Source organism: Camelus dromedarius, chromosome 10, assembly GCF_036321535.1.
Source record: "Camelus dromedarius isolate mCamDro1 chromosome 10, mCamDro1.pat, whole genome shotgun sequence".
Lineage (NCBI taxonomy): Eukaryota > Metazoa > Chordata > Mammalia > Artiodactyla > Camelidae > Camelus > Camelus dromedarius.
This window is the reverse complement of record NC_087445.1, coordinates 71,646,157-71,856,493: the sequence shown is the minus strand read 5'-3', so window position 1 is coordinate 71,856,493 and position 210,337 is coordinate 71,646,157. Positions and strand designations below refer to the sequence as shown.

General features: G+C 51.3%; 10 protein-coding genes, 1 long non-coding RNA gene and 1 other non-coding gene across 31 annotated transcripts; 6 read left to right on the top strand and 6 right to left on the bottom strand.

Annotated features, from left to right (window-relative positions):
* The first annotated feature begins 3,348 nt into the window (after nt 1-3,348).
* On the top strand, nt 3,349-12,111 carry AK1 (adenylate kinase 1). Of its 4 annotated transcripts, XM_064490544.1 has the most exons (8): nt 3,397-3,446; nt 3,734-3,826; nt 6,449-6,487; nt 8,037-8,072; nt 8,251-8,414; nt 9,120-9,236; nt 11,448-11,639; nt 11,871-12,111. In XM_064490544.1, the coding sequence occupies exons 3-8, from the start codon at nt 6,481-6,483 to the stop codon at nt 11,937-11,939; spliced, it is 585 nt and encodes a 194-aa protein (XP_064346614.1). In that variant the 5' UTR covers nt 3,397-3,446; nt 3,734-3,826; nt 6,449-6,480; the 3' UTR covers nt 11,940-12,111. The 4 variants fall into 4 exon arrangements, with proteins under 4 accessions (XP_010982603.1, XP_064346614.1, XP_064346615.1 ...); XM_010984301.3 differs by lacking the exon at nt 3,734-3,826 and having other exon boundaries at nt 3,349-3,446; XM_010984300.3 differs by lacking the exons at nt 3,397-3,446; nt 3,734-3,826; nt 6,449-6,487 and adding an exon at nt 7,623-7,695.
* Nucleotides 12,112-21,148: 9,037 nt separating this feature from the next.
* ENG (endoglin) lies at nt 21,149-49,944 on the top strand. The gene is made up of 15 exons (XM_010984304.3): nt 21,149-21,577; nt 29,383-29,525; nt 37,891-38,031; nt 40,684-40,849; nt 41,557-41,722; nt 42,020-42,146; nt 42,630-42,804; nt 43,032-43,174; nt 45,129-45,266; nt 45,487-45,525; nt 46,036-46,152; nt 46,495-46,746; nt 47,801-47,855; nt 48,904-49,005; nt 49,132-49,944. The coding sequence occupies exons 1-15, from the start codon at nt 21,511-21,513 to the stop codon at nt 49,254-49,256; spliced, it is 1,956 nt and encodes a 651-aa protein (XP_010982606.2). The 5' UTR covers nt 21,149-21,510; the 3' UTR covers nt 49,257-49,944.
* Nucleotides 49,945-50,356: 412 nt separating this feature from the next.
* Nucleotides 50,357-65,478, bottom strand: FPGS (folylpolyglutamate synthase). 7 transcript variants are annotated; one of them, XM_031450532.2, is made up of 15 exons: nt 65,402-65,478; nt 57,637-57,765; nt 57,494-57,547; nt 57,344-57,408; nt 55,814-55,928; nt 55,585-55,665; nt 55,428-55,489; nt 55,251-55,353; nt 54,845-54,922; nt 54,484-54,631; nt 54,300-54,392; nt 53,337-53,487; nt 52,929-53,007; nt 52,025-52,091; nt 50,357-51,199 (listed from the first exon to the last, which is right to left on the bottom strand). In XM_031450532.2, the coding sequence occupies exons 1-15, from the start codon at nt 65,420-65,422 to the stop codon at nt 50,796-50,798; spliced, it is 1,650 nt and encodes a 549-aa protein (XP_031306392.1). In that variant the 5' UTR covers nt 65,423-65,478; the 3' UTR covers nt 50,357-50,795. The 7 variants fall into 7 exon arrangements, with proteins under 7 accessions (XP_031306392.1, XP_031306391.1, XP_031306389.1 ...); XM_031450531.2 differs by lacking the exon at nt 65,402-65,478 and adding an exon at nt 65,068-65,205; XM_031450529.2 differs by lacking the exon at nt 65,402-65,478 and adding an exon at nt 58,947-59,123.
* A 4,233-nt stretch (nt 65,479-69,711) lies between these two features.
* Nucleotides 69,712-74,072, bottom strand: CDK9 (cyclin dependent kinase 9). The gene is made up of 7 exons (XM_010984306.3): nt 73,604-74,072; nt 73,062-73,143; nt 72,186-72,276; nt 71,684-71,850; nt 71,399-71,570; nt 71,094-71,242; nt 69,712-70,653 (listed from the first exon to the last, which is right to left on the bottom strand). Exons 1-7 carry the CDS (start codon nt 74,044-74,046, stop codon nt 70,288-70,290), a joined length of 1,470 nt encoding a protein of 489 aa, XP_010982608.2. The 5' UTR covers nt 74,047-74,072; the 3' UTR covers nt 69,712-70,287.
* A 6,135-nt stretch (nt 74,073-80,207) lies between these two features.
* SH2D3C (SH2 domain containing 3C) lies at nt 80,208-109,666 on the top strand. Of its 5 annotated transcripts, none has more exons than XM_010984308.3 (12): nt 80,209-80,371; nt 82,416-82,893; nt 93,093-93,132; nt 99,992-100,120; nt 101,025-101,479; nt 102,730-102,854; nt 104,384-104,919; nt 105,853-105,968; nt 106,492-106,663; nt 107,458-107,569; nt 107,941-108,147; nt 109,059-109,666. In XM_010984308.3, exons 1-12 carry the CDS (start codon nt 80,335-80,337, stop codon nt 109,232-109,234), a joined length of 2,583 nt encoding a protein of 860 aa, XP_010982610.1. In that variant the 5' UTR covers nt 80,209-80,334; the 3' UTR covers nt 109,235-109,666. The 5 variants fall into 5 exon arrangements, with proteins under 5 accessions (XP_031306367.1, XP_010982610.1, XP_031306365.1 ...); XM_031450505.2 differs by having other exon boundaries at nt 80,229-80,366; XM_031450507.2 differs by lacking the exon at nt 82,416-82,893 and having other exon boundaries at nt 80,208-80,371.
* Nucleotides 109,667-110,352: 686 nt separating this feature from the next.
* On the top strand, nt 110,353-115,171 carry TOR2A (torsin family 2 member A). Of its 2 annotated transcripts, XM_031450512.2 has the most exons (5): nt 111,248-111,451; nt 112,048-112,313; nt 113,076-113,251; nt 113,951-114,078; nt 114,387-115,171. In XM_031450512.2, the coding sequence occupies exons 1-5, from the start codon at nt 111,301-111,303 to the stop codon at nt 114,629-114,631; spliced, it is 966 nt and encodes a 321-aa protein (XP_031306372.1). In that variant the 5' UTR covers nt 111,248-111,300; the 3' UTR covers nt 114,632-115,171. The 2 variants fall into 2 exon arrangements, with proteins under 2 accessions (XP_031306374.1, XP_031306372.1); XM_031450514.2 differs by lacking the exon at nt 113,951-114,078 and having other exon boundaries at nt 110,353-111,451.
* On the bottom strand, nt 115,099-127,829 carry TTC16 (tetratricopeptide repeat domain 16). The gene is given in 15 exon segments (XM_031450521.2): nt 115,099-115,418; nt 115,420-116,030; nt 117,062-117,149; nt 118,518-118,689; nt 118,850-118,992; nt 119,492-119,657; nt 120,954-121,095; nt 121,458-121,702; nt 122,372-122,586; nt 124,368-124,497; nt 124,598-124,698; nt 125,813-125,953; nt 126,128-126,218; nt 126,545-126,717; nt 127,678-127,829. Coding segments are annotated over 10 exon segments (2,010 nt in total). The 5' UTR covers nt 124,497; nt 124,598-124,698; nt 125,813-125,953; nt 126,128-126,218; nt 126,545-126,717; nt 127,678-127,829; the 3' UTR covers nt 115,099-115,319.
* Nucleotides 127,830-128,010: 181 nt separating this feature from the next.
* PTRH1 (peptidyl-tRNA hydrolase 1 homolog) lies at nt 128,011-129,865 on the top strand. Of its 4 annotated transcripts, none has more exons than XM_010984312.3 (5): nt 128,011-128,136; nt 128,508-128,727; nt 128,991-129,090; nt 129,239-129,284; nt 129,385-129,865. In XM_010984312.3, exons 1-5 carry the CDS (start codon nt 128,041-128,043, stop codon nt 129,565-129,567), a joined length of 645 nt encoding a protein of 214 aa, XP_010982614.1. In that variant the 5' UTR covers nt 128,011-128,040; the 3' UTR covers nt 129,568-129,865. The 4 variants fall into 4 exon arrangements, with proteins under 4 accessions (XP_010982614.1, XP_031306379.1, XP_064346610.1 ...); XM_031450519.2 differs by having other exon boundaries at nt 129,478-129,703; XM_064490540.1 differs by lacking the exon at nt 128,991-129,090.
* Nucleotides 129,764-136,232, bottom strand: CFAP157 (cilia and flagella associated protein 157). Its single transcript, XM_064490541.1, has 9 exons — nt 135,650-136,232; nt 133,467-133,738; nt 132,632-132,785; nt 131,905-132,172; nt 131,396-131,526; nt 131,019-131,169; nt 130,487-130,650; nt 130,136-130,322; nt 129,764-129,835 (listed from the first exon to the last, which is right to left on the bottom strand). Exons 1-9 carry the CDS (start codon nt 135,814-135,816, stop codon nt 129,764-129,766), a joined length of 1,566 nt encoding a protein of 521 aa, XP_064346611.1. The 5' UTR covers nt 135,817-136,232.
* Nucleotides 136,233-141,380: 5,148 nt separating this feature from the next.
* STXBP1 (syntaxin binding protein 1) lies at nt 141,381-203,645 on the bottom strand. Of its 3 annotated transcripts, XM_031450503.2 has the most exons (20): nt 203,462-203,645; nt 173,745-173,794; nt 173,209-173,290; nt 169,953-170,029; nt 169,042-169,120; nt 167,761-167,864; nt 165,954-166,102; nt 164,432-164,516; nt 163,526-163,656; nt 162,461-162,568; nt 161,364-161,424; nt 159,965-160,030; nt 159,238-159,318; nt 157,179-157,317; nt 156,377-156,486; nt 155,270-155,371; nt 153,571-153,656; nt 150,335-150,489; nt 148,672-148,797; nt 141,381-143,311 (listed from the first exon to the last, which is right to left on the bottom strand). In XM_031450503.2, the coding sequence occupies exons 1-19, from the start codon at nt 203,496-203,498 to the stop codon at nt 148,688-148,690; spliced, it is 1,812 nt and encodes a 603-aa protein (XP_031306363.1). In that variant the 5' UTR covers nt 203,499-203,645; the 3' UTR covers nt 141,381-143,311; nt 148,672-148,687. The 3 variants fall into 3 exon arrangements, with proteins under 3 accessions (XP_031306363.1, XP_031306364.1, XP_064346608.1); XM_031450504.2 differs by lacking the exon at nt 148,672-148,797 and having other exon boundaries at nt 203,462-203,643; XM_064490538.1 differs by lacking the exons at nt 148,672-148,797; nt 150,335-150,489 and having other exon boundaries at nt 203,462-203,643.
* On the bottom strand, nt 151,392-151,464 carry TRNAG-ACC (transfer RNA glycine (anticodon ACC)). The gene has a single exon. It is a non-coding gene; the product is annotated as a tRNA-Gly (tRNA).
* Nucleotides 185,604-190,757, top strand: LOC135322311 (uncharacterized). The gene is made up of 3 exons (XR_010382809.1): nt 185,604-185,751; nt 188,264-188,415; nt 190,520-190,757. It is a non-coding gene; the product is annotated as an uncharacterized LOC135322311 (long non-coding RNA).
* Nucleotides 203,646-210,337: the final 6,692 nt, after the last annotated feature.

The window sequence follows — 210,337 nt, the reverse complement described above, 5'->3', positions numbered from 1 at the left end:
CCCCTTGCAGAGTCATTACATGGGGAGCCTAAGGTCCCGCATGGGAAAGGGATATGGGAATACGGCATACTTCCGGCCCCATGCAAAGGCTTCTGGGAGTTTAGATCCAGGCAGAGGTTTCCAGGGGGAGTTTCTCCCAGTATACCATGGGTCTCCTGTCTCCCCACCGGTGGGCACAAAGGGGAGGTCGGTAGAAGGGTGTTAAGAGGGGTGGGTTGCTGGGGGTGGACCCTGGGAAAGCTCGGTTTAGCATCAGCAGGTGGGACTTTGTTAGAGGATGATGAGGTTAGGAGGTCTGGGGTCTAGTCCTCAACCCCACATGCTCTCACTCCCTCAGATGGGACCCAACCAATACAAGTCCACTCACTGCCAAAGTTAACTTTCTGAAGCCACCTTATCACCACCTGCTTTGCTGAAACCTTCACTGGCTTCCCACTGTGGCCAGGAAGGGGTTCAGGGTTCTCTTGTATCCCTACTATCCAGTTACCCCTGTGAAGCCCCTTGCAGGTAAAGGCATTTCCCATCAGCTGCAAACCCCACGTGTGCCTCATTCAGCTGCAAACCCCACGTGTGCCTCCGGAAGCAGCCACTCCAGCTGTTTCCAGCGGAGGCTCAGCAGTCTGGTCAGGCCTGCCTGGGGCAGCCCCACACCCAAGCCTGGACACATGGATCCAGCTGTAATCCTCAGAGAGAGGCCGCTCCAGATTGATCCCCTGATGCTGGTTCATTTTCAAACCTTGGAATTCTTTCTTTAACCAGAATATTTTTTAAATGTTTTTTAAAAAATTGGTTTCATTTTATATGTTTATGTTTTGGGGTATTTTTTTAATGTTATAAAGTAACTTATACTATACCAATGCCATAAGGTAGCAAATGAGGGCATCACCCAGTCCTAGTCTCTATTAACAGTCTAGGGTACCATCTTCCTTTTTTCCCTCTGTGCACTTTTTTCTTTCCCTCTCTCCCTTCCTTCCTTCCCTTCTTCCCTCCTCTCCTGCCTTCCTCCTTCCCTCCCTTCCTCTCTCCCTTTTTTTCTTTCTTTAGATCATAGCTGGGGAAAAAAATCCAGAAACTTTAATATCCCAGTATTGGTGGAAAATCCATAGGTCATATGCAAATGAAATCGTTAAAGCAGGTACTCAAATTTTTTTTCAGTTAAGATTTTTAAATCTATTTTTTATTGTGGTAAAAAAACACACATCAAGATTTACTGCTTACCCTTTTGTAAGTGTACAGTTTAGTAGTATTAAGTATATTTACATTTTTGTGAAACAGATCTCCAAATGTCTTTTTCATCTTGCATATCTGAAATTCTACACCTATTCAACAGCGACTCCGAATTTCCCCTTCCCTTCAGCCCTGGTAACTATCATTCTACTTTATGTTTCTATGAATTTGACTACTTCAGATACTTTGTGTAAGTAGAATCATGTAATATTTGTCTTTTTATGACTGGTTTATTTTACTTAGCATAATGTCCTCAAGATATATCTATGTTAAAATTGTTTTATATGTAAAGTAATAGATGCTTGTTGTATTAAAAAAAAAAAAAAGGCATGGAAGACCCTTTAAGGCAGAAATGAAAGTCCCACCTCCACCCAGGAGATCCTGTGTGCACACCTGCTCCTCTCAGTTCTGCTTCATTGCATCAGTTTTAAAATAGCATTGATTTGATTATAAGACAAAACAATTTCAGAGAGGTTACAATGCAAAAAAAAAAAAGTTCTAGGAATAGATTTTGCACACACACACACCCCTACATGTTTAGAATTATTTTCACGAAGATGGGATAAAACCAGCATAGTTTGGCCCTTTGCCTGGTTCTCTTGCGCCACCAGCCACACAGACCTCCAGCTTCCTTTCTCCACTGAGACTGTACAGCAGTCACTACCTTCCCACCCTGCCTGTCTGTTCCACTGTCCCTCCCATCAATCAGTCCCCACTGGGACTAGAGAACCATCCTGTACAGGTGTTGTGACCACTAGTGGGATTCCTAAAAGTAGACACATTTGAAATTTTGATGGGCATCATCAATTTGCTTTCCCCAAAGGTTGTGCCAATGCACACACAACCACCTTTTGAGAGGACCTTTCAAACAATTTCTAAGGCAGACCTCCTGACCCACTACTCACCCATCCCACAAATGGGAAAACTAAAATCCTAGTAATAAGAACTTTGTCTGATGTCACAGGTGGCAGAGCTGGAACTAGACCCAGGCCTGCTGGTGTCCAGGCTGCTGTTATTGCTAAGAAACCACCCATCTAAGGTGGTCTTACTCTCTTGCTTAAATACCTTCCATGGCTCCCTAGTGCCTATAAGACAAATTCCAAATTCAACTCCCCCCACCATCTGGGGCTGCTGCCTTCAAGGTTGTGATGTGGTCTAGTGGTCAAGTGCACGAGTTCTGAAGCCGCATGGTCCTAGGCTCTCATCTCTGCCCTGCTATATTATTGAGCACCTACTGCTATGTCCCCATCTCCTGCAAAATGCTGGGTAGATACATGACTTTACTTGGGAACCTCAGGCAAGCTCTTTTACAGATGGGACCCTTATTTTCCTTCTCTGTGTTTAAGGATTCACAGATATGGTCTGAGTCCAGTGCTCTGCCCAGCGTCTGGTGCCCAGTGAGTCTCATTAATGGGAGTTTTTTTTTATTTTAAATCAGGATTGTCAGTCCCCTATCTGGGTGCCCACAACATTCTGAACATCCACATCCTAGCACTTGCCTTGTTGGAAACTGCCTGGAGCTCCATAGGGGCAGGTCTGTCTTTTTTTAAAAAAAATAATCTATGTAACCACCAGCTGGGAGATGGCTACATGGGTGGTCTTTGGGGTTCTGGGGAAATTCCATCCCAGAAGAGTTCTTGGAGCCTCTTCCAACGGAGGAGGAGTAATTCCAGGTAGGTCTTAGCCCAGGGGCCTCTGGGCAGGATCCAAGGAAGGGCTGGAGGATCTGGCCAGCAAAGCTCCCAGAATCCGTGCTTCAGTCCCCTCCATCCCTGGTTGTGGCCTCTGTCTGCCACCAATTTGCTATGGGATTTTGTGCAAAGATTCTCTCCTCTCTGGGCCTCAGTTTCCCCAGCTATCATTCGGGAAGCCTGGTCCCGTCCCCCTGAAGAGATGTGGGCACGGTGGAGGTAATGTAGGAATGAGAAACCCTCCAGAAACTCAAGTACCATCCGTGCTTGTGTGGGCACAGCCACCTGGAGGTGCAGGGCAGGGGCACCGGTCTTGCTTCCCATCAGGGCTCCACTCCGGTCCAGTCCCCCCTCCCTTCCCGGTTGGCTCTCCCTCCCTCCGTCCCTCCCTCCCTGCCATCACGGAGCGCTGGCTCCCAGCATGCCGCGCGCTGCTGACAGCCTTATAAATAGTCGCCTTTGCAGGCGGCCAGTGAGGACGGGCAGGGCAAGCACTGGCCCCGGCGACCACCCGCACCCCTCCCCCAGGTCAGTGTGTGCCCGGGTGTGTGCCTCTGCACGTGTCGGGGGGAGCGCCCCTGCGGGGACTGGGGGAGCCGCACACACCTGAGGGGTGCGTGTTTGTGTGTGTCAGGGTATCCTCGGGGTTTGCACGGCTGTGTGTTTGTATCCCTGGATGTGATCCATGTGCATCTATATTCCCCAGGCTCTGCTCTGGGTATTTGTGCCACACTGTGTGTGCCCTTGTGGATGGGTGTGTGTCTGTGATGCCCTCCCTCCCAGCCTCTGTGACAGTCTCCCCTTTGTCCCGCCAGTACTCCTGGGGCTCCAAGTCCCTGCCCTTGGCACATCCCAGCTGGGTCCCGGGGAAGGGAAGCTGTGACCTGACTCTCGGCCCCAGGACCTGGGTAAGGGCAGCCTAGGTGATGGGAGGAGCTATCCTGTCATGTCATTTTGAGTGCTGGAGGGACAGAAAGCCCCCCGGATGTTTGGCCCCCTGCCCCAGCCTCCTGAAAGGACAGGAGCTCTGTGGGAGCCCTGGAGCCAGCCCATGGGGCCTTTCCTAAGGGCTGCTCAGCTGCCTACCTAGGACTCTTCAGTAGCAGCAGGACAGGGCCTGGGGGTAAAGGCCCAGAGAGGGGACACCAGCTGCCCAAGGTCACACAGCTGAGTGACAGAGTTGGGATTTGAACGCTAGCTGGTTGCCAACCACTGGGAAGTCTGCTCTTGGTCAGGAGCTGGGAACCCTGGGTTTTGTCCTGGTCTTGTGTTGTGATTGAGGTTAAGTCGCTGTCCCTTTGGGCCTCCACTTCCCAGGCCCCTGGGCAGACCACTCAGTCATACTGGGAGTCCTGATCTGGGGGCCTTATAAGGCCCGGGTGCAGAGCCCGTAACCCAACTCTGTCCTGGTCCCCTGGCCTCTGTGAGGACTCCTCACGACCCAAGTTATTTTGGACCAAGGAGTGGCAGGTGCCAGGAGGACAGAGGGGCTTATGTTACCAGGAGGGGGCGGGGCAGGGTGGGGTTGAGGCCACTTCTGCAGGCTGTCTCTGGCCTGGGGGACCCTCTCCCTCCCCTGCCACCTGCAGAGGGGTGTTGGCAGTTCCTACCGTTCCTTAAGCACACTCAGCAGGAAAGAGGCTGTAACTCATGACCCACAAATGGTGGGATGGTCAGCAAAGCTGACCGAAGAACCAAGTGGGTGCCAGGCCCAGGGCAGCAGAAAACGCAGCCTCAAGCGTGACCCCAGCCAGGCCCTGGAGCCAGTCTCTCCTCCTCTCCGAGACTTCCTTCCCTCCCAAGATGACTGTGAGGATGGAGTGAGGCCCCCAGCCCTCTGCTCTGCCAGGGCCAGGGCCAGCCTGGTGGGAACAGGCCTGCAGTACAACAGAGAGGCCCCATCCAGTGTGGCATGTGTGATGCTGTGGGACAGTCAGAGGAGGCACCTGCCAGTGTGGGAGTGGAGGGCAGGGTCCAGGAGGGCTTCCTGAAAGAGGTAACACCTGAACTGGGTCCTAAACAATAGCATCCTGGGGAAGGGCATCCAGATATTAGGTGCAACATCAGCTGGGACCTGGAGGGGGAACACAGCCCCAGTGGGCGAGGGAACTCTAAGCAGTTCAGGTGGCGGCTGATAAGGCTGCAGAGGGTGGTGGAGGCCGGGTTGCTGGGTCCGGTCAGCTATGTTATGTTAGGGTTTACTTGGGGAGCTGAGGGGGCCACACATGGACGGATTTTAAGCCTGGGAGTGATGTGGTCTGATGCTTGTCAGAAAAGTCCTGCAGAGTGCCTGGTTGGGTATGGAGACAGGGAGGCCCATGCGAGGCTAGGGCAGTGGCCAGTTCCCCTGCTTGGAACAAGAAAGTGGTGGTGAGGACACAGACTAGGGAGAAGTTCAGGAGCAGGAGGGTTGGGATGTGAGTGTGTTGGGTGGAGGTGGGTGGGGAAAGGGTGTTCGTGCTGACCAGGGCCTCTGAGGGTGATGGGGTGTGATGCTGGGGGCTGTTCCGGGTCTGGGGGTCTGCAGGGCCTCTGGGCCTGTCCGGGGCCATAGACACATGGGGCTGGGGAGAGAGACCTGGGCTGGCTGGTCAGGGATGGTGGCCTGGGAACCTGAAGCCAACAGTGAGAGTGGAGTAGGGGCCCAGGGTAGGGGGTCTCAGGCAGAAGGAATGCTAGCCAGGGGTTGAAGGTCAAAGGTGAAAGCAAAAGTGACTCTGATGGTTGCTGGCGGCCTTGGGGAGGGCTGGTGGGTGCGGAGTAAAGAAGTAGGGGCCAAAGATGTGTCTCAGCAACTCAGAAGAGACTAATGGGAAGGGGAGGTGGAGGGAGGCCCTGGGCGGGGGTGGGGGTGGGGTGTATGGAAGCGGGGCAGGTCCCAGGAGGGGTTGGGGTTGATTTACACGCTGAGGGGAAGGCGGGGGCAGTGGAGCAAGGTCCTCAGGTGGGGAGGGGCAAGGGCATGTGCAGGTGGGAGTTGGGCCTGCGCAGGGGTGAGGACCTGGGTCCCCCCTTGGTTGAGAACTGGACCGACTGTGGCCCCGTGAGTGGCCCCGCAGCTTTCTCCCTCTCAGGCCTCTGTCCCTTTGAGCATCCTCCTCGGAACCCCATCCCAGGTGTGGCTCCCCTCCCACCTTCCCGCCTCCCGGCAGCTTTCCTCCCTGCCCTGGGGAGCGTTGTCAAGGTGTCGGGCAGACGCAGGACCCAGGGCTTATTTGCCTTGCAAGGGAAGCAGCTCTGAAGCTGTTTCCACCCCTCAGGGCTGCCTTCCTCTTCAAGCTCCAGCTACGAAGGGAAGAGGTGGATGGGAGGGGGCTTCTGCTCCTCTGTGACAGGTGAGGCAGTGGAAGCACACAGAGGAAAGGTGGCTCTGCCAAGATCTCCCAGCCTCCTGGGCCTTCCCTGTCCCCAGCGGCCCCCTCTGCCCTCAGAGGGCGCGTCAGGGCCTGGCCACACCGCGTGGCTTGGCGGGAGCAGAGGCAGAGTGGGGAGAACCCCTCACCCGCCCCACCTGTGCCCTTGTCTTGCAGAACGCTGACTCGGCTCCCCAGACCTCGGCAGGATGGAAGGTATGGAAGCTCCTCTCCTTTCCTGCTCACAGCCTGGGCCTCAGTGTCCCCATCTGTTAAGGGGGTGTGCTTTCAGGAGACACTCGGGAGGGTTTGGAGGTAGCTCTGGGGCTGCCAGAAGGGGCCTGTTTGGGAGCCTCCAGCATCCTCCTCAGACCTCTTGCCGGATATGCCAGCTCCAAGATTAATTTTAGAAGGGATGAGGCCTCCCTGAGGCTCCTGAGGGCCCCACAGCACACTTCCTACACTGGTATTTATAGAGCTGAATCTCTGGCTCTTTCTGGAGTGGGGGCGGCTCTGGTGAGGAAAGGCCTGCCCTGTGGAGAGGCCCCAAGAGTGCAAATGCCAAGGCTAACAAGGACACATTCCTGCCCCTCTCTGGGACCTGTGGGGGTGGGTCTTGAGGATGTCTTGGGCCCCCCTGACTCCTATGGGCAGAGGCCTGGAGGGAGACGTGCGCAGAGCCCAGCTGGCCCGCCTCCTGGCAGCACCACCCATCCCATCCCTGGCGCTGGGCCTCGGCCTGGGTAGCTCTTAAAGGAGCCCAGCCGGCCTGGCTGCTGCTGTCTGAGGCCGGCAGTCATCCTTCCCACCCCCGGGGCTTGAACATCAGCTGCCACTGGGCTGTGGCCTCCCCCACACCCAGGGTTGTGCCTGTTGCAAGGCAGAAGACGATGGGAGCCCACAGAAGTCATTCTGACAGCTTTTCTAGGTCTCCAGCCCCACAGCTGGGAGGGTCCCCGGGAGCCACTAGCTCACCTCCCCACTGGGAGTAGGGACTTCTTGCCTAAGGGCATCCAGTTAGGTCCTCCTTCCCTGAGAAGTGGGAAGAGGCCCCGGGCCCCAGTTCCAGTTCTGGCATCCCTGGAGCAGGCCCCTGCCTCTCTAGGCCTCAGTTTCCCTCTGTCTGGTGGGGCTGTGGTCTTGCTGAATTGCAAGGGCTGGCAAGGCAGAGGTTGAAATGTAAGCTTACCTCCCTCTCCGGGCAAGGATTCCGCATACCCACCACAGCCCTCTTCCCCGGCAACTGTCTCCAGGGCAACACATATTGTGGTTGCCAGCTCCACACTGGTACCGCCCAGGGAAGGCAGGCGATGGGCAGGCCTAGGGCCTGGGAAGGGAAGGGTAGGGGACACAGCAGAACAAGATCATGGGGGCCTGCTGCTCAGCGAGAGACTCCCGTAGCTTGGAAGACTCTCACGCCAGAGGTGACCCACGGGCCAGCTGCCCCTAGGGAAGGGCCGTGAGGGTTGGCATCCGACCCCTGAGAGTCACCCTCACAGACTTTGCCGAGCCGGTAGCCTCCAGGCCTTTGTCCCTGTGGGTTCTCAGTCTGGAACATCCTCTTCTCCCTGACCTGTCCTGGTCTCTGGGTTTTCCTCGCACCACTGTCCCTCACTCTGGGCTGTGACTCATCTGCCTCTCTGACAGGAGCATGAGCCACGTCTGTCTCTCTGCCTGAAGCCCAGCACAGGCCTGGGACTCCAGAGGTGCTTCTGGCTCTTTGTCCAGTGACTCACTGAGCTCTGCTCCTTTTTCTCTCCCACAGAGAAGCTGAAGAAAACCAAGATCATTTTTGTGGTGGGTGAGTCCAAGGCGGACGGGTGTGGCAGTAAGCAGGGAGGGGCTTCAAGGCCCCAGTGGGAGCCTGGGCCCGGGGCTGCACCCTGAGCTCTGCCCCTGCTTCGCTGGGGGGCCCGGGCAGACCCTGTCCCTGCTGGGGCCCCATTTTTCGGGGCTTCTGAATGGGTGGGCGCTTGCAGGCGGGCCCGGCTCGGGGAAGGGCACCCAGTGTGAGAAGATTGTCCAGAAGTACGGCTACACCCACCTCTCCACCGGGGACCTCCTGCGGGCCGAGGTCAGCTCGGGCTCGGCCAGAGGCAAGATGCTGTCGGAAATCATGGAGAAGGGACAGCTGGTGCCACTGGTGAGTGGGCCCCGGCGGGGTGTGGGTCACGGGATGATGGTGGCCCTGAATGGACCACAGCCAGCAAAGCCCATGACACACTGGCAAGGCTGGCTATGACCTTCCCTGGCTCTGAACCCTCCTGTGGGTCCCCATTGCCCTCGGCAGAAAATTCCTCTGGAAGCTCCCAAGAGTCTCCAGAATCTACCCTGCCGACCCCTCCACCTTCCACCACCCTGGCATTTCTGTCCCCTCAAACTGATCACATTCCTTCCTGCCTAGAATGTTCTTTCCTCTCAGCTTTCAGATCTTGCTGACTCCTCAGATTTGGGCTAAGACCCCCAACTTTACACTCCAATAGCCCCCCACTTCCTTGCCCATGCTTGTAAACTGAAAAATCAACTGTGTGATTATCTGTCCCCTTAGCGGACTGTGAGTTTGCTGAGGGCAGGGAAGGTCTTCTTTATTCACAGCTATGTCCTCAGGGCCCCAGACAGGAGCTGGCTGAGAGGAGGGGCTCCGTCAATATTACTGAGTGAATGAATGAATGATTCAATCAATAGATCGAGTCTTCACAGTTCAGAGAAGGTTTCCTGGAGAGGGAGGGGGTTGGGGAAACCTGTGTTAGGGCAGAGAGCACTTCTGGCTGTGGGGCAGCGCGCAGAGCCCTAGGAGGGGTGGAGAAGAGGGGCTCATAGCCCTCCCCTTCTCCTGCTGTGCCCCCAGGAGACAGTACTGGACATGCTCCGAGATGCCATGGTGGCCAAGGTAGATACTTCCAAAGGCTTCCTGATCGACGGCTACCCCCGGGAGGTGCAGCAGGGAGAAGAGTTTGAGCGGAGGGTAAGGCACAGCTCGGTGGGTGGGTGGCCTTTGGGAGCTGTGATGTGGGGGCAGCCAGGCAGCGGCTGCTGTGATGGGCAGAGAGAGTTTTTGGCAGAGAGAGGGAGAGACAGACTAATGCAGGGGAGTGGGTAAGGAGGGATACCAAGGAAGTCTTTCTAGAAATCTAGAGGAAAATGTGTAGAAGAGGAGGCACCAGGCTGGGGAGCTCATAAAACTGGCCTCAGGTTTCAGCTCAGCTGTTTGAGGCCTTGGCCAGTCATCGTGCCTCTCTGAACCCTCAGTGTCCCCAACTGCAAAATGGGGAGATACAGTCCACAGCTGCCTTGAGGGGCAGCACGGGGGTTAGAGAGAAGGCACCTTTTAAAAGTGGGGTTTGGTACCCCATAAACACATGGTCAGAGGGGCAGGGAACAGTATGGACAGAGCTGGAAGGGTCAGGCTGGTGTGGAAAGGACAGAATCTGTGGGGCAGGGCAACTGGGGGTGATGTGGGAGAGGGAGGCTCAGGCCAGGCTGGAGGCCTTGAATGCCAAGGAGGAGAGTCTGGTCTTCCAGGCACCACAGGGAGTCTGGCTGGGAAGAGTGGGCCTTGACGATGATGGCTCAGAGCCGCCTGGAATGGGTGTCCCCCAGAAAGACCTGCAGGGTGGGAGCACATCGTCCAAGCACACACATGTCCAGGCACGTGTGCCCACGGCATACAAGCACATGTACATGTGCATGTAGGTACAGAGGTACACATGCACATGCATAAGGCCAGAGGCCTATGCACAGATGTACACACGCATCTGGCAATGTACACACACACGTTCATGCAACGTGTGTACACAGATATGGTGCATCTGTATACAGGGACCTGCACAGATGCACATACAGACGCAAACCCAGACACACACACCTCTGATGTGACAGACCATGTAGGGGAAACAGATGAAGTGCCTAGGTGGAGACAGAGGTCAGCAAGGGTCAAGGGTACTCTGGCAGTGGGAATGCCTGTGTGGAGGACTGGACAACCCAGTGGGCTGGGGCAGGACAGAGCTCCATCCCCACTGCTAGACTCTGTAAGGTGGGGCCATCTTTGGGCTTCTGTAGCTTTGAGCCTCAATTAGAGGGAGAACACTGTATTTCAAGACCTCAAGAAAGTGTCTTTTCTGATCTAGGCCTCAGTTTTCCTGTCTGTGAAATGGGGATTCCTTCAGGCTGGAAGGCCATGGCCCCTGTGGTCAGATGCTAGGCAGCCCTGACGTACCAGCTGTGTGATATCACCTCAGGCCCTTAGGATCACTCCTAGAAAATGTGGTTAATGAAAGTCCCCATCCCTCCTGGGGCTATTGTAGGCGCTACTGTGGGTGCTGGACTTGGCACAGGGCCCAGCCCTGCCATGGCCTCCAGAGGCCTGGCCACCTGGTTTTTTTGGATCTGAACACCAGGGGGCGCCTTGGCCTCACTGAAGGAGGAATGGTTGGCCTTATTCCTTCCAGCCCTTCCAAGTCTTCCCTGTGGACGAAATGCTGATTCCAATGACAGTGACATTGTTCAGAACCCCCAGAGCTCAGCAGCCCCTGGTCCTTTCATTCAGCCCTTACTACCCAGCTCTGCAGGTGTGAGACGTCTATCTGCCCTCAGGGGCTCTAGGCCTGGCTGGGAGAGGGATGTTAAGTAAATAACCAGAGGCCCTCCTGAGACAAGCTGGAGGCAGAAATAAAGGGGACTGGAAATGCATATCCCAGAGGGCACGGATGGTGGTGGGGGTGGCATCCGCAAAGACTGCCCTAGAGGAGTGAGATTTTAGCTCACATTTGAAGGTGAGCAGTTGGTATTGAGGGAAAGGATTCCTGGCAGAGTTTCCCAGTGTGAGCAAAGGTCTGGCACAGGAGGAAGTAGATGAGAGCCCAGACCACAAACAGTCCATGGATCTGAAGCAAGGAGAGCAAAGAAGCCAGGAGCATGAGATGAGGTGGACAGGGAGGGCAGGGCAGGTCAGTTAAGGAGTTTGGACTTTCTCCTGAGGGCACTGGGGAGCCATGGAAGAGGTTTGAGCAGGGGAGGGACAGCGCAGATTGGTTTTAGGAAGGTCCTTCAGGCTGTCCTGGGAAAGGCCTTGGAGGTCTGAGTGCATCTCAGGTGGGGCCTCAGAAGTGGGAAGATGGGGAGAAGATGGCCCCAGGGGGCAGGAATGGGTCCCCCGTGACTAGTGCCCCACCCGCAGATCGGACAGCCCACGCTGCTGCTGTATGTGGACGCAGGCCCCGAGACCATGACCAAGCGGCTCCTGAAGCGCGGAGAGACCAGTGGACGTGTGGACGACAATGAAGAGACCATCAAGAAGCGTCTGGAGACCTACTACAAGGCCACAGAACCCGTCATCGCCTTCTATGAGAAGCGCGGCATTGTTCGCAAGGTGCGGCCTGGGGGAGCCCTGGGAAACCTGGGTCTTTACCTTGCTTGGCCTCAGATTGCTGTGGCCTCGGGCCAGCCCTCCTGTCCAGGCCTTGGTTTCCCCACTGGTTCGAGGAGGGGCTGCTGTCCACTATGGCTGGGCTCTAGGAGCAAGGCCTGGCCTCTGTGGAGGTCAGCCTCGGTGGACCCGGCCCTCCCCGGCATCCTGCCCTCACGGCCCATCTCCCCACAGGTCAATGCTGAAGGCACCGTGGACGATGTCTTCTCCCAGGTCTGCACCCACCTGGACGCCCTCAAGTAGCAATACTGGAGCCCCTTCCCCAGCTCAGAGCCCTGCCCCACCCTCCTCCTGACTCAAAGCCTTCCCGGCCTGAGCGCAGTGCCTCCACCCTGCCCGGCTGGAGCACAGACAGAGGAAGCTACTTTATCCTGTTTTCATGGACAGCCGAGCACTAAAGGAATTTCCAAGGACATTCAGTTTTAATCCTTTCTCATTGCTTCCATCAGGGCTGATTCACATGGTATGGCTGCCCCAGCCTTGAGTCCCCAGACCCTCACCCTCCCGTTCCTCCTCGGGCCCCGCAGCCCACCTCAGCCAGCACCCCTCCCCTCACTCCAGTGGAAGACCCAGGGCCCTTTCTCACACACGGCGCGCTGGGCCCGGGCTGGCCAGGCCTAGGGAGGCAGGGTGACTGAGGCAGGGTCCTTGCTCTCGGGGACTTGTGGTCAGGTGGAGCAGGGCCTTGGCCTGGGTTGCTCTGCATCCTTGCTGTGTGGTCTTGGCCCTGACTCCACCTCTCTCTGAGCTTATTTTCTGTCCATAGTGCCCGCTGGGGACTGGGCTAGAGCAGGCAGTGTGGGCATGGGCTTTTGGGGGGCTTCCTGGGCAGTGGAGGCAGCACACACCAGCCAGCAGAGTGGGCAGCGAATCGGCCTCCTTGATCCAAGAAGCGCTAAGGGTCTGGACAAGGCATCAGGGTTGAGGGGGAATCATGGTCAGGGCTGCTTCCCTGAAGAGCTGAGACCTGTAGGAAGTCCCACCACATGGCCCTGGATAGGACACAATCTGCCCTTCCTGAGCCCATTTCCAAATCTAAATTACGCTCAGTGCCCCCTCCCCGAAAGTTAGGCCGAGAACACACTAAGTGAAGGATGTGGGCTGTTAGTCACCACGGCCGGTGGGACCAGAGAGCAGCCTCGGGGATGTGAGGGCTGGGGTGCTTTAGGAAGGCCCCAGGATCCCCCAGGGAGAACTATCTTCCTTTTTCTGTTCTCTTTCACTCTTTGACCTCATCACGGAGAAAGTCTCCACTGGTGCTCATACATCCCTCACACGTGTCCCAGCCCCAGCTGGCTCCCTTTAAAACCACGAGAGCCTTCTGCGGGCCACCCCAGCTGGAGTGAATTCCTTTGTGGGGCTGACTGTGCTCACTGTGTGTCCCCTTCTGTTTATGGCAAGTGTGGCTGGTGTTCCATTCACAAGAGTTATTTAAACTTTCCTTTAAAATAAACATATTTAAGTTATAAAAGGTGAGTCTATTGGAAGAAAGCCATGAAATCAATAAATGATAGTACAGGGGAGGTAAGTTCCGGAAGACAGGCGTCACGCAGGTCTGGGCGGGGTGCGGGGTGAAGGCCTCTGCACACACAAACACACACACCTGCACACACACCTTTGCTGAGACTGTCAGGATCAGTGTGAGGATGAGTGGGAAAACACGCCCGAGTTGACGAAGAGTTAGAGAAATCCACCTGACAAAATCATCATCATCATCTTCACTTTTTCAAAATTACAGCTTCATTAATTCAGGTGTGTTTTCAGTTTATTAAAACCTAAGCTGACACCAATTGTTTACCACAGAATCACTTTATTCATTAAAAAAGACCCTTGAAAACTTAAAACCCCAAATTATCAAGGCTCTGATAACCATCGCCACCCAATCCTTGCCACCACAAACTTTCCTTTGAGGGCTTCCTTCGTGCATATTTGTTCAGCTTTCCGCAGCAACTGCTCTGCTGGCAAGACGGGCTCACAAGCCCCCTGCCTGCTGTGCTGCGGCTCCCAGAATGAGGGCAAACATACTCACAAAACTCCATCTGACCTACTCAACCCAGACCAGCTCTGAGCAGCCCTTTGCACAGAGCTCAGTGGGGTGCCGGGTGGCAGGAGATTCCTTGAGCTGGAGCTCTGTACTGGGGCCTTGAAGATACCTAGGAGTTTGCTTCACCACAAGACAGAGCATGGAAGGGCAGAGGGAACAGAGGTGTAGAGCTGCAGAAGTAGAGAGGACCAGTTGAATGTGGAAGGGTTGAGGCTGAGGGGTGGAAGTGCAGGCTAGAAGGGGAGCAGTAGCAAGAGATAAGCCTGGTAGGTGGTGGGAGCCAGGCTCTCAGAGCCTTGAATGCTGATCCAAATATCTAGTCTTTCCCATAAAGGTAATGGGAGGCTAAGAGTTTTGTATTTAATTAAAAATTTCAAACAAACTGAAAATTGGAGGAAATAATGTAATGAACACCCATGTACCCATCATCAACATTTAGTAATTGTTTATTTTTTCCTTTATTTTCTTTTTGGTAACTGGTAACATTTTCCCATACTTTCCTCAGGTTTTGTTTTACTTTTGCCAAACTATTTTAAAGTAAGTTACCGATATGAAAAAATTTCACCCCTGAAGTATGACTTCAGTTTGACTCTAATAAACGAGATTTCCCTGTATAACCACAAGTCAGAGGTCCAAGAACACTAAGTTAACAGTATCATTGTGATAGATAATGATCAGTCCACATACAATTTTTCCAAATTGTTCCAAAAATGTGTCTTTGGTCAAACCAGGATGCGATCCAGGAGCACACACTGCATTTGGATGTGATGTCCATTAAAGCTCTTTTAACCTGGAATTTCCTTCCCACTCTTGCTTTGGTATTGGCCTGTGAAGGGACCAGTTGTCCTGCAGAAAATTCCTCCTTATGAATTTGTTGCTTCCTTTTGGTGGTGTTTAACTAGCTCCTCCTTCCCCTGAATTTCTTGTAAACTGCAAATTAGTTGTAGAAGCTTCATAGATTCAGGTGAAGCCTTTGGGACAGGAATATCAAGTAGGCAAGGCTCAGGAAGGGTTTTAAAACCCCAGGCAAGGGTCAGACATGCAGCCCTTCTAGCATTAACTTGCACCTGAATCTCCCTGGGGTCTTGTTAAAAAGCAGATTCTGATTCAGCAGGTCTGGTTTGGGCTGGAGGCACCAGCTGCTGGTCGGTGGCCGCCCCTACATTGGGGCGCTCAGAGAGGACCTGCTCTGTGGGGGCGGGAGCCCCAGGAGGGCGTGGGAGGAGGGGGCATCTCTGGCATCAGCATGTGCACATCCTCTAGTGGTGGCCTGAGGTGGGCGTGGCATTGGATCCGAGACAGTAGATCCTGTCACACTCTTCACGTCTCTCAGGACACTCCAGGCCCTGGCTTGTCCCAAGGTGCCAGAATATTCTAACCATCCAAAGGACTGGTACAATGCCGCTGTAACCTCGAGGTCTCAGAGAGGGAGTCCTCCCAGGTAGGGCCTCAGGGGTGGTGTCCTCAGATGCCCCCCCTTGGACTGCACCCCTAAGTCTTGGCCTCGGGGGCTCTGAGGGCCTGGCCGGAGGCGCTGAAGTGGGAGAGGAAGGAAGCAGGGAGTAGAGGAGGCCAAGGCTGTCGCCTCCCAGCCGCGAGAGGGGCCTCAAGTAAACAGGAAGGCCTGGCGGCTCCACAGTTGGGGAGGTTTGTGGGGGGGGCAGAGCCCCCCTGGACATGCGCAGCCTGTGAGCACAAGGCTTCCTTTCTAGCAAGCAGACCCAGAGAGGTTGTGCGGCTTGCCCTAGGTCACACAGCGAGGCAGGGGCACAGGGCTGGACCCTTGCCTGCTTCTCCTGCCTCTGTCCCCTTCCTGGAGTTCTGGTGCAGGGTCTCCTGCTTCTGTTGCCCACCATGGTTCATGGGGTCCCAGGGAGTCTGTCCTCCTCTTGGGCCTCAGTTTCCTTTTCTATGAACTCAGAGCCCCTACAACTCAGAGGTTCTAGAATCCTGGCCCAGCAGAATCCTTCTGCCTTTTAGGTGGTCTTCACGGGTTCTCCAGACCTTGGGCATCAGGTTTTATCAGGAAGGCCAACACTGCTCAGGAGGCAGCAGGTATCAGGACCATTGCTCCGGGAAAGAGAGGGAGACTCTAAGGGACTTTACTCTTCTAGAATGGAGTCTGGTGGGACCACTGGCCTTTGGGGAGCCTTTTCTCCTCTTCAGAGACCCTGTCCCTGGGCTCAGAATGCCTCCAACACACATCCTGGAGACTCAGAATCACGAGCATGAGACCCCAGGCTGTGTAGCCTGGTGGACAAGCCCATTCATTTATCGCATGAGCGCTTACTGAACACCTGTTACGGGCCAGGCGCTACTCTAAGCAATGTAGATTCCCCAGCAAACAAAGCAAGGCCTTTGTCCTCATGGAACTTCTGTTCTAGAGAGGGAGACAGACACAATAAGTAATATATAATATGTCAGATGGTGATATGTGCCTGGGGGGCCAATTGCTGATGTGGGGAGAGGGTTATTTTCAATGTGATGGGAGAACCTCACTGAACTTGTGACATTTGATCTGTGACTTAAAGGATGAGGAGCAACTTCTGTGGTTATCTAGGGGGACAGTGTTAAAAGGAGAGGGACTAGCAAGTGCAAAGGCCCTGAGGTGGGCATGTCCTTGGTACCTTCGGAGAATAGCAAAGAGGCCAGCTGGAGTGGAGTAAGCAAGTTGGGGGAAGAGCAGAGGTTGGAGAGGGGACAAAGGAGCCCTGCTGGCCATTTGAGGGGCCCTGACTTTTACACCAAGATGGTTGCCCGTGGAGGGTGCTGAGCAGAGGAAAGATGAAACTTGACTTGGGTTTAATAGACTCCCCATATGGTGTGCAGAATGGGCTGGGAGCAAGGGAGGAAGCAAGGAATCTCAGTGAGGAGGTGACTGCAATATTCTAAGAGATGCTAGTGGGGACCAGGGTGATGGCTGTGGGGTGGTGGGAACCCCACAAACAGTGGGAATCTGGGGGAGGAGCCAATAAGGATTTGCTATAGGTTGGAGAGGAGTATAACAGGAAGAGTCAAGGTCAAACCTTAAGTCTTGAGCAATGAGAGGAGGGAGCTGGTCTGAGATGGGGAGACTGAGGCTGGGACAGTTGGCAGAGGATGAATAGAGCCCAGTTTCTGACATGTGAAATCTGAGCTGCTTCTTAGGAGCCTGGAGCCTGGGGGCCAGTTCTGGCTGGAGACACAAAGTTGGGAGCCACCAGCATGTGGATGGTACTTAAAGCTGTTTAAGTACCCAGAACAGTACTTAAACTCTGATGTGCATATGGATGCCCTGTGGGTATTGATTAAAGGTAGATTCTGATTCAGCAGGTCTGACGCAGGGCCTGAGAGGAGCTCCCAGGAGATACTATGACTACTTTGAGTAGCAAGCATCTAGTCTATGGCCTAGACCCAGTGGTGGGCAATGAAATCAAGAGAGTGGCTTGTGATCAGTATTTGAAAGAAAATGGGACAGGATGGATGCACTTCATAAGGGTATATACAGGTTCACAAAATGTTTGTTTCAATTATTTGAGCCTGAGTCCCAGGGTTTGTGCTGGGACACGATGTCATGGTCAAAAAGGTTTAAGAAAACCTGACCTGGGAATGAAGGTAAACAGAGAAGGGAAGAGGCCCGGGGACCAAGCATGGGAGGATGGGGAGGAACCAGTGAGGAGGCAGATAAGGCAACCGGGGAGGTGGGAAGAAAACCAGGACAGAATGTTCGGGAAGCCAAGGGAGGAACTACAGGCCCAGATTTGAAGTCTCCTCTGCTTCTCCTCAGCCTTGTTGTCCTGCTCACCGGCGCCTCAGTTTCCTCCATTGCAAAATGGGGACATAACGGTCCCAGCCGATTAAGGTGGCTGTGAGGTGGCTCTTGGCACGGGGCCCAGCAAGTGTGTGAATGGTGGAGTGATTCTGATTCTTCTCCTGGGCGTTGACCTCCTCCAGGCCAGCAGGCTGCCATCCCATTGCAGAGAGGAAGAAACTAAGACCCAGAATACGGAAAGGTCTGGATTGAAGCCGCAAAGGGCAGAGCCTGGATTCCTTGACTCCCAGTCCAGTGCTCCCTTTCCCCCACACCCACTTTCTCCCTTGCCCCTATGGGTCTGGCCCTGCTTTCTCAACAGCCCCTGGCTCCAGGCCGCTGCTGGAGACGCACCGCCGCCTGAGGGGGGGTCCCTGGGGGCCGCCTAAAATTCCTCTGGTGGCCAGCAGCCAGGGTAGACGTGCTCCATCCCTTCCTGCAGCCCCGGCCTTCCCAGCCAGCCGGGAAGAGGAAGGAGCAGAATTTGAGCATCTGCCCACTGTGGGGTCCAAGCACATGCGCCTGGCCACTGGCCATGTGTCTCTTTGGCGTGTGGATAGGCAGCACCTGAAAACGTCTGTATCAGTCAGAGCCCCAGCAGGAAACAGATGGCACGCTCCAATGGGATAATTTGAGGAGAGTTTAATGAAGAGTCTGTTGACACAGGTGTGGGGAGGGTGGAGGGAAGCCCCAAGGGATGGTGCCGAAGCCCCTGGACTGGCAGCGGCATGGGTCATGACCAACCCCAGCCTGAAGGGCTGTGTGGAGAGGGCCGGGTCACAGCTGTGGCCTTCAGTGGAGAAAGGCCACCGATTTGCAGTGACCGTGCAGGGAAGGAGTAGGAGGAACGAATCCTCTACCTCCTCCTTCCTCTCTCTGAACACGCAGGAGGTGAGGACGGGTCCACTGGAATGGAGTGTGCATCTGGGGGGCAAACAGGAGACAGCTAACCCAAGGTCTGTCCCCGGGACAGGAACCCAGTCCAGGGACTGGCCTCTTACACTGGGGAACGGGAGCAAGTCTCTGTGCCTCAGTTTGCCTACGCTTCCATGGCCCCTGCTCCCACCTTACCTTCCAGGGTACTTCACGCTTTTAGCAAATATATCTCGAGTCAAAGCATCCTGGGCTCTGTGCTGGGGACACAGCGGTGCAGAGGCATCAGAGTCCCGGCCCTTGAGGGGCTTTGAGTAGACTCACTCAGGCTGGGGGTGAGGGTGGGGAGGCTCAGGGTGCTGTGGGAGCTTCGGGGTGACCTCTCCACCCCTCGGAGGTCCCAATCTTCCTTCCTCCACCAGGTCTCTGGGTCAGGGCTCCAGGCCCTCCTGTGCTGCCTGTAGGTTTTCTCTCCCTGGAACGTGTCCTACAAGTTCTTCCTTGTGCCCACGTGCAACCTCCCCTGCTCTCTAGAGAACCCAGTGAGTCTGGTTTACGATGCGGGAGGGGGTGGATTGTGCAGCATTAGGGATGTGGAAGCTGGGAGGTTTGAGAAGAGCTTCCTGTGGGGTCCCTGGTACGGCCTCAGAGGCCCCGACACGCATTCTGGATAACAGTTCCTCTCACCCGGTGACACCTGTCCTCTCCCAATTCCGCTCAGGTGGGGGCAGCAGGGAAGGAGCGGAGCTGGAAGCTGGGCAGCCTGTGGGTCTCCAGCTGGGGGTCATTCAAACCTCAGGGAGCCTTGGGTTCCTCCTCTGTCAATGGGGTGACAGCCTGGAGAGGTGGCTGTGAGGATTCGGAGCTGATAAGGTGAACGCCTAGGGCGGGGCAGAGGGAGAGTTCAGCCCTGGGACTGGATTAACTAACTGTCCCTGGGGCACAGACTCTGGGGGGGAGCTGGGGAAACCTCTCAGCCACCCAACCTTCCCCCACGGAAGCCACCCTTTGCCTGGTGGTGCCCACCTTCCCATCTCTGAGGCTGCAGGGAAAGGCAGAAGAGCTTCCTCTCTCGGGGTGGCCCCCTCCGCCCTGTCACGGCCTTCCTGGCCTGCTGGGCTGGGATGGTTCTCCCCTGACCCCACACCCATGCCCGGCCAGGAACTGGCTACAACCTTCCCCCTAATCCCCACCCAAGGAGCCGCACCCGCCCTTCCCGCCCGCCTGCCCGGGTGTCAGCTCCTGCAAGACAAACACCCTCCTGCTCTGCCCTCTGCTCACTCCAGAGGCACCCAGGGCCCAGCCTTCTCTCTTTCCCTGGGCCTCGATTTCTCCATCTGTGACTCAGGTCCAGTATAAAGAGGAAATCCATGCTGTGGGTCCCGCCAGCACACATCAAGATATGTCATCTCAAAGCCCGCTCTGCCAGCACCTTCTGCTCCAGAACCCTCCGTGACTCCCCATGGCCTTCAGGATAAAGTCCTGGCATCCAAGGCCCCCCTCCCAGAGCAGGACCAGAGTCTGCCTCTCCAGGCTTCCTGTCCTCACTACACCCCAGCTTGTCCCATGGTGGTCCAGTCACTTCTTGCCTCTGTGCCTTTGCTTAGTCTGGTCCCCTGCCCAGCCTGCCCTCCTCACCCCTTTTCCTGCCCCACACCCCCAACTCGCCCAGTCTTTCGCAGGCCAGGCCCAAATGCTACCTCCTCTAGGCAGCTCACCCTTTGTCCTCTGAGCTTCTTTGGGCCTGACTCTAGGTGCTATCCATGACCAGCACCATGGCGGGCACAGAGTTGGCACTTACTGTTTGCAAAATGACAAAGGCAGAGTTCTGAGATTGTCTCCCAGGCTCAGGGAACACTGACGGGGGAGCCCTTCCTGAGAGGCAGGCCCAGGGCTCAGCGCTATACTGCCCTGACCCATGGACATCTCACCCATGGACAGCAGCCTGGTGAGGAAGGCATCGTTGTGGCCACTTTCAAACAGGGTGACCGAGGGTGGAGGGCACTTGCTCAAGGTCTCACAGCTCACAGCAAGCAGAGCAGGGATTTGAATCCTGAGCCATCTGACTTCAGAAATGCCATTAAAGTGAGTTCTCCTTTCCTTTGGGGCTGTCTTTTGTCCCTGAAGTTTTTTCCAACCATAGAGAGGGCAGACACAAAGTGTGTGGCCCTGGGCATGTCCCCTGTTCTCTCTGGGCACTGAGACCTCAACCCCAGCTGCCATGCTGTGCCAATTTTGGAGTGTTTCTCCCCTCTCATGGGTCTCAGTTTCCTTGCTTACAAAACAAGGGAATGCCCCTCCAGTGTCACACTTATATAAGACAGCTTAACTGCCTGATGGGACACGTTCAAATTCCAACTCCACCATCTTCTTGGGCCAATTCTCTCACCTCATCAGGCCTCTGTTTCCTCATCTGCAAAATGGGAACAGTGAGTTCACAGAGCTATGAGTTTCACATGAAGCACCTTGGCCAGGACTGGCCCCTGAAATTTCCCCTTGGTGGGCTGTTAGGGTAATTCTTTTCCTCTGCCCCCCAGGGTCTGCTACATGTACCCCACCAGCCAGCCCTGGAGAGGGTGGGATGGGAAGGTAGGGTAAGAGGGGAGACAAGCCTGGAGCCTGGGCCCTCCCACCCCTCTACCTCCCCTCCGCCCCAGGCCCCCCACCCAGCCACAAAGCCCGTGGCACTTCCTCTCCCCGCCTGGCAGGCCGCCTGGCCCAGCCCCTTCTCTAAGGAAGCGCATTTCCTGCCTCCCCGGGCCAGACTGGATGAGCCGGGAGCTCCCCACCGCTGACGGTCAGACCCCAGCCTCCATCTGCCTCCACGGGCCGGGACCGCCGCCGCTGCCACTGCCGTCCACAGAAGCCCAGCTGTCCCTCCCTGCTCATCCCTTGGCCAGTGACCCCCGGCCTGGCCCTGTGCCCCGGTGCCCACTTCTCCTGACCCCTCGGCCACCACCTCAGAAGGCTGGAGCAGGGACGCCATCGCTCCAGCTGCCTGCTCCCCTTGGGTCCCCGCGAGAGCCCAAGCCGGCCCCCGCGCCCGCCTGCCGCCCTCCCCCTGGACACCGGATAAGGCCCAGCGCGCAGACCCCTGGGTGGACAGCATGGACCGTGGCACGCTCCCCCAGGCCGTTGCCCTGCTGCTGGCCATCTGCAGCCTCAGCCCCACAAGTAAGTGTCCAGGGATCCAGGGTGGGGAGACTCAGCCTCCTGGGCACAGATCAGGCCCCAAGTGTTTCCAGCCTCCTCTCTGTGTCCTGAGCTCATGCTCTGTGGAGCTGTCCTGGGAGGTTTGGACAGCCCAAGGCAGATGCCATAGGGTGACTAACCATCCTGGTTTGGTATGATGAACTTTCAGCCCTGAAAGTCTCAGGCAAACAGGGGTGAGTTATTTACCTAAACCCTGGCCTCTGGCTTCTGCCCTCCCAGCGATGTCTACTTTCTCCCCAGGAAGTCCAGGTCCCAGAGTGCTGTGCAGCCCCAGAGAGTTTCCTGCCCTCTCTGGGCCTTAACATTTCCCATCTGAGGAATGTGTGAGATGGGAGGGCACACTGACTCACTGGGTTCAAATCTCATGTCATTATTTCCTTGAGTGTGATCTTGTGGGATTGCCTTCGGGTCTCTGAGCCAAGTGGGGTTGGTAACAGAACTCCCTCTGGAGCTGCTGGGAAGGTCGGTGGTGAGGCAATGCTTGTAGAGAGCCCTCAGACAGGCTGGTTGTTTCTGTGTCCTTGTTTTGTGGTTAGCTTTAAATTCCTCCCCCCTTACTTTCCCTGGGGACTGTGAGCGACTCTCAGAACACTTTGAACACAGTGCTCTCTCTGCCTCTACCCAAATCTCTACTTCACAAGAAGCGTGCAAGATTGGGGCATAGCCCCAGATTAGGGGTTCTGGGGGGGTCCACAGCCTGGGGGCTTTTCCAGGCAATCATGGCCTCTGCCGCCTTCTGAAATGACCAGATGAGGGGCGGTGAGGAGCCGAGAACTCCCAGCCCTCATCCTACTCTCTGTGGACCTCGCTGTGCCCTGCCCCTCTCCCACCTAAAGCCACAGGACAGCCCTGTGGACACCCCTTCACCTCTGGTGCATCCAGGACCTCCCTAAAGGACCTGGGGTGAGGGTCAGAATGGAAACAGAGCAGCGGAGGCTACCCCCTCCCCACCCTACCCTACCCCGTAGCATTTTTAAGTCCTAATCGCTGATCTTGAAAGCTCTTACCACTGCCTCACAGATAGACAGGAAACTGAGTCTCAGACATTAAGTGACCCAGCAGGGATTTGCCCCAGGCCCAAGGCTCCCTTGAACACTTGCTCCTGACCATGGGTGATATAACCCTTCTTGTACAGCTCCCAATAACCCTGCAAGATGGCTGCTTTTGTGGCCCCATTTTACAGGAGAGGAGGTGGAGGTTGGGTCTGTCTAAGTTCACACAGCTCAGACAGCCCTGCCTGAGCTCCAGGACAGGCCTCTAGAACACCCTGCGTTTCTCCCACCATCCTCACATTCCTAGCTTGATAACACTCTCTTCCTCTAGGTCATCAGAGAAAAGATCCATGCCGATCTTTAGGGTCTGATTTTATAGGATCGAAGGCAGTGATGTGCTGGCAAATAATTAACAGCAGGGTGTTGGGGGGTAATATTTGTCGGTATCTGTGGTGTTAATGTTCCCACAGAGTTGATTTCAAGCTACTAACTCACCGGACTTGGGGTTGGGGCAGCTGCACAGTAATGTACCTTTATCTACTATTTCCGTCACGCAGATATGACAGACATAGGTAACCTCAAGCACACAGGAATAGTAAGAGACAGTAAAATAATTAGGAAGTGAAGAGTTTTGATATTTATTACCTTTTAAATATATACAATGTATTTAATTATAAGCTTATAAAATTTAATTTTTAATAATGGCTGTGTTTAATAGCCATTTGGAAAGACTTCTGATAATGTGTTTAGTCTGCTCCTGCGAGCAGGTCCTGACACCCCAGTGATCATAGGGCTCAAGGGCATTCCAAACCATCCAGCCCAACTCATTTACAGTCTGGGAAACTGAGGCCCATGGAGGGCTGATGGGGACCAGGGCCAGGGTGTGGAACCCAGGTCTCCACGCCAGGGGAGCGAGTGGGAGTAGGCATGACCCAGGCATCCTCTTTCAAGCTGAAGGGAGTCAAAATGGGACCAAAACAAGTCCCCAAAAGGGGTCCAGCCTTCTGGGGACACAGCTTGGCAGAATCTCTCAAAACCATAACTTGTGTAACATCCTCACTTTCGGAAGTCAACCCCATGGAGTTACTTGTCCAACTCTGTAAAGATGTATGGTCTGTAGGTACCTGTAAAAAAAAAAAGTCAAACAACTGGGAACCACTTAATGTCAGCCAGCCCTGGCCCCATGAAATGGATTACTACGCAGTGGAATATCACACTGCTGTGGACATGTGTCTGGGATACACTATCAGGTGCCCAAACAGCAACGACTCCATTTCTGTAAGAATGAAATAGTAATAATGCACCGCATGCACAAAGAAAATCTCAATGTCACTTTCTTTAGCACCGGGTTCCTCTAGACGATTTTCATGTTCTAAGACACTTTTTTTTTGTCATATTGGAATTTTTAAGAACAAAAATGTAGAAATATTTTTTCTAGTTCATCTTTTTTTTTTAATTGAAGTATAGTCGGTTTACAATGTTGTGTCAATTTCTGGTGTACAGCGTAATGTTAGTCATACATATACATACATATATTCATTTTCATAATCTTTTTCATTATAGGTTACTACAAGATATTGAATATAGTTCCCTGTACTGTACCAAAGAAATCTGTTGTTTATTTGAAGTTTTTAAAAAGCAGTTTAAACAAGGAGGGGCAGGGAATAGCTCAGTGGTAGAGCACATGCCTAGCATGCATGAGGTCAGGTCAATCCCCAGTGCCTCCATTAAAGTAAGTAAGTAAATAAACATAGTTACCTCCCCCCTAAAACAAAAAATAAAAAAATTAAAATTAAAAAAGGCAATTTAACCATACATTAGCTTTAGCCCACTCCTCAAGTAAAATAGATGAAAGGAGAAAAAATGGCCCCACAGCTCCTTTATTAATATGGGAGTTGTCAACATGCTAGTGGATTGCTTACTACTTTTTGTCTAGCTTTTTAAGGTAATTTTAATGCAGGTGAATCAAATTTGGAAATCTTGGGTACCCGTCTTATGTCCCAGAAGTTTTCTGTTGTCATGTGGACTCTGTAACCATCCCATTGTGATTCTAGACTATTCTCTCCCATAAATGTGTCATTTCATCGATTGCCTAATGAATCCTTTATTGTTGAATATTTAGGTGGTTTCCCTTTTGGGGCCAGTTATAAATACTACTGCCATGCACGTTTTTGGTACATGTACCTTTTCCTGTATTTTGGAATATTTCACTTGGATAGAGTCCCAGAAGTGGAGGTTCGTGGCCCATGTTGGGTGGCTGGGATCAGAGCGTTTCCTAAGTGTGGATGAGCTATCCCTGGAGGGTGGGGTAGAGCTATGTCTTGGAGCCCCTGTGCTGCTAGCCACCCATGTGAGGGTCCAGGACTCCCTGGAGAGGGGGCAGGACATAGACCACAAATATCCATCTCTTAGAGGCTGCATCTGGGGCAGCTTCCCATTTGCCAGGAAGAAAAGGAGGTTAAAGCAGGAGCTGTGTGAGCCAGGAGACAGTGAGTCCCTGGGGACAGTGAGGACATGCCCATTAAGTCTCTCACTTCAGCCAGAATGATGGTGATTCTAAGATCCAGAGGGAGAGAATGAATTGATCTCTCTCTCATGGTCACAGATGGGTCAGTGCTGGGCCCTCTGAGGACAGGCCTGGGCTATTTGCTTGAGGGCCTGAGGGGGGAATCTAGACAAGAGGGAGGAATCTAGGCAAGAGGGAGGTAGCCACCTCCTCTGTGTCCATGGTGCATCAGGCAGCCCTTTGCCTCTATACCCAGTTTACAGGTGAGAAACTGAGGCTCAGGACAAGTGTCAGGTCCAGGCTGTCTGCTCCTAAACCCAGCTTATTTTCCCTGCACCTTTGGTGGCTTGAGTGTGAGAGGCCTGGAGTGGTGACTGCCCTGGATCCAGGCCCTCCTCCTATTTCCAGTCCTGGGTTTGGCACATCAATCAGGCTGACAAGGATCCTCATCCAGGGCTGAGCTGACTCACCTGTGACAAGGATGACGCTGAAGAGACAAATGGGATGGCTGACACTGATTCAGCACTTACTGAATGCCAGACACTGCTCTAGACTTACGTGAACTATCAGACTTAACCTTCACAAAAGCCCAATGAAGCCAGCACTCCTGTCATCCCCATTTTACAGCTGAAGAGACTAGGGCACTGGCAGGTGAAGGGATTTGTCTGAGTAACACAGCCCAGAGATGAGCTGCTGGGGCTCGTGCCCTGGGCCTAACCACTACACCATACTGCCTCAGGGGAGATGATGAGGCTCTCACCTTGCACATTTGGTTCCTTTCCTGCACCAACACTCGCCCTCTCACCTAGAGCACAACTGGATAGGTTCTGATGAGAATATGTTCAAAACAGGGTTTTGAAGGATGAATAGAAGTTGACCGAGTGGTCAAATAAAGGCAGTCTGGGAGAGGGCATGACAAAGGCAAGGAACAAGATGTGTCTGAAGGAAAAGCTCACATCTCCTCACTGCTGGGCATAGATAACTATGACAGCGGTTGCCAGTTCATGAGCGGTCCTCGCGTACCAAGAGCCTGCCCAGCGCTGGGCATGTGTCAATTACCAATATCCTCACCAACTCATTGAGGAAGATATTTTGATGATCACCATCCCCACTTTAGAGATAACACCGAGGCATGGAAAGTAAGCTGGGAAGTGGCGGGATCAGGATCTGAACCTTCGGCATCTATCAGATCCCCGCACTTTTTAACTCTACCTCTAGGTTGTAAAGTGAGGTCTTAACCTGTAGGCATCAGGCAGCCCTGGACGGACCGAAGAAAGGTGTGCTGAGGCCCTGCGGATGGCCAGGCCCAGGGGCAGTGGTTGGGTGGGAAGCAGGGAATTGTGTGAGGATATGATTGGACCCTGAAAGGAGCAAAGGGTGGCAGGGTGGCTGGGTGACTGAAGAAAAGACAGAAAAGACCCTTGTCAGAAAGGATCTGCCCTGGTTTTATGAGATAATCCATGTGTCCAGAACAGAGCAGCGGGGGCCACCCCCTCCCCACCCTACCCTACTCCGTAGCATTTTTAAGTCCTACTTACTGGGTACCAGACTCTTTACACAGCTACCTCACCTAGCAACACACAGCCTGCGAAGTGGGTGCTGTGTACTAGAGCTGGACTGTCTGGGTTCCAATACGAGCCCTGCCGCTTAACAGCTGGGGACCCTCAGGAGAATTCTTGCACCTCCCTATTCATCAGTTTCCCCGTGTGTCAAATGGTTATTCTAACAGCACTTGTAGGGCTGCTGTGAGCATCAAATGAATGAACTCATGTAAAGCCTCAAAACAGTCCTGCGTGCCTGGAGCATGATGGGAGCTGTTTTGCAAATGGGGAAACCGAGGCTCAGAGAAGTTAGGCTTTTGCTCAAGGTGACCAGCTTTTCATGAGGCAGAGCTGGGATTCGACTCAGACTGTCTGGCTCCAGAGCTGGCTTTGCTTGACCATTATCCTTGGCCTCCCGAGGTTCTGGGGGTGGCCATTTGGAAAGTCCTCGAGGTGGCTCTGTGCTCAGGGGTGGAGGAGGAGAGGAAGACGACAGAGGTGGAGAGGTGGCTCCCCAGTCGGTCAGTCTCTCACTCACCCTGTCGCCCAGGCCCCAACTCACCGGGTCACCCAGGCCCCCCGGCGGCGCCTCCTCTAACCCAGGTCCCAGGAGGCCCCTGCGTTTCCCTTGGTGCCAGGGGATTGTTTTCAGCTCTGTCTGGGCCCGCCTCCGGCTCCGGGAGACAGGCCCCGGGCGTCACACTCCCTCCTGTCTCCCCATTCTCGTCTGCGGGGTGGGGGCGGCCAGGATTCGAAAAGGCCCCAAAATAAATGGACCTCTTATCTGATCTCCCAGCCTGGCCCGTTATCTGATCATTACATAATGGCCAGGCCTGTGGCCTCTCCCACTGACGGCATGGAGGAGGTGGCCCCAGGCGGCCCCGGCAGTCGGGGAGGAACTGGGGTTCCTGGAAGTCTGGGGAGGGGGCAGGGAAAGTCCGAAGGGAAGGAGTAAGGCGCTGGGCTAATCTACAGGCCAGACCCCGGGTCAGGTGGTGCGGGGAGAGGTACGTTAGAGCCTATCCCGTCAGCATGTGCACTGTGACTCTGGTACACCTGCCTCTCCGGGCCTCGGTGTCCCCATCCATGTAGAAGGACTAGGTAACAGCCAAGAAGTCTGTGTTCACTGATAGGAAAGGGAGAGGGTGGGGAGCATCGAGGGGCTTGGTGGGTCCCAAGGGGGTGGGGCAGCAGGAGACGGTGCCAGCCCTTGAGCTTACTTGAGCCTAAGACACCAGTGACCTCCCTCCCAGAGGCCCCTCACCTGAGGGAGGCCGCCCTGTCCCACCACTCCACCAGCCCTCTTAGACTCTCGATTCTTCTTCAGTGGCTGAAGTCAATCAAATAATTGTGATACAAAGAATCGCCTGCCATATGCCCTGTCTCATGGGGTCCTCCCAGCAATCTCTATGGGTTGTGTGGGTTCTGTTCTTACTGTCCTTTTACCAGCGAGGAACCTGAAGCCCAAAGTGAAATAGTTCGCCAAATTCACGTACGCTAGTAAATGTTGTGCCTGAGATTCAAAACCAGGTCTGCCTGGCTCCAGGGACCTTGCTTGTAACCAAAATGCCATACCACCCAGACACTCCGGAGTCCCTGGCACACAGGACAGGGCCAGGGCAAGGATTTATAAGCCAAATGTCCTTGTCCCGAGCTTATCCTTCCTGAGATGTTGCTGGTAGACTACGTGGCTGTGGCTGTGGCTGGGGCGGCCATCTTACGTCCTTCTCTGACCTCTGGGGGTCCTGAGCCAACAAGGCAGTGGGAAGGTGGGGACGGAGGCTGGGTTGGGCCAAAGACAGCCCAACAGCCCTGGAGTCGGAAGAAGCCTCCCCCACCTCCCCTGAGCTGGCGTCGGCTGGACGTGCGGCCAGTCCCTCCGCGCCCATCTTTGATCTCCAAGAAAACAGGAAGTGAGCGCGACAAGATGGAGACACAAACTTCCAAACAGTCTCCCCTTCTCTGTCCTCCTTCCCTCCTCCAGAGCCCCCCCCCCCCCGCCCCTGCTCTGGCACATTCCTTAGGACGAGGTGTAGGGGCCTCATTTCCTCTTCCTCCACTGCTGGGTCGGGGTGAAATTCCATTCCCTTCCCTCAGGACCTGTTTCCAGGCAGCAGACTCTGCGGCCTCCTCCGGCAGCCGCCCTCTGAACTTGGGCTCACTCTGTCCCTCGGGGCCAGGAGACTCTCAACCCGCCTTGGCCCGTTCCTCCCAGCCTCCTTAAGGCACAAGAGGGGAAGTTTTGTCTCCCGATGGAGTGAACCAGCCTGGAGGCTTGGGTGCGTGCACAAGCAGGCCCTGCCTGGCAGTTGGGGTTGCCAGATGCAGCAAATGAAAATATAAGATGCCCAGTTAAATGTTAATTTCAGATAAACAAGGAAAAAAATTTTTAGTATAAGTATGTCCCATGAAATGTTTGGGACATACTTATACTTTTAAAAAGTTACTCATTTTTTATTTATTCAGATTTAGCTGGGTGTCCTGCGTTTTATCTGTCAGCCCTACACGTACTAGCACTGTGACCTCAGGCAAGAGACTTTTCCTTTCTGAGGCGCAGTTTCTTCATCTGTGGAATGGGTATAATGATACCCATATTGTAGGGTAGTTGCGAAGAGTCAATAAAGCCCTTAGCCAGTGCCAAGCACCCAGCAGGTATTTGGAAAGTGGGAGCAACTGTCACCACCTTATTCTTAACTGGCCCCCTCTCTGGCTATGTTTCCCCAACAGATCTTGCAGAAACAGTCCATTGCGACCTACAGCCTGTGGACTCTGAGGTGACATATATCACAAGCCAGGTTACTAATGGCTGTGTGGCTCAGGTCACCAATGCTGCCCTGGAAGTCCACATCCTCTTCTTGGAGTTCTCAAAGGTGAGCACCCCATGGCAGAGTTGGGCAGGGACCCAGAGGATGGCCCAGGGCTGATGGGATGAGAGGAGCCTTCATTGTGGCTGTCCCTGGAGCAGTGGGCTGAGTCCTCACTGGGGCCCCTGCCAGGAGGGTGACATGGGCATCTCACAGGGCCTATCAAGGGTGGCATTTCTGGGGCAATCTTCTGGATGCCCCTATAAGACCTAGGTGGGAAGGACTGGGTTTGGCCGGCCACTGGAGTGCACCTCCTGCGATGGGGAGCTCCCTGCTTCTCAGCAGCCATGGCGCTACTCCAGACAGCTTTGATTTTGAGAAAGTGCTTCCCTCAGTTCAGCCCAAATCATCCTCCCTGGAATGTCACTCATCAAATATCTGTGACCCAGCCAGGCACCTCCCCAGAGACTGGAAGACAGTGCTGTCGCCTCAGAGACTATTCTCCCCCCGAGAAGGTCCACCATAAGTTTGTCTAAGTCACTCTTGATAATAAGAACACATTTATTGAGCACTTAGTATGTGCTGGGTACTGCGCAAGGCCTACTAAATGCCAGGAACTGAGTTAAGCACCTAACATGTATTAAGCCTCCCGAGGGCCCATCTGTCAGAGTCTGTTTCGCCACTTTTGGCAGGAGGGACTGGCGGCAGGCCTAGAGAGGTGAAGCGACGTGCCCAAGGGCAGACTAGATCCCTGAGACTCCAAGCTAGGCTGTCACCTGGCTCCCCAGTGGATCTCAGTGTTCAGGTGGCGTCTGGCCTGCCTGGGCTGGTGGCCACACCTGGCTGATGTGGCCTCAGATCCTGGTAGCCATTTAATGGTGTCAGCTCTGGATGAACTTGTGGTCCTTGAAACTGTTAGGTTGCCCTGCCTTTCTGCAGTGATAAGACGGTTCCCAGACCACCAATATCGGGGGGCCTGCTTCCCCCCACCCTGCCTGCCACAAGGACTGTGGGCCTTGATAATCCCCAAGCCACAGATAGCACCAAACACACGGTATGCAGTTTTCAGAACCATTGTAATTTTTTTTCAAGTTTGGTAATGATATGGAAAGTGAGATTGCACCCTGCAAGTTCATTTTGTTTATTCAGATGTTCGGGTCTCTGTGCCTCCTCTGGGTGACTGGGGTCCCCCCAGCCCCAATCACTCAATGGCAGGCTGGAGTCAGAGAAGGTTCCTGGCCAAGCACCCAGGTCTATGGGAGACAGATGGGTAGACAAACCGCCAGGACCCAAGTGATTGGTGCTTTCTTGGGGAGTGCAGGGCAAGGGTAGAGCAGCTGCTGTGTGATTAGGCAGGGGCTTCCAGAGGACATGATAACTCCAAGGACCACCTGGAGCTCATGGAGAGAAGGCCTTGGGGAAGAGCAGAGGAAAGCATGAATGCACAGGCAGAGAAGTGGGCCTTGGTTGGGGTCAGCGTGAGGTTTGCTGTGGCAGGAGCTTCTAGATCACCTCGGGGCAGGGCTGGGGACATGGACAGGGCCCTGTCACCATAGTAAGGGGTTTGGTCTTTATCATGTGGGCAGTGACAGTCAGTGAAGGGTTTTCAGGGGCACAGCAAGGTGCCACTGTAACCTAGCACTCATGATAGCAGAATCTCCCTGTTACCTTCTGCCTCTTCCAGAGAACTCAGTCCACAGTGTCCAGATTTTAACTTGAGGAGCCAGGCTGCTAGCTCCAGCCTGCCCTACATGTTTGTTTGGGGGGATGATGGAGAGATCTGGGGTTCAGGAGATGGGGGCTTCAGTCCTGGGTCGTATCATGCCTGGCATGCAGAAGGGGCTGCTTCTCCCCCCTCTCCAATAGACACACGTTTCTTGGGCTCAGGGACTTACAGAAGAATCACAGAGTATCAGAATCTGGCCCAGGGCGTGGAGTATACCAATACCAGCTTGTTGAATGCATGTATGAATGAATGAAGGCACTGCTAAGTGACTTTGAGGCCAAGGTTAAGAACATGGGCTCTGGAGCCAGACGTTCTTCAAACTAAACCTCCCTCTCCCCCCACCCCTTACAGCGGCATGACCTTGGGCCACCTCTCCAAGCCTTGGTTTTCCCATGGGAAACATGGAGATGATAATGGTGCCCACCTCACCGGGGGCTTGGGGATCCAGCTGGGTAGTGCAGGCAAAATATTGGGCACGGGCCTGCCCAGAGCCACTAGTCAACAAACAACAGCTGTGTCTGTTGTTGTTATTAGAACGTCTTCTCTGTGGGCTCCATGTCCCACCTGTCAATACCTTCATTTGGCCGGGCACGCTACAGTGTACAAAACATCTTCATGTCAGTCGACTAATTTGATCCCCAAAGGTTACGGCTACCAGGCGGCTGAAACGGGCTGTGAATGCATTTGCACGGGGGCCAACTGAGGTCTGGCCTCATGGAGCTGGGTGCTCCTGGCCTCCTTATCCCAAGGGTTGAGCCCGTGATCCCTCCCAGACCTTCCTGCTGTGACATGGAAAGACCTGTGGTTTCCCTGGGAGGCACCTCCCTCCCCAGGCAGCCCCCAAGAAGGGGGTGCACGGCCCAACAGTCCCCCTCCACCAGTCCTCACCAGGTGCCTGCTCTGCACTCAGCCTGTGTTGGGCATTGTGTTGGTGCCGAAAGAAAGCCAACTTGGCTCAGCTCAGGTGCTGAGTGATGGACTTGGCAATGGTGGGGAGGGGGGACAGGAGCCTGTGGATGAGCATGGAATGTGGAGGGAAGGGGGCATTAGGAAATGACTCCCAGTGTCTAGCCAGACATAAAGCAGCGTCAAGGGTATTCCAGACAGAGGGCGCTGTGTGAGCAAAGGCCTAGAGGCAAGAAACACAAGCTGGCAGCAGCAGTTTGGGTGGCGGCTGTCTCAGCATGCAGCCCAATTCCTCCCAACCTACGGCTGCCTTCTTCAAACCTGGCACAGAGAAACGGCTTTTCCGTCCATCCCTGCGTGGCCTCTGAATCCTCAGATTTCCTGTGGGTGGGCGGCAGATGAGTTGTGGCTGCCAAGAGCCTCGGGGAAGAGAATTTCGGGGTGTGGGGGGGTGGGGGAGGTTTGCAGACAGACGAGGGGCCCACTGGGCAGGGGCTGTATCTTGCTGGGTCCCCAAAGGGCAGGCCGGAGCCTGGATTCCGGGAGGGGGCCTGGGGTCACATCCTGACCCGCGGAGACAGGAAACCGGCCTGGTGTCTCAGCGATTCCCGTCAGGCTGACTACACTGATCTGCTGTCTTCCTAACAAACCCCAGGCAGCCAGGCCAGAGCTGGGGCAGCCGCTGATTCACCCCGCTTCTGGGCAACCTCAGGGAGCTGACGACGCCTCACCCACCCCCAAGCAGACGCAACTCACTGGGCTCTGGCGCTGCCTCCTTCCTGACTGGAGGGGCAGGCAAGGTTTCTTAGGCAGAAGGAGAGCAGTAGGGGTGGAGGGGCGCCAAGGGCTCCTCCAGACCACCCTGGGAGGCTGTGAAAGGCTGTGGAAGGCAGTGCCACTGTCAGACCTGGGCAAGGGGACCCCTGTCTGGGCCCCACAATTTGTAGCCCCTCTCTGGCCTTCTTCCAGTTGCATCATCCCCCCCCCCCCGCCCCTTGCTGGGTGGGGAATCTGCAGGGCAAAGCGACATACCCATCTGGAACCTGCACCCCTCCCCTAGTCCCTCCCTGGGTATCCACGAGTCCAGAATTCCTTGCCCAAATGCGGTGTGCCTTCTCCCAGGGTTGAAGGGGGCTCTTTCCTGTCCTTTCTTCTATAAGAGGCACTGCATGGCTGGTGTCAGCGTCTAGACCTGAAGGGTGGGCGAGGTGACTAAAGGTGGCCCCTGATGGTGCAGAGAGAAAGCAGACCTGGCACCTGCCCTTGATCCACTCCCTGAGAGGCAGAGGTGGGTGTCAGCAGCCCTGTACCTAGTGATGGACTCAGCAATGGGGGTAGGCCAGGCCAGGGGGCTGTAGGGGGTGAACATGGCAGAGCTTGGGCATCCAGGCTGGGTTGTCCACATGAAGAGAAGTGGGGTGGGATGGGGTCAGGGGCTGCCATTTGTGTTCTTGTCCCAGGCCATGCAGATATTAGGAGCAGGCTTGGTGGAGGAGCATGGATTAGGCGTCAGACAGACTGGACAGGGATTGTGTTTGCTTTCTCACTGCTGTATCCTCAGTGTCCAGTTCAGTCAGTCCAGGAATAAATACAGGATGGATGGATGGATGGATGAACAATGAAAGGAAGAAGAAATATACGTGCGTATGAGCACTTGCTGATTGGCCATCCCCAAGGGGTTAGTGGTGTCACTGGTTGTTTGGGGATGTTAGTCCCCCTTTGAGAACATAGAAGCCCCAGGCTGGACCTAGTCCTGGCCTCTCAAACAGACAAATGAACTAGGTGGGTGGGAAGGGCATGAGCTGACCAACGACCCTCGGCTAGGGAAAGTAGCATGTCTTTCCTAAGGGTTCTGGAAGCCCACTCTGTGGCCACCTGACTGGAGACCATGACTCCCAGATGGCAAACACTGGAATCCCCAGGAGGCAGGACGGACTCAGAGGCCACACATACGGGAACATCACTGGGCCCAACTCCTTCTTGCACAGATGGGGAGACTGAGGTCAAGACAGGGGCTGCCACAGGGAGGCATGGCTAACTGTTGCCCACCTCTGACGCCAACCTCCTCAGCCCCTAACCCATGGCACTCCTCTGGATGAGTGGACAGGGAGGGAATCTGAGGTAGTAAAGCCAATCTACTGCTATATATTTAGCTTGGCCCTGGACAACCCCCTTTGCAGGCAGAATCTCACTGAATCCTCATAAGTCTGTGAAGTGGGCCTATTGTTCAGCCCATTTTTCAGATCAGGAAGTCAAGGCCCAGAGAGGAAAGTGACTGTCTAGGGTCACAGTCATTTGACTGAGCCCATGTTTGAATTCAGGTCAGTCTGGCTTTGACCCCCATTGCCTGCTACCCTGACTGTATGTGCCATCTGAGTCTGCTGGGTGGACAGAGGGGCGGCTGGCTCCAATCTGGCCGGCTCCAGTCTGGCCCTAGGAGGGTGGGGGCTGCAGGCAGCCCCGAGGCTCCACTCCTAGAAGAATTGCTGGAAGCAACTTTCTATAAGTGGCTACTAGCGCTCAGGGCCTCCTCACCGAAATCCCCTTCCCGCCACCAACTGCTGGGCCAACAATGGCATCTGTAGGACACAGGCACAAAAATAGAAACACGGTCTCCCGCCCACTGGCTCAGGGCGGGGGCTGGGGCAGGCCCGGGCTGGCCCAGGTTGCAGAGCTGGGGGTAAAGGGGCGGCTGGCCTGCAGTCCTCGGCTGGGCTCCCAGAACTCCCAGGATGCCATTGGGAAGACTGGAAGCCTGGGGTTGGGGGGGCAAGGTAGGCCCCTGTCTTTGCCTTTGAGCTCCGGGCTGGGAGGGAAGAGGGAAGTCTGTGCATGTGAGTGACAGCGTCGATGAGTCAGGGCCATGGGATGGAAATTTTTGCTGTGGAAACCCTGACTGGGCTGTGCTGGTAACCAGCTGGCTTTCAGCTTGGCCTGGGAGCCCAGGGACCCCAGAGAGCCCAGCTTTCCGGCCGCCCTGAGTTTCCACACTGCTCATTTGCTGTGCAGCCCTGGCCCCTGCCTGCCCCTCTTTGGGCCTCACTCCCCACCCCCTTCCCAGCCCCCAACCCTACAGGAAAGGACTTGGTGACAACTGAGGGGTGGGATTGGTATGTGTGCCCTGGGAGCACAGCTGAGCGTCATGACAAACGTCACCGAGTTCCAGTCATCTAATCCCCTTGCCCTCAGCACGACCCGACCCTGACCACTACTTCTCTTTTTTAACTTCCTTTTTCCAGAGCCCACCTGGTATTGGTTCTCAACCCTGTCCTATCCCCATTTCACAGATGGGGAAACTGAGGCACAGAGAAAAAGGGACACGGCAGAGCAGCAGCAGAAATGGGGTTCACTGGGCTCTTTCCTCCCAGCTCAGGGGCTGTCACCTGTGGGCATCCACCGAAGGGCAGAGTGGATCTGTCTCCTTCTCTCCTGCAGCCCATGGCGTCTCACTTCTGTGGGGAGGACAGACAGACGGGGCTAGACAGTGATGAACTGTGGAGCAGTCTAGGGAGCGGCGGAGTTGAGAGGGAGGACAGAGTCCAGGCGAGCTGCCCAGGGATTGAGGCACCCACTCTGGCACCAGGCTGATGTGCACTGGGCGCCTGACTTCACCACTCACCAGCAGTCCCCTTGGCAGGTGCCCTCCCTGGGCCCCAACCGCTGCTTCTGTGAATTGAGAGATCACCTGACTCTGCTTCCACGAGAGTACGTTCAACACGCACAGCACAGGGCGGACACAGAGTAGGCTGAACCATGTGAAATTACTGATATTCGATTGTTGTTTTTTTTTAACAGCTTTCTTGTGGAAAGCATTTGTGCATTTAAAGTGCACAGAGCAGAGGTTCTTCTTTCAGTAGGAGCCTTACCTTGTGGATTGCTATGTTCTTTTTTTGAGTGGGTTTTATCATACACAGAGTTGTGCAATCATCTTTGATTGTTCAAGCTAATAATATATAGACAATCAAGGTAAGGAAGCTGGGGTGGGTCCATTCCTGAAGGTTCAGACAGGTCAGTTGTTCCTGGGCCTCTCCTGACATCACTTAGGTGGGTCTCCCTTCACTCCAATTAATTTCAAGTAACGATCACAATCCTGAAACAAAATGTCAGTTGTGACATTTAGACTGGCATTTTATATTTTACCAAAATATAATATCAAATCCAGTATTTCTTTTTTCTTTTTTTCAGTGTTTAATTCTTAAAGTGTTTTGAATGCATATTTTAAAAAATGGATGAAACAAGATATTTTGAAAACCAAAAGTTATAAACCCATTAGAAAATGTGAATCAAAAATGTGAACTTATACAAACAAATTTGAGACGTATCTTATCATTCTACTATAAATTAGCACAGAAATAATTATTCAAAAATAGGCAATTTAAACAGCTCACTAAAATGAAAAAATTTATTTCTGAAACATTGAAAATGAAATAATATTATCTGTACTTTTTTTGCTTCAAAGAGCAAACTTAGAAAGAGTGATTACGGTATCATTATTGAGTAATGGAAATATTTCTGGGCAGATTTTTCCAGCAGCTGAAACGCTCTCTCTGGCTCTGTGACATCAGTTGAGGAAATGACCAGGAGATAATTAGAGGTTAAATCTAAAAACTTTCCACTGATGGCTTCATCTTGAAATATCACTCTCCTTTTTGATAAGCTTGAGGAGATTTGGGGAGAGGGGTCAGTTCTTTGTCTCTTTGTAGAGACTGCTAGCTTTTCAGAGAAGCTGGAGTTTGTGTTTCAGTAAAGTGTTTTCATTTGTCTTTGTCCTCGTGAATCCGTGGTGGGGCTTCTGAGGCACATACCTGTCAGTTTCAGCAGTCACCTGTTCCCACTCCACTGGTTCAGAAAGTCTGAACAGAGCAGAGGTTCTTCTTTCAATAGGAGCCTTGCCTTGTGGATTGCTATGTTCTTTTTCCTCCTGGGAATTAGGCGGTATTGGAACATGTGATGGGGCATTATAGTGGCTGAGAGTAGAAGCCTGCCCAGGTTCACATCTTAAGTCCATACTAACTTGCTGTGTGATCATGGACAAATGACTTCAACTCTCTGTGCCCTGTTTCCTCATCTGTAAGTGAGAATAACAGTGGTACCTATCTCTTAGAGTTGTTGTGAGGATTAAATGAGTCAATGTGCAGAGTACTTAGAACAGTCCAAGCACTTAGTAAGCACCATCAAAGTGTTAAGTATTAGTATTGTTGTTGTTGCTGTTTTGTTGTTGTTGTTATGAAAATATTTTAAACGCATACACCATGATCTATTAAAAACTTTAATGCAGTCAGTACCTCTCAAGACATAAATGATTTCAACTTCACATTCTTATAAAATATCAAAATAATGGTATTATATCAACCAAATATGAGTATTTAGTACTTTAAAGTAGTAAGGTAAGCAGGAATAGTGCACACTGGGCAGACTGATATCTTGGCAATATTGCACAGGGACAGAGAAAGGGCACAGGGCACTCTAAGTCACACAGGCGTTTGCAGGCCTGGTACCCAGCAGGTGCTCAATAGAAATAATGAATCTTGACTGACTTTTGGATGAAGTTCTGGCTCACTGCATTTAAAAATCTCCTTGAACTTTCGGGGCCTCATCTCTTTCATTCGTTCAGCAAATATTTTCTGAGTGCCTCCTGAGGGCCAGGCATTGTGCTGGGCTCTGGGAGACAGGGCTGGACAAGCTGGGCGGGGAGAATGGAAGCTGACAGTAAATGAATCGTCACTACTGACCGAGGTGGCCCCCAGATGTGCAGTCTGACTGGTCTGTGTATGTGTCTCTCCCCTGCTCCCATCCCAGGAGGTGTCAACACTGGACCTGACTCTCCAGACGTCCAGGCAAAATGGCACCCGGCCCCGAGAGGTGCTCCTGATTCTCAGCGTCAGTAAGAACGTCTTCCTGAAGTTTCAGGCTCCAGGAGTCCCAGTCCGCCTGGCCTACGTGAGTGTGCTACCTCCAACCCCAGCGTCAGGCACTGGCTGTGGGAGGCCCCTGCCCTCCCCTCCACCTCTGTGGGCCAGGGTCGCCTGCTCCTCTTTTTCCTTCTGACATTATTCACCAGGGCTCTGCCTGGTGAATCCCATGGGGCCCTGACAGAAAGAACCCAAAGGGCAAAAGGGCCTGTGGTAAAGAGCTCAAACCCAGAGGTGGGAATCAGATTGATGTGCAACCCTGATCAACTCCAATCCTCTCTCATAGCCTCAGTTTTCCCATCTGTCCAGTGGGAGAATTGGACTCAATGATATCCCATAAAATAACCTTGTCACTGTCTTTGAAAAAGTTATAAGACATAAATTTGAAAATATTTAAGCACGGAGGGAAAAGGCCAGGAAGACAGCTAACAATGTGTTAACAGTAGTTAGGGATGGACAGTGAGATTAGAAGCAACATCTCTTTTGTTCTTTACATTTTGTTGAATTTGCAGGATTTGCTATAATTAACATGGCCTAAATTGGAGAAAAAGTATTTTTAAAAAACTCGAGTTTTAAGTGTCAGACACATCCACCAAAAGAGGAGGTTATCTGTGGTTGGAACCCACAGCGAGGGTGCTCAGGGCTGGAGGAGGTGGGGTGGAAGGGTGTTCAGCCTCCTCCACACGGAAGGCCCTGGGAAGTGGCCCCCAGATGTGAGCAGCTGTTGTTTACAGCCAGAGAAGGCAGAGGGGAGAGAGCCAGAACATGGGGGAGAGCAAAGATAACAAGTTGGAGAGACACAGAAAGAAAACTGGAAACGGAAAGGGGGGGCGGCTATTGTGGGAGGAACAGACGCTCAGAGAGACCATAGAGTTAGGGGAGCGGGAGAGGAGCTGGGGACCCGAAGACAGGCGGAGATCCAGGGCTGCCTGGGAGCCGGGCCCAGACACACAGGGAAGGGGGGTGGCGGGGGAGGACTGGCGGCAGGAACAGCGCAAAGGCCCCCGGAGCTGGCCAGCATGAAAGCCCCCGGGAGGGGAGGAGCAGGCGGAAGTCAAGCAGGAGGGCAGAGGTGGACTGACCCCGTGCGGCACATCCCTCTGCTTCCAGAGGGGGAAATCGAGGCCCCCTGGAGGGTGAGGCCGGCAGTGGCTCCTCCTCCCTCTCGACTCTCCCTCACCCCGTTTCCCTTCCCCATTCGCGGACCCTCCGCGGTCCCGGCCCAGGATCTAGGCCTAGAGGGGCTCTGAGTGAAGCGAGGAACATGAAAAGCGGCTGCCCGCGGGCGGAAGGTCGCAGCAGCCAGCCGCCAGCTCCGGCCTCGGCCACGCCTTCCTCCCGGGGCTAAGAATACACGGGATGGGATCCGCGCGCGCGGCCTCGGCCCGCTGCTTCCGGAGCCGCCAGAGCCGGGACGCCGCTGGAGGGGACAAAGAGGACGAGAAGGGCCAGGGCGCCAGGGCCACAGCCGCATTGCGGACGCCTTGCCCTTTAATCCCTATTACGTCCCCATTTTACAGAGCTGACCCTGAGGGTCAGATGACTAAAGGTCCCCCCTACCCCAACTCTCCATCTCTAAACCACCACCCCAGCCCTTCCATGGGGGTGGGGGCTGGGTTCCCCACCCGGAAGCTCATCACTTTACCTCCTTGTTAAAGTCCTTCTCCATTCTAGGTGGACCATTCTATGGTGTCTTGCCTATTGCCACTGTCAGGCAGTCCCCCTTAGTCTCTAGCCTGAAGTCCTTAGCTGCTGCTGCTTCAGCACAATGCCTCAGGTTTTGGAGATGGACCAAAAAAGAACTCTGAGTGCATGGCCCCAACAGCTTCCTCTGAATCCTTTGGCTTCAACAAAGCACCTGCAGCAGGAAGTCATTTCTGTTTACTTCCCCAGCCCACCAGGGTCTCTCCTGAGGCACGGGCATTGGAGGCAGTGAGGTGCTGGAGCCACTCAGATTCTCATCCCTGTCCACCCAGGGGATCTGTCTTGCTCCTTTGTTTCTAATTAAATAATATCATCTATCTTCTATTGTTCCAAATGGTTTAATGCATGGCTAGATTCTGGATGGTAAAATCTCCCAGGGCAGGGATCATCCCTGTTTGTCTTTCATTCATTCATTCTTACATTTCTTCTCTCCTCCCTTCTCCCTTCCCATGTGTAGGGAGCACCTGACTTGTGCCAGGTGTCAGGGTGAAGCTGCCATGTCAGAATCTCCAGTGCTGGGCCCAGGGCACGGCACAAAGTTAGACAAACATTTCTCAGTGCCTACTATGTGTGAAGCACCATGCAGGGATGGGCAAGGCAGGTGGTGTCCTTCAAAGACCCTTAGAGTGTGGGAGAAACAGACAGTAGCCACATGATGTCATAAGTGTGGGTTGAATGAGGATGACTATGGAGGGGTGGGAGGGTGATGTTTAGACAGGTGGATGAACATGGATGTGTGTCCATCCAGCCTCTCAGCTGTGGAAAGGAGATGGGGCAGATCTGGCTCTGGGGAGGGTAGGGGGCTAGTTAGGGGGCTCTGGGCTCACTTCAGATCCTGCAGCCTCAGCATTCTCAGCCCTGGCCTCCTCTGCTCAGCCAATCAGCTGCCTCCCCAAATTACCTCCCAACCTCCTGCTTGGGACAGAGGGGACTCAGGCCCAGGAACAGTCCCCTGAGCCTCCATGTGTCTCCCCAGAACCCCAACCTGGTCTTCTTTCAAGAGCCTCCAGGAGTCAACACCACACAGCTGCCACCCTTCACTACCAAGAGCCAGCTCCTCAAATGGGCAGATACAGAGGGCCTCATTGCCTCTGCTGCTGAGCTGAACGAACCCAAAAGCATCCTCCTCCGTCTGGACCAAGGTCAGCTTCCCCAGTAGCCTTTCTGGGCTCAGGACTCAGCTCTGGAGGCATTTGAATTCCTCTGGCCCATTCCTCAGATGTGGACACTAAGGCACCAAGAGGGAATGTGATTTGTCCCAGGTCACACATAGCAAGTCAGTGCTCTGTTGGGACTTCTTCACCAAATTACCCCTTCACCAAATATTGACTTGAACTTTGTGAACTTGCTGCTGTTTGTCAGTTTTTTGACCTGCGTGAACAACACTTTCATCTTATTTATTGTGCGCCTACTATGTGCCAAGCCCTATGCTAGGCATTTGGGGACCCTGTGGGGCCAGACCCAGGCCCTGTCCTCCTGGAGCTGACACTGTGGTGGGGCGATGACAATAAACATGTATGAATAAATTCTATAATTGCAGATATGGTAAATGCTATAAGAAAGATGAAAGAAGGGGTAATGTGCTGGTGGTTGCAGGGCCGCATCCCTAGCATATGCCATGGGTTCATACCTTAAATTAACCCTGTGTTGACAGATGAGGAAACAGAGGCCAGGGACTTGCCCTGGGGTCACTCTGTAGCTAGTGGTGGAGGGGAGATTTGAACCCAGGCCCTCCCATGCCCCCCACTCTTTGCTGCTCCATCCTGGCCACCCCACCGTTACTGTGGGTGAGGGTAGACCTCTGTATTAGATGCCAGAGGAGGAGACTGAGACGCGCTTGTCTTCGCAGCCCTGAGGGAACCGTCCTCCTGCAGTCTGGAAGCCCACAAGGACATGGGCCACACGCTGGAATGGAGCCCACACACCCAGGCCTCCGTGCGGGGCTGCCGCTTGGAAGGTGTGGCTGGCCACAAGGAAGCGTACATCCTGAGGGTCCTGCCTGGTCCGGAGTCCTGGTAAGAGTGCCCGCCCCCGCACCGGCCCGTCCCCTATAAAGCCCTGCCCTGTCCAAGCCTCAGCCCCGCCCCTGGCCAGGTCAGAGTATGGTCACCCCCACCTATCTCTGAGCCCCGCTCCGATTGGCCCAAGCCCCGCCCATTTTCTTGACCGTCCCACAGACCCACAGCGGAGCACGTTGAGTGCAGCCGCTGCCCACTCGACCCCAGCCCAGCCTTTCTAGGTCCCGGCCCCGCAAGTCCCCATCAAGCCCTGCCCTCCTACCGGCGCTGATGCAGAGGTCTGTCTCCCCGCAGGCCCCGGACAGTGACCGTGAAGGTGGAGCTGAGCTGCGCTTCAGGGGATCCCGAAGCTGTGCTCATCCTGCAGGGTCCACCCTACGTGTCCTGGCTCATCGACGCCAATCATACCATGCAGATCTGGGTGAGTCTTGCTCTGAGACCCAGACAGCCTCATTCAGGTCTCACTAAGGCTCCCCAAAGGAAAAACCCAAACTGCACCAGCACCCTGCCCTGAGCCTTTACATATGGTGATCCTTATGCCCCTACCCTCTTCCTCCGTGCACTACCTATTTCCTTGAGACCTTCACCTAGATGGCATCTCCTCCGGGAAGCCTTCCATGGTCCCTTAGGGAGGCTCCTAACCCAGCCCAGAGGGTCAGGGAAGATCCCTGGAGAGGGGAACCCCAAGCTGAGTTCAGAAACAAACAAGAGCCAGTAGATGGGGGTGGAGGGGGGCTGGCCCAGGCAGGGGAAACAGCAGGAACAAAGGAGAGAACAGGACTGAGACCTGGCAGAACCCTGGCTGGCCTGCAGGACCCCGGCTGGCCTGCAGGACCCCTGGCCAGGCTGTGCACCCTCTGACTATGTCTATGGCTCCCTACTCTGCCTCTCTCCCCATCTCTAGACCACTGGTAAATACTCCTTCAAGATCTTTCCAGAGGGGAACATAAGTGGCTACGACCTCCCAGATACAACCCAAGGCCTGCTGGAGGAGGCCCAGAGGCTCAACGCCAGTGTAGTAGCATCTTTTGTGGAGCTCCCTCTGGCCAGTTTCGTCTCTCTGCGGGCCCGCAGCTGCGGTGAGCACCCAGCTCCCTTTCCTTGACCTCCTCCCTTCCCTTGCCCTCTCCCTGGAGGGGTTGCCATCCAGAGCTGCTTGTGAACTCGGCAAGTTGCATCAGCTGGTGGGAGCCCCTTCTCCTCATATGCAACTTAGGGACCCTGAGGGCACCTAGTTGTAGAAGTGCTTAGCGCCTAGAGCAGAGGAAGCCCTCAGTGACTGTCGGCTGCCTCTGCTACCCTGCAGGCAGTGAGCTTCGGCCCTCACCCACACCAGTCCAGACCATCCCTCCCAGGGAGGGTTGCAACCAGGAGCTGCTCCTGTCCCTGATACAGCCCAAGTGCTCTGATGACGTCATGACTCTGGTACTCAAGAAAGATCTCATCTCGGTAAGGGAACCCGCGCCTCTGGCCCAGCTGACAGGAGCAGCTGGTCCCTCCTCTAGCCTAAGAATCTTGGGGTCCTAATCTAGGCAGGGGCACAAATCACATCCCTCTGCAAGCCTTGGTTTTCCCACTTGTAAAATGGGGTTGCTAATGGTCTCTACCATGGGGTGAGAATTACATGAGGTCTGACAACCCAGCCAGATGCGGTGCAGTAAGTGCTCCAATAAATAGGTACTTGATAATCACCATGATTAATTCTAAATGCAGGCTGAGCTGAGTTGTTGCTCAGAATATCTACGCAATTATGATCTCTGCCTGATTGAAGAAGAAAGATATTTATTATTAAAATAACACAGGCTTTTTTCAAATGTGGAAAAATTAGAAAAGAAGAAAATCTCAATGTCCCCACTCAAAGACAATGGCTACCAATAATTTGGTGTATTTCTGGAATGTTTTCTCTGTGTATTTCTTATACAGTGTACTCGTATCGGATGCAATTGTCCGTTTCCCGCTCTATTCACTTAATGTATTCTTAGAACTTTGACATAGGTACTTAATAATATCACTTTAATAAGTACATTCTATCCTATCATACTGACATGGCATAATTAACTCTTCTGCCCTCGCTAGACATTTGGGTTGTTCCTAATTCTGTAATATTATAAATATGCAGAAAGTGTCTTTGTTCATGAAATTTTTCTTTAAGTAAGATTATTTTCTTAGGATAGATTTCCACATTAGTGAGATTGCTGGGTCAAAATGAGTGAACATTCTGGAAGTTTTGATACATGTTGCCAACCCACTTTCCAAAAGATGACTCCAATTTTCACTGATGGTTAATGAGAACACTTTGACTCTCTCTCTCTCTCCAAATTATTATATTTTGTCTAAAAAAACTTTTTGCTGATGTGGGAGGTGGAACATGGTGTTCCATTCTCGTTTGAATTTCCACTTCTTTGGTTAGTAGTAAGTATGGGCATGGCTCTGTGTGACTGATAATAATAACTAGTGTCTGTAACATTGTGGCTGGGTATTTTTCTTGATAATTTTTATAAGCTTTTTATGTGAAGGAAAACATTTTTGGCCCTTTGTCCACCATTCTTATTGAAATAATCTCTCCCAATTTGTCCTGGTTCTTTAAACTTCGGCTACAGGGTGTTTTCATTTTTTGGAGCTCTTAGAACATTGGGCCATCCTAGGTGGCCATCTTCCCCTTTGCGATTTCTTCTAGTCTTTCTGAGGCAGGAAATCTCTCTGCCAGAGCCTTGACAAGTCATACGTGTTCTCAGGGATTTTCAGAATGACACTGAACTCTGCATCCACATGGAAGGGTTTTGGGGTGTGGGGTACTGGAGCCTTTGTGAAGCTCCACCTGTCTGCGGCCCATCTCTCCCCCACCCCCTGCCCCTGCCTGGCTCAGCAAATTTCAGGGAGATGGGGGAGGTGGTGCAGGGACCAGCAATGGCTGGCATGGCTGCTGTCCGGGCCCAAGGGGTCTGGATGCATACATTGTAACCCATCGATCTTTGGAACATTACACTCCAGTTAAAAACAATGTTCTAGAGCTACAAATATATACACAGAAAGATGTCTATGATTTATTGTTCAGTGAGAAAATGAAGCTACAGCATGAAGGACAGCGTGATGCCACTTGTTAAAAACGAGGGAAAAAAACAAACAAAACCACACAATTTCTCTGAGTACCTATGTCTGTAGAGAAGAAAACACTCACGATGTCACAGATTTTATTGCTAAGTACAAAAGTGAGTCAAGTTCAGGAACAGTAGTAAGTCTTGAATGGTGCAGGATGTTGAGAACTAACAAAAACGGGGAATGGCGCAAAGGCGTGGCTATGCGTTGAGACCCCGGGATATGGTAGGTCCTTGGTGCTGGGGGTGAGGGACAGGCCCCAGGGAGCCCTGTGCCTCCTGACGGTGCCCCCCCAACCCTGGCCCAGACTCTGAGGTGCACTATCATGAACCTGACCTTCTGGGACTCCAGCTGCAAGGCTGAGGACAGAGATGACCAGCTTGTCTTGCGCAGCACCTACTCCAAATGTGGCATGAAAGTAACAGAAAATGTGGTCAGTAACGAGGTAAGTGCTGGGCTGGGAAATGTTTCAGGGTGCCCCCTCCAGATGCCTCCTTGGTCTTCCAGGCTGAGGGGCACTTGGGAGAGTGGGTGTGGTGCTCAGTAGGAAAACAAGCTTAACCATGGGTTGGCTCAGTCTCCCTATCCAAAATTGGGAGCGTTGGGTGAGATACCCTCTGGGATCCTTTCTGGCTCTCATTAGCTCCTTGGCTCTGTTCCTGCAGGTGGTCGTCAACTTCCTGTCAAGCTCATCACCGCAGCGGGTGAGATGGATGGTCACCCATCTGGTCCAGGGTCCTGGGGCCCTTACTGGCCTGGGAGGGAGCAGGCCTCAGGGAACTCAGGCCCTGATCCTGGCAAACCCATGTGTCTCCAGTGTGCCTCCGTCTCCCTTTCTGTGCAATGGGAGCAGTACCGTTTAGGGTTACGTTCTCAGCCTCTCCAGTCAGAGGGTTCAAGCACATACCAGCTGTGTGGCTTTGGGCAAGTCATATAAGCTTCCTGGGCTCCAAGATCCTGTCTGTTAATAGCAGCAATAAGAAAGTTTCCCCCCTATGGTGTGCTTATGAGCAGAAACTGAGATGAGGCCTGGAAAGCACTTCACACAGGCCTGGTGCAGAGCAAGTGCTTGATAAATATCAGTTTTCTGGGTTCTTTTTAAGGTGAGAATGAGGGTCAGGCAACAACTCTGGACAATGACTCCTGTTCCCACCCCTTACTTTCCTGGCTGTGTGCTCCTCAGACTGACCAATCCTCCCTCCCATCTCCTACAGAAAAAGGTGCAATGCATCAACATGGACAGCCTCTCCCTCCAGCTGGGCCTCTACCTCAGCCCGCACTTCCTCCAGACCTCCAACTCTATCGAGCTGGGGCAGCAGGGCTTTGTGCAGGTATGGACTTGACCTCTCAGGCCTGCGAGCTCCTGGGATTTATCAGACCCTTTCTTTCTACCACTGGCAGAGAGATGATGAGCATTTAACTTCCCAGAGGAAGGAGGGAACCAGCATGGTGCATGGTGGGTGGGGAGAGAGAGCAAAGGCAGAGCTCAGACACTGGTGGGAATATCACCTCTTCCTCCTCAATTGCCCCAAGCAGACAGGATGACTGTCCTTGCACTGTCAAGGTTCTGGGGCAGGAACTTGAGAATGAATCTAGCTTATTTCATGAGAACAGGGAGGGTGGAGGGTTAAGAGTAACTGACCATATCTCATCCCCCTTAACTACCCATACAGGTGAGCGTGTCCCCATCAATCCCTGAGCTCACGATCCAGCTGGACAGCTGCCAACTGAATTTGGGGCCTGACATGGAAATCGTGGAACTCATCCAGAGCCAGGCAGCCAAGAGCAGCTGTGTGAGCCTGATGTCCCCAAGCCCTGGTGGTGACATGCGCTTCAGCTTCCTCCTCCGTGGCCACATGGTGCCCATGCCCACAACTGGCATCCTTAGCTGCACTGTAGCCCTACGTCCCAGGACTTGGTCCCTGGTGAGTGGGAACTGGGCCAGGCCCAGTTTCAAGGGTGGCTTCGGGTCTGGAGTTTCCAGGAAGGGATGAGATAGCCCAGGAGGATGTGGGACCCGTGGGCCAGGGACATAGCTGCAGGCAGGTATGTGGCTTCTGGGTACCAGGGGCACTCTTCCTGCTACCCTACAGTCTTCTCATGGCTGTGCTATATCTTGGACATTGGTAGGATATGCAGCTGCAGCAATTATCTCTCCATCCACCATCACACCCAGGCATCTATCCATCTTTCCAATATCCCAGCCAGTCATCCATTTATCGATTGATACTTCTCACCATCCCATCCAGTCATCCAGTCCTTCCACCAGCCCTGTCACCCAGCCAGCCAGGCAGCGAGCCTTCTACCATTCCACCCAGTCATCCATCAATCCATCCACCCAGGAATCCACCCACCCGTCTATCCATGTAGTATGATCACCAATGTATCTCAATAAACAGGAGCCTTCAAGGAAGAGGGTTAGTACAAAGGACACAAAATTCTGATTTTTCTGCATTTACTGGTCACAATGCCTCACCATCTGGTGGATACCTGTTCTCAGACCCTCAGCCCTGGACACACTCACAGTCATCCCCAGGCCCTTGCACACAGAAGGGTCCCCAGGATTCAAAGCCTCTCTAGTTGTATGAAGCTGGAGAAGCCTCTGGGGCTGCTCCTGAGTGGGCCTCTCCCCCAGCCCCAGTGAGCCTGGGCCTCTGGGCCAACCTGGCTCCTCTCACCCAGGCATTCACAAAGGTGATGGATGCAGTGCCCCCACAATCCTCATGGGAGTTGGGGGCCTCCCAGGAACTCACAGGAAACATTTCAGTAGCAGCCAAGGATTGTCCGGCCAACATCTTCCCATAGCATAGATCTCCCAGCACTTGCCCAAAGGCTCTCAGCCAGAAGGTGGTGGAGATGGGATTCAAAGTCAAGGCCCCAGGGTGGGCTGTGACAGTAGAGGGTCACAGAGCCACAGAGTAAGCCTGGAAGCTGCCTCTCGAAGGCTGTGCCACACACCACAGTCTCTTTTTCCCCCAGGAAGTCCACAGGACTGTCTCCATGCGCCTGAACATCGTCAGCCCTGGCCTGCATGGTGAGTTCTCTCTAAGTCCCTCTAGGGTTTCAGTGGCTGAGGTCAGAGTAGGGCACGATGGATAGTTCAGTGGGATGGGACTGAGACACATAGCAGGGGGGACCCCAGAGAGCAGGATCCACAGCTGCATCTTCTAGATGGAGAGCCTCTGCTCATCACCATCCCGTGGGACTGGATTCCAGGCCTTCAGCTTTTCTTGATCCCCATGGTTGCTGGCCAATCATGCTGGGGGGAATGGGGCCTCCTGGAATCAGGACTGGATGGGACTGGACGTCGGGCAGTGCTGACCTCACCTTCCTTAAGGCCCCTAGTGTGAAAGGTGCCCCTCAGCCCTCAACCCAACTCTCTCTAGCCTTTATTAGCTCCCCCCAGACCCAGGCCCCCCTGGGCAGAAGAGTCCCTGACACTGAAGGCAGAGGTGAGAGAGGCACCTGCCTCTTTGCCATCCCACTTGGGCCAGGATGGAGCCTCTACTGCTAGCCTACAACCAAGAGGGCAGGGCTGATGGCCCCACTGTATGGATGGGAACTCAAGAGGCCCAAGGGGAGGCTGCCTGGACCATAGTCACACAGGAATCAAGAGTGTGGAAAGAATGAAGCTTGAGAAAACCCAAGAGCAGAGCTGAAGAGCCCTCAGAGGTGCTCTGGCTCATCCCTATCATGGTATAAGGCACAGAGAGGAGCAGGGATTGACCTAAGGCCACACAGCAGAGTGAGGCAGGCTCTGGACTCAGGCCCCACTCACTCTTTGCTCAGATGATACCATCCCATCCTCCCTAAAAATGCATCTCCGCCAGCCTTGGGATGCAGAGGCATGGCCCAAAAGGCCTGGCTGGGCCCTCTGGGTGGATGGCCTTAACAGCCATGGCTCAGTGTGAGGCATGGGTGTGATGAACCCATTAGCTAGATGAGGAAACTGAGGTTCAGAGAAGTCAGGGTCAGGGGCTGAGCTGAGACTGGCACCAAACCTGGGCTCCTGGGCAGCACAACGGGGTGGGGTTGGGGAGGCATCAGTGCTGACCACAGTCGTCCTCCCCTTGGTTACACAGACAAAGGCCTTGTCCTGCCCGCCGTGCTGGGCATCACCTTTGGCGCCTTCCTCATCGGGGCCCTGCTCACTGCTGCGCTCTGGTACATCTACTTGCACACGCGTGAGTATCCCAGGCCCCCACAATGAGTACTCAGGACCCCTCCACCACCACCTGGGGGAGCCCGGCAAAGCCTCTGGTGGGGTGGGGAGCCCTGGCCGGGGCCCTGACCTCCGCCCCTGCCCCCAGGTCACCCCAGCAAGCGGGAGCCCGTGGTGGCGGTGGCTGCCCCGGCCTCCTCGGAGAGCAGTAGCACCAACCACAGCATCGGGAGCACCCAGAGCACCCCCTGCTCCACCAGCAGCATGGCGTAGAGCCCAGCCCGGAGCCCTGAGGGCCACCCAGCCAGCCCTCGCCCAGCAGGAGAGACTGAGCAGCCAACAGCTGGGAACCACTGGCCATGAACTTACCCAGGGACCCCAACCCCTCCACTCAACCAAGGATGGACCATGCCCTCTGCATCCACCCCTCCTGCCTCCCTCTCAGAGGTCTGCTGCCAGCGAGGGCACCAGCTTGGAACATCTTGGGGTCCCCCCACCCCATCCCACAGAAACTTCAAACCCAGTGGGCCTGGGGTACGGCTGCCCAGGACCACGGAGAGACAGACCATTGCCCTATATGTCCACCTTGTTGTAGAAACCCAAGTCCCTGTAATTTTAACCTGGATCCAGCCCTCAGTGAACTGGGCTGGGCAGGAGTTGAGAACTCCAAAACCAGACTCAGCCCAGCCCACCCAAGCCAACAGCGCCTCCTCCATGGGAACAGAAGAGAGCCAGCCCAGAGCCACCTGGACCTGCTCCCAGCAGCCTCCACATCTGGACTAGCACAACTCTGACGGAGAAAACAGAAGCCCAGGGGCGCCCAGCCTGGGAGTGGGAGAACCTAGCTCCTCCCTGCAACTGCCACACAGATACCCCCCCTCCCCCAACCCCAGGCAGCCAGGCTGCCTGTCCTGGGCCCACCCCTGTATACTCACCATCAATAAATCAGACGATGAAACCAGTGCTGAACTGGGAGAAGGGGAGAGGGCACCTAAACTAGGGTGGGGGTGGTGACAGTTCTGGGTTCAAATGGACCTGCCACTTATTGGCTGTGTGACTGTGGGCAGGTCCCATGGCTTCTTTAAGCCAGCCACAGTTCCTTCATCTGGAAAATGGGTATGAGAATTCTTGATCATAAGGTCTCTGCGAGAAGGTCTGCAAAGCAGTGCCTGGCGTGTGGGCAACGGACATCAGTCTGGTCTTCTCATTTCAGACAGGCTACCAGAGACTCAGAGAGGGTGGGCCACTTGTCCCAGGCCACACAGCCCAGGCTCCTACATAATCCAGGTTCCTGTACCAGCTATAGTCCCCATTCCCCTATTGTCTGCTGAAGGAGCCGGAGGTCAAGAGTCGCTCAAACATTAAGCCAGTGCTTTTTTAAAAAAAGTTAAAGGCTTTAATTCAGTCCAGCCACTCTCTGCCCCTAGGGCACCCCAGGCAGGGATCCTTTCCTTTCCCAGAAGGCCATCGGGAGGAGGAAATCGATCTTCCAGCAGCCAGGACCCCAGGCCTGGAAGGCAGCTCACACAGTGAGCTGGGACTGAGGCAGGAAGCAGGCAGGGTGGAATGGGAGATGGGCTGGATGTCAGCGGAATAACTAGGAAGGAGAGGCTAAGGGCACCCTAGGCTTGGAGACAGAGGATGTCTGATCTCAGCTTCCTGCCCCTAGACCTCTATTTTGCTGCCCAGAGCCCAAGTCCCTGGACCAGTCTAGATGGACTCGGTAAGGCAGAAAAGGCACGTATTTTAGGGGTTCATGAAGAGACACAGGGCAGGTGTGGAAGGACCCCACCTCCAACCCCACTGCCTTGGCTACTGGGACAGGGAGGGCTCCAGCAGCTTCAGGACACCGCCTACCAGGTGCAGGCTGCCTGTGACCAGCACGTGGATGGCAGCAGCCTCTTGGAGGATGATGGCCCCGCTGCTGGCCACAGGGTGAGCGAGGAGGCCCCTTGGGGGACTGGGTAGCTGAAAGACAGGGTCCCGGCCTTGACTGATCCACTGCAAGGCGTGGGAGATGCAGCTGAAGACGAGGGAGCTGGTGCTGTGGGGTGGGTGGGGCACCACCAGCAGGGATGCGGGCCCACCAGGCTCCGGGGTAGGGGTGCTCCAGAGGTCTGGGCTGGCCTGCTCCTCACGCAGGCGGCTCCAGTGCTGCTGATGTGTGAGGCAGCGGAGCAGCACCTGGTCCAGTGTCACTGTGAAGTTCTGCTGGTCTGTGGGGTCCAGGGATGGGCACATCAGCAAGATGGATGGGGGGCAGGCAGGGGAGGCATGCTGTGGGCACTTGCTTAATGCCAGCCTCTTTATGCAACATTGGTCCTCACAGTGGGTGCCTTGAGGAAATTGAGGCTCAGAAAGTTCAGTGGCTTGCCCACTGTCACGAAATGGGTGAGAAACAGGGCCAGGAAGTTTAGCTTCAAAGCTGGGGCTTCTGCCCACCGAGCACATCTTACCACCCTAGCCTCAATGCCTTCATCTATAAAATGGACAGGGTCCATCACCAGGTAGGCATAAATATTTCTACAAATGCAGATTCCTGGACTATCCCTAGATAGTCTGGGACCTGCAGATCTGCATTTTTTAGATTATTTCAAAAAAAAACTTATAACATGACCCACACAAAAAATACATTTTACAATGGCAACCCTGTACTCACATATGTATACACATACATCTGGAACAGAATTGTCATAAAATAGTACCACCCTTACTTTGTGCAAGACACTCTGATACTCTCTTTTCTATTCCATTTTATTTAAAATTAGAAATGCTGGTTGAGATCCACTAAACTGATCTCAAGAACCATCACTGGGTTGTAATCTGCATTTTGGAAAATGGTTCCCCCAATAATCTTTTTTAGTACTATAGTCACATGCAAAATTCAAAATGTACAAAGGAGTATTTATTTATACAGTAAAACAAATCTAGCTCCTATCAAGATCTCCAGTTCAAGAGTCCCCACTGTCACCAACAGAGCAGTCCACCTCAGGACCCTCTGCCCCCCGTCCACCCCAGGGATCATGCCTGTCACCTCTCACCTGCGTTGTCCATGGATGACATCTCTGTCAGGTTAGGGCAGAAAACGGCATAGTCAAACTGGCAGGGCTAGAAGGCCAAGGGGAGAAGCTCGGTGTCAGAGCTCTGAGAGAATGCCCTGCATCCTGACTTCCAAACAGCAGCCCTGAGTCCACATACATGTCCCCATCTCTGGAGATGCCCCCTATAAACCCAGCCATGGCACTTCAGTGCCCTGCCCACCAATCATCTACTTCGATATACCCTGCCTGGCCTGTGGCCTGGGCGACACAGCCCAGGATAGATGAAGAAAAAGAGGCTGGGGGTCGGGGTAGAAGGGCTTTTGCTTAAGGTGACCCAGCTACTGACTACAAATGAGAGGTCTTGGATATGAAGAACAGCCTCAGCATCCTGGTCTGTGAAATGGGGAAATGGTCCATAAGAACTACTTTAGCCCTGACATCCTAGGACAGCCTCAGTTTCCCTGGGCAGAGAAGGGCCCCTGTATGCTTATAGCCCAGTTACTCCTTAAACCAAACTTAAGAAGCAGGTATCCTAGTAGCATCCTTGTTTTATAGAAGGGCAAACTGAGGCTCAGAAAAATGCCATCTCTTGTCCAGGGTCATAGGCTAATGGCTGAAGGGCCCTGATAAGCGAGTCCAGAGCCTGCACCTTATACCACTACGTGGTCCTCTCTGTAACCCTGGGCTTGAGTGTGACCATGGAGGAAAATGAGGCCAACGACCTGTGACTTGACTTCCCTGTGCCCAATGCTTTTACATTTAATCCTCAGTACAATTCAGGGGAGGGGAGAAATCAGTCCTGTTCTACAGTTGAGGAAACAGAGGCTGAGGGATGAAGGCCCCGGAGTCAAAGCTGCAACTAGGGCTGGGCTGCCTGCCGCCCATCCTCCAGCCAGCCCCTCACCTGCAGCAGCTTCAGCAGGGCGGCGGAATCGCGGTCCCCAGTGGAGTTGAAGAGCAAGACACGAACCTCAGACCCGCTACTAGAGGGGTGAGGAGTGAGGTAGGGGAGGGTCAGGGCGGCGCCTCCGACTCCTCCGCAGGCCCCGCCCCATCCTTCCTCCAGAAACTTCCTCTCCTCCACCAACTGTCCCTGTCCTGACCCCGTCCCTGCGTCCCGCCTCATCCTCCCCTAAGGTCCTTCCTACTAGCCTAGTCGCGTCGCCCGGCCCCGGAGCCATCCTTCTCCCAAGGTCCCGTCCCTCTCTGCCGGCCGAGTCCCGCCTCCGCCTCCGGGTTCCGCCCCACCCTAGTCCGAGGTCCCGCCCCTCCCCTAGACCCCGCGCCGGACCCGCCTCTGCCCGCAGCTCACCTGCCCGGCCTCTCTCGCCGGTGCAGCGCCTGGCGGAACCAGCGCACGCAGGCCTGCATGCTGCCGGTGGTGTGCGCGCCGTCCAGGTACCAAGTCAGGGGCCCGCGCCGCAGCAGCTGCGTCCGGCCCAGCCATTCCGTGTCCCGAAGCCCTGGGGGAGAGGGGCAAGGCAGCCCTTCAGCGGCAGCCGCGAGGCAGGCCTCTTAAATCCTCTCCCGCCCCAAATTCTCCACATTGCACACACCACCCGCCCGCAGAGCCCCCGCTGCTGGAAGGCTGACCACTCTGAGCGAGTGGATCAGCCCAGGAGCCTCTTACTGGGCACCAGTCATTGGGATCAATTCTCTGGCCGTTTCATCTGGTGGAATATTCCAGGCAGCCCTGAGAGGGGACTACTATCATATATTAGTTCCATGTGACAGGTGGAGTACCCTAAACTCAGAGATTACATCACAAAGCAAGTGAGTCTGGGGACTGGGATGGAATCTACCAGGCTCCAGACTGTGTCAGGGCTCTGACCCCAGGCCTGGCACACAGTGAGCACACTGGAACCAGTTGCTGAAGGGTTTTAACAGACACGAGGATATACTACGTCTGAAAGCTTTGGGAGGAAGCAAGAAGCCTGGCAACAGCACCGTTCTCAAGAACCTCACAGTCTTATGATGACAATGAAAAGGATGATAGTTTTGGCTGCTACCACTGGCTGGGCATTTTATCCCATACATGCCAGGCTCTGGGCTCAGTCCCTTAGTCATGTCACCTCACAGTGGGTCCTGTCATTATCTCATTTGGCAGGTGGGGAAACAGCCTCAGAGAGAGTTCATGAACTCGAAGTCAAGGGAAGCTTACTGACTTCAAAGTCTTTGCTCTTAAGGCACGGTCTTGAATTGCCCCCCACCTCTCAAACAGGAAACCAAAAGAAACATCTGAAGGGGTCTGGCTGGGCAGGAAGGTCCAACTCACCATGCCGCATGTGGGACGTGGGCTGGAACACGGGTGCCAGGGGCAGCTGCCCCAGGAGGCTTGGCCTAGACACCTTCAGTTCCCCAATACCTGCTGGGAGGGTAGGGGGAAGAGAGAGCTGAGTGAGGGCCGACAGAGGCAAGCTCTATGTGTCCGCTGCCCACCCTCTCACCTACCCACTTACCCTGGTGGTCCTTTCGCTGCAGCCAGCAGCGGGCCAGCTGCAAGGCCAAGGTGGCATTGGACTGCTGGTGCTCTCCCTCCAGGCCCAGGATCAGTGGTGGCCCCCCTTCCTCCAGGGCTTCCAGTGGGGGGCACAGGTAGAGGGGACACTGCAGAGGAGACAGTGGTCAGGGGAGCTACTGCCACCTCTTTGGCCAGCAGACCCTCCCTGATGCCATCAGCCTTTCCATCTTTCCTCATGGACCAGAACCCACCAAGCCTTTTTCCTAGAAATGAGATGTGCTCCAGCTGGATGAGCACAGATGAGCAAACTGAGGCCTGAAAAGATAAAGTGCCTCCCCAGCTGTTCTAATCACACTTACGGAGATCTGTTGAGCGCGGTCCCTCAGCACTGCCAGGGGGCCATCAGGCTGGAGCACGGTGAAAGCGGGGACACCACACTGTGAAGGACAGGGAGAGTGAGCCAGGGGCTGCCCAGGGTCCTCCACCTTCCATCTCTAGCCCCCACATCCCTGGGTTTGGGTGGCCTACTCAGCCTCCCTGCATGGAACCTTGGGAACCCCTCAATGGGGAGACTAAGACCAGAGAGGGGGCTCAACTTGCTCTAGTCTCATGCAGAGCCACGACAAGACACCAGACCCCGCGAATGCCCAAGATCTGGTTCTGAATCAGGATATAAATGACCCTGCCTCTCCCCCACTTTCCTGAGCCTCGAGGGCCAGGCTCAAGCCATTCATGTACCTCCCCTCCCCAGAGCTGCCTGGTTACCTTAAAGATGCCCCCTTTCTGCCATGCAATCTTCTCCATCGTTTCCCCCAAAAGGCCAGTGTGGTCGATACCAAGAGAGGAGACCCCACACACCACGGGCTTCCTGTGGAAGACAAAAGGGCCATGATGCCCCTGTCCCAGGCCACCTGGGCTCCTGGCCACCATCTGTCTCCTCACCTGATGATGTTGGTGCAGTCGTAAGCCCCACCAATGCCCACTTCCATCACTGCCAGGTCCACCTGCAGAGGATCAGAGGGCATGGCAGGGGGCACAGGGGCTGAGATTCCCCTCCCCAAGGCCTCCTACACAGAGTTCTGGGAGTGGGCACACACACCTTCTCTTGGAGGAAGACATGGAAGGCCATGAGCGTGAGGAAGCGGAAGTAGCCAGGCATGGAGACACAGCTGCTGTCGCCCTGTGGACAGGATCACATCAGAACCCAGGGCCCCTATGGCCTCTACTCTGGGGGAGATTGTATCCTGGGATGTGCAGCGCCCTCTGGGTCTATCCACCCACTCCAGGCCCCCTACCCTGCCCTCCCAGCAGCCCTCTGGCATGGGCACCTTGGTCTCCTCCAGCCGGTTGTAGAGGCGCCAAAAGTGCTTGGTGAAGAGCTCGGGGCTTATGGGCTGCCCATTAATGCGGATCCGCTCACGCACCTGCACCAGGTGGGGAGAGCTGCCAAGAGATCTAGGGTCATCAGGACTCCCTTCCCAAGATCCCCAGGCCTTCACCCTCCCTGCAGTTTCAGAAAACAAATCTGACCACATCGCTGCCCTACTGAAAACCCATCTGCAGCTTCCCCTTGCTGTCCAGAGAGTTCTATTTCCTCATCTCAGCCTCCTAGGCCTCAGCAGGCTGATGCCAGTAGCCTCTGTGCTTCACCTCCCCCACATCCCTTGGTAGGTCCCTGTGTCCCAGCCCCTCTGGGCTATTTTTAGTTCCTCCAGCCCCCTACCTCTTTCTATGTCTAGGCCTTTGCACCTGCCCACTTTACAGGTCTCAGCTAAGACAGTTCCACCTCCAGAAAGGAGAAGAAAGGACCCCTCCCTACCAGGCTGGCCAGGCATGCTCTCTAGACCCCAAAAGCCCCCATGCTTTCCCCATCTCACACCGATCAGTCATTCTGCAAACATCAGCCCCCATAATGTCTGTCTTGCAGCCCTTGAGGGCAAGGCCCTATCTGCTGTGGTCAAGCTGCAACCCTGGACTGGCCCAAATGGGCCCAAGTTGAAGGCTGAAAATCATTTTAGAAGAGGAATTGTTGGCTTATATTTGAATCTTCAAAGACCCTCTTGTATTATGAGAGGGGGTCCATTTCTCTATTTTGAACAAAGAACTGTTTAGGAAAACATGTGGGCCTGAAATGACCCCAGTCAGCTGGATTCAGAGGCTTACTGAAGTCATTTGATGGAACTGGTAAAATAAAAGGAGGCAAAAGTCTTGAATGCCCCAAGCCCCAAAACTAAATCCTGAGCAATTACCATCATGTTAATCCCACTGCTTTACCAGTGACAGGCTCGAGAGGCGTGCACAGCTCAGGGGAAAGGGACCCATGTCTACTCCCCACCCCCAATCCTCTGGAGTGAGTTTAGATGCCTGAGTGCAACTAAGAGGGGCACTGCCTCGAGGGCAAAGCAGCAGCTAAGCCTGGCAGAGCGGAAGGGCTCCCTTCTGCTGCCCACTCTGGAGGCCTTAACACGAGCGTCATAAACTACCCTTATCATTTAAGCTCTTACTAGCCAGGTTTTCTTTGCAAAGATGCCATAAGTGAGAAATATTTCTATGTGATTTAAAAATTGTATAAGGAATTTAAGTTCATAAAAGGATCTCTGACTATTCCAGCAGTGTATTTTGTTTATACATTCAAGTTGCTGTCCTCTCTGCCCAATTTTTTTCCCTTATGAAAATTAAGGACTGCCATAAACTTGGGCAATATAGTATGAGCTAACTGAGTGTTTGTTGAATGAATAAACACTGGGCAGAGAGGTATGCTCCTGAGCTCCTGGGGGTGACCCTGACCCTGAGGTGCTGGCTGGTTCCACAGCCCTTCAGAGAGCTCGGAGACACCACATCCCTCTATATCTCAGTACCTAAAGAATCCCGTCTTCAGGCCGTAGTTTCGGAGAATACGTTCAGTGAAGGCACAGGTGGAACCCTAGAGAGAAAAGGTCTTGTCTGGGCAGGCCCCACCCCACCACCCCAGCCAAGCGGACACCCTACCCCTGGGCCCTGTGGCTCACCTTCCCCTTAGTCCCAGTGATGTGGATGATGTTCAGTTGGTCCAAGTCCTCCACCTGGGACAGATGGACAAGGTCCCTGCCTCAGCCACAGGACTCACAGACAGACAGGAGTCGGGGATGGTCACAGGCCCTCCCCACCTTACCTGCAGCCCACTCCGTGCCAAGTACAGCTCCATGGCTTCCAGTTGTGTCTGGGGATCACCCCGCTGTCGCTTCACCTGCTCCAGGTAGTTGGCATTGGTCTGCAGGGTGTTGAGTGTGCGCACGGCATCCTGGCAACCAGTCCCCAGGTAGCAGGTTAAGGCTCATCAGGGGTCCACAGGGACAGGGGCACCCAGTGTATCAGTGGCCAGGCCAGGATACCAGGCCTGCCATGCCAGTCCTGTTGCCCAAGCCTAGAGGTTAGGCACCACTGAGAAAGAAGTGCCATCTTTCCAGCTCTGGCAAAAATGGGAGCCTGGGGCAATTTAGCCCCACCCAGGGAGTGCCAGGCAAACAGGTAGAATGACTAACAGGATTCAGGCTCCCAGGCCTGCACCCCTTGGGCCTTTGTCCTGATTCCCTTCAATGGTGTCCACCATTATATTGGGCTCCTCCAGGGGCAGGGCCAGAACCACAGAAGGCTGGGGTCTTAGAACTGAAAGAATTCCTGGAGGCTTCCATGCCGAATCCTGAGGATTGGGGTTCTACCTTCTGACCCAGAGAAGAGCTGCTTGAAGCAACCAGATGGGGAAGAGGAGTCCAGAGGGAGGAAGGGTGTGCCTGTAGTCGCCCGGCCAAGAAAGCAAATAGATATATAGCTTCAGGATAGTCTGCACTGGGGAGTGAAAGTGGGTGTGCTGTTTATTTCCCCTCAGGCCTTAAACTGCTGGCTGGAGGCCCCACTCTTGTCAAACTGGTGCCACCTGCCTGGCCAGCATCAGGTTCTGATCTCGGTCAACTGGCCCCTGCCACAGAGTCAGGCAGAAAAGTCTTCTGTTTTCCAGATTCTTGCCCCACCCACCACTGCTCTTGGGTCCTGCCTGCCCCCCAATTCCAAGAACTTGGATCTGCAATTCTTAAATCCTGGAGACTCCAACCCCAGATCTATATTCCTGGGTCTCTCAAGTCTGAACTCCTGAATCCCTTTCCCCTCTCCGCTCCAACTGCTGGTTCTGCGTCCAGAACCTCAGTTCAACCACTGGACCCCTTGGTCCTATCACCGGGCGTCCCTTCCAACTCTCTAAAGAGGGACACTTCAGTCTCAGAATTCCCAGATCCCGCAGACCAGGCCCAATTTCCTGGTGCCTGTCTGTCCCCACCTCCAGTCTCCAGGATGTTCGCGCCGTGGAGTTCCTCAGTCCTAGGCTCTTGGCCGCACCCCCTCCCTCCCCAGCTGGCGGAGGCCGGATGCTAAATGACTCAGGCCCGGCTCACGTGTCATCGCACAACCTGCCGCCGGCGAGCTGGATACCTGATACTCCATGCCGGGCTCCTGTGGCGCGGGCCACGCGCTCAACCCTCGCCTCGCTGCGACCCCAGTGGTTGCACCACGCGGAGAAACCGCTGCCAGGAAGAGAGCGGTGCGCAAGTGGCAGCGTGCCCGCGACATAGTAACGGCACAGGCGGCCGAAGCCTAGGCCCGGACCGACGAAGCCACGCCCCCTAGGTCGCCCCGCCCTTGCCGCGCCCCCTGTCCCCACCAATCAGAGCCGCCCATGGAGACCGCCGACACCAATAACAATCTGCGGGACGCCATCTTTGTGAGGGGCAGGTCCCGGGGCGGGCCGGAGGGCTCTGCCCATGTTTGTGAGGGGCACGCTCCGAGGGTGTCCTCTGCCTTAGAGAAACACGCACTCCTATAGTCATCACCCTCCCAAGGACCCGGCCTCACCCCCCAAAATAGCCAGTCCCAGTCAGCAACCCTGCACCAGGCCAGAAGCAGCTCCGAGCCAGGATAGAATGACAGCTGGCAGACACCTTCAGGAGGTCACTGAATCCCGGCCTGGAAATGTCCCAACTCAACACAGACCGCAGGCTATAGGTATGCGGCCTCTGCCGTCACCAATCTGATAGCCCGATTGCGGGGCAATAGAACAAAAACCAGGTACCTGCGCTACCGGGGCCCCTAACCTTTCCTGGGCAGCCTGAGAAAGCTTCCTGGAAGAGGCTACATTCTAGCCTCATGAGGCCTGGGTATGGAAGGCAGTCAGCGAGGAGGTGGCGGGGTGAGGTCTTCAGGCAAAGGTAGGGAATGATGTGTGAAAACCAAAATACTGGAGAGAGAGATCTATGCAACTGAGGGAACTACAGTTACGCCTGATTGGGCCTAGTCACCTGGGAGTCACAGGATGCTAGACGCAGTAGGACCTTGTAGCCTCATAAGAAATTGAATTACATTTAGATGACACTAAAATGGTTCTAAGGAGGGATGACAAGATCAGATTTGCACTTTGAAAGATTTGCTGTTTGGAAAATGGATTGGAGAGCCACCCAGGGAGGGGACAGTAATCTGTCCTTCCTGTGGGTGGAGGACTCCTATTTGTCCTGGAGTTTTCAGAAGTTTTTCTGTGACCTTCTTCTCCTCAACTGCTAGTATGGAGATTTCCCTTTTTACAGCTGAGGTCCAGAAAAGCTGAGGTGTGTTTGGGTAGGGGTGGAAGGGTTGATGCAAACACCCCTCTAAAGAAATTCTCACAGATAAAAGGTGATCCCTTGAGGGGAGGATATAGCTCAATGGTTGAGAGTGTGCTTAGCATGCACAGCATACACAAGGTCCTGGGTTCAATCCCTAGTGCTTCCATTAAAAATAAATTAATTAATCCAATTACCTAGCCCCCCCCCCCAATTTTTTTAAGTTAAGAAAAAAAAGGAGATCCTTAACAACTGATGGGATTTTAGTATGCCCCTCCCTCTTTCCTGCAGGCATTGAGGATAAATATTTATCAGAGATTGTTTGATTTTGAAATAAACAAATGTGTTGGGAAGATGCCATCATTGGCTAGACTTCTGCTCTTCACATCACTGGGGGGTGCCCCCACCCCTGTCCCATGGGAGATAGAGAGGTCCTTTTCTTTTAGTTTCCTTCTTTTTTTTTTGAATCACTGAAACTTTCTCTATACCTATACATGTAAATAATTTAATAACTGCATTAAAATGATCGTAAAGAGGCTTTAAATGTTTTTATTTTGCTTAACCCTCTCCCTTTCCCCACCCCCACCCTCCTTTGATAATTCTTATTGACAGCCAAGTATGTGCCCCACACTTTTCTATGATTGTGAAATCACAGACACACCTAGACATCCAAAGGGCCTTGTTGATGCAGATTTTTTCTGTATCTTAACTTTCTTACTCAACAATAAGCTTATAGGGATCCCTCTAAGACATTTACTTAGTAAACCGTTAAATAGTGCCTTTCTGGGCCAGGAGCTATTCTAAATGCTTTCTACATAGTTGATCATTTAATCATCAAAATCCTATAAAACAGGTACTGGTATTATCATCCTTGCTTCAGAGGTAAGGAAACTGAGGCACAAAGTAAGAAAGGCATATGCCCAAGTCACAAAATCAACATTTGAACTCCGATTTCTTATTGGAAAATCCCAATTGCCTCCATTCCTGAATCTTAAATGATTTCTTTCCCTTTGCCCTGAGCAAAGCAGCCCCATCAGTTCCCCCACTCTGGTCTGATACAGGCCTTCCCTGCAATGGGGTGGACTTACATCCCAGTTGTGCGGGAAATTATAAGTGGTGACTGGGGCTTTGGCAAAGTCATCCAGGGGCTTTGGGCAGGTCACCTGTCCCCAGGACCTCTGCTTCCTCCATGACCAAGGACAATATTCATAGCCCGTGATGCCAGGAAATGTAACGGGGTAGGGAGTAGAATAGATTTATCTTTTCTTCCTTATTTAAACGTTTTCTTTTTATTTTGTTTTTAACTTCTCATATTTTGGGGATGGATAATACATCATATCATTCAAATAGTCAGAGGTATAAAAAGCCACACAGTGAAAAGTCTGTCTTCCCCACCAAGTCTTAGCATCCTAATTCCCCTCCCCCAAAGCCAAGTTATGTTTCTTGTGATCTTTCCAGAGACATTTTATGCATTTACACGTGAATATAAATCTATATTGATTTCTCTTTTATACTCAAAGATAGCAGCAGACTATATGCATCAGTCTGCATTGTACCTTCTCCACAGACTTTTATATCCTGGACCCTATTCTGGACTGTGTTGGCATCTAAGAGCTGACCCATTAACTAATTTGTTTTTTCAAAGCTGCATAGTACTCCTTGGTATGGAAGTACTGTGGTGTATTTGGCCAGTCTCCTACTGATGGACGTTTAGGTTTTCAATATTTTGCCATCACGAGCAATGCTGCAATGGGTAACATTATTTCTTCCATGTGTGAGCATGGATAAATGGATAAATTCCAAGAAGTGCAACGCTAGGTCGAAGGTGATTTGCATTTGATACTTTCATACAGATTGCCACGTTGTCCTCCTGAGGGCCAAGAGCAGTTTCCACCCTCATGCCCCTGCAGGGCAGGGGTCAGCTATTTCCTCACCAACACACACCATTAACCAACTGTGACCTTGCCAGTCACATAGGGGAAAAATGGATTCTCAAGATAGTTATCATTTGCATTTATTTGATTGTGAAGGAGGCTGAGCATTTTTTATGTTTAAAAGTCACTTGTATTTCCTTTGTAGTCCACCCATCTCCTTTGCAGCACTGCTTTTTATTTGAAAAGCCACAGATGGTTGTAGAAAGAAACAGAGAAACGCATAAAGGAGAAAATCAAAGGCACCTTCATCACACATCTGGAGAACTACTGTTGGCTTTTTGGTGCCACCACAAAGGTGTTCTCATTCTCCAGAAGTAACAAGAGAAACAAAGCCATTGTCTGGAGACCAAAGAAAAGACAAGAGCACAGGGTCCACCTGCTGGAGGCAGGTCTGCAGGCATGTGTGGAGGTTGAGTGAGGGGCTGGGATCCTGCTTTAACCCCCACACTCCCAAAGGGAATCGATGTCACCCATCCATCCACTCACTCATTCATTTGGTGAGAAAATGATTCTGTGCCAGACCTGGGCTGGATGCTGGGGACACTGGGGTCTGGGGACAGATGACAAGGCTCTGCTCATGGAGCGCCCCATCCAGAGGGCAAGAGGATAGCAAAGAATGAATATTTGCAACCTCTGATTAGAGCCTGTAGGGGTGGGAGGCTGAGGCCCAGAGAGGGACAGAGACAGCTTGGGGTCACACAGTGAGTCAGCAAAGGTACCATGCTGGGCTTTCTGAACTCAGATCTGTTGAGTTACTGCCCCCGCTCCTGCCGCAGCATGCCAGCTGGCAAGGACTTCAGGAATCGGCCTTGGCCTCTTCCACCTCCAAGCTTAGGCTCACATTTGCCTCTGCCTGAGATACCCTTCCCCTCTGCTCTTCCTCTTTGCTTTTTTTAGGTGGGTTGCTTTTAGCTAACATGTGTTAAGCCCCTATCCTTGCACTTGGCATTGCAATCTCTTTTCATCTCACGAGAAGTGTATGAATTAGAGATTATCCCCATTTTACAGGTGGTGAAATGGAGGTTTGCAGAGGGTAAGCATCTCACCCAGGGTGGCACAGCCCATATGTGGCAAAGTCAAGATACAAACCCAAATTTACTGACTCTAAAACCTGCCCCCACACACCACCACCTGTTTGGTCAATCTCTGCTGTCAATGTGCTGTGTGACCTTGGGCAATTTGCTTTCCCTCTCTGATCTTCTCTAACTCAGTCTCCTCCTTAGTAGGGCAGGGGCTGAAATGAGCTCTGTCCCAGCTTATAATTTCTAGGGGGGTCCCCAAGGAGGACAAGCGTCTCCAATGGCCACCACACTCCAGAGAACCAGGACTGGAGAAGCCCAGCTGCCCCTTCCCTGTCCCCACCCAGGGTTCTGTGGAGACCAGGGAAGGTGCAAGCTCCTTGGCAAGTTTATGCAGAAGCCTAGCATTCAGAAGGGAGGGTCTGTTTCTGATGGCCACACCAGGGTTCTAACCCTCTGATATACATAAGGACTCCCCCACCTCTGAATATCTACTTGTATCCAGTGACCCACAAGAAAACACTTTTCTGTCATTGGGGGAAAAGAAACTTGCCTTAGACAGAATTTCATCTCCTCAGTGGGGCAGCCTCTCCTTATCCTTGTCCTGACTCTGGCTACAAAGGTGTTAATGAACTTAGTTTATTAGGAGGGCAGTGGACCTTAAAAATGGGCCTCCGTTTGACCCTGCAATTCTATGACTTCTAAAAATGATCCCGAGGAAACAAACAACTGGACCTGTGCTCAGAGCCCCACGTGCTCTGTTTATCACCCTCCATCTCGGGTGGCAGGTGACATGGCTGGTGACATGGCTAATGACCAGATGACGCCCGCCTTCCCAAAACTCTTTGTTCTCTGGGCTTCCCTGACACCTCCCTCCCTGGTGTTCCTCCTTCCTTACTGGGTGCACCTTGCTGGCTCTGCCTTTTCCCCTCCAGCATCCCCATGTCGGGAGCCAGGGCCTCCTGCCTCTCTGTCCAAGGTGGTCTCCTGCTGTACTGGCTGTGTGACGCTATCTGACTGTTAAATGTTCCTCTTTGCCAAGTTTCCAACAGCAGCATCTGGTGGCCTCGAGCATTAAAGGTATTCATTTAATCCTCACAACAGCTTTAGGACTACTTGGGTGAGGCTAAGCGACTTGTCTGGTGTCTGTGTGAACCCAGGCCTCCTCTCAGCCCGGGCTTCCCATCCCCAGCTCTAGCCGGTCTCCACCCCGAGCTGGGTTTCAAGGCTAGGAAGTGACTCTGCAGCTCCCAACTGGCGGGCATCGGCTGGCCTCCACCTGTCTCCTCGCCCCCGAGCCCTGTTTCCTCATCTGTAAAGTGGGCGTCACAGTCCTGCCCGCCTCAGAGGCCTGGAGGAGGTGGATGAGGGGGTTCTGGGCCCAGAGCACAGAGCCAGGGCGCCACTCCCGAGCGAGGTCAGAGATCCTTAACAGGCCAAGTCCTTAAATGCTCCTAACTGCAACTTCCAGGTCTATAAAATGCAGATAATCATGGTCTCTGGTCTAAAGGCCAGACAACAGTGGGCACAGGGCCCAGCAGGTAGGAAGCACTTTGATCAGTGCTGCCATTATGTTTATAATTAGTATTAAAATGGAGCTAACAGCCCTTCCTCACAGATCAGTCCTGAAAGTTAAAGCAGACAAAACCAGTCTGTAAATGGGGCCTGGCACACAGGCGGACCCTCCAGGTGGCCTCTGCCATCTCCCACGCCTGCTGCCAGGTCTCCTCTGGAGACCCCTCCTAAAGAGTTTCCCCCACCCACGATGACAGGGGGCTTCTGGGTGGAAGGGGGAGCTGTGAGGCCCGAGGCGGGGCCCTTGACCACCCCAGGCTTTCAGAACAAGGCTTGTGATGACAAGGTTTTCCCCTGGGCACCCACAAGTGTAGGGTGATTATCAAGGCTGATGGCCTTGGACCCCGAGGGAGAGTTACCCCCACTGTACAAAAGAAAGAAACCGAGGCTTAGAGAGGTGGGTCACTTGCCCAAGGTCGCTGTGTTTTCTTACCTGGAAGGAGGCGGTTTTACCCGAGACAGGACACCCAGATGGGCCCGGCTGCTCCATGGGTGCTTCCCACCAGGGCTTTGCAGCTACTGGCCAGGAGGTTGCCAGGGACCTGGCACATTTCATCCTGGGCTTCCCGCTCCCCAACCGGATGGGGCACAAACTGACTCACAGGTGTGGGCACCTCTGCCAAGACCGTCCTGGGCTGAGGCTGTGGACCCGGCCGGGCCAGAGAGCGGGAGGGGAGTAGGGGAAATTCTCAAGACCTCACCTTCTCCCCACCCTGATGTCCTGGGTGGGTGGGAGACCACCCAGTGTGCAGGGAGGAAGGTCTTACCTGATAGGTTTCTCTTCTCATCCTGGGATCAGCCCAGGGAACTCAGCCTCCTTGGCGGGTTTCTGAATGCAGGACTCATCAGAATCTCCCTGTGAGTTAAATAACAACCAGGCGGGGGTTAAAGGTGCACAGGCAGAATGGAGTGTGTGGGGAAGGGACACCTGGGAGACTTCCAGATCTTGAGGCTGGACTTCCTGCCCAGCGGGGCCGGCTTTATCCAGCCTCTCTTATCACAGCCCACCTCTCCTCACTGTTAAGGCCGTTTGCCCCAGCCTCTCCGGGCTGGGATCCCTTGGGAGGGGGGATAAGACACAGGGGTGCCCTTGACCTAAGTGCCCAAGCCTGCTGCTGGGAGGGCTGTGTTTCACAAATCATTTGATCAAAAAGAGGCCAGGACACAGACCCAGTCCTCTGACTGCAGGGTGATGTTGGGGGCCCATCCAAAAAGGCCTTTTCCATTTCCACAGCCTCTCCAGTCATCACCTCGACCACCAGCTAACTCACTCTAGCATTTGGGGCACTCCCAGGTGCCAGGCACTGCTCTAGGTGCCTTGGGGTAATGCCCCAACAAGGCCCTGCCCTCTGGGAGCGTTTATTCCCAGCTGCACACCTCCCTCCACAGACGAGGGTGACACCCACATCACATCAGTGTTCAAGGCTGAAAGGGATCAGACCCACACCTGCCTGGTTAGTACCAGCCCCTTCTCTGGGGTATTCTATGGGGAGGTAGGGGGTGGGGGAGCTCGGGGCCAGAAGCTCCAGGGTTCAGGGCCTGCTTTGGTTGTTTGAAAATATCACTTAATTGCATGAGTAAAAATATTAATTCAGGAAACATGGGAAAACACAAAAAAGCATAAAGGACAGGACCACCCAAAATAACCATGGTTAGTGTTTTAGAGTAATTGCTTCCATTTTTCTTACAAAAAGGCTGAAGCAGGAGATATTTTGTAACCTGCTCTTTCCACCTATTGTACCCGGAACATCTTTCTGTCACAGTGTGTACACTGCTACAGCCTTTTACAGTGCTGCCCAGATCCCAGCCAGCAAGGTGACCATTGCCTATCAGCTGGTTAGAGGTGCCCCAGGCAGACTTCTGAGTCAGGGATTGGACGAGCACTGAAACTGGAGAAACACTGCTAATGGAGGTTTATGCTTTTCTAGCTTTTCCACACGCAAGGCTGCCCTGAACATCATGGATGCATTGCGCAGAGGTAGCAGAGAACAGGGTAGGGGTGTGGCCGCTGTGCATTGGGCCACATGCCCCTTCTGTATACGGACAAGAATCAATACGTGCCCTCTTTACTGGGTCATTCCGTGATGTGCTGGCTCCTGTCTTAGAATATACAAGACTAGCTCCCTCCCTAATCCTCCTTTCCAGTAGATGGTTGCTACTCCTTGTCTTTGGCTCCCTTCCTCCCGTTCTCCAGTGATCCTACTGGTCCCGGTGGGGTTTCATCTGAAGCATTCCACCCAATGGCTCTTGCCAAAGTCACCACTGACCTCAACGTGGCTAAACCTGACGATTAGTCCTCACTCCAGTTTTTGGGATCTATCAGCAGCATTTGCCTAAGTGATCACTCCTACTTCTCAAAGACACTCTCTAGCCCTTAGCTTCTGGAAACTACTCTTCCTATGGTCTCTTCTTGCTTCATCTGTTGTTGTCCTCAACTCCTTGTCGACATATAAACACTGGAGTGCCCCAGGGGGCCATGACTTCCTTCTCCCCTCTTTCCACATGACCCCATCCTGCCTTGGGACTTTAAAAAACACCATGCTGGCAACTCCCAAGGTGTGTCTACAGCCCAGACTTTGGACTCAGATACACACCTGCCAACTCAACCTGGGTGTCCATCTGTCTATCTCTAGCTTACCATCTGAAAAATCCATGCCCCACCCTGACCCGCCACAGCTTTTTGTGTCTCAGGGATGGCAGCCCCCTCCTCCCTCCAGCCAAAGCCTGGAACTTGCAATTCTTCGTTCATTCACACTCACATTCAAGCTGAAAGCAGATCGTGTCAGATTTGCCCGCACAATAACCCATAAATCCAAGCACTCCTCCCTACCAGCTTCATGACCAGCTTGGTCCAAGCCACCATCATCTTCTGCCCAGATTACTACAACAGCCCTAACTAGTCTCCCGGCTTCCATCCTTGGTTTCTCTCGACAGAGTCACTGTATTTTATTTTTAATTATTTTGAGCTAAAGACACTTAAAAATTTTAATTTTGTTCTGTTTTGGGGGGTAAGTAATTAGGTTTATTTATTTCAACGGAGGTACTGGGGATTGAACCTGGGACGTCACGCATGCTAAGCACATACTTGTAACACTCAACTATACCCTACCTCACTACTATGTTTTTCTAAAATCATCAGATTGCGTCTACCTCTGTACAAAGCTCTCTGAAGCCTTCCCAGGTGGCATTTGTGCCCACCCCTGGATCCCACAACCACCCCATTCCTCTTGGGATTTCTGTTTCCATGTCACTCTGACCTCCTCAATCACCCCCAATTTTTTCCCCTCATTCCACTTTTTTTGTTTTCCACATAACCTATTCCATCAGACTAAAGGTCACAGCTTTGTGCCTGTTTTGAGTCTGGAACAGTCTGTTCTTGGAAGACACAGCCAATAAATAAATACATGTTGAACAAAGGAATGAAAATACCAGTTGTTATGATGATTCAATGAAATAAGACTATTACTATATAATTGCTTCACAAAAATTTCTTGTAAGTGGAATTGCTGGGTCAAAGAATACGAGCCTCTTATAGAAACTTTTTTTACCCTTCAGAGAAAAAACAGCACCTTGAACAAGTAGGCCAGCCCTGTGGGTTTTCCTCATCAGTTACGTCATTTAAAACATGTAGCTATAGCTCAGTGGTAGAGGTAGAAGCTAGGTCCTTGGCTCAATCCCCAGTACTTCCACTTAAAAATTAATGTATTAACAAACAAACCTAATTACCTCCTTTCCCCAAACAAAAACAAAATATATTGACTCGGTAACCATCTGGACATCTCACTATTGTTTTAAGCTGGGTTTCTTCGATTACTAGTTGTACTGAGTTGAATTACGAGTCCTCCCAAAATTCATGTCCACCTGGAACCTCAGAATATGACCTTATTTGAAAAGGTCTTTGCAGATGTAATCGGCTAAGACGAGGTCATACTGGATCCAGGTACATCCTAAATCCAACAGCCAGTGTCCTCATAAACAGCACAGAGGCAAGAACACCAGGTGAAGACAGAGGCAGAAATTGGAGTGATGCATCTACCTGTCAAGGGACGCCAAGGACTGCCAACAGCCACCAAAGGTGGGAGAGGGATCTGGACGTTTACTCCTTAGAGCCCCCAGAAGGAACCAACCCTGCCAACACCTACAATTTCGGACTTTTAGCCTCCAGAAGTGACAGAATAAATCTGTTATTTTAAGTCACTGTGTTTGGCAGCCCCAAGACATGAACATACTAGTCAAGAATTTTTTTCTTACTTTCACCGGCCTCTTGTGAAGCTATGATGTGGGTTAATATCTACAAGTTAAGGACAGTTCTGGTACAAGGTTTTGCCAACCTTCCTTCCCAGGTCCTCTTTAAGAGGACTCCAGCCATGACAGAAAGTGGAATTTGCCTCAAACGTGCCTGTCCTCAACCTCAGATTCACAGGAAATGTATCCACCAGAATGTGCTGCTCCAGGGGTCCCAGCTCTGAGCCCTCAGGACCCAACCCTCACACTAATTGCTCTGTCTCCCTGCCCATTCACACCACACCCTAATCTAAGCCACTGCCACTTCCCCAAGCCCCAGCAGGTCCTTCAGCTTCTCTGGTCATTTCCTCTCGTGCTTGCCCCAGCCACCCTCAAGTCAGCAGCCTGAGGACTTTTGCAAGTTACAGATCTGACTACTGTCATTCCACTGATTAAGAGCCTCGGCAGCTTCCCAAGCCTGCAAGTCAAGTCCCAACGTGTCTGTCACAGTTGACTGTACCTACCTGGGTCATTGCTGCAGACAGGGCTCACAGCAGGCCCTCTCCAGTTCCCTCATCAGGGGTCTGAACCCCTATTCCCAATGGTCTCCCTGCTTTCTCTGACCCTGAGTGGAGAGGAACAGGGGAACATCATGGTACCTGCCCTTTAGGGAGCCTCACAGCTAATGTCCTGGAAGGTACTCAAGAGAAAAAGAAAAATGATAAAGCCCTCTGCCACTGTCAGGGCACATGAACTGGGACAACGAGCCAAGACTTGACAAATCAAATCTCGACGGTCAGCTACAGGGTTAAGCTGGGGGTCTGAAAACAGAACAGAGCGCACAGCCACTCACTGAAAAAAAAAAGTCAACTTTAATTGTTAACTGATCAACCTGCATCCAGGAATATCTCTGAACAATCAAACAACAACAACAAAAAAAACCCACGATAAAATTGTCCTATTGAATAAACCAAGAGTTTCTGCCAGCCCCACACCTTTGGAGGGTTAGGCCAAGAATAGCCCACTGTTGAGGCTAGTTCTGTCCTCTACACAAGTTTCTCATCCCACAAGGAGGGTTGGGGATGGATGAGAGTCCTGTCCCCTCCACCCAGCATGCTGGGATCTCTTAGAAAGCCACTGGTGGGGGGCACCTGTCCTCCCACCCATTCCTGTCCTAAGGTAAATGGAGACCCTCTGGGCATCATCCCTAAAGCCAGGGAACAAGGTGAGGCAGCCCAAGTGCCCTCCTGGACTTTCAGCCAAAGCTTTATTCCAGTCTGCTCCATTGGTTCCTGATGCCCAGGGTGAGGATTAAATAAAATATGCACAGAGAGAAAACTCAAATGTCCCATCATCTCCACAACACAAGTCACAGAGCAGAAGGAGAAATAAAATGACGGCTCTAATGAGAAGCAACAGCGGCCGGTCCTCAGAATACACGCTCAAACTCCGTCTGGTTGGTAGTGGCGGGGTTGCGGCTCTGGTTGGTGGACTGCTGGGTGATCTGGCTGCCCTTCCGGCGTGGCGGGGCCAAGTACTCGAACATTGATGTCAAGTGTGTGGACAGCATGCCCTTAAGGTCCGAGGGCATGGGGTCGGACCAGAAGAAGTCGTGGTTGAGGGCGTCATCACTGTCGATGCGCTGGGCGGGGTCCAGCACCAGCAACTTGTCGATGAGGTCCAGCGCGTAGGGGTCCCGCACATAGGCCTTCAGCCGGTCCTTCACCTTCCGCTTCTGGCCCTTGACCAGGTCCAGCTTCTCATACAACTCATACTTGTCCACGTTTGGCCACACCTGGAGTGAGAGGCACGGAGAGAGGACAGAGTTAGTTCAGGGAACATGGTCTGTCCATTGGTCAAGTGCCTGAAGGGACTAAAACTTCTCTGTTCAGAGGCTTCCAGACCATCCCTGGAGGTCAAACATAACCTCTCCAAGGTGAAGGCAGTGGTAACCACATATCTGGCACACACCAAGCACCAGGCCCTTTTACACAAATCACCTGGAGTACGTGCCCCAGGCCAGACACAGCCACAGGGGCTCAGCTGCCTTGCCCAAAGCCACAGAACTAACTGGTGATGGAACTGAGGCTTGAACATAGTCCATGTGGCTCTAAAAAGCAGACCCTCCACCAGCCACCTCTCCTGAGCAGTGTTTTCCTTCTATTCCACCCCAGCCCCTCTCCGGCCAGGGAGACTTTTGTGGGACCCAGGGGCCCAGGTGGCCTGGCTATGCACCTCAGGGGTGATGGAGCCACAAAGCTGGCTGATGAGGGCGAGCTGGTGCTGCTCCGTGTTGCCCTGCATGATAGGGCTGCGGGTCCACATCTCTGCCATGATGCACCCAGCACCCCACAGGTCAATGGGGGGGCCATAGTCCCGTTCTCCTGGGAAGAAGAGCACACCAGGAGGGCCCCTTGAGCCCGAGAGCCTCCTGAGACAATGCCCCAGGGCCTGTGGCTCAAGAAGTCCTGGTAGTGGGGGGTCTGAGCCCAGGTAAGTGCCCAGCCCCTGCCCCTCTCTGCCCACTCAGGAATCCTCACCAAGCAACAGCTCAGGGGGCCGGTACCAGAGTGTCACCACACGATTGGTATAGCGGTTGGGCTGGCCATTCTTGGCCAGGCTGAAGGCCCGGGCCAGCCCAAAGTCCGCCAGCTTCAGAACCCCATCACGAGTGATGAGCACGTTAGCTGCCTTCATGTCCCTGTGCAGGATCTGCAGGAAGCACAAGGATGATGCTCAGACAGGCTGCCAAGGAACACACCCACCCCACAGTGAGAGCAAAGGCCAGCCTGAGCCCTGGCCACCCCTCCTACTCTGGCCCCCACCTTGTTCCTGTGGATGTAGTAGAGGCCGTTGAGCAACATCTGCATGACCCTCTTGATCTCAGACAGCGTGAACTTGACTAAGACGTTGCTCAGCAGCCCAGCGAGGTCATGCTCGCAGAAGTCAAACACCAGGTATATACTGCCTTTGCAGCGGTTATAGGGAGAAGCTGAGACAGGAAGAATGAGGTGGGCAAGAAAAAAAAGCCAAAAATGCAACTCATTTTCCCACAACCAGCTCCTACCCTCTCCAACCCACGGACTCTCAGATATCCATCTGTGTATTCCTTCATGGGTGAAATATTTTCTGAGTGCCTTCTCTGGACTAGGCAGGCCCTGGGGAAGCACCTACTATGATGAATGGACTAGAGAAAGCAGTTATTGTCAGTATATCTTGGTTAAGAGGCAATTTGTGTGTGTCCAGTCCCAACTTTGCAGACAAAACATTGGGCAACAAGCCTCATTTTTTCCATCTGAAAATGGGGACAAGATCCAAAGGACTTACCTTTGGTTCGACAGATCTCAATCAAGTTGACCACATTCTCATGTTTTAGAAGCTGGAGGATCTTGATTTCCCGCAAGGCTGTAATGGGGAACTGAGTGGGAGAAAGACAGGAGGAGGTCAAAAGTGGGTGAGTGCACTGTAGACTATAGAACAGCCATGGGCTCCACACTAAGGGTCAAAGGTTGGGAGACAAGAGTAAGACCATGGGCTCTGAAATCAGCTGTCTCAGACGCCTTACTTGTAAAATGGGTGCTAAAAGTATACAACTCTCAAGGAAGTGGTTTCAGACAATGAACTGAAATAATCATACTTAACACAAATGCTTCATTACTAGTCATTAAATGCTCCAGTTTCTTCAACCTTATAAGTTTTAGCTCTACGCCTCTGTTTAATCTGTTAGGTGGTTAACAATTACAAAAATTATTAAGAAATTTCCTTGCTAAGAAACAGGTCTCTGGGAAGCTGGACTAGAGCTAAGAGAGCGTGATAAAAGGGATTGCTCTTTCTCAGCTGAGTACTAGCTACCCTTTTAAAGCCACTGCATTTTATTTTAGTTTTTTTTTAACATTAAACAAAATTAAACCCTAAGGAAGAAGTGTTTCAAGACTTCCTAACTCCAGGAACCAAAGTGCACAGCGCAAGCATGAGCTCCCCCTCCTGGCACCAACCATATTCGTCTAAGAATGAAAAATCAAGTGCTTTAAAACATCTGAATTAAAAGACTAATTCTGTTAGTCAAATTCCCTAGAATATGGAAATTTCCAAACTACTACACATAAGTTGAATCTCAACGTGACAGTCCCTGAAGAAGCAGGGTGGGAACCCAACCTCAAGCCCAAGGGAGCGGGCAGGCTTGCCCACCCAACCCGTACTCACCCCCTCTTTCTCGTTCTCCATCAGTACCTTCTTCAGAGCCACCTTTTGGCCAGTCTTGCGATGCTTTGCCTTAAACACCTCCCTGCAGGCCGAGAAGGGGACCCAAGAGGACTCTTTAGGACATTTCCGCAGGGCCCGCCCTTCCCCCACCAGAGGAGGGCAGGAAAGGGAATCCCGGGTGGGGCTGGGCCGGGTACCCAGGGTACTCGGCTCCCCACCACGCGGTGTCTTCGGACCCTCTCCGAGTCTCTACTTCCTTCCCTCAGCCCCTTGTCCTCACCCAGGCGTCTCTCGGAGAGATCCCGCTCCACTCAGAGGCTCCTCTGTGCAACCCCTCCCAGCCCCCTATCAAGGGCTTCAGGCTCCTCCCCGCCAGCCGGCTCCGTCAGGCCCGGGCGGGCTGCGGTGCGGCCTAGCGAGACCAGGGGACACGTCTGCGTCTAGGTGGCTTCCCAACCAACTGGGCCCGGGCTTGAGCGTCCCGACGTCGGCCCGGAGGGGTGCAGGCTCAGGGTTCCCGGTCCCTGGGGGCCCAACCTTACCCGAAGGTGCCTTGGCCGATTTTAGCAAGCTTCTCATATTTGGTCACTTCATCACAAAAGGGGCACTCCACCGAGTCGTACTGCTTTGCCATGGCCGCCTCCAGTGCACCGCCGCCGCCTTCAGCCGCCGCCGCCGCCGCCGCCGCTCCCGCCCCGGGTCCCGCCGCCGTGCTCCAGGCCCCTCCGCGGCCGCGCCACTTCCGCCTCCACGGCCACTTCCGGCCTCGAGGCGCCGACCCCGCCTCTTCCGTCCGCCGTCCGCCGCCAGGCCCCCTGGGACTTGTAGTTCCCGGGAGGCCAGGAGGAGCCGGAGCTGCAGAGGCGCCTCCGCCACCGCCGCTGCCTCCGCCTCCGCCGCCGCCACTGCTGGCAGCGGCACCGATCGGGGCCGCGGGGAGCCGGGGCGCCGAGGCTGAGGTTCGGGGCGGTGCGTCCCGCTGCATTGGCTCGGGCCGCCGCTGCTGCCGAAGCCGCTGCCGCTCTGGCGCCCGATCCGGGGCCAGCCGCAGTGCCCTGCTCCTCCTCCTCCGACGGCGCCGCCTCCGCCGGGCTGCGCGGGGCGGCAGGCGGGGGGGCGGCCCCCTAGCCGCGGCCTGGGGGCTCCCTGGCCGGGCCCCGGCCCGGGGCGGCCGGGCGAGGGGGCCAGACGGGAAGAGCCGACGAGGAGACGGCCCGAGAGCCCGGGAGGGGGCGCGTTATAAAGGGGGAGGTGCCCCGGCCTCGCCCTCCCCTCCCCCAAGCCCGCCCCCTCCCTCCTCCCTCCCACCCTTCGCGGCCGCACCTGCCGCCGCCACCGCCGTCGCCGCCGCCGCCCGCCCGCCCGCTGTCCGCCGGCCGCCCTCGGCGCGTCACCGCCCGCGGCCCCTCCTTCGCCTTCGGAGGTGGGGCCCCGCTCTCCACCTGGCTGCGAGGCAACTCGCCTCGTGCCTCAGTTTACCCACACGTGCCAGCTGCCGCAGGAAGGGCCGTATTCCCCCGCTCGGGGTGCTCCCACCCCAGGCAAAGGCAGGAGGAGCCAAGGGAGCAGCCTCCGGACCAGGGAGGAGAGAACGGCCCCCTCCGCCACCTTCCCGGGCCCCCGCCACCCGCCGTTGATATAGCAACCGACGGCCGCTAGGGGGCGCGGCGACATTGGAGGCGGCTTGCGAGCAACGCCCTGGCCTTCCAGCCCTGAACCTCCTGTTCTCTGGGAGGTGGGGATGAGGCTCACAGGAACCCTGTCCTCACGGAGCTGTGCCCAAGCTGGTCGCTCCCCGGGTCAGTAATAACAGAAGTACCCAGCATTTACTTGGCAATCTTGTATGCTCAGGAAATGCTGGACATTCCCGCTGAATCCTGAATCAACAGCCCCATGGTCCGGATCACTAACCCATTTTACAGAAGAGCACACTGAGACTCAGAGTGGTGAAGTCATTTGCCCGGGGTCACACAGTGACAAAACTGGGGCTCGAACCTTGTCTATCTGAATCTGAAGAGGATTCTCTAGATTCAGGATATTTACGGTCGGGCCAGGAGTAGCAGTAGTGCTGTTTGAGGCCTGCTGTCCTTATGACGGGCACCAAGCCCACCATTCACCCATCTCCTTCTCTGACCCTATGTCTCTTTCCGCTACCCCGGCCCTTCGGTAGTATCTGTCTGATCTCTTCCTGGCTTCAGGAGCTTCCTGGTTCTTTCTGCAGCCCTATTTAATAACCAGCCCCCAACAAAGCTGTCTGTTCTTCCTCCTCTGCACCCCTGCAATCTGCTCTTTCTCTCCAGGATCCTCTGCCGATGGATCCTGAGTCCTCTCCTCCCCAGTCTGCCCTCTCCATCTGTCCCCCTTGCAGCTCTAGCCAGATCATTCTGTAATGGAGTCTGCATGGATTTCCCTCCACTGTCTTCGGGAAAAACCAAATTGTGACATTTGAGGCTCTTTCCAGCTCCCCTCCCACGCTGTGTCTACATGACTCTCCCCACTGTTTCCTAACTCCCTGCGCCTCCCCACCATCAGGGCTGTGCTCCCTGATTGCACCCCAGTACCTTCTCTACCTGCAGGAAGCCCTCCATGGTTGCCCTTCAGCTTACATGGGTTGGCCTTGAAGCTTCCTTGTTGGAGGGGTCAGAAATGGGTCTGGTGATCCTGGTGTCCCAAGAGACCCTGTTCTGCCAGGGAGGGTCTTGAAGGTCAAGCAAGGAGCAGACAGCCCTCTCCTGAAGGCAGTGTGGAGCCAGTGAGGATTTTAGGCATGTTAGGGAGTGATCTGGGGTCAGCTTCTTGAGTACACTATTAGAAGCAGGGTGGCCATTGGCTAAATTGGGGGTGGGGAGGGCAAAGAGGGAGAAAATAATAATTGTGCTAATTACAGTTTACTGAGGGAAAATAAATGGCCCAGGCTGTACACTTAGCACTTTATAGGAATTATCTCCATTCTCACTCAGCAATGTTGTACTATTATTACCTCTATTGTACACACACAGACACTGAAACTCAGAAGTGACATCACCTGGCCAGGGTCAAGCAGCTGGCCAGTTGACACACTGGTATTTGAACCAGGGCAGTCTGGTGCCAACCCCAAGCAATTATACATGTCAGGACCCCACCCATCTTGGCTGGGGGTGGAGTTAGGGTGTCGTCATGGCACAGCACCACCAGCCTGGATACCCAGGATGCCCATGGGAAGTGTGGGAGGGGGTAGTAGCACGGGAGGGGTCTGCCGTGGGTTTGGGTAGCTTCTACAGTCAGACTCTCAGGCTGGGGCCCCTGCTTGCTCGCACAAGCTCTCCCAAAGTCACATCCTGTGGGCAGAGGCCTCAGCAGAAGTTCCGGTGGTGTCATCACCTCCACCTCTATCCGTGGCCTGAACATTGCCAGTCACTTCCCCTCTGGGCTTCGGACCCTCAGCCATCCCTAGGGGAGGAGGGCAAGCAGGAACAGTCAGAAGCCCTTCAGAAGGCTGCCCAAGCCTGGGACCCCAGATCACGCAAGTGGAAGTGAGAAGAAGTTGGGTCCAAGCCAGAAAGAGTTTCTCTCTGACTTTGACTTCTGATTTGCTGGAAGAGGGAACCATTTCCCGCTTCCATGGATCAGCTAAGCTGGCCAGACCAGGCATGTGCCTAGTACTCAGGAAATGTTCACTGGTTGAAAGAGCCTCTGGTCCTGCTGCCACTTAACAGGGAAACTGAGGCACGGAATAGGAAAGGGAACTACTGGCCAGCTGTTTGACCCTAGCCTGGACCTTCTGTTTTCCTCCTCCAAGCCAGAACAGGGTGCCGGGCATATGGAGGAGAGGAGAAAGGCTCATGGACTGGGTTGGTCTTGGCTGCTGGTCTGTCTGGGAGATAAGGAAGGGGTCCCTGGATGGGGGATACAGGACAGAGAATGACCGTGTGATGCCCACAGCCCTGCAGTCCCATGGACATTCTGCACATACTAGCTGGGTACTGACTGTGCCTGACTCCATGTTGTTAGATGTCAGCTTCCTGGAACTTTACAGCACCCTCTTAGGAGGTTGCTATTATGGGGCCCAGATTACAAAAGAGGAAACTGGGGCTCAGAGTGGTGAACTGATCTGCCCAAGGCTACGCAGCCAGGGAGCTATGAAGCTATGTGCCTGGATATAAGACAACTGAGTCAAGCTGGGGAAGGATATCTACTGAGTCCTGCAGTATAGCAGGGCCAACGTGGATGCAGGAGTTCCTCTCTTGTTAGTTCTGCTCTCAGGGAGCATGAGATCTGTTTGGACCATGCAAATAAATATACAAGGGATTGTAAGATGGATGACGCTCTCAGTATAAACATGTTATTTCATTGCTACAGGATCACGTGAGGGATGTTGTATTTATCCCATTTTATTGATGGGAAGAATGAAGCTCAGAGAGGTGATGTGACTTACCTGAGTTCATGCAGATGGGGTCTAAACTCAGGTTTGCCTGGTCTAGTGCCTTTGACCATGGTGTCAAAAGCCTCCAATCCCTAATGGCATCTGGCCAGATTGCAGACTGTGTCCTAGACTAGGGGGGGCAAGAAGGGAGGGGACAGAAATCAGAGCAGGGTTCTTGGGGGCATGATGGCTCGATCTAGACTTCAAGGACTCAGTGGAGGAAAAGATGGAACCAGTTGAAGGAAGAGTGGCATCTGGGTGTGGGTCCAGCCCAAGCAAAGGCCTAGAGGCGGGAAAGTGCTTGTGTGTTCAGGGCTACGGAGCGGGGCTGGGCTGGCCTCCAACGCTGGCTGAGAAGGGCCCAGGGGACAGCCACCAGCCAGCAGGTCCCCAGCCGCACTCCCAACGGCCACTCAAGTCAGCACAAAGAGGGCTCTGAGCTCAGGGAAGCTGCCACACTGAGCTGCCACACTGAGCTCCATTCATCCTCCCAGGAACGCGGCAACTGCCCTGGCGCCTGGGCCAACGGCAGGGCCAGCCTAGCGCTGACAAGGCCCTTCCACCACGGCAACACAGCCTCTCCACTCCCGGGTGGGTTTCACACTGTGGGCCTGCCCCGGGGTTTTCGTGGCCTGTGCCTGCCTGCCTGCCCCTAGCCTGAACCACCCATGTCCCTCAGCAGCAACCCCCAGGATGTGCTGGGGCCACGGTGCACTGGCCTGGGCCAACATTTGCTCCTTTCATCCTTCTGACAACCCCAGGAAGTGAGGGCTACTGCGACCCTATTTCACAGATGAGGAAACTGAGATTCAGAGAGATAAAGTCTCTTATGGAAGGATCACACAGCAAATCAGGAGTGGGGAAGTCAGCACTGGCTGATGCCACAGCCTCAGCAGTTAGCCCAAATCTCTGCGACTGCCCCCTGGGAGAGAAACTGGGGGCCCACCCTCCAGTTGGCACCAGGAAGACCCCCAGCTACCGCCAGGCCACAGGCCCCTCTCCCTCTTCTGACAGCACCCCAGAAATGGGAGGGAGCACCGTCCTGGGAATTAGAACACCTGGGGATCTGTCTGTCCAGCGTGCTCCTCTTTAGCCTCAGATTCCTCATATGTGAAATGGGACAGTACCAGGATGGCCTCACAGGTCTGTTGTAAGGATTCAATAAACCATCTGCGGAGGCTTCCAGCTTCATGCCTGGCTCATGGTCAGTGCTCCGTAGAAAGAGCTGGAGTTGTACGCTCTTTTCCTCCCAAGTCCATGGTCCAGAAACCCCATCCTTTTATTTGAACTTTGAACACTTGTCACCCAGGCCTGTTTGCTGCCTGGGTCTCATGAGCTGTGTCCCTTTCCCTTCCAGGGCCTCATGTTCCCCCCTCATTCCATGGAGAAGTTTCAGCAGACCCTTCCCCCACCCAGGGCAATCATTTAGCTACCAGAGGGTGGTAGGAGATATGAGCATGGAAGTTAGGACCTCAGGCTCCACAAATGGACAAGAAGGTCCCAATTCTAAGTAACTCGGCTTTTGGGGGCTTCAAGTTCCACATCTGAGGACAAGAGAAACAACATTTGCCTCTTAGGGCAGAAGAACTTAGCCCTATGGCTGGCACATACTGAGTGATCAGAAAACGTTAGTCGTTGGCAGTCATTATTTTATGGAGGATGCAGTTGGACCCCATCTGACCTTGGACTTCCCCATCACAGCCTCAGTTGCCAGCTCCAGGGCTAGGATAATAATTTCCAATCTTGCTGGAGTCTCTGCAGGTTGACTCTCTACCTTGAACTTGTGCCTATTCTAGAAATTAGATGACTGAGGCTTCAGAGGAGGAAGTAAATTGTCCGCAGCACTCAGAGCTTGGATTTGAAGCTCCTGGTCTTTAAACTCCACTCCCTCGCCCCGCCTCCCAGCAGCTGTTGAAAGCCTCTGCAGGTGTCAGGAGCAACTTGTGTAAGGGGGGTTTCGTTTCCTCATCTCTGTTCTGCTCACGTGAGTGTACACACACACACACACACAGGCAGTAGGTAAAGGGAGCTGGAAGGGCAAGTTGTAACCCAGTCTGTGCCACGAACCCGCTGTATGACCCGGGGCAATCTTTCTGCCTGTCTGTGCCTCGGTTGCCCCATCTCCGCACAATGGGTGTGGTGGACCAAATTATCATCGTGTCCCTGGTAGATTAAAAAAGAGTGACCTTGCCTTGGTGGGCACCAATTCTGTGCCAAGCTTTGGACCAAGCACTGGACTGTGCGAGGTGGGCACTGTCAATACCCCCGACTCACAGAGAGGAAACAGAGGTTCAGGGAGGTGAGTCCTCTAGTCCAGGAGCATACGGTAACAAAGTGGCCAGCCAGGACTTGAATTTGGGTCTGGGTGATTTCCAAGCCAATGGGCCAAACCACGTCACTCTCCTGTCCAGCACTGCCAGTGTATCCCCCAGCACTGAGGCTTAGACTAAACTTCCCTGCGTGCAGGCCTGACTCCCTGCATCCTCTTAGTCCACTGCCCAGACCCCCTGACAGCTGTTGGCAGGTCCCCAGAGGCCCCCCAACCCAGTGGGCTCCATTCCCAGAGCCTGTGGTTTGTTCCCCAGACCTTCCAGGTCCCATGGGCTTGTGGTCTGCCCCCTGCCTTCCCACTGCTGAGGCCAAGGAGGAGGCCCAAGGGGCCAGGACTGGGGGAGGCCCCTGCCTCCGCCCCCAGTGGAGAGGATGGGGAGGGTGGGGCTGTGGGAGTTTCAGTTTGAAAATACACAGAGGAAGCGAGTGAGAAGGCACGAGAAAGGGGAAGGGGAGGTGAGGGAGGCATCTCAGCGTTGATGTCCAGAGCTTCCAGTGGCCACTTGCCTTCTAGCCGGGGGCTCTACATGATTTGTCAAGATGACGGAAGGGACCAAGAAGGCCAGCAAAAAGTTCAGTGAGTGTGGGCTACCGTTCGTACTGTCCTTCATCCCTCTGCCTATCTGTCCATCTCAGCCTCTCTCTGCCTCTGCTTCTTTGTCACTCTGTTTCTCTTTCTACCCATCTCTGTCTTTATCCGGAGGTCTCTGTGTCTGTGTTTCCATGTTGCCGTCTCTCCATCACTCTGGCCCAGTGTCTCTCTCTCTCCCCAGATGGTCTGGCTCTCCATCTCTGTTCTTCCCTTGTCTGCCTCTGGCCATCTCAATTTCTCTGCCTCTCCCCACCCCAACTCTTGGTCTCTCCATTTCTCTGTGTGTCCGTCTCTGGCTGCCTTTGACCTCACGGCTGGGCCAGGAAAGACCTCCACACTCTACCCCTTCCCTCTGGGCCTGGTTCACATGAGGTCTCAGGTTGGGAGTTGCTGGGGCGGGGGCGGGGGGAGGGGTGTGTGTGCATGGGATGCTGTCCCAGGTCCCTACCAGCAGTGATGCTAGGACCCAGAGCAACTCAATTAGGGGCCACACCCACCCATTGCTCTGTTTCCCCTGTTTGGTCCCAGCTGACTTCAGCTTCTGATTCCTTTGATCTGTCAGCACAGGAGTGGGGGTGTTCTGGGCAAGGATTATGACTGCATTCCACAGATGGAAAGACTGAAGCCCAGGGACGTGCCTGAGCTCATACAGGGCTACAGAGCAGGGCTCATTCTTGTGTCCTTGGACTCTGCGCCTCAGTTTCCCTCCCTGCCCCACTACTATTTCCTCCTGTCACCCGGTGCCCAGGAGACAGAACAAGTGGTGCTGAGAAAGGAGGCAGGTCGTGGTCCTCTCCGGGGCCTTTGGCACCATTTCTGCCCCATGGCACAGAGCAGAGCCTCAGCATTTTCTGACAGCGTTTGTCAAGAGGCAGAGGCTAAGGCCAAGCTTGGGCGGGCAGGGCTGGGAGGAAAGCCCCAGAGTACTGACCCCAGCAGTCCAGAGCCCTGGGCCCTTGTTCTGGCTCAGCCTTGCTTTGTGACCCTAGGCAAGACCCTTTCCCTCTCTGGGCCTCAGTCTCCTCTCTGGTCAAATGGGAGCGTCCTATCTAAGTTCCAAGGTGGTTTTGAGGACCTGAGAAGGCAGAGGATGCTGAGGAAGTGGAAAATGCCAGGGTTTTTCCTTTTTGCTTATCTGGGAGGCTATAGTGAAGTCAGTGAGATGTGGCTGTGAGGAGGGGCAGTCCCACAGCTGGGGACAGGGAGGAGAAGATTCACACACACCCCTGCGGAAATGAGATGGTATCACCCAGAGCACTGCTGCCTGAGTCCCTGACTGACGACTGACAGACCAACCATGGGCTCAGCTGACAGGAAGGAGAAAACCGCAGAGAGTGGGACCCTCAGGCTCCCGACAACCCCTTTCTCATTTTATCCTCACCTCAGGTTCACAGAGCCTCGTTTAAACACCCCCTCCCACCCCCAACATACATCACACAGGCACACACATATGTGCTTCACCTCCTGGCTGTGTGACCTTCGGCAGGTCATTTCACAGTTCTGAACCTCAATTCCCTCATCTGGAAAATGGGGGATTAAACTTGTGTCCTGGAGTTGTGCTGAGACTTCAGTGAGGTACTGCATGCAGCATGCTTGACAAATGCAGAGGCATTTACTGTGACCATCATCTTGGTTACTTCTTACAGAGGTTATTCTTGTGCCAGTCACCATGTTAAGCATGTTATTTACATACTGAGTTCATGCTTTTCTTCAATTCTTCCATTCCCCATAGGAGATGGGTACTATAATCTCTGTTTTACTGATGTGGAGAATGGGGCTCAGAGAGGTCAAGTGATTTGCACAAGGTCACACAGCTAGGATGTGGAATTCAAGCCCAGGGCTATGTGATTCCAGGGCTGCCATATTATACCATAACCCTTAGAGAGCATGTCAGCGAAGCTCCCAACCCTCTTTGGGCCCTCAGTGAGCACAAATGTTTCATTATTATTACTGCTAGCAGTGTCATTGTTTCATTATTATTACTGCTAGCAGTGTCATTAACTCTTTTCCCTCCCCTTCCCCCTGCCAGAGTTCTTCAAGTTCAAGGGCTTTGGGAGTCTCTCCAACCTTCCTAGGTCCTTCACTCTGAGGCGATCCCCGGCCCCCATCAGTATCCAGCCTCATCTGAAGCCTGACACCTTTGACGCCACACAGGATGACATGGTGACAGTCCCCAAGAGCCCCCCAGCCTATGCCCGCTCCAGTGACATGTACAGCCACATGGGCACCATGCCTCGCCCCAGCATCAAGAAAACTCGGGACAAACAGGCCACCCAGGAGGCCAAGGAGGTTGGCCCTGAGGCCCACCTGGTGCCCCAAAGTCTGCCTGACCCCCCAGGCTTGGAAGCAGCCAAGAAGGTGGTGGTGGGGACTGATGCCCCAGTGGAGGACATCCCAGCAGTAAGACCCAACTCTTCAGAAGTGGAGGTGGGCCCCGAGAGAAAACCTGAGGACCCCAGGGCAGACATAGAAGGGCAGAAAGCCTTCAGTAATGAGCCCTCAGAAAGGTAGGTGCCCACCAGGGGAGGGGGAGGGCAGGGCCTGCGGGGATGGTGTCTCCAACCTCCTGCTAGCTGAGCCTGAAGAGGACGCATAACACACACATGGGTAGAAACAGAACAAAACACACAAACACAACTACACATTAACCAAATACTTACTATAGACCAGGCACTGTGCTTAGACCTTCACTTGTACTTAATTCTCAAAAAAAAAAAAAAACTGAGAAGATAATATTATTTCCACATGACAGATGAGGAAACAGGTTCAGAGACGGAATGTCATCAGCCCCAGGCAGGTCGCACATTTGGCCAATGATAAAGTTGGGGCCTGAGCTAACTTACTCCACAGCCCTCGGCAGCCTCGAGCGTGGGCCCTCAGCTGCTGGTTGGGTCCAAGCCCAGTCACTGGATCCGTGCCCTGGGCCTCCTCACCTGAATCACCGTCTTTAATTCTGCTGGACAACACTACTCCACTTAGTCTAGAAAATTATCTGTCACCTAACTTAGTTATAGGGGGAGTTGAGTTGATGCAAAAATATAAATAGTGATGATATGACCATAGCTCTCATTTAGTAAGTACCCATTTTACTGGGTGTCAAAACAAATATGATTCACTGAGAACTCTGTAAAAGATTATACTATTATCCCCATCTGGAAGATGGGGAAACAGACTCAGCCAAGGTTGCAGAGCTGGGACTTGAGCAGGAATATGCCTGCCTCCAGTGGCTGCACATTCATCCACCACATTGTACCTACAATCTTCTAAGCCCTGCAGCCATGCACTTCATGCCCTTGGGAGACCCTTCAGTCCCTGGCTTTTCAACCCTCAGAGCCTTTGTCTAAACCACATCTGTCAGATATACCTATTGAAATAAAGAGGAGGAAAATAAATCTGAGTAAAAGTAACTCTAGAGTTGGTTCTGGAACCTCTCTTGCGTGGCTTCGCCCTGAAACACCAAATACAGTTTCTGTGTGCTGGGGTAATTGGTCTAGACCCCGCTTCGGAGGGGAGCAGGACCCTGTAAAGCTGCAGAGTGCATCCAGACCAGATTCCTGCCTCTTACGGACTGCATGACCTTGGGCAAGTCTGTTCCCTTCTCCCAGCTTCAGTTTTCTCATCTGATAAATGGGCATAACGATAGCACCTACCTTGTAGGGTTGTGGTGAGAACTCAACAATAACATATTTGTAAAATCTCAGCACAGTGCCTGGCACACCACAAACACTAAGTAAATGGGAATGTTTACATTTATGATTGATTAAACTATTGCTTTTCCACTATCTCTGGCTGCTCCAGACTGCCTTCTTTAGCCATTCCCCTCTTAATTTCGGCTTCATTCAGGCGTGGAGCAAGGACTGTACGTAGGGGAGAGGGCCTCATAGGTTCTGGAGCTTCCTGAGGTAATCGAAAGTTTGAGAAGTGCACTGGGAGTTTACGGAAGTAGGGAGCAGCGGGGTGGTGGGCGCGTCTAGGGGCGTGGCCTTTCCAGACAGCTCTGGAACGGGTGGGGAAGTTGGTATTGGTGAGGGGCGGGACGAGGGGGAAGGGTGTGCTCCGGGGTGTGGCCTTCACGTCCCAGACACTGATAGACGGGGAGAGGGCGGAGCGAGACAGGAGGCGGAGGGCGTGTCCGAAGCGGGGCTTGTCCTTCCCAGAGGGAGGAGTACGCGGTGGAGCGCTGCCGGGGGAGGGCGGAGGGCGTGCCTGGGGCGTGGCCTACAGGCCAGGCTCCTCCTCCGGAATCTGCTCGGAGCTCTGTTGCTCCGTTGCCTGAGAAAACCGGGAGCAGTCGAGCTGAGGAGGTCCCCAGGCTGCAGGCGGCGACGACAGGGAACCATGACTGCAGTGGGCCGAAGATGCCCCACACTGGGACCCAGAGGGTGAGTGTCCGAGCTGGGACCGAGGAGGGCCGGGAAGAGAGTGGCCTGAGAGGGAAATCCATGCCCCTGGGGCAGCTGACAAACCTAAATGAGAGTTTAGCATCAGGGACTTTTAAACTTTCTTGTGGTGTAACTCTGTCTCTGCCTTGTCCTGGCACAGGTTGGGCATCTTCCCATCACAGCAGTCCCAGAAGAGAGACACTTCTCATCTCCATTTTACAGATGAAGAAAGAGAGGTTACTTGTCTAGTTTGACACAGCTAGTGAAAGTCAGAACCAGGGTTTAAAGTAAACCTTCTTGGCCAGGCCTTCAACGACTAGGCGACCCTTCTCCTCCAGCAGGTCTTGAAAAACCTTGAGAAGGCCAAATCTGGGACCTAGCCTTCTTCTCAAGTGGGCAGAGATGGTCCTGGCAGTGCCTCTGGCATTAGGCCTGGCCTAGAACTGATGGGGGAAATAGAGAACCTCTCCCTCCCCACTCCTAATCATCTGGAGTGTCCAGGAGCCCAGAGGGGGGTGGGGTTAGAAGATCAGACTGAACCCCTTTCTGGTGGCCTAGGACCCAGTGTCCCACCTGACCTCTGGGCCAAGTAGGAGGCCAGGAATTGTTGAACATTTCTTCCAGGAGCCCGTGAAGCCCAGCTCTGTACTGAAGTCAGGGGAGCTGCTTTGCCTATGTGACCTCAGGCTTGCCCTCCCCTAATCTGGGCCTCAATCTCCCTGGCAGCCAAGATGGGCCTGGGATGGTCTCTGAAGATCCATCCATCTTGAGGAAGAGGGCATCTGAGAATTGCCACTAAGGTTGGGGACCTCATTCCCGAGTGTCCCAAGGGGGTCATCCCAGTGGCTGTTCAGGGAGCAGTCTAAGCGGGGGAGATGTGAACCTCCCCTACCCTCTGGGAAGCAGGGTGCACCTGGAGCAGAAGGAAGGAAGGGGAAGAGGTGAGGCTGCAGGAGTTTCCTGGTGCCCTGTTCCTTGCTGAGATCATGGGGAATGAGGAGGAAGGAGGGAGGAGGGGCCAATAGTACAGGGAATAAAGGCCTTTCGCTCCCAAAAAGGAGAGCACCAGCCTAGCCTCCTCCCACCCCCAGCACCCTCAGCCTTCTGCAGGGAAATAGTGGGTCCAGAGAGCCCTGATACTCTACCCTTCAGTGCCTGTTACAGAGGAGGAAGCAGAGGCTCAGAGAGGGAAGAGAGGTCCCCCAACACCCCCCCCCACACACACAGAGGAATTGTCAGGCCAGAGTCCCATCAGAGGACAACTGGCCAGGCCCCACGTGGAACACCCCATAGGTGCCATGTACCATACAAGCCCTATGAGGGGAGAGCCTCTATTTGCTGCATTTCACCAGTGAGGAGACTGAGGTTCAGAGAGGGGAAGGGACTTTCCTGAGGTCACAGAGAGATTAAGTGTCAGAGCCTAGATTTGGTTCCAACCTGATCAACTCCCAAGCCCAAGCTCTTAACCACTAGGCCACATTTCACCTCCAGCAAGTAAAAATCTCAGTGCTGTTTCTACCATTATTTCAAATGACTTCCCATACTTCCCTGGAAAGGCAGTAGTAGGAGCCCATTTTACTGATGAAGACATTGAGGTTTTGTAAGGTTAATACCCTGCTCAAGATGACACAGTTGAGTTGGAATTTCACTCATTTAAGTATTTACTGAGATGCAACTATGCTCTAGTCACTCTTCTAGGTTCTGGGGAGACAAACCCTTGCTCTCCTAGAGCCCCCATTCCAGTGTGGGGAGATAGATGATAAACAAGAAAAATGAATTATATGAACAGCCAGAAAAAAGCTCTACAGAGAAAGATTTAAATCAAATTAGGGAACTGGTCTTGGGGGGTAGTGGCTAGTGGAGATAATCTAGGAAGGTTAGGTAGGAAAAAAGTCTCAGTGAGAAACTGATGTTTGAGCAAAGGAGATGAGGGAACAGACCTTTTCTTTTTAATTGAAATATAGTTGAGGTACGATATCATGTTAGCTTTGGGTGTACTGGAAACAAACCCTCTTGATATCTGAGGAAGGGTGTGTGCCAGGATAGGGAGCAGCAGGTACAAAGGCCCTGAGGTAGGAGCGTTCTTGGCATGTTTGAGGAGCAGCAGAGACTTGAGTGTCTGGAATAGAGCAAGATGGGGGCTGGGGAGAGGAGTGGTGGAAATGAGGCCAGAGAGGAAATGGATTCAGATAAGTAAGGCTTGGAAGGCCCAGCAAGGACCTGGCTTTGATTCTGAGCGAGACGGCAGCCGTTTCTGGCCTTGAGCAGAGGAGGGCCCCAGTCTGTCTTATGTTTTACGAGAACTTCTCCTTTGAGGAGGATTTGACTGCAGTTCTACTGATTCTAAAGTGTCTCACTCGAGCATCCTTCCCTCCCTCCCAGGGACCCAGGCCCCTCCACTGCCACTCCCAGGGCTGTTCAGAAGGAAACTGGGTCTTGGAGAAGGTGGCACCCCATAGGAGAACTGGGAGCACCCCGTGTTGCCCGTGCGCCAGCCCTGGTGCCAGGCACTGAGAACAGGCCAAGACACTCGCCCCCGCCCCATTTCCTTTTGGAATGTTGATTCTGGTCCAAGAATTCCCAACACTCCCTAGAGTCTCACGACCCTCTCGGCCCTGCAAAGTGACGTCAGCTGCTGGGCATCTGGTACTGATTACCCACTGGGGGAGGGGGCTGTGGTGGGCCCAGCCTGTTCAGCCTCCTCAGGCTCTGGGCGGCTGGTCCTTGTCTTCCGAAGGGGCCCAGCTGCTCCTGGCTCTCATTTCCTGTGGAGACTTTCTCACAGCCCTCGAGACCCCCAGACGCCTCAGGCTGTGGGAACTGCGCTGGCTCGGGAAAGATGGACGGTTCCCCCCAACCCCAGCTGGAGCCACATCCCCTCATACCCTCAGGGGACCCCATTCACAGAATACTGGATGTATATGGGGTGAAAGCCGGGGAGGATAGGGGTCGGATACATCCGCAGCTCAGAGGCCTGCTGACTGTCTTTACAATATTGAACGTCTCCTTTCCCCTCTCTGACCCTCAGTTTCCCCATCTGTAAATGGGGGACAATACCAGCACCTGCTTCCCAAGGTCACTGTGAGGACTAGACGAGGTAGAGCATTTATCCTGCACTTGACCCCAGGAAGTACCAGTACGCAGGAGCTGGGTATGCTATCTCCACACCCATTTAAAGAGGAGGAAACTGAGGCCCAATGAGGGGGACTTGCCCAGGGTCACACAGCCTCCTCCATCCCAGCTGAGGGCCCTCTCCAGAGCCCCAGAGGATCTCCCCACTGTCCATTCCTGCTCCATTTCCTCTTCCTGATGTTGATTCTGGGCTCCTGGTCTGGCTGAGATATTATTTTTCTTTGCCCTCCCCTCCCCAGCATCTCCCCATCTCCATGCAGGAGCAGTCCCCATTTTCTGGGGGAGCCCGCCTCATGCAAGGAACAAACCAGAGCCAACTCAGGTCTCCTCTGAGCAGCTGTGTGTCCTGGGTCAAGTCACAATATGCAATTTTCTCACCTATAAAGAGGGGCTTCCATATAGGCATTCAGTCAGCACACACACCTTCCCATTTTGCTCATTTCCAGCAGGTGCTGGGTCTCAGCTAGCAGCTCTCGGGACTCAGACTCTTAGCTCTGCCCTGGGAAGGATGGCCCCTGATCTGCCCTCTTCTCACGAGGCTGGCACCCATTCTGAGCTCTGCTGGGGAGCTCACCCCTGTCAAGAAGACTGAGGGCACAGAATGGTGGAGAGGAGCAGGATGTCTCCAGGACAGTGGTGGCCCATCTTACAGGAGACAGGGCAGGGCAGAGGCAAAAGCCAAGGGCCTTCCTGGCAGGGAATCCCAAAGGCCCCATTGTGGGGTGTCCCTGGAGTGACTCCAGAGAGATGGGGCTTTCCACCCCAGCTCTCTCTGCTCAGGGCCTTTAAGGACTAAGGAGCACAGGGCAGGGTTGCTTCTCTGTCCAAGGTTAGTGAAGGTCGAAGTGAAGGAGGGAGAAAATCTTCAGCCACCCCTCCTCTGGAGGGCAGGATGCGAGATCTCCAGGTGTGGGGACTGGGGCAGTGAGGGGAGCTACGGGGGCTAAGGAAACTTCCTTCTCATAGGACCCTTGTGGCCCCTCTGGGAAGAGAGTTAAAATATGCCCATTTCACAGATGAGAAAGTTGAAGCTCAGAGAAGGGAGGGCAGGGGGAAAGCTGAGAAGCAGAAGGCAGAGGCTGGGGAAATCTCCACTCAAGGCCATATGACCAGACCCAGAGGCCCCAGGGGAGTAACTGGGGGACAAAGGGCAGGCAGGCAGCGGGGCTCTGCAGGGCAAGACTGCCTGTGGCGAGGGAGGGCCAGGGTAAAACAGGACAGCAGCCTCTCCTCCAGGGTCCTCGCCCTCTCTTCTGGGCCAGGATGGAGGCCCAGAAGGTAAAACTCAGACTGAAACCTGCATTGGGGAAATAAAAGATAAAGGGGTCTAATTACTGCTCATTAATTCAGTTAATTAAGCTAATGTATGCAATAAGTGGTATCAGTTATAAGGACATATCAGCTAATACAGGCAATTAAAGGGGTTGGTTATTTAAATAATTAATGCAACTGATTAATGGAACTGATTTCGCTCAATTGTCACTATTATTTATTAATTGATTTCACCACTAATAGTAGAGGGGAAGTGCCTTTTAAATCCATAAAATAAGAAATTAATTAATTAATTAATGGAGCTGAGTTTTTTAAATGGAAGCTTTGACTCCTGGATTTGATCATTACAAAGGGAGGGAGAATTTTTGAGAAATTTCCAAGCAAAGTGAGATCTGCAGGCTCTGTAAGAATTACTCTGGCTCTCAGAGGAAGAGGAGGTACTAGACAGAGGGAACATCATGTGCAAGGGTCCTGAGACTGGAGGTAGTAGAACTATTTGGAGGAAGTGTGAGGCCAGAGTGCAAAGAAGACCTAAGGGAGAGAGGAGGGGTGGCCAGCAGTGGCCCAGGCACAGAGGGCTGACCCAGAGAACTAGCCCTCAGAGTTGCAGGGGCTGCCATGACATTCATTCATTCAAAACAGTCTTTATGGGGTGCCTGGCTCTGTCTTAGGCAAATCCCAACCTCTGCCCTTGTGGAGCTGTTGTTCTGGAGAGGAGATAGTCAGTGCATGGCAAGTCAGACGAAGTACTATGGAGAACTAAGGAGGGCAGGGAGGTGGGCAGCATCGAGAAGGCCGCACTTTCAGATGGGTGGCCAGGGAGGGCCTCACTGAGAAGGGATCATTTTAGTAAAGACCTGAAGGAGGGAGGGGCGGGGGCTCAGTGGCTATCTGGAGGGAAAATATTCCAGCAGGAGGAATAGGAAATGCAAAGGCCAGCAAGGTGGGGACAAAAGCCAGCAAGAAGCCCAGCTTGGCTGGAGCTACATGAGGGGAGTGTGGTTGGATGTGGAGTGAGAGAGGTGGTGAGGTGTCAGTGTGTGCAATCTGTTATCAGGACTTCTGCTCTTAATCTGAGTGAAACTAGGGGTCGCTCCAGTGGGTTGGAGCAGAGGAAAGTTGTGATCTGACTTTCATTTTAACAGGACTGCTTAGCTGCTGGGGTGAGAACAACTCATAAAAGTGCAGGTGACAGCAGGGAGGCAGGAATGAGGTGGTGGCTAGTCCACAAGACTATGGTGGTGGTGGCCTGGGCAAGAGGTGACAGTGGGTTGTGAGCAGACACGGCTATGTTATGTCTTAGAAATCGTGGAGTGTTGTAGAGGGTCAGGGAGAGGCGATGGGGGCTGACTATGGCTCCAGACCTTCAGCTTCCTGGGCTGGGGCCTCTGTCTGAGCACCCGCCTTGGCTCTGGCCATCTCAGCCCCCCTGATCCCTGGTGCAGGCATCTCCTCCCCAAGGCCCTCTCCCACCCAGAACCTGAGGGGAAGTGGACAGGAAGCAGGAGGAAGTGCTGGGGCAATCCCAGTGTCCTGGCCAATCTGTTCCCAGGGAGGATTTCCGGGCTTGAATAGCCGGAAACGCTGGGATGGGACACCTCACCCAGGAAGAGCAGCAGAGGTGAGCGGAGAGGAAGGGTCCCTACTCCACCTCACTCCCGCTGCTGCTGTTCAGAAAGAACCCAGATGCTTTGGGAGCCTGCTGTGGCTGGGCTGCAGCTTGAGAGACTGTGGTTAGAGGTCAGGAAGGACTTTGCAGGAGGGCAGGCTAGCAGCGGGGACTCTAGAATGTCAGAACAGGGAGGACTGTCAGACAGCTTCTCAGCAAGGAACCCCTGGCCTCAGGAAGGGGGGACCCCTGTGCAGAATTCTGCTCTGGAAACACACATCTCACCCACAGTTTTTGTTTCATTTTGTTTTTAGCTCAGCTTTTTTTTTTGTTATTTTAAAGTAATTTTTTAAAGATTTATCACATTTAAATTTAAATATTGGGCATCTGTATCTGAGGAAGCAGTTCCCTGATGTGAGACCTGCCTCCCTATTTTGCAGATGGGAATACTGAGGCTCGTACCAACCGGAGAACCAGGGCCCAGCCTCAGATAATTAATGTCGATAGTGATTAATACTGGTTGAGTGTTTACTATTCATACATTTCTTAAACAATAAATAGTTCTTGAGCTCCTACAATGTGCCAGGGGCTCAACAGTGAACAAGACAAAGTCAGTGCCCTCGTGGAGGAGTTAAGTGATTAACAATCAACAAATAAATGTAAAGTGATCATTTCAGGCAGAGATTGAGGAAAATAAAGCAGAGTTGAGGACAGGGAGTGAAGGATAAGGGACTGTTCTACATAGGGTAGTCAAGGAAGGCTTCTCTGAGTTGGGGACACTAAGCAGAGCCCTAAATAAAGCAGGGGGAGAGGCAAGCTGTGGGACAATCTGGAGGAAGAGCATTCCAGGCAAAGGAACAGCAAGTGCAAAGGCCATGTGGCAAGAATGAGCTTGGCAAGGAGGCCAATATGGACAGAATGAGGGAGGGAGGCATGTTTTGGCGGTGGGAGTTGACAAGGTGGGCAGTCAGGTACCACCAGGCCAGACAGAGCCTTGTAGGCTGGGGAAAGCATAAGCCAGTTTACACTTTTTTTTTTCTGGCACAAAAATGGCACCCTCTTTACTCTCACAGGGAAGAAAAATCCTGGCTTGGATGATAATTTGCATGGCCAGCCATTTTTAGGCCATGGAGCAGGGTTTGGATATAGTTCTTTGAGAGGTGGGAGCAAATGTGTGCCACCCTCCTGGCAGTGGAGAGTAGGCTGACAGAGAGTGTGGAGAGCAGGCATGGTGAGAAGGCTGCTGTGTGCTCCATGGAGGACACAGAGAGTGTCCCATATGGGGCAGGGTTGACACTCGGAGAGAAGTGGTCAGGATCTATTTTGAAAGTAGAGCCGCAGGATTTCCTGATGGATTGGGTGTGGAGTATGAGTGAGAGAGGAGGCAGAGAGGACCGCAGGGTTTTTGGCCAAACAAAGCAACAAGAAGGACGAAGCTGACATCAACTGAGATGGGAAGCGGATGTGGGGAGCAAGGGCATGGTGCGGGGTAGAGGGAATCAGCAATCCTGCTTTGAACGTGGCAAGTCAGATGACTTCAGACACCCAAGAGGAGATGCTAAGGAGGCAGCTGGGTTTACGAGTCTGGTGTGGAAGGGGCAGGTCCAAGCTGCATCAGAGAAGGAATGGCATTTAAGGCCAAGGATTGGGGGATGTGGCTCATGGAGGCTCTCACTAGAAAGGAGGATATTTGTTTGGCACCTGGGAAAAACAACCACCCTCACCTCTGGCCTTTCCAGGCCCCATCTTAGCCACCCCTGAAGGCAGAGGGGAGCAAGTCGGCAGCCAACTGTTACCAGCAATGGCTCCATGGTGTGCGGCCGAGTGGGTCACTGTGCACTAGGGAGTGAGTATAGGGCAGGAGGAGAGGAAACTGAGGCCCAGCCTGGGGTCCCCAGTGTTTGGAGTCAGGGAGGGGTGGGGAGGGTACACCAGGACAGCACAATGTCCTGAAGCTGGCAAAGACAGTGATTCAGAAAGCAGGCCCCGTGCTAAGGCTCTAAAATTCATCAGCTCCCAGAGTCCCTGAGATGACTCAGTGAGGCAGAGACTGTCAATAGTCTGATTTACAATAGGAAACCCGGGTTCAGAGAGGTGAAGGGACTTGCCCAGGGCCACACAGCTGGAGAGTGGAGGAGCAGCCCAGTCAGCAGATTCCAGCGAGTGCTGTCAGCTGCGGTGCCCCCTCCTGCCTCTAGGCTGAGCCCTCTGGGGCCCAGGGGCCAGATGCTGGCACCAGGTAGGTGGCCAGAGGCTGGCAGCTCGGGAGCCAGGCAGGGCTGGGGACCTCACCTCTCTTCTTTTCTTCCAGGGCCACTGGAGAGCCAGAGGCTGGTGGGGACTACGTGAAGGTAAGGGGGACTGGGCAGGGGACACTGGAGGGGCCAGAGCCTATTCTGGGAAGGTCACAGGCCTTTTCTGGCCTTGTTAGGTGTCAGACCTCACTGTCTGTTCCCAGAGGAGAGGGTCTAGGGGTCAGGGCAGTGTGTGGGGTCTGCTTTCACTCCTGGAATCTTCTTCCCACACCTGCCATCATTCTCTCCTGGCCCTAAACTCAGGACATCCCAATGTTTGTTACTACTAGACTTCATCCAGCTGCCAGCTGGACAGGGCCCCAAGGGTGTCTCCATGTGAAGACCGGCTCCAATCCCACTTGGTCTCTGAGCATGTGCTGGTGCTGGGAGGTGGGGAGCAGGACAGGATGACTCAGTTCTTCATCACAGATAATGGGCACAGCTCACATTTCTCATAAGCTTAATTTGTCCTGGGCACTGGGAATATTGAAAGTGCAGTTTTGAAAAATGATGATAACCACAATAATACGGTAGAACATTTTGATTGCCTACTGTGTGTAGAGCCCTGTGCTAGCTGCTGGCACTGGAAGGGAGACGGTTCTGAGCTCTTTACATAAATGAGGTCTTGGACTTCTCTCCTCATCACTGGGCAGTGACAGCCTTCTTGTGCCCACTTACAGATGGGAAATTCAAGGCCCAGAGAAGTGCAGTGACTTGCCCACAGCCACACAGCTACCACAGGGCAGAACTGGGATTGCAGTCCAAATCTATTTGATGCCAAGACCATGGACAAAGGCCTTGGCCTTCCACATCCAGGAGCACCCACCCTGAGCTAGGTCCCCTGCTGAGTATGGAGCACACAGCAGAGGGCAAGGAGCACCAGGCCCTGTTCCAAGGGCTCCAGGCCCATGTGGGGACCATGGCAGAGCCACACAATGGTTTGGGCTTGTGTTTTACAATCCAGCAGACCCAGATTTTAGTCCCAGATCTGCCACTTATTTGCCACATGACTTTGGGTGTGTGTGTCACCTCTCTGAGCCTCAGTGTTCACCTGTGTGAAATGGGGTAAGAATGATGCTTCCAACTCAGGGTTGCTATGGGCTCAGTGAGTCTGTGCTCATGACAGAGAGATCTAGGCCTGGAACAGAGAAAGCTAGTCTGGTACCTGACCCCAGGGACATTCCGTCAACCAAGATTCTGCCTGTAAAGCTCTGTGTAAGTGCCTAGTAATGAGGCATGGCAGGAAGTGTTCAGATTGCTGTCTCTGTCCATCACCAGAAGGCTCAGATAAGAAGCCATTGGAGCTCCAGAGGTAGAGGATGATTTTCAGTTCAGGAGCTGGGAAGGGGGAGATCAAGGAGGGCTTTCTGGAGGAGGAGGCATTAAAGCCAAGCCATTGCAGTTGACTGGGAACATACACCAATGTCCTCTCTCCAAACTGAAAGCTGGAAAGGAGACAAAGATAAGTGAAGATGGGTGATAGAGTGGTCCAGGCAGAGGTGAGAGTGTGGGCAAGGTCAGAAAGCAAGCTGAGTGAGCTCAGCCCAGGGCTGAGGCAAGTTAAGCAGGAGTTGCTCCCGGAATTTGAGCCTTGGCTCCTCATCCAGGCCCAGACACTGCAGGGAGACAGAGGCCTCATGGAGATCCAGCACCAAAGCCAGTGTAGGAACACACAGAGGGCACATTTCAGCACCTCACAAATCCCAGCTGCCTGGTAAGGTAGTGAGATCTCCATCACTGATAGTAGCAAGATCCCTGTAAGGATTATTAGCTTTGCATTTTTTCTCTAGTTTATGGGGCTGGAAAAAAATGTGGTTAAAAAATACTATAAAATAAATAATACCTGCTCACTGGAACTGATTAAACAATTCCTAAAGGATGAAATCAAAAGAATGTTAATTTTAGCTTCAAGCCCCAGAAGGGGGTAGAATCAATAGTCAGTCACCAAAAGTCCATTTCAGCTTCCAGAACTCTAGGGTTCTCAAGACAATGATGTGAGTATTGGATTCTAAGGCAAGGATTCTAAAGTTCCGAGACCATAAAATCCCAGGCTCCACGCCCAGAGCTTCAGATGTTTTTACAGAAAATAATGAAATAGCTGAGGCCCAGAGAGGTGGACTCACTTGCCTAAGGTCACACAGCCTTCCAAAAGAATTTGAACCCCCTTGCCTGACTTATGCAGTCAGTAATGATTCCTTTTGCATTGATGAGCCTATGATTGTAGGACCAAAAGTCTAGATTCTAAGACACTAAACTTGAAAACAATAGCACATATTTATTGAGCACTTACTTTACGCCTTACATTCATTTATGCCTAGGCAACTTACATGCATCAGCTCAGCCAAAACTCTCAAGAGTTCTGTGAGGTCAGCACAGGTATGTTTTCCAGATGAGTAAATCTGGGCTCCGAGAGAATCTGGGCTGCTTGGGTGGAGGTGGGTTACACCTCCTGTTGAACCCAGGTTGATTCCCTAACCATTGAGCATTACCGAGTCTCAGTCCTGCCACCTCCCCCCCACCCCATCCCCAGAGTCTGTCAGTGGAACATCCCCCAGTTCACAGCGGAGTCCCTGATTCCAAATCAGAGATGAGAAATCTGGGCTCTGGGAGATTTCCCGAGGCCACAAAGGATTTGGTCAAACGCATACAGGGATTTTTCCAGCTTTACATATGCTTTACTTCAAAGTCTGCTTGCTCCAGGTCAGGGAGGGGTGAGGCGAGTGGGGGCGGCAAGAACCCCCCTTGCCCGCCCAGGTGTTCCCACTCCATCCCTCTACCCTCACCATCATGACTCCCCCTTTGGCAAGTCCTCCACTCCGCGTCCCCGGACTCCAGGCAGCGGGGACGCGTGGGGTTGGAGAGCAGGGGGCTAGGGGCGGGGAGCCAGGGGTGGGCGGAGGGAGGAACAATGGCCCCCTCCCCTCCCGGGGCCGGCTGGAGGGTGGGGTCTCCCCGCCCCGCCTTCCCGCTCCTCCCCCGACAAGGCGATGAGGTAATCGCGTCGCCGAGAGGCACGCGCAGCCGGTGCCCAGCCCGGTCGGTCCTGCGCCCCTGCCCCGCCGGCCGCCGCCCCCCGCACTGTCCCGGCCCCCGCCGCCCGGCCCCACCATGACCGAGCGGTGCAGCCTGTGGAGCGCCCTGTCGGCCGCCGCCTGCTGCTTCTACCGTGGCTCCTTCGTGCAGGTGCAGGTGAGGGGGCGGCTCGGCCCCCGCCAGGCGCTCCGGGCTGGGACCCCTGGCCGCTCGCCCCGAGCTCGGGAGCCGGGGAGCCGCAGTCCGTGGCGCCGTGCAGGGTCCGGCCGGGCAGGGGCTACGGGCTGCGGGCTGCGGGAGGGGGCGGGGTCGCCCCAGCCTCACCTCTGGGCGCGCAGACGCCTCGCGGGATGAAGGTCCAGCTGCCGCTCCCGGGACTCGGGGCTGCGGGGGCTGCCGTTCCGGTAATACCTCCTCTGTAGGAGGGAGCTGATCTCGGGCATTGGGTATTGGGAGATAGAGTCCCCGGAGTCCTGCCTCCTCCAGCGAGCAATCCAGCCCCTGCGGCTGACCCGGGCAGCCTGACTCCCCATTGTACCAGGGGCGCTGGGCTGGAGTCCGAAGGCTGAGTGAGGGGCGAGAAGCTGAGGGAGTGTTGCGGGTGCCGAGGCTGGGGCCAGAGCGCCCGCCACACTCCTGCCCTATAGGTGGGCTTGGGCATGCTCGAGGGCGCGGGTCTCCCAGCCCAACTGGCCAGGCATTGCGGAACGGAGCGGTGGCGATGAAAGGGTTAAACGGAAGGGGGTGGAGGGGAGGACCCGGACCCCGCCTCTCTGCGGAGCATCATCTGGAGATGGCTTTGCTTAGGGTTGCAAGACTGATGGGAGGTAGAGGGGGCTTGCTGGGCACGGGCTGGTGGAAAGGGGTTAAGACCTTGATCTGGGATCTACGCTTTTTTGCCTCCTGAGCCTCCTGGGGGACACCGGGCGCATCACCTCTGCGCTCCCCTAGTCTCACACACGCTCTGAGCCCGCCTGAATGACGGCCCGCCGGCAGCGGAGCGCAGCATCCCCGCACCGGCCAATCAGGCCCTCGCAGGCCGGGAGGCGGTGAGATCATCTCTGGCCAATAGCGGTGCGCTGAGCGCAGGGATGCTGCATTCGCGCCCCAGCACCCACCCCCTTTGGGAGCTAGAGACCCTGGGGTCGAAGGTGAAGAGGAGGGCATACGGACCCTAGGTTTCCCTAACCTCGGGTGTGTGGAAGGTACAAGTTTGTCCCTCCAGATTCTCCCTGACCATTGACTATGGTTGGAAAAGTGGAACCCAACCTCCCACCCCCCATTTACAGATAAGATTACTCAGGGCCAGAGAGGGAAAGTGACTGGCTCAAGGTTACACAGTGGCAGGCACAGTCTTGGGGCCAGTTTTTTTTTTAACCACACAGCCCCCTCTCCTTCTTTGCCCTCTGTCCCTCTTGCTGTGGGACTGGGGCAACTTCTCAATTGCATGCTCTTTGTCAAGGAGGAGGAGTCTCCCCTGTGGTTCCCACTCTTCCCTCCCCAGGGTGCCAGGTGGTATAGGAGAGGGGCCAGGACCCTGAAGAATAGGGAATCCCATGGAGAAGTGTAGGTATCCGAGAAGGCCCAAATCTCAGTTCACCTGGCCCTCTCTGCCTTTCCAGGGTATTGGTTTCTACCTTGCGCAGAGGATATGCATTATTCCCATCCCCAGGCCCTGCCTTTCCCCGAGCACTCATATACATCACCCACCCCCACCATCTGTCCCCAGAGCCCTGGAGACTCCTCAAAGCCCCAATATTTATGGGCACATTGCCAAGCTTCTCCTGCCCCAGCCTTGCTCACCTCAGAGAGTGTCTCACTGTCTTCCCAGGCTCTCTACCTGGAATCCTCTCTGACCCCTCTGCCCTCTTCCCCACACTTGATCAATGGCTGTCTAAACACTCTTCCCTTAATCCCCATCTCCATGCCCCACCCTGCCCTGCTATTGCCTGGAAAACACTAGGCCACTCTCCACACAGCAGATCGAACCTGCCCCAACACTTAAATAACCTGCAGCTCTGCTGTGTCTTCTGGGTAAACCCCAGCTCCCCAAGGCAGCCTCACAGCCTTGTCCACCTGCCCCTGCCACCCCTACCCCTGTTGAAGTTTCTCATCACCCCTAGGGCCTTGGCTTTGCCCACAGGGCCCTGACTTTGCCACTTTCTCTCCAGAGTGCTTTCCTGCCCTCCTGCCCTCCTGCCCACCTGTCTGTCCCCACCCTGACACTTTTGCTTTGCTCGTCCAGTCCTTCATCAGACCTCAGTGGAAACATCACCTCTTCAGGGACTTCATTCCTTGACTAGACAAGGGGGTACACATTCATCTGCTCCTAGAGCTCTCTGTGTGTCTCTGAATATTTCCAAACCCTGGGATTACTTGTCAGTGTCTGCATGGCTCCCCCAGGATAGAGGCCACCTGTCATGATGACCTTGGGTTCAGCCCCTGGCACAGGACCTGCCCTAGAGTGGGGGCTTAGTCAATGTTGAAATAATGGAGTCAGAGATTCTAGATATCTCTGAAGTTGGGGACCAGGGTATCTTGGGAGCAGTGTAGGCTGATGTGAACCAAGGCAGTGGAAGAGCAGAGGAGTGGAGAATGGAGTTGCAGAGTTAGGCTCTAGGAACTTGGAAAGTGAGAAGAGGCAGAGAGTGGACTGGAAGACCCTGGACCCTGGTGAGTAGGAGGTCCTGGGGAAAGATTGTGACCTGGACTGAAGCTAGGCCCTTTAGTGCCCTCCCTTCATCTGTCCTGTTGTCTGGCCAGTTCTGGGCCAGATCTCTCTGTCCTAGAGAAGCTGTCTTTGGGGCCTGGAGTTGGCAGAAGGGGGAAGAAGCAATGTCACATGTCCTCACAGTGATGAGGACATCTGTGGGCTAGTAGTGGTGTTCTGGAGTATTGTCTCCTTTCATCCTTACAACCTGGAAAGGCAGGTTTTGTCACTGTACCCATTTTACAGAGGAAGAAACTGAGGCCCAGAGAATTCACATGACACAGCCAGGATTGGCTGGGCTGGGCTCTGTGGTAGGGGCGCGCCTGGCAGCAAGAACTCCTCTCCTCCTGTTCTTAGGCCTCCAAATCCAGGCCACAGTAACTGGGAAACCAGGAATCTCCCCCCTAGGCAGGTAGAAGAGGGGAGTCCTGGGCATTATCTCCAGTGAGTGACCTTGGACTTTCCTGCTGGGCCAGTTTCCCCATCTAGCAAGGACTTCTTGAGATGACAGGGAAGAAGGGGTCTTGGGAATTGTAAAGGATATCACAGATGTCTGTATGGGGGCCTCTGCTTCCCTGTTTATAGCTGCCTCCTCCACCCTTGTATAATTCACTGTCCCAGAATGTATCCTCATCCATCCAGCCGTTTTTGCCTGTGATTTTGCCTCAGTATCTGCTGCCTTATCCACCTGTAGAAATCCTCCCTCCCCCTACTTCAAGATCAGTGTGGTGTCCTTGGTGCATAATTAGTGTTTGTGATTGTCATCTCTTCCAGGAAGCCTTCCTGGACCACTCCACCTGGCCTAGACTTCATCTCCCTTTGGAAAAGCCACCCAGCTTTTTGCCGCTGTCCATTACTGTGGTGCTGACCGCAGTCTGCTCAAAAACTCATGTTGCTTTTGCCTCCTCTCTTAGATTAGGAACTTCCTTGAGGACAGGTTTATTTTTTGCCTTATTTACCCTTGGCACACAGTAGGTACCTTTTGGTGGATTTAATTGAGATTCCTTTACTCCTGCTGGGATAGGGACTCATGGGTGAGGACCTTTCTTGCATCTGTGCATAAGTGTTCCCAGGATTCCAGGATAGAAGGACTTCACTTGGGGTGGGGGAGGTTGGGAAAGAAGAAGGAAGGGGCTTCAGATTGGATGCTAACTTTTGCTGTCTCCTGCCCAGTTCTCCAAAGAGAAGTACATTCTGGACTCATCGCCTGAGAAATTGCACAAGGAATTGGAGGAAGAGCTCAAACTCAGCAGCACAGATCTCCGCAGCCATGCCTGGTACCATGGCCGCATCCCCCGTGAGGTGAGCAGGCCCTGAACTGGACCCTCAGCCCTAGGCCCTTTCACCCACCACCTCAGTCAGTCCCAGCCTAGAGAGGCTCTGACTATTGTTTGGTGGGCTCAATTGGAGTGGACTGGGATGAGGTCTGGTTCTGCCATTTACTGACTGTGTGACCTTGAACAAGTCACTTCACCTCTGAGCCTCAGTTTCCTCATCTATAAAACGGAGGATAATAATAGTACCTACTTTAAAAATTGGTTGTGGGAATTAAGTGAAATAATGTGTGTAAGGTGCCTAACATGATGTCTGACATGCAGAGCTCAATGAACATTGTCCTTTGTGGTTGTTGTTATTACTACTATTTTTTTACTGTTATTGTATGGGTCTATACATCAGCCTCTTGTGTGTTTGGTTAGTGAGTATCAGTTCTTAGGCTACTTGAGGGCTGGTAGTCCAGGGTGGGAGTTGACACGCAAGCAGACAGTCAGAGCCCAGTGGGAGAAGTGCAAGAAAGGAGTGCCTGGCAGGGAGAGAGGTCTTTGTGAGATGGATAGCCATTCACCAGAAGGGCAGGGTCTAGGATGTTCTAGCAGAGAAAGTAGCTTGAGTTTACAAAGGCCTAGAGATGCACCAGAGCATTGTCTGGAGGAATGAAAATTCAAATTCACTCTGCTCAGTGTGAGCCCTGAGAAGGAGTAGGTCTGAGGCCTGAGCTTCAGATCATGGTCACTCCTGTTCCAGGGCGTTATGTCCTCCCATGTCTGAGTCTCTGTGCCCCAGACCCCTGGCTTCTGGCTGAGTTGCACCCTCTGAATCTGTGCCCACCTCCCAAGCTTCAGATATCTCTATTCACTGTGTCCTCCAGATCCCGGTCTGGCCCTATCCTGTCCCTGCCCTGCTCCAGCCTGACCATTGCCTCCCACAGGTCTCAGAGACCCTGGTGCAGCGCAATGGTGACTTCCTCATCCGGGACTCGCTCACCAGCCTGGGTGACTACGTGCTCACATGCCGCTGGCGCAACCAGGCCTTGCACTTCAAGATCAACAAGGTGGTGGTGAAGGCGGGTGAGAGCTACACCCACATCCAGTACCTGTTCGAGCAGGAGAGCTTTGACCACGTACCTGCCCTTGTGCGGTATCATGTGGGCAGCCGCAAGGCTGTGTCAGAGCAGAGTGGCGCCATCATCTACTGCCCAGTCAACCGCACCTTCCCGCTACGCTACCTGGAGGCCTGCTACGGCCTGGGCCAGGGCGGTAGCAAGGCTGCCAGCCCTGCCAGCCCCTCGGGCCCCAAAGGCAGCCACATGAAACGGCGCAGCGTCACCATGACCGACGGGCTCACCGCTGACAAGGTCACCCGCAGCGATGGCTGCCCCACCAGGTGAGTGAGAACCCACACTAGGCCTCAGTCTCCCCGTTTGTCAGTGAGGGGGTCTGTAATGTAAGTACTGGTAAGAAAGGGGAGGCCCAGTCACACGGGTCTGGGTGAAATGACCTGGAGCCTCAGTTTGCGGTGAAGAACAGGAGGCAGCCCAGGCTGTACTGAGTGGAGATCTGGAACACAGGCTGCAGTCCCAGCTCTGCTCCAACCAGCCGTGTGCCCTTGGCCCTGCCACTGTTCCTCTCTTGCCTCTGTGTTCCTACCTATAACTCACTCCAAAATCCCCCTCTGGCCTAGGGGGAGCCCTGAGTGCTGTCCTGTCCCAGGCAGGGGTCTGCTCCCTGCTGTCAAGGTTACCCCTCCCTACCCCACCTAACTAGACCAAGGTGGGCATCAGAGTAGAGGGCTTTGCAGTGTGCAAACAAGGAATGGAATGTTCTCAGTGACATTTTTGATGATACTCAATTGCCTCTGGGTTGGGTGAGACCAGGCCCTGAGCCCAGGAAAAGCCACAGCAGCAAATGATTCCTGAGGCCCTACTGTGCACCTGGCCCTCTCCTGCACACTCTCTGTGCCCAACCTCATTGACTCCCTTGTCTCCCTAGGAGGTGGCTCCTGTCCATACCCCCACTTTCTAGATGAGGAAATAGGCTTGGAAAGGAGTAGCTGCTTACTAAAGAGTGGTAGGACCAAGAGTCAGACCCAGGTCTGCAACTCTAAAGCCTGTGCCCCTAATTTCTATGGCTTTCCTGGCTGCTTGCAGTTGAGACCTGCCATCCTGTACCATCAGCACTTGGATAGGTCCCATCTCCCTGGATGCTGCTAGGCAAGGAATTGCTGGTTGGATACCCTGTGAGGAGTTGCCACTTGGCCTGTGGTTTGGAACCAGTGATTATAATGGTGCCAGGATCCACAGGCCATGTGCACCTGAGGCATCCTGAGTATAGTGTGGGAGCAGTGGTAAGAGGCCAGGCTGATGGGCTTGGCTCCTGAGCCCTTCTCCCCAGACTGTTCTCTAAGTTGGGGGCAAGATTCCCAGGGAAGAGATCAGTTGTGCAGGTTGTGGACTGCACAAGCCCTTCCTCCTCTGGGCTTCAGTTTTTGTACCTGTCAATTGGGAGGTTGGACTTGATAACCTCCAGACCTCTGAAGTTCAGCACATCTAGGTTGGAGACAGAGGTGGGGGTCCTAATGCTGGCTGAAGACCCTGACCTCTGGGCTGTCTGCTCATGAAGGTGTCTACTCCACAGCACATCACTGCCCCACCCCCGGGAATCCATCCGCAACTGTGCGCTCAGCATGGACCAGATCCCAGACCTGCACTCGCCCATGTCCCCCATCTCCGAGAACCCCAGCTCTCCTGCCTATAGTACTGGTATGGCCAGCAGTGGGGTCGGGGCAGGTGGAGGGATCTGGTGGGAGGGATCTTGTGTGCGCATGCATGTGCTGTCTGATGAATTCTGTTATAGTGTGTGATCATGTGTTTTTCTACCTTTTTTCTGAGAGCAATGCCCTGCAAGAGTTTACGCTAAAAACTTGCTAGTGGAAGTATTGATATTGACATACAAAACATATCTATGGCTTGTTCATTCCACAGTGATTATTTGAGTCCCTATTGGGTACCAGGCACTGTCATTTCCAGTGCATTCTCCTGAATGCAGCAAGTCTGCTAGAAGCTCACTGTGTTATTGAATCTGGGCTTCAATGCTGTGAAGTACATGCAGTCAGCAACACTCAGCCCCCACTGGTCGAGCACCTGCCGTGTGTGGGGTGCTCCGCCAGGCCTTGCATTGGCTAGGACTTAATGCATCCCTGATTCCAAATGGTGGGCTCAAACCAGGCTAGTCATGCTTGCTTTTATTTTCTCTATTAAATAGACTTTTTCCCCCCAAGAGTTCTAGATTCATAGCAAGATTGAGCAGACAGCACTGTGCTTTTTTTAAATACAAAGAAAATTTCTGTTGTAGAAATATGCCACTAGTTCACTTCTGGAAGAAAAAAAAGTAATATTTTCAATAGGCCATACTGCATATTGTCCACATGGCAGGCAAGGTGTGCAGACAGAGCGGCAGCCCCGGAGGAAACTTCGCTGGGAGACGCTCTGCTGCAATATTTCTATCTATATGGGTTGTCACAAATTCTTCTCTAAACACGGGCCTGGCAGCTTGTCATAATTGCCAACTTGCCTTCAAAACAACACCCCTCAGTGTAAATGTTAAAATGCCTTGCCACAGATTATTTATTGGACAAGTTCTAAGCAATGTGGCATAGTGAAGTACCCAGGAGTGAGGACTTAACACCTGGTTTTAAATCCCAGCTCTACCACTTGCTGGCTGGGTGACCTTGGGAAGGTCAGTTGGTTTCTCTGAGCCTCAGTTTTCTGTGGAACGGGGACCATGAAAGTCCTTGTGGGATGTTGAGAGGCTTAAATGAACTAATGTGCAAAGAAGGATCTTGCAGGCAGTAAGAGCTCAACAAACATCACCTCTAATTTTGGATAGTGGTTTTATTGTTTTGACCAGTGTACCTCCACATGTCACCAGCTCCCAGAACACAGGTACTCAATATATCATTATTACTAATTCACTGAGACATAATTCCGCACAATGAACTCCAGCAAGTCCTTAGCTGTCCTGAATCACAGAAAGCTCCTATAAGTAATTCAGTAGTTCCCTAAGGCTGCAGCAGCCTTAGGATAGGAGTGTGCTACTCCTGGGGTCCAGGTGATTTCGGGGCATCGCTGAGGGCTGGTCAGTATGCCAGATTCTGTTGGGCTGGGCCTGGGTGCAGGAAGGTGGGGATCACCCTGTAGGGTGGATGGAGCCTGTCCTTTGGGAAGGGGATGGGGGAAACTCACTGGGTCAGAGTCATGGTAACTAGTCCTCTCCCTTTATCTCCCTGCAGTGACCCGTGTCCACGCCGCCCCTGCAGCCCCCTCGGCCACAGCACTGCCTGCCTCCCCTGTCATCCGCCGCTCCAGCGAACCCCAGCTGTGTCCCGGAAGTGCCACAAAGCCACTTGGGGAGTCGGACAAGGGTCCTTACACCAGCCCCTCCCACACCCTCTGCAAAGCCTCCCCATCACCGTCGCTCAGCAGCTACAGCGACCCGGACTCTGGCCATTACTGTCAGCTCCAGCCTCCTGTCCGTGGCAGCCGCGAGTGGGCAGCAGCTGAGACCTCCAGCCGGCAGGCCAGGAGCTGTGGGGAGAAGCTAAAGGAACTGTCAGAAAATGGGGCCCCCGAGGGGGACTGGGGAAGGACCTTCACAGTCCCAATTGTGGAAGCCACTTCTTCCTTCAACCCATCTGCCTTCCAGTCACTTCTGATCCCCAAGGATAACCGGCCACTGGAGGTGGGCCTCCTGCGTAAGGTCAAGGAGCTGCTGGCAGAGGTTGATGCACGGACACTGGCCCGGCATGTCACCAAGGTTGACTGCCTGGTAGGTGCTGGGTGTGCACTGGGGCAGGGGCAGCAATTTTGTCCTCTGGCTTTGGGACAGGGGTCCGAGTAGTGAGGAGCTGGCCCCTAAATTCCCAAGTATAGCTAGTGGGCCTGGATTCTGGCTTCATGGCTGTTCTTCACGTGCTGTGTGACTCTGAGTAATCACTTTACATCTCTGGGCCTCCATTTTTTTCCTTAAAAAGACCCCCAAACTGAGATGTTCTTTCTTCTTCCAGATGTCAGTTTGGCACTGGAACTGGGGAGTCCCAAAAGCCAGTGCTGTCTGGCTCCCTGAGTCACTTTTTGAGCCTAGTGAGAGTCAGCCCGGCTGATCCAAGGAATATAAAAGGACTGACTCCCTGCCTTCCCCTCCTGCCCCCAGGTGGACAAAACTCATTGTCTAGGCCCATAAATTGTTCATGTCTGGGCCCTTGCTTTGAATGAATCTTGACCATCTAAAGACCCTGACTTGCTGTACTTCTGTTTCTCCCTCTGAAGTTTAGGGCGAGAGGCGGGGGCACAGTGATTACTTGTTCGCAGTGGTCTCCAAGCTCAGGAAACAAGAAAAGAAAGTGCAGAGACGTTGCTCTGTGAAGAGTGCTAGGCTTGAAGGGAGCAGCACTGGGTTCTAGGCTGGTGTGTGACCTTGGACAAGCCCTTTTCTCCCCTGAGCCTCAGGTTTTCCCTCTGGAATAAGGGTGTCCTGGGTACCTCTGGCACAGACACCTCTGGGCATTTCCCCTTTTATCCTGCCTTTCACAGATGGTGAGAATTGAGGCTCATTTGCTCCATGTCGAAGGTTAGCAGTAGAGCTGGAATTCAAACTCGGCCTCCCAGCCAGGCTGCCCTTCTAGATAAAGCTCTCTGACTCCCCAGATGGCTTGGGCCAGCCATGACAGGAAATTAATCAGCCCTCTGGGCGTCCTTGTAGGTTGCTAGGATACTGGGCGTTACCAAGGAGATGCAGACCCTAATGGGAGTCCGCTGGGGCATGGAGCTGCTCACTCTCCCCCATGGCCGGCAGCTACGACTAGACCTGCTGGAAAGGTAAAGCAAGCACCCACGGGGACTCACTGGGACTCACGGGGAACCCCCAGGGCTACCTTGTTGTGGCCGATTGGCCAATCACACTTTCTCACCGCAGTTGCCAGGGGTTCTGGCCACCCCCCTATCCCATTGATCAATCGCTACTTCTTTATATACAACTCGAAGTAATCTTAGTTTCCAAAAATGGAGTCCTTTATCTGTAATTCACCTTTTGTATCCTCTTGGCCGATCACAATCCGTGAGCCCTGGCCCGTCCATCAACTCTGGCTTCTCTCCTTTCTTAAAACAGCTCTGCGGGTTGATTTCCACTGACCGGCCACAAGCGCCTCAGGCTGGCGCTCCAGGACCTCTGGCCCCGCCCCTAACTTAGACCGACCAATCACAAGCCTTAATCTTGCCCCCACTTTGGCCACGCCCCCTAGCCGCACTTTTGGTTCCGCCCACCACCCCTCGGCGCCCAACCACAAGGACCCCCCCACCCTGGGTCGTTGGCCCCGCCCCTCTGACCTTGTCGCTCCGACAGGTTCCACACCATGTCCATCATGTTGGCCGTGGACATCCTGGGCTGCACGGGCTCTGCTGAGGAGCGGGCAGCGCTTCTGCACAAGACCATCCAGCTGGCGGCCGAGCTTCGGGGGACCATGGGCAACATGTTCAGCTTCGCTGCAGTCATGGGCGCCCTGGATATGGCCCAGGTACTGAGGGGCTCAAGTGGAGCCGGGCATCAGGTAGTCTCTGTCTGGAGGAGCCCTGGGATGTGTTTCTTGGAAGAACATTGTAACTTTCTAAGCAGCACTGGTGAAAGGGTAATTGGGAGAACTGAGTCCTTTAAGTACTGACCTGCTCCCAGACCAGGTCTTGCACTTTCCCTTGTCTCTGTTTTTCCACCTGTAAAATGAATGAGGAGCATTCATGAATGAGGACTTTAAAGAGTAAATATAAAATGGTTATCATTTAGCAAGCACTGACTATGCTAGGTGCTACCCTGAGTACATTAGAAGCACTGATTCCTCGGCAATCTCATAAGGTACCTTTATTGTCCCCATTTCATTGATGGAGAAACTGAGGCAGAGCAGTACTTGCCTAAGAGCACACAATCAGAGGCTGAAGAAGCTGAGATTCAAACCAGGTCTGTCTAAGTTCAGAGCCTGAACCTCATCCACACTATACTTCCCCTCCTTTGGCTCATCAATCATAACAACAGGGTCCTAGAGGCAGTGGTTCAACTCTCAGCTCTGCCACTTACTTTTGGAGTGAACTTTGGCAAGTCATTCCCCTCTCTGAGCCTCAGTTCCCTCATCTGTAAAGTGGATTGTTGTGAGGGCTTCATGGGAGGCACATGAAAAGCAGTCAGTACTGTCCCTGATCTGTGAATGGTGACCATACTAATGACTATTACCCCACATCTGGGTGTCCACTCAGCAGAGTGGCCCGTGGCCCCAGGAGGTCCCTTCCCTGGCTGCTCACTCACACAGTCTGGTCTCCCCAGATTGCCCGTCTCGAGCAGACATGGGTGACCCTGCGGCAGCGACACACAGAGGGTGCCATCCTCTACGAGAAGAAGCTCAAGCCGTTTCTCAAGAGCCTCAATGAGGGCAAAGGTATGTCCCCCACCTTGCTGTGTGAACTTGGACAGGTCCCAGCCCTCTCTGGGCCGGCCAAGACTCTCCCAGTGCGGAGGATGACGAGAGCATCCCTGGGCTCTGCGCAGCCTGTTTCCCTTGCACTCACTGTCTGCACCTGGCAACTGTGATGCCCTGTCCAGGTCCAGGCTCAGCCCCCATGCTGGGCTGAGGCTGCAGCGGGTTCAGCTGGAGGAATCTGAAGGATTTCTCTCAGGAGTCAGGAGCCCCAGGAGCTCCCTCAGGGACCTCGAGCAGGGCCCTTCCCCTAACACATCCTCAGTTCCTGGGACTGCAGTGGACAGTAGGGCCCTCCGGGACCTCTGAGCGCCACATCTCCCTCCCTGCAGAAGGCCCGCCGCTGAGCAACACCACGTTTCCTCATGTCCTGCCTCTCATCACTCTGCTGGAGTGTGACTCAGCCCCGGCTGAGGGCCCCGAGCCCTGGGGCAGCACAGAGCATGGTGTGGAGGTGGTGCTGGCCCACCTGGAGGCTGCCCGCACGGTGGCGCACCACGGTGGCCTGTATCACACCAACGCGGAGGTCAAGCTGCAGGGTGAGTCCTAGGTTGCATCTGAGGCCTCCCTCCTCATGACCTGCTCTTCCCTTTTGTCCAAATGTCCATTCACATTTCTCCATCCCTCTTTCCTGCCCCATCCCCCTGACTTCTTTTTCTCACCCTTTTCTTTACTCAGACGACAAGGAATTGTTAGTGGCAGGCACCAGGTTAGGTGGGAGGGACACAGGTGATTCAAAGAGCACCACAGCTATGTATCTTAGCTTCTCTGAGCCTCAGCTTTCTCATCTGTGAAGTGGACATCCTGGCAGGTCTACTTTAGAAGGTTGTTTGCAAAATGCTCAGCCTGGGTTCCTGGGGCTGAGGCCGACCTGCCCTGCCTTCAGGGAGCTCACAGTGTAGTTGAAAGGTAAACTCCCTCTCATGAAAGGACAGAGTAGCTTCAGACAATCCACCTTTAAATTATTTGGGAAATATTTATGTCGTAAAAGTTCACTGTAGACAAATTATTAGTTACAGCTGAGCAAAAACAAGATAAAAAATCACCAACAATTATCTGGAGGTGAATTCTGTGAGCATTCCAGTGTGTGACTTTTTCTTTTTCAGAAAGAACAAAAAAGCTTTTTTTTTACATATACTTACAAAATATATTTACATTTCTTAGAAAAAATCTTGAAACTTACAGAAATATACAGAAAAGAAAAGGAAAATCACCCAAGATCTCCCCCTAAATTAGCAATATTTTTATCTTTATATGTTGTAAATAGTAGGACAGAGACTAGGTGCTAAGCTGCATGGTCATGTTCATCAACAAACCTTGTTGGATCCCTGGTGGCGGTGGGGGGCGCTCTTCTTGGAATGAGGTCCTGAGGGATGTAGTGGCTCCAGGCAGGAGCCCCAGCCTCCTCAGCTGGATGGTGATCTTCTGACCCCTGTGCCCCACCCTGCAGGGTTCCAGGCCCGGCCGGAGCTCCTCGAGGTGTTCAGCACTGAGTTCCAGATGCGTCTACTGTGGGGCAGTCAGGGAGCCAGCAGCAGCCAGGCCTGGCGCTATGAGAAGTTCGAGAAGGTCCTCACCGCCCTGTCCCACAAACTGGAGCCTGCCGTGCGCTCCAGCGAGCTGTGACCCCCATGGACCCTTCTTTTCTGCAGCTGCAGGCAGCAACGGGGACAGAAGGGCACAGACCTTTCCCCAGAGCACCCCAGGGACACTGTGATCAGCCCAAGAATGTTCTGGGTACAACTCCAGAATCTCCCTTGCACCTCCAGGATCCTCCGTGGACCCTGGGCTCCATCCCACCTGCCACACGCTCACCCAGTTTCCCTTCAGGAAGAACTGGAACCTCTGTTTCTCCCTCCAGCTCCTGCTTCTCCCCTTCCTGCTGGGGGGCCCTGCGTTTGAGCCACAGGAGGCTTCCCATGCCTCCTCAGTCTTCTCCAGGCATCTGCCCCCCACTGACACCGAGGCCTCCCTCTGGCTGTAAATACATCTATCTGTTCTGTAAATAGATGTACAGAAGCCATGTTCTTTCTTTCATATAAAAAACTTTTATGACTCTTTCTTCTGTCTCTCTGGGGACCCTGGGGTGGAAGGAAGCATCTTTTATCAGGTGAAAGGTAGAAAAATTCATTCAACAAATACTTATTTAGCACCAGAAGCATTCCAGATTGTGCCAGGCGCCAGAGTTACAGCCAACACTAAAACCGAGTCCCTGTCCTGGGGAAGCTCACAGATAAACAGCTAATTCCAACCAGTAGGAGAGATACTGACCCACCCCAACTTCTACTCCATTCCCTGCCTCTGGGAGCTGCAGCAAAGGTTCCCACAAATGCACAACTAAAGACCCCAGATGTTTGGGGTAGAAGGGCTTTTTGAGATCTAAGATTCCAGCTCCCCTCAGGAGAACCGGGAACTGGACAGATAAAGGTCTTTCCCTGGGTCACAGCAGCAGAATGGGGAAGACTGGAACCTGGGTGTGCTGACCTGGAGTTCTTTCCTTTTGTTGACTCAATGGTGGGAACAACTCATTTCTTTTCAGGTTTTGAAGCCCCAGAAGTATGTGTGTGTGATTGTGTGTGTGTTTGTGGGGGAGGGGCAGGGGATCTTTGAGGAGGGCCATGAAGGCAGTTGGCTTTTTTTGTTTGTTTGTTTTGGGGGAGATAATTAGGTTTATTTATTTATTTTTAATAGAGGTACTGCAGATTGAACCCAGGACCTCATGCATGCTAGGCATGCACTCTACCACTAAGCTATACCCTCCCTCTCCCAGCAGTTCTCTTGATATCACGGGTGGGGGAGGTGGGCAATGTGGATCAGCATGATTCCAGACCAGAATGGGGCCTGGGGAGCCTGTTCACTGAATTTGAAATGTCTGGGGCTCTTTGCCTTATGAATCCTTTGACCAAGAAAGGCTGGATAACACAGTGCCTCAGATCTGGGACAGCAGCCAGACTTGGGTTCAGTTCTATTGTTCACTAGCTGGGTGGCCTTGGATAAGGGGCTTAACCTCTTGGGTCCCAGTTTCCTTCTCAGTAAAATGGGGACAATAATGGAACCGATCCCTTAGGGCTAATGTTACAGCATTTAGCATATAGTAGCTGCTAGTTAAGGGACAGCCATGTTTCATGATGGATTGTCAATGATCATTTATTGATTACTTTGTGAGCCAAAACACTTCATGTGCCTGTACCTCACTGAAATATCACCATTCCTCTGTATGACAGGTACTGTTATCATATTATAAGAAACATAAGGCACCTAACACCATCTGCACATAGTAGGTGCTCACCAAAAGCTATAGCGCTCTTTTATCATGCAAAAGGGAAAAAAAGATCATGGAAAGGGCGCTTTACAAGGTATGAGGTGCTACAGAAGTTTTTGTTACAATTATTACGTCACCCTTTGTGGTCATAATCCTTTATTATTCTGTAGAGCTACTGTGATGGTCCCTTAGTTACCGTGGCCATGGAAACGCAGCCTGCAGTTTTTGGTTGGATGGTTCGCGGGCTCCCCCTGGAGGCCATCTTCCGTTCCTGCAGTGGGACGACGGGGGCGGGCCTTTGAGAGGGGCGAGAGGGGAGCCGGGAGTTGTAGGCCACTGGCTGTGGTTGCCGTGGAGTGATGCACGCCGGGAGTTGTAGTTCTGGGGAGAGGCGGTGGGCGGCCCCGGACCCAGCTCCGGCCTCGCCCGGATGGCTGCCGCGACGTGCGCCTGCCGGCCCTGGGGCTCGCTCCTCGGGCTGCTCGGGCTGGTTTCGGCCGCGGCCGCCGTCTGGGACCTGACATCGCTGCGCTGCAACTTCGGCTCCTTCTGCGAATGTGACTTCCGGCCCGATTTCCAGGGTGAGGAGCTGCGGGAGCCCAGACCTGAGGGGCCGGAGGACCAGGGAGCCCTCGGACCTCAGGGTTGCGCTGGGGCAGGACCTGGAGGATAGAACCGAGGGGCGGGGCTCCCAGGCTTCGGGACAGCCAGGGGCGGAAGTGGGGCCCGGTGTTGAGGGACCCTGAGAGCCTGGGGCACAGGACTTGGGACGAGGGTTTGAGGATGCCTGTTTGGGATCCAGGCAGAGCCCTGCTAGGATGGAGAGAGGCCTTTGACAGCAGGGCTTTGCCTTGAAGCTTAGGCCTTCACACTGGACTGGCCGTCAAGGGAAAAGCCTGCCTTGCGGATGGGCAGAGGTCTGGGACAGACCCTCTTGACAATTCGCAGCCATTTACGGCTGAGCGCAATCCAGAGGGCCACCTGGTGGGGGTGCTGCCGAGCTGAGTCAGGCCTGAGGGTGGCTCCTGCGATCGGAGACTTCAAGGGCCACATAGGCAGCTTGTAAAAACATCCCAGAACACAAGGATCCTAGACCAGCTTCCGGACATGACTCTCCTCCTGAACCTTTTCTGCGGTTATGTCCTCAGCTCTGACATTGTCCTTCTTGTGGTCCTAGGACTTGAGTGTGACCTGGCCCAGCACCTGGCTGGCCAGCACTTGGCCAGAGCACTGGTGGTGAAGGCACTGAAGGCCTTTGTGCAGGACCCTGCTCCCACCAAGCCGCTGGTCCTCTCCCTGCATGGCTGGACAGGCACGGGCAAATCCTTTGTCAGCTCCCTGCTGGCGCACTACCTCTTCCGGGGTGGCCTCCGCAGCCCCCATGTGCACCACTTTTCCCCACTCATCCACTTCCCCCACCCCAGCCACATGGAGCGCTACAAGGTAGGCTGGTTGCATCCTGGACCACCATCCACCTGCAGTGTGGGGTGCCAGACCCTAGGGAGGGAGGGAGGGAGTCCTGAGCCTAGGGAGGGGAATCACTTACTTGCTCTAGGCCACACAGCCACTTGGAGCCTCAGCCCTTTGGACCCATCCTGAACAGAGCTTGAGATGATCTATTCTACCTGGCAGGGAGTTCTTGCTTTAATTCCTGGGGGGGCAGTAATGGTACCCACCTGCCAGTGTTGTTGTGAGGGGCATGGAATTATATAATTGCGGGTATTATTATTTATGGAGCACTTACCTATGCCAGACAGTCTGCATAATCTCTCTGTAAAGCACTTAGCCCCAATTTGAGGCTCAGAGCAAGCAGTCAGGAAATGTCAGCTCTTACTACTACTGTTGTAGTTAATTGCAAAGTACCTTCCAGGCTGATATGTTTCAGCTGTCAACACTGTTGGGAAGATTCAGGGAGCAGGAAGGAGGCTTCTCTTTTTCTAGAAAGTGGTAGGTGTCAGGGAAGGAGCCCTGAACAGGCAGGTGCAGGGCCTGGGTCTGAGTCCTGTTCTCCTGCAGACTTGTGTGAGCTTGGACAAGTCTCCTCCCCGTTCTGGGCCACAGTTTCACCATGAGTCCCATTAAGGGACTAGTGCTCTCTGGGAGACCCCGTCTTCCTGGGAAGGAGATTTGTTCTTGTCTTGGGAAGACGTCTGGGGTTGGGGGATTATCTCCAGACCCCCTCATACTCCTACATCTCCCTCACAGAAGGATCTCAAGAGCTGGGTCCAGGGGAACCTCACTGCCTGCAGCCGCTCGCTCTTCCTCTTTGATGAGATGGACAAGCTGGCCCCAGGCTTGATAGAGGTCCTGCGACCTTTCCTGGGCTCCTCCTGGGTTGTGTATGGAACCAACTATCGCAAAGCCATCTTCATCTTCATCAGGTAGGGCCGGCTTTGCTGTGGGCATGGCGCGGGGGCCCGTGTCAGAGGGCTCAGCTACCCAGGCTTGGCCTGTGGTCCCACAGAATACTGTTCCCCCTGGGACCACTGGGGCGTTCCCAGAGTCCCCCACACTCTAGCTGGTGACACTGTCACTTGAGGTAGGTGACTTCCCTTTGATATTCTCAAAGCCAGTTCTGGGCTCAGTCTTCTAGATCCTCGTTTCTTTGTGAAACCCCTGCTGGGTTCAGAGTTTTTCCCTCTTGTGGCCAAGAGAACACAGGCCTGGGAAAAACAGGACTAGAGTTCAAGTCCCGCCTCTAAGAGTTCCAGCTGTTTTTCCTCGGACAAACCACTTCACATCTCTGGGTTCCTACCTCCCCCTCTGAACAGCAGGGCCAATCCTAATGCCCCAGTGTCCTCCTAGAGGCTGGGTGAGGGAAAGTCAGTTAAGGGACGTAGAAGTGTTCTATAATCAGTGAAGTGCATGGCACCTTTAGGTAGATTTCTAGGGGTCATGGTTATGGATACAAGCTCCAGAGAAGGGAAGTGGTTCCTGTGGTGTTTTCAGTGAATTTGGCTCCTGCTGGTACTGGGTCGGGTCCCCAGGCTTAGGTCATGTGAGATGGCACGTGGGAAGCAAGGGCCAAATCCTGCCCTTCCTGTCTGAGTCTCAGCCTATGTCCCCCACCCTGGTTTTAGCAACACTGGTGGTGAGCAGATCAACCAGGTGGTGTTGGAGGCGTGGCGCAGCCGCCGGGACCGCGAGGAGATCCGGCTGCAGGAGCTGGAGCCGGTCATCTCCCAGGCAGTGCTGGACAACCCGCACCGTGAGTTCAGCCGAGGACCCCAGCCCGGGGTGGCTTCCAGACTGGGGCCTCACACTCAGATCATGCCCAGGGATAGCCTGGGCAACCCAGGGTGGGCCAGGTTTCCCCGGGTCTGGTACTCTGCCCAGTGACCCAGTACTTCCCAGCTCAGGCTTTGGCGCTCAGGGTAGTCAGACAGACTCCCTGAGCCCAGCACCTGGAAGGTGGCTGAGAGGATTAAGACCAGTGCCCGCACTTCCTTCCGCTGGGGATGAGGACCCAGCTCGTCCAGGTGAAGCACAGCCTCTTCCCATCCCTCCTTCCTGCAGATGGCTTCTGGCACTCGGGAATCATGGAAGAGCATCTCCTGGACACCTTGGTGCCCTTCCTACCGCTCCAGCGGCACCATGTGCGGCACTGTGTTCTCAACGAGCTGGCCCAGCTGGGCCTGGAGCCAAGGGATGAGGTTGTCCAGGCTGTGCTGGACAGCACCACCTTCTTCCCTGAGGAGGAGCAGCTCTTTTCCTCCAATGGCTGCAAGACTGTGGCTTCCCGAATTGCCTTCTTCCTCTGACTCTCCAGGTGGCTTCCTTACCCTTCTCTACCTGACCAGGCCATGCAGGAAAGCCCTGAGGCCTCTGCCAGTGGGTCCCTGTCCTGAGCCTCCTGGAGAGTGGGACCCAGAGCACAATGTGAAGATGAGGAGGGGTGTTGCCCAGGCCATGAGACGGAAGGCCCAGGCAGGCCCCAGCCACTTAGCAGAGAGCATTTTGGCTTTTGCTTCCTTCCTCAGGGAAACCACTGGTCACCGCAGAACTTCAGTGAGCCTTGAGCTCACCCTCCAGCCTGAGCCTTCTTAAAATGTGAATTATAACTCAGGGATGGTGGCTGGTGCCTGCTCCCTCGTTCGGTCAGTTACTCTCAGCCCTTGTTCTGGCACCACACCCCACCCTTCCATCCCACACCCTGTGGCCCAGTACTGTAAAGCCAGGCTGAGGCTTCTGTCTCCAGGAATAGAGGGACTCAAGCTGCCACTTGGGCTTGCCTTTTCAAATTTTTTATTTTGTAAAAGAAGAGAACGAATACAATAAATTCAGCCATGGGACCAGAGGAACTTTGGCTGAGTTCTCATTGCTCTGGAAGGAGGCTGCTTTGCTGAGTGCCAGTGTGTTGCGGGGGTCAGACTCTCTCCAATCCCTGGCAAGAAGAGAGGGGGCTGAGTGTTCCCTTCGGAGAGCAGGGTGACTGCTAGGGCTGGGGTTCTATTTCAGGCCCTGGGTATCGCTGAGACTTGGGCTCAGTCCCCCGGTGACCTTGGTCTTGCTGGAGCCTGGGCTCACGCTCTGGGCTCCAGCTCTGGGAAGCCTTGGACTTGCTGGGCCTCTGGCTCTGGCCCTGGCCTTGGGTGACCTCAGTGTTGCAGGGGCTCCAACTTGGGTCATCAAAAGTCTTGGTCTTGCTGGCACTTTGGATCAGTCCCCAGCTCTGGTCCTGTGTGGCATCAGCCTTTCTGAATCCCCAGCTCCAGCCACAGGCACCCTTGGCCTTTCTGAACCTCTGCTTTGAGCCCTGGGTGGCTTTAGTCTTGTTGAACTTTTGCCTGGGGCCCTGGGAAGCCTTGATCCCGCTGGGCCTCCAGTTCTGGGTGGCATCAGTCTTGCTGGGACTCTGGCTTTGGACTTGGGTGGCTTCAGTCTTGCTGGGCCTCTGGCTCTCAGCCTGGGCAGCCTCAGTCCTGCTGGGCCTCCGGCTCTGGGTGGCCTCGGTCCCGCCGGGCCTCCGGCTCTGGCCCTGGGCATATTTGGATTTTCTAGGGCTGTGGCTCAGGCTTAGGTCTTCCCTGTTGTACCCCAAGTCTGAGGACTGTGTCCTTAGCAGTGAGGAGTCGGAGAATGTCACAGCAGTGGTCGAGGTGCTCCTGTATTCCTGGCCGGTAGTGGACATCTCCATTTCTGAGATGGATGTGGTCCTGCCTGGGAAGGATGTGCCGAGAGCGCCTGTCAGGCTGCCTTCCCCAGACAGCTCCGGGAAAGGCAGGCTTCCAAGCCTCACCCTTGCCCATATCCCGGAGGCCTTGCAAGGCCAAGGGGAAGTCCTGCCAGATCACGCCCACCCAGCCCTCCCGGCACCCTGGGCCCTGCAGGTGGGTCAGGGCTGTGAGATAAGGGGGAGATACCGAGGGTCCCGCTTGCCCAGGCCTGGCCTCTACTCTGCTGGCCGCCCCTTGCCCTCTGCGTTCCAGCCGCCACCGACAGCCTGCAGGGCCCTGCCCCCCTGCCTGCAGCGGTTGCTCCTGCTCCACCCCTCCCATGCGCGGCTAACCCCTTTTCCCCCGGGTCTTGAATGCCCTCCCTGACCCCCTAAAGGGGGCTAAATGCACCCACAGCCCCCTAGACTTCCCTCCACAGTACATCTCCACCGTCCTGCTTCTGTGTTTCCTTGTGTGCCTTCTTCCCTTCAGGACCAAGAGCTCCTCCCTGGGGCATGGACTGTGCCATTCATGCTGTAACCAGCGTCCAGCACAGGCCCAGCCCCGGGACGCTTGACGCATTTGCTGGATGGCAGGAAGGGGGCTGGCGGCTGCCGCTTCCATCCCTCCCCCCGACCACCCACAGCTGCTGTGAGGACTCTGAGCAGCATTCCTGGGTGTTTCACTTTTGCCCCATCCACGCTGGTGCCTGGCAGAATTGGGGGTAAAAGCTCCCTGGTTGTGCACAAGGTTGGTGGGCTTATTTCAGGGAGAGGTCAAGGGGGCAGAGAGAAAAGGGGCAGGACTGAGGGGGGAGCAGGCAGCAACTCTGCCCCGCAGTGAGAGCTGGCCTCCCAGGCAGTGCAATGGGCATCGCCAAGGGCTCCCTATGCCCTCTGCACAGCTGGGATGAGTACCCCCGTCTCGTAGTCACACAGCTGTAAGCAGTGGAGCCCAAATCCGCAGGAGTCTCTGACCCCTGACCGTTGCCTGCCCTGCTGCTTTGGCTCACTTAGATCTTACAGGGGGACTTACAGCCCCAGACGGAGCCCGAAGAGGTCTGGTCAACATAGCTGTCGGTCAGGGACCTCTCCTTGCTGGGGGCCAGCTCCAGCTTCTCCTCCTAGGGCAAGAGACAGGCTGGGCGGTCACAGGCTGCAAGAGGTCCTGGGCCAGTAGCCGCAGCTCTGGACTCCCTGAGGGTGGCAGGTTAGGGCTGGATGGGGACATGGAGAGGTTGGACAGGAAGGGGTGGCCAAGCTAGTCAGGTGTGTTGCTGTGAGGAAAGCAGCATCAAGGGGCTGCTGGGGTCTCTGTTTCCCCATTTGCAAAATGCAGAATAGTTCCAGTGTTGGGCAGGCGTCTGTAAACAGGGCTACACCCTGGGGAATAGCTTGGGAGAAACAGGAGCTTCTCTGTCCTCATGTGCTTCATCCCCTGCACATCTGGGAGGGAACTTGCACCTGCCCAGGGCACTGAGCTAAGCTGCAGAGAAGCAGGGACTCCACAGCCAGGCTCTTGGCTGCTGGCCATACCTACAGGTGAGGGGAATGTGTGGGAGGGAGATGGGGGGCCGGCAGAGCTGCAGGGCAGACACACCACCTCCCTGAGGGAGGGAGCCCACTGTGACTCAGCTGGTTACACAGACTCAAGTTCTGTACTTCTGTATTCCAATGTGAGCTAGGAAAACATAGAGCTCACTTTTTCCATTTCTAGCAAAAGATGCTGGTACCCCATTTATTTTAATGGCATAAAGTCTCCTTTGAACACAAATATACTTGCTGTCTGTCAGCGGTCAAGTGGATAAATAAATTGTGGGGTATTCACAGGATGGAACTGTCCACAGTAATGAGAAGGAGCAGGCGGCTTGCATGCATCTCACAAACTTGGCTGCTTAATGAAAGAAGCCAGAGGCAGAGGGCATGCCATGTTTGTCCTCCGTTGGAAAGAACAGGACCGCTTATCTATGGTGTTAGGAATCAGAGCAGCCTCGTGGGGTGCACTGAGCTGAGGGAGGGGCCTAGAAGGGGGCCCGAGGGGCTTCTGGGGAGCTGGGGATGTGTTCTTTCTTGATCTGGAGAACTTGGTTTGTGAAAATTCATCCAACAGTTCACTTATGATTTGTGTACTTTTCTATATTTATGTTCCATTCAATAAAAAGTTTTTAGAAATGAATTTAAGAGTGAAGAAAATTCCGCACAAGTGGCCAGTGCACACAGCAGAATTCATGAAGGTGAGGGTGGACAAAGGGTGGGAAGGCCTTTCTCTGTGAGGGGCCCACATCCTCACATGCTCTCCTTCAGGTGTACCCCTGATGGGTACCATCCCTGTCTCACAGCAAGATGTCCCCAGCCCAAGTCACACAGCTGAGTGGTGGCAGAGCTGGGCCCAGAAGCCAGTCTCTAGCCAGCCTGCCTCCCTCAGCCCTGGCTTAGGGTCCACTCGACCCCAGACCTTAAGGACACCCAGCCCTGGTGTGCGGCCCACTCACCTCTTTCTCCTCAGGGGCCTCAGCCTCTAACTCTGGGCGTTCTGGCTTTGCCTGCAGGGACTGGCGAGTGGCCTCCCGCTCTTTGGAGGTCTCGAACAAGGGCTGTTCCAGCTTCCACGAGAGCCACAGGGCCTGGGCCTTCTGGTGCTCTAGTTCCTGCTCCTTGAGCTGCCTGCCAACCAAGACCCCAGAGTGCTGGGTAGGCCTCCCTGACTCACTCCACCATCCCCAGGACTGGCCAGTGGCCTAAGAAGGCATTCGGGGCCAGAGGTGCCTTGAGCCTCAGCTGTTCCCCCTCCCCTGGCCTGGGGGGGCCTGCTGGAGAAACTTACCGCATGATATCTTGAGGGGTGCTGGCCTGCAGGCTGCTCTCCACCGCCCGATCCAGCAGCAACCTGGCCAGGTGGGCCACCTGGCTGCCAAGCACCTCCTCCACTGACATGCCAGGGAAGAGACTGGCCATCAGCGGGAGCACCTGCCAGGAAAGAGGGTGACCGGAGTCAGGTGTGGGCCAGGACGGGGGCAGAGGTGTGGAGCCGCCCTGTCCTCGCAGAGTCCCTTCTCTGCGCTGAAGGAGGAAGGGTTTACAGATTGTCACTTTTAAAGGGCAGGGCCCTTTTGCCCAGAACTATCAGATTCTCTGAGGGAGGGCTGGTGGTGAGTCTGCCCAGGGGTTCTGGAGCCAGCCAGATGACAGTCTGAGCTGCATGCTGTATGACCTGGGCCAAGGGTACTGACTTCTCTGAGCCTTACCCTCTTTGCTCTGTGATAACAATGCTACCTGCTGAAGAGGGTTAAACAGGTAGATGCAAGCTGAAGTGGTTAGAACCGTGCCTGGCACATGGAAAAGGCTCCGGCATCAGCAGCTCTTACTACTGCTAGGAAAGCAGATTTCTTTTGGGGACAGGAAGTATCTTTAGGCAGCTAGGGGTATTGACTCTGAAGTCCACTCTCCTGGCCCGGCAGGAACATACCTTTGGTAGCTTGGGGTCAAGGAGCAGGACAGTGGCAACATCCTGGCGGGCCCCAAAAATGTTCTGCAAGAGCTGCCGGCTCCTGGCACGGTACAGGTAGTACTGGGCCTTCTGGGGATTGTGCTGGATGGCGACTGAGAAGTGGCTCTCTGCCTTCTGGAACTGCCTGCAGGACAGGGTGGGCCACAGGCTGCTCTGAGCTGGGCCACCTTGAGGGGATGGAGGTTTCTGGACCTCACTGGGGAGTTTGGGCAAAACCAGGCTGGTCTCTGCTCCCTGCCACCATCCCCATCTTGATGGACCAAACACTTAAATGCTAGTGTAAAACTCCAATGTAAGTGGACATTTTTATAATCTTGGAGTAGCGAAGGCCTTTCTGAGAATGTCATAAACCCAGGAGGTAAAAATGAAAAAAATTATTTGACTGTGGTTAATTTGTGGTATTAAGTAGCAAAAACACCACAAAGGAAAGCAGTAAAGAGGGAAGATATATTTTGCCACACAGAGCAGATGATAAGCTAATTTTCCTAGCCTACAAAGAACTCATCACCAAAAAGATTATTTTAATGAGCAATTTAATAGCAAAATGAGCAAAATATTTGGGCAGGCCATAATGGCTTTACGAAGGATGCTGTACTGCAATGGCAATTTAAATATGCAAAATCAATCCACAGCAAAAGCATTTTTTGTGCTCACTAGATTAGCAAAGTTGAAAAACAGTCTTAATACTCTATGCTAGGGAGGCTTGGGGAAACCAAGACTCTCCTTTATGGGGGGAAGTTTATATTAGTTCATTGTTTTTAAAGAACAATTGGGTATTACCTTTTAAAATATTAAAATTCCACACTCTTTAACCCAACAATTCAACTTCTAGCAATCTAATTACGGCATTATTAGTATGAATGCATGAAAACATATGTCCTGAGTGCTCATTACCGCATTATTTATAATAAAAAACTGAAAACAGCCCAAATGTTCATCAGTAGACTGTTGTCTAAAGACATTAATTGTGGGACTGCCACAGAATGGAATACTTTCAAACAATAAAAGAGAATGAGGTAGTTCTATAATGCCGTGGGAAGTAAAAAAGCAGGTAAAAGATCAGCTTAGCATGATCTCACTTTTGTAAAATGATAGCAGCTGTTAATATATGCCTAGAAATCAATCTGGAGGAATCTTCGCTAAACGTATAGGGGTAGGAGAGGCTTTGGGAGGTAGATACTTGAAGGATCTTTCATGTTCTGAGTTATCTGTTACTGAAAGCGAAGTTACCATAACAATAGAGAAAAAGTGAGGTGAAGGATTTTTAGTGAAAACTTGGTAAATAACATCGATATTTGAGAGACTTATGTGGGAGAGCAGCGACATCTTGACCCCGGGATCTCAGCAGGAGGCTACATCCCAAACGCTCCCAGGCCCTGGCCCAGCCCCGCCCCCGGCCCCGCCCACAGACCGCGCGCACCTGCTTCTCTGCTCGCAGAAGCCCAACTTCTCCTGCAGCAGGCCCATTCGCAGGTTGGCGCCCTCGTCCCTCGGGCTCAACGCCAGCGCCTGCTGGTAGTCCGCCTCAGCAAAGGTCAGGTTGCCCAGCTGGAAGAAGCAATCTGGAGACCGGGGACCAGGGGCAGGAGCTGGGTGGGCCCCCAATCCCAGGGCCCAGGAGCCCCAGCCCAGCCTGCTCCACCCCCAGGGGGCGGGGCCCGCAATTGGCGGCTGATAACACCTGTGGGCTGTTGCAGAGGTTTCCGTGCCTCTGGGCACTTTTCCCAGCTGAATGATCCCGTGCACTTTGAAGGCCTGCAGCCAGATTATCTAAGGCAACATTTCTCAAAGTATCTGTGGGACACCGAGACTCTTAAGTGTTCCCTCTTTCCCGCCTTCTCTCCCTCCCTCAGGGCCCTCAAGGGAGGAGCCCAGGCCATAGGCAGATGAGGGGCTCACGCCGAGGCAGCCCGACCCAGCTCACCGCCGCGGTTGATATAGAGGCCTTTCTCCTTCTGCTCGTCCTTGAGCGCCTTGTTGAGCAGCAGCACGCTCTCCTGGTAGGCGCCCTGCATGTAGCAGTGCACCGCGAAGTCGTTGTAGGCCAGCAGCAGTTGGCGCTGCGCCTGCTGCACCAACTCCTTCTGGGACTCGGTCATCATGTCCAGTGCTCTCAGGAAGTCCTCCACGGCAGCATCAAACTCCCGGAGCCGTCGGTACATGATGCCCCTGTGGGGGAGGGACATGAGGGCCAAAGTGCCCCCACCCACTAGGGGTGGCTGTGCAAGTGGCTGTGGCTCCAGGCCCTCTGACTTGTGGAGGTAGGGGTGGGGGTGGGGGGCACTTCATGCACTAGTTTGGCCTGTGGGGCTCCTGGATTGCCAGTCAGAGAACCTGCTAGCCACTGGTAATTTTACTTTTCTTAAAAATAGCTTCCTTCTTTGTTTTTGGGAGCCATGTGTGTGCCAGCCTTTATGCTAAGGACTTTTTGTACACAGGACAGATGTTTCACCTCCAGTGTTTATGAAAGAACCCAGGCTTAATGAAGTTAGATGGCCCAGAATGAGGTGGTGAGTCCTTTTTTGGGGGAAAGGGCCTAGATTCAAACCCAAGCCCCGTCCACTGAGCTGGGCTGAGCCTTCCAGTGTAAACTGCTCAGCAGGCCTGGGGGTCCAGGATTCCTGGGTTAACAGGCTGCTGCCTGTCCTTCTTCCAGGGGCAGTAGCAGAGACCACCTCCCACGATCCCTTGACCCCAGTGAGGAATAGGGAAAGATTATTAGAGGCTAGGTGGGGAGACTGAGGCCTGGGAACAGTCAAGGGCTCTCCTGAGATCACACAGAACCTCTGAGGCAGGGCAGGGCCTGGGACCCAAGACAAACATCTCCCCACCAAGTACCGGAAGACAAAGAGGCTGGGGTCTAGAGGGTTGTTCTCGATGGCACAGTTGATGCACTGCAGTGCGTGTTGCAGCTTGCCCTGCACGGCCAGGATCCCAGCATCTTGGCGAGCCTGCTGGGCCTGGCCCACCATCACCTTGAGCAGCACCTTGGCCTGTGGGTGCTTGGGGTCCAACAGCAAGGCACTGTGTAGGTCTTGATAGCAGAGGTTGGGCTGCAGGGGGCCAGGGAGGGCATCAGGGGTGCAGGCCAAGCTGAACCCTGTCCTGCCCAGTGTGGGGAGGCAGGCCCCTGCTGAGGCCCTTCTCTGGGCAGGCCAGCAACATGTCACCCATCTTCAGTGGTCCCACATTGCTGTTCTGCCTCTTCTGTCTCTTGAAGGAGGAAGGGGGCATTGTGGGAAAATCCCGTCCAAGGCCCCATTTGTACTGGCCCTTTCCAGATGTAACCTCAGGTGAGCCAGATCAGAATGTAGAATGAGGTTATTAATGCCTCCTCCTTGGAGGACTTCTTTGAGGCTCATTCAAGGTCAGGGGAGGATTTGGTACCCTGACCGTGACTGTCATGTCCTCCCTATCCTCCGTACACCCTCCTCCATTCCCCTGACCTTTAAGCCAAAAACAACTCTAACCAAGAGCAGATGCAGGCTTGGGCATGAGCAGAAAATATCCCCAGGCAAATGCCTTCCACTGGGTGGGGATGTCAGTCAGTCAGTCAACAAACAGTTTTAGCAAGCACCCCATGTCCTGGAGGGTAATTGGTTGGAGGGTGAGTGAGGCAGTGTGGACAACAGGTATGAGTAGAAGTTGGGAGGGGGAACATCACAGAGGCTGGGGCAAGGCTTTGGAATAGGTGGACTTGGTTCAAGGGCAGCACCACTGAGAACTGGCTGTGTGACCTTGGGCAAGTTTCCTAGGCCTCTGGACCTCATTTGTGAAAAGAGTACAATGGCTTGTACCTACCTCCAAGGGTTACTGCCAACCTTAGAGATAAACATGAGTAAAGCATTTAGAACGTGACTTTGCATCACAGGAAGCAGCTAAAATCCCAACAGTCAACAATAATCATCCATAATTACTAGTCACCTCCCTTCGAAGGAGACCTCCCGCTGACTCATCTGTGGGCCACAGAAGCCCAGCTCCCAGCATAGGGAGGGTCATGGTTCCAGCACTTTCAGGGCACCCCACCTGGTGAGCTGAGGTGAGCCCCATCCAATCAGCCCACCTCGTTCCTCCCGGTCCTGAGTCCCCTCCCAGCCCCTAGCACCCAGGCTAAGCTGGAACACTAGGCATTGTTCTGGGTGCCTCCCTTACCCTTGTGCTCACCCACCAGTCTTTGGTCCTGCTTTCAAAGGTCTGTGGGGCTTGCCCCCTCCTCACCACCCTTGTGGACACTCCCCAGCCCCCTTCTCTCCAGATGGATGGCACCCAGGTTACTGGTCTCCATACTTGCCCCCCTCCCCAGCCCATATCTCCCCTGGCAGCCTGAAGGATCTTTCCTAAATCCATCGTCCTAGGGAGCACCCTTTGGAGCTCCTGCTGTCCCCAGGAAGCAGTCAGGGTCCTCCTGGGTTCATAAGACCCCACCTTATTCCTGCAGTCCCTTCTCCCTTGTGACCCAGTCTTCTATCTAATGGATGCCTGGGGGCCCCTGATGGTGCTTCATGCAATTGCAAAATCATTCTTTGTGTAATTATCTGTTTAGGGCTGGCTCCCTTGGGCTGGGAAGTGTGGGCAGGGATGGCAGAGGTCTCTCACCTCATGGTTTCTGGGGCCGGCGCAGGCCTGGCACAGAGCCAGGGCTGAGTGACAGTGGAACAACTACCCGACTGGGCATGAGTGGTCAGCGCGGTCGGGGCCTCTGCCCAGGGAGGACAGTGCCCCCACCACACTTGGGGATGTGGCTTCAGGGCTGGCTGACAGCCTAGCCATCTCCTGTAATCTCAGCACCCAGACAGGCAGGGGACCACCCTTGGCCCCGCCCTCCCCGCTCTACCTTCTGGAAGAAGTTGTAGAGCCTGGCCCGGAGGATGTAGACATCGGGATTGGTTGTGCCATACTTTACCTCCTTGGTGACGAAGGAGAGGCATTCATGATGCCGTCTGAGAGCCAGGAGACAGGCCATGCTGAGGGCAGAGGGCGGAGGTGCTCTGTCTGCCGGGTGGGAGGGGCAGGAAGGGGCTGCTTGGGAGAACAAAGGCCAGGAGGATGGGCCAGGGTGCTTACCATCGATAACGGAAGCAGGACTTCTCAGGCTGGAGCTCAGAGGCTTGCGAGAAGACATTCAGGGCATCCAGAAAGGCACATTGCTCAAACAGGCACTGGCCCTGGGGACACAGAGACCAGTGACTTCTGCTTACGACCTGGGCCCTGCAGCACCCACGAGATGGAGGGTGGTAACATTGTGGGGGGGGGGGTGAGGGAAAGGGGCAGAGATAAGAGACAGGGACAGAGCCCTCTAGATATGGGAGAGATTTTAAGAGACAGAGACATAGAGATGGAGAGAGATACAGAGCTGGGGAGACAGCAAGAGGCAGAAATATATAGTTGGGGAGAGAGACAGCAATACTGACATAGGAACAGAGAAAAAGAGAGAAAATCTGGGAGGCAGACAAGAACAGCAGATCTAACAGTAACAGTCTCCAGCCTCGACCATGGCTCTGGGTGCCAAGCCTCGTGTTAAATAACTGAACTTGTTATCTTACTGGGTCTAGCTAACATACCGAGGTTAGATGAAGAACTGAGGCTCAGAGAGGTGAAGTAACCTTTCCAGGGTCACACAGGAAGCAGCACGACTGGACTCAGGACCCCAACAGACAGATTAAGTGTGTGGTCTGGTTTTAAGAAAGTTTATTTTCCATAATTGAATAATTATTGACATTAAAAACAAAGACATCCAATTTGTCAAAATGGGAAAAAAAGTCAGGACTTTGCTGGTATCTTATGGTTTAATATCATCTTTATTTTGCATTGCAAATGCGGGGCATCATTACCTTTTTAGTGCTTAGAGCCTCCAGACTCTAGGCCTGTGCTGCCCAGTACAATAGCCACCAGCTTCCTGTGGCTATACATATTCAAAGTGATTAATATTACATACAATTTTAAAATGAGTTCCTCAGTCACACTCACCACATTTCAAGGGCTCAACAGTTTTCTTGTGGCCAGTGGCTACCAGACTGGACAGTGATGGGTGACCATCATCATTACTGCAGAAAGCTCTATTGAACAAAACTGAACCCAGCCCTCGCAGTAAACCAAGTTGGGATGTGGAAGAGGTCATGGGAGGGGCAGCAGATGGGGATATAGACACAGAGACAAGGAGGTCCCCAGGGAGTCAGAGCTGGTCCCAGGAGCAAGGAAAGCCCCCCATAGCTGGGGGAGGAGCCAGCAGGCAGGGGTGAGAGGTGGGTGTCTTGTGTGGGCCTGGGGCAGCCCCAGCACCTTCAGATAAAGCACAAAGGTGAGCCGCTCCAGGTAGTTGGTGTTGTCTGCCTGGGAGTAGGCCCTTCGCAGGTTCTGGGCAGCCGAGGAGAAGTCACAGAGATGGATGTAGGCCTCGGCTCTTAAGGCATAGAATTCTACCTGAGGGAAAGGGGACCCAGGCTGCATTCCCCTCCCCACAGTCAGCCCTGAGGCTTGATGCTCAGCTACCAGCAGGGACTTGGTGGCCCTGAGGGGAGGGGACTGACAGGTAGGACAGTGAGGGGGAAGTGTGTATCAGCAAGTGCCCATGCCTACCCAGGCCCTCTCCCTCACCAGCTGGGAGTCCAGGTGGAGGGCACGGGAGAAGAACAGCACGGCCACCTCCCAGTCTTCTTGCTCCAAGCACTGATGGCCTTGATGGTAGCTGCGGGCAGGGGCACAGGCAGAACGGCTGGCCTTGACTCGGGACCAACCCAGGGCATACAGCTGGGGCTTCGGGAGTGGGTTGGGGTGGGGTGGATCTTGGGTAGAGAGACAAGAGGGGTAGACAGAGACCCAGGGACAGGAGGGCATTCTTGGAGCTCCTTCAGGACAGCAGCCTTTTATCTGTTGAGGTGGAAGAGCCCTGTTATACAGCTGAGCTCACTGAAGCCCAGGGAGGGGGAGTAACTGGCCCATGGCTGCACACTGTGTCAGTCAGTGGTTGTGCAGGGTAGGAAACTGGGACCCCAGAATGAGGTAGTCACTCACTACTCCTTGACTTTGAGGTGCACTGTTAACCCCGTGGACTTTGACTTTATATCATCAAAGTTCTGGAACACCTGGCTGGTCCCAAAGATGCGCTGTAGGGTCCCCTTTAGGACTGGGATCACCCATGGCTTTGGGATGTGCTGTGAGGGAGCCTGGTCAAGCCACAGAACATCCTGGAACCAAGTGACAGCAAGCTGGAGCAGACCTCAGAGACAACCCCCACTCCCCTCACACACAGGTATTTCACAGAATGGGGAGGCAGGAGGCACAGTCTGGGGTCTGGTGGTACTCCCAGCCCCATTCCCCTTAAACTCTCTCCAGTCCTTCCTCTTGCTCTTATGGACAAGGTCTCACAGTCACACCGCCCTCTGCTCTCCTCCTGGTTGCCCTCAGCTCCTACCTCCAACTACTGACATCCAAAACTGTCTGCAGCCCAGGCCCTGCCCTAAGCCACAGGCCCTAGGGGACCAGCAGCTTCTTGCACATCCTGTGGGACCCTCACACCCACCAGGCCAAACTGAGCATCTCACCTGACTTCTGTCCCAGGCTTTCCCACAGCAGTGAGTCTACCTTCTCCATCAACCACCCAAGCCAAAGACCTGTGTCCCCTCAGTCCTTAAGTCCTGTCTACCCCACTTCCTAAAGATTTCTTAAATCCCTCCTCTTCTCTCCTTTCATCTGGGCCAATCCCATCTCTGCCTGTATGCCAGCTCCGGCCACCCCTCCGACCTCCCCACCAGTCACATGTTCTAAACCCTCTGTTCCTTGCACAGCGGCCAGGGACTTTGTTGAATTGCACAACTGACTTTGCCTCTTCCATACTTAAAACCTTTCTTGCTAACCCAGACGTGGTCTCTTCTCTCTCGACCCTCTGCCTTCGCTTTAGCTTTCTCACGCACCTCTCTAGAGTCTGTCATGAGGCCGCTTCCAGGAGGACCTCGGGGGCCTGGGCCGGCTCCCTCACGGCCCTCGCTTGCCTCCTGGCCCTGACGGCTGACGTTGCTAGGCACCATCTCCGGGACGCCCACAGGCTCCGCCCCCTAGCCACGCCCTCGGATTCCAAGGAATCCAATCTCAAACGCAGCGGGAAGGAGGTTAGTAAATTTTAAGTAGCTGGGGAGGTCGAGGTCTACCTCGGGGAAAGAACTTGCCGGGTTTCTGCAGCGAAGCAGGGCCACAGCTGGGGCCAGAACCAGGTTCCCTCCTCCCCATCCAGAGGCCAAGCAAAGGCTCCCCGAGCCCCACAACAAATCCCGCAGAACACGTTGACGTCGCGCAGCGGAATGTGCGGAGACGCCCAGACACCGCCGCCACCCCGACACCGCCGCCACCCCGCCACCGCCGCCACCCCGCCACTTCCGCCCCTCAGAAGCATGGCGGTCGCGTGGCCCGCCCGGGATTGGGCGCTGGCAGCCGCCCCTGGACAGGTGGCGGCCGCAATTGGTTGAGGGCTGGCTGACGTCAGGGGGCGGGGTCCGGCCGTGAATCGGGGCAGCATGGGGCAGCCGGGCCTCTCGCGCACGGGACTGTGGCTGAGTAGGGCCATGAGCCGATGCATTTTGGAACCCCGGCCCCCGGGGAAGCGGTGGCTGGTGAGTGGAATTGGGGACGGCGTAGGGGCTTCCGGGTACTAGCTCCAGTTTTGCCATTGTTTCCTTGGCAAAGTCCCCCCAGTTTCTTGTCTCAGTTTTCTTATCTAGAAGTGGTCTAGTGCTTCAGTGGGCTTCCAAACATCCAGGAACTCCGTTCCTACACTGGGGGGCCCTACCCTTCCACCTTGCGGGGCCCCAGTTTCCATTCGGCCTTCTGGAGTCTACGGGATTTCCTGGCCCGCCGTTGGAGCCCCTAACACACTCCGGCCCAGCTTTCCGTTTACTTTCCTCTGCTTTGGGCCCCGGAGGCCGCTGTGAGATAGAGGATGGGTAGAGTTATCGGGCTTCAGTTTCCCCGGTGCCTCCCGCAGGTGGTCGGGCTGGGGAACCCTGGAATGCCCGGCACGCGGCACAGCGTGGGCATGGCGGTGCTGGGGCAGCTGGCGCGGCGGCTGGGTGTGGCGGAGAGTTGGGCGCGCGACCGGCGCTGTGCCGCCGACCTCGCCCTGGCCTCACTCGGTGATGCCCAGCTGGTCCTCCTCCGGCCACGGCGGCTCATGAACGTCAACGGGCGCAGCGTGGCCCGGGCCGGTGAGTTGAGGGCACCAGGGGTGGGCTGCCTGGAGAGTGCAGGGGCCAGAGAGGGGATTCTGGGGAGCGGCAGTTGGGTTTACCTGGAGCTCCAGGTGCCTGTTGAGCTCCAGTTTCTGTCTGGCCTTGGGTGATTGTGAGAGCCTGTTTCTTTATGTATGAAGTGGGGTTAATTGGGGCCCTTCCTCATGAGAACCTTGAATAGGGACAACCCCCCTGGGCAGATCAGCAGTAACCAGGGCTACCCTTTTCCCTATGCCAAGCGGAGCTGTTCGGGCTGACTGCTGAGGAAGTCTACCTGGTACATGATGAGCTGGACAAGCCGCTGGGGAAACTGGCTCTGAAGTTGGGAGGAAGCGCCAGGTGAGGCCCTGAGCTGGGCAGGGTGGGATAGGGAAGCTGGCCTCCCAGTTGGAGTAGGGTAGGGGTGCCGACCCCAGTCTCAGCATGGGATGGGGAGAAGGTCACTGACCCAAGGAAGCACTGACTACTCCTCTTGTATCCCTCGAAGGGGCCACAATGGAGTCCGTTCCTGTATTAGCTGTCTCAACTCCAATGTGAGTCTGCCCCTCTGTCCCGCACTGAGTTGAGTGGGCCGGTACAGGGCCACCAGCATTCCTCACCAAAGCTCCCTGGGCCCCTCTGGCTCCCCAACAGGCAATGCCACGGCTGCGGGTGGGCATCGGGCGCCCGACACACCTGGATGAAGTGCAGGCCCATGTGCTGGGCCGCTTCTCCCCCGCCGAGCAGGAGCTGCTGCCTCCATTGCTGGAGCGCGCCGCCGACCTGCTCCTGGACCACATCCGTGAGAGGAGCCAGGGGCCTTCGTTGGGCCCCTGATACCAGTGGACCCAGCTGCCTGCCTGCCTGTTGTGCCCACATGCCCACCCACATCCACAGACGTGCCACGCTGGCCTGTGGTATCTGTTTTTATGTAACTCTTCTCTGGGCTGCCCCCAGGCCACCTGTGGACTGAAGGGAGCAACTATAGCGGGAACGGTCCATTTCTAGGAGAGGAGGTTGGTCTCTCTGTGTCCTACTTAGAAAGTAGGGAAACTTCAGGAAGACTAAACTTTTTGAACCTTTTTGGAGAACCAGAGGTGTGAATCTGTAAAAATAAAGGTACCCACTTGGAAGCTGAAGCCTCCTCAGGGTGTTCCCACCTCCCCCCTGCCTCTGGAGGAGGGGCCCACAGGTCCAGCAATCCCCTATCCCAGGGGATGTGTGGGCATGTCTTATCCCACTGAGGCCTTGGCACACCTTTCTTCAGCCCATTTTATGGATGGGAAAATGGAGGCTTAGAGAGGTCCAGCCACATCCCCAGGGCCACACAGCCACAGCATGGTATAGCCATGATCTGCACCCAGGGTTGCCATCTTGGTGTCCCTGGGGCCCCTGGCACCCTCACCTCAAGGCTGCCATGTGCCTGTAAGTTTCCCACACGGGTGGTGTGTGAGAGCAGCCTGAGGTCCTCAGGGTTGGGTGGGATGCGGATCCGTCGAGGCACCAGGCCCAGGTCCCCAAGCTGGTAGGGTGTGATGCTGGACAGCTGCTGCAGCAGAGACCCAGTCTTGAGTGGCTGGGTCCTGGACCGTCTGCGGGGAGAGGGTGGTGTCATCACCTCCATTTCACAGGTGAAGGAGCTGAGATTCAGAGAGGCTCTGGGGAGCCAGATTTCCAGCCCAGGCTCAGCTGAGGACAGCCCTTGGACAAGTCCCACAGCTGCTTCCTCTGAAGTCACACAGGGTCACTCACTCACCTCTCCTTGTGCGGGCCACAGGGCTGGCTCTCCTGGGAACACACAGCCATCTGGGGGCTCAGGACCGTGGCTGAGCTGAGCATCACCAGCAGCTGCTGCAGCATCTCCTTGCGCTGCAGCTGGAACACTACATCAAAGTCACCATCCTCCTTGTCTGGCCGCATCTGCCGGTAGGGGTGGGCCCATGGGGCCAGGTCCTTAAGTCAGGCCCCAGCACCCACCTCTGGGAGACCCTAACCCCAGGGCCTGTTTTCTCAAAGTGTTTGCTGGCTATGGTGGGATACCCATTCTCCTAATGAGAAGACTGAGACCCGAGGCCTTCCAGGGCCTCAGAGGACTCCATCCAGCTCCTTTGAGACTTCGAAGGGACCCCTGAAGTGCAGAATCAGAAAAAGACAGACTTGCCAGGAGTCTCTCAGGGGAAGATGGGGCCTCGGGCCTGGCCGTCTCTGAGTGGCCCAGTTACCTCTGAGCAGTTTCTGTCCTTGGCTCACCCCCGCCCGCCCTCCGCTTGCACCCCCTTCCAGTTCACCTGCATAACGTCCCGGAGGAAGGAGGTGGCCTGGGCCAGGGCCTTCTCCAGGCTTGCCCGAACCTTCTGCTCTTCTGCCAGCTGCTGCTGTAGCCGCCACACCTCGGCCTGCTGCTGCTCCAGCTGTAGGTTCAGCTGGTCTCTCTGGCTCCTGGGCCCGGGACCGGGACAAGTCAGCCACCTCCCTGTTCTAGGGCGATGGGCCCTGCCTTTTCTCTCCAGCCCACAGGGGCCCTCACCAGCCCCAGACCTCAGCCTGTTTGACAGACGAAGCCTCAAGGCCCCTCCAGAGAGGGGAAGTCGCTGGCCCATGTCGTGCGGCCATAAAGGGATGGGTTCCCACCTGCTCCCGCCGCTCGCCCTTCCGCAGGCCGCACCTCAGTGCCTGGTTGTCCTTCTGCAGCTGCAGGAGGCCCTGCTCCTGTTGGCTCAGCAGAAGGCGGAGCCGCTCGGCCTCCACCGTGCCCTGCTGCTGCTCGCGGCACTTCTCCGTCAGCATGAGGATGATCTGCAGTGTGGCAGGTGGCCGTGGCCTGGGCTTGCCATCGACCCTCAGCCAGCCCCGCTCCCCTAGCTCCGGACTCAGTGAGGGCTTGCCCCGCTGGACAGAGAGGCCAGCCAAGGCCCTGGGAACCCAGCGTCTCTCTAGCAGCAGCTGGGTCCCCAGAGTTGGGTCCCACTTCAACCAGTTATGGGGGCTTTAGACCAAATATAAACAAGAGATGTGGCCAGAGCCTCCCAGGGAGGGCCCCATCCCCTTGCTGCTGCCTCCCTCGTGATTCTGATCCACCCCTGCTGGACTGTATTTGCCTCAAGGGCAAGGCTCCTAGGGTTCCCTCCTGCCTTCGGTGCCAAACACCCCGTGATGAGTGCCTAGAGGGCACACCTTCTGGTGGCCTTTGCTGTGCCTGGCCATGACCTTCTGGGAGTTCTCGAGCAGCTCCAGCTGTTTGCACAAGTTGTTCTGGGTGCCTCTGAGCCGCTCATTCTCCTGTAGCAGCTGCATGCCTTGCCGCGATACCTTGGTCAGCTGCAGGGTCACCGCGTTGTTCTCCATGATGGCCCGCTTCGTCGTGTCCCACATCTGGTTCTTGGCCACCTTGTGGAACTCGGAAGCCACCAAGTTCACGCGCTGGATGATTTCCTTCCTCAGTCTAATCCGGGTGGGTAGGAGTGGGGGGGGGTGGGGGGGGCGCAGGCCTCAGGCACCCCCTGCCTATGTGGGGGTCTCCAGAGCACTGAGGGCCCTATTATGCTCTATCCCCCAAGGGCCGGGGGCACAGTCAGGAGGTTTTTACTGTAGATCCTTTGTACCTTTGGAATTTTGGACAATATCAATGTATTGTTGCCTATTAAATAAATATAATTTAAGCCACAAAAAGTGGCAAAGGAAGTCCAGGGATTCTCTAATGCCGGCTTGAGAACTGGAGCTGGGAGCTTCTTTTATCCCACCTCCCATAAGTCAGCCAGGATTGTGAGGAGCAGCAGGTTGGGGCGTCAGTGAGCTAGTGCAGTCCCCCTAGTTAGATGCTGAGGCTGTTGAAGGCCCAAGGACGGGGCTGTGCTTGGCCCCAGTGAGTGGGGCTCCCACGCCTGACACCCGACCTGCGTACCTGTCCTTGTCCAGCACCGACTTCTTCTCCAGGTTGTGCACGTAGTCCTTGTATTCACTCTCCTGCTTCTGTAGCTGGTCCTCCAGCAATGTGAACTTCTCTGTGAGCTCCTCTTTCTGCAGCCGGAACTCCTCTAGGGCTGCCAGCTTCCCGCCTGCCCCACCGCAGGGCAGAGGCCTGGTGAGGGGCTGCCATGGGAGGGCAGGGTCCCGGGGGTGGGGGCAGCAGGGGCCTTGAGCCATGCCCCCCCTACACCTGCCGATCCAGTAGGGCCAGACCCCTGTCCACACACCTGTTGTGCATGGTCCTGCCCACCTTTATGAATTAGTCTGAAATGCCCTTCCTCTCCTCCACTTGTCTTACAAAGCCTAGTTCAGGCTCCACCTCCTCCAAGAAGCCTCCCTCTGACACCCCACCTCATGAAAGTGACAGTGACAACAGCCACTGTATCTGAATACCTTCTCTGGGCCAGGCACTCAGTGCTGTCATTGAAACTCAAAACCACCTTTGCCAGCTGGGTGATGTTGGGCAAGACACCCCACCTTCTTGAAGTGCTTCCTCACCTCCAAAGTGGCAGGTGGTGGTAGTATTGCCTGCCTCGCAGGATTGCGGGGAGTTACTACAGAAGGTATGTATAGGAAACAGCATGTAGCTGTTACTCAAGGTAGGTGTATTATCCCATTTCTCAGGTGAGAAAACTGAGGGTCAGGGAGAAGCGCTTGCCCGAGGTCACAAAGATAGTGGGAGAGCTAGGGTTTGAGCCCAAAGAGCCAGAGTTTGGGAGTCCCCGTGCCCATGGTGTGTGCCCCCAGGCTCGCCTGCCAGTGCCCCTCACCAAGGATGATGTTCTCAGTGGTGAGCTGGTCCTTGGTCTCCTGGAACTCATGACGCACCTGGGCTAGCTGTGCCTCGAAGGCGTCCTTCTCCATCTCCTTGGCCAGCTGCAGACTTTGGAGCTGCTCGTTGAGGTCAGCGATCTCATCCACCCGCTGATTGAGCGTGCGCTTGAGGAAGGCCACGATCTCCTTCTTGTTATTGGCCAACTGCTCAGACTCCTGGCGGAACAGCTTCTCCTGCACAGCCAGCTCATCCCACTTCCGCTGGTACCTGAGGCAGGTACAGGGCAGAGGTCCAGGGGGCTGGGCAAGCCAGGCCTCCATGCAGCTGGGCTGCTCGCTGGACCCTCCCATAGCATTTGAGGCTTCAGCCTCATCTCCCACTTTGCCGCCAGGTCAATGCTCTCGACTACAGCCAATGCCTGTGCTCAGGGCTTTACATTCATTATATCTCAAGAATGTAAGCTCCCTGAGGGCGGAGCCTCTGTCTGTTACATTCATAGCTGTGTCCCTGACACCTAGGATGGTGCCTGGTACATAGCAGGTACTCAATATTTGTTCCTGTAAGGAAGTAAGTACTGTGATTATTATACCCATTTTACAGATGAAGAAACTGAGGCACAGAAGCATGAAGCATCTCTGAGTTAGTAAATGGCAAAACCAGAACTGGAACCCAAGTCAGTGTGACCCCAAAGTTGAGGCTCTAACCACAAGGCTTACCACCAGCTCTGCGCCCTCCTTAATGTTTCCGTACTTTGCAATCCCAAGCCTTTGCCCCTGTAATCTCCTTACCCTCGTCCTCTGAGTGAACCCCTGTGTGGCCTTCTCAGTGGTGCCTTCTTGGCCCTGAGCAGCATGTGTGACCCTCTCTTTGGTGCCCTCTTGTAGGTTGGCCCTGTCCATTGGGCAGTCAAACCTGATGTCACGTCCATCTTCTCCACCTGGCAGACCCCTGACCTCCTCCCTCTCTGTATTTTCAGGGCCTGATGGGGAGCTTGTCAAATAGTAGGTGCCAAAGGTGCCAAAATGCACTGTCTCCCAAACGCATTTTTCCCAAATACATTCCATCTGGTGTCTCAGCTTGAGGGAAGCTTGTCACTTTTTAAGAGTATCACATAACCAATTTTCTGCTTTCCAGTAGAGTAACTGATAGAAGTTACTTGGGAATGTGTTTTACTTCTCGATTGACTCAAGCAACAAACATCCTTTGACAGGGCTTCTGCATACAGGGCAGAAAAGGGTGCAAAGCTGAATGACCTGATCTGTGGGTCAAGGGGGCAGCTTGGTGTAGGAAAGTCAAGGGGCCAGGACTCCCATCCTGGTGCCCGTTCCTGGGTGTGACTTCCTCTCCCTGAGCCTCAGTCTCCCTGCCTGTACCATGGGGGTGACATCAGGACCTCTCTCCTGGGGCTATTTTAAGGACACAGTGAGCACCAACATGGGACCCACCTCATGCACTTGAAAATTCCAACATTAGCTGTATCTGCGACATCATCTGGGGAAAACCTGCCCTCTTGTCACCAAAGGGGTGTGCTTTTTAAGGGTCTCCCTGAGACTAGGCTGGTGCATCATAACTCGGAGGAAACTAGTTTTAAGAAAAATCGGCAGGTGAATGTGTCTCAGAAGAGATACACACACCACCACCCACATCACACAGCTGTGGGAAGACAGCATTCCTCATTTACATTTGGGGAAACAGGCCCAGTGTGGACAAGTAGATTGGCCAGCTGGGTAAGCTGGTGGGGCCCACAGCTCAGGGGCTCACAGCTGTGGGGTGGGGGGGATGGTGGAAGGAAGGACATTTGGGCACCTGCCTGCCAGGGGGCCAGCCATTTCTAATTCATCCCACTGATTGGACTCTGCCTTTTAATAAAATGCAGGTGTGAGGCAGGGGGAAGTGGTGGTTGCCTGGGGTGGGCTCGCTAGTTAGCACTGGGACCTGGGAACTCTGGGAGCTGAGATGGGGTGGGGAAATTCATTTTTTCTTGAAATTGTGAAACCTCCCAATGTTACCTATGAGGGAACTGAGGCTGGGGTGGGGTCTGGATATCCTATGTGAGGACCGCACTCCCCCCCCCCCACCCCGCCACCACCTGCCCCGCTGAGTCTGAGGCTGCAGACCAGCCAGCACTGAGCTGGGCTTCTGACCCAGCAGGACCAGCCCACCTGCCCGCCCACCCACCGGGCCAGCCTGTCCTCCAGGTCACGGATCTGGATGTGGTAGAATTCCCGGATCTCCTCGCTTGAAGACTTTTCCATGGGCTTAGCTAGGCTGAGATCCTTCTTGCCACCTTTCTTCTTGACTTCGGGCTCCTTGGCCCCCTTGCCTGCCTTCTTTTTGGGAGCCATGGCTGGTGGCAACCACTGCTCAGGGCCCCTTTAATGAGGCCAGGTGGTTGCTAAGGAAGTTGGTCCCTTACATAGCAACAAGCTGAGGATGTGTAGCAGGACTTAAAGGGACCCTGCCCTCTTCCTGGCAAGGCTGGGCTTTGGAGACCGGCCTCCCCCTCCAAGGCTGACAGGGGGACACAAGGGTGTCCCAGGCCATGGTGTCTCGGAGATCAGGACACCAGGCTCATGGGGCATTCTTCTGGGCTCTGGGGAGACTCTTTCATTCCTCAAATGGCAAAAAGTAACATAAGAATATTAGAGTGGGTCAGACCCCTAGAAATCACCACTCTGCCCCTTTGTGCTGATCAGAGATGGAGAACTTCTCCAGAGCTCCCCAGGACCAGAAGGAGCCAGTCACCTGGACCCCAGGCCAAGGAGCCCCTCCCTGGAAGCCTCTGAGCCTGGCTTGCTAATTCTTTGGTGATGCAGCTACATAACAGAATCATTCTCTTGGTTCTCCCAAAGCAGGGTAGAAAGGCAAGAAATGGATATTTTATATCGGAGGCTCCCATGAGGGGGTCCCAAGACATCCCTGTTCACAGGTTCAATTTTCCACAAAGCTCCATCTGCCCCATGCTGACCCCAGCAAACAGAACTCGTTCTGTAGCTTTGGCCTTGGGTGGCAGCATCCTGGGGCAGGAGGGCAGGAGGTGGCTGGCTGGCAGAAGCCCTAGCTAGCATCCATGTGCCCCAACCAGGCTCTGGCTCCATTGTACCGCTTCTCCTGGTCCTCACCTCCAGCTGTGCCCGTATGTCTGCTGGGTCCACCCAGTGCTTGTGAGCCCAGGCACTTTCTGAGACATTGGCCAGGTCCTCTTCAACCCTGTTGTCCCAGGTCTCAGCACTTAAGAGATGGCTGCTGTTCCTTCCTAAAAGTCTGATGGCTGGACAAGGGGCAGCTCACTGTTACTTCAGCACCTGGGGCTGATTTAAAATGGGCTCGAGTTTGGGCACTGTTTCTTACATCCACTGTAGGAGACATCTTACATCTTGGGTCAGTGGCCTGACCTCACTGGGCTGTAAACTAGGGACACCATGCTGTGGACTGAGTATGATCTTGTATAAAGTATACGGTGCAGGTGTCTGGCCCAGAGATGCAGTGGGCGCTTAATAAGGCTCTGTGTGTTGAGCAGCCAGTGGGATTTCTAACATCCTAATACCTCCAGCCTATGGTGTTTGTCTTTCCCAGAGTATCTGTTCCCTGCAGGCTGGGGCTCCCACACTTACAAGCTTCAGCCTTGGCAAAACTCACAACAGTGCAGTTGAGTCTGTCTGCCCAGGAATGCAGACAGGGGGACACTGAAGCCCCAGAGAGAGACTGACCTGGCCCAGTGCCCAAGCCAGCGGTGGGGGGCGGTCCTTCCCCTCTAGCCCAGTGCAATGTCCCCCTACTCCAGCTGGAAGCTGCCCCTCCCCAACTTGAGCAGGGAGGTGGGGGGGCCCCATGGGAGCCTGGCCTACTCAAAGCTTCTCCACGGTGCGCTGCACCTCCCTGCCCTCCTTCCTCATGCCTCCCAGGTTTCTACCTTCTTTTACCTGAGGCCCATCTCAGGAGGTAGCGCTGAATTCCCAGCCTGATGGGGCAGCATGGCCAGCAGCGCCCCCTGGCTGCCTGGAGCCCACAGAAGGCAGCAGTTTTGGGACCTGAATTCCCAGGGTCGCTCCTGGAGTGTGGGTCAGGTTTATAAATGTGCTGCACTCACATGGTGAGAGTGGCCAGCTAGACCTCCAGGCCAGCCTTCCGGGTGGTGGGGGTAGGGTAGGGGAGGCCGCAGGTCCTAGGACATCCCTTTCTGGGGCTTGTTTGGAGATCCTCCCCAAATCTCCCTATTCTGGGGCCACAGGGCATCATCTTCCCTGGGGACACTTTCTCATTGTTGCTTCTCCAACCGCCTTCAGTATCTTGCTTTGGGGACTGGTGTTGGTGGCCTGGAGCTGCTGGAGCTGCCAGACCACAGAAGTCCAGCAGCCCCTCTGGCAGCCGGGTCTTCTGAGAGGAGAGGGTGCAGCACACACAGCCCAGCGGACTGCAGCATCAGCCCAGGGCAGTGGCCCGTGATCGCCACTAGGAGGCTCTGGAGGGAAGGAAGGCCAGCCCCAAGGGAGACAGGGAGGCCAGGCATTAGTAAACATGCCTGAAGCCTTGCCCACCTCTATGGAGCACACGACATGAGAAATTCTTTCATTCCAGGGTGTGTGTGTGTGTGTGTGTGTGATACAATACTACCCACCACTAGAGTGAGCTCATGAGAACCCAGTCTGTCTCTTTTATGGCTGCATCCCCTGAGCCTAGGATGAAGGACCGCACATAGTAGGTGCTCAGAAAGACAGCCTGGGCGGAAGTTTGGAATGGCCACAGTAAGGAGCTCAGTGGGCCCTCCACCCTGCAAAAGAATAATTGGTGAAGATTTGTTTTTTTAAAGAAGTAATCATTTAAGGTGTCTGGAAATTGTTCTAAGGCATACAGAAAATGCAAAAACATTCGTTTAAGAAAATGTACAAAATCTCTGCAAGAATTAAGTCTGTGGTATTTGAGCAATGACCCACTTCCTTATCAGCTGTGATATATTTTATTACTAATAATACATTATATAATGATTCTATCTATCTATCTATCTATCTATCTATCTATCTATCTATCTATCTATCTATCTACTTTTTCCCTGAGTTTCTGTCACAGAGCTCCTAAAACCCTTGAAATTTCCTGAATGAGAGGAGTATTTTGCTATTCATAACAAGCCCCTTTCAACAAACCTGAGGGTATGCTATTGAGCAGGGGTCACTCCGGGAGTGGGGAAAGTAGGTCTTCTCCCAGCTTGGGTGCAAATGGTGCATGGGTTCTGCTCTGGGGAAAGACAGGCTATGAGGATGGAGAGGTCCACAGCTCCACCTGAGAGAGCTGACTCTATTTGGATCAGAGCTTTGAAAACTCCATGTGTAAGAGCGTTGTCAAAACCAATGGCGATCTTGGTAGAGAGCAGTTAAGAGGAGGCTGGTAGCTCCACGTTACAGCAGCTGGTTTTTACAAGCTTCTTGGCAACATTATATCTGGTGCCACTTTTTACTCCAAGGACTGTAACTGTCTGTAGTTGGGGTTTCTTTCCCACCTTTAGGGTGGAATTAATCTGTTTCATCCTAGAGTGTATTCTTCTGTGATTGATACTGGGGAAATTTGCTTGGTTTATGGATGAGGTCTCTGTGCTTCGTTTGAAATGGATTGAAATGTATCAATGTGTTCATCTCCTCTCTGATGGTTCTCCTACATCACGGGTGAAGTACAGGGGACTGGGAAGGTGTAGCTTGCTGGCCTGGGAAATCCAATTTTTATTGTTCTATGCTTTATTCTCACTCTTCTTATTTTTGGGGGGGGAGTTGCTTGTGTAAAATAATCATTCTTGAAGAATCATTAGGTCCAGCCCACACAGATTCACCTTTCTGTATTCACACTGGAATCCTGCTGTCTGTTTGTATTGATAATCTTTTTTGGTAGTGGAGAACATGGGCCCTGGCGTCAGACTGCTGTGTTTAGATCTAGGCTCTGCCATGTGCCAACCAGGGGACCTTGGCCGAGTTACTTTGTTGTGACTTTGTTTCCCCATCTGCTAGTGGAGTAATGATAACATCCAACTCCTAGAGTCGCTGAGAAGATTCAGCAAGATAGGTATGAAACACTCATGCCTGGCACGTAAGTGCTCAACATATATTAACTACAATTAGAATTATTATCTATATTATTCTGACTCAATGAAGTGCTTTTAAGCCACTGATTCATTCTGTAATCGGGGACAGAAGGCAAGAGAACAAGAACCATCCTCCCCTCATGGGTAGTTACCATTTTGATTTTGCTATTTATCATTCTCCTCACATTTTTATGCACTTATGACGTATGTATACATAAGCATCACATGAGGTTTAAAAACCTCACACAGATGCATCGTTCTGTAAATACCTTTCTGTAACTTGCTCTTTTCACTCGATTAAATGTCTGAGGTTTATTCATGTTGACATATGAAGGTCATGCATTTTTAACTGCCTTAAGAGTAGTCATTGGGTGAATATACAACAAATTCTCTACCGTTCTCTAGTTGATGGACATTTTTTTTCCCCAAGTGTGAGTGTGTTCATTCTTTTTCCCCAGACTTGGCTGAGAATCATGATCATCACCAACAACACTGACTGAGTGCTTCCTGCACTTACCGTGGGCCAGCTCAGCACCGCTCCTCCATGGGCATCACTCACAGGAGGGGACCAGGTCCTTCATCAAGGTCATGCGGATCTGACCCAGGCCTACCTCATGCCAAGGTCTGTGCTACTAGTCACTCTGCCTCCCAGAGATCACTGCCTAGTGTCACACTGAGTAGGTGTTCAGGCCCCACAGCAGGGTCTGGTTGAGACACCCTAGCCTGGACCTGGGCTTCTGGAAAGGCAGAGGGACTGGCTGCAGCTCACAGACTGTCCTGGTTTAGGATTGCCCCGTTATTACTCTATGCCTTGGCTTGTTTCCGAACACCTGGCCCCTCCAAGAACATCTAATACCATTCTTGGAGGAATGGCCTGTAGGTTCCATCCGTGCAGTGTAATACAAGAACCAGGACTTCTGCCAGGAGCATAAAAACAGCCAGGCTTGTTTGCCATTGGGTGGTGGTGTTGGGGGCAGAAAAGAGGTGCCAGAGACCCTGGGTCAATGGAGGTCAGAGACAGTCAGAGAGGAAGGAATAATCAGCCACTAGCGGGGGCCGGGAGGGGACAGATGGCCCTGGAAAGAAGGAGAAGACAGCACTGACTTTGTTTTAATGTAAACTCTGTTTAGAATAATTTAGAATTTAAAAATTCTGATCTCCACACCCACCAATAGACAAGATACAGCCTGGGTGTGGAGACACACCTTCCACCAACCTTGACTTGTTGGATTTCTTAACGCTATGAAGGCGATCAGGATTTGAATGAGAGGGGGACAGAGGGTAGAAACAGAAGGTCCTGCAAAGAACCCCACTCTCCTGTGCCCTGTATTCATTCTGGCAGATTTGCAGTGTGACCCCAACCCTAACTTAAGGGTCTACTCCCCAAACTGGGCCAAACTCATCGCAGTCGCCCCAGGGCACAAACAGGCTTCTGGAAAGAAGTTTACGAGAAGGTTAGGTGATGTGGCAGCAGGAACAGAGGAGGAGAGCAGTAACACTGATACAGTGACCTCACCAACTGCCCCAAGTGCACTGTCCCCATGTGCTTGAGGAGGGAGCCACCTGCAAAGATGAAGCCTCGCCATCTCCTGCTGTCTCTGAATAGAGAGAAATTCTGTATAAAGAGAAATAGGACAATGAAAGAAATACCTTGTCTCAGACAGCATAGTACACACTTCATGAATCCATTCCAAATGTGAGCTCGCTCTAGGTCCTAATGCAAGTAATGGTGACCTGGAGCCAGAAGGCTCCAAGCCATGGCCAGGGGTGGCTGGACTCCTCCGCAGTGGCCCATCAACGAAGCCTTTCTTCTCCCGCTCCCGATTAAAACCAGACTGCAAGTCACCCTGGACACCGTGGATGGGTGCTGATTTATTTATTTATTAGACTCGAGTGCTTTAGTACAGAACGGTACAGAGATGATATATGTTTGTGCTTCAATACTTTCGAACACTGAGATTCTGATAATTTCAAGGTAAACAAGTTTCAAGACAGACTAACTTTTTTTTTAAAATATTCTTTTGATAAATTATTTTTATATAAATAACAGAGAAAGGAAAACCAACAGGTTGGACAAACAAGGTCCTGAAGCATGAGCATTGTTTGGTCAAGGGCAGGGAACAAAACAAGCAGTAACAGGAAGAAACAAACCAAGGCAGGTACCTACAGTCTGTCCTAAGGAAATCAGAGCTCGTAAGGGGGAGAAGGGACATGGACCTGAAAACTAATCTGAGTGCAAAGGGGAGATTTCAAAGCCTTGAGGGGAGAACGCCACGATGCATCTAACTGGGTGGGTGAGGAGCGTATTCTGAAAGGGAAGTGGGGGCCGCGAAGAACTAGCACACACCACGTTTGCAACGACGTCACGAGACAGTAATACACACACGGTCTGCAGGAGTTAAAGGGGGCGGGGTGGGGGCGGGGTGCGGGACGTTTTTGTGACTTCCACTGTCGTTATAGTTCATGACAAGAGCAGCAGAACAAAGAGCGTGCTCCCCACCGGAGAATGAGCTGCTAAGTCCTGAGGATGACGAGACATCCTTCCTGCATTTGCTCTTTAATTTTTGCATTAGAGCTAAGTTTTATACAGCTACGTTTTTATACAGAGAATAATAAAATGATGGTTTTCTCTTACAAGCACGACGACTTAAGACCCCAAACTACACAAAACAAAGTATTATGAAGTATGGTAAACTGAGGAGAATCTGAGTGGGAAAAGGGCTACTCTTCTTTGAAGCCCGGGGCACAGACCAGAAGCCTGCAGAACCCATTCTGTTCTGGCCCCTTCCCGCCCTTGAGCCCACCCAGGCTGGCCCACAGAGGAGGAGGAGCCCTGCTGGGGGTGATGCCTGGGGCAGGATGCGGTCTGGTCAGAAGGACCAGGTCTAACCGCTTCTCCAAAAGATCAGCGGGAGCTTGCTCCCCTCCTCATCCAGGCACAGTGACAGATGGCAGAACAACTTCCCTCAGATCACAGAGCCGTGGCCACAGGCCAGGGAGGCAGTGTGACAGGCTGGACGCCAGCCAGCACCCAGCCTGATTCCCCGGGACACCCCCGGCCCCAGCCCCAGGGGGAACAAGCCTCCGCGGAAACATAGGTTGGCTCGAGCTCAAATCTCACATGATGTCACCTGAGCTTCACTTGTAAGCTTATCTGGAGGAGAGCCAGCTGTGGGGTAGTAACTGGAGTTGAAGGTAACAGATTAATCCTCAGTTTGAAACACTCCAAGAACGGACATCTCAGTGATTCCCAACAAGAACGGGAACAACCCCAAATGGGTTTTTTAGAACACCCAAACGTCTATCTTCCCAAACGCAAGCAAGGTGCACAGGTCACACTGGACTATGTACAAGGTCATGGAATCATGACTAACGGGGAGGAGGTGTCCACTCGTCCTAAGCAGTTCCAGAAACCCTCCAGCAGTGGGTCCCTTACACCGAGCTTCTCCTCTGGGATACATATAGAAGATACTCTTTTTAAAAAACACAATGCATTCTTTTGTTTCAAACGAGAAGAGGGCATCATCCAACACGAGGACGCAGCGGCGCCAGTGCCGGCCGGGCGTGCAGAGCTGGGGGCGGCGGAGGGAGCAGGGGCAGCAAAGTAACCGAGGTGGCTGGCGGTCAGCGGTCGGGGCTGCGAGCACTTCGGGGAGAGGGTGTGTGTTTTGGAGGGGTGGCTTAATTTTTTTAACTGCTTATTTCTTCATCTGTTTTATTCAGTTTCTTCAGCGTGTCCAGCAGTTTCTGTGGGGTGAGAATGTGTGTGGATCCTGGAGGAGGCAGAGAAGACCGTGAGTGTGCTGGCTCTGGTTTCGAACACTTTCCTTTCCTGCCCTTCAAGTTCCCATGTCTGTGTCCTCCCCCGCCCCAACCCTGGCTTTGGTCTAGTGGAAGCAGGGAAGGGGTTGGGGACAGGGTTTGGGGGCTATGTCACAGTAGGCCTGGGAGACATTTGGGGGCTGTGGATAAACAGAACACATCCTCTGGCTCAGGCAGGGTCCAGGGCTGTACAAGGAAGGAGCCCGCCTCTCCAACTGGGCTCAGCGCTGTCGGCCAGGGGACAGGAATGGTGCTTCTAATTCTCTTCTGGACTCAAGGAGGAGCCAGGGAGAGAAATTCCAAACCAAATGGCAGGGGAGGAGGTTGGGAATGGGGCAGGGATTAGCCAGGGGGACTGTGTGTGGAAAGAATGGTATAGGTAGGGAGGGAGTGGATGGACAGAGCATCCTGGGGACGCCACTGACCTCTGGGAGCCAGCTGTTTGGTCCTGCCATGGTGGGAGGGACCTCAGGTGTGAAGGGGAAAGGGCTGGGGTACCTGAGGCCTTACCTTGTAGAGACCGCCCATTGTAAGAGATTAGAAATGCTTGCAAAATTTTAAGCTAATGGAATTAGATATAATTTTACTGCAAAAATTAAAAATAAAAATAAATGAAGTCCTTTTTCATAAAGAGAGAGAGAGAGAGATCTAATAAGTGCAGTAAAAAAAGATGCATGGATCGTGTGGTTTGGACATGGACTTACTCAAACAGAACAGAGGTGACTGGCGTGTGAGCATGAGGCCTGCACGCATGCAGCAGTGGGCTTCAAAGAAAGAGATCCCGGTGGGAAAGAAGAACTGAACAAAAGAGATCCGTACTTGAAAATGTGCCTCCCTGGAGATGAGGGAAAGGCAGTGGGCCTTCGTGGGAGGAGGGGACCAGAAACCAAACCCCAGGACGCCATATTCCCACCCTGAGGGCAGGCAAAAGAAGGCTTTGGCTGGTTTGTTGGGAATGATTCCAAATACCAGGGTCCCTACTTGCTCAGCTGACCCGTGACTGCTGGCACTGCGGGCCTGGAGCCTTCTGGTCAGTCCAGACCAGGAGAACGCTGGTGAAGCCCTCTCTGGTGTGAGAGGCTTCTTAACATCCTGTTCCCTGCATTTCAAGCCCCAGCCACCCAGTCACTGCCCTGAGTGAGGAACCATCCCCGGCTACTTTCCAGAGGTGCCCAGTGTGATGCCCTGAGTGGGCACCAGCCCCTGCGCCCAAAGCTGACTCATTACTCTGCAGACCTGAGAGTCTGCAGACATGGGTTTCAGCAGCGTGTCCCTGAGTGTTTTTATACCACCCAACCTCCCCTAAAGACTCTCATATCTGTAACCTTACCAATCTTCCTACTAATCCTAAAGGTCAAAGGCTGCTCCACAAAATGAGGAAACAGGAACAAACATTACTAAATTCTGAACAGAAGCATTGCCAGAATGAAGGCCTTCTGAATGTCAACTTGATGCAGTCTGAGGGTCTACACCTGAATGACAGCTGCTGGCAACTCCGCCCAGGGCATATCTCAGGGTCTTCCTAGGTTAAGGCAACAACCACACACATGCCAACGGTCCCTAACATCCTCCCAGCAGCCATCCGCCAGGAAACAAGAGGGCAGGCTTGATTTAGAGGAAAATCAAAAGGCCTCTGATCAGACACCCATCCCAGGTGCTTCCTACCCTTGCTGACATGCAGATTCAGGGGTGAGGGCAGGGCAAAAAGAGGTGATGGAATCCACACTTTAGAACTTTCTGATATTATCTGACTGCTGACCATCTGGTGTCCCCAGAAAACATCCAGGACTAAGAGTATCCGACAATCAGTGGGGCCGCTAGGGCTCCCTGCCCCAGGGATGCTGTTCCTGGGCCCTAACCACCTGGTCTCTTTAAAGGGTACAGACCAGCGGGTGTTAATCCGAATCCCCTGGGAGCCAGTTCTTGCCACACAATCATCTGCAGGGCTTTAAAACCACAAACGTTGCATACTGAGCAGGGTAAGTCCGTAATCCACATTTTGCAATGTTCTCACTTTGAACCCACAGGTGGCTGACCATGTAGGCCCTCTAGAATGGCAAGTGGGGTCCACTGCTCTGAGGGTCCCTCTTATTCTACATGACTGAGAGACTGAAATGTGAACAGTGGTCTCCAAAACAAAGTCATTCAAAGACTGTCGAACTTGGGGGCCAGACACAGTGAGCTCCACCAGGACACAGTCCTTCCTTCCTCACTGATGGGATCTGAAAACCAGAAGAGTTCTTACCAATCAGCTGGTCTGGCTGCTCCTGGACTTGGCTGAAACAGACCTGCTGACTCAGAATATTCAGGGTGGCACCAGGGAATGGTAGATTTAAACTGTATATTTAAGAGCAACCCAGGTGAGTCTGATGACCTGCCAGGGTTGCAAGGCAGTGGTCTTCCCCACCCACATCCTACAGATGGGAGAGAGACGCCCAGGGCAGTGGGCCACTGGCTTGCAGCAGGTTGGTGGCACAGCCAGGCCCAGAAGCCATGCCACTGCCCTCAAGTCTGGGCATCTCATGGTCTCCTGACCCGGGAGAGGAGGTGCAAGGGAAGGCTGAAATAGTGGCCGGGCAACAGGCTGGTCTGAATTCAGATTCAAACCTGAGTCCCACTGAAAAATGAAGCTGATCTGACCCTGATCTAGAATAAAGCAAAATATTCAACATTAAAAGCAAAAACTTACTCCCCCATGTTAAATGCCTATTATGGTCAAAACCAGCCTTCCAGCCCCCTTTCATTAGCTGCCAGCAGCCTCCTGGACATTCCCCCAGAGCAACGAGATGAAGATCTAATCAAAAGGCTGCATTCCTTAGACAGTTTGGAGGATTGATTAGCAGGATTGCGAGGAGGCTCGGTGGTAACTGTGCCCTTCAGTTCTCCACGCCCGCCCCCTTTAGCCCAGACCTGGGGAGCCGGCCTCAGCTCCGGGAGAGACAGGAAGTAGACGGACAGAGCGTGGCACCAGCACCCATGCACGGCGCCTGCTAGGGACACTCATTCACTGCCACGCAGGAAGAACTCCTCTCTTAAAGCTAAGTGACTGCAAACACTGATGGTGGCAGGAGACCGCCTGCCCCTCTAACGCCCAGCAATGTCCGAGGCTTTGGTCACCTGGGCAATCACAGTGGAAGCGGGCAAGTCAGAGAGCCATCTGCTTTCTGACCTCCCTGGTGTGAGGGCTTCGTGCCTCACTTTTTCTTAACTGAACTCTCTAAACTCCAACACTGCCCAGCAAAGCACCTCAGAAGCCAAGAACATACAACCAGAGTCTGTTCGTGCTTTCTCTGCTCTGACGACAGCCGAGACCTCTGTGCCGACTGGACGTAAAACAAAGGAGAGGCTTCTTGTGACACAGGGAATCCCAGAAGGAATCCCAGCAGGAGTCCTGGGGGTCTGGGTCTGTGATTCTTTCAGGCTCTGCCAGTGGTCTGCCACTGCCGCAGCCTCGCCTGAACATCTGTCCTTCAAGTCTCAAAATACAACTTGCATCAGAGGCCGTCCACCTACCTGCCGCCTGCACCAGCTGTCTGCACCAGAACCAGATGTCTCTGATTACCAGCCTTCTAAGGTGCTTCTAAGTAATGGTTGGTTTTTTAATAGTTGCTTTTACTCACCACCCAGTGGCCTCGCTTTCTAGGGGGAGGCAGTCTGGGCAGGATGCCAGGGCCATGGCCAGCCCCACGTCCTGGCTCACAGCCACTTGCTGCCTCTCTCCACCCTCTTGCCGCGGGCAGCCATCTCTCAGCCAAGGGATAGAAAGAGCAGGAGAGAAACAGTGCAGCCTCTGGCTCCGACCTTTAGAGCAAGTCCTTCATGGATGGAGCACATTCTCTTTAAATAAACAAGCACACTTCTGATGTCACCTAGCCAGGGCTCTGATGTCCATGGCTCTGAGGGTCACCAGAGAGTGTGCGAGCGGGCTGGGCCGCCTGGTTTGAGCCACCACCAAATTACTGCATTGCGGATGGTCAGAGCCTAGAGGAGCCTCAGAGCCCTGAGATTTAGCTGCCTCACGTTCTGTGTCCTGTGTCCAGTGGGAACGACCTCCCACGGTCACCCCAGTGCTTGTGGCAGAGCTGGGGCTGGGGTCCAGGTCTGTCCACTGCTCACTCACAGGCGACTCATGCTTCTGACTCACTGGGCACGTCTCAGCCTGGGGCGGGGGTGTAGTATTTTCAGGGTCCGTCATCAACAGAGCAGATGAAGTCAGGTACACAAAACACAGCCTCATCACTGACTGCAATGAAGCTAAGGGATGATTAATGCTACAGTGAGGTCTTCAGTGTCAGCCTGCCACCTGAACACATCATAGGAAGTTCCCAGCTCATAGGAAGGGTGGAAAGAGAGAGGAAGGAAACGAGGACAAGAATAAAACCTGGACAATCTGCCAAACCAACAATGGGTTCCTGGGAACTGAAACAAAGGCACAAGCATGGACGTTCTTTAAAACAGCACCCAGTGTTGAGAACAGATCTCTACCCAGAGGCTCTCAGTCTGACCAAGAGACTCCAGTGGGAGAGAGGGGTATGATTCTTAACTCCTGAAAAGGATTCACAGGATAATTAAAATAAAAGCAATTACTCAAGAGCAAATGACTATGAAGTGCCGGTTTCCCTGGAGGAACAGGAGACACGACTCTCCACTGATGGCTGCAGCTCACCACGGATAAGGTGGCTTATCATCTCATCACCCCTGAGAAATTGCTCCTCGGGATAAGCGCCTGTCCTGGGAAAAAGGTATTTACACGTCTAACTCCTGGTGACTGGGAGTCTGTTCTGACACCCTCTGCCAAGCCTTCCTCATGATCAGGTGCTCACAGGCACGTCCACTGGAGTTCTGCCTTCTTGGACAGGACCGTCCCCTGAACACCTGCTGGTCTCACTCTCAAGTTCCCACATCACAACGAGGGTGCTCTGTGTTCTCTGCCTGGCGCCCACATTGGCCCTGGGGCCAGCAGGCTTGGACGCCGTGCCTGTGGCACCCCTCCACGCCCAGCTCCCAGGAGGACTGTCCACAGCAGTTACTATCGTTTCTGGTTTAAAGCCCAGTCTGACTGAGCAGCAGGTAACCCAAGGCATGAGCAAGCTGGCAAGCTGGAGCCCAGCGGCTCTCGGGGCAGGGTTGGTGAGGGCAGCATCGGACACATTTTCAATCGGTGTTAAGAACTGCAAGCATTTTCTCATTAAAAGAAAATCAAATAAATAATAAATTTAAAAAGGGAAAAATAAAGAAAAAGAGTGACGGAATAATCAAAGAAAACCCTTCGGAGTAGAAGAGTTTCTTTTCTGTAATAAGCTGCTTTTACTTTGTTTCTTTGGCTCTCACTCCATTGTTGGAGCCTGATCCTCAAAAGATACCCTAGAGGACTCCCGGAAGTCGGGGTGTCTCAGGTCCATGAGAAATTTGGTGGGAGTGAGAATATGAGTAGAACCTGCGGGAGAACAGAGGCTGGCTGACTGCTTGAACAAAGGTACGTTACAGGAACATGCCAACTTAGGCCTATGTTTTATGCAGCCAATGAGGTGTGAGAGCGAGCCGCACGCGCACACGCGGCGCACACGCGGCGCACGCGCACACGGCCGAGAGGACGGCGGGCATGCACAGGGCAGGCAAGGCCACACAGCGGACGTCAGCGGTCTGCACCAGGCCTTTCCACCGATCCACACGGGCGGCCTTATCTCCCCGGGGCTCCATCTCCCAAAAGGCAACCTCAGGTCGGGGCGAATGTGGAAAAGGGGGTTTACACCAAAGCCTGGCTGGGACAGCTTCTGCCCAGAAAAGCTGTGTTTGAGCAGAGAATTAGCCAACACGCCCATGCAACATGTATGCAAGCGGGGAACACAGAAGCTCTGTCACAGGGGCCTTCGTAAACAAAGAGGAAAAAAACACAGGGAGAGATGGTGACCAGAGGAGGCTTCAGGGAGTAGGGAGGGCCAGGGGGTGTCCGATCTCCCCACGGAATGGTGGTATCTGGAAGGCAGGTTGTGAAGACAGTGCCAGGTCCATCTTGATACATCCAGGAATGGCCGGCCATGTGGGCTGGTCTGCAGAACATGATCTCTCAGAGCTTGGGGGGCACTGTGACTTGGTCATCCCAAGGTGGAGGCATAATATGGATACATCTTACTGAGATAAAGGGCAAGGGCAGTATGTGCTGACCGCCTCTTGCCAATCAATAGCAAGAGGCACCTTGGGCAGGTGCAACTCCATTTTGTTAAGGGCGAGATGGGACAAAAGGAAGGCATCTGGAGAACGCAAGATATGTTTCAGCTCATTCTTCCTATTCCAGCCCTAGAAACTGGGGAAATTCCTGCAGGTGTGAAAAAGGAGAAAAATCTCCTCCTGCATTAAGTCAGCTCTTATGGGTTGCTTCCTTTCTTCTGGAAAACTAGCAGGAAATACCAGAAGGGATACGATAGACCTACAAGTGGTGGGAACTGGTTAGGGGAACCCTTAGCAGAGCCCAGCAGTCAGGCCAGTATGTTTCGGGCAATATCTGCTCACATGCCTTGTCGGTCCGTCTCCAACGGACAAATGAAGGAGGGGGGAAAGTTCACCTTCCATTCACTGAGCACCTGCTGGAGGTGAGGCCCGAGGCCAGGAAACTGACAGGTCCCCCTCAGGCCTAGTTCAGGCTGTAAGTGGGTGTCCTTAACCACATTTGCTGGGTAAGGGAATCACAGCATGGAGGGGGAGGCACTTCAGGGGTGACCACATGGCAGCGGCGGAGCAGGAATGTGAGCCTGGCCTGCTGGAGTCTGTGATCGCGTACTTCCCACCACAGGGAGCTGCCTCCCGTCAAGAGATACAGTGCAGACATGAGGAAGGAACCCTTCGCCCCTCAGTGTCAGCTGGCCAAGTTTTGCAGGGGCAATGGGGAACCCAAGACAGAATGGAACACCAAAGCATGGAATGGAATCAAAGTGCAGTGAAGCAGCCCCTTCCCTCTAGAAAACATGCCCACTCACCTATGAGCACTTCCCACTTGCCGTTGGCCTGGGTCACCTCATAAGCACAACGCATCTCGTTCAGGCTCACGCCCCCCAGGATGAAGATGATGAGGCGGGGACCGCTGCGGTACTCCCCGGGGGCCTTATTCTTATGCCAGTGCCCATAGCGGGCGCTGGGGCAGGGGAGAGGTGGAGAGAGAGAGACAGTGATGTTTGCATTTATAGCATTTATGTCATTCACATTTGTTCTGTACACCAGTGGCCAAAACAGAGCAGACGCCTAGCAAGTGCTGGCTGAACTGAACTGCAGCGCCAGGTGTCGAGTGCTTTGGCTGCCGGGAGAAGAATCTCTCTGAGCGCCCGTGCTGGGACTCTGTCACTCTTAGAAACACGCAGGCACCAGGCAGGTTCGGGTCAGCTTTAAAGGTGGACGTTCAACAGCTTCACCTGTGTGATGCTGGTCCAGGCACCTACCCCAGATCGCATATGTCCCATGCTTGTCTGCAGCAGCGATGACAGAGTCTAGGGCCTGTCTTCAGGCTGATTCACTGGACAAATGTGCACTGGGTGCCACACTGGGGCCAGGCCACCCCAGCAGCGAGGAGCCGGCCCGAGTGAGATACAGCTCTTGCCCACCAAGAGCTCACGGTTTAATTGGGGTGGGGAGGGCGGGGAGGGCGGGGAAGGAAGCGAGTCTGCATGTGCTCTGATGGAGGAGCTCAGCGCCATCCTGCGTACACACATGGGAGGGCAGTCTAGCCCTGATCAAGCATTACTGGTGAAGGCTTCCCGGAAGAGGTGACACTGAGCTGCCTCCTAATAGGCATTTCAATGGTGGGACAGCTCCCTAGGTGTCCCCTCTGCCCCTGGCCTCCCTCAGTGTGTCTTTACCTTGTCCTCAGAAACAATGAGGAATGAGTTGCTTCCAGGTTAAGAAAATGGGGAAAACAAAACAAAAATCAAAACAAAATGAGGAGAGCAAGGCTGCCCTGGAGAGTGGAAATTAAAAAAAAAATTTTTTTGGGGGGGTAACTAGGTTTGCTTTATTTATTTACTTGTTTGTTCATTTATTTAATGGAGGTACCAGGGATTGAACCCAGGACCTTGTGCATGGTAAGCACACACTCTACCACTGAGCTATACCCTCCCACTGGGAGTGGAATCTTACGGCTCTTCCTGACTTACAACAGCAGTAAAGTCACTTCCCAAATCTCGGGACCCGTCTGGGCCAGCTCAGACGATCTCACAGTCACTTTTCTTGCCTGTGCAATCAATTGTTTGTCTGCCATCGTCAGCCTGGCTATGGCCCTACGTGGGATTTTGTGTTTTACTCTAACATTGGCAATATACAGTTGGCCTCTGCTGGCATCAGAGGGGATGCACAATGCTAGATGCCACGTAGGCCTGAGAGTGACGACAGAAGGCAGGTGGAGAGAGAAGATGGGTGGGCAAAGTCTGAGTCGAGGGACAAAGGTGCAAGTTCTGAAGAGTGTTACCCTGGGAACCGCACGTCACAGCAGGGCCAGGGAGGAACCTGGGCCACACAGATGAGGGAGGCAGAGAAGAGAGTCTGGAGGAGAACTGCATTTATAGTATAGAGTCCCAGGGACTGGCACGTGGAGATGTCACCCTCACAGCACAGCAGGAGAGCCTTGTGGATGAGCACAAAAAGGAGATGAACCAGAGGAAGAGCTTTCAAAAATACATTCACAAGGCATCATGGGCGGCCAGGAAAACAGCACTGGAGAACCCGGAGACGGAAGTACGGACTGTTGTATGCTCACATCTCTAAGGTGAGAAATGTCTGAGCATCAGCAGGTACATGGCAAAAATCCAGCAAACCCAAGGCATCCACATTTCCATCATCTGTTTCCATCAAGAATGCATCTGAGGGGGAGGGTATAGCTCAAAGTGGTAGAGCACATGCTTAGTATGCACAAGGTCCTGGGTTCAATCCCCAGTACCTTCTCTAAAAAAAAGTAAGTAAATAAATAAACCTAATTACCACCCCCCAAAAAAAGAACGCATCTGAGAAATGTGTCTTTATTCAGATGACCTACTCGTCCCTTTCTTACTAAAATTAATGAATGAATGAAAAGTGACAACAGACTACACCAAGTGCCTGCTACATGCCAGGCTCTGTTCTAGGCACCGAGGATAAAACAGACACAAATCCCTGCCCTTGTGAGGCTGACATTCTAGTCAGGGAGACTGGCAGTAAACAAGGCAAATATTAAGTGATGGTGTAAATGGATGGAGAAAAATAAAGCAGGGAAGGGAGACAGGAAGTGGTGGTGGGGCTGTGATTTTTCTCATTATTTTCTGTGACACCTTTATGGAGAGATAATTCATGTATCATACAATTCACTCAATTAAACCATACAATTCAATGGTGTTGAGTACAGTCACAGAATTGTGAACCATCACCACAATCAATTTTAGACTATTTTCATTGTCCCCGAAAATAAATTCTGTACCTATTAGCAGTTGCTCCCCATTCCCCACCCCCGTCCCCAGCTCCTGGCAACCATCAATCTACTTTCTGTCTCTACAAACTTGCCCACCCTGGACATTTCATATAAATGGAGGCAAACAATATGTGGGCTTTAGTGATTGGCTTCGTTCACTTAGTATAATATTTTCAAGGTTCATCCACGTTGTAGCATGGATAAGTATTTCATTTCTATCTTTGGCTGAATAATATTCCATTATATGAATATACCATATTTTGTTTATCCATTCATCAGCTGATGGACACTTGAGTCATTTCCACTTTTGAGCTCGTATGAATAATGCTGCTAGGAACATTGATGAACCGTAATTTTAAACAGGGTGGTTAGGAAGGATGGGAGAAGGTAATTTTTGATTAAAGACCCAGAGGAGATAAGAGGTAGGCATATAGATATTTCTAGGGACAGATCATTTCAGGCAAAGGGAAAAGCAAGTGCAAAGGTCCTGAGGCAGAAGTAAGCCTGGCATGTTCAGGGAAGAGCAAGGAGGCTGATACGGCTGAAGTGGATGAGAAAAGGGAGGAGTGAGAAGTGAGGTGTGAGCCAGGGTGGAACAGGAAGCCAGGGAGTGAAGGGCCTCACAGCCGCTGGAAGGGCCTGGCCTGCACTCTGGCTGTGACGAGCTGGGGTGGGGGTGGGTTCTCAGGGATCATGCGGTGTCACAAGAGGACTACCGTGTAGCCGCCATCCAGCCAGACATGGTCCCACTGGCTCCCCTCTTGTTTGCTGGGCTTTCTCACTTACCTGACAGCAGTGGTGCTAAAGGAGGCAGAGGAGCGGGTCGAGATATAAGGGTAGTGCTTGGTATCAAGTTTGTCTTCAATAGTGTCCTGGAGAAAAGAGAGACAGCTGTTAGACCTGCCATCTGTTTGGAAAGGGCTGACAGAACCAAGGGAAGACAATTCCAAGAACAAGCCACTTAGCAGAAACCACAGCCAGGTTTGCAACCACCAGAGCTTGGAGCTCCCCTGCCCGCTGCTGGATGCCGGGTGCTTTCAGCCATGGACCAGACGCTCCATAGCTGGCTGATACTAAGGTTGTAGGTCTGCTCTTTAAGAGGAGGTTTTTTTGGGGAAAACGTGTATTAATTTTTCTTGCTTCTCTTTCAATTTGTTCTTTTTTCTCCCCTTTTATATCCTATGTGAGGCTATAAATGTCGCATTCTGCCCAATAAACTGACACTTGCCGTCAGTCTTGTAAAGACTAGGCACAAACAGTCTCTCAGGCAAGAGAAGGCCTTACACCCTCGGTTTTCCAAGGGCCTAATTATCTAGTGGGTGGATCCAGCTGTCCACCCACTGGTGCTGAGAAGTCTGCACTCCTAACAGCTACCATGTGAAGCCCACACATGTCTCCTGGGGGACTAGGGAGGAGGGGGAGGAAAGGGGAGCGGAGAACAAAGGAGGGAATGAGACAGAGGGGTTGGCTTGCCTATTCTGCCAAGCAAAGAAACGTAACTGGCTTCTAGATGTCTCATGTTCACCCATCCTTTTGGTTTGTGGGTTTTACAAATAGGAAGCTGACTCACTATATATATTCAAAATATATTTATTTTAACATACAATTCAGTGGGAACACCTGGATTGCTATGAATTAACAAAGGATCCCAGGCAGGTCCCTTCTCTGGACCCTATTCCTGTCCACCTGTCGAGGGCAGGAGTTGGGCAGATCACCTCCAAGTCTCACCCCAAAGCTCCAGTGGGGCAGGATTCTACACAGGGTTTCTTTAAGCTACAAGGAGGGAGGGACACCATTGAGCTACCTTACATTCACAGACACAAAACACCTCCTATGCACAAGGCATGGTGCCAGAGGACAGGTCAGGTGAGGGCACAGGGCCAAGGTCTAGAAAGATGACCCAACACAGCAAGCAGCACACACACATGTCAAGAGCATCCCTGACACATGCTGGCGTCTAGGGAGGCCTCTGTGGTGCCGGGCGGTCAGACAGGTGGGTCAGAATATGGGGACGGTGTGACCAGATGGGGACTTTGCAGGGAGGCAGAATTCAGAAGGTGGGAAGGAGACTGAGAACATTCCAGGCAAGGGGTGGGTTTGAACAGAAGCATGCTTGGCAGGGTCCCTGGCTGACCTGAGGGCTTGTTGGGGAGCAGCGGGAGAAGGAGAGGGCGGGCTGCGGTCACTTTACCAAGGCCCTTCCACCCCGCTGCACCCTCAGCGTGGAGCTTGCTACTCATACGACCTTCAGATGCTGTGATGTGTTTGGTTCCTTTGGATGTGGTATCATCGAGGGGTCTCTACTACGGGGCTAAAACATGCGGATCCAGGGGACCTGCATCTAGCAGTCTCCTGGGACTGCTCACTTCACAAACCCTCTGAGGCCTGGTTGCAAATCCCCAGAGAGAGAAAATCCAGGTGTCACCACCACCTGAGGCAGGTGAGTCTGGAAGCCTCAGATGCAGAGCCCTAGGCCCGCACTGACCTCCATGATGTCTTTGATGATCGGGGTCCATCGGGAGAGCTGGTAGGTCTGCTCACTGATGCGCTCTTTCCGCTCCGGTTTGCTCCGACGACGCAGAGTGGACTGAAGGCAGACACACGAGAGGAGACTTGAGTTGGCCCCTGGGCTTCCCCCCAGGACTCCCTTCAGGGAGTCAGTCCTGTCAAAGACTAAGAGGTGGGGAGGTTTTCCTGGAAAAGTCCAGAATATGCCCCGTGGGCTCCAGCCCAAGAATCTGGAGCAAACTTAGTTCTTTAAAGCCATGAAAAATGGCAAACATATGCCTTTTTTTTTTTTTTTTAAACAGGCAGTTAAAAAATAGTTTGCTGTCAACTATAGTAAAAAATACTGCTTTGGCATGACTTATACTTTGCTTTTGCTTCAACTGCACAGGATGCACTGAATGAATCATCTCCATTCTCGTTTGGTCCCTTTGTGAACAAGGGTCTGAAAACACCAAACGACCCCCAGTCACAGGTCTCTGGAACAGAGCTTTTAACTCTAGGCTTCCAGAAGGAGGGCCCCTACAACTCTGCTGTATTAGCACTGAGGTGTGAACCAACTCCCCGCAGGAAGTGGGGTTTCCACCAGCGAGGTTCCTAGCGGAGGGCTCAGGAGAGTCCTAGACCCCCGCCCCGGCCTCTTCCAGAGCTCACTGCTGTGGGCCCCCCACACAACCTGCCCCGACTGGGTCCTGAGTCATTGCCAGCGCAGCAGACTCAGAGGTGGCAGGACAGCCTGACACTGTCACACTCTCACCCTCAAGGAAGGTGCTGAGTCTGCGTGTCCCACGGCAGGGCCGGACCAACCCCAGACCCGCAGGGTGAAGTGGGCGTGACTCCCGTTCTAGGCTGGTTCACAGACACGGCTCAGCTTAATGAGCGTGTGTGGCTGCTTGGTGTGCCTGTCTGGGTTCCTGGTGCTACACCTTGATTTTATTTCTGCCTCTATGCCTACATTCCTCTGACTGGGTCTGTTTTCTCCTTCTCGATGCTGAGTATATCACAAGCTGCCTTAAGTACGTTAGGGGAGAAGAGAGGAAACCCGCTGCTTCCCTCCTGCCCCACCCGCCCCCAGGCTGGCCCTCACGTCTGTGACGATGGGCACCCCGAGGTGCGCCATGTTGGTGATGATCTCGCTGTCCTCTGGTGGGATCTGGGCGTGCTGGATCAGCTTGTTCAGGTTCTCCTCGGTGATGCCTGAAAGGACAGACCCCCAGTCACTGTGCCCACCACTGCACGTCACACACTCAGAAGCAGAGCCAAGGGTGTGTGGGGCCCGTGCCCCTTCTCCTCGGGACTGGTGGGAGCTAACCTGCTCATCGCATCAACTTGACTGTGAGACCAGACAAGCTCAGAACCCCAGTTCTACTCCAGCCACTCCATCCTGGGCTATGACCGTCAGCAACTGCCCTTCACAGTCTGTGTTTCCATCTGTCCCCTGCTTCTCAGCAGTCCCCGCCACCCCTGGCCCATCACAGTTAACTTGGACAAGAGAGTCCCTTTTCCTATCTTTTTCATAGTGGACACTTATGGGCAACTATATGTGGGTAAAAATCAGTGATTTAAAGGCACAGTTTGCAAATGTGAGGCAAGTTAAAAGCTTCTGGCAGATCTGCTGATAAACTGGCTGTAAAGGCTCTCCCTGCCGTCCCCACCCCATCCTCTTTGAAATACTGTGAACCTTCAATTAACTCTAGACTCACTGGGAGATTCTCAGCCTCTACTTGGGACTGATCTGCCTACATCACATTTTCCCTGAAGTGAAGGATCTTCTTACTAAACATCCTTTGCCTTGTCTTCTACACTGTTTTCCACTTTGTTCTCTCTCTCAGCTGCCTCATTTCCCCTCCAAAGGGCCTATCCCGTCCTCTGCATTCCACCATTCCTACCGTTCTTCAAAAAGATGTAGAGAAGGATGATGCGGATTTTGTCGTAAGTGCTGACGTTGGCGTCCAGCAGAATGGGGACGATGGCTCTCATGGGGTCCTTGATCTTCTCCCCCTCAGCATCCGTGCCCATGGCCAGGTCCTGCACAAAACACATCACGTTGGCCCCTTTTCTGGTGACAGTCTGGGTAGATGGTAACTATTAGAAAACTGGTTGATCATAAATGCCTAGGAATTGGAGCTTGGCTGGGGAAGGTCCAAAACAGGAACCTGTGCTCTCATGATGCACTGTAATCAGCACTGGTGCCTACAGCATCCGTGAGAACTGAGCCAAGTCCCAAGATTCACTTTCCAAAAACAGATACCACATTGATTTGCCATCTTATTTAAAGATAAGCTGTTCCCTCCAGGTGAGTGCTGATACGTCTGTGCCAATTCTTCGCAAACAGCCTCAATCCCAGTAGGTCCTCAAGGGTACAAAGCCCTGCAGAGGGATCGGGGCTCACAGGGATGTGCTTCTCACACGTGGAAAGCTTTGGCACTTTAAGGTGCCTCTGCCGGGCTGGACTCTCTGCTTTGCTCCCCAGGCACTGGAGGCTGTGCTTGCTGAGTTTAATTACTCTAGGTTTTTAACCTCTGCTTTTAATCTTTCAGTCACTTTTAGGGAGAGGAGAAGAAAAACATGGGCTTCCAAACCTGCAAATCCCACTGCGAGAGATGAGGGGAGAGGAGGGGCCGACAAGGGGACTGAAGGGGAAAGAGTGAAGCGGGCATGGTCTACGGCACCCCCGCCCCCTTCATGGCTCAGGCGAGAGGCGGATCCATTATTGACAGGCCTGAGGAAGCAGCACATCAGTGTCAGCAAACTTGCTCTTGTTCTGAGACCAGCAGCTGCAACTTTCTCTGTAGCTCTTACTGAGGTTGCCATAAGGTTCCCCCTTTTCTCCCAAGATCCCAGGAGCCCCTGGCTAACAAGTATGATCTCAAGTTCAGGTCTCTTCCCAGCCTGGGTCAGAGGAAGGCAGTGCCCCTCTCCGAGGCCCTTTCACCCCTCAGTGCAGCCTCAAGAGACATTTGTTCAGCAGGACCTGACTCTCATACTCCCTCAAAGTTGATGTAACTAGTTCAACAATCACTGAGAACTTCTGAAAAAATTAAACTTCCAAGGACTAATCCCAACTGCACTTGTACTGATCTTGGGATAACCTATTTCCTGGGCAGTCAAGGTCTTCTGGAGAAGACACCTTGTGTTCATGAAGATCACCTGTGAAATGGATGGATTTCAGCAGGGTTACTTCCCCGCAGAAGACAGCCCATGAATCAGGGCTGATCTCACAAACCTAAGCTGAGCCTGTCACGTCAGACCAGGAGATTTAAGTCTTAGCCACACGCTGAGAACTCGAGTTGTTTTTTTCTGTGAAAAGGGACCTCCCACTGAGGTTTCAGAATTGTCAAGTGCCCTCTCTTCCCTTAAAAGCCGACTGCAGCTGAGTAATGTTATCACGCACGAGGACCGGAGTGCCAGGATTAGTGACGCCACACAACACTCCTGGAAAATGTGGCAGCGTTGTTACGTCCCTTCGCAGACAAGGAACATAAAGCAGAGAGATGCAAGCACACACACAGATCAGTGACAGGGACAGAGCTCCAATCCTAACTGTGACTTGGGAGGCAGTGGGCGCACTGCTGACCCTGGGCTGCACTGTCCCCTTTCAGCCTCTAGGTCTCTGAGCTGGAGTGGCTGTGGCAGGAGGAAAAGGTATTCAAGAGGTAAAATTCAGCCAGCCCCATTAAGGGAGGGCTCGGTGCTCCATACCTCTTTTCTGCCAACCCAGGGAGCCTCTGGCAAGTCAGACATGCAAAACCCAAACGGCACAGCACTCCAGACTAATCTAGTCCCTACCATTGACTGTGGAACTGGCTCCAGAGGGCTGAGGCAACACCATCTAGCAGACTTTCTCATTTCTATTTCCTATGATTCTGCAGGATGGTCAAGGTCAGAAGTTATAATTCAGCTAGGCAAAGAAATGGGCCCGGCAGAAAGAGAAGGAAATGGCCCTACCTGTTCCACGCGGCACAGTTTATCCACAGTGCCTTGGTAATGCTTCATGCAGTCTTCGGCCAGGTGCAGGTGGGTCGAATACTAGGACGAAGCAGAGGGTGTGTGGTCAAGGGATCGCCCGCTGACTCACGCAGAATCTACTGGGCACTGACTACTGCTAGGCACCAAGGCGTCTCCAGCCTCATAAAGGAGATGAAACATGCGTCCAATCAGGTTCACATACCCGACCACGGAGAGAGTGGTGTGTGTCGGGGAGAGGGTGGTAGGATGGTTTCACACACGTTCACAAATTCTTTGATACTCGTCCCCCCAGGAGGTGGAGCTCAACCCTCTCTCCTTAGCGCGGGCTGGATTGGGTGACTCGCTTCTAAGGAATAGTGTGGAGGAAGTGACGTGTGACTCCCAGATCACTGTGACTTCCCCGAGCTCCCTCTCTAGGGCCGCTCACTCTGGGGAAGCCAGCTGCCATGTCGTGAGGACACTCAAGCAGCCCTGGGGTGAGGCCCATGGGGTGAGGAATTGGAAGGATACAGAGGAAAAGAGAGGAAGAGGAGAAAAGAAAGTCATAGGAAATAAGCTGTCTTCCCAACCATTCATTTTTTTCTAATAAAAACTGGAGATGACTAAAAATTTGTGGATTTCAGTGACCAGCACAGTGGGGCTTTGAGGAGTCTTTTTGCAGTTGTTTATACTCACAGTTCGAATTGATCACTTTGGATCGTCATACCTTGCTGAGCTCTTTCTGGTACTGGGGCATTTTCTTCAGCATTTGGGACAGGTCCCGCATGGTAGTCTATAGGGAAAGGAAAGCATATGGTCTCACCCAGTGGCCCTGAGCTAAGGTGGGTGGGGCACAGGACAGGATAACAGCCAGCACTGGACATCCTGAGTGCACACTCTATAACCCCTGAAATGCATCTGTTAAACACAAGACCACATGTGTTTAGATTTTCAGGTCTCTGGCCCCCAAAAATTACTGACTTAAATACCATGACTGTATCATAGGTGGGGAACTGAACTCTGAAGTCTAGCAAAGTTGTATTTTATTTGCTGGACTAGAAAGTTATTGAGAGCACAATTCTTGCCAGGGAAGAACAATCTTTCCTCTATATACCGCTTTTCTGCACACTCAGCTCAAGTGGTCTTGGCATCAGGTCCACATTTCACCCCGGCAGAAAGGCTGTAGGTGTGTAGATCGGTAGAAAGTAGGCAGAAGGGGAGAAAAGGCTTGAATCTGCACCCTGACAAGTGGAGGGGTCTGTTTACTTTCTAATTGGGTGACCCACCTAATCCCACTCACGTAGCTGACAAAAATTGATTGAATGACTACTACATACCAGGCACTTTTAGGTGCTGGAGACACAAGGACGAAAACAACAAAAAAGAATCTCTGCCTTCATGGAGCTGACATCGAGCGGGGGAGCCATTACAACCGAGTGGCTCAGCACTCTTGGAGGAATCACCAGCGTGGGTGCACAGAGCAGAGGCACCTCCCTGGTTTCCCAGAGAAAACGATGCCTGAGCCAAGGGACAGGGACCTCACAAGGCAAGGGCCAGGCAAGGAATTCAGGCATGGCTTGAGCAAGGGTGCAAGGAGGAAGGAGGCAGAGATGAGACTAGAGTCCATGGGGCCTGATGACCTGGGCGCTGCAAGGCGTGTCCATGGTGGGGTTTGGTTCTGCTGGGATGAGGAAGTCACCACCAGGTTTTAAGCAAGGGAGTGACACAATCAGACCTGTATTTCCCTTGACTAAGAGGAGTAAACCCTCCGATAAACATCAGGATAAGGAGAAGCCCAGGTAAGTAAGGGGATCCTAATTCTACCACGAGCCAAAAAAGGTTCCACAAGTTCTCCTGGCTTAAAGTGTATCATGATCCAAAACAGTAAATATTACTCCTCAGGGTAACAAAAAGCAGCTCTCTACAAATATCAAAAAAAAAAGGGGGGGGGGGCCTCCAGATCTCAATCTGGAATACAAAAATAAAGCAAAACAATTATCGGATGAAAAGAGGCCTGTCCCCCCGCCCCCTTTCACCAGTCCTGTGCTGAGGAGGCATCCTCCCTGTCCCCTGGAGAGAAAGCAAGGGTTAACCTACAGGGCACTGGAGCGTGAGGACAGGCTTACCTTCTCTCCAGTATTCATTCTCTTGCTAGAAGAAAAGTCTTTCAGAGAACGAGTGACTTCCCTGGAAGAGAGGAGGCAGCTAAGCTTCAAGGCGGCACCAAGTGCCTCTGTATGGGCGCTACAGGAGTAATACTCCTTCCTTTAGGAACACGTGGTGACTTTTCCTGCTCCGGAAGGTACACATTTAAAGTGGTTTTCTAAGAGGAGAGACAGCGATACATCATTTTCCTAATGTTCTAGATCAGGGGTCTCCCTAGTGGGATGTACAAGGTGATTTGAGAACAGAGAAGAAAATACTAGAACAGCTACTTATCTTTTTCAAATTTATCTTTTTGTATATGCTGTGAAATAAACATATTGGTACAATAAAGCATACGGTTAATGCATAAATAAACTTATATACTGGAAATGGGAATTAACATTTTTCTAAAGCTGAGTGATCCAAAGAGTTTGGAGATCGGTTTTCTAAACAACAGAACTGACCAGGCTGTAGTTTCTTCTCTCTTCCTTTTGAACTTCCTGAGGCTATCACCAACTCAATGTAGCAGAATGTGTCCTTCTGCAAAAGCAGGCTTGTCTCCAGTTTAAAGGTCTTATTAAAAACTTCCAGTGTTAGAAACATTTTGAAACATTTTCAGAGCAAGGTACTGGTTCAGTACATGGATCAGCACATCAACTCTTGCCCAGAAATTTTAGGTATGACAACAGGGAGGAAGGGGACACACCAGCTACATAAAAGAAACTCAAATTGTGTGTAGTGGAGTCTGGATCTTTCAATGAAACAAACTGGCTTTAAGTGTTTAGTGTTTATAGAGCATTTTGCTGAGAGAGCTACAAATGCTTTCTAAAAATTCTAAAAGCAATTCTAACACAGAATGGGTTTTCTAACTTCGTGAAGTCGGCGTAGCCTGAGCTCAGATAACAGAAGGCACTCATCATCACTGGTTAGCATGTGGCCAAGCTGAAGCACGAATTCCTCCACTGGTGAGCTCTGCTCAAGTTGCCCTGAGAATGGGCACCATCGACTGTGATCGCCTGGGTCAGAGGGGTGAGCCCTGGAGCAGGGGCGGGGCTGGCTGAGGCCTGGGGGCTCTTACTGGGACACCTCCGCGATGTGCTTGTGGCGCAGCGCTATCCAGAGGTCGTCATCCTCGTCCAGGAGCACTTCCTTCACTCGCGCCTCCCCGATGCCGCTTGTCTCGTACCTAGAGGGGAGATGTCCCACAAAATTCATCCATCCCCCTGTGTTATAACAGATGGATGTTCATCCAAATGATCTGATGCATCACTGTCTGAGTCAGGTCTGCTGCCTCTAACAAGGCTAACAATTTCTTGGGCAGGGAGATACCCAAAGGTCTAATCAGTGTCAAACTGGCTTGAAGTCCTGTTTTAAAATCTCCAGGCTCAGCTGATAGGCGCTCCACCGGAGCCACCTGGTTCAGGCGTGAACCTGGGTTCAGAGGGACTTGTAAGGGAAAGGCAGAGACCGCACTTGCTCTTTGCTGGGAAAGGACCAGGATACCATCTCAAATGTGTGGGACCTAAATAGCACTCCGCAGCTGCCTGCAACCAACCCTCAGCAAATTTTCACATGTGAAATCATGAATGTCTAAAGGAAAGCAAGTATTAGAAGTACCAAAAGGGGGAAAGCTGAGATTCAGTCATATTTTGGGGACCTTCATTTTGAAACCACTATCTTTATGATTAATATTATAAAACAAATAACATGACAACAGTATAGTCTGTTCCCATAAAAAGAAAAGTAAGTTTTAGAGACTGAGTTTCTGATGATTGCTACCAAGAAAAATGTTGTTTATAATGAAGAAAACTGCAAATGAAATTCAGTAAGTAACACCTGTTGGTATATTTTATCAACATATTTCATGATCTATAGTTAAGAAGTTTCAATTCTGAATAAGATAAGCTGTCACACACAAAAGTCAACATACTAACACACCCAAGCAGGCTACAAACTAAAGATCTAAAGTTCCTGTTCTCCCCAAAAAGGGGCGGGAGTTTCTGGCTGGTGGTACAACTGGGAACTTGGGACCTCACAGAAGAGACTGCAGGCTTAGCAAGACTGTATCAATGCACCTGCCCTTCCTAGGAGGTGTGTTCGGCTCACTTGCAAAGCTGCAGTCACCCCGGGTCCGTGTGCTTACTTGTATACATCATTTTCAATAGGCAGCAGGTCGTAACTCATCGCCTGAAAAGTCAATTCATGAAGCACGGGGGAACTGGGGTCGAAACCACGGTCCAGGATCAGGAGCTGGGAGCGAGCCTTGTCTGGGCCCTGGAAGGAAGGACACAGGGAGTGCTTTCAGGAGCCACCCCACACGACTCCAGCTTCCCCGACTAGCACTGCTACCGCTCCTGTAACAGGTGGCCACAGGAAGTGAATTCTGACTCAGACAGCACTAAGTCCATTTACTGCTGGGCAGGGACACTGATACACGCCATGTGTCTATTTCATAACGAGGGTCCTCTGAAGCAGATCCAGAACTGTGGCTGAGGTCCAAAGAGAGCCTATGAAGGGGAGCGCCACCTAGGTTCAGCTATACATAGGGTGACCCACCATCCAGCCGGCCTGGGACTGAGGGGGTTCCCAGAATCTGGGGATGTCAGTTCTTAAATAAAGATAGTGATGTAACAGTTCTGTGTCTTGACTGCAGTGATGGTTACGTGAATCTACACTTGTGATAAAACTGCACAGACTTGTACATACACACACGAGCATGTGTACAAACTAGTGAAATCTGAATAAGGTCTGGAGAATGTACCAATGTCAATCTTCTGGTTTTGATACTGTACCATCTGAGGGATGGACGCAGGACTTCCAGTGCTAATACTGGGAAAGTTCCAGCCAACAGGAACAAGCTGGTCACTGGGATGCACTGAGCAGAATCTGTATTGCCTGCCCGAGGGCTTGAGTGTTTCCCGGGAGCTCACTGCATGGGAACGGGGTGCTCACGGACGCTCTGTGAGCAACCAAACCGAGCCGTGCCCGGGCTGCCACACGAACACCGTGGTCACTCGGCGAGAAACACGTGGGCTAGGTCAGGACTCACCTCCCCCATTGTCGGGTCATCGGCTTTGTAGGCGTCGAGCTTGTCCTGGATTAGCTGAGCCAGCAAAGCATTATCCTTGTATTCCCTGACAAAGGAGAGCGGCAGAGGGTGAGCGGCTGGTGCCCCAGTCAGCGGCACTGTCTGCCCTCAGGGAGGAAGGCAGGCCAGCACGGAAGGGTCAAGGGGGACTCGAGCTTCATCTGCACTGCTCTTCCACAATGAGAATATACTCATATTACATGTGCAGTCAGAAAGGACAAAGAAAACACTTAGCTCAGTGCCTGGAACAGAAATGACTGTCTAGTTCCTTGCAGCGCTGCTCCCAGCCCCAGCCCCTCAACGAGTGAACCGCAAACCCCCACTGCTCTGCCAGGAGGTGGGCTTCTGTCTGTCAGGAGCACCCTAAGGAGGGCAGGGAGGAGGCGCTGCTCTGCGGTGCACATTCCCGCGGACCAGCAGGCGGTGAGGATGCCTGGCACTTTCAGCTCAGGTCCTCAGCTCCTCCCGCAGGGACCCCACCGCCTCTGGCTTCTCCTTGTGGGACTGTGACTCTCGCTCACACCCACGTCTTCACACCCCCACAGCACTGCCTTCACTCCCCTGTGCAAATCCCCCAAAGGCTGTCCAGGGAGAACCACGGAAGGGCAGGATCCCACATCTGTCATCCGAGGCTTCCAGAAATGGCTTCATGTTGCCCCACTGCCTGCACGTACACAGTACAAGACTCCCAAGGCTCCTCAAACTCGCCCTTTGTTTTCCTACCTTTACGCTTCTGCTCAGCCCAGTGTCCACACAAAACGCCCTCTGCTCCTCATCGGGCTACTGAGATCCAAACCCGTCCTCCAGGATCTAACTCAGATGTCACCTCCAGTCTGAAGCTGTCCTTGCTCCTCTCAACTCAAAGGGCCCTCTCCCTGCTCCAGGCGCCCAGGCCTGTGGCCTGTACCATCCTAAGGCACCGGTGTCGCAGGCCTGTACTGTAGGTGTGCACAGCTCATGCTCACGTCTGTTGGTACACACCTTACCTACCTGCCTGGAGCAGGGGCTTCAAAGGGCAGGGGCTGTGTCCTCAGGTTAAGTCCCGCTGCCTAGCACTTAGCACACGGCAGGCAAGTGACTTTTATATAAAGTGAATGACTTCATAAAATCTGGGGACTCCGTCCTTCGGAGAATTTTCTCTATTTTATCTTACTCTGAAACATCCTTTGCAAGATGGTATTTGTTTTTAAAGGTGACAAAGAGATGAAAAACTGTAGGAAACCTGGGCTGCAGATATATGGTGGTTCACACCTGGATATTCAATACTTGAATATATGTATTTCATGCCCTTTTCTGTATGTATTAGTGTATTTCATAATAAAATTTAGAAAGTAACAAAAACACTGGAAAATAATTATAAATGTGGAGGCTCAAATCTTGATCTTCTGGAGACAACTGCCAGAGGCACTGTAGGGCCAGAGGAAGCTCCCTGCTCCGCAGCCCCCCGGGGGGCCGCCGAAGGCAAGCTGGTGCCCTGCCTTACCCCCGGTACCGCACGGCTGGGTACTCCTTCAGGGTGGCACACAGGGTCGCAATCTGCTCCGCCAGGCGCTCCAGGATAGGATTCTTCATCTGAGCCTTGTGGGGACTGTAAAAGCTTTGGAAAGAGTCAGCAGAATCCAAGGAATACACCTGAGAAGGGGGAAAATATATATAAATATAGATACAGGCCTGTTTGCATCCAGAATGGTGACCGATCAGAGTCTTCTCCAACCTCGGTAGAGGCTACAGAATGCTTTTCATTCATTCCACAAATGTGGCTGGGCATCTGCTGGGTGCCAAGCACTGTGCTCAACACTTGGTGACCGTTAGTGACCAAACTGTTACTGTCCTCAAGGAGTGTGCAATCTTATAGGAGAAGGCAGACAATGAACAATACATATAATGAAAAATCAGTTCTATGGTATGTGAGAAACTGGCAAGAGTCTGAGAACATAATAAATAAGCAGGGACAGAATGCCTGCAGGCTGGGCAGGGAGGACAGCAGGCCCCCTTGAGGAGGGGACATTTGAGCAAGGGTATGAAGGAGGTGCAAGGTTTCTCTCCAGCAGGGGACTCCCTGAGGAGAGATGGCTGTGCCAAGGCCCTGAGGCAGGCATGTGCCTGTGTCTGTGTCACTGGCCCTTATAAGTTCAAGTAAATAAGGGACAAGCTAGAAACTGTGCTGTGACTGTGGTAGATAAAGCAGCTTTTTATGGATTTAATAATTTCCTATCCTCAGTAGTATGTTGCAGGTATTTTTCTTCCTTCTTCTTTTTTTTCTTTGAGGGTTCTAGAAGTTTAAAATTTCCTCTTAAACTACTTAGCCTGCCAGCTATCAGTACTCTCTTAGACTCTCACTTATGTAAACTACCCTGATCTGGCAAACCTGAGGGTTTGTTTTTTCTTTTAAGTTTATTACTTTTCAAAAATATAAGAAATATAATACGGTTGGATATGCTAAAGTTGGATTTTGTTCAATCCAGGTGGTGACAGGCTCACACAGAGGAAAAAAAATCCCTGCCCTCGAGCTGGGAATAGGCTTTAGGCCAAGGGAGAAGGGAAAGAGGCTGTCTTTTTAAAATATTCACACTTTATTTTTTCCATCTCTTCTTCCCTAAGAACTGGTCACTGTCCAGCACTAGAAGCCGATGTGTAAGGACCCACATGCCACAGGCATCTCTTACCCCTACAAAATGCATGAAAGTTGTGTTATTTTTGTTTCTTTGCTAGAAAGAGGCATTTTAACAATCTTAAAATTCTAAGGTACAAATTTTGTATATTCTCTCATGATCAGCCTCACTTTTACTGGTTTACTGACTTTGTTTTTTTTCCCAAGGGGAGAGGTTTTGGCACGTGAAGCGTTAACAGCTCATCATGACGAAGGCTACCATCTGTTCCTTCAGCACATGACAAGCTGAGGTTATCTCTACATAAAAACAGTCTCCTTTGCAGCAGATGGGTGTTGTCTGATCCCTTCCCCTCCCCTCCTGCCATGCTCTTTCTGGATTGGCTACTTTCTGGTTATTCAAGGACGCAGCCAATAGGAGTGAACACTGTGAGTGAGGTGAAATGAACAGCAAGAGGGCACAGTGGCTGGAAAAAGTCAGAAGGAACCAGAGAGTAAGATGAGGGCATCCTGGGTCGACTCCTGAGGAACACTGTTTCCATTACATAAACATCCACTCACAACCCAGCACTCAGCAACTCCCTCCCCAACTCTCTTTATGACACCCCACCCCTCCTGCTCAGACTGGGCCTGATAGAATAACCAGGATGCAGATTTTCTATGCCCCCTCAGGCAGCCTCACCTGGGATTCATATGGGAGGAATGCAATGTTGATTTCCGTCAGAGTTTTGATGACTTTGGCTGCTCGAGATTTTACCAGCTCGTTAAACAGGGCGTCTGGACAAGCTGCGAGAATGAAAAAGACAGTAGGTTTTCCTGTCCATTTGCTGGCTCATTTCAACAGTCACACATGTCTGGTGAATTCTGTATTTTATTAGGATTTTTTAAAGGCAAATAGAAAGTTCATTCCATCCTGAAACTTACTATCTCTAGGGTATAAAAGGAATATAAAACCATCTACGAGGCTCTCAATGTATAACAAAGGAACAAATGGCAGGAAAGACTGAGATAATGGAAGCTAATAAAAACTATTTTCTGATATTAAGGAGAGGAAGAAAAAGAGCCAGGAGCAATTGAAAGGAGATAAGGAAAAGGCCTGCAAAATAAACAAACACCACACATCTGAGATACTTATGAAAAATAAAGTAAGTAAAGAAAAATAAAATCCTTGGGAAATGTGATGCAGACATTTCCCCAGGCCCTCTAAGGAACTCAGCTGCACAGAAGACCCACTTGGTGGGAGAACCACGATTTCTCATGACTCTCCTGAACCAACAAATAGCTTCAGGTCCCTAGAAATGTGTTACTGGTTTCTTCTTACTAATGCTGTCTACCTGCTTTCTTTGCCACCCATCTTCAAAGAGCGTAAAGTTATTCTCTGCAAGAACCTTTCCCCATTTCTCCGTGGTGAGTTCTGTGGGGCTTTCCCCAGAGAGAACACCGGGTGAACTGTTAGCTCTCCAGCCCTACTCATCTCTCTCTGCTTAATATTACAAAGATCGACCAAAATGCTTCTGCACTAGGCTCCATGCACAAAACGTCCACAAAGTAAGAAAACAGATTCTAGGACAATGATATAGTTCTATCTGATACAAATATCACCAGAGTATCTTTGTAGTTGAAAAATGGGTGGAAACTCACTGCAGTTTATAGTGGTATCTGGAGGTCTGTACAGTGAAACGCTAAGCTAGCATGGGAAAATTATTCTCAGCATTAAACACACTGGCCCTGAGAAGAGGAGTTATTTTTCATCAGGAAGGACTGCCTGACCTAGTAGGTTTGTATTTGTGTGCGTTTATTTTTATCTCTTACGCAATTTGTCTTCTGAAGAGAAAATAAAAGATCATGACAAACATGGGAACAACCCATTTCTTCCCTGTTGACTTGGCTTGGTTGTGGGTCAGTCTGGCTGTGCAGGAGGGCTAACTGGGAAGGTCGGGGCGCAGCTGACAGCCGTACTCACAGTCAGTGAAGAAAACATGTGCAGCCCGGTACTTGGCGGTCGGTGGGTCCTTAAAGTCACTGATGAGAGAGTGGACAGACTGTGGAGAGGGGAAAAATAGGAAACTGAATCCAATTCTGGAAGCAAATGGAACCTAAATCTGAATGGCATCAAATCCATGCAGGCTTCAAGCTTCATGCACAACAGTAAGGCATTTCTGCTGTGTGTTTGGCCATAACTGAGTTCTGAGGACTTAACATTAGGATTATCTCAGAGTTTGGATGAACAAAAGCCACCCAGCTCATTCCAGAATGACAGCACTGGTTCTTTGGAGTCACCAAAACTTGGGTTCCTAAGAAGAGACCCACAAAAATGGAAACTGGTCAGAAACCTGCCAGGAGATTCATGGCGATGAAGTTCTGGCAACTTAAGTTGTATCTGCAGAAACTCACACATAAGCCAGTTCCCAAAAGTGAAAAGAAAACATGAAAACGGGGGAACCTGCATAGATTAAGAGACTTAAGACAACCAGCAATCAAAAGCAATGAGGAGGGCTTTGTTTGGATGCTGATTTGAACCAACCCCCCAAAATGATAAGACAGGTAAATTTGAATACTAACTGGATATTGATGAAATAAATCTGAAAGCATAAATGCCCAAGCTCTCCAGGTGGATCACTAGATAAAATGACCTCTACTAGAGATGGGGTGCCGGGGGGAAACGGGGAAGCTGGTCTGGCTTTCCGGGCAGTGGCCGTACTGCAGACAGCGTAATGCCCTCTTCACCCACCACTTCCCCATTTGTGGGGTGCATGCTTAAGCAGAGCAGTGTGTTAAATGCGTGCTTAGCCTAGAAAGGTCAGACGCTGTGCCACACAGACCCCAAGCCAGCACATGTAACCTCGGCCAGAGCTCTTTCTGGGGAGGGTTTACCTTCTCAGAAGGAGTGATGAGATACACGGCCTCCAGGCTGGGCAGCGGCTCTCTGCGTTTGTTGATGTCTTCCACAACTAGACAACAGAACAGCAGCCCACAGTGAATCAAAAAGCACAACTGGAGATCATGAAACTAGAAGCCACAGGGCGAGGCCACCTTCAGACTGGCACAACAAAAATCTACGGTGGGGGAGAAAAAAGACTCATTCTCCCCATCCCTAGTCCCTAGAGCTGCCACATTCCACTGTCTCAGGATGCTCAACACGGTAGAAAACCTGAAATCTTATCACCTAAATACTTCCCACCTCTCATTTCAGTTTAATTCCTTGATCTGCCCTGACTGAAAATGGGAAATGCTACCTCATTCTATCAAGAACACTCGATTGCCTTTTCTTTCAGTCTTTTTCTCATCTGTCTGATATAATCCCAATTCCTTTAGAATTTCCACATTGGGTTTGTTTTTCAACAATTGGATGGTTTTTATTATTGTCCTCTGCACATCACATGAAGATATATCCTCTGTATTAGAGTGTTCCTCTCAATAGTTCAAAGACTAAGCATCAGATTTTGTTAAAGCAAACCGCAGGTTGTTTGGTTTGCTTGTTTCTTTTGCAGGACATCAGCCGCTTCGTCTGGAAAGAAGCCCTCTGGGAAAATCATCACCTCACTTGTCACCTGATAAAGCCTAGGACGCATCACCACACAGCACTGTCCTCTGGCACTGGAGAGAGCAGGACAATCATGCGGTGCCGTTCTTCCCGTGCAGGTGATGTAAGCAAGTAAAAGCATCACTTTAGAAATATGCCTTGTAACATTTATAATGACTTTTCATCCTGAATAATGTTCAAATTAATATCAATAATTAATACCAAATTAATATCAACCACCTACTTTACCAGTGGTTGCAGATTTTTTAATTTCATAGGCCAATAATTTTTTCAGGGGGGCAACACAGGCTTCCTAATTTCAAATTTTGCCAAGTAAGGACATTAAAAAAAAACTTCTAGGATGGGGAAGAGACTGTGTGCAGGAGGGGAGAGCTGAACCCTTATCTACCACAGGAAGTCAATAGAGAACATCTAATATCCGCGAATCGAGAGATAATCGAGAGATAATCGTCTAAGCACTTATTTAGAAATATCAAAAAAGTAACCAGAAGGACAAGCAGAACAGCTGCCTCTGGGGTGATGGACCCTCGGGGATGTGGGAGGAGGAGAAGGGAGGGCAGGATCACGCTGCTGCTTTGTTAGATGCTTATTAGCTGCATTTGGCTTTTCCCCCGGTTACACTTGTGATAGAGGGGAAAAAAGTTTAAAAAATTCAATGAGGAAAGTAACTTTGTGAGCTCAAATCAGGGGCAAGTCCGGTCTTGGATCACTGAAGGACCAATAGTTACACCAAAAATTACGTACTCCCTTTCCAGTTTCTGGTAAGAGACAAACTAGATTTGGAAATGTGTTTTTTAAAAATGAAGGAATCGCATCCAAGGTGTGATTGTACCCCCCAAATTATTTTACCTGTTTATATATAGTTCACATAGAATTTAATCAACAAGAAAATCCACATTATATTATCACCATACTTTCACAATTTTAAAACATTTTAACACCAAATAATAGAAAAAATATAATCTTAGAATACAGGACAAACTTTCAAATTAAATTCATTTAGCTTTATGAAAATCTCAACCCTCCCTACTCTTCCTCCTGTAATTGTGGTAAAGCAGTAATTTTGACAAACACCAGCAGTAGTCTGTGGGCCACATACCATATAAAGTCATCTCCAGGGGAAAAATTGGGAGCTGCATTGCAATAGATATGTTCCTCCCAACATTTTTTAGGAGGAAAAACAAAGGTTAACTTCCTTGTTTGAAATACTATCTCAAAATAGACTGCTTTTCAAGCAATGCTGTTTCACAGGTCAAAATACATGATCCCTCTTGATAGGGGCCCCTAAGTTAGGTTTGAACTGCACACAAATGTGAAAAAGAGCTTAGGACAGGAGCCAGGAGGTCTGTGTCCTAGTCTCAGGTGTGACACTGGCTAGTGACCTTCGGCAGGTGATTTAACTTATTTTAAAAACCTATTATTGTGAAATTATAACACATATTCCAAAGACTGAATAAAACATAAACATACAAATAATTATAAAGCAAATGTCTGCATAAGCAGCACCCTATCAGGAAATAGAACCCATCAGCACCGCAGAAGTGCTCTCGCCCACCCTCATTCCCCTCCCTCATCACCATTCCCTCTCTTCCCTCCAAAGAGAACTACCATCAGCACAAGAACCGTAATCACTTCTCTTTATGGTTGTTTAAGACTCACTTGTCCCTGCATTTCAAAACATTATATCTTAGCTCTGCCTGTTTTTGAACATTACATAAATTAAAGCAGACTGATAAGTACTCTTTCATATCTTGCTTTTCTTATCCAACACTATGTTTATTATATTCATTCACACTTCAGAATGAGCAAGTAGTTGGACTTTGTTCCTTTTCTTTGCTATATAATATTCTGCTGTGTGACTGTACCACAATTCATTTAGCATTCTACTCCTGATGGACGTTTTGGTAATTCCCACTGTAGGGCTACCATGAGCAATGCTCTGAGAGCATCCCTGCATGTGCATCCTGGACATGCATGCCTGAGCTGTCTAGGACACACATCTAACTGTGGACTTGCTGGCTTACAGGACAAGTATACCCTCAACTCTCCTAGACACCACCAAGTGTTTTGGAAGGTAGCTGAACCAACTGACACTCAGAGTTCCCATTTTTCTATATCCTCACTGTCACTTGGCATTATCATGGTTTAAATACTCCAATCTGAGTGCATAGTAGTATCTCACTCTGGTTTTAATTGCATTCCCTGACCACTAATAAGGATGTGCAATTTTTCATGTTATTTATTGGCCATTTGGATTTCTTTCTTTGTTAAGTGCCTATTTAGGTCTTTTTCCCATTTTTCCTTTTGGGTGGCCTGCCTGCCTCCCCCCCCCCCCCCCCCCCCGTTGATTTAGCCTTCCTCTTGGCATCCTTTCCCAGATATTTAATGGGCATCTAACACTGGATTAGGTGCCGGGGGTTCAGCGATGAACAAGAAAGCCTGGGGTCTCTCTCAGGAACTTACAGTACTACCACCCAGGTTGTTGGAAGATCTAAAGTCAAGTGGGATAACAACGACTAGGGAGGAGAAAGAACACCCCAGGGAAGGCTGAGTGCTGCCGGAGGGCAGAAGGGAGGCCGCGCTCACTTGTTATCCCCTCCGTCATGATGTCCGTCATCTTGCAGCAGGAGGAGAGCATCCTCATGCTCAGCTGGTCCACCACCAGCACCTGGAAGCAAAGGGCACAGCTCACAGCCTGTCCGGCATCTGCTATGACCTTCTCCCCCACTGACTGCATCAGACTTCACAAAGAGCCCAGAAATGCAGAGTACTGAGTTACCGATGTTTCCTATGGACCACAAGTGGAGAGAGGAAGCTAAAACAAGGCTACTTCTCTCCTTCTTCAATGATGTAAACCCGGGCAACAGGAGAGAGAAAAATGTGGGTCCGCAAGCTTTCTGCTGCAGTTACAAGGTCCAATCAGTTTTCATTTCATGAGGCAGCTTCCTCAAGGTTAGTTTAAAAAATAAAACAGGTGGCATAGCAGATCAGAAGCTCTTTGTACCCTCCTAAACACACCAAAGTTTCTCATTCCACGCCTAGCAGCTCTCCCCAGCGCTACCCGAGTCACCCCGTCCCCATGAACTCACCTTTAAGGTCATTAATTGTGCTCGTCAACTTACCTTCCACTCTCCCTTCTTCTTTACTTTCTTTATCACATCATGCATGATCTCTACAGAAGGGAAGGAAAAGGAAGGAAGGAGGGAGGAAAAAAAATTTTTTTTAATTTAATCCCAAGGACTTCCAACCCCTGCCTGTTAGGCTAGGCCACTTGCCCTGTCTAGGCTTTGTTCTCCTGAGTCATGCAATTCAACCAATCTGTCTACTGAGCCAAAGTCAATCCACCATAAAGACAATTCTCTTTTTGTTTCCTTAATTCAATGGTTCTCAGATTTTTGGTCTCAGGACTCCTTTATATTCTTAAAAATTGAGGACCTCAGAGAGTGTTTGTGTATGTAGGTAAATATCTATTGACATTTACTGTATTACAGTAAAATTGAGAAATTTAAAAAATATGTATTAATTCATTAAAAATAATAATAAACCCATTCTTCGGCATCCTACTTGCATTTCATTAAAACGCTACTTATATTTTCCACAATAAAACAAATGTTAGTGAGAATACTGGCGTTGTTCTACATTTTTGCAACTCTCCTTAATGTCTGGCTTCATAGCAGGCAGCTGGGTTCTCCTAGCTGCTTCTGCAATCTGGTGTAGACCACAGCATATGGAAAACTCCACTGTGCGTTTGTGACAGAATAAGAGTGAAAATGCAGATAACATCTTAGCCTCATTATGAAGACATTTTCGACCTCAAATTCCCAAAAGGATCTGGGATTTGAGAACCACTGCCTTAAAATAAGTGAGTAAAATGCTATGAGAATACCCCAGGCCACATGAGCCCCCCTCAAGCTCCAAAAACAGATGTGAAGAACAGCTGCGATATCTTTCCAACCCTGAGCACATCTGTGGGATGCTTGCACCCCCAAATCAACATTTTTTTGTAAGCCACAGCTTCTATAATGCCACACCACACACAAGTCTACCCGGCTGCAGGGGATTCACAGGAAACAGCATTCTTGCTGCTCTTTCTAAACCCAGATCATCCACAGGCCTGGAAGGACCTGAAGGCTAAGAGCTGTTATTAGCAAGTGTGCTTCAAACGTTTAGGTCATTCTCTGGAGCACAATTGTCCTCAACTCTGCTTTTGACTCCCCAGTAATCTGATGTGTCATAAAAGTGTTTTAATATTTTTAAGAACTTTTTATCTGATTATTAAGAAAAAAAAACACAATCATTGCAGTAAACTTGGAAAACACAGAAAAATATAAAGAAGAAAATACCATGTATTATCACTTGTATACTTCCAAAGAATAAAAAAATCATTTGTAATCTTGCCATCCTGAAACACATAATTAACATTTTTGCTTATTTCCAACTCGTTTTTCCCATGAACTTTTACAGTTAAGATCATGCTGTATATATAATTTTGTATTCTGTGTTTTTCATCAAGAAAACTCGTTTCTAGCGGGGAGGGAAATAGCTCAGTGGTAGGCCACATGCTCAACATGCACGAGGGGTCTTGGGTTCAAACCCCATTACCTCCCCTAAAAAGCAAACAACAAAAACTCATTTCCCCATGTTAATAAAAATGCTTCTCAGGATTTTAAATGCCTGCATAATAGTTCCTCATTTAGTCAACAGTTTTCCCAGTAACCTTTTAGATTACTGCCCATGTTTCAGTGTGCGAACAACTGGGAACAAATGTATCCAATAATAAGGCAGAGGTTAAGCCTATCAGGTTACATTTGTGCAACAGATACTATGTACCCACTTGAAATAATGATAACGGAAAATACCTACTCACTCGTCCCCTCTGTCATTCCCTGGACCCAGCACCAGGGATGAAGGGCAGTGGTGCTGCTCCTTCTGAGCTGACGCTCCAGGGAAGGAAGCAGACAAAACACAAAGGGCGGTCAGGCCCCACACAAGGGCTTGGAGGTAAATAAACAACCTTCGCTGAGGCAGAAAACAAAAAACCAGGTGTGGAGAGCTACCTTTAAGAGGGGATCAGGCAAGGCCTCTCTGAGGAAGAGGGAAAGCCACAAAGGAAAAGGAGTTTGACCGCTTCTTGGAACTGAAGACGGCAGAGGCTGAGGTTGGAGGCCAGATCACAGGAGTATGTTTTATTCGAAAGGCACTGAAAAGCCACCGAGGGTGGGGATGTCATCTGATGTGCTGGACAGACAAGACTGGAGCGGGGCAGGAACTGAAGCAGGGAGTAGAGTCAGGAGGCCCAGCCACGCCTGGTGGCAGTGGAGGTGGTGAGAAGTGGGTGAATGTGGCATCTATTTGGAGGCAAAAGCAACAGGGCTAGGTGCTGAATTGGGTGTGGGGGGAAAGTAAAGGAACGAAACATAAATGACTTCTAGGTGCTTGGCTTAAATAAAGAAATTGATGTAGAGACAGGAAAGATTACAGGGAGGAGAACTGATTTGTAGGAGAATACCAAGAATCCTTTTTGGTTAAAGATTGAGACGGCTAAGAGACATCCGAGGGGAGATATGGTCTGGGTAGGGGGAGCTTGAAAGACTGCTCTGAAGCTACAGGTAAAAATTTGGGCATTATAACCACACAGAGGTAAGAGGTAAGGTTGGAGAAAATCCTTAATGCTTGTAAGATCAGTAAGATGGGATGGAAACATGACTTCTATTGACCTTGGCAAACATTCCCGTGAAACAGTAAGGATGAAGCCAGTTTAAAACGAGTGCTGAGGAAGAGAAGACAGACTAGACAAATCTTCAAGAGGTTTTGCTATAAAAGGTAGCAGAAAAAAAGTATGAAAGCTAGACAGGGTAGACAGAGAATGTGAAATCAAGGAACTTTTTTTTTTAAGATGTGAGAAATTAGGGTATTTTTTAATGGTATTGGTAATAAACCAAAAGACAGGAGACTGATGACGTAGGAGGCGGATGGATAAAAGACTGCGGTCCCTGAGGAGGAGGAAGGGGCTGGGATGATCTGAGACACAGGAGGAATCTGACCGGGGACAAGGAGGCAGGCATCATGTTGCATCCGGTGGGGAAGAGACAGGAGACAGGAGACGACTGGTGGGCTTGAAGAGACTGGGCAGAGGTGAGGGCCTTCCTTGCTGGACACGAGGTCACTGGCTCAGAGTGGGAAGAGTGGTGTTATTTATGGAAGGTTTGAAGAAAGATGATATCACATATCTTCCCAAAGACTGGGAAAGTGGATTTCCTACAGAGATGTTTCAGCATTTCTCAACAGGATGAAGGGCTAATTTGAGGTTCGTGACCATAAATTTAAAGTAAGACCAGGCAGCTCAATTGTGTGATTTTTTTTTTAAACCAATAACGTTCCATTGTCCAGGGGTAAGCCAGGAGGGAAAGAAGAGTTGGTTTCAACTAGGGTTAGAGTTTCCACAGGTGAGTACAAGAGAGGGAGAAAATGCTCAAACTATGCGGCTCAGGGGAAAAGGCACACTGCAACTATTCTTTAAAGGATATACGCATAGGAAAAATTAGAAAATTTTATAACAAAATGCTATTTCTGTGCTTTAAGAGTCTGATTAATCTTTTAAGTTCCAATTTGTGCCTTCCTATGTTTTTCTGAGCTTTCTGCATTAACAATGTATTAGTTATTATAACAGGAAAAATGCGCTGAAAGTAATGTGTCAGTGAACATCTTTGTTCCCAGGGCCTCTCTTTGCACAAATTATTCTGTTAGGAGTGCTTTCTGGGTGTGAAATGAATAGGGCAAAAGTATAAATGTGCAGGGCTCTTGATAAATTCTGCTGAATTATTTTCCAAAAGCACATTTTATACCCCCATCAGTACTCTGTATGGCTCTCCAAAATAACATACTAACTGTTAAATAATACCTTGAGGTTTGTTTGCTAACATGACTGCAGAAAATGGCATATTTCACTATCTTTTTTGTATTACTGAGGATGAACTTTTTTTTTTTTTTTTTTTGGCTGCCACACAAAATTAATTTAAACTCACTTAAAAAAAGATCACTGAGATAGACTGGGATTTCAAAATTGTAGAATAGACTACACTGTATAGCACAGGGAAATATACACAAAATGTTATGATAACTCACAGAGAAAAAAATGTGACAATGAGTGTGTATATGTCCATGAATAACTGAAAAATTGTGCTGAACACTGGAATTTGACACAACATTGTAAAATGATTATAAATCAATAAAAAATGTTAAAAAAAAAAAAAAAGATCACTGATTTTAAATTCCACTCACCTTTTGATAGGGGAAGGCAGAGATATAATCGGAAAATGAAAACAAGTGTCAGAAGTCCTGACGACTGGAAGCACTGCTGTGGGTTCAGCGTTTGCTGCCCAGTGATTCCTGTTCTGAAATTCTCGGGGCCTGTATTTGCAGTGGGTATTGTTGTCAGCCAATTCTAATCCTGCCCTACATTTTTCTAATCCAATACCGAAAAGGAAACAAGGATTAGAGCCCACTTGAGCATTAAGAATCAAGTCGGTTGGGCTACTTCCTCACAAATAATCCCTGGCAATCACATTTCATCTCCCTTGTAAGTCCTCTTTGCTGGAGAGAAACAATAAAGCCTTCCCAGCTGGTCCCACCAGCAGGTCTTATTTCTACATACCAAACCCCACGTCTCTATGGCCAACTGTCCACGCCACTGCCACCTAGTCTGTGTATATGGGACAGGAGACACCAGGGCAGCTTCAACTTCTCCATATTTGTAAGGACTGTGGCTCTGATGGACTCTGCTTCCCTCATGGCCGAAGGGCTAAGAAAGTAGATTCCTTCTCAACCACATCCTCTAGGTCCTGGGTGACTCTCAAACATAACCAATCCCTCCCAAGTCCTGAGAAAAACAGCAGGCGGTCTAGATTACCAGGGACACCTTCAGATGCACCCAGTATATCCACTGGAGCCCCTCAGCGCAGGCTCTAGGACAGCTGCAAACTCCTCCCCTGGGGAATCCCTGCCCTTACAGCCCTGGCACCCATGTCTGCCCTCGGCAGTGACATGTGTCAGGGCACCTAAGCCCACGGCCCACCAAACCATCTCAAATAGCATGACTAATACGACATGGGCTGGAAGCTTGGGAGAAGTGGGAGCATCACCAAAGGCCTCTGAAGCATGGGGGCTTCAAGCAGTCTATACTCTGTAGCCCCAGAGCTCCATGCTGCCCCGACACATGCACCTGGAGAAGCACCTCCACCCTGCTGAGGCACTTAATGGAGTGAAAACTCCGGCCACAACTTTCCTCCTCTTTGACCAATCCACAGTACAGGGAATTTCCAGTTATTGCAGCTCAATAGGGGCAGTTCTGAAAGGCACCCTGTTGAATAACCCCCAGCGGTATGAGGGTACAAGGCTAGTTACTCAGGCAAAGGTCACTCCCAACCCTTATGATTAAGGAAAAATGCCTGGGAAGCACTGAAGTTAGACAACGGAAAATCCAAGTTGAGGCATTTGTTAGCTGTGGACCTTGAGCAAGTACAAAACATTTTAGGCTTCAGTTTTCTCATCTGCAAAATTAAAATTGTAATACTCTAATGACCTGTTGTGAAGATAAATGAGCCAAATGCCTGGTAAGATATCTGGCACATACAAAGCACTCAACAAAAGGCACCTATTGTGATGACACTGTAAAACCCTATGAAAAGGAAATATAGGGTTCCAGTCAAGATGGCAGAGTGGTAGGACCATGAGCTTGCCTCTCTTCGCAACTACAACGAAACAACAACTGAATGCTATACAACCATCGAAAAAAGACTGGAACATAGCAAAAAAGATCTTCTGCAACTGGAAACATAAAGAGGGAACCACAGTACAACGGTAGGAGGGGTGTGCTTACAATATAATTGGGCCCCATACCCCCAGGGTGGGCAACCCACAAGCTGAAGATTTGTTAAGTCGCAGAGACCCTCCCACAGGAGTGAGAGCTCTAAGCCCCATGTCAGGCTCCCCAGCTTGGGTCCTGGTACTGGGAAGAGAAGGAGAGCCCAGGACATGTGGCTTTGAAGGCCAGGGGGGCTTGGGTCCAGGAGCCCCACGGGACTGGGGGAAACGGAGACTCAGAGGCAGTGATTTCATAGGAACCTGGGCCAGACCTGCCTGCTGGATTTGGAGGGTCTCCTAGGGACATGGGGGACAGCTGTGGCTCACTCAGGGGACATAAAAGCTGGTGGCAGACATTCCGGGAGTGTTAATCTACATGAGCTTTCCTGGAGGCTGACATCTTGATTAGATCATTAGCAACAAGACCTAGCCCCACCCAACAGCCTGCAGGGAAGCCTCAGGCCAAACAACACAGCCGCACCCATCGGCAGACTTCCTAAGCCACAAAGGCCTCTAGACACAGCCCCACCAACCAGAGGTCCAGGACCAAGCCTCACCGGGCAGTGGGCAGGCACTGGTTCCTCCTGCCAGGAAACCTGCATAAGCCTCTAGTCCAGCCTCATCCACCAGAGGCAGATACTAGAAATAAGAAAACAATAATCCCAAAGCCTGTGGAAGGAATCTACAAACACATAGAAAGACAGAAAATATGAGGCGGCAAAGGAACATCTCCCAGGACAAAGCACAAGATAAAATCCCAGAAGAAGAAATAAGTGATGAGGAGATAGGTAATTTACCTAAGAAAGAGTTTAAAGTAATGATAGCCAAGATATTCAGAGAACTCAAGAGGAGTATAGATGCCCAGAGCATTTCTTAGCAAAGAATTGAAAAATATGAAGAATACCCAAAGTTGAAGAATAAAATCATTGAAATGAACAATACACTAGAAGGAACCAAGAATAGACTAACTGAAGCAGAAGAACAGATCAGTGAGCTAGAAGACAAATTAGTGGAAATCACTACTTCAGAACAGAAAAAAGGAAATACATATTTAAAATACAGTTTTAAAGTAATCACAAAATACCTAGATATTAAACGCTACAGGTATTTCACCAAAAATTTCTAAACTTCTTTCACCCACAATAAACATGTGAATACGTTCTGGAATAATGGCACCAACTCATCAACGTATATAAATCTTAAATGCAAACATAAAATTGAACAGAAGACCCTTTATGCCCCTTCTGAGGAGACAAGTGACCTCTGTGTATCTAAGAAGAGATGCATTAATGCTGAAGCACAAGGAGGGGCCCCAGAAAGTAAGGTATTTCATGTCACCTCAGACACAGGACTGTATTATCACACTGCTATTACTCAACAGTGTTCTGAGAATTCACTTAGACAAGAAAACAAAATAAGGTATAATATTGGTAAGAAGGATGCATAGTATCTGTCTGCAGAAATCATGGGAATCAACTGAACAACTATTAGAAGCATTAGAACCTTTAGTAAGGTGGCAGCTACAAAATAAACACTTTATAAAAGCCAAGAGGACTTTTATGTGGCAACAGTAACCAGACATAGGAAGACAGCTCCACTGTTTACCCATGCACACCAGGCTGGGACTCCACACCTCGTCCTTTCCACTCTACGCAATGCTGGTAATTCCACTCTGAAGCAACAGCAAGTCTGTTCCTCTTTCCCTGACAGTGCTTCAGATATCTGAAGGCACAACCAAGTCTCTCTGAATGGCTCTGGGCTGAAGATCCTCCTTGCTAAGCAAATGCATCTTCCCAGGTGGAATAAGTTAAGGCTAAACAAAACAGGAGGAAATGGTCCTACTACTTGAAAACAAGCCTTCCTGATACTCTCAAGATCCTTCCCTTAGAAATACCGACATACACAGAAACTATTGGTAACTAACTACAAACCACTTCAATTTTTTTGCATTTCTGATGTTTTTAATAATATAGAAGTAGCACGTTCTTGTTGAAAATCAGCAATAGAGATGTATAAATACAATGTGAAATTCCCCTCCTTATCCCCACACTTGAAGGGAAATAACCACTAAGGGTTTAGGGGCAACCTTCCAGATCTTTTCCATGTACATACACGCGCGCGTGGGACTGTAAGCATGTGGCTCCCGGGCAGAGGTCTGGGAAGTAAAATAAGTTTCAATGATTCCACTTCTTCGGTGCTTAACACTTATGTTGGAAAGAAACTTAGAGACCGTCTAAGGCCAGAGTCGAGGTTCCTTGTTTTGGGATTGAGATACTCCTGCAAAACACAGCCATCTGGAGTGGGCAAGGCTACTGACTGGCCACTCCAGAATGAGCAGAAACAGGTCTCTGGTTCCCCATCCAGATGCTCTTCCCACTAAACTTATTGTCTCCCGGGCACTGGCGTGGACTGGACTCTGGAATTGAACCGGGTGTGCCTTTCTTTGATATGATGCAATGATTACCTTGACAAAGTAAAGCAAAATAATTTAGGTGAGTTTTGGAGTCAGGTGGTTAAGGTCCAAATCCCTGCTCCTCTACTTACTAGCTGTGACTCTGGGCAAGTTATTAAATCTCTGTGCCAGTTTCCTCATCTGTAAAACTGGGATGACCACACACGCCTCATAGTTATTGAGAGGATTAAATGGGTTAATGTGTGTATAGCTCTTAGTTCAGTCTTAGAATGGTACTTGGCACCATCAGCATCTTTTCAAAATGGCATTTGACCTTCGTAATAAGGGAGAATCCAGTGATTTCAAATTGGTTTCTTATTGCTCCTCCATGAAGTTTGTGACATGTCTCCCATTTTCCAGTTTGTTTCTCTGCGTATACATTCTTTAATCCATTCAACAATGATGATTTATTGAACACCTGCTATGTGCCAGACATCCTTCCAGGAAAGACCCCGATGAAGAAGCTAAACAAGATTCCTGCTCCTAAGATGCTTATACTTGATGTGGAGGGGGAGAGACAACCAAAAAACACAAGAAAATAAACAAGGTCATTCTAAAAAATGACACATATTGCGGTCTTTCCAATGGTCCTCGGAGGACCTTCTGTCAAACCTCCATCACACTCCAGAGGTGACGGGAGGAACCAACCCTGTGAAGATCTGGGGGGATAGTTTTCCAGGTATAGGAAGAACAGGTGCGAAGTCCCCAAGTCAGGATCAAGGATGGGACAGTCTAGGAAGAGAGGGACTTGGCAAGCTTGGGAAGGGAGAGAGTCAGGCTGCACTTGGGGCAGTGGTGCCCGAGTCTCACTTTACTTGCTGAGGACGCCACAAGTCACTCACTGTATTCGGCTTCTTGAACACTAAGCCTCATTCATTCACTTTCAAACATGACAGCTCCCTTCCCATCCCGACACCCTCATTCCCGCCCATCTCTGGCATCTGGCATAAAATAATGATTTAGCAAATGTCTGCAGAATGAATGAACCTCCCAAGTGGCATAACTGCACACTGTTTGCTGGGAGAGGAATGAGCCATTCTGCTCACGGCTGAATAAGGTGACCCCCCGCACCCGGAGATCTGTGCAACCACCTACACACACCCATCCCGGGGCTGCCACCCTCCTGACACCCCCAAGCTTCAGAACCCCCAATGCATAAGTCTCAGAGATTCTTTCACAGGGATTTCTGAGAGAGAGATCTCTTTTTCTTGAGGAACATGACAGGTAAACTATGGCTGTCCTGGCCAGTCCAATTTTGCAAGCCAGAAGGATCTAGAAATGTTCTTCCCTGAACTGTTCACTCAAATTCAGTGAGAAGTGTGGTAGTGTGTGGATGTACAGATACAAACACTCATATCCAAAGCTTCTGCCATCCTAGCATCTTTCTATACACTCATTTTTAACCAGTGTCTGAGATATCGCAGCCTTAGCCAACATACTTTTAAAAGCTCATATTAGAGGAAAAACTCAATCAATAATTCAGTCTCAATAAGGAAAAAGTGCCCACAATAATAATAGTAGTAACAGTTATTTGAGACTCACTACATGGAATACATTGTCTGATACATTTTCCATGCATCCTTTCATTTAAAGCTCACAGCAACCCTCAGAGATTAATACTATAATCACTCCCATTTTACAAAGGAGGAAACTTAGGCCCAGAGAAGAGAAGTGTCTAGCAATTGCACAATAAAATGCCCATAACCATGTGAAGTCTATGGAGGTTATAAAAAAAAATATAAATCAATTTCTTGACCTCAAGGAACCTACAGTCTAGTTTGGGAAAGAAGGCATTACACCTGAAGCATAAGCTAAAAGTCACTAGAGGCCTCACACAGTGCTCATGGGAATGGAAAATGGTGCAGCTGCTGGGGAAACGGTCTGGCAGTTCCTCAAACAAATGAAGAGCTGCCATGTGATTCAGCAATTCCACTTTTAGACACATACCCATGAGAAGTGAAAACACAGGTCTCCACCGCAACTTACCCATAATTGCCAAAAAGTAGAAAACCACCCAAATGTCCACCAACCTGATGAATGGATAAATAAATGTGGTACACTCAGACAATGGAATGTTACTGTCATAAAAAGGAGTGAAGTACTGAAACGTGTGACAATACGGATGAGTCTTTAAAACATGTGAAGTCAAAGAAGCCAGTCACAGAGGACCACGTGATATGCGATCCCAAACGTACAAAACATCCAGAACATGCGAATCCACAGAGACAGAAAGCAGATGAGTCGTTGCCTAGACAGGAGGGATGGGGAAGTTGGAAGTGACGCCTAAGGAGAACAGAGTTTCCTTCTGGGGTAATGAAAGTGTTTTAAAATGGACAGTGCTGATGGATGCACAATTCTGTGAATATATTAAAAGCCACTGAATGAATCCTACACTTTAAGTGGGTGAATGGTATTATATGTGAATTACATCTCAAGAAAGTGGTTTTTAAAAACTCACCAGAGAATTTTTAGATAAAAACTTCAAATTCAAAAACCAAATGCAGTTTTGCTTAATTTGGAACAGTTCCATAGTGTCTTCATTTGAAGACAAGTACCTTGGCTTATCCTTATAAAATATTAGTTATCTAAAATTATAGTTTACTATAATTTTGTATCTAAATTGTCCTTTGCAGAAGTGAGAGAGACCAAAATAGAGGCCATAAATTGTCAGGCACAGGGCAAGAACAGGGTACTGCTCCCTATAACTGTTGAAAGACAATTGCTTAATCTGAGAATGTTCCTACTGAAGTTTGCTCATTGGGCGATGGGATGGGGAGAGAGGGGAGGAGGTCACAAGCATCAGAAAGTGTGGAGATGGGTGAACAATGGCTTGATCACACTGCCTTGGTCAGCACACCCAGAGGCTGCATAAGACTCAAATGTCCAAAGTTATGACATCCGAAACTTGGGCTGCTGCCAACATCTGAGAGGAGTGTGTTACGACCAATGCCTGCTTTCTGAGAAACCAAACCCTAACCTCAGACCCATCAAGATGCTGGACAGAGTTACAGGAATGACTCTTTACTTTCTCTTTCACAGGAAATCCCCATTTTCAATCTTATTTTCCCTACTCTCTTCCCTAAAGTTCAGAGCCAGAAGGTTAAGGCACTAGAAGGTCTCTAAAACAAAGCCTCAGGGACCTGACAACTTTGATTAGTAGAAAGAAAATCTCAAACTGGGGACAAAAAGAGGTTAGAAATACGAGCTCCCGGTCATCCTGTAGATGCAAGTCACTTCCCCTCGGTTCCAAAACAGCTATTTCCTTCTTCCTAAGGTTGCCTACAACTTGGATGAAAGGAGCTGTGAAGTTACCAACTGACACAAATAGAAGAATCAATCAAAAATGGAAACCAAAACAATTCACCTCTTCTTAAAAGCATAGCTTATAATAGTAAGTACTATTCAGTTATATTAATATTTTGAAACAAAAAGACCAAACAAAGACACAAAATGGTGAAATGGCAATTAATCTTCCAGGGCAGGAAGTGCTACTATTTCTCATAAGTATTGTTGAATAAGACTTTTTTTTTTTATAAAGAAAGGACTCAAGAATGAGGGCCATTTTTATACAAGATAATGATAAGCTTGCAGTTATTTGGGAAGCATTTTACATTTGAGAGAGAAAGAAAGAGAGAGAGAGAGAGAGGGAGAACACACTGTCCCCACGCATTCCCAACAGCAGCAGACCTCATCTGTTAATACCCCCTTTGCCTTCCAGCCTATACCTGTTTCTCTGCAAAGCCCTTGTCCTCCTCCTACACAGATTCCATGACGACTGCAGAACCTCCTCCTTGAACTGCAGGGATGGAGAACAGGTATCTATCTCGATCCTGGCCCAAGATGGGGCCAGTACCTTAAATTGGTAGATGTAGCATTTAATGATTCCAAATCACATTCTTGACTCAAATAGGAGTTTCCCTAAGGACTAAAGGATTAGAGAAAATATACTTTGGAAAGAGGGGGAAAGAATGGAATGTCTCCTATAATCTCAGAAACCCAGAGCAGACAGAAGATGGTCTAGTCCAATGGTTCTCAATGGGGAGTGATTTTGCCCCTAAGGGATATTCAGCAGTATCTGGAGGACTTTAAAAAATTATTTTGGTGGCTTTTTGTTTTTGTTTGTTTGTTTTTGTTTTTTTGGGGGGGGAGGTAATTAGGTTTATTTACTTATTTATTTTGATGGTGGTACTGGGGATTGAACCCAGGACCTTGTGCATGTTAAGCACACATACTCTACCACTGAGCTATATGCCCTGACCCCGGAGGCCTTTTTGATTGTCATGATTGGAGGGTGCTATGGGCATCTAGTGGGGAGAGACCAGGGTTGCTGCTAAACATCCTACAACACACAGGCTCAGACAGCCCCAAACAACAGTGCCAAGGATGAGAAACCCTGATCTGGTCCATTTTATAAGGAAACCGAACCTGAGAGAGATCAAGTGACTTGTCTGTGACAGTGGTGATAGAAATCATCTTACTTACAAGGTCCAAGATTCTGACCAGCCCAATCTATTCTGCTCTAAGATTTAACCTGCCTCAGGTCTGAGATATTATAAAATGTTTAATCTCACATAGCATGACAAAGCCACAAGGTCAAGTTCCCTCTGGAACCGTCCAAACAGCCATTCTGTTCAACTGACAGATGACAAAAGCCTCAGGAAGCTTTCTGAAGGCAGGAAGCACCATCCCACACACACACCACCCAACACACACAAAGGTCTAAAGGAGGGCTGTTACCTTTTCCCAACTCTAGGGAACTGGTTACAATAAGATACCAGGAAAAGAAAACATCCTGTTGAGATCTGGGCTCCGAACCAAGCACAGGAAAAGGATGGAGCTCCAAAGAGAAGAAACACTGAAAATCCAGGAGAAATAAATGGCTGAGTTTGCACAAATGTTCACCGAATGTGCAGACTGGGTGACAGTCTCATGTCAGTCTTCCATACCCGAGAGAACAGATCTTGCTTCTTATGTTTTCAAATTGGTTCATTAGTTCTGCAATCCCATTGCTTTTTGTTTTCCTTGCACGGACTGGCCCGCTTCCCACTTCATTCTGTTATTTCACATTACCTCCCGTTTGAACTCTTGGTTCAACATTTTTACGTTGGAGACTGATTTAAATTGTTTTCTCTGTACTGGTCTTCTTCCAGAATAAATCCTTTACCTGAGCTTTTATGCCATTTTTCTTTCATTTTTCCTTACCAAACTTTTTACAAAGTTTCTGTGTAGGTTTTTTTTCTTTTCTGCTTAAATCACCCAGACCAGAGGCAACTCTCTGGCTGTCTTTTTGTATTTGTATAGGTGGGCTATCTTTGCCCTCTTCCCATTCGTCTAGGCATCATTTGAGCATCACCCTCAGAATCTGAGTTGGTTCTGCGCTGGGACAGTGGCCTCTGCCCAGCATTCCTAGGGAGTGGGTGTGGGGGAGAACTGACTGGTGAAGTCTGCCACTCCAAATCGTATAAATTAGTAAAAAGTTCAGTGCCAAACCACTCCACTGAGGATATATTTCGGGGTCTAGGAGGGGATATACTTCAGTATTAGAAGCAATGACCTCGGTGTCACTTAATTTTCTGCTTTAGAGTGAATTAATGAGCTAACTCAGAATAAAATTCCTGGATTTGGGATGTCCCAAATATTTTTTTAACCTGCCTGTTTAATCAGGCTTTTGTTTGCTGACCAGACAGTGAGCCCAAGGACTCCAGCAGATTTCCATTCTCTTTTCAGCAAGAAAGAGAAGAAAAAAAAAGTGGCCTCAAGGTGTTCTGCTAAGAAGCTAGGGTATGGTGGTCCCCAGATCTAGCTGGTAGCCACTCCCCTCCTTTCTTCCTGGAATTCAAAATTATAAAAGATAACGTCTTATTTTTAAATTCTGAGTCTTTATTTCTCAATAAATGTGTCGTAACAGACTTAGCAGGCCTAGGAAAGCTGAATCCAGTGGCAGTGGAGTCCTCAGCCAGCAGTAGGGACATCGAAAACGCCCCAAATGCACATGGAGGAATCCTCAACAGTGTCAGGAACTGGCAGTGCCAGGTACCTCTGGAACTTAAAAGAGTGGGAGAAGGTGTAAGTCATTGAGGTAAAAAGGAATTTGAGAAGCAGTTACACCTAGTTTCTTTCTACCACCTCCCACCACTAGGTGACTGTTCTTCCCCAACATGGCAGAGCGCTAGGAGTTTCCTCTTCTGAGAGGGCAGCGTGCAGAGGCTCCCTGGACTGGGCACAGTTGAGAGTGTGGATCTCAACCTGAAACAGAGGGGCTAAATGACTACCTGTACAAATTGTTGAGAACTACCCTCCATCGCCCAGGCCTCTTCTTCCACTCAGATCCTGGAATTATGGAAGCCAGACCTTTACCTCCCTGGCAGGAGACAGAAAGAGACTTCTCCAGGGGAATCAAGCCCAAGAAGAGAAACCCAAAGACGCTGTCATGGAGGGCTCCCCAATGAACAGCCCACCCAGATCAGGCCATCCACAAGGTCAGAGCTCACCATCAGCATCTATGTCTCTCATTCTTCTTCTTCTTCTTCTTCTTTTTTTTTTTTTTTTTTTTTGGAGGAGGGTAGGTAATTAGGTTTATTTATTTATTTACTTTTTAGAGAAAGTACGGGGGATTGAACCAGGACCTCGTGCATGCTAAGCACGCGCTCTACCACTTTAAGCTACGCCCTCCCCGCTATGTCTCTCATTCTTAATCACAAGTAGCCAGCCAGGTTTTGCCACTCATCTGAGGAAAGTTCCTACATAGACAAGAGAGACCAAAACAACCAAAACAACAACAGCAAAGCATGGAGGAAATAGACTATGCAGAGATTTTTAAAAAAATCTTTTCTTAAATATAGAAACATAAAAGAAGATAACACATTCATGGAACATGAATAGGGACTACAAAAAAATAAAATTAAAAAAGAATTATTAGAAAATTTTAAAGAACATGATAGCAGAAATTTAAAATTAAAAAGGAGGGTAAGGTAAGAAATAACAAGTGATGGCAAGGATGTGGAGAAAAGGAAACCCTCATACAGTCTTGGTAGGAGTATAAATCGGTGCGCCACTATGGAAAGCAGTCTGGAGAATCCTCAAAATATTTTAAATATTTAATATTAAGAATAAAACTACCATATGATCCAGCTATCCCACCACTGGGTATTTATCCAAAGAACACAAAAACGCCAATTCAAAAAGATACATGCATCCCTAAGTTCACAGCAGCATTATTTACAATAGCCAAGAAATGGTAACAAACTGTCTATTCCATCAACAGATAAATGGATAAAGATGTGGTATACACACATACACAATGGAATACTACTCAGCCATAAAAAAGATGAAATATTTCCATTTGTGACAACATGGATGGAACTTGAGGGTATCATGCTAAGTGAAAATAAGTCAGACAGATAAAGACAAATACTGTATGATTTCACTCATATGTGGAATATAAAAAAACAAACAAAATCAGTGAACAAACCAAACCAAAGAAAAACAAACATGTAGAAACAAAGAACAGAGTATGGTTGGCAGAGGGGAAGGGGTGGTGGTGGGGGAGGTGAAATGGGTAAAGGGGATCAACCATAGATTGATGGAAATGGTAATTAAATTTTTGGTGGTGAGCACACAGTGGTGTACACAGAAGTAGAAACAGTGCTGTACACATGAGACTTCTATAGTGTTATAAACTAACGTCACCTCAATAAAAAATTAATTTAAAAAATGCAACAGTGACGAAGAGGGAGGCAATATAACTTCTGGGTTGAGAGGTCATTTGCTCATCAAGGGTGCAGGAGAAAGACGGATCGTTTTTTGTACATGTTGGTTGAAAAAATTAAAAAATAAACAAAAATTTAAAAAATTAAATTAAGTAGAAGAGTTAGAAGGTAAAGCTGAGGAAATCTCCTGGAGGACACAGCAAAGAGCCAAAGAGAGACATAACTGAAGAGAAAAGATAAGAAAATTAAAGGACCAGTCTAAGAGATTCAACATCTGAGTAGGAGGAATTTCACCAAGAAAAAATAGAGGAGAAGAAATCATTGTGAAAGTATTTAAGAAATGTTCCCAGAATTAAATAGCATAAGTTGCCAGACTGAAGGGGCCCAGTGAATGTGAAGAAAACCGTGGCCCACGGGCCAAATTCAGCCTGCAGCCTGTTTCTGTACAGACCTTAAGCTAAGAACAGCCTTTACACTTTTAAAGGGTTAGGGAAGTGGCAGCGATCATACATGGACCACAAAAACTTTATTTAAACACATGGCCCTTCACAGAAAAAGTTTCCAGACCCTGCTCTTGCCCAGTGGATAAGAACAAATACCAAGGCTAATTGCTATGAAAGTCCAGAACACTGGGGACGGCATGAAAGTTTCAGAGGGGATAAAATGGGATGTGTACAAAAGATTAGGACTCCAGTGGCTTCCAACTTCTCAAAGGCAGCACTGGAAATTAAGTGGAGCCAAGTCTTCAAAATTCAAAGGAAAACAATTTCCAATTTAGAATTCCACGCTCCTCCAAACCATCAATGAAGTATGAGCGTAAAATAGATATTTTCAGACAAACAAGGTCTCTATAAAATGACTCTTCTTTTCCCAGAAGCTCCAGGGATATGAGCTCCACCAAAACAGGAGAGAGTAAACCAAGAAAGGAAGACACGAAATATAGGAGGCAGGACGATTCAAAACAGGAGAGGTGAGAAAAATCCCAGGAGGGGGCGGCATGGAAGTCCAGGCTAACGGGGATGCACTGGAGAAAGACAACCGGTCTCTGTGGGAACTTGGCTTTATTTTTGCCACATGTTACCACGTCCAGTGCTCTTCATTCTGTTGCGTAGAACCAGGTTTCCCTGTCAGATCATGTCGTGTAGTGCAGATCTGCTGGTGATGAATTCTTTCAACTTATTTTTTTTTAATGTCTGAAAGTGTTTAATTTGCTTTGTTGCTGAAGGATATAGTCTCTGGGTATAAAATTCTAGATTAATATTTTCTATACCTCAGCCCTTTAAAGATACTGATTGCTCTGCTGCCTTCTAGCTTACATGGTTTCTGACAAGAAATCTGCTGCTGTCCTTATTTCTGTTCTATGGGTAATGTGTCTTTGCTCGCTGGCTAATTACTTTTCTTTCCTTTTTCTTTTTATTATTAATTTTAAGCAGTTTTGGTTATGGTGTGCCTTGGCATAGATTTCTTCATGTTTCTTATGCTTGGGGTTCATTGAATTTCTTGGATCTGAGTTTATAGTTCTCATTAAATTTGGAAAATGTTCAGCTATTATTTCTTCAAATTTCTGACCACACACCTCACCTTTCTTTTCACTTGTATATTATTAGGCTCCTTGAAGTTGTCCCACAGTTTGCTGATACTTTCTTGGTTTTTTCCCTCCAATCTTTTTTCTATGTTTCACTTTGAATAGTTTCTATTGCTTTGGCTTCAAGTTCACTAATTTTTTCTTCTGCAATGTCTAACCCATAACCTTAACCTTTAGTAAAAAGCATTTGTGTAGAGAGATTAAAAACAGAGACGGCAAGAGGTTGACAATTGTGAAATCTGGGTAGAAGGTAGGTTGGTAATCATTATACTATTCTTTCAACTTTCCAATATGCTAGAAATTTTCTTTGTAAGGGGTGGGTGGGGGGAACAGAGGAAGAATGAGTATTACCTCTCCACGAGACACTGACCAGATCTTTCAGTCTCAGTGAAAGCCTGGAAAACCTCATTACTCTCACTTGAGTTTCAAAGTTCCTTAATAAAAGATAAGTAGGAGAGAGAGACAGAGATACCTCACGACACAATCAAAACAGGAAAGTTCCAGGTGATCCACCCCTCTAAGATTATCTGAGGGAAAGCAAATCAGAAAACTCTCAGTGGCCACATGACTGCTTCATCTTAAAATCCTGAAGTGCTTTTATCCAAAACATGATGAGGTCTGTTGACTGAGTAATTTTACGGGGTTTGCCTCACAGCGGTCTATTGTTGAAAGGCTACCAGTGTGAAATTCACACAGAGCAGAGGAGCCTCTTGCTCAGCTCCAACGTTTTATTTTCCTCAAGTCCCTAGCGACTGGTACCAACAATATGGATGTGTCCAGAGACCAGGGATGTGCCTCTCTCCTCCATCTCCTGGCTACACCAACGCTCAGGAAGATGGGTGGAAAAAACTATGAGGAAGAGGGTCAGCAATCCTTCTTCGCCCCATCGCTCCCAGAATAGGGGCTCTGAAGACCATCTAAGCCTCAAGGGTCTTTCCTTTTACCCTCAGTTGCCAAACAGAAGCAACTTTGTCCCCACTGCCATTAAGGGAAGTTCATGAGGATCATCAGTGACTGGATTAGAATCAACTGCAAAGTCCTGAGCTCCCCCTAAGAGCAGTATAAGCAGCCTTCCCGCCCTCGCGATTGTTAACACTCCTAGTAGCTTATTGTCACGGTGAATCTATGCTGGCACAGAACATGGAAATAATACTGTGTGTCCCCAACAGCCACTGAGAAGGAAAAAGATCAGCCAATGCCATTCATCCAGCAGACTAGTATACCCTGACTTCCTGCTCTGGATGAGTCTGGACGAGATGCTCCCACGTGTCTCCCCAGAGCCAAGATTCTATGATTTGATGGAATCTTGACACAGCATAACACTCAAACCCTCAGAGCCTTGCACTATGACTGACTATAATCATTTCCTCAAAATAATGCTGAACAATGAGGTTCAGACAGGCAAGGACTGACTTTAAGACACAAGTGAAACACCACGGTGAGAAGTCCTGAAAAGTTTCCAGCTGCCAAGCCCCCCAGCCTGGAGAGTGGAGACTCATTCCTGAACAAAGGCTCCGGGCTGCCAGCTCAAGGTTGCTTTGGGATGATTTGGGGTGCGGGGGGAGCTCCTGGAGTCACAAAATCGTAGTCGTTGCTCTGCTGGCCTTCGTTCCTGTCTGACTCTCAAGCCTGCTGGCCACTCGGTGCCTGACTATAAATGTCAGTGTCCCTCTGCTCACCCTGCACCCTCTCCTCTGTGATCTGACCCCCTCTTACAGCTTCCATCACCTGATGACACCCCAACCCCAATCTCCAGCCCAGACCTGCAGCACATCTGCCCTTAGACAGTCCATAAGCACCAGAAGCACAACACCTATAAAAGCAAATCTTCCCAGCAAAACCATTTCTTCTCTTTCTTTCATATCTCAGTGAATGGGGGGCAGCCTTCCAATAGGCTGCCCAAGTCAGAAAACTGGGAATCTTTCCCAGCTTCTTCTTCTCATCCTCTGCATCCAATTAATCACCAAAACCTGCTGCTTCTACCTCTGAAGACTCCTTCAAGTCACTTTTCTTCTCTCCATCCCTCGCAGAGGTCAACATTCTCACCACCACCATCTCCAGCCTGGACCACCTCAGCAGCTTCTAACTGAACACTTCATCCATTCTCCACACAGCAATCAAGGATCTTTCTAAGCTAAATACTAACCATGTCTTGCCCCGACTTAAAACCTTCAGTGGCATCCCACTGCTCTTGGAATAAGGATACAAGTCCTTTGCAAGGACAGGAAAGCCCCGAGCACCTCTGTAACTTCTCTCTGCACACTCCCTTGCCCCCCAGCTCCAGACAGGCTGAACCTTTCTATTTTCTTGCCAAGCCTGGACATTTCTCTGTGTGACTTACTCTCCCCCAGGTCCCATCCACACACACCACTCCTCTCCTGGCCAACTCCTCCACATCCTCCAGGTCTCCCTCAGCCTCTCTCACTCCACAGGCCTTACTGGGGGCTCTGCCATGTGCTCCAGTATCATCACAACATTGCCCCCCGATGTATTACTACTGCCTGTCTGAATCCCACTAGGACCAGGTCTCCATAAACACCACTACATCTGCTGCCCTTAGCACAGCTTCTGGTACATAGGAGAGATGGCATAAATATTGGTTAAAAAAATAAAAACTCTTGGTCCCAGAGCCCTCTGAAGCATGCTGAAATGGAAAGAAGTCATGATATATGGTCCTGGATTTCTCTGACATCTCAGGAGTCCTCCAAGCAAGAGTGATGGCTGGAGACTGTGATTCAAATCCATATCTTCACCTAGGCCCCAATGATTCTTTTTAAATGTGTTTGCTTTTCTCTAGTTTTCTCCATATCCCTCCAAATATTTTTGTTCCCAAGAATAAAATAGGCTTTTCTAGTGTGACAACTACTTAATATCTCATTCACTTCCTACAAGGTCAGCTCTTAGGCCAAGTAATTAGTAGGCGTTCAAAGTGAAACATCAATGGCACATAAGAAAGAAAGGAATATTGGAAATCTTCCCTATTGGAGCTTATGATTTGAGCCTTTAGTAGTTACTCTTACTTCAGAGCCCCAGAGGCGTATATTAAGATCAGATCAGCATAAATCAGAAGCAAGTTGCCTTGTTTTAACCAACACAAACTTCCCCAAAGGGCACTGAGTGGGCAACAGCTGGCTGTTGTCTGGTGATTATTAAATCCTGTGTCTATCAAAATAAAATTTTTTTTAAATTTAATTAAAAAAAAAAAAAGCATGGGGGGAAAAATGCAAGTAAAACTCATACTTGCTGAAATTAAAATGAAGTCCTGGATACCTCACCCGAACTTTAGCTCTAGCAACAGCCCTGCTCAGAAGCAACTGACTGAAGCAATCAAGTAAGAGGATCACGCTGGGGATTCTCCCAGCACTTCCCATGGAGGCAAGCCACAGGACTCGGGTTCAAGATTTATGGCTGCTGAGGGCCAGTGATAACTATAAAATTTGGCCTGACTACTCTACTAAAGAAAAGAGTCTTCATTAGCTGCCAAACACCTGTTTGTCTAAGAGGTGCTGTGTGCCAGAAATGCCGGGGGAAAATCTTCCAGTGCACGTTCAAAAGGCCCTTTTTGGGTCCTGTGGCAGATATACTCTCTTATGTCTGATGGATAATACATGGATGATACCTGAGTCCCAAACTACTTATGGAAATTCTATCCCAAATTAAACTACTTATCACCCCATCCTGAGTGACATCTACTCCAAAACAAAGAGGACTATATTTAAAAATAAATGGCAAGAATACTGCATATTGAAAACTATGGAGGGGAAAACCCTATGGGATTCAACCAAAGCTGTACTCAAACGAAAATTCATATCCTTAGATGCTTTTATTGGAAACAAATTAACCACACATTTGATTCAAGAAATTAGAATAAGAACACACATACACATACACACACACACACACCCCATATAAAGAAGAAACTGATTTCTTTAAAAAAGACAATTAAAATAGACAAATTAAAATCTCTAGCAAGTATTTCCACAAAAATAATAATACCAACAGGGTAGAATGACATCAAAACTACTGATGCACAAGAGATTTTTTAAATAATACAAATTTAATTTAAAGTTAAAAAATTTGAAATTTTTAAGTTGAAAGGTCCATTTTATAAGAAAATATAAATTGCCAAAATTGATTCAAGCAGCAGCAGAAAGCCTGAATAAACAAACAGCAATCAAATAAATTTAAAAGGCTGTCAAATATTTATCCTCTTCCTCCCAGAAAGCAAGAAATTCAAATAGTTTTATGGATAAATAATTTCTAACATTCAGGGAAAGAAATATTCATGTTATTTGATCTATTCTGGAACACACAAAAAGATGAGAAACTTCTCAATTTATTTGAGGAAGGAGAAATTCTGAAGCAGAAGATCTGAAAAAGATGAGAGAAAGAGAGAGGGAGGGAGAGAAGTAATACATACATAAAATATAATATTCAATTATTCATTCCAAATATTTATTGAGTGCCTACTGTGTACCAGCACTGCTCTAGGTGCTGGGGACACAGCAGTGAACAAAACAAAATCTACGCTCTCATGGAGCTTACATCTGGCTGGTGGAGGCAGAGATAAACAAATAAACCCATACATATGAAATGGCAGATGGGACGATGCAGCCTAGTGAGAAAGATAAGAAATTACAGAGGAAAGCATGGGAAATTTTCCATTTTCTATGAAGTAGTCAAAGGAGACCTCACTGGTGAGGTGGCATTTGACCAGAGACATAAAGGAATTAAGGGAACAAGCGTGCAGAGACCTGAAGAACATTTCATACGTTAGGGAACAACAAATGCAAAGCCCTGAAGGGGAACATACTTGGAATGATCAAAGAACAGCAAGAAGGTTCCCATACTAATAAACGCAGATGCAAAAATAAGAAGTAGAATTTAATGATATAGAAAAAGAATAGTGCACGTCAATCAAGTAAAGTTTATTACAGAAACTCATATTTTCTGATGTCTGGTCATCCCTGCCCTGTTCAGCCCCACAGCTCCCAGCTAGTCAATTCCTGTTCCATGGTAGGAACTTTGACGGACAGTTTGAATAAATCAGACACCTCACATGTGTCATGTAAATTAAAAAAAAAAAAGAAAGAAATTCAATGATTGCTCAATATTATAATTAATTAATTATACTATATTACCAGATTAAATAAGAAAAACTATATGATCCTTTCAAAAGTCCTGATTTTAAAAATAGAACAAAAACTCTCTTAGTAAGCTGGAACTAAAAAGAAGTAACTTACATATCACTCCCTCAGAGAAGCTTTCTCTCACCTCCCCAGTCTTACACTATACTAGTGCCCTGTATCATTTCTTTCTAATTCTTATCATAATTGTAACAAATGAATTATCTGTGTTAACTGTAAGACTATCATGTTAGAATCCTTTAAAAAAAAGCGAGACACTTCAAAATATGACACTTTTAATTAATAAACTAGGAATGAAGATACAACGGGATCATTCAAAAACAATTTTAAAAATCTAAATGAATTGTCTAACAGGACATGAAATCATGGTTATAACAAGAATAAGCACTTTTTATTAAAAGTACACAGAAAAAAAGAAGGTAGAAGATTTAAAAAATAGATAAACTGGTCAGATTTAAGTACATACTTATCATTCATTGAGGCTTTCCACTTTTACATTTAAAAGACAGAGTAAAATAATTTCAAGTGAAAATAATATGTAGACTCAAGTGTAAATGAATCATCTAATTTAAAAATGGGCAAAGGGTTTGTGTAGACACCTCTCCAAAGAAGATATACACATGGTCAAAAATCACATGAAAAAAATGCTCAACATTACTAGCCATCAAGAAAATGCAAATCAAAACCACAACGGGATACCACTTTACACCCACTAGGATGGCTATAATCAAAAAGACAGACAATAACAAGTGCTGGTGAGGATATTATGAAATTGGAACCCTCATATGCAGCAGGTGGGAATGTACAATGGTGCAGTCACTTTGGAAAACAGTTCGGCAGGTCCTCAAAAAGTTAAATTTAGTGTTACCATATATCCCAGCAATTCTATTCCTAGGTATCTAAATGAGAGAATTGAAAACACATGTTTAAAAAAATAATAAATATAACCTAAGTTCTTCAAATCCATGAACATAGTATATCTCTTCATTTATTTAAGCTTTGATATCTTTCAGGAGTATTTTGTACCTTTCATCATACAAATCTAGAACACAGTCTTTTCGATTTATACCCAAGTATTTCATGTTTTTTTGTTCTACCCTAAATGATACTATCTTAGATTTCAATTCTAATTGTTCATTGATAGTATATAGAAATACAACATATTTTGATAAATTGACTTTGTATCTTGCAACCTTGCTAAAGTGTGTGCAATTCTCCTTACCATAGGGTTACTCCCTTATTTGTGAAGCTAAGAATTTTTATTTTCACACTGCAGTACAATAAAGAAACTAAAATATTAAAAGTAAATTTGTTAAAATGTCAGTTCTCCCAGAACTGATCTATAGATTCTACAAGACAATTCCAAACAAAATCCCAAAAGGATTTTTTAAATAGAAACTGACAATTGGGGGCTTGAAATTTGCAGATACTAACTACTATATATAAAATAGATAAACAACAAGTGTATACTGGATAGCACAGGGATCTATATTCAATATCTTGCAGTAACCTATAATGAAAAAAAATATGGAAATGGATATGTATATGTATATGTATGACTGAAACATTACAATGTACACCAGAAATTGACAAAACATTGTAAACTGACTGTATTTCAATAAAAAAGAAGAAACTGACAGGTTCATTCTAAAATTTTTATGGAAAAGCAAATAAACCAAAAGAACCAAAACAATTTTGAAAAAGAAAAGCAAAGTTAGAGTACTCACAGTATCTGGTTTCCTGTCTTACTTTAAAGCTAAAGTAATTGAGTCAGAGTGGGTGTTAGTGAACACATACATATAGATCAATAAAGTGAAACAGGCAGTCTAGAAATAGACCCACTCAAAGATGGTCAATTGATTTTCAACCAAGGACAAAGACAATTCAATGAGAAAAGGATAATTGTTTCTACAAAGGGTGCCATAACAACTGGACATTCACAAACAAAAAAATGTACACACATACAAAAATGAACCTTGATCATAACTTACAATATACAAAAATTAACTCAAAATGGATCAAAGACTAAATATAAACTCAAAAACTATAAAACTTCTAGAGGAAAACACTGAAAAAAATATAAACGAAGAAAAATCTTTATGAACTTGGGTTAGGCAAAGAGTTCTTAGGATACCAAAAGTACAATCCATAAAAGAAAATATTGAAAATTGGACTTTATAAAAATTTAGAACTACTGCTCTTTGAAAAATATTGTTAATAGAATGAAAAGACAAGTCACAAACTGTGAGAAATTATTTGTAATTCATGTACCTGACCAAGGATATGTGCAAAGAATATATAAAGACCTTTCAAAACTCAATAGTAAGAATACAGACAACCCAATAAAAACATGCAAAAGATTTGGACATTTCACCAAACAAGATATACAGATGGCAAATAAATACACACAAAAAAATGCTTAACACTATTAGTCACTAGGAAAATGCAAGTTAAAATCATGAGATACTACTACCTATGAGAATGGTTAAATTTTTAACACTGACAATACCAAGTACTAACAAGGACGCTGGTAAAAATGTAAGATGGCATAGCCACTCTGGAAAACAACTTGACAGTTTCTTATAAAGTTAAACACACACTTATCATACAACCCATTAATCCCACCCCTAGGCATTTATATATCCAAGTGATATGTTCACACACAACCTGTGAACCCTTATAGAAGCATTACAGGAGTATTTGCAACTGCCCAAAGTGCAATTAACTCAAATGTCCTTCAGCTGGGGAATGGAGACACTGCAGTACATCCATACAACAGAAGGGCAGTCAGCAATGAGAAGGGACAAATGATGGATACATACAACATGGATGATTCTCAAATGCATTATGCTTAATTAAAGAAGGCATATTCAAAAAGCTACATACCCTACAATCCCACTGATAATGACATTCTGGAAAAGGCAAATGTACAGGGACAGAAAACAATTCAGTGGTTGCTGGGGCTGGGGGTTAGGAAGACAGGCTGACTAGAAAGGGGCAGCACAAGGGAATTTGGGGGTGATGACACTTCTGTATTTTGATTATAGTAGTGGTTACATGACTGTATGTAACAGGTGAAATTTGAAGAACTGTTTACTAAAAAGGGTAAATTTTACTTATGTAAATTACACCTTAATTTTAAATTGAAAAAAGTGAAACATGTATTCAATATATTTCAAAATATATTTAAATTATTTGATGCTAACCAAAGTTTCTTTTTTAAAAAAGTGTAAAAATGAATAAAAATTGCTTAGATCTAAGTGTCCTCTCACCTTCTGATACATCCTATGAATCGTGGCCCCATCTGAAAAAGGTATGAATTTAATGTACAAACTGAAATTACATTCTTTGCCAAAAAAGTGTGATTGTTATAAATTGACATGAGAAGAAATTGCTAACAGCTAGGAAAGGAGAAAAACAGTACATTTTGTAATCTTTGTATCTTTAAAACTCATTGACAAAATTGGAACAAGAATAAATTTTGGATTACAATGTGGATTTGCATAATTGAAACATTATCTATTAACATAAAACAGATATCAAATGTCACAAAAAATGAAATTTTTCTTTCATTAAAAAAAACCCCTACATTTTATAGGGGGAAAAAAAGCAAAGAAATGAGTAGAACTGGAAATAGAAGTTGGGTCAGGTTACAAACTGTCTGTGTGTTCTTCAGATCTCTTCTTCCATCTTCCAGCTCATTTGCACCTCTTTCAAAAAGTTTACCCAAGACTACTTTCTCCCCCCCAAAACCCTGGCCCCATAGGATAGAGATGGTTTATCTCTTTCTGAAATCCTCTCATACTTTCACAGTCCCTCTTCTTGGATCTTTTCCTAATAATAATACTGACTGAATTTACTGTGTGTCAAGAATTGTGCTAAACACTGTACCTGCATTACCTCGTTTAATATTCATAGAACACCACAAGGTAGATGCTGTTATTACCCATTTTATAGATGAAGAAACTGAGGCACAAAAGGGTTCCACTATTTGCCAAAGTCACACGGCTAATAGTGGTGGACCAGAATTTCATCCCAGGTAGTTTAAATCCAGAGCCCATTCTCTGAATCACTACACAGAAAGATTAAGTCATTCATCCAACATTTATGAGGACTAAGCACTAACCCTCACACTAAGGATAGACACAAGAATAAGACAAAGTCCTACTCTCCCCTGAAGAAGCTCTGGTCTAGTTGGGCGAGACCAATACAAAGCAGTGCAATAGACTGGTTATACCAAAAGTGTGTTTTGGGAATGACAGTAGAGTGACAGGGAGAGTTTCTCAGGATTGTCTGCGTCTGTCACAACAGTGTGAGACTGTCCCATATTTCAGTCATGCCTGTATTCCCCCATAATTCCTAGCAGGCTCTGAACAGACATTTGTTGAATGAACAGCTAACGTCTCCTCAACTTTTGTTGTGCCTGTACCTGCTGCTACTCTAAAACCAACTCGCAAAGCCGTGACAAGAGGCCAAAACTACATATATCTTGCTGTTGATCATATCCTTAATAACATTCATTCATCCAATAAATACGTATTGACGGCCAACTATGACCAGCCACCGTTTTCGGTAAAGACGGTACTCTCCCAGAAGCTATATTCGAGTGGATGAAACAATTAAACAAGTACCTAACTTCCTCCCCACCCAAAAAACTACACGATATCACTTCAGATAATTTTAAGTGCGATGAAGAAAACAAAATGAGAGAATATGATAAACAGGGACTATGAGTTGTTAATTTGGATTGGGAAGACCGGGCTGTGAAGATGGCATTTAAACTGGTGCGTGTTGGTTAAAAAACATCTTTATTTTGCTTTTATTTTTAGAGGAAAAAGGCAACGCTAAAAATTAAAATCTAAAATCCAGAGTCAGAACTAACAGAATTCTCTCTGTCATTGACAAAGAATTGCAAAAATATTTTTCTCCAAAATTTAATCCTAACTCAATTATTATAGAAATAGAATGCTGTTCACACATTCACTAATTTTATGTAAAATTGGTTTGGTTTTATTTTTGTAAACAGCATCTTTGCTTTATTTCAGAAAACAAATTTTGGCCATATTGTCTGTTGATTTTTTTTTTTAACCTTGATATTTGCTTCTTAAAAAAAGCAGGTGGGACTACCTGCATGAAGAAGGGTCAGAGTAAAAGATACAAAAACTTGATTTCTGTAACACTTAGGGATTTAAAAAAAAAACCTTATTCAAATATAACATTTAAAAGAATCTAACAAATAACATAACATTCCATATTTCACAAGCCTTCAAAAAGGGGGTTGGAAGGAAATGGTATGTCTAGAACAATGAATAAAGTTATTTTTTTACTAGTGTTGCAAGGAAATATACACAGGATTTTTAAAAATTAATTAACACTTATTTTGGCAAGTCATTTAACTGCCCGGAGCCTCCATTTCTTTCCCATGGGTAAAATGAAGGTGTCGATATTAGAAGATCCTTATGGGTCCTTCCGGCCCTAAACGCTTTGATTCGCCTTTAAAAACAGAGTACGTGATTCACAACATTTACTGCATGGGGAAGGCAAGTGTTATAGTGGGTACTTTTTAAAAACTTGCTCATTTGGGGCTCAGTTTTTATAACAATTTTATTTTGATGTAGTAAGTCAGATAAGGTTGTACAAGTGGGAATATTTTCTATGTATCAAAGAAGAGAATAAGGAAGAAGAAACAATTGTGATGCTCACAAGGAACATTATAGAGTCAAAAAACATTTGACTGCCAGAGAGAGGGCGAGAGAGCGGAAGCGCTCTAATTGGAGAGAATCATTGGAAAGGAAACTGTAATTTCCACCATTTTTATTCTATTTCTTTTCTTATCCTCCCCTACAGAGAAAACCTCAGTTCTAGTTTTCTCTCAATTTCAAAAGAGGTAGCAAAAGCCACAGCAATCCACTCACTTATGTTAAAGTAACAACCAAAATATTGAAGAAGCACTATTTGTCTACACATATCACCAATCTTATTTGGCACTGGGAACGCCGTTTTCCATATATTACCACCGTCAGTTCTCACTCTGCTGCAACCTACACTCTCCACCACTCATTTTTAAAAATCCATTTAACGCTGAGCCTTTCATCCAAATCCATGAACAATCCTTTCCTCCCTGCAACAGTGTTTTGAACTGCCCGAAACCAACCACCGGCTGAGTCCTGCGAACCGGGAGACAGATTGCAGACTGCGGTGCTGGGCAGGGCCACTCCTCCCTCTGTACACTAAAGCTTTCCAGGTCTCCCGGGTGATTTAAGACGGTTCAGGATCCTGATAAGACCCCGCCCTGGAAGTCAAGACCCTGGATAGGGAGGAGGAATAAGGCGGCCTCAGCCCAGCAGAGTCAAGCCTTCGGAAAACAGGCTTCTCCTCTCCAGGTGCCAGGAGTGGCCCAGGCTGGGCGAGCGGCGCGTCTGAGCCAGCGCGCGCGGAGACGCTCCCAGGTGGGTCTCTGCAGCCGGGGACCGCGGCTCCGGCTCCCGGGAGGGAGGGGGAAGGGGGAGGAAGGAGGAGGAGGACGCAGGCCGGGATCTCGCTCGTCACGACTCACGAAGGAGGGTGGGAAAGAGGGAGGGACTGGAGACAGAAAAAGGAGTGGAATCAGGGAGCTTAGGGAATAAAGAAGGCGAGGAAAGGGAGAAGGGATACGGGGGGAAGGTAATGGGAGTGAAGAATGGGGGTGCAGGGGAGAGTAGTGTGCCGCAGGGGGTAAGGCGAGGTGAAGGGGAACGGATAGGGTGCTAGGGTGAAGAAGGAGGGATGGAGCATGGGGGTGGAGGAAAATGGAAGTAAAGAGGGAAGAGACGGATGGGGCGAAGAGGGGAGAGGTGGGGGAACAGAGAGGAATGCGGGAAAGAGCGGGGGAAGAAGGGAAGAGGGCGCGGGCCGCAGGAGGCCGGGAGGGACTTCTCTCCGAGGAGGGCGGCGCCGGAATAACGGGACCCTCCCAGCCGGGAGCCCCCGGCCAGGCGGGGCGAGCGGCCAGCGCGGAGGCCGGGACGCTACCGGCAGGTACGGTGCCCGGCTTCTCCCAGCAACCGTAGCCACCGCCTGCAGGGAGGACACTGACTCCACTTACTCTCTCCGACCACCGCTTTGAGGCCAATGGGGGCCATCGCGCTGCTCGAGTCTCCGGGCTCCGCGCCTCCTCACGCGACGCCCGCGGACACCACCGCCTCCCCGGGTCGGCGCGCTCTGCTGGCTGCAGCCCGCCGCCCCGCAGCCGCGCTCGGGATCGACTGACGCGCGGACTCGGCACGGGGGCGCGGCGCCAGCCAGAGCGAGGCTGACGACCCGCCGGCGCGCGCGCGGGGGCGGGGCCGGGCGGGGGCGGGACCTCGCGCCTGCCGACAGCGTCACCCGCGCGCCTCCGCCAATAGCACTGCGGCCCGGTGGCTCGGCCCCGCCCGCCGAGATGCGGCTGGACGCTAGGCGGTCCCTGGCTGGCGCGAGAGCCGCTCCCTCCTCCTCACCTCACGCGCCGCGCGCGCCCGGGCAACCGCGCGCTCCCGGGACTCTGGGTCTTAAGGTCCCATCAGATGCCTCCCCATCTGAATCCCTGGCCAAAGGTTACCGACACGTTCCATCTTTCTGAAACCCTGCTATGGACCTGTCTTTCCTGTTTCTGAGAGCCTTCCATTTTCCCCTGCCCACAGAAGGAACTCAGAGGCTAAATCCCTTAGTAGTACCCAGTCCCAGCCGCAACATTACGTGAGGTTAATTGACACCATCTCTATCTCTCCGGATACCCATATCCATAAATCTACCATTCACAGAGTTCTTGTGTCAAGCTCCATGCTTTACATGCATCATCATATTAAATCCTCACAATAATTGGACATTGTTTTTAATCTCCATTTTCAGGTGAAAAAAAATAGGCTCAGGAATTGAGCATGAGACTTGCTCTCAGGTTGTGTATCACATCAGCATATGTTTATTGTTCTCCCACTACTGTATGTCAGCTGCTGTTCTAGGTATTGGAGCTCCGGCCACTTAAAAGGCAGACACCGATCCTAGTCTTTGGGCAACCAAGTCCGGAAATATCTAGGTCCCAAATCTAACAGGAATATGCTGTGGGACGACTCTGGTCTCAGTATCTTCTTCCTGGAATCCACATTTACCAAAGTGGTCCTAGGTCAGAGTTTTTCTGGATTTTGTTGACGAGGGAGACTGCTTTTAAAATATGAAACAGGGCTTCCCTCTGGCTTCAGAGAAAAATGAGTTGAGCCAATTAAAAGTAAAAATGGATGGGAGAGCTAATAGTCATAAAATCAATAAATACTCTTTACATTTTTGGAACAGCTCTGTGAGCTAGGTCCTTTTCTTAACATTACTAAGAAATATAATATTTTACAGATGAGGAAATTGAGATTCAGAATCTAAATTCTGAACCATTATTTTATACCAGAAACAACTAAAGACGTTGAGGCCTAAAGAAGGAATTTCCCAAGGTCACACAGTGAACACTGGCAGAGCCAGGACAAGAGGCTACATGTCCTACCTAGTTCAGCCACCAGCCCCAGGGCACAAAGACTTGGCCATTTTCTCACCCTCACCTCAGTCTACCCCAACAGAAACTTCATACGGCTTCACAGAGAGGGAGAGTGTTTATCTGCCATCTCTTCATGTCTGGGCTCCTCCTTTACCCAAGGAAGGTACCGATAGCCTTGGGTTGCATTTGGAGAAGAAAGAGATAGTTTGTAAATGTGAGGAAACCTAGGACACATTTGTAATGTCACATGCTCCCTCCTTGACCCTCTGGCACATGTCAAAGGAGCCAGTATTCTAGCTGAGGAGATGGACAGGAATCAAACAGTCACACACAGCATTGAGTTGTTGTTCTAATAAGTGCTGAAGCAGAAGGATAGAGGGCTGCGAGAGCAAATGACAGAGCACCTGACACAGTGGACCAGGTGGGGTGCAGTCAGGGCAGGCTTCCTAGGATGAGTAAAAGGTAGCAAGAGGGGACTGGGAGAGTGTCCTAGGCAGATATACAGAAGGAGCAAAGACCAAGTGCCAGAAAGGAGTTTGACTTTTCCAGGACAGAGAGGGGCCAGTGTGACAAGAAGGGAGAGATTCTGAGGGACGGGGTGGGAAGGAAAGCCCCTAAGGGCAGTCCTTGCTGCAGAGCTCTAGGACTTTTAAGTGGCCTAGAATCTGCCTGGAGACCTAAGGTCACAGAAAATAAAACATAGCAGCTCCTTCTTTCTGCAGAAGGAAGGACAAAAAAAGATTCTTCCTTGCAGATGCATACCTGAGATGTTTACTAGGGATGGCAAAAATCAGAACAGATGTTATTTTAAGTAGGATGGTTGAAAAAGCGAGTAGGGTGACAGACTGTGAACTCACTCAGGAACCCCTGACTCCAGAATGTCAGATTGGAATCTATCTGGATGTGAAATGCAAGATCTGCTTCAAGACCTCTTGAAATCTGTAAGCCTTGATTTCTCTACCTGTGAAACAGGGACAATAAAATTTCCAGGCTTCTCTAAAAGAGTGCCTCTGAGGAGCCAGGAAGATGACCTACACGATAGGATAAAATCTTCCCTCAGTCACCTCACAGTATTATCTCTGCTCTGTATTCTTTATTTGCACATACGATTGATAACACGCCAGGCACCACGCAAACGGCTCATGAATTTTCATCGAATTCTCACTACAACCCCACTAGCTCTGTGCTATTATTATTCCATCTTCCTGGGGCGCAGGGAGGTCAAGTAATTTGCACAAGGTCACAAGGCTCTAAGTGCCGACCAGGGACTTTAGCTTCGACTTTCTGATGCCCAAGGGAAGATGTCCAGCGCCCAGGCGCTGGCCCAGTGCCCAGACCTAAGGACAGGTTTGGCTGTGTGGACTACCTGCTGGGGAGTATCAGCAAAGGGAAGCAGAACCTCCTGGGAGTTGGGACTCAGGCAGGTCCACCACCCCGCATCCCAGCCCAGCCCGAGGTTTGGGCGGGGTTGCAGCCGCAGGATGCGCTGGGTTGCTCCGCGGCCCCGCCTGCCCCGCGGGCAGGTGCGCCTGCAGCTGCGCATGCGTGGCCTGCAGCTTCTGCAGAGCCCGGGTGCCAGCCAGGCGTTGGGGGCGGGAAGAGTCCTGTGATTTACGCAAGGGTCACGTGACAGCGGGGAGCCTGCCTGCGGCTTGGGTACTGCACCAGGAGTCAGGCAGGTGGGCAGACAGATGCGGAGTGGAGAGGGGAGATGCTGGGGGGAGGGTCGGGTCAGGGACTAGAGACAGGCAGCAGCATGGAGGGGCCGAGAACGGGGAGAGGGCCGGACGACCCAGCATAAGCAATGGGGTGGACCAGAGAAGGACTAAAGCAACCCAGTGCAGTTGCCTCCACCAGACTTACTGATACCGCGGACTGACCGGCTTGGGTCCCCGCCACACTGAGGCCTGTGGGAGAGCCCTGGGTCCAGAGTCTGGGCCTCTCCTCCGACAGTCTCAGGCTTGCACCTACCTCCCTTCTGTTTTTAAGCTGCATTATCAGCAGCAGCTGCATTTTTCTGTGTTCACCCCACCCTCTCCTCCTGGCCTCTGGGCCTTTAGATTTTGGGGCATTCTTTTAGAAGTAGTTTCTAAAGAATTCAACAAGATAATATTTGTAAGATTCTTTACCTAGTGCTGGGACTCTATTAAGGACCCAATAAATGTTAGCTATTAATAGCATTAATTACAACTTGAGTCAGAGTAAATCAGTTCTGAATACGGTTATGGAGAGTTCAGTTGCTATCCTGCCTTTTTTGCTGCTGAAGTTCATTGGCAGAGAATGAAGTAATTGACTCCAACACAGCCACCCACCGTCCGCACACCTACAAAGAACAGCTGGGCCTGGAGTGCTTGAGTTTGGTACATCCTTGCCCAGAAGAGTGAGTTAACAGTTTTTTTGTGTTTGAGGTTAGAATAGTTATCCAAAAGGCTTCGTTTTCTAAAGCCTAGGCGGGGGTCTCAAATTCAAAGGACTGGAGGGGTGAGGCAGACGTGAGTGATACCACAGATGTGGTCAATGGCAAAGCATACACCTGGCCCCGGGAGAGCAGTCCTTACTCAGCTCCAACCGCTGGTTTCCATGCAGTGACCAAGGATCTTGATTGCAGAAATTTCACATCTCCCAATAAGTTTGTGTTGTAATGAATTTTTTTTAATTTAATAATATGACACTGACTAAACAAAACACATCTGAAGGCCACATCCATCCCCCAGGCTCCCTGCATGCAAACTCTGGGGAGCTAATACCTCTTTCCTAAGGGGGAGGTTAGAGTCCCCTAAGCAGCAAGTGCTGAGAGGCACTGACTTCTCCCCCATGCACATAGTCTCCTAGTGGTCAGGACTTTGGACAGGGGTAGTGGTGGGGTGAATGCCTGTGTACTAAGCACCAGGACTCCCCCCCACCCCCACCCCCTGCCCTGCAACTTTGACAGCCAGGAATAAGTACCTCGGCTCAGCCTGGCTCCAGACAGCAGATTAGGGCCAATCACTTTTGAATGGACCGGTGAGCATTGTGGTGGAAGCCTCTGAGGACAGCTGTGTGGACTGCTCAGTTTTGCCTGGACTGTGAAAGTCCCACAGTCCAGGTCCAGTCCAGGAACAAGGAGAGAGCCACACACAAATGCCTCACAGATGAAGTCTCAGTGAGGGCTTAAAGCAAGTTTAATTCAATTTGGAAAAATAAAGAAATATGACATTTTTTACACCTTGGGTATCAGAGAATAATTCATGCCTTTTACACAATTATATTAAATTGCCGTGATATTCCAGAGGAAGAAGTTTTCATTCCAACAGGAGAAGTAATTTGGTTTAGATGTGGTTTGTTTTTGGCCAATGGGGCCAAAAAAACTTCATGGAAGAGGTGACATTTGAGTTGAGCCTGGAGGCTGAGGAGAGGGAAGATCAAATCCAACCAAAGGAAAGAGCCTAGGCCCATGGTTCCTGGAGTGCCACAGCAAACAGGAGCACAGTGGGATGTTTTAAAGTTCGGAGAGGAACACAGTGGTGCTTATCATCTGCTGGACACTGTGAAAACTACTAGCCGGAAATAGTTCACAGTTTCAATATTAAACTCTACTAAGTTCCTTTCTGTGATGGTATATCTTTGTGAAGCTGAGTTTTCAGCAACTGATGTGGTAAGAAGCAAATAACTCATGAAAATCAATGTGGAACAAGAGATGAGAGTGTCGATGTTTGATGCGATTGATTCCAAGGTCTGAGAAGGTTCACATATCTTATTAGTAAGGAATGATGGTTATTTAAAAATTATATTAAAATTTTTTTCTTTCAAACTATGAGTACTGGATTTTTTCAAATGGTGACTAAGCCGTTGGGATATAACAGAAATTGTTTGGTCTTGACCACTTTGTAAACGGAGCTATTACGTTTTTCTTTTGGTCTGGGATGGTATGAAAAAATTACTGCGCCTCAAAGGCTGCCATGTTTGGGAACCTCTGGCATAGGCAAAGTGTGGAGGCATTTATTAATTCAGTAGTATTTACTGAGCACCTACTATGTGCCAGGAACTATCCTAGGCATTGCAGATACAGCAATAAACATACGAGAAGCTCCCTGTGGATTTGAAGCTGACATTCTATAGGGGGAAACGCATTCTAAATAATATATAGCCTGTTAAAAAATGATAAATGCTATGATAAAAGAGTAGGGTGATCAGGATTAAGCTTAGGCGGTGTGGAAGGAGATTGCATTTTAAAGGGAAAATGCAGGCTAGGCTTCATTGAGAAACTGTTGGGTATGAATTCAAAGTCAGGAGTCATATTTGGGCATCCCCATCAGCACATACAATGTGGATGATGCCAGGAAGAGTGACTCAGATGACCCAGGGGGTTAGTGACTGGTCCTGTGAAGGACACTGGGAAACAGTCCAGTTTAAGGCTGAGCAAAGGGAGTGGAGACCAGAAGGAGCCAGAAGGGAAATGGCCAGAGAGGTACAGGGTGAGCCAGGAGTGCAGAAAGATGGAGTCGTTAACAGCATCTCATGCCCCAGGGCTCTGATAAAAAATGAAAAGCATTGGTGTGTGCACCTGTTAGAGGTCACTGGTGACCAGGGCAAAAGTCAGAGGGAAGACAGGTAAGGATTGAGATGAAGGAGGCTGTCTGCCAAACTTCTCAAAAAAGTGTGGATTTTCTTTTCTGCAAGAAAGACGAAAAAAGGAAATGGCTGTATAAACCATAAGGGATCAGAATCAAGGGAATTTTTTGAATAGGGGGGCATCTCTCATTTTAAAATGAAACCTTTAAAAAACACAGAAAAGTAATGAAGCAAATTCTCCTGTCCTCCTTCCCCAAGAATAAAGAACAGTTAATGTTTTGCTTCAGAATTTTATTTTAGAAAAATAGATCTGGTTATATCAAGTGGATGTTTTTCCTCCTGAAACCCCACTAAAATAGTAGCAGGGGAATTATAAAAAGTTTAAATCTACCAGGACACAAAGAACAGAAAGAGAGGCAATGGGAGATGAGAGAGTGACAAAACTTTGGAAGATGAGCGGCATGTAGTTGAGGGTTAATGACTGAGTAGAGAAGAGAAACTGGACATATGAACCTCCAGGAGACCAGCCACTCAACCACAGAATCTTGGGAAAATTCAAGAATCATTGATACTAGGTACTCTCAAAGGTGGGAGTGAAAGTTGGGGCCGAAAACAAAAGATTGGTAAAGAAAAGGTGGAGTCAAACCACCAGATCCCCTCCCTCACCCTGCACAGTTAGGGACTACCCCTCCCCTAGTAATGACAAAGGTGATGGTGAAGATGAGGGTGATGACAGATAGCATATAAGGGGCGTACTATGTGCCAAGCACTATCCGAGTTCTTCACATATATCCATTCATTTAACCCTATTAGTCACCTATGAGGTATTTACTGTTATCATCTCCATTTTACAGATGATGAAACTGAGCCATTTGTCCAAGATCACACAGCCAATAAGTGACAGGGCCAGGA

Coding starts and splice junctions, on each gene's coding strand:
- AK1 (XM_010984300.3), top strand. CDS start 7,638: ATGGGGGCCTGCTGCTCAGCGAGAGACTCCCGTAGCTTGGAAGACTCT. Junction 7,696..8,036: donor GGAAGACTCTCACGCCAGAG/GTGACCCACGGG, acceptor TCTCTCCCACAG/AGAAGCTGAAGAAAACCAAG. Junction 8,073..8,250: donor CAAGATCATTTTTGTGGTGG/GTGAGTCCAAGG, acceptor GGGCGCTTGCAG/GCGGGCCCGGCTCGGGGAAG.
- ENG (XM_010984304.3), top strand. CDS start 21,511: ATGGACCGTGGCACGCTCCCCCAGGCCGTTGCCCTGCTGCTGGCCATC. Junction 46,747..47,800: donor GTCCCAGGACTTGGTCCCTG/GTGAGTGGGAAC, acceptor TTTTTCCCCCAG/GAAGTCCACAGGACTGTCTC. Junction 49,006..49,131: donor GTACATCTACTTGCACACGC/GTGAGTATCCCA, acceptor CCCTGCCCCCAG/GTCACCCCAGCAAGCGGGAG.
- FPGS (XM_031450529.2), bottom strand. CDS start 59,084: ATGTCGCGGGCACGCTGCCACTTGCGCACCGCTCTCTTCCTGGCAGCG. Junction 55,666..55,813: donor ACCGGCTGGAGGAGACCAAG/GTGCCCATGCCA, acceptor TCCTGTCCACAG/GGCGACAGCAGCTGTGTCTC. Junction 55,354..55,427: donor GACTGCACCAACATCATCAG/GTGAGGAGACAG, acceptor TGTCTTCCACAG/GAAGCCCGTGGTGTGTGGGG.
- CDK9 (XM_010984306.3), bottom strand. CDS start 74,046: ATGCAGCGGGACGCACCGCCCCGAACCTCAGCCTCGGCGCCCCGGCTC. Junction 71,851..72,185: donor TGAGATCTGTCGAACCAAAG/GTAAGTCCTTTG, acceptor TTCCTGTCTCAG/CTTCTCCCTATAACCGCTGC. Junction 71,243..71,398: donor GCCCCCTGAGCTGTTGCTTG/GTGAGGATTCCT, acceptor TCTTCTTCCCAG/GAGAACGGGACTATGGCCCC.
- SH2D3C (XM_010984308.3), top strand. CDS start 80,335: ATGACGGAAGGGACCAAGAAGGCCAGCAAAAAGTTCA. Junction 105,969..106,491: donor CGACTAGACCTGCTGGAAAG/GTAAAGCAAGCA, acceptor TCGCTCCGACAG/GTTCCACACCATGTCCATCA. Junction 107,570..107,940: donor GAGCCTCAATGAGGGCAAAG/GTATGTCCCCCA, acceptor CCCTCCCTGCAG/AAGGCCCGCCGCTGAGCAAC.
- TOR2A (XM_031450512.2), top strand. CDS start 111,301: ATGGCTGCCGCGACGTGCGCCTGCCGGCCCTGGGGCTCGCTCCTCGGG. Junction 112,314..113,075: donor GCCACATGGAGCGCTACAAG/GTAGGCTGGTTG, acceptor TCTCCCTCACAG/AAGGATCTCAAGAGCTGGGT. Junction 113,252..113,950: donor GCCATCTTCATCTTCATCAG/GTAGGGCCGGCT, acceptor CCCTGGTTTTAG/CAACACTGGTGGTGAGCAGA.
- PTRH1 (XM_064490539.1), top strand. CDS start 128,041: ATGGGGCAGCCGGGCCTCTCGCGCACGGGACTGTGGCTGAGTAGGGCC. Junction 128,137..128,507: donor CCCCGGGGAAGCGGTGGCTG/GTGAGTGGAATT, acceptor TGCCTCCCGCAG/GTGGTCGGGCTGGGGAACCC. Junction 128,728..128,990: donor GCGCAGCGTGGCCCGGGCCG/GTGAGTTGAGGG, acceptor CCCTATGCCAAG/CGGAGCTGTTCGGGCTGACT.
- CFAP157 (XM_064490541.1), bottom strand. CDS start 135,816: ATGGCTCCCAAAAAGAAGGCAGGCAAGGGGGCCAAGGAGCCCGAAGTC. Junction 132,786..133,466: donor CACTGAGAACATCATCCTTG/GTGAGGGGCACT, acceptor GCGGTGGGGCAG/GCGGGAAGCTGGCAGCCCTA. Junction 130,651..131,018: donor TCCTCCGGGACGTTATGCAG/GTGAACTGGAAG, acceptor CCCTACCGGCAG/ATGCGGCCAGACAAGGAGGA.
- STXBP1 (XM_031450503.2), bottom strand. CDS start 203,498: ATGGCCCCCATTGGCCTCAAAGCGGTGGTCGGAGAGA. Junction 167,865..169,041: donor ACATGTTTTCTTCACTGACT/GTGAGTACGGCT, acceptor TCATTCTCGCAG/CTTGTCCAGACGCCCTGTTT. Junction 150,490..153,570: donor TTTAGCACCACTGCTGTCAG/GTAAGTGAGAAA, acceptor CCCCTGCCCCAG/CGCCCGCTATGGGCACTGGC.